This window comes from Sceloporus occidentalis, unplaced genomic scaffold (assembly GCF_023333645.1).
Source record: "Sceloporus occidentalis isolate IW3139 unplaced genomic scaffold, rSceOcc1.0.p SCAF_64, whole genome shotgun sequence".
NCBI lineage: Eukaryota > Metazoa > Chordata > Lepidosauria > Squamata > Phrynosomatidae > Sceloporus > Sceloporus occidentalis.
In genome coordinates, this window is record NW_028317044.1 from 5001 (window position 1) to 235413 (window position 230413).

General features: G+C 54.7%; 22 protein-coding genes across 36 annotated transcripts; 10 read left to right on the forward strand and 12 right to left on the reverse strand.

The window, feature by feature from the left end:
* Positions 1 to 7999: 7999 nt before the first annotated feature.
* On the forward strand, positions 8000 to 10564 carry LOC149286994 (uncharacterized). Its single transcript, XM_089493427.1, has one exon. It carries the CDS (start codon positions 8284 to 8286, stop codon positions 10327 to 10329), a length of 2046 nt encoding a protein of 681 aa, XP_089349553.1. The 5' UTR covers positions 8000 to 8283; the 3' UTR covers positions 10330 to 10564.
* Positions 10565 to 33412: 22848 nt separating this feature from the next.
* LOC149286995 (E3 ubiquitin-protein ligase TRIM50-like) lies at positions 33413 to 39234 on the reverse strand. Of its 2 annotated transcripts, XM_089493533.1 has the most exons (6): positions 38141 to 38287; positions 37575 to 38031; positions 36930 to 37025; positions 36315 to 36545; positions 35740 to 35890; positions 33413 to 35046 (listed from the first exon to the last, which is right to left on the reverse strand). In XM_089493533.1, exons 2-6 carry the CDS (start codon positions 37995 to 37997, stop codon positions 34409 to 34411), a joined length of 1539 nt encoding a protein of 512 aa, XP_089349659.1. In that variant the 5' UTR covers positions 37998 to 38031; positions 38141 to 38287; the 3' UTR covers positions 33413 to 34408. The 2 variants fall into 2 exon arrangements, with proteins under 2 accessions (XP_089349659.1, XP_089349658.1); XM_089493532.1 differs by having other exon boundaries at positions 37575 to 39234.
* Positions 39235 to 39331: 97 nt separating this feature from the next.
* Positions 39332 to 49013, reverse strand: LOC149286996 (nuclear envelope pore membrane protein POM 121-like). Its single transcript, XM_089493507.1, has 13 exons — positions 48631 to 49013; positions 47896 to 48129; positions 47400 to 47576; positions 47152 to 47232; positions 46655 to 46829; positions 45930 to 46042; positions 45649 to 45722; positions 45348 to 45472; positions 44683 to 44785; positions 44236 to 44448; positions 41997 to 43904; positions 41621 to 41755; positions 39332 to 41331 (listed from the first exon to the last, which is right to left on the reverse strand). Exons 1-13 carry the CDS (start codon positions 49011 to 49013, stop codon positions 41237 to 41239), a joined length of 3816 nt encoding a protein of 1271 aa, XP_089349633.1. The 3' UTR covers positions 39332 to 41236.
* Positions 49014 to 50629: 1616 nt separating this feature from the next.
* Positions 50630 to 72876, reverse strand: LOC149286997 (huntingtin-interacting protein 1-like). 4 transcript variants are annotated; one of them, XM_089493236.1, is made up of 31 exons: positions 72743 to 72876; positions 63728 to 63791; positions 63048 to 63190; positions 62479 to 62535; positions 62267 to 62347; positions 60903 to 60979; positions 60675 to 60736; positions 60134 to 60274; positions 59729 to 59786; positions 59120 to 59195; positions 58842 to 58976; positions 58563 to 58660; positions 58077 to 58149; positions 57705 to 57888; positions 57466 to 57554; positions 57192 to 57308; positions 56992 to 57093; positions 56522 to 56716; positions 56261 to 56408; positions 55946 to 56032; positions 55593 to 55700; positions 55365 to 55501; positions 55041 to 55151; positions 54830 to 54888; positions 54457 to 54550; positions 54189 to 54289; positions 53960 to 54065; positions 53603 to 53726; positions 53429 to 53490; positions 53210 to 53321; positions 50630 to 52841 (listed from the first exon to the last, which is right to left on the reverse strand). In XM_089493236.1, the coding sequence occupies exons 1-31, from the start codon at positions 72866 to 72868 to the stop codon at positions 52780 to 52782; spliced, it is 3189 nt and encodes a 1062-aa protein (XP_089349362.1). In that variant the 5' UTR covers positions 72869 to 72876; the 3' UTR covers positions 50630 to 52779. The 4 variants fall into 4 exon arrangements, with proteins under 4 accessions (XP_089349362.1, XP_089349364.1, XP_089349365.1 ...); XM_089493238.1 differs by having other exon boundaries at positions 50630 to 52917; XM_089493239.1 differs by lacking the exon at positions 72743 to 72876 and adding an exon at positions 66690 to 66821.
* A 4240-nt stretch (positions 72877 to 77116) lies between these two features.
* Positions 77117 to 79861, reverse strand: LOC149286998 (C-C motif chemokine 4-like). The gene is made up of 3 exons (XM_089493418.1): positions 79396 to 79861; positions 77782 to 77896; positions 77117 to 77386 (listed from the first exon to the last, which is right to left on the reverse strand). Exons 1-3 carry the CDS (start codon positions 79472 to 79474, stop codon positions 77299 to 77301), a joined length of 282 nt encoding a protein of 93 aa, XP_089349544.1. The 5' UTR covers positions 79475 to 79861; the 3' UTR covers positions 77117 to 77298.
* Positions 79862 to 84251: 4390 nt separating this feature from the next.
* LOC149286999 (C-C motif chemokine 5-like) lies at positions 84252 to 85819 on the forward strand. Its single transcript, XM_089493419.1, has 3 exons — positions 84252 to 84380; positions 84832 to 84943; positions 85176 to 85819. The coding sequence occupies exons 1-3, from the start codon at positions 84302 to 84304 to the stop codon at positions 85261 to 85263; spliced, it is 279 nt and encodes a 92-aa protein (XP_089349545.1). The 5' UTR covers positions 84252 to 84301; the 3' UTR covers positions 85264 to 85819.
* Positions 85820 to 89944: 4125 nt separating this feature from the next.
* Positions 89945 to 92180, forward strand: LOC149287000 (C-C motif chemokine 3-like). Its single transcript, XM_089493537.1, has 3 exons — positions 89945 to 90386; positions 91241 to 91343; positions 91797 to 92180. Exons 1-3 carry the CDS (start codon positions 90302 to 90304, stop codon positions 91882 to 91884), a joined length of 276 nt encoding a protein of 91 aa, XP_089349663.1. The 5' UTR covers positions 89945 to 90301; the 3' UTR covers positions 91885 to 92180.
* A 159-nt stretch (positions 92181 to 92339) lies between these two features.
* On the reverse strand, positions 92340 to 116935 carry LOC149287001 (membrane-associated phosphatidylinositol transfer protein 3-like). Of its 4 annotated transcripts, XR_016277542.1 has the most exons (21): positions 111216 to 111392; positions 110958 to 111053; positions 109664 to 109780; positions 108633 to 108683; positions 106054 to 106130; positions 105393 to 105628; positions 104240 to 104429; positions 103208 to 103327; positions 100916 to 101097; positions 100285 to 100451; positions 99925 to 100095; positions 99384 to 99596; positions 98734 to 98882; positions 98245 to 98361; positions 97920 to 98036; positions 97344 to 97492; positions 96880 to 97029; positions 95659 to 95842; positions 95354 to 95482; positions 93822 to 94852; positions 92340 to 93786 (listed from the first exon to the last, which is right to left on the reverse strand). XR_016277542.1 is itself a non-coding variant. In XM_089493535.1 (20 exons), the coding sequence occupies exons 1-20, from the start codon at positions 116878 to 116880 to the stop codon at positions 94544 to 94546; spliced, it is 2949 nt and encodes a 982-aa protein (XP_089349661.1). In that variant the 5' UTR covers positions 116881 to 116935; the 3' UTR covers positions 92340 to 94543. The 4 variants fall into 4 exon arrangements, 3 of the variants coding, with proteins under 3 accessions (XP_089349661.1, XP_089349662.1, XP_089349660.1); XM_089493535.1 differs by lacking the exon at positions 111216 to 111392 and adding an exon at positions 116856 to 116935 and having other exon boundaries at positions 92340 to 94852; XM_089493536.1 differs by lacking the exon at positions 111216 to 111392 and adding an exon at positions 115513 to 115599 and having other exon boundaries at positions 92340 to 94852.
* Positions 116936 to 117246: 311 nt separating this feature from the next.
* On the reverse strand, positions 117247 to 129966 carry KIAA0753 (KIAA0753 ortholog). Of its 2 annotated transcripts, XM_089493244.1 has the most exons (16): positions 129833 to 129965; positions 125483 to 126044; positions 124683 to 124789; positions 124369 to 124431; positions 123892 to 124110; positions 123185 to 123359; positions 122335 to 122573; positions 121966 to 122138; positions 121581 to 121676; positions 121046 to 121133; positions 120294 to 120377; positions 119596 to 119733; positions 119135 to 119216; positions 118581 to 118704; positions 117948 to 118181; positions 117247 to 117821 (listed from the first exon to the last, which is right to left on the reverse strand). In XM_089493244.1, the coding sequence occupies exons 1-16, from the start codon at positions 129872 to 129874 to the stop codon at positions 117707 to 117709; spliced, it is 2541 nt and encodes an 846-aa protein (XP_089349370.1). In that variant the 5' UTR covers positions 129875 to 129965; the 3' UTR covers positions 117247 to 117706. The 2 variants fall into 2 exon arrangements, with proteins under 2 accessions (XP_089349370.1, XP_089349371.1); XM_089493245.1 differs by lacking the exon at positions 120294 to 120377 and having other exon boundaries at positions 129833 to 129966.
* A 72-nt stretch (positions 129967 to 130038) lies between these two features.
* On the forward strand, positions 130039 to 131685 carry LOC149287003 (thioredoxin domain-containing protein 17-like). Its single transcript, XM_089493248.1, has 4 exons — positions 130039 to 130235; positions 130384 to 130465; positions 130557 to 130632; positions 131495 to 131685. The coding sequence occupies exons 1-4, from the start codon at positions 130076 to 130078 to the stop codon at positions 131564 to 131566; spliced, it is 390 nt and encodes a 129-aa protein (XP_089349374.1). The 5' UTR covers positions 130039 to 130075; the 3' UTR covers positions 131567 to 131685.
* A 193-nt stretch (positions 131686 to 131878) lies between these two features.
* On the reverse strand, positions 131879 to 133711 carry LOC149287004 (mediator of RNA polymerase II transcription subunit 31-like). Its single transcript, XM_089493247.1, has 4 exons — positions 133651 to 133711; positions 133487 to 133564; positions 132833 to 132929; positions 131879 to 132567 (listed from the first exon to the last, which is right to left on the reverse strand). Exons 1-4 carry the CDS (start codon positions 133658 to 133660, stop codon positions 132264 to 132266), a joined length of 489 nt encoding a protein of 162 aa, XP_089349373.1. The 5' UTR covers positions 133661 to 133711; the 3' UTR covers positions 131879 to 132263.
* A 286-nt stretch (positions 133712 to 133997) lies between these two features.
* Positions 133998 to 138979, forward strand: LOC149287005 (uncharacterized). Its single transcript, XM_089493481.1, has 3 exons — positions 133998 to 134617; positions 137852 to 137966; positions 138192 to 138979. Exons 1-3 carry the CDS (start codon positions 134447 to 134449, stop codon positions 138491 to 138493), a joined length of 588 nt encoding a protein of 195 aa, XP_089349607.1. The 5' UTR covers positions 133998 to 134446; the 3' UTR covers positions 138494 to 138979.
* Positions 138980 to 140009: 1030 nt separating this feature from the next.
* On the reverse strand, positions 140010 to 151404 carry LOC149287006 (Na(+)/citrate cotransporter-like). 3 transcript variants are annotated; one of them, XM_089493335.1, is made up of 13 exons: positions 151263 to 151404; positions 149194 to 149322; positions 148615 to 148751; positions 148204 to 148424; positions 147361 to 147526; positions 147075 to 147197; positions 145950 to 146162; positions 145526 to 145647; positions 145195 to 145313; positions 141901 to 142062; positions 141607 to 141744; positions 141275 to 141405; positions 140010 to 141234 (listed from the first exon to the last, which is right to left on the reverse strand). In XM_089493335.1, exons 1-12 carry the CDS (start codon positions 151386 to 151388, stop codon positions 141277 to 141279), a joined length of 1785 nt encoding a protein of 594 aa, XP_089349461.1. In that variant the 5' UTR covers positions 151389 to 151404; the 3' UTR covers positions 140010 to 141234; positions 141275 to 141276. The 3 variants fall into 3 exon arrangements, with proteins under 3 accessions (XP_089349461.1, XP_089349460.1, XP_089349462.1); XM_089493334.1 differs by having other exon boundaries at positions 140010 to 141405; XM_089493336.1 differs by lacking the exon at positions 141607 to 141744 and having other exon boundaries at positions 140010 to 141405.
* Positions 151405 to 151543: 139 nt separating this feature from the next.
* XAF1 (XIAP associated factor 1) lies at positions 151544 to 154323 on the forward strand. 2 transcript variants are annotated; one of them, XM_089493384.1, is made up of 9 exons: positions 151544 to 151735; positions 151850 to 151984; positions 152100 to 152235; positions 152354 to 152410; positions 152565 to 152766; positions 152854 to 152921; positions 153285 to 153605; positions 153888 to 153963; positions 154140 to 154323. In XM_089493384.1, the coding sequence occupies exons 2-9, from the start codon at positions 151893 to 151895 to the stop codon at positions 154184 to 154186; spliced, it is 999 nt and encodes a 332-aa protein (XP_089349510.1). In that variant the 5' UTR covers positions 151544 to 151735; positions 151850 to 151892; the 3' UTR covers positions 154187 to 154323. The 2 variants fall into 2 exon arrangements, with proteins under 2 accessions (XP_089349510.1, XP_089349512.1); XM_089493386.1 differs by lacking the exon at positions 152354 to 152410.
* An 82-nt stretch (positions 154324 to 154405) lies between these two features.
* LOC149287008 (tektin-1-like) lies at positions 154406 to 158356 on the reverse strand. Of its 2 annotated transcripts, XM_089493382.1 has the most exons (7): positions 158073 to 158356; positions 157821 to 157986; positions 157599 to 157727; positions 156323 to 156466; positions 155730 to 155952; positions 155008 to 155204; positions 154406 to 154742 (listed from the first exon to the last, which is right to left on the reverse strand). In XM_089493382.1, exons 1-7 carry the CDS (start codon positions 158260 to 158262, stop codon positions 154583 to 154585), a joined length of 1209 nt encoding a protein of 402 aa, XP_089349508.1. In that variant the 5' UTR covers positions 158263 to 158356; the 3' UTR covers positions 154406 to 154582. The 2 variants fall into 2 exon arrangements, with proteins under 2 accessions (XP_089349508.1, XP_089349509.1); XM_089493383.1 differs by lacking the exon at positions 157599 to 157727 and having other exon boundaries at positions 158073 to 158355.
* A 493-nt stretch (positions 158357 to 158849) lies between these two features.
* LOC149287009 (smoothelin-like protein 2) lies at positions 158850 to 163210 on the reverse strand. Its single transcript, XM_089493243.1, has 9 exons — positions 162917 to 163210; positions 162442 to 162616; positions 161736 to 161984; positions 161376 to 161453; positions 161088 to 161136; positions 160689 to 160874; positions 160154 to 160271; positions 159908 to 160059; positions 158850 to 159746 (listed from the first exon to the last, which is right to left on the reverse strand). Exons 1-9 carry the CDS (start codon positions 163145 to 163147, stop codon positions 159620 to 159622), a joined length of 1365 nt encoding a protein of 454 aa, XP_089349369.1. The 5' UTR covers positions 163148 to 163210; the 3' UTR covers positions 158850 to 159619.
* Positions 163211 to 166504: 3294 nt separating this feature from the next.
* On the forward strand, positions 166505 to 173981 carry LOC149287010 (nuclear cap-binding protein subunit 3-like). Of its 2 annotated transcripts, XM_089493241.1 has the most exons (13): positions 166505 to 166991; positions 167499 to 167564; positions 167975 to 168080; positions 168675 to 168800; positions 169058 to 169183; positions 169665 to 169738; positions 170216 to 170324; positions 170698 to 170797; positions 171244 to 171350; positions 171566 to 171863; positions 172269 to 172429; positions 172749 to 172913; positions 173266 to 173981. In XM_089493241.1, exons 1-13 carry the CDS (start codon positions 166641 to 166643, stop codon positions 173511 to 173513), a joined length of 2037 nt encoding a protein of 678 aa, XP_089349367.1. In that variant the 5' UTR covers positions 166505 to 166640; the 3' UTR covers positions 173514 to 173981. The 2 variants fall into 2 exon arrangements, with proteins under 2 accessions (XP_089349367.1, XP_089349368.1); XM_089493242.1 differs by lacking the exon at positions 168675 to 168800 and having other exon boundaries at positions 166506 to 166991.
* Positions 173982 to 174415: 434 nt separating this feature from the next.
* Positions 174416 to 177998, forward strand: LOC149287011 (transmembrane protein 248-like). 2 transcript variants are annotated; one of them, XM_089493344.1, is made up of 7 exons: positions 174416 to 174502; positions 174716 to 174905; positions 175021 to 175327; positions 175589 to 175739; positions 176630 to 176813; positions 177151 to 177294; positions 177472 to 177998. In XM_089493344.1, the coding sequence occupies exons 2-7, from the start codon at positions 174726 to 174728 to the stop codon at positions 177490 to 177492; spliced, it is 987 nt and encodes a 328-aa protein (XP_089349470.1). In that variant the 5' UTR covers positions 174416 to 174502; positions 174716 to 174725; the 3' UTR covers positions 177493 to 177998. The 2 variants fall into 2 exon arrangements, with proteins under 2 accessions (XP_089349470.1, XP_089349469.1); XM_089493343.1 differs by having other exon boundaries at positions 174416 to 174905.
* A 2110-nt stretch (positions 177999 to 180108) lies between these two features.
* LOC149287012 (leucine-rich repeat-containing protein 75A-like) lies at positions 180109 to 185076 on the forward strand. The gene is made up of 4 exons (XM_089493342.1): positions 180109 to 180465; positions 180547 to 180675; positions 181361 to 181473; positions 183182 to 185076. The coding sequence occupies exons 1-4, from the start codon at positions 180157 to 180159 to the stop codon at positions 183756 to 183758; spliced, it is 1128 nt and encodes a 375-aa protein (XP_089349468.1). The 5' UTR covers positions 180109 to 180156; the 3' UTR covers positions 183759 to 185076.
* A 10515-nt stretch (positions 185077 to 195591) lies between these two features.
* On the forward strand, positions 195592 to 198545 carry LOC149287013 (frizzled-9-like). The gene has a single exon (XM_089493325.1). It carries the CDS (start codon positions 195650 to 195652, stop codon positions 197420 to 197422), a length of 1773 nt encoding a protein of 590 aa, XP_089349451.1. The 5' UTR covers positions 195592 to 195649; the 3' UTR covers positions 197423 to 198545.
* A 2526-nt stretch (positions 198546 to 201071) lies between these two features.
* LOC149287014 (tyrosine-protein kinase BAZ1B-like) lies at positions 201072 to 225839 on the reverse strand. Its single transcript, XM_089493538.1, has 19 exons — positions 225608 to 225839; positions 221071 to 221187; positions 219947 to 220091; positions 219466 to 219670; positions 218421 to 218542; positions 217998 to 218195; positions 216070 to 217744; positions 215773 to 215911; positions 214890 to 215035; positions 213802 to 213919; positions 212409 to 212507; positions 208549 to 208723; positions 207951 to 208136; positions 205817 to 205964; positions 205486 to 205633; positions 205263 to 205384; positions 203562 to 203716; positions 203132 to 203235; positions 201072 to 202966 (listed from the first exon to the last, which is right to left on the reverse strand). The coding sequence occupies exons 1-19, from the start codon at positions 225730 to 225732 to the stop codon at positions 202591 to 202593; spliced, it is 4503 nt and encodes a 1500-aa protein (XP_089349664.1). The 5' UTR covers positions 225733 to 225839; the 3' UTR covers positions 201072 to 202590.
* A 2390-nt stretch (positions 225840 to 228229) lies between these two features.
* LOC149287015 (uncharacterized protein C2orf72 homolog) lies at positions 228230 to 229990 on the reverse strand. The gene is made up of 2 exons (XM_089493508.1): positions 229324 to 229990; positions 228230 to 228423 (listed from the first exon to the last, which is right to left on the reverse strand). The coding sequence occupies exons 1-2, from the start codon at positions 229988 to 229990 to the stop codon at positions 228230 to 228232; spliced, it is 861 nt and encodes a 286-aa protein (XP_089349634.1).
* Between the last annotated feature and the right edge of the window lie 423 nt (positions 229991 to 230413).

The window sequence follows — 230413 nt, forward strand, 5'->3', positions numbered from 1 at the left end:
ACCCTAACCCTAACCCTAACCCTAACCCTAACCCTAACCCTAACCCTAACCCTAACCCTAACCCTAACCCTAACCCTAACCCTAACCCTAACCCTAACCCTAACCCTAACCCTAACCCTAACCCTAACCCTAACCCTAACCCTAACCCTAACCCTAACCCTAACCCTAACCCTAACCCTAACCCTAACCCTAACCCTAACCCTAACCCTAACCCTAACCCTAACCCTAACCCTAACCCTAACCCTAACCCTAACCCTAACCCTAACCCTAACCCTAACCCTAACCCTAACCCTAACCCTAACCCTAACCCTAACCCTAACCCTAACCCTAACCCTAACCCTAACCCTAACCCTAACCCTAACCCTAACCCTAACCCTAACCCTAACCCTAACCCTAACCCTAACCCTAACCCTAACCCTAACCCTAACCCTAACCCTAACCCTAACCCTAACCCTAACCCTAACCCTAACCCTAACCCTAACCCTAACCCTAACCCTAACCCTAACCCTAACCCTAACCCTAACCCTAACCCTAACCCTAACCCTAACCCTAACCCTAACCCTAACCCTAACCCTAACCCTAACCCTAACCCTAACCCTAACCCTAACCCTAACCCTAACCCTAACCCTAACCCTAACCCTAACCCTAACCCTAACCCTAACCCTAACCCTAACCCTAACCCTAACCCTAACCCTAACCCTAACCCTAACCCTAACCCTAACCCTAACCCTAACCCTAACCCTAACCCTAACCCTAACCCTAACCCTAACCCTAACCCTAACCCTAACCCTAACCCTAACCCTAACCCTAACCCTAACCCTAACCCTAACCCTAACCCTAACCCTAACCCTAACCCTAACCCTAACCCTAACCCTAACCCTAACCCTAACCCTAACCCTAACCCTAACCCTAACCCTAACCCTAACCCTAACCCTAACCCTAACCCTAACCCTAACCCTAACCCTAACCCTAACCCTAACCCTAACCCTAACCCTAACCCTAACCCTAACCCTAACCCTAACCCTAACCCTAACCCTAACCCTAACCCTAATCCTAGCTCTCGAAGGAGGAGGTTGTGTTTTCCTCAGCTCCTCACTACCTGGGAACTAAACTGTGGATTGCCATGGCCGCAAGGATAATGCTGCAACCCCAGTGAGTGGGGTAGGCAGTGGGACCCTTCTGGCATCAGGGGAGTCAACAATGGAACCTCAAAATCCAACTTTTGAGGGGTCTGGGGGAAATCAAACTCAGCCCCCCCAGCAGCCTGCAGTGACTGGGCAGAAAGCAATGCCTTCTCAGCAAGCAGAGCAAGCAGAGCAGGCAGAGAAAAGCAAGCCTCAAGAGACTGTGAGTACTGGAGATTTTGCTGTTTGGGATCAAACTGCTTCTAGACCATTTGGGGAAAGTAGAAAGGAGATTTTAAAGGTTCCAGGGGAAAATTCTAAGCAAATGGAAACCCCAAAAGAAGGAGAAGGGGGACAGAAAATGGCTGAATCAGCTCAGAGAAAACTGGGTGTGGCAGCCCCTGCAGAAAAAGAAACTGCATCTAAAAGCAACATAAACTTACTGCAAAGGGACTTAACTGAGAATTTGGGGTCCCAAACAGTCCCTAAAGGGACAGAGAGTATTAAAGTGCCCCAAAAAGAAGCTATTTTGCTTCAAAAAGAAACTATTTTGCTTCAAAAAGAGACAGACAGCCAAGCCTTAAACAAACAAACAGAGCAGCCAGAAGTGAAACTAAATCCTGCAGCCATGAAAACAGACACAGAGGAGGAGAAGGGGGGCAGGAAAACCCTGGATGTAGAAAACCTGGATGCCTTTTTGGAAGATTATTTTCAGTTTAATAAGTTTCATGAAACATATAACTTGAATAAAGAAAAACTAGGACACTTTCTTGGCATGATAGTGGAACCTAGTAGTGATCTGGATTCAGACAATGCTTTTTCTGAGACAGAAAGAAACACAGATCTTTTGAAAAGAGATCCCCTTTTGAGTGAACTTTACAGTAAATTAAATCTGGGCTTGGATGAAATGACTGAAGCTGTGGTAGAACTGAATGAAAAAGGCAACACTCTCCTGTTGAAATCTGGAGAAGACAGAACACAGGAGGAAAAAAAGGACATTTTGGACATTATATTCAGCATCACTCAGTGGAATCAGGATGCTAAGAAGGACCTACAAGATTATAAAATGAGAAAAAGGCATTTATTAAAGCAATCTGCCATGAAGACAAAGCAGGAGAAAAACAAACAAAAGACAAAACCTAGAAGGGACAGGAGGAAAAAAGCCCAAAGTCGGGATTTATCGGAGGAGGAGTGTCCAAGTGCAAAGAGAGATCGGTCCCCCCTTAGGCCACAGAGGCTCCTGGAAGAGGAAACACCCCTCTATCCTTTTGCCAGAGGAAAACAAGCCCACTCCCAGAAAGCTGAAGGGCAAGACACTGGAGGAAGAGAAGAGGCTTCTGGTGGGCAGCCTGCAGAGACTACACCTTGCAGGGACTCCATTGACCTCGCAAAAGACTTTCAAAGCAAAGAAGCAGAGAGCCTGGAAGGTCCTTCCCTTGAACAAAGAAGGGAGAGCGAAATGGAGTTCTCTGGCATCTCTTCCTTGGCTGCAACTAGTGACAGTGACACAGAGACCAGCAGTGAGGAAGAGGAGGAAGAAAGCCCTGAGGACAAAGCCCAGAGGAAAAGGGATAAGAAGAAAGCCAATAAAAGGAATCAGGGCCCTGATCCAGAAGACCAAGTCACTAACGAGTACCTGGTCTATAAATATGACACGGATTTTCAAAGCGTGGAGGAAGGGGAACTGACGGATCGGGAAAAGACCCTTTCGGAGGCTACTCAGCAGAAGAGGCTTTCCCGAGAAAGGCAGATCTCTGCAGCCTGGACTGAATGTCTCCATACACGGTGGGACAAAGTGACCGATATCATCTTGCCAAAGGACTTCGATAGGTATGACACTCTGAAACTCTGGGGCTATGCGGTGGCTCATATTGCCCTGCCGACATCGAGCCATCGACTGCCCAGCCTAAAAAAGTACAGCAGAGATAAACTTTGGGGGCTCTTGGAGAAAGGTTTCCCTCTCTTGAAGTCTGTACTTTCGGGATTAAAGGTGCCCGACTCTGAGGAGCAAGTGGCTTATGCCAGGACTCTAGCCTTAGACATTGTTCAACGCCTGCTATTGGGCAGGAAACCCAAGACGTCTCTCATCGTATTACCGGACTGGCTAAAGGAGACCCAATTGATAAAAACCTTCCAAGAGATCCATCAAATCTGGGAATGCACCCCTGAGAACCAGAAACCTCCGGTTTGGGCGCAAGTGGACAACAAGGGGAAAATGGTGTCCAGAGAGGCCTTGATGGAGTGGCTCTTAAGCGTCGTAGCAGACCTGAGACAACGGGCAAAAATTGCTAAGCAGTCTGGCTTCGATCCGAGGGAAGAAAAGACTAAAGGAACTGGAGCAGGGAGAGCTGTAGAGAAAGTGGAGAAAGCAGAGACCCCGAAAGAACCAGAACGGGCAGAAGGACGTCAGCGGACCGAGCGGCGCTCCAAAGGACATTTGCCATTGACTCCTGTCCTTGGGATGAGTGCCACGGTGTCACCCCCAGCAATGGGTGAGGAAAGCAGGGAGGTTAGAGGAAGAAGGGAGGCAGCAGGGGAAGGGAAGGAGGTGCAAGGAGTGGGATTGGGAAACACTAGGCAAAGAGGGACACTGAGTGATATCAGCAGCTCGGATTTAGAGGAAACGGCTACCGTTTCTCAAGCGAAGAAGAAACCTAGAGGGGAACAGCCTTGGTCAGAAAGAGTAGAGGTAGAATTGGGCCCAGCAACCGCAACGGATAGAAATGCCTTGGGTCTGGGAGAGGAAAACATGGGATCAGATTTACTGGGTCAGGGTTTGGGGGCTAGAAACAACTTGATGGAAGGTACTGCTGTTTCGGCTGGTGTTCTTTCCCAGGAACAATGCAAAAACCCATCCTTGCCAACCAAGGGACTAACTGTCCAGAAGAAAAGGCTTCTGGAAAATGGAGATGCAGCTGAGAATGGTCATATCTCGGCAAGACCTCGATTGGACCGGGAAACTAACAAAGACGCATGGGTTGGGAACGTAAGTCTAAACCCTCTGCCAGACAGACAAATGAAGGGGAAGGAGGGTAGTCGCACGCATGGCAATGGCGCTCACGGAGAGGTACCGCAGGGTTTGCCGACTTTGGCATCTGGAAGACCCCTCGGGGTGCCGGGGGACAAGCCGCAAGAACTCAGAAAGGAAGGGAGGACATATGCCAGTATAGCGGGAGGGGACGGTGGCGCTGCACAGCGAGGAGAGTCACGGTCTTCAGGCATGACGGCAGATGAAGAGACATACCTTGACCAGTGCTTTAGAGAAGCCTCGGATGTAAGAAACCCTAGAGCGCGCTTTGTAATACGGTTTAAATATTTAGGGTCAGACCCTGAGAAAGGGTCACGGGCCTATATTTCAAAGAGGCTTCTGAAAGAGACATTGGATGCTCAGAGGGAAGATATTGTGGCAGTGATTCAGCTTCCGGGATCTACAGAAATAGATGTATGTTTAGCATCGGAAAGAGTTTACAGGCATTTCTGGATTAGCTGTAAGAGGGTGAAACGTCTGAACCCAGATCTGCTGTCGGAATATGAGATGTTCCCTTTGTTTAGAGGTGATACCAAGGTTCTGACTATAAGTTTCAGAACCACTACTATCCCTGCTGAAGACGTAGCGAGGTGGGTGTCTAAATACGCCACGATCCTGACAGGGCCAGATAAAAAGGAAGATGAGCAAGGCTACTGGACAGGGGAATACAGATGCGTAGTCTCCTTTAAAAATGAAGACCCTGAGTACAGGCATGGCAAGATACCTAAGTATTTTTTCCTAGGGGCTGATAGAGGGATCACCAGGTACAGTGGCCAACCTCAGGCCTGCTTCCAATGTGGGTCCTATGAGCACCAGAGGCGCCTGTGCACCACTCCTTTGTGTTCACGGTGCGGTACCAGGGGCCACCCGACAGCTGCGTGCTACAGCAGCATCAAGTGCAACTTTTGTGGGGAACTGGGTCACACTTACTTTTGGTGCCCTCAGGCATATTATAACCAGCAAGATGCTCGAGTGTTTGAGAAGGCCCAGCAAGTAGCCAAAACGGGAAAAGAAAGGGCAGAAGTCCAGGAAAAGACAAGGGTTTTGAGGGAGAAGTTAGGAGTGAGGGGAGAGAAGTTACCAAATTCAGAGCAGCAGGAGGATAGGGGCAGGCATAGCGACCCATTGCTTGCAAGGGAAGAAAGACAAACTACGGAAGACAGACTGGCAATAGCTGATGAATGGAATGTAGTGCGTAGACGAGGGGCAGGAGGAGAAGAGGGGAGGTCACAGGAGAGGAGAGGTCCCCGGGAACAGATAGTCACAGAGAACAATAGGTTTCATGTTCTTGTGCATGAAGAAGAGGGTCAGAGCAGGTTGGACAATGAGGAGCCCACCGATAGCGAAGTCTTGGTAGCTGTCCAGGAGGTAACAGATAGACAACCCATGCAGACAGAGGAGGTGAAGAGGCAAAGGACTCCAAAGACCCCTAGGAAGAAAAAGCAAAAGGAACATAACACACAGAGGAGTGGGGGAGAGGGGGAGAGAGGGATGGGAGGAGCGGAGCAGATGGAGGAGGGGCAGGTGGTTGGCTCCCCAAACCAAAGTCCTGAAGACCCTTCTAAAGACCCACCAGAACCGATGGTGATAGAAGTAGCAGCAGAACCAATAGTGACAGAAGTACTAGAAAAAGTATTAGCAGAGAGCACATTGAGGGCAGCATCACCGCAGTTATTTTCAGAAGCTTCAATGGAGGAATCTGGTGATAGATTGGTGGAGCCTTGTGGGACGGATGTAGAACCCTTTTCCTGCCCCCTTCTACCCCTGACCTTTGATGGTGGCCCTCCCCCTCCTCCTCCTCCTCTGGCTCCTCCTCCCCTTCCTCCTTCCCCTCCTCCTCCCCCTTCCAGTGCTCCCTCCCTTGCAACCACCTTCCCAATATCCCCTTTACCAACCCCTGTCTCTTCACCCCTTTCCCCTTCCCCCCAAATTGGTGAGGCTACACCTCCGGTTGCCCCGGAGGAGGTAGAGAGGACCCAGCTAGAATCGGAGTAGAATCGGAGGACAAGAGGACTGAGAATCCTGGAGAGAATAAACAAGACTAGAATGGTTGGGAAGCCTTTATTTGGAAAGAATTTATCTGAATGTAATTTAATTGAATTGAATTAAATTTAGGTCAAATTCAAAATTAGAATTACATTAAAATTAAGTCAAATTCAAAATTAAAACTAAAATTAAAATTACAAAATTAACAAAATTAAGAAATATAAAAACAATGCCAGTCTTTGTTTGGGAAGGAAAATCAATTACCTGTTTAATGGTTATCGAAATGTTTAATATTGACATTAGGGTTGACATTGCTATGATTATTTGGGTTATGATAGTCAGGGTTAAGGTAATGTTGAGCCAAGATTAATCATGGTGTCTCTAAGAATCACCTCTTGGAACGTGAGAGGGCTGAGGATGGCCGACAGGCGGCAGGAGATCGTTCCTCTTCTGGCAACCATGGCGCAGGACGTGGTGGTCTTGCAAGAGACCCACCTGGTGAGCGAGCAGCAACGCTCCCAGGGGCAGAAACTCTGGACGCAAGGACCCTCCATTTGGTCTTATGGGGAGGAACACCAGGCAGGCGTGGCGGTCTTATTTAAAGCTAGGCATGACCTGCAGATTGACTTTGTCCTGGAGGCTTTACCGGGCAGGTTGCTGGTTGTGGACTTTACTGTGCTGGGGATTTCGAAGGAGGGGAAGGAAGAAAGGACTCCTTTCCGGCTTTGCGGGCTTTATGCCCCAGTGGTGGCATCACAACGGAAAACATTTTGGCCTCATTTGAAAGGGTATTGTGCTACTTACAGGCATCTATTGGTTGTAGGGGATTTTAATAATAGGACCAGACTATCTGATTATTCAAATTATGTGGATCGAGGCAAAACGGGGAAAAAGTCAACCGCTTTAACACCCGAGGAGAGACTTTTGGAGACCTTTTTCTCAGATCGTAATTTAACAGATAAAGCCTTGGAAGTGAGTAATCGGTTCAGTTTTTTCCCTCTTCCCTGCAAAAAAGCATTTATGGATAAATATGGTTCGCTGGAGGGAGGCAAATTCACTTGGTATCAGAAAGACAGAGCTAGTCGATTGGACAGGATCAGAGCCCCTGCCGAACTGAAGGCCTTGAGTTGCCAACTGACGGTCACTCCGTGGTCTGATCATGCCATGCTTCACATGCAGTTTGCTTTGGGCTTGGAGCTTTACTCCAGAGGGAAACCTTTATGGAGGCTTCGCCCAAAGACTCTTGGCAACGCCGGCTGCAAGGAGGAGATTGCGGGCGTCTTGGCAAATATGCTGACGCTGCAGGATCTCTATGTTGGAGAACTGTCTGTCTGGTGGGAGAGAGCCAAAAAAGTCCTGAAGAAGACTTGCCAAAACTACGAATATGTTATCAATAGGAAAGATTTGCAGGGCTATCAGAGAGCAGTCTACCAATTCTTGAAATGCCATTACAAGGTTAACAACGGCCTTCCAGTAAACCAAAATGTGTTGGAATGGTCCAGAGGTGTAATAAGAGAATTTCAAATTAAACAGAAACGTAAGAAGAAATATCATAAAGAATTCAGGACCAAGGGGTCAGTGGTGGACATTGAGGATTGGGCCAGAGCCAAGGCCCCTCAAGCCTCAGTGGTCATGGGGGGCTTGAGGCACAGTGAGCAGGACCCAGTTAGGAGGGACCCCAGAGCAATGCTGAGAGTGATGGAGGATTTCTATAGGGACTTATACGCAGGGGAAGAAATAGGAAGGGAGAAAATCAAGGCTTTCTTAGAACATGTGCCCCAAAATATCCAAGACAAAATGTACCCAGGGCTGACTCAAATAGACAGGGATGAATTGGTGGCCCCTGTGACACAGAAAGAAGTCCAGGAGGTCATTGTCCAGGGAAGGGGCAAATCGGCTCCGGGACCAGATGGACTCGGATGGAGCTTTTACAAGGCCTTTGCCAAGTGGCTGGTTCCCCCTCTCACCCGAGTCATCAATGAACTCTTGTCTAGAGAGAGCCTGACAGACTCCTTTTATCAGGGCGTTTTGATTTTCTTTCCCAAACAAGGAGATTTGACTTTGCCCAAAAACTGGCGACCGATCGTTTTGACAAACGTGGATTACAGGATTGTGGCAAAGGTTTTGAATAACAGACTGGCAAAAATGGCACCCAAAATCGTTTTAGCTTCCCAAACCAGTGCCGTTCCAGGGCGCTTTATGGTGGACTCTCTGTGTTTGTTTAGAGAGGTCTTTCATTTGGCCCAGAAAGGCAAGTGGGAAACAGGGGAAATACTGCTCTTGGATCAGGCCAAGGCTTTTGATCGCGTTCACCATCAGTTTATGTGGGAAGCGCTGGCAGGGAGGGGTCTCCCCATCCGCTTTGTCAGGTATCTCCAACTGCTTTATCTGAAGGCGCAGGTGACTCCTCAGGTGAATGGACACAGGGGGACTCCGATTAGGCTGAAGTCGGGGGTCAGACAGGGCTGCCCCCTGAGCCCCCTCCTCTACGTCCTGGTTCTGGATTCGGTCCTTTGCCAAATTCAGGCAGAAGAAAGCATCAAGGGTTTGAGGGTCACCCTGAAGCCCAGCAGAGGAGTCATGCCTTTTCCCATAGAGGCTTCTAAGGTTGAGCAGGTGAAATACGCAGCCCATGCAGATGACATTTCCCTCTTTGTGAACGATCGAAAGGAGATAGCTTCAGCTATGGCTATTTTTGAGAGATATCAGCAAGCTTCAGGGGCTCAGATAAACTTGCAGAAAAGCTCTTTGATTTCCTTTTCCCGAAAAGAGGAAAGTTTAATTTTGACTCCAGTAGAAGTTGTTAGTAGGATTCAGGAGGAGCAATGCGAACAGTCTGAAAAATTAGAGGAATACAAAATGTTAGGTTTAAAGTTCTCTATTAAACTTTTCGGGTGGGAAAAGAACTGGTATCTCTGGTTGGAAAAAATAAAGGCGTGTTTTGACAGATGGAAACCATGGCAGTTAAATGTTTACCAGAAAGCAGTGTACATAAAGACTTACCTGATGCCGCAGGCCTTGACTCTCGCAGCAGTGTACCCTCCTCCCCAAAATGTCTTAAAGGAGGCGGAGAAACTGGTCTTCCGTTTTCTCTGGGGAACGGCCTTTTTTCCTCTGGCTCGGGCCGTGGCCTATAGGAAAGTGGAACAAGGAGGGTTAGACTTGCCTGCGTTGAGACTCAGGTTCCTCTCAGCTTTCCTCAGCCAGAACTTTGGGAAACTCAGCCAATGGTTTCATCATGGATCTAGTCTGGAAGGGTGGCTGGCCCTGTTTGCCAATCACTGGGTGAATGAGAGTTGGGCTGAGAAATGGTGGCGGGAGGAAGAACCGGTGCCTTTCCGAGTGACGGCCGCCATGAAACAGTCAGGCCCCGACTTCCTCAGGGAGGTCTATGGGCAGATTCAGCAGAACAAAGTCCTGGCAGAGTGGTTTCGGACCAAGGCGGGATGCATCAGGACCTTGAAGGGGTTTGTGTATTGGGAAATGGTGAGGGTGGTCTTCTTTCAGCCGCAGATGGAAAAGGACACCAAGAGGGACCAGTTGTCTCTCTATTTAAAAGAATGGCCCCAAAGCATCGAGTGTTTCACGGACCGGAGGGTCCCCTTCGGTCTCTGGGACATTCGATGGAGATTTTACCACCAAATATCTTGTTTAAAGGGGAATCAGCCTTGGCTGAAGGAAGCAGAGCAAATGTGTCCTAGACTGTTGTGTCAGAAACAATCTTGTGTGACTGGAAAACTGTACAAAGAGACCACAGAACACTTTATAAAGGACTGTCCCTCGGCCAAGGACACTTGGGAGAAGGTGGCCGCTGCTTTGGATTGGCCGGACCTAGTCGGTCAACCCTGGGAAGCGGTGGCCTCTGGACTGGAGCCGGAGTCAGGGGTCAGAGGACCGCGTCGAAGGCCAGAGAGGAAAAGGAAGAGAGGACACAAAGGGGGGACAGTGGACTCATTCTGGGAAGTCCCTTGGTCAACAATTAGACTGGTCAATCTGTATGTTTTGCTGGCTTTGGTTTTCCAGAGAAAGAAAGAGTTGGTGACACAAATGCAATCAGATGTTAGTATTGCTGTCCGTTTTGTATTGAGCAAAATAAAGACTCTGAGTGTAATAGAACGAGGGAGGATGTCCTCCAACAAATGGAGGAAGTTCTGGCCATGGCTGATGGAGGCCACGCCGGGCATCACCTGAGAGGCATCTAGATTATCTATGCATTATAAGGTATTATAATGTAATTTTCTAGGTTTGGAAACATTTGAAATAAGTAAAATAAGTGTAATTACAAAAGTAAAAGAAGAAGATTTACAGTTACAACGGTTTTATAAAGTTATATAATGTTTAATGTTTGCAATGATATAATGGTTCTGTAACAGTTGAAGTAGCAAATTTGTTAGTAGGATGTACTTTTTAAATAAAAATATTTATACCTAAAAAAAATATTTATACCTAACCCTAACCCTAACCCTAACCCTAACCCTAACCCTAACCCTAACCCTAACCCTAACCCTAACCCTAACCCCCTAACCCCCTAACCCTAACCCCCTAACCCTAACCCCCTAACCCTAACCCCCTAACCCTAACCCCCTAACCCTAACCCCCTAACCCTAACCCTAACCCTAACCCCCTAACCCTAACCCTAACCCTAACCCCCTAACCCTAACCCCAACCCCAACCCCAACCCCAACCCCAACCCCAACCCCAACCCCAACCCCAACCCCAACCCCCTAACCCCTAACCCCTAACCCCTAACCCCTAACCCTTAACCCTTAACCCTTAACCCTTAACCCCAAACCCTAAACCCTAAACCCTAACCCCAAACCCTAACCCCAAACCCTAACCCCAACCCCAACCCCAACCCCAACCCCAACCCCAACCCAAACCCCAAACCCTAACCCTCACCCTCACCCTCACCCTAACCCCTAACCCTAACCCTAACCCTAACCCTAAACCCTCACCCTAACCCTAAACCCTCACCCTCACCCTCACCCTCACCCTCACCCTCACCCTAACCCTAACCCTAACCCTTAACCCTAACCCTAACCCTTAACCCTTAACCCTTAACCCTTAACCCTTAACCCTTCTTAACCCTTAACCCTTAACCCTTAACCCCTAACCCTTAACCCCTAACCCCTAACCCCTAACACCAAATCCTCCCCTTTGCCTCCCAACTACAAAGACAAGACAACAAACAAAAGGAAGGGTGGATTAGCACTAGCCAGGGAATTGGTTTTGAACGGTCAGTAAGGGGTCTGACCAGTTCCACACGTTAGGAAAATTAGACACACATTCATACGCTGTTGGCCTGGAACGCCCGACTTTCAACCCTAAATGCGGGTTCAGGAATTCCTCCCGAGGGTCATTCAAAGGATGATCGCAACAGCCAAGCGTTCGCACAGACGTTCCAGACGGTCCCTACCTCCCCGCCCCCATAACCGCCTTGTCCACGCTTTCCCACAGTCCACTTGCCTGTTCCTGAAGACCGTCCGATGCCACACCATGCTCTGCAAACCGTCCTTCCTATACCTTACCTGTGAGGGAACATAGCACGCCGTTGGCAAACACTTGCCCGTAGCGATGCATTGCCAATCGCTTGCCCAAAGGGATGCATAACAATACCTCCAAGCATTATTTGATCATTAACAACTATTTCACGATCGATCTCTTGCAAGCAAAAAAAACTCCTACATATAGTTACATTGCAGGTTCCCTCCCCTTTCCCTTATGATCTCCTGTTCAATGGTGGAGGCAAGATCTCTCTACACCATGGTCACCATTCTCACCATTATGAACATTAATATGATCGTAGAAGCAACCTACTTTCACATCCCTTTGACAGCCCTGGCTCAGTGCTAGAGAACCCTGGCAATTCTATTCAGACAGACATTTAAGCTTCTCTGTCAGCGAAAACTACAATTTCCAGTATTTCATAGCACTAGGCAATGGCTGCTAAATCACTCTCACATTGATTCATTATGCCACTTCAGATACTTCCAAAATACCTAATAACAACAACAACAACATTTATTTCTATTCAATGGAGGCACGCAACAACAAACAAAACAACAATGAACATACTACACAACAAACCACAAGTAAAAACACAGCAAAACATATCAAATCATACTTCCCTCTCTCCCTCTCACCCTAAAAAAGAATTAAAACAATTCCCAATAAAGAGCTCCCAAAAAAATACCACAATTTCTACCTTGGACTGCATCCACACTCCACAAATCATAACAGGCTTTCGCACGCTTTAACTCCCCTGGCTCCATGCCATGCAATCCTAGGATTTGTAGTTTTCTGAGATTATATTCTGACTTCTTGCCCATAGACAGACCTCTGGAGCCTCACAAAACTACAAATCCCAGGACACCCATAGCATGGACTCTAAGTCTTATTCTCAGAAATAACACAATATTTACCAGAAAGTAAACACCCAGCCTTGTCACAACTTAGATCCAAAATGTGTCTACACAGCATAAATAATAACACAATTTCACACCACTTTAGCTGCCCTAGGTCCATGCCATGGAACTCTGGGATTTCTCATTTCTGGAAGCACACAGCGGGCCTTGCCAAAGACAGATGAGGATCTGCTAAAACTACATATCCCAGAATTCCATTGCAGGGCAGCTATAGTGCTTAAAGCGGTGAAAAACTGCATTATCTCTACAGTACAGATGTATCTGGACCAAGGACAAACGTCTCATTGGCTGTTCTTATTTTGTTCTATCTCTCCCCCTTTTACTTAAAGGATCTTAATCCCTCTCAAACAGCAAGTTTTTAAAGTTCAATTATTACACATAATCAAATATAAAGGAAAAGAAATAAATGTTACAGAAATGAAGAAACTGAACTACAATAAACTCAGAGACAGGAAAGAAAAGCCAGAAATAGACAAATGGCTCAAAATTAAAACAAAGTCAACTCTGAGATATAAACACAAAATGATATTAACTTTAAAAAATGGTAAGCAGAAAACTTCTTTAAAAATGTCAAAATACAAAAAAATAGACACGAAATAACTTGGCTTTAAACAGAAGAAATACCAGGCCACCGGCATGAAGAAGCCAAACGCCACGCAGCCGCCATTTCCTTCCTTCCTTTCAAACACGCTCCATTTTGTTTCCCTTCCTGGCGCCATTCCACAGAGCAGACACAAGAGGGCGATAGGGAATTCCTACCTTTTAAGGGGCCAGACCTCCAAGGGAGATGGCTAGATCGTCTCCATGACAACGATCTAGCAGTTCGCCTCGGAGGGCCTACCACACACTCAGGCGAGGCTAGACAGTCACCTGGACATGTTCTAGGAAAGGATACTTAGGGGGCCGGCTCTCCAACGCGAGATATCTATAGCGTTGCCATGTACACATCTAATCACAATTAGAGGACCAATCACACAGCCAATCACGGCCACTTGAACGGAATGAGCACAAACCCCTCATAAATGGGCAGCCAATCACACTGAAGGAAGGGCCAGGAAAAGGGAAAGAGGGCAAACCCCTCAGGAAAAAAACATCCAATCAGAGCACAGGAAGCGACAGATAAAGGGAATAGCCAAACACATACATAATATCACACACAAGGTGATGTATACATATATATCATTTAAGAAATATATACACACACACACATGCCATTATATATACAAACACATAATTTTATATGTGTGTCTACACAAACACACACATTACACAGCTACTATATATGTGTGTATGTCTGTGTATATATATATATATATTTATACACACACACAAATATATAGTTATGTATAGTTACGTATACATACATATAATTATGCATATATATACACAGAACTGTGTATACAAACTTATAATTTTATATATGTCTTTGTGTGTCTAAATATATATATATATATAAAATCACATACATGTATACATAACGATACAACTAATATTTTCTATCTCTCTGTGTATGTGTGTGTGTATATATATATGTATATCCATGTCTGTTTGCTTCCAATATATTAAATTTTATATATATGTATTTATATACACACACACACAACTGCCTCTACAATATTATATATATCAGGCTCTACACATACATAGTCTGTATATTTGTAATTAGACACACACACACACAGACATATATAACATTATAACTTTCTATATCTCGGTGTCTGGATATATAAGTTATACATATGCATACATGACCATCTGTGTAAATATTATGTGCAAGTGTACACACATGTATATACCTAATTATCTATATTTCTGTGTGTGTGTGTGTGTATATATCTATATATCTATATAGATATGTAGATATATGTACGTTACATTCTATATATGTATAAGGAACCATGAGTGTAATCTTATCAGTGTCTATATATATGTACAGAGAGATATGCATATATATACACACACATGTATATATCTATATGTATCTATCTATCTATCTATCTATATATCACTCACATGCATATGGAAAATTGTACCTTGCTATATAAGATTTTATAACTGCGCGCGTGTGTGTATATATATATATATATATATATATATATAAAAATATGAGTATATATATTTGTATATGAGTGTGTAAGTAACTTACTTTGACTCCAATTCTTGGGAGGAAACCAATATATACATATATACAATAATACTAACATTCTTAATAACACATCAAATAACTCTATGATCCACATTGCAATTATAGAGTAATTTAGACGATGCGTGAACCATCTTTTATATTTCTTTTAAGCATTAAATGATTTAATGTTTGGCCAGGTTAGATTACTACCTGCTTTTCTCTGTTAGATGACTATTTTCGTCTATTTAGTTCATAATAAATGAATGATAAATAACATGAAGAAACACATCAAATAAGAACACAACAAAATAAAAAAAGCAGACAATTAAAACAAAATGAAAGCTGACATAGAAATAAAAATAATTTTCAGTAAAAAATACTGTGGATTGAAAGTAACAAAACATGAAATGTAAATTTTATTCATTTATTACAATGAATGTTTTAATATTTCATATTGAATTAAATAATATTAAAATTTTAAATTCAATACTTATATTTAATATTTTAATTTGGCTTCAAAATGAAACTTTGAAAGCATTTATTTGCTTGTTTGTCCTGTTTACATTTTCCTGTCTTTTCCACTTTCAATTAAACATCAATCCCTCTGAAACAGCCACCTTTTAAATTGCAATAAAAACAAGATCTACTAGAAATGAAAAACATTCATACATTTTAAAGGAATAAAGAAACTAAAATGAACTCAGAGACATGAAACAAAAAAGAAATAAAAAACACCAAAGAATGAAAGCCTAAGCCTTAAATTAAAAATGCTGAGGATGAAACGTCTTTGCAAATGAAAATAACAGAGTACAAAACAAATGAAATAGCTTACTTTTAAAAAGAAGAATGAAACGCCGGACCGTCGACGTCAGGAGAACAGACACCACGCGACCGCCATTTTATCTCTCCTTCTCCGGTTCCCTGGAACATGGCGCCCTTTTATCTCCCTTCGGGGTGCCATGCCTCAGAGTGGACACAGGAGGGCGCTCGGGAGCTCCATGGCCTTGAATCCCATTGGCTGTCGAGGGAGACCGAGGGCCGCGGCGCAGCGCCCTTCCTTCCCGCCTTAATCTTTCCCGCCCTCCATTCAAAAAGGCAGCATTTATTTCCCTTCAGTACATCATGCCTCAGTGCAGACACAGGAGGGCGCACGACAGCAACAAACAAGGAAGTGTCTACCGGTGACGTCACAAACATCACAGAACACAAAAATACCTGGAGAAGGGCACCGCCCCTTCACCAGCTGTGGCTCACCAAGCTGAAGAACCGGCGTCCGGAGCCTGAAGTCACCAGTTTGATTCCGGCTGACCCTTTTCCGAAAAGCCATTGCATTTCTTAGCTTATTATATTAATAAATAATTCATTATATTCTGACTATATTTTAATTTTTTAACAATTAATATATTTTATTTGATTGTGCTATTACCTTCTATTTTCTTTTTATGTCTTCTTTTTCCATTTTGTTACATACCAATCCTTCTCAAATGGCCAGGCTTTAAATTATAATTATTTTTATTTCTTTTAAAAAATGAGTTGAAAAGACATAAAACTGAAATAAGACATAAAATACAAACCCTGACACCTAACCTTCAATAATTTAATTTAAATTTTATATTATCTGTCTTTCGATATTTAATTTCAATTTATTCTATGTCTGAATAATTTTACTTACATTGTTCTGTATTTTTAACATTTTATTTATCTTCTATTTTACTGAATTTGGCCCTTGATAAAAACATAATGACATAATATATACTATATCATGCCTCAGTACAGACACAGGAGGGCGCCCGAGAACAACAAACGAGGCGCCATCTCCCAGTGACGTCACAAACACCGCAGGACACAAGAACACATACAGAAAAGTCTCGCCCCCACTAACAGCTGTGACGCACTAAGCTAAATAGCCGGCGCCCGGACCCTTAGAGAACGAGTTCGAGCCCACCTTAGGCTTTTCCAAAAAGTCTGTTTAGAACAGAGGAAGCTTCAAGATTTAAAAATGCTTACATTTTATTTCCTTCATTATTTTACTTTAATTCATTTTTTTTACATTTCTTACGTTTTTAATTTTTAGTTGATTGAACTTTTTACATTTTGTTTTGTTGTCCATTTTAACTTTTTTATATTGAGAGCTAATGTTTACTTAAATTTACTTTTATATTTTATTTAACTACAATACTGTACAAGAAATATGTATACATGCACACATAGACATTGCACACGGTTTTGTTTATATGTGTATATATATATATATATACACACACATATAATTTTATATACAGTTATAAATGTATATCTAATACATGTATAATTATAGATGTATATATGTGTGTCTCCATATATATAATTGTATATATGGATTTATACCTTTATACAGACAGTTGTATATCTCTATATTACTAAGTTGCTTTAGGTTCCAGTCTTGAAAGGAAACCAGGATATAAATCTTTAATAATAATAATAATAATAATAATAACAACAACAACAATAAATGAAATAACTTTATGGTCCAGCTTTGAATCACAGCATAAATTATACAATGCATGGTCCATCCTATATTTGTCTTTTAAGAAGTAAATTATTTAATTTTTGCCCATTGTAATTACTACCATTTTTTGGACCCAGTAGATTAGTAATTTTGGTCTGTTTAGATTATAACAAATAAAAAAAAAATAACTGAAATAACACATAAAATAAAAAAAGAAATACAAATAAAATAGCTACCTATTGAAACAAACTGAAACCTGACATATAAATAAAAAATAATACTAATTAAAAATACTGAGGATTCAAAGTAATGAAAAACGAAATGTAAATTTCATTCATTTATTAAAAAGCATTAAAAACATTTAATTAAAAATTCTTTACCTGTTTCCAGTTTTGTCATGATATTTTTGATGATATTTTTAAATGATATTACATAAAAAATGCTGGGAATACAATTTAATAAAATGATTTATTGTTTAATGATTAATAAGAAAATAAAAATAAAATAAAATCTTATACACGGATTTTTTACACACAGATTCAAGAATACATGGTTTGGAAATGTTCCAAAAAACTATGAATGTACCTTGATTTTCCATTGGTTATAAGGGACGCCATTTTTATATGTCATTATACTTAATGGGACTTAAACATACACGGGTTTTGTGATACACGGGGGATCTGGCAACCAAACCCCAGCATATAACAAGGGTCCACTGTATATCATTTCACTATTTATTTTAATTTATATATACATATAATTAATCTAACATTGTTTAATCTTGTTTTAAGGGGGGTATGAGGTATACATGGATGTATTTTAACCTGCTCTACGCTGCTTTGATTGCCTGGGCAAAAGCGGGATAGAAATAAAAAAGAAAAATTCTTTTATTTTTATATTTTAGATTCTGATTTTTTTTGGTATTTTTAATTCACTTATTTTTTTCAAAAAAACTAATTTTTATTTTAAATTTTAAAAGTTTGATTTTAGGTATTATTTTTAATTAAATTTACTTTCATACTTTGATTCACTAAAATGATAATAAGAATGATAATAAGTGCTGCTCCTGGTGGCTATCAACTACGAAATCTGCCCGAAAATGACATAAAAATAAGATTAAAAATCAACAATTCAACTAAAATAAAATAAAACATAACATAAAATACATCTTTTCAGATTTTATTATTTATCTCGTTTATATTCAAATCATTTTTCTTTATTCTAGTCTTAGACTACATTCCATAATCTATTATATGAACATATATTTCATTATATTATGATTTTATTTCACTTTTTGGAAATTGATTTATTTCATTTAGGTATCTTTATGTTGTTTCATTTTCTTTTTATGTCTCCTTTTTCCATTTCTTTAAATAATGATCCTTCTCAGATGGACAGGCTTTAAAGTGTGATTAAAAAATAAGTTTAAAAGAAATAAAAATGAAACAAGACATAACATAAAAACCCTAATGCTGACCCTGACACCCTTTCTGACCCCTGACCCCAAATCATTTTCTTTTACACTTTCTATTATCTAAATTAATGTTAGATTTCCATTTCTTCTATATTTGAATAACTTTACTTTCGTTGTTTTGTATGTTCATACTTTTATTTGTCTTCTTTTTTACTATACTCCCCCCTTTTAAAAAACATTTTACTTTTTAGATGTTTTATTTTACATTATATATCAGGCTTTGAATTTTAATTATACGATAACATGAAATTAAAATTGAAATTGTTTAAAAAGAAATAACAATAAGACAAGACAACAGTATTATTTATATATATAATCTATGATATACAAATGAAGTCAGTTCGCTTTAACAAATGAATGACTGGACGCCTCTCCAGCCTTCTTTCCTCTCGCCTGGCCTTACAAAGGCGACGTGTTATTTCTCTTTAGCTTGCAATTCCTTAGTGGAGACACAAGAGGGCGACCGGAAGCCCTTCATTCCAATGGCTGCAAGGCCATTCTGAGAGGGCCGGCCCTCCGAGCGCGGACGGCTAGAGCGTCGCCACGGACATGGTCTACCACCCTCATCTTACAGGGCCGGCCCTCTAATACTTGTTCCTAGAACGTCTCCAAGGCGACGCTCTAGCCTTCCACCACTCTCTGGCAAGCCCTCTAAGAGATGTTTCCTAGACTGTCTCCGTGGCGACGCTCTAGCCATATGCGCTCGGAGGGCCGGCCCTCTAAGACATGTTTCCTAGACTGTCTCCGTGACGACGCTCTAGCCTTTTCGCACTCCCTGACAGACCCTGCGAGAGGTTCACTCCTAGAGCGGCTCAGAATAGGGTTTGGGGGGGCTCTTCGGGGGCGGGGCCGGGGCAGGCCTTTCAGACCGGCGCCGCAGACTTCGGAATGAAACGCCATCACAGAGCCTATTAACTCCCGGGCGCCCTCCTGTGTCTGCGCGGAGGCATAGCAACACCAAGTTAAAATAGATTCATGCTAAACAATAAAAAGTATAAAATATACATTAAATTTACATTAAATATAAAATATAAATTAAAATAAAGAATAAGATATTACTAAAAATGTTATTTACTTACGGGATATTTATGTTATTTACTTAGTGAGAGGGAAACTTTATTTTATTTGTGGTTTAGGCGTTAGAGGGTGCCACGCTTATTTTATTATTGGCTGAGTTGGTGAACAAAAGGCTTATTTCCCTTATTCTATATTGACTTGGTTTCTGCCACCCTTCTTTCATTTTATTTTCATAGTAGGAGGGGGGAACATTCATTTATTTTATTATTTCCTTAGTTGCTGGCTGCAATTTTTATGTCATTTGATTGACATAATTGGTCATTGCAATATTCATTTGGGTTGTTATTGGTTTCTTTGGTGGGTGCAACTTGTCTTTATTATTTGCATGGTTGTGGGACATTATTTTCATTTCTTAGTTACTAGTCGTTGGCTACAACATTTACGTTATTTGCAATTTTTATTTCATTTGATTGACATAATTGGTCATTGCAATATTCATTTGGGTTATTATTGGTTTCTTTGGTGGGTGCAACTTGTCTTTATTATTTACATGGTTGTGGGACATTATTTTCATTTCTTAGTTACTAGTCGTTGGCTAGAACATTTACGTTATTTGCTTTTTTTACAAATTAATAAATAAAGTGCAATGAATTATGAATTATAATAAATTAAAATATTAATTGGACGGATGAAAGACCAACGCGTCTCTGGGGCCACTTTGTCGAAGGCGTCGGCATAGGACCCAGCAACTGAATAACTCAAAAAATAAAGGTTGGCCCTCCAACTAATTGAATCCCTTTGTTTCATTCTTCAAAGGATTGCTGCCATATTTGTTGCATGGTTTACTTCGTGCTGGTTTCCATTTTTATTTTGTCATTTCCATACTTGGCAGGACTGCCTTTTTTACTTATCATTTCTATATTTGCTGGGTGCAAATTGACTTAGAAGGCAGGAACAAGACTTTTGCTCTGACTTTGGTTGGAATTATTGGTTATTGGGTTGGGGGATACAACGTTTACCTTATTATTTCCTTGGTTGGATGGTGCAATATACATCTATTTTGTACCCCCCAACTAAGGAAATACAGTGGTGCCTCGGGTTACGAAATTAATTCGTTCCGCTGTCAATTTCGTAACCCGAAAGGCTTTCGCAAGCCGAATCCCCATAGGCGCTAATGGGGAAAAGCCGCGATTTGGTGTAAAATAGCGCCAAAAAGCACCAAAAGTTTTTTCGTAACCCGAAAAAACTTTCTTAACCCGAAACAGTTTTTTTAAATTAATTTTTTTCGTATCCTGAAAATTTCGTAAGCTGGGTAATTCGTATCCCGAGGTACCACTGTAATGCATTAAGAAGCTCTTCCATCAATTAACTACATAATAAAGAACATAAATGTGGAATCCACCAACAAAGTGAATAATAAATGAAATAAACCTTCGCCCAGCAACTAAATAATAAAATGAACATTGCAAGCACCAACACAGTAAATACCAAAAGAAATACTACATCTACTTAAGAAATAAAGAAAATAGATGTTACACCCACCAACTAAGGAAATAATGAGAAGAATCAGAATAAGAATCATTTAATTCAATGATAAATGAAATAAACATTTCTCTATTTGTTGCCTGCCCCAACAAACAAAATCATACATTACAGGAAACATTTCACCTGTAAATGACTTCCCTAGAGCAGCCTAGAATTGGAGGGACCCCAGAAATCCCATTGAGTCCAAAGCATTTCAACCATCGCTTGCAGATGAATGAAAGACACAGAACGACAATAAAAACAAAGCAATTCATTTCACATCCACTGTGCTTTATTTCTTCCAAAGGTGTTGGGGTAAGTAACCATCATGTATGGAGATATACACACACATAAAGTGCAAAACTGGTCCAGAAGACTCCTATGATCATGCACAGTAAACATCCCATACATTGAAATTTCAACAGAGAAGGGAAGGAGACCCTGTTCTCCCAGGCAGCCATACAAAATGAAGGCACTCCATAAGAGACAGTCACTATCTCATGTCCCTTTTAAAAAGTGTACAATAGATGCTACATGTTCTCTTTTCATTGTTAGTTCAGGCTGTTTTTCCACAGGAACCTAAGTTCAAAACACATTTGCTAATAGGGATACATTGGAGAACACATGCCAATAGGGAATCATAGGGAAACGCCTGCCCATAGGGAAACATAGGGAAACATTTGCCCATAAGGAAACATTGGGGAACACCTGCCCATAAGGAAAGATTGGTGAACATTTGCCCATAAGGAAACATTGGGGAATGCCTGCCCATAGGGAAATATTGGGGAACGCCTGCCCATAGGGAAAGATAGGGGAATGCCTGCCCATAAGGAAACATTGGGGAATGCCTGCCCAAAGGGAAACATTTGGGAACGCCTGCCCATAAGGAAACATTGGGGAACGTCTGCCCATAGAGAAACATAGGGGAACATTTGCCCATAAGGAAACATTGGGGAAGGCCTGCCCATAGGGAAACATTGGTGAACATTTGCCCATAATGAAACATTGGGGAATACCTGCCCATAAGGAAACACTGGTGAACATTTGCCCATAGGAAACATTGGGAAACATTTGCCCAAACAGAATAATTGGGGAACGCCTGCCCATACGGAAACATTGGGGAACATTTGCCCATAAGCAAACATTAGACAACAATTGCCCATAGGGAAACATTGTGGAAGGCTTGACCATAGGGAAGCACACTGAACGCTCTCAGCATTAATTTGTTCCTTGACAAGTATTGAAGTATTATTCATTTAGCATCCTTGCCCTTCAGCCAAAAAAGTCCTAAAGTTGGGGTTCCCTGCCCTTTGGCTCACAATCTATTGGGGGTTGGGGGGCCATGTCCAGCTGAGACCGTCTCTTCTTCCTTCCTCCCTTCCTTCCTTCGTAGGTGATGGAGCCGGGGCCACCTCTTGCTCCCTCCCTCTGGGCTGGACACTCCCTTCCTCGCCTGCTGCTGCTGCTTCTGGGACTAGATGCGCCTGACTCTCCCTCTGGACCTCCGAAGGGGCAGCCTTGGCACCTGGGACCTCGATGACGTTGGAAGAAAGAGAGGAATCAGAGGCTGCACAAGTGGCCCACCTCCAAACCCAGGGTCCAGGGTGCCAGGAGTGTCCGTGGGGCAGGCAGTGCTAGCTTTTGGGGGCTGCCGCTCTCCTCCTGGGCCTCAGCCGCCGTTCGGGGCTCTCTTTGGGAAAGAAAGGAGAGGGCAGGGACGTCCAGAGGGGTCCCAGGGGCAGCTGCACGGGACAAGTGCTGGTGGTCTCTCATTTCAACCAAAACCCTGACAAAAACTACCATCAAAGACCACTGAGAAGAAGAAACCACACAAGATTGCTTTTTAGCCGCGGCGCTAAACTGCCACGCTAAAAGGCCAACCCAACGACCGCTACGCAAAAAAACTTCCCGAAACTACACTTCGAAAACCTTGCTGTGCAACAACTTCATCTGCTCAGAGAGAGACAAAAGACAGGACGCAGCGTTTGTGTTAATGGTGGGGTTCTTTTTAGTGTTTACATTAGTAGGGATGAGTGTTAGTATCTGAGCAGCAGACCAAATGAGAGCAGCACCACCACTTGTGGTGACCCAAAAGGAAAGCCTGAACGATGGCTGGGAAGTGAGGCCCTTGAACGGCAGCCAGGGGCACCAGGAGGTAGCCGGGCGGTGGCTCCGGAGGAAGAGGGGCCACCAAAGTCAGCCAGCAAGGCCTCTGAGGAAAAAAACATACCTGGAAGACATCCTCGAAATCAGCGAGGCCCTACCTGCTTAAAGTCTGCCCTGAACCCAGATCCCTACCGGAAAGGAAGCGCCTTCAGAGGGATCCTCTGCAACTGGGAAACCTGACTAGAAACAAAGATGGACAACAAATGGTCAGTGAACCAAAGCAAAGCTCCTCCGAAGAAATCCTGCCAAGAAAACCCAATCCTTTCTGACTTACGGAGGGCCCAAGGCAAACCTATCAGCGGGTTTCCTAAGCCGCTTTCTTCAGAGGGAGGGTTGCCATTGCGATCCTCTGAGGCTAAGACAGTGTCGCCTGCCAAGGACCAGCCCACAGCTTACATGGCTGAGCCGGCATTTGAACCCTGGTCTCCATAGCCATACTCCAGCGTCCAAACCACAACTCCACACTGGCTTTTTAAAGTGAACTGCCATAAATTGAATAAGAGATACTCCAGCTATTCTGCTCCTCTTGACAATCATAACACCAGGCTCTCTCCAAACTATACATCCCAGCTTTCCACAGAAGGAACCATGGCAGTGAAAGTGGAATCAATACGCTGACATATGTCTGTGCGTATGCACGCACACACATGCACATGCGCTAGGCTTAGGGGCAAAAGACCCCCGTGAATATGGAAAACCCGCAAATAATAAAAACGCCATGTTTTTACCTGAGAAGACGCCTCTCTAGAAATCTCTAGGTCTTCCGGTGCAAATCTGCGCTCACCGTCCAACAGACACTGACCACAAAACTGCACAGAAGGAGTTACAAAGGCCTACTACAGTGTTCTATTAATCTCTAGGTCCTCCAGTGCAACTCTACGGTCAACGTCCGACAGACACTGACCATGGAACTGCGCTGGAGCAGCTACAAAGGCCTAATAGAGTGTCCTCTCTAGAAATCTCTAGCCCCTCCAGGGCAACTCTGTGGCCAATGTCCGACACACACTGACCATGGAACTATGCTGGAGGAGCTACAAAGGCCTAGTACAGTCTCCTCTCTAGGAATCTCTAGCTCCTGCAGTGCAACTCTAGCTAAAGTTGACCTTGGCCACACTGCCCTGCCCTCTTCTCCGCTCGCAAATCCCATTGGCCCCGGCGGCTGTGCGTCACGCGGTAACAGCCACTCCGGAAGAAGCGCGGGAAAGCACCGCTGCCTTATCTCCAAGGCCCTACTCTCTGCCTTCCCTCACGACTGCGCGTGCGCCATTCCCCCCCCCGACGAAGGAGCCCGCCTTTTTCTTCTTCTGCTCCGCAACAAGCTTCTCATTGGCCGCCCTTCCTGCCTGTCAGGAACTTCTCAAGAGCTCGTCAATAGCGCCTGCCGATTTCCCCTCAGAAAATGGCTACCTTTGGACTACCTGGGGCCTTCCGACAGGGCTGCAGCCATGGCACCCCTGAAAATGGCTGTCCTGCATTCCTTCTTCGGACCTATAGTTCTAATAAAGCAGCACGACCAAATGTACTCCTTGCACCATTGCAGCCATTGCTGGGCCACGTTCCACTAAGGGCCACAAGAATAAGGCCAAGGCCCTCTAGACATTTCCATGACTGCTGGGCCTCGTGACCACATTTCCCACCAGTTAAGAAACAGTTTGCCAAAAAGCATTTCAATCACATTCTCATTCCTATTCATCCCGTTCTTGGCTATGCTGGGGGCTGATGGGAGTTGTAGTCCAGAATTAGCCAGGAATACATAGAATCCTGGACTAGGAAGGCAAGCCTCAAACGCACTTCTACCATACTGGGATACACAGCACCCTAGAACAAGGAGGGACCGCTCGGTCCTTCTAGTCCAAACTCTTTCTGCCAGGCTGGGATATATAGCACACTGAAATAGGAAATGACCCCTCAAAGGCCATCTAGTATGAACTCCTTCTGATATGCTGGGATACGTAGCACCCTGGGATTTTAAAAGAACCCACAAAGGCCATCTAATAACAATAATAATATTTATGTGTTATCCACTTTTTCAAAAAAGAATCAAAGCGCATTTCAACAGCATAAATAAAACGTCAAACAATTAAAAATCACCATTCAAAAACCCCAAAACCTCAACTCTCCACTCAATCATAAAAACAGTGGTCAACCCATAAAAAGAGATTCAACATTAAAAAAAAAATAAAACTGTCCAATAGGAATACACTATTGTGTAAATTTTATATTTTATTTTATATTTTATATATCATATTTTATATTATTTTAGTCTAAATTTTATTTTATAGTTTATATTTTATGTATTATATGTTATATTGTTTTATTCTAAATTTTATTTCGTAGTTTATTTTATATATTATATTTTATATTCTTTTATTCTAAATTTTATTTTATAGTTAACATTTTATATATTATATTTTATATTTTTTCTCAATTTTATTTTATAGATAATATTTTATTTTATATTTCATACATTATATTTTATATTTGTTCAAAATTTTATTTTATAGTCAATATTTTATTTTATATTTTATATATGATATTTTATATTATTTTATTCTAAATTTTATTTTATACTTAATATTTTATTTTATGTTTTATACATTATATTTTATATTGTTTTATTTTAACATTAATTTTATTTGTAACTTTATTATTAGTTATTACTTTATATTATATTATATATTTTATATTACTTTATTTTAAATTTTTCTTTATTTCTAACTTTATTTCTTATTAAACATTTGTTTAAAAATGATACAAACAACAGAACAATGAAAGATGCTTAAAACCCCAAAAGAATCTGACAATTATAAATTTTATTGTAACTTTATTTTATTGATTATTATTTTTATTTTACATTTTATTCTATTTATTCTAGTTATTTTATATTTTATTTTCATTATATTTAATCTGATATTTATCATTTATTTCCCTTCATGGCGTCATTCCTCACAGGAGACACAGGAGGGCGCAAGGGAGCTCCTCGGTCTCAAAGGGCCGGCCCTCTGAGGCGAATAGCTACAGCGTCTCCATGGATCTAGGACTTCCATTTCAGAAGGCCTACAACAGAGTCGCGCACGGCTAGAGCGTCTCCATGGCGACGATCTAGCAGTTCACCTCAGAGGGCCTACCACAGAGTGTCGGACGCCTAGAGAGTCTCCCTGGCGACGATCTAGGAGTTCGTCTCAGAGGGCCTACCACAGAGGCGCGGAGTGCTAGAGCGTTTCCATGACGACGATCTAGGAGTTCATCTCAGAGGGCCTACCACAGAATGTCGGACGCCTAGAGCGTCTCCGTGGCGACGATCTAGGAGTTCGTCTCAGAGTGCCTGCCACAGAGGCGCGGAGTGCTAGAGCGTTTCCATGGCGACGATCTAGGAGTTCATCTCAGAGGGCCTACCACAGAATGTCGGACGCCTAAAGCGTCTCCGTGGCGACGATCTAGGCGTTCGTCTCAGAAGGCCTACCACAGAGTCGCGCACGGCTAGACCGTTTCCATGGCGACGATCTAGGAGTTCGTCTCAGAGGGCCTATCATAGAGTCGGGCACGGCTAGAGCGTCTCCATGGCGACGATCTAGGAGGTCATCTCAGATGGTCTACCACACAGGCGCGAAGGGCTAGAGCGTCTCCATTGCGACAATCTAGGAGTTCCTCCCAGAGTGCTTATCATAGAGTCACGTACACCTAGAGCGGACACCCCGTCCTTGCCGCAGGCGCACTCCCGTATCTGGACGGTCTAGCCATCGGCGCTCGGAGGGCCACCCTCTAAGATCAGTTTCCTAGAGAGGCTCCATGGCGACGCTCTAGCCTTTCCCCACTCTTTGGCAGGCTCTCTAAGATATTCACTCCTAGAATGTCTCCGTAAGGGCTCTCTAGGCCTCTGCACTCGCAGGGCCGGCCTTTCCGGACTGCCGCTGCAGCCATTGGATTTAAAGGGCCAAGGGGCTCCCGACCGCCCTCCTGTGTCTCCACGGAGGCATGACACCCTGAAGCGAAATGACAGGCGCCTTTTTCAAGGCCAGCGAAATTTCATGCTTATCTTCAAAGCGAACTTACTTAATGTGTATTTTATTTTGTATATAACATAATATAAATTATAAAATAAATGTTGGAAAATTAAAAGAAATTTTTAAAAAGGAAAAATCCACGAAGGAAAGACAAATACAATTTAAAAAGACAAGATGATGTAAGTAAAATTATTAAACTATAACATGCATTTGAATTTAATATGAAATGACAAATAACATAAAATGAAAGATAAAATTATTCACAGACAAGGTCCAGGTTACGATTTTAATTTCATATTTTAATTTATTAGGATTTTAATTTATGCGTTATTTATCTCATTTTTTCCCCATTTAATTTTACAATTATAATTTAAAGGCTGATGCTCTGAGAAGGATTCCTCTTTAATCTGCAGCCCTACTCCGTTTGCAGATGGTCAAAAATGAACAAATAAAATAAAATTAGAATGGAAAATAAAAATTGAATAATAATTAACAATAAAAACAATAAAAGATGTTTTTATCAGACCCATTAATGACAGAGGCCTGCATGGGACCAATATGATAAAAGAAATGTTGCTCCCACGTAGGCTTCCCATATCCCGCCTGGGGGCGGGACTTTCCCGATTTGGGGCGGGTCCGCACGGTCCCGCCCCAGTTTGGCCCCGCCCCCAGGACTCCCCTCCCCAGCGAGTCCTCCAGGCTTGGCTGGGGCTTGGAGGACGTCTGTCTTCCAAGCCCCAGCCATGCCCTGGGGGCTCCTCCGCGATCCCGGAGCCCTCCAGGCTTGGCTGGGGCTTGGAGGACGGCTGAAGCCAAGCCCCAAACCTCTGCCTGGGTGCCTCCGTCTCTGGGAGGGGGGGGGAAATCCCGGGGGTGGGGGCAAAACGGCGACGGAGGCAGCCAGGCAGGGGTTTGCGGCTTGGCTTCAGCGAGGCCCCATTCCCTTGCCTGGCTTCCTCCATTGGCAACGGAGGCAGCCAGGCAGGGGAAAGAGCCTTTCCTCTTTCTCCTCCTCCTCTTCTTCTGCCTCCTTTTCTTCCTCCCCTTCTTCCTCCTCCTCTTCTTCTTCTTTCTCCTCCTCTTCCTCCCCTTCTTTTTCATCTTTTTCTTCCTCTTCTTCTTCCTCCTCTCCTCCTCCTCTTCTTCCTCCCCTTCTTCCTCTTCCTTCTTCCTCCCTTTCCTCCTCTTCTTCATCTTCTTCCTCCTCCTCTTCTTCTCCATCTCTTCTTCTCCTCCTCCTCTTCCTCCCTTTCTTCCTCCCCTTCTTCCTCTTCCTTCTTCCTCCCTTTCCTCCTCTTCTTCATCTTTTTTCTCCTCTTCTTCTCCAGCTCTTCCTCTCCTCCTCCTCTTCCTCCCCTTCTTCCTCCTCCTCTTCTTCTTCTCCTCTTCCTCCTCCTCTGCCTTTTCCACTCTTCGTCCTCTTCAATGCCCAAATATGCTGTTTGGAATGGGGGGGGAGGTTAGCCAGAAAGGGAAGTACATTTCTGCCATCTGTCTAGGAACAATGCCAAAATGTCCTCCATTTTGATCATGCCTAAGAAACATGCATTTATATTAACATTTTTTTAAAAATCATCAATTTTTTTGCGTGTCCTCCATTTTTTTAAAAAAAATGTGTCCTACATTTGAAAATTTTGTCCTACTTTTGTCCTACTTTTGTCCCAGTTTAGAGGTCCAGAATTATGGCAACCCTATATGGTCAGGTAAATACTATGTTTCCCAAAGGGCAAGCAATCTCCAATGAATCTCTATGGGCAAGCAATCTCCGTTATTTCCTATGGGCAAGCAATCTCCCTGCTTTCCCGCGGGGGCCGGGGACCGTGGGAAAATAGCGGGAGGGGGAGCCAGACACCCATCTGCTTTCCCCCCTTCCTTCCCTCCCTCCCTCCTTCCTTCCTCCCTTCCTTCTTTCCATTCCTTCCTTTCTTCTTTCCTTCTTCCTCTTTTCCCATCCTCCCTCCCTCCCTCCCTTCTCTTCCTCCCCTCCTTCCTTCCTTCTTTCTTTCCACCATTCCTTCCTTCTTTCCTTCCTTCCCTCCCTCCCTCTCCTCCCTCCTTCCATTCTTCTTTCCATCCTTCCTTCCCTTCCTTCTTTCATTCCATCATTCCTTCCGTCCCTTTCTTCCTTCTTTTCTCCCTTCCCTCTTCCAATCTCCCTTCCCTCCCTTCCTTTCTACGGTCTTCCTTCCTTCCCTCCTTCCTTCCTCCCTTGCTTTCTCTCCCCTTCCTTTCTTCTCTTCTCTCCCTCCTTCCCTCTCTCTTTGCTTGCTTCCTTCTTTCTTTCCTTGCTTCCCTTCCTTCCTTTCCTTCTTTCTTTCTTTCTTTCTTTCTTTCTTTCCTTTCCTTTCCTTTCCTTTCCTTTCCTTTCCTTTCTTCCCTCTTCCCATCCTCCGTCCCTTTCTTCCTTTCTATTGCCTTCATTCCTTCCCTCCTCAATTCCTCCCTTGCTTCCTTTCTCCCTTCCTCCCCTTCTTTCCTTCCTTCCTTTTCTTGCTTTTCTCTTCCCTCCCTTCCTTATATCTTTCTTCTCTTCCTTCTTTCTTCCCTCCCTTCCCTCTTTCTTTCCTTCCTTCCCTCTTCCTCCCTTTCTTCTTTCCCTCTTTCCTTCCTTCTCTTCCTTACCTCCCTCTTTCCTTCTCTTTTTCCTTCCCCCTTCTTCTCCTTCCCCTCTTCCCCTTTTCCCTTTCCCTTTCCCTTCTTCCCCTTTCCCCTCCCCTTCCCTTCCTCCTCCCCTCTCCCTCCATTCGGTGCCTTTCCCATGGAAGAGGAGGACCCCAGACCCAGGACTCTGGGAGCACACACGCCTCCTTTCTGCGCAGGCAGCTCCAGTCTCAGGAGGAAATGTCCTTTCCCTTCCTTGCTTCCTTCCTTCCTTCCTTCCTTCCTTCCTTCCTTCCTTCCTTCCACCTGGCCATCTCCAGAGAATGGCAGGAACGAGCTCCCAGTGGGACAAGGCCAGCAAAACCAGCAGTGGCTCGTATGAATGCAGGAGGAGGAGGAGACAGGGCCCAAAAGGCCCATTGCTGTTATTGTTCTCAAAAGCATTATCATGTTTAAATAAATAGATATTGTTGTTATTCTTATTATTGCATCTGTATGGCATAGTAGTGTTTTGAATTACTGTAACTATTAATGCTTAGACCGTGTCACTCACTGCTAGCCCTTCGTTACAGCAGTTGTTACTGAACCTTTGTTTTTATGACTTTTATAATAATAAACACTTATGTTGAGTAATAATTCGTGTGTTCATGCAGCTGCTTTTAATAATGCCCCAGTCTGCATTTACATTTACCTTCAATTGATGGCAGCCAGGCTGAGAAGCCTCTCATGGGGGGAGTGCAGAAATGATGCCCTTGGGCACCACTTTAGCTGCCAGGGCTCCATTCTACGGGATCCTGGGATTTGTAGTTAGTTGTGGCACTTTGCTGACAGAAAAGCCTAAATATCTCACAGAACTAAAAATCCCATCAGGGCCATGGGAAAACACCAGTGAAGGCATGCGGACCCAGTTGCAGCGACAGGGAGCCTAATTCTAGGGTTCTCTATGAGTTCCTGCATTGCAGAATAAAGGGAATGGAGTGGATCAGGGCCCTTCTTGGGGTGTCTCCCAACTCTAAGGTTCTCTATGAGTTCCTGAATGGCAGAATAAAGGGGGTGGAGTGGATCAGGGCCCTTCTTGGGGTCTCTTCCCAACTCTAGGACTCGATGGTCAAAAAGCCCAGGACTGCATTCTATAGGCTTGCAAGGTGGGTTAACTGTAGTTCTGTCTGCAGAAGTCAAGCTGTTCACTTGGCTTTGCTTTCTGAGTATCCCAAATCCTTGCGAGCCGCTTCCTTGGATCCCTTTCTGGGAAATGGCAGGATGCAGCTGCAAACAGCCACTCCGTCCACCTTGTCAGCCTCCGTTCGTATTGAACTGGGCAGAAGGCAGAACGAATACACAAACAAACAAATATTGGTTATTTGAAAAAAGCCCTCAATGCCTAAATGGTTTTAAATGTTTGAATTGATTTCATATGTAATCGTTTGACCGTCAAACCCAAAGGCTGCTTAGCCATGGCTCCTCTTCTTCTTCTCCTTCGTCCTGGGGAGAAGTGACCAGTGGGGTGTCCAGTGGCACTCTGTCCTGGGCCCAGTTGGCTATTTGGCATCTTGATCAAGGACTTGGAGGAAGGAATAGAGGGCATGCTTATCAAATGTGCAGATGACACCGAATGAGGCGGAATAGCTCACCCCCCCAGAGGACAGGATCCCAATTCAACATGATCTTAATAGATGCAAAAGCTGGGCCAAAAGGAACCAAATGAACTTCACTGTAGTTAGGGACAAGAACGAAAAGGCACAGATCTAGGATGGCAGACCCTTGGCTTAAGGAGCGTCCTAATGTCTGAGCGCCAAAGGGCAGGATGGGCTCTCTAGCCTTATGGCCACCATCCTGGGAGAAGGAAAACCCTCATCCCAAACCCGGGCAGATGCTGCTCCTCTAACCCTGTAAGGTCAACCATCTAAGAGGATACCCGAGGACCTCGCTGCCACCGTCCATGCTTGTCAAGGCCTCAGCAGACGAACCTCTGGTTTAAAGGGTGAGGCCAGTTCTGTGCACGCTGCACTCCACCAGAAAAACCCATTGCACAGGCTTCAAGGATACATCCAATCCCCGAAAAAGCCCTGTAGCGATAGGCGAGGGACAAAATGGCAAGTGTAAAGGTGCACTGGAAGCCACAGACCCAACCCTGCATGCAGGCAGTTCAGGACTTTGGTGGCTTGAGACTGACCGGGGATGACAGTCTCATTCGGCAGCATCCTGAATGACCAAGCAGCCTTTTTTAAGGAGAGCACTGCTTGCTCCATATGGAGAGGGGCCTAGAAAAGGCGGCCTAAAGAAAGCTCATCCCCAACAACCCGGTTGGCTAGCCGCGGCCAACGGGCATCTTCTGATGCGGTCAAACAAAGACAAAGAGACAAAGGCACACACCAGCCTCCAAAGGTGCAAATGGACTAACGCTTGCATGCTGGAACATCAGAACCATGCAAGATTCTGCAGACAGTGGACGTCCTGAGCGTCGTTCTGCTCTAATCGCCCGATTTGTCACGACTTAACATCAACATCGCTGCTCTTAGTGAGGTTCGTCTCCATGACGAAGGCAGCCTTAAAGAACACGGTCTGACAAACCCAAAACTGAAAAACATCTTTCGGGTGTAGGCTTCATGATCAAAAACTCCATTGCCTCCCAACTCGAAACCTTGCCAACAGGACGCTCTGATCGCATTATCTCCTCCCACATGTTGCTCTCTTCAGTATGCAAGCTGACCCTTTGGAGAAACCAGAAAGGCCATCCAGTGCAGCCCCTTCTTCTGCCATGCAGGAATACACAGAGTCCTAGAGACAGAAGGGAACCCCAAGGGCCATCCAGAGGAGAAGGAGGAGGAGGAGGAGGCCTGGCGTAAATCCTATCCTCGCTGGGGGAGAATAGCGATGCAGAGAAATACAAATATATCTAGGGTGGCTAGCGAGGGATGTAATCTATATTGTATTATTTACGTGGCAGATGTAACATTTATTGCATGGCAGATGCAATCCCCATCGCAAAAGAAGGCGCCCTTAGCGAGTGCAGACTTCTTAGCTCTGGACTACAATTCCCATCACCCCCAACACACATGGCCACAGGGCTCAAGCATTCTGGGGATTTCCAGAAAGGAGCATCAGGGGGCGAAGGGAGACCTCCCCCAACGTCTGCATTGCCTGGGGATGATGGGAACTGTCCTCCAACCCTACTCTTGAAAGGCTTGAACCCCCCCCACCACCACCACCACCATGCTGTGCCTGATGAGGATGATGGGAACTGTCCTATATGCTATATATCCCTACGACAGAATGGGTTTGGACCAGGAGGGCCATGCCAACCCCATATATAGGGTCGCCATAAGTTGGAAACAACTTGAAGGCACATGACTACAGCAGCATACACACACACACACATATAAAGTTTTAAATACATATATATAATTATACACACATAATATTACACACACAGTTACATAGATAATTAGAATATGTGAGTGACAGAATGTGCAATTGATTGACAGAATATGTGATGGGTAGAGTATGTGGCATATATTTGCCAAAGGCAAAGGAGCTGGCCTTGTGCTGCCCTCTTGTGGCCAAGACCTGGCCCTGCAGCAGCCCTTGCTTTGGATGCATGTAAAGAAATCAGACAAGACCACACATCTGGGATGAGCAGTTTAATTGATCCTTGGCAATTGACACCTGTGGCCAACTGAATTGAACATTGCACCATGTGCCCCAGACTGGCAGAGTTCTTGATGCCCAAAGGGGCCAGGGGTCCGCACTGGCGCTTCCAGGGGGTGGCTGTTGTGAACCAAAGAGGAACTCCAAGCCAAGAAAAAAGTTGAGAAATCTGTCTTTATTCAGTCTTGTGGCACCTTAACACCATCATTTCCTTCCTGAATGCGGAGTGGGGAGAGTGCAGGACTGGCAAATGTTGCTGGGCTGCAACTCCCAGCAGCCCTCCTCAGTGTGTCCCAAGGGCAAGGGGTCATGGGAGTTGCAGTCTAACAAATCTGGGGGGTGGCAGATGTTCCCCGCTCCACTTCCAGGCCTAAAGCAGTTCTGCCCCTGCTTGGCCATAGAGCCCATTCCTATCACTGCTTGAATCACCGACAAATGTGCCTTTCGCTCAGAACCGGAAGCCCAAGGAAAGCGCAAGAAATTAAAACAGGCAAAAGGTTAAAAATTCCTAACAGTAAAAATGGCCAGCTGTCCTTTCCACGTCTTTCCTCTCTCCTCACATAGGGAGGACCCCCATAAAGTCACGCGTCCCCCCGCATCGCCCCATGGAAGAAGGTGGCTGCTCTTTGGCAAAAGACCATTAGCCAGAACTCCGGATGGTGTTTGTGGTCTTGCAGCCTTTTTCCAGGGGCTGCAGAGTAACTACAAAGAACTCAAAAGACGTTTGCAAGGACATCGGGAGACTCGGCCGTGGCAGAAGCCAGTCGGCATGCAGCCAACGGGGCACTGCTTTCCCGGCTACAACTTGGTGGGCTGCTCGGGGTCGCTGCTGCGGTCGCCGCCGCTGCCGTCCTCGGCACCGCTGTTGTCACCTTGGGCTTGCAGCATGGCTGGTGTGGGCAGGATCATGGGCAGGGCGTTGGTGCCCCTCTCGTGCCAGCAAACGTCCAGCAGCGGGTAGAGCTTCCCCTGGAACTCGGCCTGGAAGGCGTACATCAGGAGGAGCTCATCGGGGCTGTCGGCGTTGAAGAAGGCCACCTCCCCCCGTTCGTAGTGGAGGAAGACCCCCACGCGGCGGGGCCTGGACGTCAGGGGCAGGGCCACCCGGGGACCGGCGAAGGCTTCGTAGACCTTGCCCTCCTTGAGGCCAATGAGCCAGGCCCCTTGTTCGGGGCTCTTGCCTAGCTTGCCCTTGCGGCTGGCGGTGGCCTTGACCACCCCCAGGCGCCAGTGGCTCTTGCCCCCCACGATGACCTCCCAGTAGTGCTGCCCCCAGGAGAAGCCCTTGCTGGCCAGGACGCAGGTGCTGTAGTCAAAGCGATCCGGGTGGCTGTTGCGCCGCTGGGAGAGGAGGCCACACCGGACCACCGTGTTGCCCTTGGAGAGCTCCAGCATTGGGTGGGCGCTCTCCGGGTCCAGCTTCAGCGTCTCTGGCGCTGGGAGAGAGAAGGCCGTGAGGGGTTGGTTTGTGGGAAAGAACAGTAAGCAACACAAAGTAATGTGTGCACATTGTACACACAGCATGTAAAATCCCACTACTTTTTCCAGTATTGGAAGTGTGGGGTGACTTCTCAGACACCAGCAGGAACCAGGCTCCTCTCCCAGAGCTTTAACTGGAGTTAACAGGAGCCCTTGGCTAGAAATGTCAAGGCGCTTCTAGAGTCGCTCTGATGAGGCACTGTTACGTTTCACACAGTTCTCTTTACCAATTATAGGACTTGTTTTTAAAAGCGAAGTGCGGTGCCATGTATCAATGACAGGCCACATTGCCAAGTGTTGTAATGAACAATGGGCTTGTTCTCAAACGCTGCTCTGAGCAACGAGAACAAACTCCTTTTAAAAGGAAACTTGGCAGTCTGGCGATGCCGATGACAGGCAAGTTGCGGCGTTTGCTGGCCATTCTGCCACAGCAATCTCACAGGATGTGGCCACCCCTGTGACCTGTCCCAAATCTTCCTCTTTTTACACACACCCCTCCGTTTGCACACTCCTTCCTCCACGGATGTAAAGCCTTCACTTCCACAAACGATCCGAGGAACACTCACACCCAAATGTGGAGGAGAAGGAGGAGGCCAAGTCCTCCTGCCCCCCATCTGCCTGCCCCCTTTGTCCCATTCCCCACCTCTTACCTGGGAGGACCCTGCGGAGCAGCCGCTTCCACACCATCATCTGGACGTCGTCTTGGTGGAAGCCGGGCTTAAAGGAGACGGCGGTGAAGGTGCCCCCTTCGGCCGGGTGCTGATGGGGCAGTTCGGACCTGGAAGGGAGGGAGCCGTGTTTCTGCAAAAGAAGAGACACAGAAGATGCCGTGAGCTTGTGCCGTGAAGACACATGGCAAAGAACTCATGTGCACAAGTAGACACAGACACACTCCTGCCACGCCTTTAGAGGGCTCATATTACAAGAAGGGACATCAACAGTTTTAAGAGATGCAGAAGATTCCACATTGCTAGGAGGAAACCATAAAAGCTTGGAACTGCTACTGAGCAAAGTTAAGTGGAAAAGCAGGGCTACAGCCGAAGCTTAAATGAGTGGCACAACTTTAAAACCAGGGACGAAGATGTAGAAACAGTCAAATATTTTCTCTCCCTTAGCTCAATATTTACTCGGAACCGTATCTGTCGCCAAAACTAGGCCAAGACTCTCTCTGGGCCAGGAGCCCTTCCCTCCCGGTGCCCTGGGCATCCCAGCCGCAGCCACGAACCCGGATGAAGTCCAGTTGGCTTTCGTTGTTGAGGCTCTGCAGGGAGTCCTCCAACTCCTTCAGCTCCCGGAGGGCGTCTGCAGCCTGCTCTGCCTGGACCTGGATGGAGGCCACCAGGCCGGCCACCTGCCTCTCGATCTGCCCCAGGAACCGGGCCTTCTCCTCGTCGATGTACCTGTGCAGCTCCTGGAACTGCTTCCGGATCACCCACTTGAAGACGTCCGACTCGTTCTGACGGGGGACAGCCATAGGAAAAATTTACCACCACGAGGGCAATGCCAGGCCCATTTTGTGGGCATGCTGTGCAGGGGACAGCTTTGGCTTTTGGGGGTGACCTGACTCTCCCTGCAAAGCCAACCAGGACAATACTGGCAGTGGGCAGCGACACGTACTCTGGAATTCACCAGGCAGGGATGAATTCACATTTGTCCCAAAGCACGCCTCCTGGCACTCCAAACACTATCAAGAATGATGCCCAGGAGAGTATCATCCAATTGGTTGTACACACTTGGTGTGTCTTTTCACGGTTGGCATTGCCCTTCTGCCCTTCCATGCCACCGTGCGGCATAGGAGGAGGGGAGTGTAAGTGGGGGTGTGGGCACCCTCCATGCTCACCGCAATGCGCGTCTTGTTGTTCATCAGCCGGCTTACATGCTCATTCAGGTCCCTCTGCTGCTGCTGCACCCCAGTCATCAGGACAGACAGCTCCTCCTGAGGAGGATAAGGAAGGCTTTAGTCTCCTGGGCTGGCATTGCCCCACCTGGAATTAGGCTCCCCATTTTCAAAGCGGTGTGCGATTCTGAACCTTTGGCCCTCAAGATTCTTTCGACTTGGGCACCCAGAATCACTTTGTTTCCAGGCAGGCAGAGAAGTTGAAGGGGCGTTTCTGGCTTTATCTTGTGCCCTTTCCAGTGGCTGGCACTCTGTGGCACAGATCTGCTTTTCCGCCTCCCTCATACAGGGCAAGGCTCCATCTGCTGGCTCTGAGGGCTCCTGTGCCACCCCTCTGCCCTTGACCAGAGAGTGGGAGCCGTCCTCCACCACATACCTCATTGCCATGTGAAGCCACCCTGACCCACAACACCCCACCCCATGAGCGCCATCACCCCACATGAGAAATACCCTTGGCCTGGGGGGATGGGTATGTGTGGGAGAAGATCATCCCGCTGTGAATGAATTATTACTAGACTGGCATGGTGGGCATGCAGGAGCCCTTGCTACACCCTCCCACCTGCCCCCTGCCGTCTCTGCCCCACCTGCCTTCATCCGGCTGTAGACGCTGGAGACAGGTGTGACCTTGTGCTGCCGGTGGGTGCCGATGGTGCCGCACAGCCCGCAGATCACGGCCCGGTCGTCTTCGCAGAAGAGGCTGAGGGGGTTGTGGTGGTCGGGGCAGGACTCCTCACAGGCCTCGGGACCACCAGCGCCACTGCCTTCCCCCGCGCCACGCAGGGCCTCAATGACGCGGGCCAGGCTGACGTTGGGCGGGGAGCTGGTGCAGTCAACAGCCTTGCGGCAGACAGGGCAGAGGAAGGGCCTCTCTGGGCCCCCCGAGAGGGAGACCACACAGGGCTTGCAGTAGGAGTGCCCGCACTGGAGCATCAGGGGCTCCCGGAAGACCTCCAAGCAGATGGGGCAGAGGAGCTGGTCCTCCAGCTGGTCTATGCTCATCTTCCGAGCCATCGTTGGGCACAGAGGCAAGGCAGGCTGGCAACTCCTGCAGCGAGAAGAGGGGCAGAGATAGGGAGGCCCACCCCTTTCCATTGAAATCCTGCCCAAAGGGCACACACACACCCATGACCCATGGGCAGCCCATTCCTACATACCTTCCACAGCAGCAGCAGCAGCAGCAGCAGCAGCAGCAGCAGCAGCAGCAGCAGCACCAGCTGAGTAAGGTCTGGGGTGCAGGCCTTCTCTTTCCGGTCCTGAGCCCAATGTCCTTCTTTTCTTCCAAATGTGGCTTAAAGCCCAGGAGGTGCAGAGACTACCATCAAGGCCTGGCAGCCACACCAAGCTTCAGCTACAGCTGAACGGGACAGAAGAAGTGCCCAACGGCTGCCAAGCCCTCCTCCGCGCCAGGCACACACCCCTGCTGTGCAAACGTACCTTTACCTACCTTGAGGTTCACCTTGCTGAAGAGGTTTCCCTTCCACCCGCCAGACGTGTTTGCGGATGCACAGGCCCAACCACCCCCTACAGCTGGCAAGGGGCCACAGGGGCCTGGCATGGGAGGCCACCACGCCCCTCCGGTATGCAAACTCTGATTGGTCTCAAAGGCGCCAAAGAACGCCTGGTATTCACAAGCCTGCCACCAAAGGTAAAAATCAGGGTGATTGCGTGGGCTAATTCCCTGCTCAGGGCAGCTAGGGGATGGTGGGACTGCTGTCCCAGACAGCTTTCCCAACTCTTGGACATAAGGGTCCACTTGCATGGTGGGAGTGGAGTGAGGCTGAGGAGACAAGTGGCAAAACTGGGGCAAGTGGAACAGGGGCTTCAAAGGCCTCAAAGCTTTGGGGGAGTGGGGCTGGGGGTCCCCCTCCCCACCATTTTGAGAAGCAGCTCAGAATGTGTGGGACCCAGGGGCACTTCCTCAGTTGGAACAGCAATGCCCAAGAGGATGCCATCTGCACCCACACCTCCAACTCTTGGCCCTTTCCCTCCGAGAACCAGCTAAAGTCCTCCAGTGTTAGGACTGCTGTTTGATGGCTGTCTTAAGCCTCAGAGGTGAGCAGCCAGAATGGGACCCCTGCTCCCCCATCCTCTCCCAACTTGAGGTGCCAACCACTGCTCCAGCTGGTCGTGTCTCTGCATGTGGGTCCAGCCCTTTGAGTTGACCACCCTCGTCTCTTGGGCTGGGCTTGCTCTTCAGCCACCCCCACACCCCTCTCCACTCACATTTGGTGCAAAACCCATGTGGCTGGCTCACCAGGCGTCCCACAGAGCTGGGAGAACCCAACAAGGGCACCGGACGTGGCACGCTGGGCCCTGGGCCAAACACTCAAGCAGCCAGGCACCAGTTCAAGCAGTCTCGGTTTTATTTTAAATCAACGTAAGCAAGGAAAACAAATTGCACATTCACACTAAAACCCTCAACAGGAATGATCCAAGTCTTTGTTGCAACATTTTAAAACAGAACGCCAACCTGCTCCCTGCTCGCGTCCATGAACCTTCCCTTCCACATGCCGCCCCCACGGCCCCCACCCGCTCCTGGCAAAAGGCCCTTTCTCTCTCTTTCTCTCAAGCAGGACAGAACAGACAGAGTCACATCCACAGTAGAAAACAAAAACATGAAACGCTGGCCTGGCAAGGCGAAGAGGGAGGGAGGGAGGGAAGGAGATTTGGGAGATTCCCCCCCCAAAAAAAGAGGTCCCATCCCAAGGGGGTCTCTTCCGTTTCTTCCGCTTCCTCTTCCCCAAACCGTCGGCCAATTCCCTAACAAACAGCGCTGTACTTCCACGCCTCCATGAACCAAGCTTGAAGGAATTCAAAGGCAATTTAGCTTAAATATAAAAATAAACTTTTACTTTGTTAAAAAATGTTTAAATATTATTATTATTATCATCTTTTAAATTTAGAATGAGGCAGGCTCTGCACACACTCACACCTTTCTCTCTGATGGAGGAAAAAGAGCTGGCAGCCACCCAAAATGTGTGTGTTTTGGGGGGCTGTCTTGGGTTTCAGAGGGGCTCCTTCCCAAAGGGGCAAAGGGGAGACCGCTGGTTGCCGGAAAGGGGCCATAGCCCCTCTCCATTGCTCCCCAGGGCAACTGGATGCAATCCTAGGCAGGAAAGACCCAGAGGGAAGCTTCTCCTGGGCTGGTTTTCCAGGTGGGGCTCCCCTGCAATGTCCCTTCAGAGCCACAGCCCCTTCCCCTTCCTTTCTCTGCCCCCCCCCCCCCGTGGGCAGCGCCAGCCTCCCAAGCAGCAGAGCGCCTCACGCGCAGGTCCACGCCACGCACACACACACCTCGCCACACAGCGATGCAGCCACCGTCCACACCCAATTTGGCGGGGTGCGTCTCCGCTGGAGACAGGCGCCCCCAAAAATGTTTACAGCAGGTCCGGCATTATCAACATGCCGCCACACATACAGTTCAATTCTTCCTCCAAACTCGATTCACAGAGTAATTTTTTTCTTTTAAAAGTAAGGAAAGAACACAGACATAGTGAGTAAAACACAAGACAGTGGGGCAGAGGGTGGGGTGCGGAAGCAAAGCAGGGGCAGTGGATGGCGGTCCTCCTTCCCTCCTTCCCTTGCCAGGGGGCTCAGGAAAGCAGGGAAGGGGCACAACCCTCTGGCCCACTCCCGCCCCAGCCAGCCCCACAGCCAGCAACAACATTGGTTAGTGTTTCCATGAAAGATCCCTTGCCCCCACCCCCAATAAAGAGGGTTGAACCCAGGAAGCCTCCTTAGAAGGGGGTCTGCCCTCCCAGGCAGAGAGGCTGCCTGGCCCACAGGAGGGACCAGGGCCTTTCGCTCCGAAAGGAGTCTCCCAGCCCCGAGAGAGGAAGGAGCCGGTGGGGAGGAAGGCTGGCTTGGGAGGGGTCCAAAAGAGAAGACGCATGCAGATGCTAGCCAAGCACCCCTGGCCCCCCAGAAGAGGACAGGGACGAGGCCAGACGAGGGAGGAGGGAAGATGGAGGGGGTCTGGGACGGAAGAGAAAGGAGCAGATATGTACAAACGTTTCTCCAGACTCCGTCACAGACTGTTCAAGTAAAAAGGGGAGCGGGGTTTCAGAGATCTCTCTTTGGCCCAAAGGGGACCCAGTGGGTGCCACAGAGAAAGACAGGCGCCCACAATAGTCAGTCCCGCTGAGGGTGCGCGCCGGAGGAGGAAGCTGCCCGCCCTCCTTCCTTCCTTCCCTCCCTCCATCAGTCAGTTGGTCAGCAGGGCGGGCAGGAGGGACAGTCCAGCCACAGGGTCACTTCTTGCGAGTGTGCTGCCTCCGGGCCTGGAGGCGCTGGCGGGCCCCCGTCTTGGCTCCTGCCCCGATGGAGAAACTGGGCACCGAGGGGCCTGGAGGGACAAACAAGGTTGTCTCCATCAGCCAAGGCAAGGCTACAGATGCCCCCCACCAGAGTGGCTCAGCTGCCTTTCCAGGCCTTTTACCTCATGACACAGGTGCCCCCCCCAAAACCAAGCACTACAGCATGGAAAACAAATTGGAGCGGAATCCTCCCTAACCTTATGCCACATCTGCGGCGGATTTTTGCTAGTAAGGAAGCAGGTTCACACAACCTGCCCAAGGAAGTCCTTTGCCCCAAAAAACCTGCAGCTGGTTGGTGTGCCCCCTCCCATGACTTACTGAACGTGGGCCCTGCTCCTCCAAAGGTCGGGGTGACAGGTGTTCCGAAGGAAATGGTGCTGGCTCCCAGCGCGGCCCCACTAGCAGCTGCGGATGCTGTGGGAGTGCTCTGCCCAAAGGTAGGGGTGGGTGCTCCTGGAAGGCAAAGAGAAGGGTTTAAAAGCATTTAAAATTGTGTTTAAACGTCAAAATCGAAGACATGCACAGCCCATTCAAAGGCCCTAGAATCACAGAACGACATAGCTGACCATAAGGGCCACCCAGTCAACCTCCCTGCCATGCACATAGACTCCCTAATACAAGCCTCTGTCAGCAGCCTGGCCACAGCAGTCTACCTGGTGTCCTTTGCCCCTTTGCCTCACCAAAAGGGACTCACCTCCGAAGGCCGGCTTGCTCTCCGGAGTGCCTGTGATGCCGAAAGCAAAGCTGGAGCTCTGGGCCGGGATGCCCAGCGGGTTTGTTGCCAAGGAAGATCCAAAGGGGGTGGCAGCCCCTGTCCCCGCGCTCTGCCCTCCGCCAAAGCTGAAGCCAACAGAGGGCACTCCTGTGCCAGCAACACTGGCAGCTGCCGCAATGCCAAAGGCGCTGCCCCCTGCTCCTGCTGCCGCCGGTTGGCTGGAGGCCCCAAAGGCAAAGGGAGCTGGGGCTGGAGCCCCAAAGACTGAGCCGGCCGCCGTGCTGCTCCCACCACTGCTGGCCGTAGTCTGAGTGCTGGAGCCAAAGCTCGTGCCCGCCGCGGTGGTGGCTGCCCCAAAGGAGAAGACCGATGTAGAAGATCCAAAGGCAGGCTGGGATGCGCTCTTGGCCCCAAAGGATACCAGGGACCCAGGGCCACCAAAGGTGGGCTGTGGGCCACCACTGCTGGCACCCGCACCAAAGGCCGGCTGGGTGGCCGGTTGGACCACTGAGCCTGTGAAGCTGAAGGGCGTGCCAAAGGTCACCGGTCCTGTGGAGGGCTTGGCAGGCGGTGGCTGACCCTCCAGGGCTCCTGTGTCAAAAGTCAGTTGGCTGGGCTCTGCTGAGTATGGAGGAGGGGGGCCTTTAGAAGCTGTGCCAAAGCCCCCACCAAAGGCCGAGGGGCCCAATCCAAATGTCAGGGAAGGCTGTGACGCAGCCGTGACAGTGGCGGGCATGGTGGTAGTGGGTGCCATGGAGGGGGCTGTCAGGGCCAGCGAGGAGCTGCCACCGCTGCTGCTAAAGATGTTGAAGCCGCCAGAGGCTATAGCAGTGGTGCTAGATGCTGCCTGGGTGGTGGTGCTAGAGGCAGAGCCAGCCAAGGGGCCAAGCGTGGAGCCCTGGGTGCCTGCCGGTTTGCCAAATTGGAACAGGGGGGCCACTGCAGTGACACCAGTGGTGGTGGATGGGGCCCCAAAAATCAAGGGCTGGGAAGGCAGGGCAGCGGGGGCCGCAATTCCGGATGGGGCCACTGCCACGGCTGCAGGGGTGGCCATGCCGCCACTGCCACCAAGGCCTTGCAGGCCAGTCCCAAAACTGAAGACAGGCTTGCTGGCAGAGACACTCGTGACGGCAGCTGTTGTGGAGAGCAAGGAAGCTAAGGTGGAAGTGGTGGCCGCTCCTGCCTCAGAGGGAGCAGGGAACCCATGAATGCTGGACGCTGCAGCAGTGGCGGCGGTGCTGGCAGGGGTGAAGGCTGGCTGGAAGTTAAAGGGCGAAGAAGCCGCTGTGGTGGTAGATGTGGGCAGACCCCCGAAGATGGGCTTGAAGGTGCCAGGGCCAGGGGCCAGAGGAGGCTGTGTCACGGAGGGCAGAGTTCCAGGAGAGACAGAGAAAGTTCCTGAGGTGCTGCCTGCACTGGAGAGGCTTGGGCTCTCGCTCTTGGCCAGGGCGCCAAAGACTGGTTTGAAGACTGGCGCAGAGGTGGCAGCGGGCAGAGAGGAGGGTGCGGTGGTGGCCGAGGAGGCTCCTGCCAAGGGCTGGCTATCTGGAGGACTGGTGAGGATCCCAAAGAGGATGCTGGGCTTGGGTGCAGAGGAGGGCCTTGCTGGGGTCTGGCTCAGCTCAGAGGAGGATGAGGTGGAGCTGGTCACCGGGGCACTTCCTTTGCAGGCAGGCTGGGCAGCACCAGAAGCAGGAGGAGGAGGCAGAGGAGGGGGCGGCAGGGCAGCAGTGCTGGTCAGGGAAAGAGGGGAGGCAAGAGGAAGGGGCTTGGCTGCCCCCTCTCCAGAGGTCACAGGTGTCGAAGTGCCCAGGGGCAGCGAGGCCGAGGCTGGTGGCAGCGGAGGAGTCTCTGCAGTGGTGGTGGAGGATGAATTGGCCCCTGGATCTGAAGGAAGACAAAGAAGCGGTAGAGGTCTCTCACTGCAACAGCCAAGAGCAGGAGAACAGACTGCTCAGTAGTCCAGTCTCCATCCTGAAAGCCATGTCAGTCAGTCAAAAACAGCCTGACGCCTATCCCTGCTTGCATAGGGCTGAATTTGGGGGAAAGGCAACACTGCACCCAACCGGAGAGCAGGTCACTTAGAAGTTGAGTCTGGCTTGCACAGCGATAGGCAGAGGATCCTCTGGGGAGATGTGGACCCAGCGCCCTCACAGCCAGCCCCACTAGGAAGCTCCCATTCTCCCTGCTCCCCACGTTTTTGGAGCTGATCACTCACCAGCCTGCCCTGCGGTGCTCTGGGCATCCTGCATCTTCTTCAGGCTCTCCAGAAGGGGGTTGGCCGCTGCGGCTGTCGAGGGGGGCAGTGACCCAGAGGGCTTGGCAGGCAGCGCCAGTGAGAAGGTCAAGGGGCTGGGCACAGAGGAGGAGGAGGAGGAGGAAGAGGAGGAGGAAGAGGCAGCCGTCTCTGCAGGTGGACTGAGGGCAGAATCTGCAAGGCAGGAGCAAGACCAGTCAAGACTTCCTTGCCATCCTGGGGGTGAGAGAGCCCACTGCCCCTCTCCTGGCTCTGGCTAACTAGGGAGAACGGTGGCAACCAGGCCTTGTTTTGGAAAGAGGTGACTGATCCACCCACATCCAGACCTTGATACAAAAGGGAACTTGGAGCAAGGGAAGGCAGGGAAAAGGGAGGGAAAAGGGAGGGAAAGGGGTATACCTCTGCTACCTGTTTTGTCCTCCAAGACTTTGTTGAATAACTGCAGGGTGGCCTCCTTTTCTGCATCCAAATCTTCTGAGGTGACTGGATACCCAAGCTGAGGTGGGGGAGGCTGCCAGGGGAACAGAAGGGCACCCGCATGAGCATCTCTGATTCTCCTTCGAGGGAGCGTGCCCATTCCCTGCCCTGGCAACCAGGTCAAGGCTTTGAGGAGTCTCAGCCTCATGCTCCTTGGAAAAAGCGGGTGGGAAATAGCACTGGGCCCAGGAACTGATTTTCTCCCCCGGGGAAAAACCAAGAGGGAGAGTGACCACTTCTGGCCTCAAAAAACAGACACTTTTGTACAAGATGCTACAAAATGAGCTCGTTTAACAACCCATTTGATTCAAGGAGGGCCCCTTTTCCCTCCCTGATCTAGATCTAAAGAGACCCAGACCCTGTTGAGATACTGAGCCACAAAGCCAGAGGCGAACACCTCGCTATGGCCTTTTCCCAGCGTTTGGTCTCCCCCACATATCTGCACAGTGGTTGCCCCAACAGCTGCCCTGGGTGGGAGGAGGTACCCTCACAACTATCCCAGTCCTGCAGGGCATCCCTCCCCCGGAGACCTTCCTTGTTCAAGGGAAAGGAAAATAGGGAAAGGAACACAAAGTGCCCTGAATCGGAGGACTCACCAATGTGAAATGGTTGCCATGGCGAGTCGAGAGCAGCTGAATCTTCCGCTTGCGCGTGCCATCACTGCCTAAAGACGAGAGCGAGGCCTGGGGACTGGGTCTGCTCTGCAGGGCCGTCTCTGCAGCTGTAGGAAGAGGATGAGGACAGATGACAGCGCTGACCAAAAGCGGATGTTCACATCCCCTCTTAGCTTTTTGGCCCAAGGTCTTCAGAGCCACCCTCTGTGCCCCCAAGGCTCATTCCCACATCCACCCTGGTTTCTGGACCTTCCGGGCACCTGGTATAGTGCCCCACACTCACCTTTCTCTGCTTGCACCTCCTTGTCTGCCTTCAACGGTGTGGAGGTGCTGGTCTTAAGAGAGTCCTCCTCCTCCCTGCAAGAATGGCAGAGAGAACTCTTTGTTCAGTTCAGTCACTGACTCCAGTTCCGTCTTTCCACTTTAACACTAGTAAGCTGCATATTTGCTAAAAGCAGCCTTGTCTGGGGAAAGGTGTTTTCTTCAAGGCCCGGCCCTCCCTTCCGGCTTCCTCAATCCAGCACAGCCCCAGTCAGAAAAGTGAGGAGGGGTGGCGGTACTCACGGGAGGCAGCAGTTGGGATACCGTGCCTTCTTGTTTGGCCTTTCCGGTGTCTGAGAGCGGGGGGACGTGGGATTGGAAAGAGGAGACGCACTCGGGCCGCTTCTCTTCCACATCTGGAAGATGTGAGACAGAGACAGGTACCCTTAGAAGCATGGCAAGCCTCTTGCCTTTGGCTCCATAGGTTTAACAGCCTCTTTAGACAGAGGCTGGATGAAATTTTAGTTACAAGGAACAACGAAAGCCAGGAGCAGAAGCCTTGGCAAACGGTGCGCATACGCATGCATCCCACCCAAGCCTTAATCAAACCCCAAACAACTTCCCTTCAGGGGACTGGAGGGGTCCAATGAGACCATGCCCAATTTTAACAGTTATCATACAATTACAACTACGTGAGCAGTCAAGGCTTCAAAAGAGCAAGAGCATTCCTAAGTTTCTGCAACAGCCTTTGCTAACTCTGAGCAGTTCTTTACATCAGACGCTCCAAATGTCAGCCCAGAAAACTCCGAGAGGCTTCCTTCTGAGCAGACAGGCATAAGGCTAAGGTCAGCCACCATAAATCTAGAACCAAAGCCTCTCCTTTTCTTTATGACCACTGTTGGGTCTCCACTGACTGGCCCAGTCCATGGAAGATCTGATCAGGAAGACCAGATCTACTCCACCGGAGGGAAGGTGCCAGTTCCCGCCCCCCCCCCCCCCCCCCAGAAGCAAGCCACATAGCAGCATACCTGTGAGAGGCCCCGCGTGGAGCTGTAGGAGCTGGCGATGGCATTGCGGATGGAGCTGGGGATGCCGCCCCCCGAGAGGCTGTTCAGGGAGCTGAGGGAGGACGTGCGGGACCTCTTGGAGCAGGACTCCTCCGAGCCGTGGGAAGAGAGGAGGCCCCGCTTCAGAGAGCCAGGCCTAAAGAGAGCCAGGCAGAGAGGGGATGGGCCAAGCTCTGCCGCCAACCTACCCGAGTCCTAACGCAGCCAACCACTTCCCAGCAGATGGGGGCAAGGAGTGCAGAAAGGGCACCCACCCGTGCCCATGCAAACCCCTTGTGACAGAGGAGAGGGAGAAGTTGCTTCTCTTTCCCATTCCCAATGCAGCTGGGGCATGAAGGGCTGCAAGGGGAGCAGGATGGAAAGCTTAAGAGGTTTCCTTGGCTAAATACCCATCTGCATCCTCTCTCTTTGTGGCCCGAAGGAAATCTTTCTTACTTGGCCATGCTTTCATCACTTACTTGGGTACAAGAGATGCTGGGGCTCCATTGGCCACCAGAGGCTCAAAAGCAGACTGCCCACTCCCTCCACTATCATGGCGCCTGCAGGAAAAACAGCAAGGAGGGCATGGAGCAGGTGGAAGCTGGACCAGGTATGGCTCAGACAAAGTGGCCGACTCACTGCCCCCTGGCCTGCTGGATGACACAGCCTGATGGCAGCAATCTCTTCCAGCCCCAGGATCCCCCACAGAGAGAGGCCGAGCCCTTACCTCCGCTTGCTCTCCTGGCCGCCAAGGAAGCTCCGGTGGTCTTCCTCCTCCTCCTCCTCCTCCACAACCCTCTTCCGGCTCTCCCTGAGAGCGCTCAGCACCGTCTCTTTCGCACACGGGTCCAGGGTGCTGTTGGGGGTGGGCGAGAATGACGCGGGAGAAGACAGCTGCTCCAACCTGTCCAAGGAAACGGTTGCTCTTACTTGGGGTGCTGGGTTTCCACTGGCCCCACAAAACGGTTCCCCAGAGCCAGGTCTCCCCCATGTGTCCCCTCAGGGGTCCTCTTGGGGGAAATGGCCTGGTCCAGACACAGACTTCAGGGCTCAGGAGCGACCTCACAAAGGCAATATGGTGATGCCGTATAAGAAGCCATTGGAGGCCCATGGAGAAGGAGGGTGGCAAGAGAGAGGGCCTCTCCTGCAAAGAAATGCCCCTTCCAGCACCTACATAAGTGCGGAAACTGCCCCGTTTGGGGTGGATCATGGAGGGGACTCACAAGAACGAGTGTCCGATGCCGCTGTCCGGCCGAGCGATCTTGACCGTCACGGGGCTCTGGACCATGCTGGAGTTGTGAGCCGAGAGCCGGCTCTTGCGCCCGTAGCCGTCCCAGCAGATGGAGGGCAGGGTGCCCAGCGAGGCGTACTGGGCCTGATGGATGGGGTACCTCCGGCGAGGAGGAGGAGGAGGCAGCACAAAAGGAGGAGGCGGCGGCGGAGGAGTCGGGCCTTCCCTGGAAAAGGGCAGAGGAAAGAGGGAGAGGGAGGCACATGCCTTTGGGGGCAGAAGAAGCCTTCCCCAGCCCAGAGGAGAGGAAGCGAAGAAGGGCTCTTGGACTGTGATGGGGAAGAAGGAAGGCACATCCCAGCGGCTGCCCTCCTTCTCCACCATTAATTACTATGACTGTTACTTAGTGCGATTACTCAGAGTCCTCCAGCCAAAGGGCTCTCAGAGGGGCTTCCCATCGAAGGCCATGGATGCCCCAGGGAGGCTTTGGGGAGAGGGGCTTCTCAGCAGGGACCCTGGGCCAAAGGGCCCCAGACCCCTCCCCAGCCATGGCACCAGCCACAGACCCACAGAGTTGGGGGGAGCCAGCCCCTTGACTCATGGAGCCCAAAGAGGGCCACGCGGGGAAGAAACGGCCAGGCAGCCTCTTGCCGCCCACTGCTCAGGGCCAGGCCCCGCTCTGGCGCCCTCTGGGCATGTGCAGAGTGCAGAGTGCAGAGCGCCTTACCTATAGACGCGGCTTCGGCGGCTGCGGCGCCTGCTGCCGCCTTCATTCCCTGCGGCGGGGCCTCCGTTGGCCAAAGGGGCGCCCTTCCCCGGAGGCGTGGCTCCCGGGGCCCGCTCCCTGCCAGCCGCCCAGGCGCCCCCCGCCGCCGCCGCCAGGGCCAGCGCCAGCCCCGAGGCCAAGGCCGGACACAGCCAGGCCAGCGCCAGGAGGAGCAACAGGGCCGCCCCCGCCGCCGGGGCCCAGGGCAGCGACAGCAGCAGCGGCAGCAGCGCCCCTTCCTCCTCCCGCTCCGGCGGCCAGCAGCGCCTCCTCCCGCTCCGGCTCCTCGTCCGCGAAGGGGCGCCCCATCCCCGCCCGGGCCCCGTCCCGCCCCCGCCAGGCATCCGAAGAAGGCGCCAACGGAGGAGGCCCTCGCGCACCAAGACGCCGCCGCCGCCGCCGCCGCTGCGCTACGGACCGGCATGCACCGCGAACGCACGCACGCACGCACGAAGGGGCGTGGTCTGCGCGGGAGGGAGGGAGGGAGAGCAGCACACCCCGTACTACGACTCCCAGCAGGCCGCGGGTGGAAGGGGGCGGGGCCGTGCGCAAGCCACACCCCTTCGTCTTCGCATGCAGTTGCCTCTTCCGGGCTAAGGGGCGGGCCACTCACAAGCCACACCCCCTCTTCTCATACCTACACACTTCCCTCTTCCTGCCTAAGAATGGGCGGGGCCACGCGCAAGCCACACCCCTTCTTCTCACGCACTGTCGCCTCTCTTCCTGCCTGAGAAGAAGGGGGCTTCGGGGCATGGGCAGAGTGCCTTCTTGCACCCCAAATAATGGACCGTGAAGGACCTCCTATATCCTATATCCACTGACCAGAAGGAGACACTGGACACTGCCGGCCAAGGGGCTTTTTCTTATAGGATCAGAGTTGGAGGAGAGCCCCAAAAGGGCCATCCAGTCCAACCCCATCCTGCCATGCAGGAACTCTCAATCAAAGCACATTCAAATTGGGGAGGAGCTCCCACCTCTCAATCCACTGCCTCAACTTAAGGCAGTATTAGGGACTCATCTCCGGAGGGTTTCTAACACTGTCCATGTTAAAATATGGGTTTGGATATAAATTGTTTTAAGGCACAACTCCACTTAAAACACACAATTTATACTTAAAATCCATCAAAAGACTATCATTGGTTAGTCTGCTGTTCCTTGCCTGATTCCCTGGGGAGAGGCGGGTAATGATAATGAACTGTGATTAATATTATTGTTACTAATAAGGGCACAGTAGTCAAGGAAGCCATTAGTAGACGTTTCTAAGGGGGGGTTATATTTTATATTACGCAATATATAATCGCCTGAATATGTTTTTATATACAGTATTTGGAAATTTTAATAAACAGAATTATTACTATGATAATCATCATCATCAGGTGGGGGCTGGTATCCCCCAGAGGCAAGACAGCTTCCAGTCAGACTGCAGCCTCCAGAAAGGGGCTGATGGGCATTGCAGTCCAACGATATCCAGAGGAGGAGGAAGGCCACAGGACACAGACACCCTTCACCCTCACTGACCGCTCTGCCAGCCCTGGAGAGAGAACTGGGCCGTGGGCATCCCTCTCCCCAACATCACAAACACAGGAGACCCTGGAGGGTGAGGGTCCGAAGGATGGAGGGTCCCTTTGCCCCTTCCGTCGTGGGCAAAGCAAGGCTCACATGCCAGGGAAACAGCCTCCCGTTCACCAGTTAATGCCAACAGGAGCACATCAACAAGGAGTGCCAGCCTTCCCAGGGACGGCGGGAAAGGTCTCCTCCCCAAACTAGGGCCATCATGGAGGAATCCTCAAGGAAAGCGCTTCCAGGGAATGGCCACCCAAGAGTCCCTCCTCCCCAAAAGGGGGTCCTTGGGGTGCAAGGGTGCCAGAGGGACCACACAGAGCAGGACTGACTCCAGAGCAAAGGCGATGGCGATGGGCGCTGCTCATGGCACCCGAATCTCAGCGCTCTTTCCACAAAACAGGCCCACATCAGGCACGGGCTGAAATGTTTATTTAAAAATTGAAAACACACATTCAACATAATATACAAAGAGGATTTTTTTTTGGGGGGGGAGCCTGTACTTAATCCGATAATTAAAAGTCTTGGGGGGGCAAAGGACAACTGGCTGCCCAGGTTCAATGGCTGGGCAGAGGGGCACCCTCCCCACCACTGCCAGGCCTGCGCAGTGAAGCATTTCTGGTCACTTATGGGAGACAGACCACCCCGCTCCACCCTCAGGAATAGCTTTTTTAAAAGGAGAAGAGAAGCAGCAAGCGCCAGGGCGGCCACTTGAGTGTTGGCAAGAGAGAGCGGGCACGGCTGCCTCCTCGTCCCTTCTTTTGCCTCCCAAGGCGTTTGGCCACTCAGCCTGAAAACCTGAGGTAGTTTGGGGGCAGAAGCGTTGGCCCTGGAAGGGCTGCGAGGGGGCTGCCTCAGGGCTGGCCACCCGCCTTGACCACCTGCCTGCCCCCCACTCCTCCCTCTGCCCCCTTCATGGGCAGTAGGCTTGTTCTGGAGATGGAGGCAGCCAGCAGCAGGCACAGCCTCATTCGTGCTGACGGTGGGAAGAGGGCTATTTGGTTCTTGGGCTACCAGCCTGGCGGCTGGAGCATAACAGGCACTGATGATTTGATAAGAGGCTGTTGGTCGAAACAACGCTTGTGGGGGGGGGGGGGGGAACCAGGAAATGGGGGGGGGGAGAAGCCAACAGAAGACCCTAGAGGAGAACAAGGACCCCACAGTACCCTCCCCTCCCCATGGCAGTGTGCGAGAAACAGGCCCTCCAGGTGTGACTTTGGGGCAGGAGGGCAATGCCCAGGCACCTGGGTCAAGGGAGAGTGTGCCTAGCCCATGTTAGAGCCAAGAGAGGCTCCAAAGCAGCACCAGCCGCCCCCGGGAGCCATCCAGAGCCAGGCGCCCCTGCTTGGGCTGCAGCCTGAAGCGCCCAGCCTTGCTGGCTGGAACCGGGGGCCTGCAGAAGGCAATGGCCGAGGGGAGTGGGCTGGGGGCAGGCCTGCCCTTGGCAGTGGGGAGAGGGGGTACACAGCCTCAGAGGGCACTGTGTGGGCACCTCCATTGGGTTGCCTCCCTGATAAGGCGGCACTAGCCTTGTGGGCACATGGAGGAGGAGGGCAGAGACAGGACAGGCCCTCTGCCTGGAGGCTCCCAGGCTTGTGTGGCTGAAGGTGGCACTGGCCAGCCAGGGGCTTGGCTGGAATCAGAAGAGGCACCTCCTAGCTGGCGGCTACCAGCCTGGCTTCAAATGGCCCAGGGCTAGGCTAGCACTGCTGCCTCCTCCTCCTCTGGTGAAGGTCTCTGCCTCCCAGAGAGGAAGAGCAAGCCCAGCTCAGGGAAGGGACACATTTGGGGCATTAGCCCCATTCCTCTCTTCCTTTAGCAGTTGTGGGGGGGGGGATCTTCCCTTTGAGGCTCACAGTGATCATGAGGGGTTGGCAGCTGCCAGGGGGAAGCTCCTTCTGCAGCCACAGCAGCCCAGCAGCCTGCAGCAATGGCTCCTGTCCTGGGTGCCACTTTCCCTTCTTAAGACTGGCTGATGGGCCAAGGATATGCCAAGGGAGGGTGGCCTGGCTGGCCAGACACCAGCCTCACTCACCCGGCATGAGGCAGTGCCTGCTTTGTTCCCAAAGTCTGTGCCATGGCAAAGGGGTGACTGGCTGGTGGGCATCTGGAGCCCCAGGATGTCCCAAAAACAAAAACCATGGCTCCCCTTCCCTGTCTACAGCCCTTGCCTCGCCTCCCTGTAAGAATCTCAGCTGTTTATTGCTGGCTGAAAACACAGTAAACTGCTCTGAAGCTACAAGAAAGGTGGGCACCAGCAGCCGGGCAGAAGCAGCACACCTTTCTGGCAGAGGCCAGGCAGTCTTCACAGAGAGGACTGTGGGGCGAGGCTGGTTGCTTAGCGGCAGGTAAAGAAGGGACCGAACTGTGGGCTGAGCAGGGGAGGAAGGAGGAAAGGAAAGCCAGCTGAGCCCAGAGGCCACAGGGCCCCACAGGACAGGACCCCTGCCTACCCTGGCCCCACCTTGGCCGCTGCCCCTGGGCACCCTGCAGGAAGATCTCCATCCCCACCTCTGGCATGGCTGGCCTCAGAGTGGAAAGTCCTCTCGGTCAGCAGAGGCCTTGGCGGTCGCATTCCCAAAGAGTCCCTTGCTCTGGCCGGAACAGAAGTCCTGCCAGGAGGAAGAGGAGGAGGAAGAGAAGGAGGAGGCTCTTTCTGGCTGCCTCCTCAGGGGGCAAAGTCGGCACCTAAAAAGACAGAGAGACGGGAGCCCTGAGTGTTTTGCCCCCAGAAAAGACAGAGGGGCCGCCTCAGAACGGTCTGTGCGTGTGCAAGTCTAAGAGTGTTTTCCTAGAAGACCAAATGTGAAAGGCCTTGGGCACCCAAGCAGAAGAACTCTAGCAGGACTACGGGGCCCACGGGCAAACAGGGCAAGGCTAATGGCAAGGAAGCCACTGCCCTGATGCTTCTGCTCCCAACAATATCATGTCAGGAAGGGACTGTGAGGACATGCGGAGTGGTGACAGCTGAGGGACTCACCATTCTCATCCCAGCCCTCGGCCACTCCGGCCAGTTCGTAGTGCTTCCGGCGGAGGTCCCCCAGGTGCTGGCGCTCCTTCTGCAGCTGGCTCTCCAGCTCCAAGACCCGCACCTGAAGGGAAGAGGAAAGGGAAGAGGCAAGGGGCTCTTGTGGCATCAGGAGGCCTCCCACCTGGGGCTTTTCCCCACCCACCTCTTTCCTTCCCTTCCCTTCCCTACCTGGGAGTCCATTTCTTGGCGCTTGATCTGCGTCAGTGTCATGGCGGAGAAGTCCATGCTGTCTGCAAAGGAGGACGTATCCAACATGTGGTTCCCATTTGAGGGGAGCTGTGGAGCTCCCCTTCCCCTTGCTTCTGCCCCTACAGAGATGCCCAGGGGTCCTCTGGGACTCACCCGTCTCCTGGATCTGGGACTTCCCTGACTTGGTGCAGGCCACCACTCTGGCCGTGGCTTGGTTGACTCCCCGAGAGGCCACCTGCAGCTTGCTGAGGTTGGCGCTGTCCTTATCTGCTTTCACCTGCCAGGAGGCCAAGCAGGAGAGTCAGAGAGGGGCTCCTTCCCACCTGCTTCTTGGCAGGAAGGAAGGGGACTACGGGGCCCATGGGCAAAAGGGCCAAGGCCAAAAGCAATGAAGCCACTGCAGACCTCTCCCTCATCTCCCCAAAGAACTAGACCCACCGCATGGTAAGGTGGCAAGAAAGCTCACTGACTGGGCCTCTGGAGGCCCAGCTGCCTCGGGGGAAGTTGTACCTTGGAAGCGGCCACAAGCTGAGCTGTGCTGGCAGCAATTTCATGCGAGCAGACCATGAGCTCCTCAAACTTCCCTTTGCCTTGGACCACCAGGTCGGCGGCATCCCTGGAAGGAAAAGGCAAAGGAGGAGTGTTAGGGTTCTTCCCTCTTGCACTACCGAAAGGGATGAGCCCCTGCCCAGCTCTGCCCAGCTGCCTGCCCCAAGGGGGCCCCGCCCGCCAGACTTACACCAGGACAGTGGCTCCCCAGCCGACAGCCTTGGAGGCAGAGATCAGGCCCTCTGTCCAGCGGGAATTCCTGGCGTAAAACTCCTTGGGGGACGCTGCTCCCTAGGCCAGAAGAGGAATTGCTTCCTTTGGTATATGCATGTTCTATGCATGTTCTATGCATCATCCATCCAGACTGTGTCTCACAAACATGTCTTGATCGTTAGAACCTTGCCAATATTTTGCCAAACAGAGCACCAACAGGGAGAGTGCCCTGCAGGCCGACTCACCCTTCCGCTCTCCACAATCTCTCTCTGGAGGTCCTTGGAAGCCAAGACCAGGACCTGGATGGCTTGCATTAACTCCGTGCAGGAGCCCAGGATCCTGCAAGACAGAAGAGGACATCGTGGCAGAGGGGATCTAACACTGCCTTTCTCCCCACTCATGTCACCACTGTGATGCCCTTCTAGCCACACGTGGCACTGCTGTGAGGCCTGAGGTCCATGCTGCACAAGGACAGGAGGAGCAGGGCTTGCATGGCCCAAGGCAACTGACCCACCCATCAAATGTTGCAGATATAGATGGGGACCCTTGCTGCCAAGCCTCTCCCAATTCCCCACCTTAACAGTGGGCAGAGGAATCCTAGGGGCCTCCAATACCCACCTCTCATTGACCTCCAGCTTGACTCCGGTGTCCCCGGCCCGCGACTTGCTCAGCATCTCCTGTTTTGATGGGGGGAGGAGGGTTACATCCACAGTCATCAGAGGGGGAAACCCACTGCCAGTCAGATGCTCTCAAGGCTGAGGAGCAGCAGTGCCCCCAAAGAAATCCTCTCCCGGAAGAAGGCGGTTGCACCCCACGCCCCATGCTTCACCTCGATCCTGGTGGCTGCAGTTTCAATGGCTGCTGCCGTGGCCGCCATCTCTTGGTCCACCAGGTCCCCCAGTCTCTCCTGTTCCACATCAAGGCCTTTTGGGCGCAGGTCCTGTAAGAGGAGGGGAGATTAGTCACGGGGGGCACCAGGGATTGGGATGGAAAGGGATGAGGTGCATGGGTGCTTTTCTTGCCTCCCTCCCTCCCTTTCAAAACTTTCCTCCGTAAGTGGAAAAATGCAGGGGAGGACCACAGGGGGACAAGGTGTGGGTTTACTGCCTTTCTAGAGCATCTCTCCCCCTTCCCCATCCAGGCAGGCACTCACCTCTCCGATGGCAGCAATCCGGCTGAGGCACGTCCTGACACTGACACAGTCAGCCCCTTCCAGCGTAGCCCTATCCTTCAGGGCCCCAAGGTAGCCCAGCGCCTCCGCCCCACACTGCCTGCTGGCCTCCAAGAGCACTGAGGAGGGTAGAGCAGAGGCTCCGCTCAGTCACTAGCCAAGGAGCACCCGGCCTCTCCGCCACGCTTTGCCCAGGCAGGGGACACTCACGGTCAGCAGACTCCATGGGGGCCATGTGCGAGGTGGCGCTTGCCTGCAGGATGGTATCGCCCATCAGGTGGGCAAAGAGAGACACGCAGGGCAGCAAGGTCCCCACATCTAGGGGCAAACCGAGAGCGTGTGAGCCTGGTATGCCCTGGGTATCAAGTATGGTCCAAAGCAACCAGAGCTCTTTAGGCTGCAGGAGAGAAAAGCACCTCTAGTGCTCGTGCCCACTGGGAGACCAAATGCCAACATCAGCAGAGCCAGTCTGCAGTGGAGCAAAGGGTCCCAAAGGGCTTGGAGTTTCAATGCTGCCTGTGGGCTGCTTTCTAGGCAGCACGCAAGGGCTCTGCATGTCTCACCTGACTGGTCAGAAAGGTACTGGCTGCATGCCTCCTGTAGCCGCTCGGTGCATTCGGAAGCTGCAAGGGTCCTGGACAGAAGGTAGTCTAGGCCACCCCAGAAGAGGAAAGAGGGAGGCATTACATGAGCCCTTCCAAGTGCAGCAACTTGAATGGTACAATTTAAGCTGGTTACATGCCCACTCTGGGGTTCCTTCTACCACTCCTTTGGATGGTGTTAGTCATATGCCCCATACACACTGACTTCAGGTGGGTTTTTGGCCTGTGGAGGAAGCTGACGGAGGAGGCAAGGAGCCTCTCCTCCACCCGACTGACCTGCCGAACTGGTGCAGCTGACGTGCGCAGGGTCCTCGAGTCGGTTCAGCGCATCCTGCACCATCTTCTCAGCCTCTTTCACAGTGCACTGTAGGAGGGCAAACTGCTTGTCCAGAAGCTGCTCCTGGAGGGCCTTTGTGTCGCACTCCTGGGGACCCAGAAGGAGGGAGAGGGGTCAGCAAGCCCCTGCCCTTGGCCTCCAGGTGGAAGCCGCCCCATGGCCCTTCACTCAAGACTGTCCTGGACCCCCCCCCCCCCGACCTTCTCCTGCAGGCGACTCTGTAGCTCCTGGGCAGCCTTCTTGCTGCTCTCGGCCTGGCTCTCCAGGGTGGCCTTCAGCTGCTGGACTCCGGCCTCCAAGGCGGCCACTTGCTGGTCACGCTGGTTGACAGTATCAGCAAGAGTTGCCCGCTCCTGTTGCAAGCTGGCCAGCAAAGTGCTGTGCTCCGCTTCAGACTAGTGAGGTAGATGGGCAATGAGTAGGGATGTGGAAAAGTGGGGAGGAGAGGTGAGGGCTTCCATAAGACACACAGGGACCCCCACCCACCTCACTCACTCCATCCCAGGGCTCAGGGCCTATGGCAGTCCTGCTCTCTCAACCACAAAGCCCCTCCCTGTCTTAATTACTCCCGTTCCCATTGCTTATCCCAGCTGCTACCAGCATCCCACCCATCCACCCTTTTCCCGGAGGGGTCCTGGCAAAGAGAAGGAGTGACGAGTGTCCTTCCTACCTGTACACTGGACTCCAGGGTGCCCCTGAGGGCCTGGACCTCCTGTTTGTTGGCCAGGAGCTCCCTCCGCAAGGTTTCCAGGACTTCTGCCTGCTCTTGAGTCTGCCAGAGATCAAAGGAAGAGCCCCACAAGAGGTTGGTGCCCGCTTCCAGGAGAGTCCCCTGACCACCACCCTCCCCTGCCCATGCCTTCCCCTCACCTTCCGCTGGGCCTGGTCACTCAGGCGGTGGAGGGAATCCTCCAGCTCCTTCTTGTCTCGCTCTGCATCCCCTTGGACTTGCCTGGCCACTGTCACTTGTCTGGTGACTTCTGCGTTCTGAGGAATAGCAAGAGAGGGCAAAGAAAGAGGGGAGGGACATGTGGGCATAACCTCCATGGCAATAAGGGCTTCCCCCAGGCCATTTCCCAGGGTCCAATGGGCTTTCCTTGGCTGAGGAGGAGGAGAAGGAGGCAGCAGCAACAGCATGCACTACCTTGCGCAGGAGATCCGCATGGTTCTGCACGAGCTCACTGTACTTCTCCTTGAGCTTCGTGTAGCGCTGCTCCGTCGCTTGCGCTTTCCCTGCAATGCAAACCAACAAGGCTGGGCTCAGAACCAGTTTTTCCTTGTCTGCCCTCTTGTGCTTTGAGCCTCCAGGATGGGAGAGGCCAACCATCTTAAGCAGAGGCAGGAGGCTCCCATGGCAGCAGCCTGGGCTGCCCGCTGACTCACGCTCGATTTCAGTGAGGCTGCGCTGGGCCTTCTCGGTGTCTTCGTGCCGCTTCTTCAGGTCGTCCAGCTCTGTGCGCAGGAAGTCGCTCTCATCCAGGGCCTGCTGCTTCAGGTGCTGCTGCTCCGCCAGCTCAGCTTCCAGCTCACTGATGCGCCCCTTCAGCTGCACCACCAAGCGATGGCTCTGCGGATGCCACAGAAGGAGGGAGAGAAGGAAGGAAGGCGGGGGGTACTCACTGGCACCTCTTTGAAGTCTGTTGGTCTCCCCTGGAAAAGTGCCTCCTCCATCACCCCAGACTGGGACCCCAGGCCCAGAGAAGACCTCTCCCTCCTTCCCCCCAATTCTGGGTGTGTGAAGGGCTTTACACTCACCTCTGCCTTGAAGTTGCTCAGCTCCTCCTTGAGGGCACTGATCTCCCGGTGCAGCTGCTCAATGAGCCGGTCCCTGGGAGGAGGAAGGAAAAGATGCTCTTGTGAAATTCAGAAGTAATGCGCCTAACCTAACAATATGGCAACCAGGGCAGGGAAAGGCTCACCAAGTCAGGGCCATGACAGCCAATGAGAAACAAAAGGAGGAGGAGGAGGAGGAGGAGGAGGAGGAGGAGCTCCACACTCGTCCCAAGACCCCTTCCCTCCTCACACATGGCATCTTCCCAGTGCAGCCAAGCCACTCACAACCAGACACACACAGCCCTGCAAACAGCAGCTCAGTCGTTGTGCAATAGCACAATCTGGCCCAACCCCGCCACATCAATGATGCTGGTGTGATTGAATGGGACCTCGGCTTCAAGCGACAGCAGCCCTGCAGTGCTGGAAGCAAAGCTCCCTCTGCTAAAGGAGGGAGGGACCGTCACTCACTTATCGTCTTTGGTCATCCCATTTTGGCTGTTGAAGTTGAACGGGTCACTGCTGAACGAACTGCCAAAGATGTCGTCAAATTTGTTGTCAAAGAGGTTCTAGAAGGAGAAAAGCAGACAGGAGCCTTCAAGTCCACAGGAGGCTGGTGGGGAGCCATGGGAGACAACAGAAGAAGCCTCTCAACCATGGAGCCTGAGGACCAAGGGAAGGAGAAGGAGGGGGCGGGTGGAGCCCTCTGAGCAAACCATGGGGCCCACCCCTCTCCTTCACCTGGCTCACCTGCTGGGAAGACGTTTCCATCTCCACAAGATCCATGATGGGCTCGCTGTCAGGAGAGGAGGCTTCCATGGGAATGACCACAACGGGGCTGATGTGCTCTGAGAGCGCTGAGGCCCTCAGGAAATTGGGGGGATTCTGGAGGAGTGGAAAGAGGGGTTGGCATTTGCTGCGCAGGAGGCCCAAGACCCCTGCACAGACCCCCTCTTTGCTGCCTTTGCCCACAGCTTTAGGGTACTCCGAGGGGTCCTCCAAGGTGGTGGGGAAGGGGTGGCCCTCACCTCAGGCAGCTGTGGGATCTGAATCAGACGCTTGAAATATTGCAGGTTGCTGGAGCGATAGAAAAGGTCCTTCAGCCTAGAGTGGAAAAAAAGGGAAGGGGGAGTCAAGTCTTGATTTCCTGCCCAGGTCAACTGAAAGGAAGGCCCTTCCACCAAGAGAGAAACGAACTGGAGAGGTGATAGTCCAATGTTAGGCAACCTGAGTGCAGAGTGGCAGGAGAGAGCAACCAAAGCCAGGGAAGGTCTCCCATTCCTTTGTACGTGAGGCCTGGATGGTGCTTTGAAGCAGTACAAGGAGCCAGAGATGCAACCCAGGTCCATGTTTCTCAGGAGGTGGCGCAACTGAAGTTTGGCCACTTGAAGGGGACCAGGGCATCCAACCCATCCATCCTCTCTCACCCTCTCTCCTGCAACTATCAATGGAAGGGAGCCATGCCACATCCAGACACATCTGTGTGACTATGGCACGTTCTCTTGCCACAGGTGCAAAATGGAGGCACGCAAACTGATCAAGCACCAGCCACAGATCAGACACCAGGGCAAACATGTACTGCTGACATGGAATTGCCATCGCTCCCTCACACACACAAACACTCAAGACAGACTTACTTCTTGAACTGCTCCAGGAAACGGTCCCTGTGGCCTTGGAGTGTGTCAGCCGGGAGGCCTGAAGAAGAGACACCAGAAGAGGTTTTGCTAGCCTCATGGGAGAGACCACAAGCGCCCAAACACTTCCGCAACCTTTGAGAGCCCACCTCCCAGTCTCCTCTGCCCCTCGTGGGAACCGGCTCAGTTGACCCTCCTGGGAAGACCCACTGTCTGCTCAGACTTCATCTCCACAAAACAGTTGGTAGGGATGCTGGTTTAGATCTTGCCCAATTCAGGTGACCCAAGCCTCCCCCCACCTCACCCCAAAGGGAGAAAAAGGACAAGGATCTGTCCTTGAGAGGCGGTGAAGCATGGAAGTGTGTAGACACTGAGGAATAGAGTCCTTAGGCAGAGCTGCTGACTTACAGGAGTGGAGCTTGAAGAGGAGTTTCACTGTGTAGTCATAGAGGTGGCTGCAGTCCAGAATGACCTGGATCAGCGGAGCCAAGCGGCACTGGCCAGTGGCTGTGACCGACACCGAGCGAGACATGTCCAGGGAGCTGAACACTGAGGAAGAAGCACCACGGGGTCAAGGGGGACTCACAAGGCGGGGAGAGAGAGAAGCCCCCAGGCATCCCAAACGTCTGGGCCCCGGAAGAGATGGTCAGGCTCCGCGCCCAGCCATTTCCCCAGCCCCTTTCTCCTTCACCGCCACAAGCGTTTGGCCTTCAATGGGGAATGCCCACCAATAGGGCAACCAACCTTCTACAGGCACCAACGTCATCTACTAGGTTTCAATCCAAAATCGAGAGGGACCTCAGTGGTCACTTCTCAGTCAGGCCACAGAGTCCTACCTCATGTCCCCTCTTGCCCCATCATATTTATTTTCCAGGTTTGGAATAATTTAAAAAACAAGAAGAAGAAGGAAACCCTACCTCAGCCATTCTAAGAGAAAGGAAAGCCTTACCTGTCTGGAAGAGGGTCAGCTCACACTCCAGGTAATCAAACATCTCCACAGTGAGCTGGAAACTGAGAGAGAGAATGGAGGAGGCTCCAGAAGTGCCCCCCAACTGGAGCATGGATGGCCGGCCGGGGGGGTGCTGGTGAGGGGCAGGCCTTGGCCACAGCTGCTGCCCAGACTCTAGACAGACCCCTCTCCCTGGGGACACATCCCTGGCTCCCTCCCAACACTCACAAGTTGTTCACGTCATTCTCGCCCGTCTCATCAAGCTGCCTGTCTGACATCTGGAGGTTTCCAGGAAAGCGGGGGTTCTGGCCAAGAGAAAAGGGAAACGAGGAGGGGGTCATGCCATGGCCCAGGGGGGTCAAGAAGGCTGGGCCAGAGTGGATCTTCTTTTGCATGAAGGGAGGCTGATCTTTTCACCCCTCCCCAGCCCCAGATTTAGGAGCCCACAGCACAGGAAAGGAGGAGGAAAGCGCTTCCACTTCTGACTCACAGGGAGCCACAACACAAGGCCAGGACAGAAAGGAAGTGGAGATTGGAGGATGCAGAGCCGCTCCTGGAACGGAGGCTTGGGGAAAACAGGAACTTGGATGGATAGCTGGAGCTGGCAGCGGCTGGGAGACTTGGCTTGGGCAGCTTGTCTCCCCCGCAAAACACACTGCTGCTTCCCCCATTCCCCGCCGCAAGAGGGAACTGTGCACTCTCTCTCACACACACGCGCACACTTTCTCATGCACTCTCACACACAGAGGGGCTGCACTCCTGTCAACCTCTCAGAGAGACTCAAAGCCACAGAGAGGCAGCCCAGCCAGCGCCAGCCCTGCCTCCTGGTCTGGAGAGCCAGATTCCATTCTATAAATACTTGTGCCCTCCGTCCATCCCTCCCTCCACTCCCAAACGGATGCAGCCAAGGCAAACGGCTGGGAGCCAAGAACAACCCGGCTGCGACACCAGTCAGGGAGAGGGGTGGGCAGAGGGAGAGCCTCAAGGGTCCAGCAACATGTGGGCAATCCCCTCTGCCTGCCTGGGGCTTCTGCTTTGTCCCCTCACTTGTGAGCCAGATGGGCCTCCCTCGGAAGTGCCTTTGCCCCATCAAGGGAGTCACTACCTGGCCGCCACTGGAGGCTCCATGCCCACCTATGACTTACAGGAAACCATAACCTCTAGAGTTGGGCATGCAATGCCCACATAGTCCTCCTCTCCCTGGCTTTATTTTTCAGATCCTTTGACTGAAAGAGGAACCACCCCAATTTCTAGCAAGCAGAGTGTTCAACAGGAAGGCCATGATGGTACGGGAGAGAAAGGGCATCGTTCTGCAAACATGCCACTGACAAAGAGGGAAGCCCAGGGCAGTTAAGAAAAGAGTCCAGCCAGCCTATGGCTTCTCGCCCTCCCTTTGCCTCATCCATCCACTCTGCCATTCAAAAGGCCCAGGCAGGGACTTCCCAAGGGATACGACCAGTGGGCCCTTGTCCAGCCCCCCACAAACACACACTTTGCATGAGGGCCCTGCAGAGAACGGAAACATGGTCATTCTCTGATACCAATCCCGGGTTCCTTGGGCAGCTGGAGGGGAAGCAGGAAGAGCCCCTTACTTTTGTGTGGAACTCCATCTTGGTTCTCAGCAGTTTGAGGTAGATGCTGCACAGCTGCCCATAGCCTTCGCTCAGGTGGCCCTGCAGAGAAAGGCAGGGGCTCTCAGTGTGGTTGAGCCCGGGGCTCCCCTGCCCAAGGGGAAGGCCAGAGGAGCCATTGCCTAGGCTTAGGGAGCAAACAAACCTTCTGCCCGGCCAGTGGCAGCACTTACCCACATGCGGCTCATGTCGCTCAGCTCGCTCTTATACCTCACAGAATCCTTCAAAACCTGTCAGAGGAAGAGAGAGAAGAGGTGAGAGAGCAGCACCAGCGGAAACACTGGAAAGCATCAGGAGCAGAAGGGGCCAAGGCTGGCCAAATGCCTAACTGAAATGGCTGGGCCCTATAGCCAGCCCCAGAACTTGATTTTGTTCTGGTTAGATCTGCAGCTGCCTTAAACTGTTTCTAAAAGGACTGTTACTGGTGATCTGACATTGCATTGTATTTAATCTTCTCATTTGCCTCAAGTGTCCACTGACACAGAAGCAGAGCAAACATAACTAACCGGCACCAGCAACCCAAAAGAAAACATTAGGCACCTCTCCTTCCCCTTTCCCAGCAAACTCCACACATGCTCTGCCCCCCGGACCAGAGTCCACCTTGGTTCCATTGAAACAAATGCCCACTGAAAGCCAGGCCTGGAGGAGATGCAGCCCCAAAGCCCCCATCCCCAGAAAGCCAGTTCAGTGGAGAAGCAGGGGGCTCTCCAAGGTTTCGGAAGGAGGAAGAATAAGACCTTACGTTTGAATGTCCATCGCGGAGGAGCTTGTGGAAGACGTGGCAAAACTTCCAGCAGAGGACGGCATTGCTGGAGAGGGGCAGGCGGTTCACGACGGACCAGAAAGTGTGGGCCCCCTTCTCGTGGTGCGTTCCCAGGATGCAGGGTGGGGGGGGGGCAGCTAAGGAAAGCCAGATCTGGAGACCTGCCCTCCATGACCCTATGCCAGAGCAGAGGGAACGAGATGCTCTCCTCATTCCCTTCCACATACCCACATTGCCCTCTCCCTATCCCACTTCCAGGCAAAAAAGGCCCTCCTGCCCTGCCCTGAAGGATGCAAAGGCTTCCCATGGCAGCCAGAAATGGATGGAGAGTAACAGGGAGGAAGGGACAGAAGGCCAGATGCTGGCACTTGGCTTTGCTGCTGAACCACTGAGCCTGAGCCCAAGCCAGCTAAAACTAAAGCTAATGGGCCATGTACAGAGTGCATTCCCCAGACAGGTGACCAGCAAAAAGAGCTCCTCTCCCTGTACCCAGCTAGGCTGAGCTTGGCAGCAGGTATCCTTCCCCAAGCCATACATTGGAGCAGCCCAGCGCCACATCCCCATCATTGGGCACGGGCAAGATGTTGCCAGCCTCAAAGGGACTCCAGCCACCTCCTCCTCCGTCCTCCTCCGCAGGCTGCAGACTCTTGAAAGGATATTCCTGGCATGCTTCTCTTTGACAGCCACTTCCTGAGCATTAATGGCCTTGTTGATGCTGACAGCCTAAAAAAGAAAGCGGAGAAAAGAGGAGGAGGGGGACGTTAGTAGAAAAGGCCGCAGTTGCAGATGGAGGCAGACGCCACCTCCTCACAAACACACACCACACTCCCAGCACCTGGCCATGGCTGGCACCAGCCCCCAAATTGCCTGGAAAGGCTCTGGTGGTCTGCCAGCTATACTGGCTGGGGTGGGGGTTGTGGGAATTGTAGTCCAGCCTGATTGGAAAAGGTGGCCTTAAAGGAGAGCTATAGGAAGACCTGGATTTCAACCCTACTAAGGCCCCTGGAAAGGACAGAGTGGTCCCAGCCCTCCCTCCGGAGGCATGCCATTCCCACCATCTTCGCGTCTCTTTCTGCCCAGAGTGACTCCTCTCGGCCTTACTGCCTGGCTCCGTATTTCGACATCTTGAGAGGAAATGAAAGTTTGCTCAGTTGTTTGCCAGGAAATGCAAGCGCCCCAAGGCATGGATCCCTTCCCCATTGTGAGCATCTCTTCCTTTGCCCCAAAGGACGGCCAGGGCACCTCCTGCCCCCAAAGTACCAAGCGCCAAGGGCATCCACTGGCCCCAGGGGTCAAGAAGAGGTTCTGTGCCCGCAGGCACGAAGGGGCAGGATGCAAGAGGGCACCCCTTCTTTCCCATCAGCCAGGCAAGGGAAATGCACACCACTGTTATCCCTGACAGGTGCAGCCTCCAGGGAGGAAAATCCTGCCAAGGCTCCGGTCAATTCAGCCCCAGCAGGAGAGCCACAGTCCCCAGCCAAGCCGCCCCCCTCTGCGCAAATCTCTGAGCCACCTGGAAGGGCCAGCAGGAGGGATGTGGGAGGGGGATGCTGGGCACCCTCGCACTGGCATCAAACTTGCTCCAAGAACGGATGCCGCCTCCAAGGAATGCTTTTTCCACCACCCCACCCTCCTTCCTCGCCCCACCCTGGTCAACGGGAACTCTGGGCTCCAGCTCTCTCTGGAAAGCCATCAAGAGCTCCTTCTAAAATGACTAGGGTTGGCCCTGGCCTCCCCTGTCAGCATCCCCCAAAGGGACACTTTCCCTCCTCTGTGAGTGAAGGCAGGCAGGCAGGAAGTCTCCTTGTGGATGGCCTGCCAAGCAGCTGGCAGCCTTTGCCTCCCAGGGATCTGAGGCCCAGCTGCAAGGCCTCTGAATGCAAAGCCCCCTTTGCAAAAGGGAGGACCATGGAGCCCCCCTTCCGCCCCTCCAGAGAGCCAGGGCTTCTCTTTCCTATGGGGCTTGAGTCCTCTGGGGCACCCAGGGCTTGGCTGAAAGCAGGCCATTATCCAGCCTTTCTTCCTCCTCTTCTTCCTTCGGAGGGGGATCCGAAGGGCCATGCTCAGCTGCAATGTGCAGGAAATGGCCAGCCCTGCTCCTCCTCTGTATAGGAAAAGAAAGGGCTGGCGCTGCTTTCCAAACCAGGGCAAAAGCAAGACCTCCAAGGGTCCAGCCCCACCAGAGCCTGCGGACATCCGTTTCTCAAATAGGAGCCACTGGTGGAAAGGGCAGCAAGGGCTTGAGAGGGATATTGTTTAGAAAACACTCCAACCATGAGAGTTAAACACATCCCAACAGAGAGGTCTTGCAGCCCCTTTAAGGCTAAATGAAAGAAAGAAGTTGGCAGCAGGAGCTTTGCTTCGGTCGACTTCCTTGGATGAACGGTTGGTTCACAAAGTTACAGCCAGGTTAAAATCACAGCCGTTAGAAACCAGGAATCAATAAAACTCAGCAGAGGACCCTTCTGCCAGTCTTCCAAGGCCAGCATCGAGAACACAAGAAACCAGTTCCAGAAACAGGAGTGGGAAAACCTGGACCTTTGGCTCAGAGGAAGGCCAGCCATTTTGGTGGCAACCAAAAAGTGATCTCTAAGCATGGTAAGCAATGCCCCTTTGGTGCCAAGGCAGAAAGCCTGGCAATTCCTCAGCCCCACTGCCACCTTTGGGTCTCAGCCCAGAGCCTTTCCCAGACTGGCATTGGAGATGCCCTGAAAGGTCCACAAATAAGAGGAGGAGGAGGAGGAGGAGGAGGAGGAGGAGGAGGAGGAGGAGGAGGTCCAGTGGCATGGCATGGCATGGCCTGGGCCCCATCCTTGCAAAAGCACTGACCACAAACTTCCTCCCCAAAGAAGAGCCACAGGAGGAGGAGGAGGAGGTTCCCCATTTTGTAGGGCAAGGGCTCAGCCTCCATCCCAGGCAGGGTCCCTAGAGAGGCAGTGGGACCTTCACCTCCCTCTCTGCCATCTGGACCCCTGGCCTCCCTCGAAAGCATCCCAAGGACTGGGGCCCCTGTCTCTGGGGGCCAGAGGGAGACAAGGGGAGCCCCACTTTCACACCCTTCAGCCCAGACCCAAGGCAGGCTGGGGGTCCAGCCAAGGCAAAGGGGAGCTTCTCTGGATGGTCCTCCTCAGCACTGCCAGGACTTTCCCACAGTTCCTGGGGGGCATCGGGACCCTCTCTGGGGCCAAAGGGGGAGGGAGGGACGGGGGTCTCCTGCCATCTCCCCTCCAGACCCCTGTGCCCCTGCCTCCCATGCCCAGGGGGGTCTCTCTGCCCCTCCAGGCGCCCAGGGCTCCGTAGGGAGGGAAGGAAGGAAGGAAGGAAGGAAGGAAGGAAGGAAGGAAGGAAGGAAGGGGGTCCCCCTGATGATGGTGGGTCGGGGGGGGGGATTTGGGCTTCCTCCCCGGCCGGCATGATGTCACTGGGAGCCAATCAGCCGCCTTCTTGCCTTCCAAGGGACCCCTCCCTCAATTCATTCCCTGGGAAGAGACAGGAACCCCCAGCCCCCTCCCCCAAAAAAAGAAGAAGGGCCGCAGGGGGGGCTGCCTCCCTCCACAGACAGAGGCAGGGATGGAAGGATGGCAGGAGGGAGGGAGGCTGCTCCTGGGCGGCAGGGCTTACCATCTTGCCCCCCTCCATGGCAGCGGTGGTCCCCTTCCTCTTCCTCCTCCTCCTCCTGCGTCGCCCTCCGGCCAGGAGCCCCCTCAGGCACCCTCCTTCCCTCCCTCCCTCCTTCCCTCTCTTTCTGCCAGAGGGAACCAAGGAAGGAGGGAAGGAAGGAAGGAGGGAGGGTCCAGGCGGGGCGCGCTCCCGCCTCCCGCGCGCTCCCGACACCACAAAAGGCCTCCTCCTCCTCCTCCTCCTCCTCGAAAGGCAGCAGGGAGCCCCAGAAGAAGATGAGAGGGACCCTGAGCGACCCTCGAGACACAACCAGGGCCATCCTGGCACAGAAATGCCCTTCTGGGAGGGACCCAGAGCCCAGGCCCAGAGGACCCTCCTACATCTGTCACAAGGAGCCCCCCAAAGGACCCCAAGGGCCTTGACCCAGGCCCAGGCCATCCTCAGTCAAAGCCCCCATCCAGCCCCTGCTCAAAGACCCCCCTACTTTCTCCAAATGGCCCCATGGCTCTGGAGAGAGGGTCCCATCTGCATTCAGCCCCACTGGGGCACTCTGGGCAGTCACACTCTCTCAGCCCCTATGAAACCCTGCCACAGCTTTGCCTTAGGGTTGCCATAAACCGGAAAGGGATTCCTGCTCCAGGGCAGGAAAGAACATATGCGTCTACATATTTCGCCAGACCCAGCAGCTGCCCCTTGGCACACTTTGGCAGACACTGGTGATGTCTGTGCCATCAATCATCAGAGATAGTGTGTCTTTTGGGCTTTCAAGGCAACCTTAACTCTCCCAGGAATGCAAACCCAGGCATCTCGGAGTCCGAGGCTAACCCTCAGCCATCTCCAAGGGTCCAGTGGTCCAAGGTCTGACCATCCAGGGAAACACTTTGCCCTATAAGCCTTTGGGCACAGAGCAGCCCCAGAAGCACGAAGGGCAAGGCATTGGATGTCCTGCCTTGGGACAAACCCAGTCTCAGGAGGCTGTGCAAAGCTTGCCTCTCAGACCCAGAGAAAGGGAGCCTCATGCTGCCACTATTGATCTGGCTATTTTTACCCTGTTTTCCAAAGCTTTGCAGAGAGGCAAAGATGGCAGAGGCCTCTGCTGCCCACGCACTTTGCTTGGAAAGGAATGAAGTGGGGGGCAAAGCAATTCCTATGTGAACAGAGACCCACCTCCCGGTCCTCATTTTTCCCTTTCCGGAGGAGGGAGGACTGACCCTTCCTTCCTTCCTTCCTTCCTTCCTTCCTTCCTTCCTTCCTTCCTTCCTTCCTGAGTATCCTTCAAAGGAGGCCTTCTGTCCCTCTGGGGCCAGGACCCCAAGGGAACTGAGCTGGCCTGAGCACTGACCCCAAAGGCGGCTGGGAGGATGGACAGAGATCCCATACTAAATGGCTGCGTTTTCCTCTGGTGGGAGCTCCAGAGAGGTGGATTCCAGGCCATATAGAGGCATCAGGGCCCAGTGACGCTGGTTGCAAAAGAAATACATTTAGGGAAGGTGCCAAGCAGGCAGGGTCCCATCCTCTGCAAATCCTGCAAAGAAAGCAGCAGCAGAAGCTGTCTCCATTTCCCTTCCTCTGTTAAACGCTCTCCTCTCTCTTAAACCTTTCTCCCTGGCGCTCCTTTGCTGAACAAGGAACGCCAATGTCCACCATCTCCCTCCCAAAGCACCCAACCTGACCCATAGATCAGCTTATCAGCAAGGCAAAGGGGTAGCCGTGGGGCAGAAGCCCACAACTCCCCACTGACAAAAGGGCTCAAAGGGTATCCCCTGCAAGGACACCTAAGGCAAACAGAGCAAGAGAAGAATGGCTGCTTTGACAAACAAACATATGCGCACACATGCACACACACACAAACACACAGAGGCAAACAAATGGGGGCCTGGGAAGGGTGGCCAAGGGAGGTGCTTCTAGGGAAGAGCTCCAAGGCCTCATCTCTGAGTGCATTCGAAGGCAGGCGGATCAAAACCCTTGGCAGTCCTCTGATTTTTGCCATGCAATGCTCTGTGCAAAGTACAGAAGCCAACATGTTAGTTTGAAAGTGTGCCTCCAGGGCTGGGTTTACAGTCAGAGCCCACATGCCCACATCTTGGGGAGGCTGGACTGGAAGGGAATGGAAGAGGTTAAGGTTAGGGTGGGCACCACAGTTTAAAAAGGATGTGGAGAAACTGGAGCCATGTGTCCAAAGGAGGGGGACTAAAATGGTGAAGGGTCTGTAAACCATGGAGCCCTATGAGGAGCGACTTAGAGAGCTGGGGATGTTTAGCCTGGAGAAGAGAAGGTTAAGAGGCAATATGAGAGCTCTGTTTAAATACCTGAAAGGGATGTCATATTGAGGAGAGAACAAGCTTGTTTTCTGCGGCTCCAGAGACTAAAACATGGAGCAATGGATGCAAACTACAGGAAAAGAAATTCCAGCTCAACATTGGGAAGAACATCCTGATGGTAAGAGCTGTTTGATGGTTGAAGATTCTTCCTTAGAGATTGTGGTGGAGTCTCCTTCCCTGGAGGTCTTTAAAGAGAGGCTGGATGCCCATCTGTCAATGGGGATGCTTCGATTGAGAGTTCCTGCATGGCAGAATGGGGTTAGACTGGATGGCCCTTGCGGTCTCTTCCAACTCGATGATTCTAGGTCTTGCACACTTTGGCCACCAAGAGCATGCCGGCCCAGCCCTCAAACAGTGCGCACAACACACACACAGAAGCTTCGGACCACCCTCCTGCTTTACACAACCGGAACCGCCATCCACTTGCCACCCCAAAAGGCCCAACTCAGCAGTGTTCATTCACTGCCGCCTCTTGGTCAAAGGCAGAACCAGGCAGATCAACAAGCGGGACTTTCAAGAGGCTATGGAGACGGTCTGCGCAAAGGTCCCCCCGGATCCCAAACAGCCTAAAGACCCGTGGGCAGAAAGTGTCCTGTCCAGGGGCAGTTATGAGAGAGCCTTAGGGAGCCCTGCCACTGCTGAGCTTGCTAGGCTTTGCTGTGGGACAAGCACCTGGGCTGGATAAAAGAAACAAGGGAGCAGCATCATGCGCCCTCCTGGCATCAGACAGCCACTTTGGCTGGGCCTTTGTTTTGTTCTGAAACCATCTGAATCCCAAGAGAGAACCTGAGAGAGACACACAAATGCACCCTTCCCCTCCGCAACATGCCCTTTGCCGGCCGGACGTTGCCTCCCTTCCGTGTGATAAATATTTCATATGATGCCACCGTCTTCTGCTGAGCACCAGCATAATGGAGCCATGCTGCGGCCTCCTCCCGCTCCTCCCTGCAAAGGAATTAGGTCACTCTGCAAAAGGGAGCGCTAGGCTGTGAAATCAGTACGGAGGGAAGGGATCCCGGGGAGGGAAAATGAGAAGCAACACCGTCGCTGAGCATCTCTGCTGCCTTTCCCTTCTGTGGCCACATCCAGACCCCCGACGCCAGGCGTCCTCCTCCCCCAAGACATGTGGGTCTCCCCTGCCCCACTCCAGGCCTTGCCAGACCCTCCAGTCATTGCCCCACTTTCAGGGGCAATAATAAAGCAGAGGCCGCAGGGAGGAGGACTTGTCTTGGGTTGCCTCCCGAGGGGATAGGGCACTTTATGGATTCTGGCCAGTTCCACCATAAGCGCTTTGGCTGGGGTCCCACAACGCAGCAGGGAGGGAGAACAACAGGAAGCAAAGTGAGCCATGTGCGCCAGCAACCGAATGGCGCGGTTCCCGCAACCATGCATTTTGGGTGCTTAGGAAACAGATTCACCGACTCCTCTGTGACACCATAACTGTCAACTACGCTCATCCCTCCATATTTGTGGCTTTGATATTGGAGGATTTGATGATTCACAGGTTTGGTTAATATGTTCTCTCTAAGACTCATTAGGTCCTCCAGTGCAACTCTATGGTCGACTTTAACCAAAGTCCCACTAGAGGACCTAGAGATTCCTAGAGAGAACACTACTCTACTGGGCCTTTGTAGCTCCCCCAATGCAGTCCTTTGGTCAGTGTCTTGTCGGCCGTTGACCACAGAGTTGCACTGGAAGGCCTAGAGATTCCTAGAGAGGTGTCCTCTCAGGTAAAAACATGGCATTTTGGTTATTTGCGGTTCTTCCATATCCACGGGGGTCTTGTGCCCCTAACCCTGGCGAATATGGAGGGACAAGTGTAGTTCTTTCACTGGGTAGAGTGCAAAGCCTTTACCTGCCCTTCCCTGCTCCGAAAGAAAGGAGCCTGGCGTTTCCAATGTTATGTAGGTGCATTGCCCTCCCCTCCTTCGTCCTTGGCATTTGGGGAGTCCCTTCTTTTCATGCACATGCAATACATCCCCTGCAATCCTGTTCTCTCCTCCTGTCACTCCCTCTCCCATGTTCCTGTCATCAAATACCATCTCGGCCACATTAGCTGGGGCTGTTGGGAAGTCTTCGAAAGAGTCATCTGGCCCCACAACTGTGCTGTCACACCCCCCCCCGGCGCATTTAACCGACAGGCAACCACAAGGATCATGCTCCACAGGCGCATGAGTGTGGAACAAGGTGTGACACAGGGCCAAGGACACCCTGCCAGGCAACGCATTTGGCACATAGGGATAGGAAGGGCTCTCCTGCAGCTCCACTCTTCGGCTGGGGAACAAGGAGAAACAGGGGGCAACCGAGGGCCTCTGTGCGCAGCCTCCACAACAACAGGCAGCCTTTCATTCGGAGGTTGCCTCTATGCTCCCTCCTTGTCTCCCTTCTGCCACCAACAAGAACAACCAAAGCTGTGCAAAGGAAGAAAAGCAGGACCACAACTGCAAGGTTCCTGACTGAGCTTCTGGCGCAGAGCGAAGGTGCAGGAAAGCCTGGATGGGACCCAGGGCGGCTGCGGGGGCAGAGAGCCGTGCAAAAGAAAGGTGGCATGCATTTAATTGTGCAGCCGTTCGTTTCCATGCAGGGAAGCACTAAAACGAAGCATCTATGTACATAAATCATGACTTTCTGAGGTGAGCATATTGTATATATTGTGCATCACTGGCAATAGCCATAGCAGCAGCATTTCTGTTTCTGTCGCTTCATCCCGAACTCAGCACTCTCTAAGGGGCTTGCAATATGTAATAAGCCAATGGACCGCAACAAATGGGGCCCTCATTGGTCCTTGGGGCCCTGCTCTAGGACTGGGCTCTGCGCCATGGAACTGAAGGCCTCCGTGCGAAGGGCATCATTCCCCAGCCGCAGTCTCCCTCTTTGGGGCCTTGGCCGGCACTTTGTGTCCTCGCCTTGTTCAGATGAGCTTTGTTCAAGGGAAAAGATCTAGTGGAACCAAGCGCTTTATCACAGAGAGAGCAGCAGCAACTGATAAGGGCACCAGAACTGCACACAATGCAAGGGCTGGCTTTATCCTATGGGGCTGGGCCCCAGGATGATCACACAGAGACACCCCCCCCCATTTCCAGCCACAGAGTCCCCAAACAGCCACAAGAAGGGGAAGGGGAAGGGGAAGGAGAAGGGAAGGACCTTGGAATAGGGAGGGATGCTTCCCAGCTTCGCTGACCTTTTGGCTCAACAGCTGCCTCCTCCCTTTGGTCCCTTTGCAAAGCCTGTTTTAAGGGCTGCAATGAGGAACCTCGCTCCGCTTGCCACCATGGCCCTGAGCCCCCCCAAAAGGCAACACATAGCCCCAGGGATGCTGGGAGTTGTAGTCCCAGGCTTCTGGAGGGCTCCAGGGAGCAGCTGGGGGAGGATGGCTGCCTTTACCTTTGGAAGCCATGGCTCTGCAATGGAGCCTCCCGGCCTTTCAGGGGGCTCCCAAACTTTGCTCCTCCTCCTCCTCCTGCTCCAGGTGTTCTGGACTTCAGCTCCCATCGTTCCTGACAGCTGGCCAAGCTGCCTGGGGCTTCTGGGAGATGGAGTCCACATCCCCCGGAGAAAGTGATGCTTCCCCGGAGCCATTGTGTCCAAAGGCAGCACAGAAACAAGCCTTTATAGGGGGCCACCCTCAATGGCCACCATTTAGCCCCATTCAGCCCCTCCACGAAAGCGAGGCGCCTTCCCCTCTTGGGGACTACAACTCCCAGCAGCCCCTGCAGCCCCCGCTCCTTCTACCTGGCTCCGCTCGAAGCCGTCGCGCTCGAGGGGCTCCCCCAGGCCTCCGCCTCCAGCTCCGGGGCCGCCGCGTCGTCCCAGCAAACCCAGCGGGCCTTGGGCGCTCTTTCCCGGAGGGCGCTCCATCGACACTGCCGCTCGCCACCGAGGCCGACGCTCTCTGACAAGAATGTGGGCGCCCCCGCCCGATTGGTCCGCCGCCGCTGCCACTCAGGCCCCGCGGCGCCGCCATTGGAGGAGAGCCGCCAGGAGGAGGCGGGGGCTCCGCTCGGCCACGCCCCTCCTCACCATCTGGAGGAAGGAGGGCGCCTCGCCCTCAGCCCCGCCCACGGGGGGGCGGAGGGAAAGGAACGCTCGCCCTGATTGGCTCCCGCTCACCGTCGGCTACGCCCCTTTTACTTGCATGGGCGGAGCAAGACTTGTGGGCGGAGCGTCGTGGTCCTCAATGAGGACTAGCAGCCTTTTGCCTGGAGACAGTCCAAAATAAAGGGGCTTTGTGTTTGTACCTTTTGCTTGTACTCTCCAAGAAGCAACGCGCCGCCATTTTGAATACCATTCATCCCCTTTGTATCAAGTGTAGATATGGTTAGGCCTGGAAGGAATACCTCTTTAAACCTGTGTATCTGACCCTTGTATGTTAGGGCTGTTTATGTGCTTTCCAGACCTTGGTAAGAGACAGAAACCCAGGCTTCCAAGGCCAAAGGCCAAAACCATTGTATGTAACCACACTTCATACATACTAGAGGGAGCGATAAGGCAGACCCAGCAACATCAGGGACTGCCTGAAGGAAGAGGCCCCTCCCTCCTCAACTGTCATCTCGGCCTCAGAGGGAGCGATCAGGCAGACCCAGCAACGTCAGGGACTGCCTGAAGGAAGAGGCCCCTCCCTCCTCAACTGTCACCTCGGCCTCAGAGGGAGCGATCAGGCAGACCCAGCAACGTCAGGGACTGCCTGAAGGAAGAGGCCCCTCCCTCCTCAACTGTCACCTCGGCCTCAGAGGGAGCGATCAGGCAGACCCAGCAACGTCAGGGACTGCCTGAAGGAAGAGGCCCCTCCCTCCTCAACTGTCACCTCGGCCTCAGAGGGAGCGATCAGGCAGACCCAGCAACGTCAGGGACTGCCTGAAGGAAGAGGCCCCTCCCTCCTCAACTGTCATCTCGGCCTCAGAGGGAGCGATCAGGCAGACCCAGCAACGTCAGGGACTGCCTGAAGGAAGAGGCCCCTCCCTCCTCAACTGTCATCTTGGCCTCAGAGGGAGCGATCAGGCAGACCCAGCAACATCTTGGACTGCCTGAAGGAAGAGGCCCCTCCCTCCTCAACTGTCATCTCGGCCTCAGAGGGAGCCATCAGGCAGACCAGCAACATCTTGGACTGCCTGAAGGAAGAGGCCCCTCCCTCCTCAACTGTCATCTCGGCCTCAGAGGGAGCCATCAGGCAGACCAGCAACATCTTGGACTGCCTGAAGGAAGAGGCCCCTCCCTCCTCAACTGTCACCTCGGCCTCAGAGGGAGCGATCAGGCAGACCCAGCAACATCTTGGACTGCCTGAAGGAAGAGGCCCCTCCCTCCTCAACTGTCATCTCGGCCTCAGAGGGAGCCATCAGGCAGACCAGCAACATCTTGGACTGCCTGAAGGAAGAGGCCCCTCCCTCCTCAACTGTCATCTCGGCCTCAGAGGGAGCCATCAGGCAGACCAGCAACATCTTGGACTGCCTGAAGGAAGAGGCCCCTCCCTCCTCAACTGTCACCTCGGCCTCAGAGGGAGCGATCAGGCAGACCCAGCAACGTCAGTGACTGCCTGAAGGAAGAGGCCCCTCCCTCCTCAACTGTCATCTCGGCCTCAGAGGGAGCCATCAGGCAGACCCAGCAACATCAGGGACTGCCTGAAGGAAGAGGCCCCTCCCTCCTCAACTGTCATCTTGGCCTCAGAGGGAGGGATCAGGCAGACCCAGCAACATCAGGGACTGCCTGAAGGAAGAGGCCCCTCCCTCCTCAACTGTCACCTCGGCCTCAGAGGGAGCCATCAGGCAGACCCAGCAACATCAGGGACTGCCTGAAGGACGAGACTTCTCCCGCCTTTAATTGTCACCTTATATTTGTATTGTATTCAATTTTTACTGTACACCGCTATGATAATTGCGGAATAGCGGTCTATAAATAAAACATATTATTATTATTAGAGAAGGGTCCTATTGCCAATTTGTACAAAGCTGGCAATGTATGACCATGATCCCAATAGTTGATCCCAAGATGCAGGGGACCAGGTCTGGAGACCTATTATTTGCCCCCTCATCCCCAGCTATTAACATTACCATTACCCCCTAAATATACCCCCCACCATTTGACCCCATATTCCTTACTGATAAAACCCTCCAGAAAGACATTTTGTGTTATGTTTTGGGCAACTTTTACCTCAGGATTTTCAGGTTCTCCACAACGATGTGACAGAAAATGCAGTGTTCAAGCCCACAAAGGAAGTGCGTCTGTCCAGGCAGAAGCTGGTATAGAGAGACACCCTTTAAGGCAGTTTTTAAATTCGTTTTGTGAGCATCTCCTTATGTCCTATTAACATGAGGAAACCCTTTAATGACCCAGTGCTTCTTAAGTTATTGTGAGGGGAACGCATCTCCCGCCATTTTTGTGACAAGAGCCAGGACCCCATTTGGGCCTTTAGGCTGTGGCTTTTCCTTCCTGGAAACTGTCCCAAAACCAGCATCGCTGGCCCTCAGACCGCCATTTTGAGCAGCATTCCTTGCCTTTGGTATACTTTCAACACTGAGTGTTATGTGAGGCTTGGAACCCCTCTTGAAGCACCTTGCAGTGTATGACAACATTGCGATGGTGTACTTTCACATATAATTATGGAATAGGCTTGGCAAGATAGATTCAGAAACGATTTGCCATGATCTTTGCCCTGAGGAGCCACAACAATCGTGGCGAAGGGGTCACAGGGGCGACGAAGCAGCCGTCGTTCATATGGAACATCGGCCTAGACTTAATCGTTCAAGAGAAGGGTTCAGTTCCCATCTCAGACATTAAAACCCAAGTCTCTCATGTTGTGTATTATTTATATGTATTATTTCTTAGACTGGGTTTACTTTATCTATTTTATTGTTTGTACAGCGCTGTGTAAATCTACAGCGTTGTATAAATAAAGCATCATCATCATCATCATCATCATCATCTCAGCCGTTGGGGAAGGCAAAGGCAAACCCCTCTGAACAACTCTGGCCAAAAAACCCAAGACATTAGTCAACAAGAAACAAATTCATTGACTAAGTCCTTTTAAAGTGTATGTCGAGTTAGTGTTCGATATGTAAAAGCCTGTCAATGTTTGTGAAAGGGTATGTGTAAAGGTTTGTGAATGCTTGCACCCATGCCAGTAAACATTATGTATATACACAGACATAAGATAGATAGAAGATGATTGATAGATAGATAGATAGATAGATAGATAGATAGATAGATAAAAAACCCAAGGTTGCAACAGTAGAAGTAAATGCAAACCAATGGCACCTTTCTTTAAAGATGTTCAACTAGGATTTTAAGAAGCTCCAGAGCATTGCCCCTTTGGAAGGGCTCAGGGGCACACTTGGACTGATGGGATTTTATTACCGTCCCCATTTGGGATGCTTGGAAACCTTGCCCTCCGAGGGGGAAAATGGCAGCCCAGGCCAGTCCCAAGGCCGGCCGGATGATGGTGCTCTTGCACAGCTGCTTTTGCACATCCCTCCCTTGCACGCCTCTCTGGGCTTCATGCTCTCCTGCCATGGCTCACTGGCATGGCTAAGGGAATCATATCCAGCAGTTTTCTGTGGGGGTTTTAGGGGGCTGGAAGAGTTTATGCCCAACATTTTGTCTGCAACTGGCATCTTCAGAGGCAGGTGGCATGAAACCCGAACCTACTTCTGCGGATGCCTCTGCTCTGAAATGTCCCATTGAGTGCAACAGAAATGCATGTGCACTGGGTTGCTGCTGGCTCCTCTGTCCTAAATAAATCATGTTGTTGCTGTTGTTGTTGTTGTTGTTGTGGTCCTCTCCATCCAAATTCTGCCTTCCGATGTTTTTGCCCTCCTTTAAGGAGAGAGACAGACAGACAGACAGACAGACAGACAGAGAGGGCTGTGCAAGGGCAGCCTTTGTGCCCCAGACTCCTTTGATGCCGCATTAACCTCTGCCCTTCCAGGGCTTGAAAGGGGAATGAAAGGGTCCCTGAGAAAACAGAGCCCTGGGTTGTTTTTATTCCTTTCTATCCAGCCTCTCTGAGGACCCCTTGCCTAAGAAAACCCTATGCAACCGAAGGGGGTCACCAGAAGGCGATGGGTGATTTGGAGGCACGCTGGACATACAGACACCGGACATGGTTGCGCCACGTTGCATTTATAAATATAGAAAAGTATAAAACGTCTGGTTTTGCATCTCATAAATAAAGCATTCGGCAGAAATGGGACTCTTGCCGCAAGCACCGCAGATCCCTGAGGCGGAATCAGAGTCCCAGACTGGCACGGGGGGATCGGGGCCCTGGGCCTTTTGCCCCTCTAGGAATGGCTTCTCAGTCAGTTCAGCTCCAGGTCGTTGACGTACTCCTGGACCCACCGCTCCGCAGGGTTGGCACAGATCTCCCGCTTTTTCCGCGTGATGAAGCTGGAGGGAGCCAAGCAGAGAAGCAAGGTTGGCCTCCCATTTTCTCCCATCACCAGCTCCATGGCCTGCTTTTGGGCCCCTTGGCAGGCCCACGCCCGTCTCTGTTTCCCAAGGGGTCCTCCTTGGTCCCTTCCCATTGCGGCCCATGTGCCAGTTGTGCCAGGCCCTGGGGCTCAGATGACCCCAAATCAGAGCAGCTAAAGCAAAACGGCTCCTCCATTTCTGGACACATTCTGGGCCTGGGCTTTACTTCATCCCAAGCGGAGTAGCCCCCTGGGACCCAATGGGTTGACTAGGCTCCCCATAAGTGAACTGGGGGCTGCTTGGGCCTGGACAACCAGGGGTCCCCCTCCCTCCCTCCCTCTCCCCAAAGGGGCATCGGATTGGGTCCTTACACGACGGCCGGCTGGGAGCACCTGCTGTTGGTCTCGTAGTAGTCGGCCACGTGGCTCCGCGGGATCTTCCTGGCCGTGAAGCTGAAGCAGCAGGAGGTCGGTGGATCGGAGCCCACTGGAAGAGAAGGGAGACCCAGTCAGTCCCAAGGGGTCCCTCCAGCCCCCAGAATGGGGGTCTATGGAAGGAGGCCAGGCCCTGTCGCTGTGGCCTGTTGTCACTGCCAATTCCTTCTGCCCCCTTAGTTCCAGCTTTGGGCCCAGGAGGGTCAAGGGGGTTAAGCCTGGGGGCTGCCGAAGGGCACTCAACCCCTGGGAGATAGGAGAAGCCGCTTGGAAGGCTCACAGAAGTGGAGGGTTCAAAGGGGGCAGAGAGTCTGCCTGTGGTATGTCCATATATTATATACACACACACAACCCTTCTCCAGGGGACCCAAGTGCTGCAGCCCCTCTCCCCTCCAAGGCAGGGGCTCCCTCTTGGAAAGAGCAAAATCAAGGCGGAGACCCTTGGGAGCAAAGCCCCATGGCATTTCTTGGGGGGCAGGCTGGTTCCCTGGCACTCCTCTTGAGCCTTGGCATGAAGGGACCCACCACAGAGGCTGGCTGGGTTTCCTTGCCACGCTCCCCACATGCAAGCCTTGGCCAAGTGGCACCTGGGACTCCAATGGGAAAGAGTGTGTAGGGTTCCCAGGCCCTCTGGACACTGGCTGACTTGGGGGCAGAGGCCTGGGTGCCAGTGGGGCTAGGGCTTTCCCTTCCTGGGACACAAATGGAGGTGTGCCAGGCTCTGGGTGGCTCCCAAGGGCTGTCCAAGGTGCTGAAACCAAGGGGCACTTAGAATCATAGAATCCCAGAATTGGAAGAGACGCCAAGAAGGGCCCTGATCCAGTCCAGCCCCCCTTATTCTGCCATGCAGGAACTCTCAATCAAAGCATCCCCATTGACAGATGGCCATCCAGCCTCTGTTTAAAGACCTCCAAAGAAGGAGACTCCACTGCTCTCCATTGAGGAAGAGTCTTCCACTGTTGAACAGCCCTTACTCTCAGGCAGTCCCTCCTAATGTTGAGCTGGAATCTCTTTCCCTGGAGCTGGCATCCATTGCTCCATTGGGTCCTAGTCTCTGGAGCAGCAGAAAACAAGCTCGCTCCCTCCTCAATGTGGCATCCCTTTAAATACTGAAACAGGGCTCTCATATCTCGTCTGAACCTTCTCTTCTCCAGGCCAAATACGCCCAGCTCCCTAAGTCTTTCCTCATAGGGCTTCATGGGCTCCAGGCCCTTCACCATTTGAGTCTCCCTGGCCTCCAAAAGAGGCCTCTGGGCCCCTGGGGCCCCTTCCTCCTCCTAGACCCCTCCAAGGGCCAGGAAAGGACTGGGGCAGATCCGGGGAGACCCACTGACTTGGGGATGAGGATGGTGCTTCTTCTTAAGGGCAGGGGAGGGAAAGAGAAGGGCCGAAGGGCCAGAGTCTACACTGAAGGGGAAGGAAGGGAGGAAGCAGAGGATGGGGAGGAGAGTCGGTTTGGGGGGGCTCTGGGAAAGGACCCCGTTCCCACCCCCACCCCAGGGCCCGATCCGGGCATCCTTCCCTCCTGCCCCCCGATCCCCCCAGACTCACCCGGGGCAGCGGTGGCCAGGAGGACTGAGGCGGCCAGAAGGAGCACCAAGAAGGCAGCGGAGGAGGAGGATGAGTTCATGGTCCCTGTGCTGGCTCAGAGTGGCAGAGTCCAAGGCTGCTGCTTCTTCTTCTCCTTCTCCTCCTCCTTCTTCTCCTGGGGCTCTTTTATGGGGCTGGGAATCCCCCTGGATGATGACGCTGATGATGCGGAGGGGGGATCCTGGGGAGGTCACTCCCTCGGACAGCCCAGGCCACCCCCCTCCTGGGAAAGAGACTCCAAGACCCATCATCCACAAGGCAGCCAGACCTGGTACAGTCCAACCAAGGCTGCCTCTGCATCCAGAGCCATCGGGGCTGCAAAGGTCCCCTTTTCCTTCTGGGGGAAACTTGGAGGATGGGCTTGGCCACCAGATAGATAGATAGATAGATAGACAGATGATGATGTTAGATAGATAGTGATGATAGATGATGATGATAGATGATGATGATGATGAAGATAGATAGATAGATAGATAGATAGATAGATAGATAGATAGATAGATAGATGATGTTAGATAGATAGTGATGATAGATGATGATGATAGATGATGATAGATAGATAGATAGATAGATAGATAGATAGATAGATGATAGATAGGTAGATAGATGATAATTAGATAGATGATGATGATGATGATGATGATGATGATGATGATGATGATGATAAATAGATAGATGATAGATAGATGGTGATGATAGATAGATAGATGATAGATAGGTAGATAGATGATAATTAGATAGATAATGATGATGATGATATGATAAATAGATAGATGATAGATAGATAGATAGATAGATAGATAGATAGATAGATAGATAGATGACAGATAGATAGGTGATAATAGCATTTTAGGAAAAGAAAGTAGGTAGAGGAAGGTCAGGGAAGGTGGGAGATGTATCTGGGGAAGGAAGGAGATGAACTGAGAGAAAGAAGTATAAGGATCTAAAGGTGAAGAGGGGTCAGATAGGGAAGACTGTGGAAAGAGAACCAGGAAAAGAGGGAGAGAGGAGGTGGGGATGGAAATGAATGGGAGTCTTTTGTTACTGCAATAGTGAATGCAGTCACGCATGTTTTAATGTATGCGCAATGCATTTGGATGTATAGCTGCGACGATCTGGAACATCATAATAAAAAATTCAGATTGAAAAAAGGAAAGGAAGCCGAAAGCCAGAGAGGCATCGCAGCTGTTTTTGCTTTCAGTCTCTTTTCTCAAACAGTTGGGCTGCGAAGGCTTGCGGCTGCCAAGGGGGCTTTCCTCTTTTTGGTTTGGGATGGCATGGAGCATGCCAAGGGCATGCCTCAGAGCTGGGCAGATGTGCCAAGGGCTTGCACCATCCTGGAGAGGCCCAGCCTTGGCACTGACTCACCAGTGGCTTCAGGGGCCTTTGGCTCTTTAGGCATCATTCCTCAATGGCTGGGGGGAGTCAGTTTGCCCCCCTCCAGGACCCACCGAAGGCTGGAGATACTGGGCCAAAGAGGGGACATTAAAACCAGAGAAAGCAGGAGTCCACTTGGTTCTGTTTGAGGGGGCAAAGGAGGGGTGTTGCGGGAGCTGAGAAGAGGAATGAATGCACCATGCTCCTGGCATGTGCTGCAGCCTTTGGGGGCCAATGGTGGGGTCTTCCAGCAGCCCCTTTGCCTCTTCCTCAGCCCCAACGCTATTGTTCGCCAAGGAAGCCGGATGGGGTTTTGTTGTCTCACGAGGCAAAGGAAGCTAAAGAAAAAAGGGAAGGAAGCTTCTGGAGTGAAAAAGGGGGAGAAAGAGACACGGATTTAGCAGTCAGGATGCAAATAGCCCAGAGATGGAAAAGTGCGCCATTTCCCCTTTCGGGGTCAGAACTGAAAATAGCCCAAACTATGGATGGATGTGGGGTGTGTGTGTGTGTGTGTGTGTGTGTATCTGTGGGACCCTTGTTTGTAAAATCTACAACAAGGGGCAGGTGGTGCTTGTAACTAACCACAACACAGACTATGTTTTCAACACTCGAATGCACTAAATGGCAGGGTTTCCAGGAAAGTGCCGGAAAGGGTGAGAAAGGTTCCTATTCCTCCCAGCCAGACCTTCTTTGGCCGAAATTCCTTCTGGATGCGCATGGCTCCTCTGGCCCCGCGTTTCCGCTCCTACTTCTTTAGGGGGAAAGTCCCACTTGCTTCCCACAGCTGTGTCCTCCTCCGAGGTTTGGCTTAGGACCCTTTCCAGATTCCTCCTCACATTCTTCTTCCATGCTAACAAAAGCTCAGTTCATTGAAGGGAATCTGTGACTCATTCCCCAGAAGTCAAGACGCTGTGCAACCAAAAAGATTGCCGCTCGTGAACGGAGTGGATGTCCCTGAAGCCTGCCATGACTGGGCAAAATGTGGCCGCAGCAACGAGTGACTCGAACCCCAGTCACGCTCCACAGAATGCCATTGTGCTGAGAAAGAGGCTTCCCTGGTTCTAGGTAGAGTCTGCCTCCGGCACATTAATGCGCCCTTCGACTCAGAGAGAGAGAGAGATGCCTCACTTATGAGAAGGAGGGACTGTCTTTTCCCAGAGCCCCCCTTCTTTTACTTACACTTGCCCAGTTCTCCCCAAATCCCTGAGATCTGAGACAACATCCCTCCAATGCACCCAGAGCGGCTTCTGGTCTGGTGCCACTAGTGTGGCCACTGGGCATCGAGGTGCCAGGGATATGGGACAATTTGGGGGATGCTGAGAGGCCTGGCATGCAATCCCCCCCCCCAAATAATTCCCCTCTTCTCTGATGGGCTTCTTCTCCTGGGCAGCATAGCAGAGCAAGAAGCCTCTTCCTTTTCTTTTGGGGTGCCAGGCTGGCATTGGTGCCGCCATCAGGGACATAGCCAAGGGGGGGGTCATCTTGGGGTCCGGACCCCCCCTTCCATTAGAAAAATGAATGGTATGTGCTGCTGCGCTGCCGCACCCAAGCCCCGTTAAAATGGTGGCACTTAGTCTGGACCACCCCCCCTTCTTAAAATCCTGGCTACATCCCTGCCGCCATCATCCCTTCAGGGGCAATGGGGACCAGGAGAGAAGGGTCTCTGGCCAGGCTGGGGGTTTCCCCCCAAACTCTTTCCAAGAAGGATGGAAACGAAAGTCCACCCTCTTTGGAGCCACAAACGAATGTGAAAGCAAAGCAAAACAGAGAGAAAGAAAAGACAGAAGAAAAGGGAAGAAAAAGAAAAGATCCCTTGCAGAGAGGCTCAGGTGACCAGCTGCTTCCATGTTTGGCTCATTGCATTGTGGCATCCTTAGTATGGTGCCGCTGTGTTTTTGTGCCTGTACTGAAGTGCCACTGTCTCAGGGTGGCCATAGTGCACTGCCATTGCCTTGTGGCATCCTTAGTGCAGTGCCACTTTGTTATAGTGTCCTGAACACAGTGCCACTGCGTTATGGTGACCCTAAGAACCCCACAACGCAGTGACATTGCATCGCAGACAGCACTAAATGACACTGCGCTAAGGAGAGCAGAATGCAGGCTTAGGGTTAGAGGGATAAGCATGACTTCCTTTGCTTCGGGACATAAGGAACTCTGCTGCCAGGTCCTCCTCCTCCTCACCTGGGCATCATCATCATCATCATCATCATCACCCCCCCCCCCCCAAAGGAAAGGGGGCCTTATTTCTGGCTGGTGAATTATTCAGGCAACCTCCAGGGCCCCAGGAGGGGGTTGACGAGGTTTTTAGGATTGCCCCTGGGTCTCCCTTGCTCCAGAGTGAGACCCACGCATGTGGGCATTCCTTTCCATTCACCAATGTGGCAGAAGGGCTGACTCACTCTTTCCCTCGCTTTCTCACCCGCTCAGCCCACGGAAGATGAGTCAGTTTCCAGTGGAACCAGCGGTCATGGCGGCCGTGGGCTGCAAGACCTTTGGCCCAGAGACCTTGGCAAGCCCCAGAACCCAAATGCCCACATGCCCACTGGCCATAGTGGTCTTGGGAGTCTGGAAGTGGTGGGAAGGTGGCAGCTGGTCCATCAGACCCAGGGCTTCCTCTCACCTCTTGGAGGGACGAGGGCATCCCGGGCTAAGAATCGGGGTCTATGGGAGGGCCAGGAGGGAAGAGGGCATCTTGGGCACCCTCTTGCCCAGACCTTCCTGACGGAGGAAGTGGCCAAGGCAGCCCCTTTGGGGCACTAAGTCTCCCACTGCCTTTTGCTCCCTTGCCCCAACTCCAACCCTAACTCATTTGATTCTTTTAACAGACTGACTCACACATTAATGAATCCCATTTTGGGAGGAAGGCAGGATATCAATCCCATACATGAATAAATACAACAAAAATTAAGCTGGCAGATTTTAAACCCACTCACCTGATCAGGCAGTTAAAAGGAAAGTTTGGGTCACACTAGAGTGACAAGCCATGCCTTTCTCTGTCTGTGGGGCCAGGAGTGGGGTCCCTTGCCCTGAGAGGAAACTAAAGGGGAACCCACCAGCCAAACCCAGGCAGGGCCCATTTCCCTGGGCTGAACCATGCTCCAGGCATGGATGGGTCCTCTCCAGTTTAACCACCAGCCATCCACATCCCCGCACATAGAAAGCTAGCCTGTCAGCGAGGCCTTTGGCCCTGGATCCCTGTCACAGGTGGTGTGGAAATGTCCTTTCGTGGGAAACGGTGGCGTCGGGTGCGTGTTTCCTGGCCCAGCTTCCCTTTTCTTCAGAGTCAGTTTCTCCATGACATCAGTTTCCCACTTTCTGGGGAGAGAAATGTGGGGGTTTCCTTGTACCCAGACAGGGACGCCAACCCACTCCCCTTCCTCCTGTGGGCATAAAAGGAGAGGAGCCCCAGAGCGGCAGACATCAGCCCTTGGCCAGAAGGAGAAGACTGTCCACCTTGGCCCTCCTTTGCTTTGCCTCCTCTTCCACCGAGATGAAGCTCTCCTGGGCTGCCAGCCTCATCGGCCTCCTGCTCCTCATGGCTTCCTTCTCTACAGATTTTGCTGCCCCCCGTAAGTTCAGCCGGATCCTCTCCTCTCCCCTTCCACTCGCCTCTGCCTCTGAAGACCCATAAGCCCCCTTTCAAAGAAACATTTCATAAAAAGAGAGGGAGAAGTCTCAGGGAGAGTAGACCCATGGCGAGTCAAGGGCAATGGGAAATACCAAGGACCCAGTGCCCATGTTGGCTACTGCTTCTGGGCATTGCAGCCTGGAGGAGCAAAGGTCAAGAACCACAGACCCAGAAGAGATCCCAAAGCTGTCTCACCCCCATCATTTCCAGTGCCCCATGGCCGGATTGGGTTGGCCCCCTGCCTTGCGCTACAGATGTCTGCGCATAGTCCTATTGGACCAAATGGACTCAATGCCTTTGGGGGCATTTGGGGGGGGGGGGTTGGTTGGGTGGCTGGTACTCCTCTTTTGCCCCAGGGAAAAGCTGAGCCCTGTTTTCTGCCCCCTTTCCAGATGGCACCAACACATCGCCCTGTTGCTCTCGGAACACTATCAAGCCGATCCCACAGAATAAAGTGAAGGACTATTTCTACACAGGCGGACACTGCGCCTTGCCCTCTGTTGTGTAAGTTGGATGGGGGGGAGGGGTCAAGCAAGCAGGCCTGAATGCCATCCAGGGTGGGCTGGGGGTCCTACCCATGAGGGCATCTGCATCACTGCTATGGGCCACCCTCACCCTTCCTATTAAGAGCAAAGGAGGAAAGGGACCGAAGGGCAACCAAGGCAGATTGCCCCAGAAGGCAACCCAGGGAGCAGAATACTGGCACGGCCGCTCACCCTGCTTCTGTCTCTAACAGATTACTGCTGAAGAAAGGTACGCAGGCCTGTGTGGATCCCAGGGCCAAGTGGATCCCAAAGCTCATAAAGACCCTTGAGAAGGAGTGAGAGCCGCACCTGCTGGGCACCTGCCCTTCTCTTCTGGCACCTGCTGGGGCTGATGCCTTGGACCCCTCTCACCCTGCCGCAGCTGCCAGGCCAGATGCCCTCCTGCTCTTCCAAGCACTGGAAACCCTTTCAGGCCAAGCAAAATCCTATCCAAGTGCCCCAGAAAGGCCTCTGCATCCCCGGCTCCTCTTGCCACCTTCCTCTTCCTTTTGCCACCGTGGGACAGGCACTGGACTGATTGAATGCTTGCAGCCTCCATTTTGCAGTACTTACCCAGGGAGAACTGTGGGTCGTCTGAAGCCCCCCAACTCTCTCTGCGTCCACCTTTTGATGGCAGCTCTGTTGCTGTTGTTGCTGTTTTTTGCACATACCTATTTATGTATTTAAGCACCCAGCATCTTGGCCTTGGCCCCAAGAGGGTGAAAAAGACCACGTGGGATAACTTATATTGTATATTGTATTTCTGTGTGGCGTGATAAGCTATGTCCAGTGTATTTATCTGAGCGTGCGCCTGCAGGCCAGGCCTTTCTCACCTGCTCCGTTGCCAAAATAAAGAGCTCTTGACCTTAGCTCCCAGCTGCCTCTGCTTGAGTCTTTCCTCCTATCCTCTTAAAGGGCCAAGAGCTGCTCCAGAAGAAGAATCCAGGAAGGGGGCTGTTTGTGGGGGAAGCAAGCGCTCTTTTGGGGTTTGGGAGAAGACCCAAGTGGCCCCAGAGTCCCAGGTTCAAACTCTGGCACTGGTCAAAAAACAGACACACACACACAAGCCCTAGTGAGGGCTGACTAGCAAAAGGACTGGCTCTGGAGCTTCCCCAAGTATGAGAAGTGGAAGAGACTCAACATTTTTGGGGGTCCCCTATGAATAAAGTGGGGGGCAGGACTGCCCTGAGGGCTTACAAGTGGAAATGCTTGCTCCTGTCTATCCAGTCTATCCTATGGAGTGAGCTAACTAAGTAAAGCCCCCAGATGCACTGCAATCAAATGCTCAGTGCTCAAGTGCAAAGGGTCATGTTCATCCTACCCAGAGTAGACTCACTAAGTGGGTAAGACTTAAGGAAAGGTTGCCATAACAAGTCCCAGGTTGTGGGAGAAGAGCAGGGCAGTTTGACTGGAAGTGCTTGAGGCACAGAGACCCAGGGAGGTGGGGGAGGGGGTTGGCAATGCCAGTTTTAGGGGGGTCCTGCTCACCTTTTCACAAGAAAGCAAACCTGGCCAGGTACGTCTCCGTGGCCAAAAGCCCTTCCAGCTGCTGGAAGGAGGAGGAAACACAAAAAGGAGAAAGAGAGAGAGAGAGAGAGAGAGAGAGAGAGAGAGAGAGAGCACAAGAGCGCATAGCTCACATCCTTCCCCTTCTATCATTTGCAGTGTCGATTCCTCTTTCTGAGGCCGGGTCCTTCTTCCCCTTTGCTGTCCGTCCATCCAGCGACCCACAGCTGTGTCCACTCAGCAGGGCTTGGCCACGTGGGCACTGAGGCCACCCCCTTTGCGCAAAAACGGAATCCCTGGTTTGGGACAGACGCTGCCAGCCCTCACCCCACGAGGCCTGGGTCCCGGCGGGAGGAGGGATGGGAGGCTGTGCTTCGACATGGAGACCCCCCCCCCCAGGAGTTTGCATCCCTGGGAGGACTCTCGGGAGCGTCGTGGTGGGCCCACGGGAGTCTCCAGTGGGCAACCGCTTCCCGCTCCGGCCTGGGAGTGCTCTGGCCCTTCCCTTCGCAAAGAGTCTAATCTACACTCCCTTTTGCAGGCCATGCCAAGTGGCCAGAACCAGGGCTTGGCCCTTCTGGTGTTGCCTTCCATTTGAACCACAGAGGAACCTCCTCATGAGCAGAAAGCCTTCCTCACTCTCTCTTAGGCCTCCTCTTCAGACAGGGACATTTCTTGACACTCAGTTTGTCTTCTTTCTTTCTTTCCTTCCTTCCCTTTCTTCCTTCCTTCCTCCTCCTCTGGCTCTCTGACTCACTCTCTCCATATCCAGAAAGTTGCTGGCCTAAGGGCTGGCTGACCGGCTGACCATTCCTCCTGAAGGGGAATTCCCCCTTGATACAAGCCATCTGCTTTCAGATAAGTGAAGGGATGGAGGGATGGGATGGACAGCCCACCCCACATGGCTAACAGAGCCTCCATTTTGTCACTTTCCTCTTTGCCACAGCAACTACCCACCCAGTCATCCAATGCGCATTTTGCCAAGTGAGCTAGCTGCATGAGTGGAAAGTGCAACAGGTAGGGTTTCCATTAGGATGAGATGTGCAGCTCATGCACTACTCTTCGCTGTTCACTGGGTTTGCCTTTCTGCTGATGTGCTGAAGAGGGATGTTGTGGACCTTGGCCACGCGAAGGAGCTCTTGCTCACCCTTCCCTTGCAGGGGGAATGGGTGGCATTGGCAAAGGCCCCCCAGCCCTGCGCAGCAAAGATCGTCATGGAGGTGGGGCACCACAAATGCCCCTGTGGAGTAGCCCCACCACAGCCCCACATGCCCCCTTTCAGACCCTCTCTGGCAGAGCGGAAACAGGGGAAAGCAGCTGCCTCAGGCAGGCCATCTTTGGAGTCAGAAAAGGGCAGCCCAGGCTTGGGTATCCCTGCTTTGCTGGCCCCAGGTACCACTGAACCCTCTTCTCCAGAATCACAGTCAATGCTCAGACTGCTGGACCATGCCAGCTTCTTCCGAGGACTTGCCCTCAGCCAAATCCTCCCTGGGCTTGACGTCTTTCCAACTAGGCCAAGCCAAGAGCCCTTCAGTCTGGCTGGCTGCCTCTCTGTTGACAAACGATGGCAGCATCCAGCAAATGGCCGAGGGACAGTGCACCCAGCCTTGTGCTATGGCTTGACAAGCGTGTGCCTGTGGTTTCTGCACACTTGGTCCAGCGAGAAGGATAAACAAAAGTGGCAATAGCATTGTGTGCCATAAATGCAAACTCCGTGATCCCGCTCCTGTAAAGAGGGATTGCGGCTTCCATTTAATCTCAAGACGTAAAACCGACTTTTCCTTATAAACTGGACTTGGAGTACTTACAAGCAAAGAATAATTAATTCAGCCAGACTTGGAGGGAGAGAAGGAAGGAGCCATCTTGCCAAGCAGAAGCGCCTCTTTGCAGCGGACGGAAGGGTTGCCCAAATGTGGGCCGACTGCGGAGGGCAAGAGGGGCAGTAGCCTTTGCTGTTGCCCATGGCTAGTAGATTCATGACTTTGGCTACTGAACCAGGGAGCTGGGGAGAGGAGGGGAATTTGGATTGCCTTCCTCCATTGCCAAGTTCTCTGGGACAGAACTAGAACTGGTGTTCCCAGAGCTTGGGAAGTGTCGTTTTTGGATTGCGACTCCCAGAGGCCACACTAGCTAAATAATTCTGGGAGAGGGGCACTCAGTGGTTGGCCAGAAAGTGGCGGAGGGGACCCCAAGTGCCAGGCTAGAGGAAGGGGCTTCTTGGGTCCCAGTCCATCCTTGGACTGCGTCTTTGGCTCTGCTCCTTGGCTTTGCTGGGAAATCCTCTGCATGAACCCAAGGGCCCCTTGGCTCAAGAGGCAAGAGCCAAGGATGAACTGGGAAGAGCTGGGAGGTCCAACCCTGCTGGCTGCCCTTGCTGCGTCAAACCCTCGCAAGCCCTTTCATCACCACCGATGTGGGGCTGCTGAGCATGGGCCGAGGGGGCTAAGATCTCTGCGGGAGCCAGCAAATTCCCCCCAAAACAGAGCCTGGCTGGCTCCTGCCTAGCGTTGCTGTCCCAGAACATCTGGGGGCCAGAAGGCCCTGATGCAAGCACAGCCCCAAAACACGCCGGGTGCCAATGCCAGCAACAGACACAAGCACACAAGCGCTGTGCTGAGTCAACCAGTTCTTGGCCGCTCAGCATCTTTGTGGTTCAGAGAAATGGGGCATTGAAAGGGAAGGAGGGGGTGGGCTTGTTCCTAGTAGCCTTTGCTGGATCTGCTCCCCAAAGAGCAGCCAACTGGGTCAGGGAGCCTTTGCCCCCCCCCCCACTGACCCCTGCCTCTTCTTCGGGTGGCAATTGCTGTGGACCTGCCAGCAAGAGAGAGGGGGCTCTCGCCTGCCTTTCCCTGCGGCCCAAGGATGGTCCTGAGAGCCCTGGCTGCCTGGCAGAGGACCCCCAAAGGAGCAGCTCTTACACTTTAGTTCTCCATGCATTGTGGGTTTCCACTCCTCCTGCTGCCCACTTTGGCCAATGGTTTTCTGGGCGCTGACATCCCAAACACCTGGAAGACCAAAGGCTGAGTGCGGTTCCTTCAAAGCTCTCCAAAGAAGTGGGAGCCGCTTTCCTGCCAGAGGAAGGGGGTCCCATTACTCCCCTCCAGAGCAGCCTACTGGGCCTTGCTTGCCTTGGCATGCCCTCTGCCCTCTCCCTGCATCAAAGGAAGAGAGGAAAGCTGTGCCAGACCCCTGCCATCTTCACACACTAAGTGCCAGCCTGGTGCCCTAGGGCTGGTCTTTTGTCTCCAGCAGTTGGGCCGGGAGGCACTGCCAATATCTGCCACTGGCCCCCAAGTGCCCCTCTGCCCCCTTCTTCCTTCAAGAAAAGGCAGCAAGAGCCCAGAGCCTCTTTGCAAACTCTGCAGCTTCTCTTCTGCTGAAAAACTTGTTCCCAGGAATCCTGGCCAGGGTTTGGGGGAGGAATTTGCCTCCTGCCTTTTCTCTTTCTCTGTCATATTCCATATCTTGGCTGGGTCTCCGCACACATGCTCCCCGCCCGGTTTTGCAAAGTGAGAAGGGATTGCAGAATCCAACCGAAAGCTGACTTCACTTCCTCTCAGGAGACTCTGTTCAAGATTCTCCAGACTGAGCAAAAATGGGGCTGCGATGGCATCATCGCCCCCATCGTCACTTCTCCGCTACCGAAGGAAAAAAGCCTTGATTTGATTTCTGAGAAATCCCCACCCTCCCCTCGCGATAAAAGGGTATAAAGACTGGAGAGGAGTCCAGGAGGATCATTCAGGAGTCCCAGCCGAGTGAGAGCTTGCACTGGATCCCCTCCAGCGACCACCACTCCTTCGCCTCTTTCGCTTCCGCAACCGCAAGGGCCAGAATGAACACCTCCGTGGGCACCGCCGTCCTTGCTTTCCTGCTGGTCGCTGCCACCCTCTTCACCCAGGGCCAGGCCATCTCAGGGGGTAAGTTGGCTCCTCTTTCCCAGCATCCTTCCAAGGCAAGGCAAGGCAAGGCAAGGCAAGGCAAGGCAAGGCAAGGCAAGGCAAGGCAAGGCAAGGCAAGGCAAGGCAAGGCAAGGCAAGGCAAGGCAAGGCAAGGCAGGTGCTTCTGCCAAAGGAGCCCTTGCTTGGCTGAATGATGGCTGCAGCATCTCCAGAGGCCACACGAAGGAGCAGTGGCCGTTTTGCTGGCGCTAGTCCCCCTGGGCTCAGACAGTCAATCCTGGGCTGCCAAGAGGAGTCCCTCCACAGGTCCCGATTTGGCAGGGACAGTCCCAATGCAGTTCCCTCTCCTCCTCTTCCCCACTTTCCCCTTTTATCCTCAGCTCAGTGCAACAGCCGCTGAGTTCAAAAAGCAGTTCGCATTCAGTGAACTCGACATAGAGGAGAGGGCTGAATCTTGCTCTTCCCAGCAATAGCACTTTGGTACTTCTATGCCACTTCATAGTGAACTACGCACTCTCTAAGGCAGTTTGCAATGGGGAAGCCACTTTGTGGAAGCCAGTCTGCTCAGGCAAAAGCACATGGCTGCAGCCTCCTCCAGCTTGTCCAGTCTTCCTCTTGACCCAACTCTGATGTTGCTTGGCCACACATGTGTCCTGGTCTTCATCTGTGAAATGCTGGACAGTATGCATTGGCTAGAGGGTCCCAAGCATGCCACCTATGGCTTAGATCTGGAAAGGTGAAGGCCGAGGGAGTGGGTCAGTGGGGCTCTCTGGACAAGGGAACATCCATGTCCAGCACTCGGCGGGAGAAGTCCTGGCCGGAAGGGGCTCAAAGGAGTGGACGCTGCTCATAGCACGGTTTCTCCTTTGCAGATCCCAGCCTCTGCTGCTTCGAATTCATCAGAAAGCCAATTCCACAGAAGAACCTGGTGTCCTATGAACACACAAACCACATGTGTGCCATTCCAGCTGTCATGTAAGTACCCAGGGTTTAAAACAGCCCAGAAAGTAGCCGATGCCACCCATAGCTGGTTTCCTTTGACCTCCGGTGCCATGCGACTGAATCATGCACATCGCCGGCTTCTGGTGCCTCTCTGCCCCGCAACCCACCAGTCCTCCAGATGGGACTTCTTCCCAGAATCCCTGACTGTTGGGTGGGGGATGCTGGGAGCTGAAGTCCAGAATGTTTGGAGACCCAAAGAGAGACATCCCCCCCCCCCTTTTTTTTCTTTTTTTGCTCATGGGGGCTTGGGCAACCTCTGGGCCTGATCCACTTGGATTCATGTTTGGGAAGAGGAAGAGGCCTGTTAGGGCAAAAGCAGAGATCTGTTCATCCTAAAAAAACCAGACCAGGGCTGGAGGGAGGCAAATGGCAGAGTCGGGGCCTGTCCCCCCCCCCACTAAACCCCCACCTGTGTCTCCTTTGCAGATTTACCACAAAAGGCAACCGGAGGATTTGTGCCGATCCTCAAGCCGAGTGGACACAGAGTCGCATTGATGAACTCTCTCGAAACTGACCACGTTCCCCTTTCCCTTCCCAAATGTCTCCTCCGCGAGAAGAAAGGAGGACGCCCTTCCGACTCAGAGGAGAATGGGACACTTCTGCACTGTTGCACATTAGTAACTGAAAATGGTCGTTTGGGGTTTTAAAAGCCGTGGACCAAATAATGTATTCTATTTAAATTATGTCTATCTATTTTAAGCCATTATTATGTATATGTATATATCTAATTTAAAAAGGAAGCCGAAGCCGTCTAAAGGCAAAACATCAGTGAACAAACTGCTGCATAAATAAACCTCAGGGCAAACAAAACTTTGCGGTCTCCAGTGGTTTCACTTTGGAGTAGCCCTCCCAGGCCGGGTCCATGGGGCAGGAGGAAGGGGACCCACTCTTTTGGGGTGGCAGCGGCCAAAGGACAGAGACCCCATTGCCAGGCTGGGCCAGCTCAGGTGGGGAAACACAATTCCTCCCCAACAAGGGAAAACTGGCCCCTGCACACAAGCAAGAAAAGACATGCGAAATGCCCACAAACTGGAAGGCAAAGAAGGTGTTTATTTGATATGACCGACACTGTCAGGGGGTTGTTCTGGAAAACAAGATCCACATAAAACATTTTGCCCTCACCCCCTTCCTGTCCCCCAAAAGACACAAAGAGAGGGGAGGACAGAGGAGAGCGTTTAAGCTCCTCTGCAAGGACCCCACAGCTGTACATCAATGTGAAACCAGGGAGAGAGCCATAGATTTGGGCTCCCCTTGCAAGGAGAAGACCCCCCCCCAGACTCACACAAAGACGGAGGGACCTCCAGGCCGCCCAGCACCATCCTCCCATGCCCTCCAAGGTGCCCATCCCTGCCTTGCCAGCCTGGCCTTGCCAACGGAAGAGGGAAGCTCCTGGTACCTGCGCAGCAACACCTGGAGGGCCATAGGTTCCCCTGCTCTGGCAGCTTTGACATCAGCTTCCAAAATGAGACCCAGTTTGGAATCCATCTCTCTCTCTCTCTTTTAAATAAATAAATTAACAACAACAATAACAACAACCTTAAGACTATTTGCAAATAGAAATCACTTCTCTTCAGCCTTGCACTGCTTGCACCCCACGCATTCGCTCCACACAGAGTACCTGAGGGCCATTCACTTCCAAAACCAAGCCCTGCTTGTTTCTCTGGGAAGGACACTGGGGCCCTTGCAGGCATTCTGCACTTGGCCCTTGGAAACAGCTCTGAAACCCTGCATCCCAGAGGCAGCTGGGGCTCCCATTTCTGGAGGGCCAGGAATTGCCCCAAGGAGCTATTCAGGCGCTGGACGTCTATGGGAATGTCTAGAGGGCCACCTGGTTCCCCTCTCGAAAGAGTGCTCTTGAATGTGGAAGCTCAGGTTTGGAGAAGCACTTTGGGTAAGTTATCTCATGTCTGGAACAGCACCAGCACCCAAATGGGGAAAGCAGCAGCCGCAGCAAAATGGGGATGGGTTGAGAGACGCAAGGTGCGCTCTCTGAGGGTCCTCCCCGCCGGGAATCCTGGGAAGTCATGGAGTTCCATGAGCCAGAGGCGCATGTGCCAAAGCCATCCTTGGCTGCCTCCAGGAGGATTAAATGGGTGCACACACACGCACACGCACACGTACACACGGAGTGGCCTTGTCTACCCGAGATCCCTATCTAATAATACTGTAGAGGGAACACATGGGTTTGTGCACACTAAAGCGCCAGGGACACACCAGGGCCCACCATGTTTCACAAGACGCCATCATGACAGGGAGCAACTACGGCGCATGCCACGCACATGGAGGCCACTCCAGCGGTTCTGGCGCTGGAAAGAAAGGAGGAAGAGGAGCTAGGGCCTCCACTGCTGTTTGGCTTGTCCACCGGATTGCACCGGGGTGGGGTTCAGTTCCACAAAGACAAACGCAAGAAACACAACTGTGTGGCGGTGGCAGCAGTCAGGGAAAACACACCTGGGAATAGTCAGAAGTGACTCGAACCCATGACCCTGCTTTCCCAACTTTTCTAGAGGTGGCCAGGTTCTCTTTCTTCCCCCCAACCTGAGTCTCTTCCTGGCATGTCAGCCACAGACCTCAATGGGCATTGGTCCACAGCACCCCTTCTGCCTTTTGGTGAGGCAAAGCAACCATGCCCAGGGTCCCCCCCAACAGGAACACCAGATGCCCCCACTAACCAACTGCCTTCCCCCCATTTTGTCTGACATTCCCCTCTAAGGTCTCCATGCTTGGAAAAGGAATGTAAAGCTGCCTGGCCTTTGTACTGTCTGAGAAGCAGACGTAAAGTGTTGCTGGACTGGAGGTGCCTCTTGAGCCCCCTGTCAGTGGGATATTCCAGAACTTTCATGCCCCCCACTTCATTGCACATCTTCTAACAAAGCAAACACTGAAAGGCTCATTCACTCGCCTGCCCACTCGCAACCACCGCCTCTGACTGTGCACCTCTCTTCCTCTGGCCTCCGTGTCGCGAGAGGAAGATCCACCACGACGCAAAGCCCGCCCTCAGGGGCAGGCGCCACGGGGCAGCAAGGACTCACAATACCTCAGGCTGACCAGCCCCAAAGCCACCCCACTGGTGGACGAGGCTCCAAGCACAGGCGCCGCCGCAACACACACAATCAACGTACCAACGAGCCACATGCCGCAGCGGCACGCGCTACCCCCTCCCCGGCAGCACACTAAGGGACAGGCTCGAACTTATGGGGGCCCCCACGCATCCAGCCTAGGGGGGTCAGGTGGCGGTCATGGTCCTTATCCGACTCGGGCTGGCTCTGGGCCCGCTCTGGCTTAGGGGTCAAGGAGGGGGGGTCCGGCTGCTGGACGGACATTGTCCTCCGGAGGTGGTTCCGCTTGCGCAGGAAGTCCGGCTGGGAGTGGAGCCCGAAGCTGCCTTTGCGCAGGATCATGCGCGAGTTGTTTTTCTTGGGCCGGGAAGGAAGGCTGGACTGCAGCGTGGCCAAGTGGGCAGCGTAGCCTTCGCTCAGGAACTGAGGAGAGAAGAAGAAAGAGGAAGGGAGGCAAAAGGAGAGGGAGAAGGAAGGAAGGAAGGAAGGAAGGAAGGAAGGAAGGAAGGAAGGAAGGAAGGAAGACAGAATATGTTAGCAGCTGGAGAAAGGCCAGAAGGAAAGGTGGTGACATGACAGTCTCCAAAAGGTAGCCAGGAAGAGACTTTTAGCTCCAAACAGGCCCCCTTGACCTCCTTTTGGCTCCTCAGAAGGCCAGGGGGGTCTCTTTTGCTGGGGAAGAAGTCTAAACAGAGGTTGAATGGCCTCTGCTCAGGGATGCTTCCATTCCTGTCCAGGAATTAGGGGGGTTGTCCATTTTGCAGTGATTTTTGACATGTTAAGACGTTTTGGGGAGAGAACACTCACACGCAGAAAACAGGACCTTTCACACAAGGGCCACTCTTCTCCAAAGAAGAAAAGGTGGGTTTCTGACTTTTTGCACTAATTCTTGCAACCTGAAAAACCACGCCACACTTGGCCCACCTGGCACTGCGCCTGGTACTTCTTGGCCGGCCGTCCCACGATGTAGATCTGGGAGGGGGAGAGGCCCAGGACATTGTAGACAGAGATATCCTTCATGGAGCCATACGCGGCGCAGATCTTGATGTGGCACTGCAAGGGGCGGGGAGAAGCATGTGTGAAGAGCCATGAGCTCTTGGCATTTGAGGCGGCCCTTTGCCCAGGTCCCTCTTATTGGAGGCCCCAGTCCCCTCCAAGGGTACAGATGAGGGCACAAGGGGTCAGAGAGAAGGCAGAGCCCCACCACGATTGATGCCCCGGCCACTGACCTCTTGCACCAGGTTGCGGAGGAAAATGGTCTTCTGCCGGAGGGGGTCATGGACGAGGCCATCGGAGAAGAAGATCATGCCCTGGGGGAAGTTGTGCTGGGAGAGCCAGGAGACCACCCGCTGCTTCTGCATGTCAGGGCGCCCCGTGATGTAAAGGATCAGGTAGCCCAGGTCTTGCCAGTGCCTGTGCCAGGAAGCGCAGGAGCAAGAGGAGGGCGGAAAGGGGTGGGTGCCACGCTGGGGGTCTCCTGGGGTCTGTACTCACAGATAAGAGGAGGCCCATGGGTCTCATCCGGCCACCCACAGCCCACAGGTGGCCCTCGGAGGTGCTACAGGGGCCCTTCTCGTTCACACAGGGAAACTCTGTGACTCACGTATCCCCACCCAGCTCTGTTCCCCATAAAGCCATCCTCTGCTCAGCTTTCCCAGAGATGTGGGGAGAAGGCTGGCACTGTTGCCATGCGCACCCTCCTCATGCTCTTCACCATAAACAGCAGAGATCCCAAGAGGTTAAGCAGAGGCTCTGTCAGGTTCAGAGAGGAGAAAGAGGGGGGGAATGAAAGGGGAGCTGGGGGCTCCTTCTTTCCTTCCAGGCAAAGAATGAGAGGGAGGCCAAAAGAGCAGGAGGACCAGAGGCCCCTTGGAGGGCAGGCAAAGTGGAGGCAGAGGAGGAATGCAGCTGCCTGGACATTGCGGCCAGGCCTGAGGTCCAAAACTCCCTATGGTTGGGACTGGGACTTTTCCAGTGGCCAGAGAAGAAAACCACCACCAGGCAAATGGGAAAATCCAGGGGGAAATTCCCTAGGCAATCTGAGGCCCTGAAGAGAGGCTGGCCTCCATGCTTTCCATGGGGTGAGGGGATGGGGGTGGTTCCGAGGGACATGAGGGCAGAAGAGGGACATTTCTGCAAGCCCCCGAGGAGTGTGAACCAACATGAAAGAGGCTTAGAGGCATTTCAGGCTTAGGCTTTGTGAGGAGCTCCATAAGGCGCCCAAAAAATGCCTCCATTGCTGGCCTAGAGTCTTGCCACCAAACAGCATCCCTTCTCCCTGTCTTTGGGCATTCCAGCTGACATCTTGTTCCCCACCATAAGAGCCACAGTAGAGAGCCAAGCCCTGGAGTGAGGGAGCACCCCATTTCCTTGAGGACAGGCTCAGTGCCTGGATTGGAGAAGACCCCCAGGAGGAAGAGGAGGATGGGTGGGAAAGCCTCCCTGCTTACCTGACCACATCGACAGCCCCTGCCCGGACTTTCGGGTCACTGCCCATGATGGAGACACTGGCGGCAAAGGAGCCATCTATGCTGAAGACAATGCACTCCATCCCTCTGGGGAGAACGGTCAGGTAGCTGACGGCACTGCTCTGGTCTCCCCTGGGAGGGCAAGGAGGGAAGCCCCCAAATGGGCAGCGTCAGGCTCTCCTTCCTCTGCATGGCTCTTCCCAACGGTTGAAAAGCCAGAAAGCCAGCCAGCCAGGCCCAGGGCAAAAGCATGGAAGGGGACCCCCAATGCCACCTCCCTGGGTGATGCTGCTGGACCCAGCCATTTGGGGGACTCAATCCCATCCCCTGGAAGCAGCCAACCCCCAAACACGGTAGTTTTAGGTTGCATCGAGGAGGTCAACACAAACTGGGGGAGAAACCTTCTCAGGTTGCCAGTCCACCCGCCTGCTTCCATCCCTCTTTACCTGACCACCATCTTGATGGGGTAGACGCCCACCAGGAGCCTCTTCTCCTTGGGGATGCTGTAGGAGACCCTGCCGCTGCTGTTGGTGATCTCCGTATCGAAGTAGACCCATCGCCCAGAGGAGGGCTCAGTCATGATGAAGATGTCCACCTGGAATGCGGGGCAGATGGGTTTCCTCTGGAGAGTCTTTGGCGCTAGGGGCTCCATTCAGGGGCAGAGAACCCCCCCATGCCAGCCCCACCCTGCCCTGTGCCTGGAGGGGATCCTAAACATTGGCTTTCTTTCTGGGGCCCCAATGGAGGCCAAACAAAGGCCAATGGTGGCTAGGAGTCACAGCAGCCATGGCCCTCCACTTGCATAGGAAGTGTGTGCCTTGGACTGCAGCTCCAACCATCCCCTGTGTCAGGGATGATAGGAGCTGTGTCCAAAGCACATGGCCTGGCCCCAGGCTCCACATCCCTTTGTTTTGGTCCTGGTGGGGGCTTCATATCCCCTCCTGGCAAGGCCCTTTTGCCCCAGTGATGGCTGTTGCATGACTCCCCCCCTGCATCCCCCTACTGCCCCATGATAGCCTTACCTTTTCCCCCGTCAGAGCCACCATGTCCAGAGGGCCGTACATGAAGCGCCCCACCAGCACCTGGACCCCTCCTTCAGCCGCAATGATGTCATTGGAGCGGTGGTTGGAGGTGACGTTCTGGAAGGGAAGCCCATGGTCAGAGTGGGGCACATGGCCAGAAAGGGAAGGATGGGGGGGGGGGGGACATGGAGGGCAGCAGCCTCAGCACCAAAGAGTTTCCACCATTCTCCCCTTTTCCTAAAATGGCCTTTCAACACAAAGCCCAAGTTTACGGCTGGCACTGCAGCCTCCCCTGGGGAGCCAGGAAAAGGCCGTCTGCTCCCACCCTCAGCTTGACTTGGGTCCTCTTGCGCAGCCACTTCTCGCGTGGATTGGAAGGGCTGAGTGTCCCCAGGTCCAAACTGTTGCTTTCCTTGACACTGATGGCCTCGAATCTCATCACCTGAAAAGCAAGAAGGAGACGAGCAGAAACGCTGATACCCCCCCTCCACATACACACACCGCCATTTGGAAAGGGAGCAGCGACCAGCTAGACTAGGCTTCTCCTCTGGAGAAAAAGGCACAAAAGGGCCCTCAAGAGGGTGCCTGGCTTGCCAAAAGTAATTCAGAAATGCCACGGATTCATTGCCTAGGGACACTTCTGCTCTCTCTTCACAGGCAAAATGATCCAGTCAATTGCAAGTGTTCAGGGGCACACAGGACCTTCATGGGCCTGAGGCACCAGAATCATTGACCTTTGTTTTCCGGCTGGTATCTGGTGAGTAAGAAAGGCTGGCAACCTATGAGGAGTGGGCATACAATAAGGTGGTCCCACCTGTCTCAGGATGAAAGCGACTACGTCTGTCGATTCCCAGTAGCTGGCGTGGAAGAGATGCGGCAAAGCCACTGTTGGAAAAGCCGTGAGGACGCCTGGGCAGTAGAGCGCATAGTCTATCCGCTTGGACCCCCACCATTTGGAAGTTACTATGGACAGACAGACACACGTGACCCACAAAGCTATGTGTCACCCCATTTCCTACAAGATCCTTGCACCACTTTCACACATAACAGCAAGAAGACACAGACACACACACCTGCAAAAAGATGTAGTTAATGCTGCCCTCGGACAGTTCATCCAGAAGTATGAAATGCCCTGCCTCTAGTTTCTCCTCCTCCTCCTCCTCCTGGCGAAGGATCTCTGGGGTCCAACACTGTCTGGGGACTGCCATGTTAATGGCAGCTTGGCTGGTTTGTCATAGGAGATGCTCATAGTGATGTACCCATGGAGGACTGAGATTCAGTGCCATGGACAGCTGCTTCATGGCAGGGGAAGGTCTCCCCAGTGGCTTGATAGCCAAGCAGGGGTCTCCCAGGGAAGGAAGGAGACTCTTTCCCATCCCTTGTGTGTTGATTTTGCACCAGACATGAGCTGCACACGAAACAGGTTCCCCAATGCTTTACCGCTCCGCCACCTGCTCCACTTACTCTCAGCCATGTTGGTGGGCAGCAGACTCTCCGTTGAGCCTGAGCTCTCGCTGTTGCTGCTGCCGGTGCTTCCCCTCCGCCTCCTGCTCCTCCGCCTCCTGCCCTGGGCCTTCCCTTCGGATGCATCCAGGAGCTCTGGCGCTTCCACCATGGAAAGTATTTCAGGAGACCCCTCCTCGGCAAAGAGGGCCTTGTGGGCCTGGAGCGCGTCCACTGCACCATGGGAAAAAGAGGCAGCGGATGGAGAAAAAGCTTCTTTGCCAGTGGGGCTCCAGGAGAAGCCCCCCATAAGAGCCGCCAGTAGAGGGAACTGGCTCAGGAAAGAAGTTGGGGGCCTCTAAGGAAACCCATTTGCTCATCTCACATTCCAGTCCTGGGGCTGTTGGGAGGTGCAGTCTGCCAGCCACCCGGAGGTTCACGCGTCCCCCAACCCTGTTGGCAAAAACTGCCTCCTCAGAAGGCCAAAGCATGCAGGGATGAAAATGAAGTGCAGTGGGCTACCCAGGGAGAGAAGGGGGGAGCGTCGGAACAGGTGCTGTACCTAAGAGGTGGGACCGCCCATCGCCCAGTGGGTATCTCTGGTACCTGGGCACGGCAAAGGGAGACAGGAGGTGGAACTGGTTCTCCAAGAGGGGCTCCAGCCGAGAGGCCGAGGGGTCAGCCGAGTGGAAGAGGCTGTAAACCTGGCTGCAGGCAGGATGGACTTGGGCAACTGGAGGAAGAGGAAGAGATGCACCAGAAAGGGCCTGAAGAGCCACTGGCATCTTGTTCAGCATCTTGGATTGCTCCCAAGAACATGCAGAAGGGTCCAAGGAGCCTTGAGTTGCCACTGAGTATCAATCAAGCCTCCAGGAGCCTTAAAAAAGTGGCAAGGGAAAGCCCTCAAAGGGCCACGGCTCACCTTCCAGGCCCGGGAGCACCGTCCTCCTCATGGCCAGCACCAGACCAAGGGGGGAGCCAAAGAGGAAGAAGTCGGAGACCTCAAACTCAAAGCGCCCCAGGTTGAGGTCTGATGTGTTGGAAGCATCCTCAGCAGGGAAATCCTCATCCAGCATTGTGGAGTGGATGCTGTGGGGAGAGAGAGAGAGAGAGATGGGGGGCAGGCTGTGTGGGGGGAAGAGCCTCAAGGCAAAGCGGGGCATTCCACCACACCCCAAACCCCCAAAGGCCCAAGAAGGCATCACCTCCAAGCCTTGGTTTGCCTCCCCAACGCCTCCCAGCTGCCATTCAGCACAGCCCCTTTGCAGAAGGGGGCATGGAGGACCCAAGGGGGCAGAGCTCAGCAGGGTGTTTTTCTCCAGTGGAGGAATTGATGCGGTCAGGGAGGCTCTTTGGTAGGAGCAGATCCTGGGCGTCCCATTGGCCGTTCCCTCAACCAGGAAAAGGTCCTGCGAAGACAGCCTCTGCCAACCCTGGGGGGCAACCAAGCCCCTCTCCTTCCAAGGGGGACTTGGGGGAGCTTCTGGGAGTTTCAGGAAGAGGCTCCTGACAAGAAGCACCCCGAGGCACCAGCTGCTCCCGTTCTGGCTCACCTGGAGAGGAAGGCGTGGTGCTGGGCGATGGCATCGCAGTCGTAGATGGAGCAGCTGCTTTGTTTCCGCAGCAAGGCTTGCCTGGGCTCCTCGTCCTCCACCATCCCCAAGATGTCAATATTGCTTTTGCTGAGGCGCTTGAGGTCCCCCAGGTTTGAGTCTTCTGCCGACAGCGAATTATCCTTAGAAAACAAAAACAACAACAGAGGACACAGCAAAGAGGAGGCTTGGTGCTTGTCACTTTTTTCAAAGGGAAAAGCCAGTATCTTGGGATGCAAAGGAGCCGCACTCTTCTTTGAGGTCTTCAGAGTTCCTGATGGTGAACTTACTGACCAAGTGACCACAGCTACCAAGTTCATGTGGCCACCAGAATCCAAGAGCAGTCTACCAGAAACATACTAATAAAACAGGCTTCTGGAAATAGTGGAACAGCAATGGCAGCTTGAAAGGTGTTTAAACTGCCCTGCCAGAATGGGAGCCACCGGCTGCCTCTGGATCCAAAGTGAAAATGAGTGCAAATCTCCCCAGACCAGCCTTGTTCTGACTCCAGTCTAACTCCCACAGCAGCCCAGCACCAAATCCAACAACTTGCCTCTTAGGGGAACGCTGAGCCCTAGACCTGGACCCTCAACACAAACGCACACTGCCACAGACACTTCCCAGCCGCAATGGGTGGAGGAGAGGGGAAGATCACAAAGGACGGCTAAGGCAAACGTCGGCTTCAGGTGAACGGCAGCCGGTTCGCCGAAAAGAGCTGGGCGTTGGGCTTGAGCGTTGCACGGAAGGAGGCTGCAAAAAGCCTCATTATAACCAAGCAGCACGTCCTTCCTCTGTGAGGAGGGTTTGCTGAGCTCCTTTGTGTGCCTCCTTCAGATCTGAAGCCCTGAGAGATCTGTGATCTTTGTCAAAGCTGCAGGATTTCTGGAAGCGGCTGAAAGGAGCAAAGCACTCCGTTCGTCAAAAGCGCCGCTCAGAAGGAGCCCCACGCTTGCGGGTGGATGCACGGCATATGGGAATAATGTGAACATTCCTATAAATACACCAGCTTTCCTGGAGTGCTAAATGCCTCCGGTTTCAAAATGCCACCGGGATGCGCTTCTGGGGCCTTTCATTTTGCAGTAATGACGGAATCCGATCTTGCTATTTTAAGCACAAGACCAGCAGCCCAAAGGTGCGCAAAAAAACACGACGTCCATTTGGACGGAATGGCGCTGGCGCCAGAATTGCCAGCCCAGGGGACGCAGGGGGTGGCCGCAATGGCAGAATTATCTGCTTCCACCCGCATCTTATTAACCTTTGATAAAGTATTCCCAGGCTGCTTTCACGGCGTCGGTGGAGTGGATTCCATTATCCCCTGAAGCCTCTCACCAATCAATGCTGGGCATCAGCCCTAGAAAGGAGCTGGAGGGGAGGGGGCAGAACTGCCATGACTGCAGCATGATTTAAACACCAGGGAACTGCCACCCCAAAGATGCTTTCTGTGGGACTGACCTCTGAAGAGGACTAGGCTCCAGGAATTACAAAAGCATATATATATATATATATATATATATATATATATATATATATAGACTTTTTTCAGCTGAAACAGCTCAAAAACTAGGAATGATCTCCCCAGGGAAGACCAGCTGCTGAGAGGTCTCTCCCTGAGCTTCCAATACAAAAGAGAAACTCAAGAGGACCCAGTGGGGGAAAAACTCATTCTCCTTTTGTAATATATTTTAGTTGTCATGGTTCAACTTCACACACACACACACACACACACACACACACCCCACACAGAGACATGCACACTTCCAAAACTGCAAAATAAGTCTGCAAAGAGAACATGCAAAGGGATCTTGTAGCATCTTTAGAGACTAACCGAAAGAAAGAAGCGGGTTGCATGAGCCTTTGTAGACTTCAGTCTCCTCAGTCAGATGCATGAAGAGGAGCAGAGGGTCCCTGGGACTGACATCTACAAAAGCTCATGCTACCAGCTTCACTCCATGCATCTGAGGATGTAGGGTTAAGCCTATGAAAGCTCATGCTACCAATACCTTCCTTTCAGTTAGTTTCAAAGCTGCTACAAGGTCCCTCTGCTTGTGAACATGGCTAGGTCTTTGAATTCCTGAAAAGGGAGGAAGAGGTCCTTGGACACAAGCGCTCTGTGCTGACCCTTGTCCCAACCAACCAAGAAAGCCGCCCTCCTCTTCCAGCCCCACCAGGCAACCCAGGAGGTGCCTCTCTGCACATTGAAGGGAGAGGAGCCCCGCTTACTCTCCGGAGTGAGTTGCCCCTCTGATGGTGTACCTGGACACTGCTGGCACTGCCTCTCCTGCTGCTGGCCTGGCTTTCACCTGCCAGTCCTGTGCTGTAGCAGATGGCATCGAACCCCAAAATTCCTCCCACGCAGTCCCCAATCAGGCAGACCTAGGAAGAAGAAGAAGAGGAGGAGTGGTGTTAAAGTGACGCCTCCATCTAAAGACAAAGCCAGCAGCACCTCTGTGAGTGTAACGCATTCTGCCGCCACCACCACTTTATAACTGCATAAAAGCATATATAGAGATACATACCGCAACAAGAATAAACTTTATAGCTGCATCAAACTGCACTTTATCACTGCATAAAGGCATACACACACACAGACATTTGTCCCTCCATATTTGCTAGGGTCAGGGACACAAGACCCCTGTGAATATGGAAAACTGCAAATAACAAAAACACAATGTTTTTACCTGAGAGGACACCTTTCTGGGAACCTCTAGGTCCTCCAGGGCAACTCTGCAGTCAACGTCAAACAGACAATGACCATAGAACTGCGATGGAGGAGCTACTAAGGCCTAGTAGAGTATCCTCTCTAGGAATCTCTAGGTCCTCCAGGGCAACTCTGCAGTCAACGTCAAACAGACAATGACCATAGAACTGCGATGGAGGAGCTACTAAGGCCTAGTAGAGTATCCTCTCTAGGAATCTCTAGGTCCTCCAGGGCAACTCTGCGGTCAATGTCCAACAGACACTGACCATAGAACTGCAATGGAGGAGCTACAAAGGCCTAGTAGAGTATTCTCTCTAGGAATATCTAGGTCTTTCAGTGCAACTTTTAGTTAAAGTTGACCACAGAGTTGTACTGGAGGACCTAGATATCCCTAGAGAGAACATATTGATCAAATCCGTGAATTATCAAATCCGCAAATATGGAGGGATGAGTGTATACCGCAACAAGAATAAAAGTACAGTGTGTATGCACATGTGCACCAAGAGGCCCATCTGCATCCATCATGGGGGTTGAGCATGCCCCCCCTCCACACACACCTCTGTGTCCCCAGTTGGAGGGTGCCATACCTGTCCGTTAAAGCCGGTCCCGTCGGGAGACCTGAGGAATTCATTGTAAACGTGGTTGGCTCTGCTGATCACGGTGGCCACTGCCTCCTGGTACTTTGGGGAGGAGATGGCCAGGAGCGGCAAGGCAGCCAGAGGGATGTGGTCCTCGCTGCTGCTGAGGGAGGTCTCGTCATAGCTGTAGGGGTTCAGGCTGTGGGGGGGGGAGCCCCACTAATTATTATTAGTATCATTGCTATTTGTTATTAACAATGCCCTGAATGCCCAATGTGGGAAGAAGAGAAGGTGGGGTGACTGCAGAGTGCCCATGGATGGGGTGCCAGGACTCCTAATCCCATCCAGTCCCCCAAATGTCACCAACAGGATTGATTCCAGTTCCCAGCCTGCAGGGACTCCCAAACTCCATTCCTATGGCCACCCAGCAATGCATATGAAGAGCCCGGAGCGATCCTGTGTCCCTGGCCAGACTGACCCTGATTGGATTACGGATCTCTCTGCAGAGAGGAACGGAGGGACAGCAAGGTGAAACCTAATTATTTACAAGGCAGTTTAAATACATTAGCAGCTGCGAAGAGCCAGCAGAAAACAGCAATTATGACAGGAGGTCTATTTTGACACCAGAGCAGCTCCATTGAACTGCCAATTACGGAGATGAGATTGACAGCCTGAGGGCAGGGAAAGAGAAGCGCTCTCTTCTGCTTCTGGGTTTATGCTGCAGCCGACGGGGCTGCGGAGGGGAAGGAATCCGTTAGGGGCTTTCATCGTATCTTCCACAGTTCTGCATACCTACACCTCTCGAATGCGCTTGACTGAACGTCTCAGAAAAACAGATTTTGGATAACAGAACTGGCCCCAGACAACATGGACAGCAGTCAGGGGACCGCAAGGTCTTGTGTGCCCTTTGAATGGGACCCAACGGCAACCTCTGTTTGCTCCCATCTGTGTATTCAGCCGCCCAGGCAGCTCTCTCACAGTGGTCCTCATTGGCTTCCCTGTACCATCACCTCTCTTTGGGAGCCCATTTTACAGAGGGGAGACTGAGGCAAGGGGGAATGATTTGCCCCCACCCAAACCCAAACCTCTTCCCCACCTCCCCTTTCCCAGAGAAAGCCCACCCAATGAAGCAACGTGATCCAAAGGAAGGGGAGGACCTTACTTGGCCATGAGGGAGAAGGCCTGGGAGCAGACAGCCGGACAGGGGACCAGGCGGATGAGGATGTGGCCCAAGGCGGCTGGGAAGTGGGCCTGTGTCACCTCCTCAAAGACGGTGGCGAAGGTGTTGATGTCGGCCGCCTTGCTGCCAGCTTCCCCGGCGCCCGTGTCCAGGATGTTGCCCCCGTGAAGCACCAGGATCAGGACCTGCGTCTTGCAGCTCTGCTGCTGAGCAGCCTCCTGGAGAGGAAGAGCAGGAGGCAAGGAATGGCTTCATATGCTTTTAAAATCTTGGTGCAATTGTTTTTGGTTTTAACCTGGAAGTGCTTTAATTGGTTATACTGGGCTGCCACCCTGAGATCCTTGAGTTCAGAAAGCAAGTCCACAGGCGCATTGCCCCAGAGTGGTGTGAGACTCCAAGAGCCACACCACCTTCTCAGCCCTTTTCTCAGATGTTGAGATTTCACAACAGCAGCAATTAGCTACAACCAAAAGTAAAAGGGCAGCTGGATAATTATGGGACAGCCCCACTGCCCTTCCAAGTGGAGCCCCCTCTTCCCACAACGCCTGAGAATGCCTATGGGGCCTTTGGGGATGCTCACTGAAGAGCCCCTGAGCATGGACCCAGGGAGATGGGGACAGAGAGATGCGCCTTCCAGCCTCACCTCGCCGTCCTCATGGATCTCAATGCTGCCTTGGGTAGGGTAGCGATGCTTCCTCAGAGAGGCCCGGTACAACTCCCCTGAAAGAGAAGCAATGGTCAGACTGGACTCTCTTGCGGCTGCAGCAACACTGCCTCCTCCAAGGTGGGTCAGGTCTTCCACCTGAGGCCAGGGAAACGGAGGCAGCAGAAGGAGGCACTCATCCACCGGCTATTCTCCCCTGGCAAGACTGTGGAGGTTTTGGGAGGCTGGAAGAGTGGGCCAAGGAGAGGGCAGAAGCCTCAACTTAATCCATTTCTGGCTTAAGGGCCAATGAACAGTGAGGCAGAAAAGGAGAATGAAGAAGAGGGAAGGAGCAGCCACTGCAAATGCCTGGCAGAGCTCAGAGGCAATGGGGGGGCATGTGTGTGTTGTGTGTGTTGTGTGTTGTGTGAATCCACTGGCACCCAGCATGCTTCTGGAGTGTCTTAGGGTTCCTTTGCAAAGAGAGTGTGAACAATGAAGGGAAGGAATGTTTGCACTTCCCCTGGATTCCTCCGGAGCCCATCCTCGGCCAGAGACCAGAGGCCTTGCAGCGTTTCATGCCAGCCCCTTTCCTTTGCGGCGTGTCTGGCTCTGTGCCCCCCCCCCCCAATTTTGCTCTCTGCGTGTGTCAGTTGCCAAGGAAACCGCCGCAGGACGGAGCCCGGCTATCTCTCGCCATCACAACACAAGTGCCACACACTCCTCTGCAGAGGCACCGCCTGCCCTGCCAGGTTGTCCTCTGGACACACTCAGCCATCACCCAAAAGATCTCCTCTAAGAGGGCAGAAGGCACCCACTCCTTCTTCCCTACCACCATCTCTTTCCAAAGTCCCACCGTGAGGGAACCAGAGCAGATGGCAGCCATGTCCCAAATCTGAAAGGAAGAGAGAGAGCAAAGGGGCAAAGATACTGGGACCCAGGGAAGGGGTCCTGGACCCCTTGGTTCCCTGAAGAAGCACAAGGGGAAACTGGCCAGGAAGCTCCCAGCTACAGCCTCCCCTGCAGAAACCTACTGGCAACAGAGGAGGACCTAATGGCTTTTAATGCCTTTTTCTATCCAATAAGCCCCTTTGTTTAACTGACAGTAGTTTTGCTTGTCTCTGGGCTTCGTTCTGCTGCCTCACTGGGACTCGCTCCAAGCCCCCGTTTCAGGAGGAAAGGGGGGATGTTAGTGGAAACTATGAAAGTACTAGACAAGATCCTCAAGTGCAAAGATATACAACTGAGCACTAATGTTAGAATCGCCCAAACCATTTCATTTCCCATCACCATGTATGGATGCGAGACTTGGACGACGAAGAGTGCGGAGGAAAATAAACATCATTGAGATGCAGTGCTGGGGAAGAGTGTTGGGGAGACCTTGGATGGCCAAAAAGACAAGCAATCGGGTCCTTGGACAGATCAAACCTTACATTCTCCCTGGAAGCCAAGATGACTAAACTGAGGCTGTCCTATTTTGGCCACATCATAAGAAGGCAATGGCACTGAGAAAGATAGAGGGCAGAAGAAAGAGAGGAAGGCTGCGTAGTCAAGGAGGCCACAGGGATGGATCTACAAGAGCAATGGAGGTGTCTCACCCATGAAGTTGCAATGAGTCAGAGTCCATTCAAGGACATCTGACAACAATAACAACAATAACAACAACAACAACAAGGCAGAAGAAAACAGAAAGAGAGGAAGGCTGCATGCTGGATGGTGGACAGACAGGCCAGGATGACCCTGAACCCGCAGGACCTGAGCAGCCGGCCGAGGAGAAGTGTCTTGGAGGAGCCTCATTCATGGGGCCACCATGAGTCAAGGTCTCCACTGCAAGGCAGTGAACAACAACAACAACAACAACAACAGCTTCTCCCCTGCAAGGGATGGCAGTGGGCTCCAGGAAGCCCCTTCCAGTGTTTCCTTCCCAAAAGCCAAGGCTACCAGTCAAAGGGGGGCTCCAAGGGAGGGATCCCTGTTGGGGGCTGGATTGGCGCTGGAGCTGTTTCTTCCTCTACCGCTCTGCCATCTGTTTGGCTGCTACTGACTGTTTATATTAACAAATCTGTCAGAGAGAAATAAACTCTCTCTCTCCCTCTCTCTAGGAGAATCTTTTAAACTCCTGTTGCAGGGATGGGGGCAAAAGATTGCCAGCTGGCATCAGGTTGGCCACTTGGCGAGGTGGCTGCGTTCCAACCATAGAGGTACGGGGGAGAAGATGCCCCGGGGGGATGACTGTAAGAACTCCTTTGCAACCCCCAAAACAACCCCAGAGGTTGCTGGGCCCTGGACTTTGCCCCAACCTTTTCCCATACAGAATCAGGGACCTTGGGGGCCTGGCCTTTAAACACAAGTGGCAGACGCTGAGCCTCGGGAAGGGCATACATTTCAGGACATGCCTAGCATTGTAAATAATCGACCAAGGAGGGGGGCTCAAGAAAGTTGGGATTTTTGCCTCCAGATGGCCTTAGAAAAGAGCATTACAGTGGATTTAAATGTTGTTGCCATTTGCAATTTAGGCATTAAAATGAGCATGATTTTTTTAACAAAAAGGGAGCAAAGAGAAAATAGCCTGGACTCACGTTGCTTTTCTTGCAGAACGCCAGAGGAGCAGAAAGGGGGGTCTTCTCCTACTAAAGGGAGGAAGAGGAGAGGACAGTCACAGGAGGCGGCTTCTCTTATTAGCATTAACACACACAAAAATAGTCTTTGCATCTGAAATTACGCCACGGTTCTTAAACTTGCCAATTATCTTTGTGTGTGCTTGTCATCCCCATCAACAAAATGCTTTAAAACCAAGAAAGGGAGCAATGGAGAAAGGGAGCGATCATCCCGCCGCTTGCCTGCTCTCTTCTCCTCCCCATTCCTTCTCTTTTCAGCCTACATTTCTTTGTCAACAAGCAGAAGTAATGCCACATCCCCCCCCCCCCAACGTTGCATAATTAGTCACAATCTTAAGACCCACCAGCCTTTCCCAGGTAGCTCTGTGCTGGGGGCGCATAGGAAAGGGAAGGGAAATCTAGGGAGAGAACCGGCGGCTGCAATGTTTGTGTATTTTGGAATTCCCAGACCAGTTGCACCGCTGGCCCTCCATCCCACGCACAACCCTCAGGGCGAGTAGGGGCTTCGGTCTGGGCCCCTTTAACCAAAACCAGCTCCTATTCAGCCACTCTGGTTCAGAGCCACAGTGAAGAATTTGCACAAAGGAGAGAAGCATGTCATTTGACACCAAACGAGGGAGAAGTAAGCACTACAGGTTTTCTTTTAACAAAATTCCCTGCAAGCCTTGCATACTGAAAAGAGGTGCCAAGGTCCCCATAGGTTTTCTTTTAAATGACAAAGAAGTGGTAAACATTCTGCCCAGTGAGCTGATGGGTGCCCTGCCTCCATAAAGTACCATCCCTAGGAGGGGTCTCAGCAGGGGCTAAAAACACACCAAGAGGGTCCCACAGCAGCCAGGCCAGAGGGTTGGAGGGCCATGGGGCCATGAGGGCACCATATCCCTGGCCTGCGGCCCACCAGGTTCCTTCCTTCCTCTGGCTGGCTCAGGAAAGGAGCTCAGGCGGAGGACCAATGGGGGGCAGTGAAGCCCAGTGTGTGTTTCTGGGGGTACCTGGGTTCTCCTCCAGCTTCCCGATGGTCTCGATCCGCTCCACCAAGTCGTTGGAGTTCCACTGGCTCATCCCCAGGAGGATGGCCGCATTGGTGCTCTTGCCTTCCACCACTTCCTCTGCAGGACAAAAGGAGAAAGGGAGGCATTAGCAGCATTCTTCCAGCTGGGCTCAAGGGGCACTGACCTCCCTGCCAGGTGGACAAAGCCCACCCGACTCATGCCTTGGGCCCCAGCACTACAAAGCGTCTCTGCCTTTCAGCTGCTGGCATCCCAGGCGTTGACAGGCAGCCTCCATTTAATTAAGAGCCTGTCTGCTGCCTTGATGCCACATGGCAGAGGGAGAGGAGACCAGGCAAGCTGGGGAAAGCAGCCGGGAAGGGTCAGCCGGGGTTGAGGGGGAATGATGGGGTGTGAGCCTCTCAGAGCATGGCAGGAGAGGGGAGGATGCATTCCTTTCCCCCACAATCGCAGATGCTCCAGTTGCAACAGTGGCAAACAAGACAGCAAGGAGGATCAGCATCTCAGCCAGGCCAAGGAAGAGGTGTTCATTCCCCAAACCCTCTGTTTAAAAACCAAGACCAAAAGCCCTTGGGAGTAAAAGAGTATTCTCCCCCCAAACTGCACCCCCTCCCCTCCATCCCCACTACTTTGTCTTTGGATTGCTATAAAGACCTAGTACTGCACCTCCTCCTCCTCCATCCCTCCCTTGTTAGGACAGAGGATGCTGGTCCCCCTCCTGCCTCCTGCCTTAAATTATAGATGGAGATGTAGCTGCGCAGAGCTAGAAATAGCAGCCATGGCAGCAGCAAGTGGTGGGCGGCAGGGACACAGGGGTGAGCATGGCTGGGGCAGTGTTTCAGCCCCTGTGTTTCTTGAAGGAGCAGGAGAGAGTTGGGGGTCACAGGGACCCTTGCAGGAGAAGCAACTGCCCCCACCTCCGTCACATGGAAGCAAGAGCTCCTCAGACTTCCACATCTTGTAGCTGCTGCTTCTTTTAAATAACCCGTCCTTCTATATGTTGATCTTTATTTCAGCTTCTCAAACAATGACTACTGTTTTTACTGATGCTCTCTTTCTTTCCTGTTCCTCCGCCAGAGGGGCAGTGAGTGCCAACAGCATCTCTCCATGAAGCTAGTATCGCACAGACTGGGAAGCATCATTTTTAAATATATATATATATATATAATCCTATATATATAGCAAGCTTGTTGAAAGAAGTACAACTCCACAATGTATGCGAGGCCCTCTGAACACAGAAAATATGGCAGAGAAGGGATATTCGATGCCCGCTAACCTCGTGCATCAAAGAATTCTTCATCATCGGAGCTTTCCACCGAGTCGCTGAGGATGCCCTGCATTGGCCACTGGGAGCTGAACTGGCATCGCCCGGCTGCAAAGGGAGAGTGAGGTTGACATCTACACTGCTATATAAATAAAGCATCATCATCATCATCATCATAGCAAAGAGGCAAGAGAGACCACATCCAGAGGGTCGCCATGAATTGGGGCACACCCAGGGTGGCTAACAACAACAGCAGAGCCTTCTGCATACCTGAACCCATTCTGAGTCCTTCACTTTTCTCAGTTTCCTCTCCCATTTGGTGCAAACCCTGGCCATGAATATTCTGCGTCTCCAAGCAACCCGACCGTGCGTCCCGAGAAACCTGTAGGGTCTGTGTCAGATAGGAATTCTGCCCCCACAACCCCTCTCTCCTTTCCCTTTTCTCCTTCCTTTTGTTCTCAGCCCAACAAGACGGTGAGCTGAAAGCTCACTCCTTCCGCCGCCTCTTTTTCCATGAGGACGTCAAGGGTATGTGGCTCCTAAAGGCAAGTAGGAAGGCTCTTCCGTTTGTACCTTTCTCAGTCTCCAACAGGGAGGCAAACAGCTTTGAAGTCATCCCTGAGAATCTGGGAAACGGTCATTTGGGGGAAATGGCGAGAATTTCGTCACGTCGCGCCTCCCTTGAGTCTGGTTTTCCCACTTCTTCTTCTTGATCATCACAACCACCACCACCACCCCCTTGACCCACTGAAGCCCCTGGCTTCACCAAGGGCCCTCTTTTCCCCAGACCCTGCTGAGCCCCCTTAAACTGCCCAGTTAGGTGTCCAATTCTGGCTAATGATCTCTCCCACCGCTTTGCCCAGCGGCAGTGGCAATGCAGGCACGATCCCAGGGAATGCTAATGGCTCGCTTACATTAAATAAAGTCCACTTAGCGCTAAGTGCTCCCAGCCAGACGGAGAGTCCTTCCCATTAAGGCAATGAAGCCCCAGCTAATTGAGTGTTGCTCCTGACGGGGACAAGTGGCCAGGTCTCACTCCATCCCCAGGATGTCCTGGGTGCCAACGGGGCCAGTTCTCTTGGGCCTTGGCACCTCCAGTGGCAAGCAACGCCTGCCAATGGGGCACTGGGTGGGGGCTGATGGCAAGGAGCAGCCTTTGCCCCTCTCCTCCCAGAAGATGAAGTATGGATGGGCCTCTCAGACCCCCCCAAAAGGCCCAGGTCCCAACTCCAGTTGGGTGGAGAGAACACCATGGGCTTTGCTTCCTCTCCATTGCTTCATCTTATACCAGGAACATGCAGCCCCTTGGTCTTCTGGGATGGTGGCAATGGGGGGGGGGGGGGTCCTAGCTCTCCATGATGGACCTATTACCAAAAGGGTGGCAGGAGGAGGAAGAGGAAGAAGAAGAGGGCAGCTTCTGTTTCATCCCCTCAACCTTCTGTTTGCCGAAAGGGCTCTTCAAAAGAGGGACCGCCAGTTTCTCTGGAGTCACGAGGCCTTGCCCAATTCAGCAGCAAAGGAAAAGCAAAACCCTTCCTATTAATTCACAGAAATTAAACCAGCCACAAATGGCTCATTGGATTGAAAAGCCAGGCGTTGGTTTTAATTAAGTCAAACGTCTTGGAAGGAGAAGCCAGAAGAAAGCTGCCAAAGAAGAGAAGAGAGCAAAAGCAGCCTGAGGGGAAAAGGGGGGGGGGGGGTGGAAGTGGCCCCTGCGAGGCCCAGTTTGCAAGGCAGTCCCTGGGGGCTGAGGGACAGGCACTCTGCCCATGCTCAAATGCACCCATCCCTTGCTTGTTGACTTCCCTGGAGCATACCCCCAAACGGGAGGGCCCCATTCCTCCTACCAGCCTACTTGAGAACGAGGGAGTGCCATGATGCCATGGTCGGGGGGAGCATATGTGACCCCTAAACCTATGGGCCCTGAGATCCAAAGCATCCGTAGAACCCCAAAGAAAGCGCCAAGGGAGGGCGGAGAGGCATTGGGCCATTCCAGGCTCCTTCCAGCAAAACCCAAAAGAGAGAGTTATAACAGCAAAACACACGGAGGAAACGCTACGAACCATCCCACTTCTGCCAGGATTATGACAAAATAAGCCAAGCAGATCCTGAGATGAAAGGCTTTATCGGGGCGACACTGCTATCAAAACAAGGCTCCACAATAAAACAAAAAGGAAACAAAATGAAGTCAACACCCTTGAAATAAAGAGCATGGGTGCTTTAAGGAAAGCCACTCGCCCCCAGGAGGCCCTGGCTCTTCTGGGCATGAGGACCTGAAAGAGACTCCCTCCCTGCTCTTGGGGGGCTTCCAGGACATCCAGGCGGAAAGGACCCTCTGCCTCTCCGGCTTCAGCACCTTCGAGAGCTGCCCAAAACCTCTGGGTGGCTGGAGGGTGGTCCAGCCACAGCCCACGGAGGAGGAAGGGGGTCCTGGGCAGGTCTTGGGGTGCACCCAGGCAGCCCTCCTCAAGATCCTCCAATGGCTGGAGGTCCCTGGTTCGCCTTCCCCCATCCACCTCTTTCTCATCCTGCCCTTGGTTTCCTTCTTTTTCCTTCCTTCCTGGTCCCTTCTTAGCCTCTGAGGGGCCTTTGCAATGATACATTTGGCCAAACAGGGCAGATCTACTGAAAGGAAGGAAGGAAAGAAAGAAAGAAGGGGGCCAGTGGAGGCTGGGGGGCTACATATGTCAGAGGACCAGAGGGTCTTTGCCCCCTCAGACCCCAGACCCCTCTCCATCCCTGCTAAGCCATTTCAAGGCGGAGGAAGAGGCAGCTCAACTGGGCAGAAACTTGTTGGGCAGAAGCTAAAAATAGCCTAGTCAGGGCCAGCGGTGAATGCTGATGAGGCTCCGGCGGGCAAGTGAAGGGGGACGCCAAGCGGGCACCAGAAGGAGGTGGGAGAAGAGGTGGACCCCCACCCCCACAAGGAGAGAGAGACCAAGGGATGGGCATCCCCACTCCTGGCAATGCCAAGAGACCCACAGCCGGTGGAGCAGCCTCCTTTTGGCCGCCTGAACTTCCACTGTGCTTAAGAAGGCCAAAAGGGAAGGCAGGGAAACAGCACCAAAGGGGGCTGGAGGCTGCCCACCCCAGCAGGGCAAAGTGGCCAAGCAGGGACCCCCAAACAAGAAGTGTGCCAAGGCTCACTGGAGGAGAAGGGCCATGCTGGGCTGCAATGGCCAGGGCACAGCTGGTGGCCAGGGGGGGGATGCTGCAAAAGGTTCAGAGACACACCTTTCCCTATTTCCAGGTTTTCTCTTGCAGAAGACCAGGTAAAGAAAGGGGAGAAGAGTCAAAGGGCATCTGGCTGCAAAAGCAGGCACACGCACACATCTATACACAAACACACAAAACACATACAAACACACACAATCTCTCTCTCTCTCTCTCTCTCTGCCCGCCCTCCCTTGGCATCCTCCTGGCGCTGCTTGTCTTACGTAAATTCCACACTCTTTTGGGCAGCAGATTTTACATAACCTCCAAGGCTCAGGGAGGAGGAGAAGAAAACACTCATGCACACAGATACACACACACACACACACCTCTAGAATTGCAATGGCTTTTTTTGGGGGGGGGAGAATATTGTCCATGCCTTCCCAAGTGTTTCTTTGGAGAGCTCACCAGGAGTTGCCATGAGTTCCAAACACACCAGACTTAACCTCAGGCCAAGGGATGCCAAGGAAGCGCTGCCTGCCCTGTGCCAAGCACATACCCACCCCAGCGGACAAAAGGGAGCCAGGGAGGACATCACACACCCCAAAATCCACCGCCTGCGTGGGGATCTTGCCTCCCTCTGAGGAGTACAGGCCACAGACAGGGTCTGTCTCCCATCACTGTGGGTTCACAACACACACAACACACAAACGAAAGCTCAGCTGGGAGGAACTCAAAAACACTGGTAGAAGATGGTGAGGTATAGTGGCCAGCACCTCCTTCCGCCTTCCAGGGGTGCATGGGTGCCCCAATTCCTATTCAGTCCCCCCCAGGGCTGCCTGCACCCCTCCCCTCCTTTGGCCACCCAAGGCACCCTGCAAGAGAGCTTGCCCCCATACCCAAAATAGCCAGCACTGCTTCTGTTCTTTCTTGGGGGGGGGGTCTCTCATGCTGGTCCTGCGTTGCCATGGAGACTGCTCTCCGGCCACTTGCCATGGCAGCAGCAGCAGCAGTAGCCATGGGGGGGGGGCAAGAATAGCCTGCCCTTTGCCTCTGCTGCCCTCCAAGGACGGAGGCCAAGGACCCTAGACCCACCAGCTCCTGGGCACCTCTCTGGGCTCCAGGCAGCTGCAACTCTGGCACCTTCCAAGGAAGTTTCCCCAGTCCAGGTGGGAGAAGGGGGTCCCTCAGCCCCAAAGGGAGACTCTGTACTGGGGGCACTGGGGGCCTGGCATGGGCCACTCCTGGCCTGAACAGCCCCTCTCCCCCAACTCCTTAGTGGTTATTTATTAGAGAGGGAAGAAGCCACTGCTGCTCAAATTAAATGAAAATGCCAACACACCTACACACACACCTACACACACACACACACACGCCCAACAGGGGGCCTTCCCTGCTGCCATTCTCTAGGCACCTTTAGCTGGCACTGCTTGGGCCATGCCACCGTCCTGGGCCTCCCCTTCCTTCCTTCCTTCCTTCCTTCCTTCCTTCCTTCCTTCCTTCCTTCCTTCCTGCCCCTCCAAAAGTTGAAGAGCACAGGTAGTTTTTCCTGTTCTGTGAGAACAAAAGTGGAGGCATTGCAGGAGGAGAGCCAAAGAGCCCTCCATGTGCAAGGCTCCTCCTCTGCCTTTGCACAAGGACCCAGGAAATGCAATTGTGCCACCCGCCCTTCAGGTCTTGCCCAGGAGAGGAGGGGTGCCCCCCAGAGAAGGGTCTCCCAAACTAGACAGGGAAACTAGCAGATGGGCTTTGCTGACGCCTTCCCTCTCGGTTTTCTTGCGCACACAGCCTTGAAGCCACACTGTTTTGAATTTTAACACAATGCTGCAGACCCAGCTGGTTGTGGTCATCACTGGCCAAGTCCCCAGAGTGGCCTGGCTTGCACACTCACACATCGCTTTACACAAAGGGGTCACAAAAGGGTCACAAAGACCAGCAAGGGGTCCTTGGGGACAGAGGAAGGGAAGAGGGTGACTTCATTGCCGCCGAAGGAGTGTTTTGGGGGATAAGTACCTTTACGGCTAGAAGGGCAAGAGGCGCAAGGAAGAGGCCCCCCTTTCCTGCCAACATTCCTTGGGGCATCTCCTGCCCAAGAGCCCCCAAAACAAAGGGAGAGAAAAAGAGATGGGCAGCCATGGCCCCTCCAAGTGCTGCCAGGGAGGGAGGTGGGGCAGGTGGGGCTCTTGGGGCCAGGGGGACTCATGGAGACCTTCCTAGGGAGATTGCCCAGCTGTGCCACCTGAGGGGCCAAGGAAGGACCAAAGGGGGTGTCTCCCTCCCATAAACCCCTCCAAGTAGAAGGAGGTCCCCAGGCATTGGGAAGGGGACTGTAAGCATTCTGGGGGGAGAACAGGTATCTGCCTGGTCAGTACTTCCACTGGGATTGTTTTAGGAAGCCACCAAGATGCCCCACAGCCTCTCCTACAAGCCTTTCCTGATGTGTGGGGGGGGGGAATGCCTAGTCCCCTCCAGAGGGCAGAACCAGTGGAGGAGCCCCACGGACCCTAACAGGGGACCCCTCCCCAGCCCCAGTGGATCAGAGGGGCCCCAGGGAGTGCTGCCATGCAGGGGTTGGGAGGGGGATCTTGGCTGCTCTCCCCTTGCCCCCAGGAGTGCAGGATCGGGGCCCAGGCTCCGCAATGGAAGAAGGGGAGGGGAGGGGCCCAGAGGACAAGCTCACAGCCTTCTTCCCCCCTCCCCGCCCTCTGCACAGAGATGGAGGGATGGAGGGACAGAGGGAGGGGTGGAAGGTCTCACCTGAGGGTGGGGGGTGGCTGGCCATCTCCTTCCTGGGGACGGGGGTCCACCTCCTTTCTCCTCCTGGGCTTCTGCTGGTGCTGCTGCAGCGTCTCTGATCTCTGCCTCTCAGTCAGAGCCCCCCCCCCCCCGCTTTAAAGGCTTCTCTTTTAAAGGCGCCGTGTCCTATTTGGGGGGGGGGGGCAGAAAGAGAGGGGGAAGGAGGGGGAAAGGGGCTCCCAGGGGAAGAGGAGGCCCCAAGAGAGGGGCCAGGTCCTCCCTCGCCCCCCTCAAGAGCTGACCAAGTCCTCTCCCCAGAAAAGACCCCCCCCAAGCCCTCCTGGCCAAGGGGGGCAGGACCCTCAGAAACACACGCAAATACCCACGTCTTCAAAGAAAGACATCTTTCACGTTTAAAAAAATAGTACAAAACAGTTCCATTTAATGCACAAAACCTTTTTAAAACTGCAATTACAAAAAAACCCAGCCCTGTGTTCAAGAGCTGACAATCACACACAAACTACAACAATAGTAGCCCTTTTTGAAAGGAAAGCATCCCTTCCTCTCTGTCCCTGGCTCCTGTGGGGCTGAAGGGAGGCAAGCGTGCGGCACTTGGTCCTGCAGGGACCCCCTGAGAACAAAACAGACAACCCCCAGAAAAGAGGGGACTGGAGCAGCCACCCCCCTCCCCTGGACCATTTGCTTGCCCTTCTTGGACCGCCATTGCCCCCAGACACCCCCCCCCCCAAAACACAGAGAGATCTACACTCAGCAGTGAAGCCAGAGGCAGCTCTTCTTCACAAGTCCAAAACCCCGGGGAGGGGAGCACTGTCAGACGCACATCAGCTCTTTCCAGAAGGGGCGCCCCTCCCTCACTTGGCCTGCAGGAACTCGGAGGTAAAGACGGCCTCTGCATAGTCCTCACACAGGCCCTGCAGCTCTGTCGCTACCTCTGCCAGGGCCTCTTCCGCCAGTTCCTCCGCCAAACTGGGAAGGGGGGAAAGAGGGGGTCAGCAGGGGCCCAAAGCCCTGGAGGGCTGGCGCATTCTCTGCACGTTTGCTCTGCTTTGCCACCACCACCACCATCCCGGAAGGCCTTGCCCACCACCGTACCTCTGTGCGATGTGCCAGGGGTTGAAGCTGCCCACAGCCTCGTGTGAGATCCGCTTCAGGTGCTGCTCGTATCGGGCGCTGTAGTCACTGATGCTCCGGAGCACGTTCTGGGGGACCGAGAGGAAGGTGCCAGTCCCCTTCCTGGGGGAGAGCTGGGACCCCGAGGGCTGCCCTGTCCCACCCCTGGGCTGCGGGGGCTCTTCCTCCCCGCCTTCCATTTCCTCCTCCATGGCGCTGAAAGGACCAGAAAAACAGGGGTGAGACCCAAAGGGAGCCCCAAAGCTAGGCCAGACCAAATCTGCCCTCCTCTGTGTGACCCTCACACTCCCAACCAGACTCCCTCTTTTCCTCCCACCCACACAGGGAGGACTGCACCGAGGCCCACTCTTGCTCAGTGAGTGGCACTCAGGGACTCAGCATTAAATGATTTCACTGACACAATGCCATCTGAGTGGCCCCCTCACAAGCACCAGAGCTCAGCCCACCTTCTTTCTCCAGGTTGCCACCATTCCTCCTTTCCCCAGTGCCCCCTGGGCCTTCAAGTGGGACAGGGGCTTTTCCCAGCCCAAGGCCCTTTGGGCCTCTTTCCTTGCCAATCGCCACCCTCCAGGGCAGAGCAGGGACCCCACTCACTTGGTGTCTGAGGGCCTTTCCAAGACAATGTCCACTTGGGGTTCCTTGGGGGTCTCCAGCCGGGTGATCTGAATGGGAGGAGGGGGGCCCCCAGGCTCCAGCCCCCCTGCTGCACCCGATTTCCCTGGGGAGAAGAGAGAGGGATGAAGGGAAGACAGCTGCCCCATCCCAGGCCACTTGCTCGCTCCAGGGACCCTGTACCCACTGGCAGGGCTGCCTTGTCCAGCTGGCAAGCCCCTTCCTCACTAAATGGCGGCCAGTGGGGAAGGGGCACAGGTCACCCTCAGATTAGGAACCCACACACACTTAGAATCATAGAACCGTAGAGTTGGAAGAGACCACAAGGGCTATCCAGTCCAACCCCATGCCATGCAGGAAATCTCAATCAAAGCATCCCCGACAGATGGCCATCCAGCCTCTGCTTAAACACCTCCAAGGAAGGAGATTCCACTACACTCCGAGGAAGGAGTGTGTTCCACTGTTGAACTTCTTGTGTCCGCTGCCATTCTTCTGCCCTAGGAATCTTGGGGAGGTGAGTGGAGGCAAAGACTCACCCCTCTTCTCCTCCCAGGCACAGAATTCAATGTCGGTATAAACCAGCTGGTGGTAGCGCCTGCGCACAGCCTCTTCGGAGCGCTGCAACAGACCCACACAAACCCAGTCTCACTTAACAGGCCATTGGGCGTACGGCTATGGTTATGGGAAAGGGTGGCTGGACTGCAGCGTGGCAGAAACAGTCTCAGCCAGGAGGTCCCCTTCCTACCCCCTTTGTGGCCCTTGGAGGGGTGCTCTTTCCCTTTTCCCATGTGAGCTGGGCCTTAGGGCTGCTGGGGGGCATGGGGTCCAGGTCAGCAAAGAGGCCCTGGGCCAAGCACAGAGAAGTCTCTGCAGGGCTGGCTACACAAGGGGACAGCGCCCCCTGGTGCCACCATGAGGAGGCATAAGGGATCTCCACACAGGTGAGCAGACTCTCAACGCAAGCGGGGCAATTGGGGGGAGAAACACCTGCAGGTACCTCTATCTCCTCCATCCTCTGCAGCATCACTTCCAGGTCAGAGGTGCCCAGGGCCGGAAGGGCCATTTGCTCTGCCTTCTTGAGCTGCTCCAGTGTAGAGTCTTCCAGATCACCTCCCAGAGCATCTTTATCAGCCACCTGACAAGAGGCACCAAGAGAAGTTGGGAACACAGCTAGAGCTCCCTAAAGGGAGGCTTGGACAAGAGGAGACCCAGCAGGTACAGGATCCTTCCCACCCCCCAAGGCCAGAAGGGGCTCCCTGGGAAGCTTTGCCTTGGCCTGGGTCCACTGAGGCTCTGCCTCCCCCAGGCAGCCTTAGGCCTGTCCCATTGGCCCTTACCCACTGGGGATTCCTTCTGGCCTCCAGGCAGGGAGCCCCAAAGCCTTAGGCATCCCTTTAGCCACTGGCCCACCTGGGTTCAGACACACACAGCCTGAGCCACCTCCATGCACCACCCTCTGGAACGACACTCATCCCCACAACTCCTTGAGGCTTGTGGGGAGGAGGCACAATGCAACTGCCCAGGGAGAGAGGGCCAGTGAGAAGCAGCATCTCTCAGGGCCCCTTCATGCCTCCTCCTCCTCCTCACTCCCCCTCCTAACTTTGTCCCTCCAAAGGGTCCCTAGGCACCCCCCCCCGAAGACCCTGTTGACATCTCCCTGGCCTTCCCCCAGTGCCACCTGAGACCACCTCCTACCTTCTGGGTCTCTTGGGGCAACAGCTGGGTGACCCACAGAGGTCCCTTGGGGCCCATTTTTTTTTCCAGGGAGAGATTCACCTTCTGCAAAAAGAAAGCACACCCCAGGATTATGACCTCTGAGGCCCTAATTCTGCCAATTTCTGCAGGAAAGTCAAGGAGGCCAGACAAGCCCTTCACCCAGGCTGAGGGGTGCACCATCACTGCCATGTGAGGAAGACTGAGCCAGATAGGCAGCTTCCAGAAAGAATTAAGTGCCCTCAGAGAGGAGGAGCCGTCCAGGCCTTGGCCACACAGAAGCCATGCACACATTGGTCTTTCCGTGGCAGCTCCAGAACACTCACCGGGAAGGAGCTAACTGAGGGGGGGGGGGGAGATGAGGGGGGTCAGATGCTTGGGAGATCCGGAATCAGACACCCAGAGAGTCAAGAAGCTCATTGGGTGGCTTTGAGCCCAGTCACTCGCTGGCCTGTCTCACAGGAGTGTCGTTGCAAGTATAAAGGAAGGGGAGAGCCACCTATGCCACCTGGCACTCCTTGGGGCAAAGGTGGGGCACAGTGCAGTGAGTGGAGGAGTCAGCGTGCCCACAGGCACTTTCCCCATCAGGGGAGCACTGGGGCTCAGCTGGCAAGAAGACTCTCTTGGAAAGAGACATGGGAGAGGCCTTGGGAGCAAAACCAAACCAGACCCAGTGTTGAAAGGAGGGGGCTGCATCCTTTGGGGTGGAAAGAGGGTCCCCTGTGTTGCCCCACCTGTGCTTTGGCCAGGAGTGGCTCCAGCCGCTCTCGAACTGCTTGCTCAACTTTCTCGGCCATCTGGGTTGGAGAGATGCCATCAGACCTGGAGGTGGGCAGGGGCAGAAGAAGGAGGGGTTCAAACACGTCAGCCACTGTGGGGGGAGGCCTCATGCTCTGGGCCCCTCTTTTCAACCAGACAGGCAGGAGGGACAGAAATGCAGCTGGCAGGGAGTGGATGCAAAGGCTCGCTCTCGCTCAAGGTCTTCCAGGATCTGATCCTGCTCCCCTTCCCCAGCACCCCATCTTCCTCCTTTCTTTTCCTGGGGGCAATCCACTCCTCTTCCCACCACACTCTTAGCTTGCAACCCGCCCAGAGCAGTAGTACCTCCCTTTAACTTTTCAGTTTCAACTGAAGGTGGCACAACAATGATGCCAGCGATGGTATAGAGCCAACTCCTTCACAACCCAGGGTTGAGTACAAGTGGGTGGAACCTGAAGCCCAACCAGTGCCCACTTTCCCTTGCCACCTGAAACAGGTACCCAGGCCCACCTGGGTGCTCCTTTCCTCTTCAGGGTGCCCTGCCTCCCTTCTGCCACCTCACTCTCCAGAGAGGCCTCTTTGCTCCTGGGACTCTTCTCAAGATGCCTGCAAGGAATTTGGGGGTGAGCAGGAAGAGATAAACAGAAAGGAGCCCTGCTTCCTGCACTGCAAAAGTCCCGTCACAAAGAAAAACTTTGGCCAGAGAATGCTTACCTTCTCCTCTCCCATCACCAAAGGGGAAGCGCCTCAAGGCAGTTTGCAGGCAGAGGGATGAACCCCCCCCCAAAAGAAACATCAGTCTGAAGACAAAATATTTCCTCTGGGGCTTTGAAAGAGGGGGTGGGGGGTCCTCCAAGGCAGCTTCCCAGTGGAACTGGCCAGGCCAGGGACCTACCAGTGAGGTGAGGCGAGGGGGGAGGTGGGGCTGGGGGGCACCCAGGGGGTCCTGCTTTCTCGCACGGGAGGCTTCATCTCCTTGAGCCGGAACGAGACAGTGGGCTCCTGGAACCGGGCCTGCCTGGCCTGTGGCTGTGCCAAACCCTTCTTCCGGGGGGGCCGAGAGCTTCCCTTGAGAGAGAAACCAAAGTGTGACAAGGAGGGGCTGTTTCAGTTGCATTGGGGAGAGGTTTCTTCCAAAATAAATGCCTGCCCAAGCCTCTGACTGAACAACTATAATTTCCAAAAACACAAGACATGACACCATGGGGAGACACTGTCTGACGGCGCCTGGAATTACGGTGGGGGAACGTTTACATGTCTGTACCTGCGGTCTGGTGGGGAGCAGCATTGCTCCCTTCCTCCGCAGGAGGGCACCTTCCACACCGGACCCCGCGGCTGCCACCCTCGTGGTCTTCTCCGGCTCAGCTCTGGCCCAGGCCTCCCCTTTGTCCTGCACTGAGGCCTCACTCTTGGGAGGGGGCCAGCCCTCAACAGGCCCCCCTCCGCCGCACTCTCCGCTTCCCCCATTTCGTGCCAAGATCTCATGCGACTCAGGATGTTCATCTGAGGCCAAGGATGATGATAAATGTAGCATAGCATCTTTTAAGCAGGTATACTGCAGAGAATGGGCATCACCCAAAGGTTCTTGGACTCCAGCTCCCATCATCAACATCTAGAGAAGAAGTTCCCTACCATCCCCTAAACTGGATAAGTAAGGAGAGAGAAGACCCAGTGCCACACAAATATATTCTATTCTGGCTATCTTGTGTGTGTGTGTTTCTGCTGTCATCCTTGTTTTGCCTCAGCTGTCAGGAAAGGTTTAAGCCTACTTTAGCTTTGCAGGAGAAGTTAGCCAAGCAAAGGAACACCAAGTCCCAGCAGGACAAACCTCTCTGTATTTGCTCCTCACAGAAGCAGAGAGAAAAGGCCTGGGGCAGCTAAGGTCCTTATCCACATAGAAGCCTCAGTCCAGGGTGGCCCCATCTCCTTCCCCTGGCTGCCCTCTGGCTCTCAGGGCACACCCCCCCCACCGCCACCCCAAGACTCTTAGATGCCCAGGTGGGACCTACAGGCCACAGATGGCCAGTCACTGGGCCTCTCCAATGGAAGAAAAGCCCCCTTGCCCAAAACAAGGCCTTGGCCAAAGAGAAGGCATGCAAACCCAGAATACTCACCGGGAAGGAGCTTCCTGGCCACCGGCAGCCTCCTGTGCTCCAAAGGACAGGCCGCCTTCTCCCTCTTGGGCAACCGGAGGGGGCCCTTTGGAGGCCCGGCTTGAGGAGGCAGGGAGCGCTGTCCTGCAGGCACTTTCTGCGGAGAGTCCTTCTTGGCAAGCAGAGAGTCCAAGTCCTGAGGAGGTTGAAAAGGGCTGCTTCCTGAGAGCGGGCCAAAGCCACCCAACACACAGCCCTGCTTCAAGGGCTACCTGCACCCCTTTCCCTGCCAAAGCAGCCTCCAAGCCAACAACTGGGGAACAAACCTGCCTGCCTCAAATATTCTCCCTCTGCTGCCAAGTCCCAGCACAGCCTGAAGAGAACCTGAAGAGGTCCTTACAAGTATTCTTTCATGTGGCTTCCTGGACTGCAACCCCCAGCACTCCTCAAGGCTGACTATGCTGGCTTGGTGGGGGTGATAGGACCTGTAATCCAGCAACTTCTCCTGGGCAACAGGACTCCCACCCCAGATCCAAGCACCATCTCCCTTGCCCTTCAGAAGGCCTCTGAAGGCAGCATTCCAGGGAGGCTCCATGCCTCCCAATAGTACCCACTGCTGCTCCCTCATAGCCTGCAGCCCACAGTGGGCCCTTCCGCAGTGGGACATGCCACGGGTCTGCTCCCCAGCAGCCCCTCTCTAGCTGCCCAGCACAAACCAACCCCCTCACCTCGATTTGCAGCAGCAGGTCCAAGACAACATCGGGGATGCAGGGCTCCATCTCGAGGCGGGTGGAGCACAGGGAGAGCTGCCGGATGAGGCGGCCTAGCTCCCTGCAGTGGGCTGGGGCAGGCAGCTGCTCTGGACGGTCGGCAAACTGGGAGACAAAGGTCTGCAGGGCCCTGACAGCTCCTCTGTGGGCTGCTGCCAGCCTAACCATCGCACGCGACTGCATCACAAAGGGAGAGAGGGAAGCAGGAGGCACAAGCATGAGGCAGCTGAGCACCATCCATCCATCCAGGCTCCTGAGCAAGGAAAGCTTTGGGCTCAGGCCTCCCAAAGCACTCCTGGGCTGGTGGATGCCCAGCGGATGCCCTCCAGCGAATGCGGAGCCAAGCGCCTGCAAGGCAAAGGGTTGTGTCCCCACAATCCCACTTTCAGCAAGTACCTCCCCTCCCACTTCCTAAAGTCAGTCTTGGCCCCTCACCTTCTTGGTGTGCCTGAATTTATGAGGACACAGCTTCTCCAGATCTTCCTGGATTTCTTTCACCTGTTCGGGCAAAGCAGTCAGACCATTACAGACTGTTAAATGACATTTACTTAGAGAAAACCTGGTCCAAGAACCCAGCACCCCGACCCAAACTTCCAGACTTTGAGGGGGGCTCCTAGAACTGCAGGGCTCATGCAATGGATTTCCAGCCCAGAACCCCTGCCATATGCGCACGGACACACATGCGCACAACTGCACACAGCACATGCATACGCAGCCCAGAAAAGCCTCCAAGCCTGGCTCCTCCAGACCTGCTGCTGAAGCACATACAACATCCGAGCGGAGCGTGAGGCCTGCTCCTGCCTCCAGACCCGGGCACGGCGCTCCTCCTCAGGATCCAAGATCCTCTCACTCCTCTCTGGAAAACAGTCGGGCAGAACATAAGATGGCAACTAAATTAGTGAAGGGCCTGGAAACCATGAAGCCCTATGAGAAGAGACTTAGGGAGCTGGGGATGTTTAGTTGGAGAAGAGCAGGTTAAGAGGTGATAGGATAGCCCTGTTTAAATACTTGAAGGGATGCCATATTGAGGAGGGAGCTAACTTGTTTTCTGCTGCTCCAGAGAGTAGGAGACAATGGAGCAATGGATGCAAACTACAGGGAGAGACTCCACCTCAACATTAGGAGGAACCTCCTGGCAGTAAGGGCTGTTCAACAGTGGAACACGCTCCTTCCTCAGAAATCATGGTGGAGCCTCCCTCCTTGGAAGTCTTTGACAGAGGCTGGATGGCCATCTGTTGAATATGCTTTGATTGAGAGTTCCTGCATGGCAGAATAAAGGGGTTGGACTAGATCAGGGCCCTTCTTGCGGTCTCTTCCAACTCTATGATTCTATGGAGATGGAGGAGGCGGGGATGGCCAGCAGCCCATTTCCAAAGGGCACACTGAGGGGCCATAGGGGCTGTGAGCTGAAGCCCAGGCAGCAAGGGACCCCTAACCAGCCCTGTTTGGCCCATGGGGGGCTTAGCACTTTCGTTCTGGAGAGCATGGACTGCTTGACTCTTTGGGACTGAAGCCAAGGACCCACAGCCGCCCGCTCCCTTCTGCTCACCCTTCTGGGCCAGCTCTTCCACCTTCCGGACGTAACTCTGCAACTCCTTTTGCAGCCGCCTGACCTCCCGGGGGCACCTGTCGGTGTCCTCCTCCTCCTTCTTCTGTGGGGCTGGCGTGGGTCCTGGATCGCGGGTGGGGGGCGAGTCGGACTTGCCCCAGGGGGGCTTGGAGAGGAAGACTTTGGCCCTGGTGCCAGTTGCCTGCCCCTTGGGAGCGTTTCTGAGGGGGCCTCTGTCTTTCAGGTGGGTCTCAGGTGCCCTGGCTGGACCCACCTTCCCAGGCCCTTTGCCCTGGCCAGGGTCCTCCTCCTGGGAGAGACGCGGGTGCGAGTGCCACTCCCTCTGCCGCCGTCTCAGGTCCCGCTTGGCCATCCGGACGGCCCTCTGGAGACTCTCTTCGGAGACGGCCGAGAAGCGCAGGGACCCCCCATCGCCGGCCCCCGGGTCCCAGGGCGGAGGGCCCCCCGGAGGCTTCAGCTTCTCCACAACGATCGGAGGCGGGCTGGAGAAGCGCAGGGACAGGTTCTCCGGAAGGGCAGGGGCCCCCAGGCGGAACTGGAGCTGAGAGAAGGGAGGTGCCTTTGGCTCTGGAGCCAGGCTGGCCCCCGGGTTCGGATCCTGCCCCCTGGACACAGCCGGCCCCACAGTGGCCCCAGAGGGACCCAGAGGCCCAGGCCCCAAAGGAAGGAACCCAAGCCAGAAAGAGTTGGGTTTGAAGAAGTAAAGAGATGGGAGCAGTTTAGCAAAGGAAAGGGGGGCATGCGTTTTTCATGCTCAAGATTTGCTAGAGCTGACCAAAGGAAGAGCGCGGAGGGGCAGGGGGGGTTAAAAGGCTTGGTTTAGAGCTGGGTTTATATTTAGGTGCTTAAAAAGCCACATACAGTCATCCCCACAGATTTGTGGCTTTGATGATTCAGGGGTTTGATTCATGTGTCCTCTCCAGGAATATCTAGGTCCTCCAGTGCAACTCTATGGTCAACTTCAACCAAAGGTTGCACTGAAGAGCCTAGATTCCTAGAGAGGACACTCCGCTAGGCCTCTGTAGCTCCTCCGGTGCAACTCTATGGTCAGTGTCTGTCGGCCGTCGACCACAGAGTTGCGCTGGAGGACCCAGAGGCTCCTAGAGAGGACACTCCGCTAGGCCTCTGTAGCTCCTCCAGTGCAACTCTATGGTCAGTGTCTGTCGGCCGTCGACCACAGAGTTGCGCTGGAGGACCTAGAGGTTCCTAGAGAGGACACTCCGCTAGGCCTCTGTAGTGCCTCCGGTGCAACTCTATGGTCAGTGTCTGTCGGCCGCTGACCACAGAGTTGCGCTGGAGGACCCAGAGGCTCCTAGAGAGGACACTCTGCTAGGCCTCTGTAGTGCCTCCGGTGCAACTCTATGGTCAGTGTCTGTCGGCCGTCGACCACAGAGTTGCGCTGGAGGACCTAGAGGTTCCTAGAGAGGACACTCCGCTAGGCCTCTGTAGTGCCTCCGGTGGAACTCTATGGTCAGTGTCTGTCGGCCGTCGACCACAGAGTTGCGCTGGAGGACCCAGAGGCTCCTAGAGAGGACACTCTGCTAGGCCTCTGTAGCTCCTCCAGTGCAACTCTATGGTCAGTGTCTGTCGGCCGTCGACCACAGAGTTGCGCTGGAGGACCTAGAGGTTCCTAGAGAGGACACTCCGCTAGGCCTCTGTAGTGCCTCCGGTGCAACTCTATGGTCAGTGTCTGTCGGCCGCTGACCACAGAGTTGCGCTGGAGGACCCAGAGGCTCCTAGAGAGGACACTCCGCTAGGCCTCTGTAGCGCCTCCGGTGCAACTCTATGGTGAGTGTCTGTCGGCCGCTGACCACAGAGTTGCGCTGGAGGACCCAGAGGCTCCTAGAGAAGACACTCCGCTAGGCCTCTGTAGCGCCTCCGGTGCAACTCTATGGTCAGTCTGTCGGCCGCTGACCACAGAGTTGCGCTGGAGGACCTAGAGGTTCCTAGAGAGGACACTCCGCTAGGCCTCTGTAGCTCCTCCGGTGCAACTCTATGGTCAGTGTCTGTCGGCCGTCGACCACAGAGTTGCGCTGGAGGACCCAGAGGCTCCTAGAGAGGACACTCTGCTAGGCCTCTGTAGCGCCTCCGGTGCAACTCTATGGTCAGTGTCTGTCGGCCGTCGACCACAGAGTTGCGCTGGAGGACCCAGAGGCTCCTAGAGAGGACACTCTGCTAGGCCTCTGTAGCGCCTCCGGTGCAACTCTATGGTCAGTGTCTGTCGGCCGTCGACCACAGAGTTGCGCTGGAGGACCCAGAGGCTCCTAGAGAGGACACTCTGCTAGGCCTCTGTAGCGCCTCCGGTGCAACTCTATGGTCAGTGTCTGTCGGCCGTCGACCACAGAGTTGCGCTGGAGGACCCAGAGGCTCCTAGAGAGGACACTCTGCTAGGCCTCTGTAGTGCCTCCGGTGCAACTCTATGGTCAGTGTCTGTCGGCCGTCGACCACAGAGTTGCGCTGGAGGACCTAGAGGTTCCTAGAGAGGACACTCCGCTAGGCCTCTGTAGTGCCTCCGGTGGAACTCTATGGTCAGTGTCTGTCGGCCGTCGACCACAGAGTTGCGCTGGAGGACCCAGAGGCTCCTAGAGAGGACACTCTGCTAGGCCTCTGTAGTGCCTCCGGTGCAACTCTATGGTCAGTGTCTGTCGGCCGCTGACCACAGAGTTGCGCTGGAGGACCTAGAGGTTCCTAGAGAGGACACTCCGCTAGGCCTCTGTAGTGCCTCCGGTGGAACTCTATGGTCAGTGTCTGTCGGCCGTCGACCACAGAGTTGCGCTGGAGGACCCAGAGGCTCCTAGAGAGGACACTCTGCTAGGCCTCTGTAGCGCCTCCGGTGCAACTCTATGGTCAGTGTCTGTCGGCCGTCGACCACAGAGTTGCGCTGGAGGACCCAGAGGCTCCTAGAGAGGACACTCTGCTAGGCCTCTGTAGTGCCTCCGGTGCAACTCTATGGTCAGTGTCTGTCGGCCGTCGACCACAGAGTTGCGCTGGAGGACCTAGAGGTTCCTAGAGAGGACACTCCGCTAGGCCTCTGTAGTGCCTCCGGTGGAACTCTATGGTCAGTGTCTGTCGGCCGTCGACCACAGAGTTGCGCTGGAGGACCCAGAGGCTCCTAGAGAGGACACTCTGCTAGGCCTCTGTAGTGCCTCCGGTGCAACTCTATGGTCAGTGTCTGTCGGCCGTCGACCACAGAGTTGCGCTGGAGGACCTAGAGGTTCCTAGAGAGGACACTCCGCTAGGCCTCTGTAGCGCCTCCGGTGCAACTCTATGGTCAGTGTCTGTCGGCCGTCGACCACAGAGTTGCGCTGGAGGACCCAGAGGCTCCTAGAGAGGACACTCTGCTAGGCCTCTGTAGTGCCTCCGGTGCAACTCTATGGTCAGTGTCTGTCGGCCGTCGACCACAGAGTTGCGCTGGAGGACCTAGAGGTTCCTAGAGAGGACACTCCGCTAGGCCTCTGTAGTGCCTCCGGTGGAACTCTATGGTCAGTGTCTGTCGGCCGTCGACCACAGAGTTGCGCTGGAGGACCCAGAGGCTCCTAGAGAGGACACTCTGCTAGGCCTCTGTAGTGCCTCCGGTGCAACTCTATGGTCAGTGTCTGTCGGCCGTCGACCACAGAGTTGCGCTGGAGGACCTAGAGGTTCCTAGAGAGGACACTCCGCTAGGCCTCTGTAGTGCCTCCGGTGGAACTCTATGGTCAGTGTCTGTCGGCCGTCGACCACAGAGTTGCGCTGGAGGACCTAGAGGTTCCTAGAGAGGACACTCCGCTAGGCCTCTGTAGTGCCTCCGGTGCAACTCTATGGTCAGTGTCTGTCGGCCGTCGACCACAGAGTTGCGCTGGAGGACCCAGAGGCTCCTAGAGAGGACACTCTGCTAGGCCTCTGTAGCTCCTCCGGTGCAACTCTATGGTCAGTGTCTGTCGGCCGCTGACCACAGAGTTGCGCTGGAGGACCCAGAGGCTCCTAGAGAGGCGTCCTCTCAGGCTAAAACCATGGGGCTGTTGTTGTCTGTGGCTTCTCCGTATCCGCGGGGTCCTGTGCTTAATCTCCCTCTGGCGAAGATGGAGGGACCAAGGGCAGTTTAAGGGCTTCACAACGCTTAGCTAAGAAGCAACGCATAGGCCGCTGCGTCCGCACTGGGAGACGGAAGGGCCCGCTTCGGCTCAAAGGCCTGGGAAGCTTCGTTGGACAGCTTCGAAGGAAGAGGTTCCACCTCAGTTTCGTCCCTCAGAATTGCCAGGGGGAGTCTCCCGCCAAAAGCAACCGCCCCTCCTCCCTCCCTCCCTCCCTCGGGGTCAAGGGTCAGGGGTCAGGCCTCGCTGGGGGCCGTACCTGAGGGGCGGAGGGGGGTCCCTTCGCGAGGGGCTGCTCCATGGCCGGAAGCGGAGGGAGAGAGAGAGAGAGAGAGAGAGCGCGTTGCGGCGGGGTCTCCTTGGCAACGCGAGGGACGCTTCCGGTCTACGGGTGCCGCAGAGGGCCCTGGTGGGAGGAGCCTCGAGTCACGTGCCCCATTGCCTCCGCCCCCCTCTCTCTCTCTCTCTCTCTCTCTCTCTCTCTCTCTCTTCCGGTTCCGCCATGGGCTTCGAGGAGGTCTCGGTGCGCGGCTTCGCGGAGTTCGATCGCGTCGCCAAAGAGAAGCAGCGGCAGAACAAGAATAAAGCCCCGGTCTTCGCCTACTTCAGCGGCGACAAGGACCCGGCCTCCGGAGGCAGCTGGTGCCCCGACTGCGTCAAGGGTGAACCGGGGAGGAGGAGGAGGAGGAGGAGGAGGAGGAGGATGGGGGGGTGATAGATACAACCGATGTTAGTCTTCTCCTTCCAGGATGACGGGCGTTGCTGCGCTCCAGGGAGAGGACTAACCGGGCCCTTCTCCTCCTTCCGCAGCGGAGCCCATCGTCCGGTCCCAGCTGCCCCAGCTCCCCGAGGGCGCCGTCTTCATCTACTGCCAAGTCGGACAGAGGGAAGAGTGAGTGCAGGGAGGGATGCAGTGCACAACGGCCCTGCCAGGGAGGCCACTCCCCTAAAGCCATGCTTACAATGGTGCCTTTCCCCCGCAGCTGGAAAGACCCCAACAATGAGTTCAGGAGGGTCCTGAAGCTGACCGGAGTGCCCACGCTCCTCAAATACGGGACTGTGAGTAGCCCTTTCAAGAGATCTGGAGGGACTCTCTTGAGCCCAAAGGCTTTGCCCTCTGCTTGCCTAAGCGCTCTTTGTGGAGACCCAGCAGCAGTGCTTCTGTACTCCTTTGAAAGTCATAGGAGCCATAGAGTGGGAAGAGACCCCACAAAGGGCCCTGATCCAGCCCAGCAGGAGCTCTCAGTCAAAGCGTCTCCTTTGACAGCCATCCAGCCTCCAAGGAAGGAGACTCCCTGGCTCTCCGTTGAGGGAGTGTGTCCCACCTTCCAACAGCCCTTTCTGTCAAGAGGCTCCTCCCAACGTTGAGCTGGAGCTGCATCCATTGAGCCCTACTCTCTGGAGCAGCAGAAAACAAATGAGGAGGAGAGAGAGGGACAGACCCTCAATCGGCACAATGGGGGAAAGGGTGGGCTTCTCTGCTGTTTCTGCCCCTTACCAAACATAGAGGAGGTTTCTGTTGGGGAAGAGACCCCTTCGGCAGAGAGGAGGCAGCCTGGGTTCTTTGGGATTGGTCCTACAGGGCTTTTAAAGCAGCCGGACTCTTCTGGGAACTGGTTTGCATCTAGGAAGCTTGGCTTGAAAGGAGCCCCCACACCCCCTCCCCTCAAAGGCCTGGTCTTTGCTCTTTCGCACCCGACACTCTTGGGCCAGCCTTTCCAAATAAGAAACGAGACAAGGCTGGGAAACAAAGAGTAAAGTGCAAAAGCCCCGCGTTGCTCCTGGGAGACCTGGCAGCGTGACAAAAGGGCAAAGGACAGCAGCGGCAGCAGAGGCTCAGGCCCTTTGTGAGCCCCAGTCCTGGGAAAAGAGAGGGATGCCAATGCATTTGTGAACACAGCCATCTCTGTTTCTCTTTCAGCCTCAGAAGCTGGTGGAAGAAGAGTGCTTTAAGCCGGATCTCATACGGATGCTGTTTACAGAAGACAGCTGAGCAGCTTCTGCTGGGATCAGGATGCTTCGGCTGCTAGAGGCCTGGAAGAGGACCACAATCATGCCTTAAATTGCACTTAAAGGAGATTGGGATTTAAATAAAACCTTTAATAGAACGGAGTTGGTGTATATTAAAGATGACTATTCTCCTGACGGCATCCTCTCAAAAGCGTCTGCCAGAAAGAAGTTCCACTAAAGCTGCATAGGACTTCCCTTCTACTTATCACAATCATAAGCCACTCTGAGAGCCTTTAGGGCTGAAAGCCAGGGTAGCAATACCAGAAATGACAATAACAATATCTTGAGACACGACTTGAGAAGAGGGTTTTCCTTCCTGCAGGAGCAGGGAAGCTGGGTTTTATTTCATTCGCAGCCAAACAACGCACTGTCAAAATGGGAAACCTGCTGCAAATTGCATGCAAGGGGAAAGGGGTGCCCATTTGTGTAAGTGGGGAAGCAGACCCTGAACCCCATCCCAGCCTCCAAGAAAGGTTGCCTTGCCCCCTGACCGCCTTCTCGCTGCTCTTGTGTGGCCTCTGACCCTAAGGAAACCCATTCAAGAGCCAGCAAGGTGAAAATGCGGTCCCCTGTGAGTGAGTGAGTTCCCAGCTGCCATGCCTCCTGCCGTCTCCATGCACTCCAGTCTCTTGGGCCTCCTTGCCTTGACCGAGGGGAAGGAGGAGGCGTCCTCCGAGGGCTCACTTGACGGAGGTGCTGTTCTGCTGGAGCTGCTGTGGCTGCATGGGTTGCATGGGCGGCTGTTGCTGCTGCTGTGAAGGCGGCTGTGGCTGTTGCGGAGGAGGAGCAGGAGGCGGCTGTGTGGGCTGCATGGGGGGCTGCTGCTCAGCCAGGGCCTGCTGGAGGCGCATGCGCTTGCGGGAGTAGTGCTGCCAGTGGAGGATCTGCTGCTCATCTATGAACTTGGCACACTGGGCATTCACCAGCTCCTTGCGGAAGTGTTCGTGCTGCAGCAGCTCCAGCATGTGGAGGCATTGGGGGTACCTGCGCGGGAGGGAGGGAGGCGCATGGAGATGGGTCAAGGGAAGAGTATAGAGTCAAAGAGTTGGGAGAGCCCTCAAGGGCCATCCACTCCACCACCACCACCACCCGCCACGCAGGAACTCTCAATCAAAGCATCCCCATTGACAGATGGCCATCATTGTTGCAATGCAAACGCTCTCGGCTGGGGGGCTGAAGGGACCAAGATATTCTGCCTGAATGGAGTGCTCCAGTGCTATACTTAAACAAACCCCCCCATGACTCTTACTTGAGGTATTTGGCGTACTCCGGCTCCTTCCAGTAGAGCAAGTACTTCAGGTAATTGACGAAGGCTTTGTCCTTGAAGTATCCCCTCTGAGCCAGGACTGGAAGAGAAGCAAAGTGGGTGAGGCTGGAGGGGGGGCTCCCCCAGCTGTCTTTCCTTGGAGAGGTTGGCTAAGGAAGGAAGGCTGGGACCCAGGCAGCAATGGGGCAGGAACATACAGACACACAGAACCATAGACTTGGAAGAGACCCCCCCCCCCCGAAAAGGGCCCTGGCCCAGTCCAAGCCCTTTATTCTGCCATGCAGGGGCTCTCAGTCAAAGCACATCCGGCAGAGGGCCAGCCAGCCTCTGTTTCAAGACCACTCCGAGGGACTCTGCTCTGCCCATATGGGTGGCACAGGGCAGTGATGCCCAAACTCTGGCTTTTGGACTTCAGCTCCCAGAATCCCAAAGCATTAGCCAAGGTGGCTGAGGCTTCTGGGAGCTGAAGTCCAGGACCCCTGGAGGGCCAGAGTTTGAGCCTCGCAGCCCTGGGAAACCTCTGCTGCTGCTGCTGCTGCTGCCCCAAGGAGCCCGAAGAGGGAGGAGAGTGCTTTCTCCTGGCCCCTGGGCTCCCCTTCTCTCCCCGGGCCCTGCTGCCCCGGAGACCGGACTCACAGTTGAGGTAGTTGGGGTTGGCCAGGCACTGCACGAACTCCAGCTCCATCTGGAAGCGCAGCCGCTGCCCGCCTTCCTCTGCCAAAGAAGGGACAAAGCGGAGGAGAGTGACCCACGGAGCCCCTTCCCAGCCTCCCTGCCTCCCTCCCAGGGACCCTCCTCACCGTTCTCCATGATGGAAGCCTCCCTCCTCCAGACCCAGGCCAAGGAAGATGGCGTCTGCAGTGCTCTCTGCGCCTGCGCACTGCGGCCCCGCCCGGTGCATGCCGGGAAACTCCTGGAGGGCGTCGCCATGGCAACCCAGGAAGCCCAATTGTGTGTGGGGGTCTCCTTTCCCTCGAAGGAGTTGCTTTGGGGGGCTGCCATGGTACCTTCCCCCCATCCCCCCCCGAACCAAATGCCCTCTGATGGCAGCATGGCACATTCATGGAACCTTCGTGGCACATTCATGGCACATTCATAGTACATTCCTGGCACCTTCATGAAACATGCATGGCACATTCGTGGCACATTCATGGCCTGGCACCCCCCTCCTCCTCCTCTTCCTCCTCCTCAGGCCCCCCCAACAGCCGGCCTCTGGGTGGCTCTGGAGGGTCCAAAGGTTGCCTTAACTGGGAGCCAAGCTAACGGTTTATCTGGGCATCAGCAGCAGCCGCCTCCCTTGGCAATCATTGCCTCGGAGAGGAGGAGGCTCATTTTGGGGGGCAGGGCTCACAGAGCCACCCCCAGAATAGTGGGCCCTACTCTGTTGGCTTGTTTGGTCCATGGGAGGGTCCTGCTGCTCCCTCCCAGGCCCCCTTCAAAGCCATTGCCCTCTTGCCCTCCCCAGAAATGCCCCCCTCGGCTGATGCCAGGCCAATGCCCGCCACGTGACTCCCAGGCCCTTGCCACCCTTGAAGGCCACGAAGGCGGTGGCCGCCCCAGAGGCCCTTTGTCCTGCTCCGGACAGGTCCTTCTCCAATGGCTGACCAGTTCCTGAGGGACCTGGAGGCCGAGGGGCTGAGGGAGCCCTGCCAGTTGAGGCCCCGGGTGACGGAGTGGGTGGAGGGGCTCTTCCCGGGCGTAGAGACCCTCCCCACGGAGACCCTCCAGCGATGGATGGAAGATATACCAGGGGAGCTGCTCCTCCTTGTAAGTGGCACCTGCCTCCCTTTCCCAACATTCTCCTTTCCTGACTCAGGGAGAGGGTCCTCAGCTGCCCAGAGCCTTGGCCATGGCACCACCTGAGCGCCTTCTGCCTGCCTTGGCCTCCGCACCAGAGGAGGAAGGTGCCAAGGCAGAGAAGTAGGGGCCCCTTCCTCCTCTGGTGTGGAGGCCAAGGCAGGCAGAAGGCCGCTCAGGTGGTGCCAAGGCTCTGGGCAGCTGAGGACCCTCTCCCTGAGTGAGGTTCCTGGCTCCTCTGAGGTAAAAGAAGGAAGCAAAGGATGGTCCAGGAGGGGAAGGGGGCTGCCCTCCATCCTTCATGGTTCTGATCTTCAGGGCACCGCTTGGCCAGAGCAGACAAAGCCGGTCAAGGGGGCATCTGGAAACCCCACCTTGAGTCCCCTTGATCTCAAGGAGCCATGGCCTCAGCCAGGGAAAGGTTGGTCTGTGCCAAATGCAGCAGAGGTCTCAGTTTGGGGGGCTGCATTTGGGGGGACCCCCCAACAAGGTGCAGAGGCCTTGCCTAAAGCCAGGAACCTGGGGGCTTCTCCGTGGGCCCACCTCAGGCGATCCACTGCAGAAGTGGGCAACCTGTGGAGCTACAGATGCCTCTGGACTGCTTTTCCCATAATCCCTGTCCAGCACAGACAGTGTTAGGGATGATTGGAGCTGGAGTCCGACAAACCCCAGGGGCCTGGGCACCCCTCTTCCCTGACAGTCTGCCATTGTCCAGCCACATGCCCCAAGGCCCCAAGCACCTTCCAGGCAGCCCATTTTCTAGCTCTTTGAAATGGTGATGACTGTGGGGATTAGTTCTTTGGGGCACAAGGCCACTCCCAAATATTGATACCCCCCCCAACCAGGGAACATTTTGGGCAGCCTCCCTGCCCCCTCCCCCAAATCTCATTGTGGCTGAGCCCAGAGACCCACAAAAGCTGCATCTGGTCCCAGGGAGGCTGCCAAGGGGCTTCTTTGCACACAGGTCACGGTGCCTCCTCTTGTGAGCGTCCTTCATTCATCATTAGTATGGGCCGAAGCGGCTGGCCAAGACCCACCGAGGTCCGCTTGCCAAGCCGTTCCTCCTCCAAGGGGCCCCTCGGGTAAGAAGGGGGTGCCAGATTCATGCCCGGGCTCAGTAGGATGCAACCTGGTTGCCCAAGATTACTGGGATGGTGGTCCAGTTAAAAGAAAACATTGTGTTACAGTAATACCATTTTTGTTGTCTTTCTCCCAAAGCCGGTCCCTGCTCCTCCATGGAAGCAGCCCACGGTCTGGGGCTCTTTGTGGCTCCGTCCAAAAGCTGCGCCTCGCCTACTGACCCAGATTCCCTCCCTGCCCCACAGAGAGGCCAAAAGGGCCCCTGCTGCGGTCAACCGCCAGGCCGGGGCAGCCACCTTTCCCTGGAACCTCTTCAGAGCTCAGCTATTTTTACAGCTGCCGTTTATACACCGGCTTCGCTACGTCCAGCTGGCCTTTTTTTAGCCATGGTTTGGTTATTTTTGCACAGTCAGATACTATGAAAGTCTCAGCAGCATCCTATAATCTTCCCCATTCTGAAAGAACATTTTTAGAGGGGAAAGTTATATTCAAGCTCCTGGAGCGGACTTATTCTTAGCATTTGTTAACATGAGAGGGGTATCTCTTACTCACGAGGCGTTAGTGGTCATGAAATGATGGTGATTATGGGGGAAAGAATGCAAAACACACACACCCCATAAACCCACAGTCCCCAGCTCAGCCATGCCACTCTCCTTCCTCCTCCATGGCAGGGACACAAGGGCAGCCCTAGGCAAGAAGGCCAGCAAGCCTTTCTCTAGCCTCTAGATCTAGTCCAGCATCCAGGGCCAGACAATGGAAGCCCCCCAAAACCAGAAGAGAGGAGTGCAATGTAGTCCCCACATCCTGCTTTCGCTCCCCATTGGGAGCCCTGGGATGAGGGAGGGTCCAACCCACAGAGAGATGGGGAAAGAGCACAGGCAGGGAGCCTTGTGGACCCCAAAGTGGATCCCAGCATTTGCCCAAAGGCTGTGGCTGAAGAGAACACCCAAAGTAGGGCTACTTCTAGGCCTTCCCTCATAGCCAGCCTATGCCTCCCCTGTCCTCATTGCTTTCCATTTTGGTTTCTCCACAGCTCTCAGAGGTTTGGTGCCCAGATGTGGAGGAATCATAGAATGTACATGTACTTTCTCCAGGATTGCTGAGAGCGACGGAGGGAGGGGGTCCCAGTGACCTTTGTGTAGTCGTACATTGTATATTAACAGAAGCACTGCGCATGCTGCCAAAAAGTCAGAAGCGTGACAACGGGACACACATTCCAAGAAGGAGAGACAGGAGTCAGGCAGGACTGGTGCTGACCATGCAAGGTCTCCTCTTCTGCTCCCTTCCCCCTTCTTTGGCCAAAGGACGCATATGAGTGAATGCGGGTGTCTGCATGCATGCGCACAGGCATGAGAAAAGCTTATTTAGAGCAGCCGGGTGGAGGCTGCAATTTCATTGCTCTTCCCCTGTCATTAGGCAGATCAGAGGGGCTCGGCCCTCCATGTGTTTGTGTGTGTATGTAGGGGGGGCGAACACTGAGAACAGCCGTGGAATAGGGGCCTGGGTGCGCCTGATGCGTCTCAAGGCGGGCAGAGGAGGAGGAAGAAAGGGAGAGAGGAAAAGAATGTGCGCAGGTGATGCCTTCCGTCCAAGTCACAAAAGCTCCATTGTGTGGACGGCTTCTGGGTGCCCAAATTGCCCCTCTGAGAAACACGATTCAGGTCCTTGCCAGTCATGAGAGGCCTCTGTTTGGTGTGGAGGTCCAGACAGACACTGCTTTCCTGTAGAATGTCCATTCCAGCCCACTCTTTTCCAGCTGGTTCCCCACTCCCCAGGCCCTGACCCTCTTCTATGGTCCTTCAGGGAGAGAGCTTTGGGCAAGACTTCTGCCTAGAAAGTCTGTGCCCAAAGTCTGACATGTTTCTAGTTTAGGTGCCAGCCTCTGTGCAACTGGGGAGGGGGCTTCCTACCTCCTGCTCAATGGCATCACAGGGGACTGCCCCTTATAGTGCCCCTTATAGTGACATCCAGGAACCCCCACATATGTATCATGTCAGACGCTGGCCTCCAAATCTCAGGGCCAGAAGTCATCAACTCATTTCACACCTCTCCACCTGCTATGCCCCCACCATCTGGTCATTCAGGCAAGGAATGACCTGGGCTGCTTTGTCCTCTTGACCTCAGGACGCGCGGACACCGGCTGAATTTGACGTCAGCCACCTGCCCGGTGCGCACCTGGTGGCTGCTCCAAGGGCTGGGGATCCTCTTCCGGAGGCCATAGAAGCATGGCTCAGGCAAGGTATGTGTGGTTTGGGGGCATGGAGGGGGGACTGTGGAAAGGAGAGCCTTACTTCAACCCAGGGGGATGGGGAGGGGGAATGATGGCCTTTGTTGGAACATCACATTATGTGTCCAGTCCCGCAATCTGTACATACATCTAATTATTTACATGTGATAGTTTGTACCTCTCTCTGTCTTCTGAGTGAATCGCTCAGCCATGCCCCTCTCTGCCCTTTCCTTGCAGAGTGCCATGGAGGCCATTGGACGAGGAGGGTCATCTGCTATTGCACAGTGGGCTACCGGTCCTCCCTGATGGCTCAGCTCCTGGGCACCTCTTTGCCCCAAGAGGCATCCGGTCCGAGCGCCCCGGCCCCTTGCAAGATCTACAACCTCCGCGGAGGGCTGGTGAAGTGGGCAACAGAAAGCCGGCCGATGGTGGACCGGCAGGAGAGACCCACCGGCGTGGTGCACCCCTACAGCCCCACCTGGGCCAAGCTCTTGGAGCCGGAGCTAAGGGCACCCTTCTCACAAGAGTCGGATGGCTGATCGGCACCCAGTTCTTCCCTGTTCAAGGCCTTGAAAGAGAGCTCCTGGGGTTCAGCTAGAAATAAATCTATCACTGGCATAACAGTCCAAGGGCCCCAGGTCTTTGCAGAAGTGGCTCACAAAGTGGGGCTTGTTCATTGCCCTGTCTGCTGCAGACGGCCCACAAAGGGCCGCTCCTGAGACTCTCAAGGTAAATATATCATATCCACAGCCTCCTTTGGCCAAAGCATCCCTTCCAGAGGAATGAAAATCACAGGCTCCGGTTTCTTGGAACTGCTTCTGAAAGCGCTTTGCTGTTTGGGCTAAAAAATCTTCCCTTGTCCCTTCTCTGTGAGAAAGCAACCCAATACTGGGCAGTGGTTTTGAAAACACTGAAGTTATTGGTCTTGCCCTCCTAGATCCCTCCTTGTGCTGAGATCCCTCCAGTGGGTCTGTTTTGCCCCAATAAGGGCAATTTAAGCGTCTTTTCCCCGAGTCTCCATTGGCCATTTCACAGCCCATTCTGCCAGAGATGCTTTTGGAGCATTTCCCAGTCCCTTTGGGTTTGTGCCACCCAAAATGGTTCATTGGCACCTGCAAACACCTCCACAGTTTTTGCTGAGTGCGTGTGTGTATGCCACACGCACCTTGGCCATAGGAAAACAATAAGCGGAACGAATGCACAGACTTGAACAACATTTTAAACACTGTAATAATGACATAATGACCGCTAGTATGCCAATCAAATTAAGAATAGCCAAGGCCCTGTTAAGTTATCACCTATTTTTCATTTGATTGGCATACTAACGGTCATTAATCAGGTTTTAAAATTTTTGTTGAGGTCTGTACGTTCCACTTATTATTTTCCCATGGCATTCCTGGTCGCCAGAGTGTGGCCTGCCTTGACCGGTTGTTGCTAGTTGGACGCAGGGCATTCTGGGTCTTCATTGTTTTGTGAAAACGTACCCGTGAATGGGCCATGTGAGTAATGGCCTGCCAGTAAAGGTTGAGGGTCATTGGGGGGGACCATCACCTTAAGAAGCCCCTTGCCCACCTCCACTGCCCCCAGGAGGGCTCCTCCAGTCCTTTCTGGCCCAGGCCCCTCTCTCGCTCGCCCATGCGCTGGGCACTGCCAGGCATCAGGGGCCGCGGGAGGCCGGTGGCTGCCGTCCAGGACTCCGTAGGGCCTCCGGCGGAAGAAAGGCCCGATTGTGCCGGTTGCCCAGCGACTCCTTCTTCTCCAGCCAGGGCAGGATCACCTTTTGTGAGCAGGAAGGAGGCCGTTGCAAAGGAGAACCCCCAGACCCCCTGCCCCACTTTCCCCCTCAGAGCCACTGGGCACCGGGCACATTCCTGGGCATTGAAGGCAGGTGACTGGGGGGGGGGGAGATGAAAGAGAGAAGACCCCTGGGTCTTTGGGCTTCTGTAAGGCCTGGCCACCCCATTTTGGCTAGAAAAAAATCCCTTTTGGCTTCTCCTGTCCCACCCAGGAGAGCGATAACAAACTGCCCGACGGCAGTGACCTCAGTGGTAAGGATACAAATAATATTTATTCTTTATAAAGTACATCAAATACACTCAGCTCTGCCCAAAAATTAAGTTAAAAAATACCCAGCCCTGCCCTGCAGGCTCACACTTTGCAACAGCAAAGGCTTTGAGATCCTGGGGGTGAGGGAGATACAAATGGAGGATGTTTGCAAGCCCTTTGCACAGCCCTGTCTGTCCCTCCAGCAGTTGGTCCAAAGAGAGTGGCAAACTGCATACACACAAACACTCCTAGTGCAGCTTTCCAAGAAAAGTGGGGGACCCCTGCCACTTGCCTTTACGGAGGACAAGGGAAGCAGGGCGGCCAACCAGCTCCAGTCATCTGGGGGACTGCTTTCCAAATAGTGTCCCTGTCAGTTTTACAAAATGCAAATGGCATTTGATTAAAGGAAATTCAATACAAAGGTTCAGAGGAGAAGGTGACTTGCTCCCTCGGGGCCCTGGCTCTCTGGAGCTGTGCCCTCCACTCCACCCCATCTTTGCCCCCCTTTTGGACCTCACCCAGCAACCCCATCTTCCTGGCTTCTGGCAATGGGGCTGCTAAGGGGCTGGAGGGCCTCTGGGACGCTGGGCTTTCCCCTGGCGCTGCCCTCAAGCTGCAGAGCTCAGTGGGTTCCTGGGGCAGCCAGGCAGAGCATGGCCACAGCGAACAAGGGGTCCCAGGAAATGAGGCCCCTCAAGGCAACCCACAAAAGGCAGGTTTGCAACCCCAGGAGTCCATTCTTTGAACCCACTCATGACAAACTTTGCTGCCAGAGTGGTAGGCACAGTGGGAACTGGTTGTATGAAGTGGGGCGCAGGTGGACCCTAGGGAAGAAGGGCAGTGGCAAGAGGGGAGGCTGTGGACCAGGGCCAGAGCCACCATCGGCCACATGAACCCCTATTCCGGTTGCCCCATAGTGAGCGGGAACCCTCCTTTGAGCGCCACTGCCTTTGCCTCCCTTGTGGATCCTCAGCAGCGTCTCCGCTTTGGTTCACTTGTCTTGCTTTTCTTTTGGAAGTCGCCCGTATTCTCTTCCCAGAAGGACCGGGGGTGAGGCTGAGCTGGGCTGGCACTGGGCTCCTCGTCCTCTCAGGGGTCAGTTAATGGCTTTGGCCCCTCTGGCTGATAGAAATGCCGCTGCTTGCCTGGCGTCTCAGAAGAGGTCTGGCCTGGTGTGTGGGTGGGGGGCCAGGACCCCCTCCCTGGGTACGCTTGCATCACTCTCCTCCTCCTCCTCCTCCTTTTTGGGGCCAGAGTACTTCCTGTGGTCCAGCCTTCATTCCCCAAGAGTGGTGTTTGCCCAGGCGGGGAAGGAGTCCAAGTGGAACATGGCTCTGCCCCAGCTGTTGATGGCCAGCGTGATGCACAAGACGCCAATGATGTTCATCACGATTCCAGTTTTAGCCTGAGGAGGAAGAAGCATGAAAGGACCCACCTGGCCAGCCATTGCTTGGGTGGGGTAGGGAAAAGACCCATCTGCCAAAGCTGGCATGACCCAGAGTGTGAACTTCTGGAAGGGGGGTGTCTGACCAGAGACCGGCCTCCGTGCCACTTGGAGCCTTTCCTGGGAGAGGGGGCACTTTGTAACCCCAATCCAAGCTCTTACCATGTCCGAGATGCGGAGGTGGCCGTAGGAGAAGACAATGGCGTTGGGCGGGGTGGCCACAGGGAGCATGAAGGCGAAGGAGGCGCTCAGGGTGCAGGGGATCATGATGTACAGGGGATTCACCCCAATGGACTGGGACTGTGTGTGGGGAGGGGAGGGGAGGGGAGAGAGGGGGACACCAGGCCTTGAAACAGCCCCACTGGGACCACCCCCATTGCCAGCCCCCCACGGCAGGCAATGCCCCCCACCCATAGGCACCCAGGGCAGGCGGATGCCCACCAGGCAAGGCCTCACCAGGGATGCAAAGACGGGCAGGAAGAGGGTGGCAGTGGCCACATTGCTGGTGCACTCGGTGAAGATGGCGATGACTAGGGAGAGGATGATGGCAATGGCCCAGGGGGGCACACTGTGCAGGGGGGTCATCTGGTCCCCCAACCATTTGGACAGCCCAGACACCTGGCAGAATGAGAGAGAAAGAGGACAGTTTAAACAGCAGCAGTAGCAGCGTGTACCTACAAACACACACACACACGCCAGAGCCAAGGGTGGTTTCCATGCTCCAGGATGGCACTGGACCTGATTCAGGCCTTGTGAAGAGCCACCGTACCAGGAGGCTGGGGTGTCAGCCATACAGTCTGTCAGGCCGTTTCCTTCCCCATGGCAAACGTATCACACAGGGAGCCCACAAGGCCACTTGCTGAGTCCGATGGACAGACAGATAAATAGTCAGAGGGTCAGAGAGAGAGAGAGAGAGCCTCCCCATTACCTGACCCTAAAGGCTAAGGACAGTCTAGGGATTCTGTTAGTGTATCGGCCACCCCGTGCATTAGCGGACTCCCTTAACGAGCTGACACAGCTGGTCGTTGAGCTGATGTTGGAGACGCCCAGGCTTCTTGTCCTGGGCGACTTCAACATCTCCCTCACGGCCAGCTATGTTCCACCCGGTGCGGCTCGGGAATTCATGGAGACCATGGCGGCCATGGGCCTGTCCCAGCTGATACAGGGTCCTACGCATTTTGCGGGTAATACTCTCGATTTGGTCTTCTGTTCGGAGGCGGAGAATCCGTGGGCGGAAATAGTTAATGTTTCCCCCCTGTCATGGACGGATCATTTCCTGGTAGAGGTGAAACTCAAGGCCTCTACCCAGATCCCCCCCGGGGGTGGCGGACCTGTTAGGATGGTCCACCCTCGAAGGCTGATGGAACCTGATAGGTTCCAAGAAGCCCTAGAGGGGCTCACGGTTGGAAGTGACGGCGACTCTGTTGATGCCCTCACCGGTATTTGGAATACCGGCCTTTCTAGGGCTATACACAGGATCGCACCCAAGCGCCCTCTCAGGCCCGCTTCCAAGCATAAGCCCTGGTACACGGAAGATCTCCGGGCAAGGAAGCGAGTACTGCGACGGCTAGAGTACCGTTGGCGCAAACACCTTCGCTTACACGACAAGACTCTCCTAGACCAACTATTAAAGGACTATGGAGAGGCAATACGAGCAACAAAGAATTCGTTCTATAGTGCTCGTATTGCGTCCGCTGAGTCGCGTCCGGCAGAGTTGTTCAGGGTGGTTAGGGAGCTAACTCAGCTCCCTCCCACCCTGAACCAGATCCTTGAACCTTCTAAGGCCTGCTGCGACTTGTTTAACGACTTTTTTGCGGATAAAACTTCTCGTATAAGCGAAAGTCTGAACGCCGACATTATAGCAGAACCTAGGGTAGAAGTGTCCAGAGCCTCCGTGGACTATGTTAAACTGGATCAGTTTGAGTTGGTGAGTACCGAGGATGTGGACAAGATCCTCGGAAGTGTTCGGAAAACGACCTGTTCTCTTGATCCCTGTCCCTTGTGGTTAGCGGCCCAGGGGGGACCGGTGGTAACATTATTGTTACGCCAGATAATTAATTCATCTTTGAGGGATGGGCTATTTCCATCGGATCTTAAATTGGCCATTGTAAAACCGATCCTAAAAAAGCCCTGCCTCGACCCCCTGGTACATAATAATTATCGGCCTGTTTCGCTGCTACCATTTTTTGGAAAGGTGATTGAGAGGGCGGTTGCTATCCAGCTTCAGGCGATCTTGGATGAAATGGATTATCTGGACCCATTTCAAACTGGCTTCCGGGCAGGTTACGGGGTTGAGACGGCCATGGTTGCCTTGGTCGATGATCTCCGTCTGGGCATCGACAGGGGAAGCGTGTCCCTGTTGGTGCTCTTGGACATCTCAGCGGCTTTCGATACCATAGACCATGGTATCCTTCTGGGGCGCCTGGCAGAGGTGGGAATCGGGGGCACTGCGCTCCAGTGGTTCCGCTCCTACCTCTCCGGGAGGTCCCAGATGGTGCAGCTGGGAGACGTGTGCTCTGACGAGAGGCCCCTTAAAACTGGGGTCCCTCAAGGGGCCATTCTGTCTCCCATGCTATTTAACATTTACATGAACCCGCTGGGAGAGATCATCCGGAGACATGGGGCGCGGGGTTATCAGTACGCTGATGACACCCAAATAGTCTTCTCTATGTCTCCGACTGATGCAGTGACTGAGGATGGCGTCTCTCCTCTCGTGGCCTGTCTAGAGTCAGTAATGGGCTGGATGAGGGAAAACCGACTCAAGCTGAATCCAGAGAAAACGGAGGTACTAGTGATAGGTTCTCCTGGTCCAGGAATGGCGGTGGTTCCACCTGTCCTGAACGGGGTCACGCTCCCTGTGAAGGACTCCGTGCGCAGTCTGGGGGTGCTTCTTGACTCGTCGCTTCACCTGACAGCTCAGGTGAATGCGACGGTCAAGAGCACCTGTTATCAGCTTCGGCTGATTCGCCAGCTGCGCCCATACCTGGCCCAGAGGGACCTAGAAACTGTTGTACATGCTCTGGTAACTTCGAGACTGGATTTCTGCAACGCACTCTACATGGGGCAACCCTTATACCAAACTTGGAAACTGCAAATGGTACAGAATATGGCAGCCCGGCTGGTCACTGGTGCTCCCAGGACCAGCCATATAACACCAGTTTTAAGAGATCTTCATTGGTTGCCCATTCGTTTCCGAGCTCAATATAAGGTGTTGGTAATTACCTATAAAGCCCTAAATGGCTTGGGCCCAGGTTACCTAAAGGACCGCCTCTCCCCATACATTCCGCCCCGCACCCTCAGAACGTCTGGGCAGCAGCTACTGAAGGTGCCTGGGGCTAGATTAGCCTCCACCTCTCGGAGGACGTTTTCCACAGCTGCCCCAGCCCTTTGGAACGCGCTGCCCACGGAGCTCCGCTCGTCTACCACCCTGGCCCAATTTAGGAAGGATCTTAAAACCTTCCTATTCCAACAGGCATTCCCCGAATAGTTATCCTGTGGGCCTCCCTCCTCTTTCGTGGCCAAGAGGTTGGGCTATGGGGCTTTTATTGTTGGCTTTCTTTGTAATTTGTATTTTATTTTTGTATGTATTTTAATATGTTGTATTTTATGTTGTAAGCCGCCCTGATCGAAGGAAGGGCGGCATATAAATAAAATTTTTATTTATTATTATTATTATCCTCGTGGCCAATAGTCAGCCTCTGGTCTTTGCATGTCCAGCCCCTCTGGAGCCCCATATCCCTGTGAACTCACCTCGCTTCCGTTGGCCAAGGCAAAGCCTCCTCCCAGCAGCAGCACGATGCTCCAGGGCAACTTCCGATGGACCACCTTCCAGTCCAGGAGGGGGGCTGGGGGCAGGGGCTCCTTCATGGCTGCAGAGGGGAGAGATGGGATGAGCAGGGGCTGGGGGCACAGCCTCCCTCCCATGCCAAGCACTGTCAAGGAGCAGGAGACCCGATGCCAGGGTGAGGGGCACGTGTTTCACCGCCTTCCTGAAACACTCCCACCCTTGGTCCTATTCTGCCCAGTGGAGCTGAAGGAAAGCCCCCTGATCCCCCCACTGCCCTGAACCCCAGCCACTTACCTTCCTCCCCCTCTTCCAGGTCGCAGCTGCTGGGGGCACAGATGCCACACTTGGGCCGGGTGGCAGGAAGGATGAAGAGCAGCAAGGCCACGAAAATGGCCACAGTGGCATCTGTCACGTACCTGTAACGCATGGGAGAGGGTGACCACCGAGGCTGGCAATTTGGCCGGTGAGCCCCTCTGTCTGCTCTGAAGGCACCAGGCAAGTGACCCACGGGGGCAGGAGGCAAAGGAGGGGTGATTGAGGGCCCTGAGATTTCATTTCCCATGTGGCAATAGAACACACAGCCCAGTGGGTAGAGCATGGCGATCTGGGATCTGGCATGGCAATCTGGGATGGAGATCCCCAAGTCCAGTGCCAGCCATTCAGCCATCCAGGGGAGTCGGGCAAAGGCCGCAGTGGGCACTGAGCAGAGGGGACTCACTCCTTCTCCTTATTGAAGAGAACGGTGGCCCATCCAGGGATGAAGCCAGGGTCTCGCGTGAACCAGAGGAGGATGAGGAGGGTGAAGACCACCAGGACGTTGCACTCAGCGAAGGAGATGGGGCCCAGCTTGCGGTGCTCCTCCTTCAGGACCCGGAGGGCAGCCCTCTCCAACTCCGTCTGCTGGCTCCCGCAGCCCCAGGTCTTCCGGAAGCTGAAGGGAGGAAAAGGGAGAGAAGGAAGGCAGCAGGGTCTCAGGGAGGAACTGCTGCCAGCCAAGGCTCTGTGTGCCAAGTGGGCCACCTGCCAAGTGACCGGCAGGTGGCACAGGAGACAGGAAGGTTGGGCAACCTGGGAGAAGAGAGTAAAGGGGGAGGTCAGCCCTGGTGGGCAGCCAGGCCCCAGAGAGAGACCAGGGGGTGCCCTTGGATGTTTGTATGCCCACCAGATGCATGTGGGGCGGAGAGGGGGAACCATGAGGTCAAGCTGGGCAGTTCATCCAGAGGGAAGGGAGGGGTGAAGAGAGAGAAGGGGGGCCAGAACTGGAGAACAAGAGGCTGGAGGGTTGGGGGACAGAGAGGCAGCCACCCAAGGTGGCTGAGGTCTCCCTTGTTGGATCAAATGCCCTGGTGCTGGGCTGCATTCTGCCTCAAGGCTGGAAGGACGGAGAGAAGGCTTTTGGTGGGGGGGTGTTGTCTTTTGCTTGGAGCACCTCTGCTCCCTTTGGGTCTCCCCCAACAGGAGACATAGAAGGTACCCCCCTTCCACGCTGCCCTGGATGTTCTGTGCTGACCAAATGGCCCCAAAGGACCTCCTGGGACTCCTAGGAGCAGAGTATGACCTCACAGCCAGCTCAGCCAATCAGCCGTTCCCTCTCCTGGCACATTCATGCTGGAGAGGGGATCAATGTGTGTTTGTCTATGGGGCTGTTGTGCTCCAGAAACTTATTGGCACCATCAGCGGTGGAGGTAGCAGGGCCCTGTCGCCCTTCTCTTTGGGCCTGTGTTGCCAACCAAATTGCAGCAGCAGTGGCATTGGCAATGCCAAAGGGCAGCTCAGCACAATGGGCACTGCCACCCTGTTTCTCATCTGCCACACACACCGCCACACACTGCCCTCCGCTCACTTGAATCCCATGAAGGAGACCTGGAGCCAAACCCAGGCCAGCAGCAGCATCAGGAGCATATTTGGGAAGGCAAAGCCAAACCAGGAGGCAAAATTCAAGACGTCGCCGTTCTCCGGGAACAACCTGTTGTGTGGAGGGAGAGGGAGGCATGTGTCACTCTGCCAGTCCGATGTCAGGCGGCCTCCCCAGGGTGCCTCCCTCAACTTCCATCCATGAGCAGAGAGCCCTTGCTGCAAGAAGGGCAGGAGCGGAGGGAGAAGGGGCATGGCCTCCCTGTGGGACTCACTGGTTCATCTGGCCCTTCAGGACCAGGTTGGGCCCCGTCCCGGTCAGTGTGGCCGTCCCTCCAATGCTGGCAGCGTAGCAGATGCAGAGGGTCATCCCCTTGTTGATCCTCCTCTTGACCGCTTCTTTCTTGGGGTCTGTGGCGTCCTCTGGGAGGAAGCTATTGCCTGAAAGAGAGGAGAGGAAGAAGCCCCTCTTGGACTCTGGTGGCACACAGCAGGGAGTGGGCCAAAATCTCTCCACAGAGAGAAGGGGGAAGTTGGACGCTGTGAGCCCCTCTGCCCCCCACCATTCAAGGCAAGGAGACAGACCTGACCCTTTGGTGGTGCTCTGTTTGCCTTTGCCAGCCTAGGGCCCACCTCCCTGGAGTTTGTACCCAGGGCCAGATCAAGACATGACAAGGCCCTCAGCTTTGCCAAGTCCAAGAGGACAGGCCTCTGCCACGCAAGGGCAACCCTCCTCTCCTTGGCTCTACACAGAGACGGGGCTGCGCTGTGGCAGATGGGTGCTTTTGAAAGTGGGCTTCTCCACTTGGCTCTGTTTTGACATAACACATTTGTTTTGTTGTCTCTTATCATTCCCGCTTGCAATGTTTTGATTTGCACCTGTTTTATAATCTTGTGGGAAGCTGCCCTTGTGACCCAGGGCATTAAATCTATGCAGATTGAATAAATCAAAGTCCGCCAGAGTTTATCCAGCCTTTAAGATAATGCATACTACATTGAGCTTCCATCCCTCCGGAGCAATGTGCTGCCCTCCTGGCCCCCTTCCTCTGGCATCCTCCTGATGGGGTTGAAAGGTCCCTGCCCTCTTTATACCAGGCCCGCATGAGGTGGGCACTTACCCTGTCCTGAGGAGAGACCCACGGCCACCTTCCCGCCCAGCTCTATCCCGCTGCTGGGGTTGAGGTGCCCAGTGGGCATCTCCTGTCCCACCGGCTCTGGCTCTGAACTATTCATCTGGTCTAGGACCGCTTGGACGATGGGGACCATCATGGCGGTGGTGGCTGTGTTGCTGATCCACATGGAGAGGAAGGCCGTGACCCCCATGAAGCCCAGCATCAGCCTGCAAGGAGGAGACAGGCAGAGAGGGCTTGGCAAAGAGGGAAGGGAATGAGGCCACACTCCAAGTGATCGCTCTGGGAACCCATGAGCCCTCCTCCAGGAGGTGAGGCATGGGGAGGGGGTTCAGGGTCCTCACTTGGACCTCCACCAAAGTGGGGCAGTGGGGCATGGGGGCCGAAGACGTGGCTTACAGGGCAGGCTTGACCCCCATGGTGAGCAGCACCCGCAGGGCGATCCGCTTGTGCAGGTTCCAGCGCTCCACCGCCACGGCTACGATCAGCCCCCCCACAAAGAGCATGTTGGTGTCCTTCAGGTACTGCATGCACACCTGCAGGGATGGGATGGGACGGGATGGTCGAAGGGGAAGGCCCTTCTGTTTCCTCCTCTCTTTGCACCCCTTGAGATCTTCACCTTCGCAGCCCTTTCCCCATCCACTCCTGGGCAGAGGAGCCCTGCCTCTTGCTGCTTCCCCCCCAGAATAGCCATGGGCCTCTGCACATGTTCAGAGGGTGCTTCCCTCCGTAGCAAAGCCCTGGTCCTACCTCCCCACCTCCAGTGCCAGAAGGAAGGAAGAGCCTCTTGGGTGTGGAGTCCAGGCCCAGTTAGGATGACACTTTGCCCTCCAGCCCTGCTCTCATCTCTCCTGCCCTGCTGTGTCCATCTGCCCTCTGTTTCCTCCAGGCCCCTGGGCTCAATGTCTGGTTTGGCCCAGTTATCCTCAATAGGTCCCTGGTGAGGCCAACGTCTGCCCCGCTGCCTTTGAGTCTTACCTTCTTGGACTCCAGGATGCCCAACATTGGGAAGAGGACCACCGGCAGGAGGGCTGTGGCAGCCAAAGGGATGACCTCCGTGCACCAATAGATAGCCATCAGGAGAATCACGTAGCCACAGCGGGCCTCCTGCCAGGGAAGGAAGGAGTCACTGAGAGACCCAGGACTGAGGCATCTTCTCGGCTTCCCAGGAGAAACTGGGAGGAAGCCTTCCCCATTGCCTGCCCCAAAGGGGCATCCCAGATAACCCCAGCCCCAAAGGTCCAGTGACTCCCAGGGAACGCTGGAACTGGTTGATTCAATGAAAGAGACAGAGATTAGGGATTGTTGGGTTGTTTGCCTTCGATTCCAATTTATTATGGGGTTTTGGGGGGCTGAGAGTGTGTGGCTTCATGGCTGAGTGGGGAACCGAACCCTGATCTCCAGGGTCATAGTCTGATGCTCAAACCTCAACTCCACTCTTATCAACCAGCATTTGCAAACAGGCATTTGGGTCAGGATTGTGGTTTTGGTTGGAGATCCACAGATGAAGAGAGGGGTGTGACTGGCGTACAAGGACGGCAAAGACACACACACACAGCAACACACACACACAGGGCACAATTCATGTCCGTGAGAAGCCGGAGGGTGCGTCCGGGCAGATCTCTGCCAAACCACAGTCCTCAGCTCAGCCTCCCTGGATTAGAGCTGCCCCAACATGCCGGATCAAGAAGCCCCGAAGCCTGAGCCGGTCGTGTCAGTTTTCTGTGGTCAGGGCAATTAACGTGGCGAGACCAGCAAACCCACCCGCCCTGTGGCACTTGGGGTCACTGGGGGGTAAATGCCCCACAGGCCCACATTGGTCAGGCCTCTCAGTGGTCAGTCTCCCCACCGCTGGCAGCAGCACCAGGACAGACAGGTGGCTTTGCAGACCAACATCAGGGGGGCTTTGTGGGTCTGCGATGCAATGGTTGTGGTGGCAACCGAGGCTGTTATGGCAACCGCGGGAGAAGCTGGCCACAGGACAAGACTAGGAGGACCCCCTCCGAAAATGCTTCTTGCCCTGGCCCTTTTGGGGAGGGGGCTGAGGGGGTCTCCTGGCCGGACGATAGCTCCCTGCAGCCCCAAAGCCCCGCTCAATGGACAGGGGGCTCTGGGTGGAGGTGTGGGTCCTTGGCTTCTCAATGCCAGCCTTTTGTGGTGTGCTTTGGTCATTGTGGCCCAAGGAGGCTTTGCAGAGGAGGCTCCTCCTAAGGCTAAGCTCTCCTTTGAGCCCTTGCTGCCTGGCTTGAGGCCCCTGAGCCTCTGTGGCTTTGGGGTCAGTCTCTGGCAGAGCCGCCCCCGGTTCCTTGGCCGCCTGAGGAGGAGCTCAGTGGAGCTCAACAGCCTGAGCCCAAGCAAAGCAAATGATTGATTGGAAGGGACCAGGAGGCTTAGCCATTAACCCCAACTGAGAGAGGGAGGGAGGGAGGGAGGGAGGAAGGAAGGAAGGAAGGAAGGAAGGAAGGAAGGGGGGAAGGCACTGGTTCTGGGGAGTCAGCTGTGAATGGCAGCCCTTTGGGCAAGGGAGGAAGGGCCCTTTCAGCACTGGGCTGCCCCCACACTCCTCCCCAGACCCTTGGGCCCTGAGCCCCTGGACTCTGCCCTCCTCCTTGGGCCGCTCTCAGGTCGGCTCAGCCTCAGTGCCAACGAATGCTGATGAGGATGATGATGAGGATGATGGAAGATTCAGGGCTGGTACCCAAGGTTCCTGATTCAGGGAAGACAGAGAAGGGGCCTCTTCCTTCCCCCGGGCTCCCCCTCCTGCTCCTGCTCCCTCTTTCTGTCCCTTGGGCTGAATCCAGCCAGGCCCCCTTGGAAAGAGAGCCCTCTGTCCTTGCGCAGAGCCCAGAAAAGGCCTCTCTCCAGCAGCAGCCCCTGGGGAGCCTGGCAGGGCCGGGGTCCGGGGGGGCATTGGGGCGCCATCATGCCCCTCCTCCTCCTCCTCCTTTGCCCTCTCCCCCAGAGCCCAGGGCTCCCCCGGACGGAGGCGGACAACTGGGGTCCGGAGGCGCCGGGGCTCCTTGCTCCCCGGGAGATGGGGGCCCTACCTGTCCGGGCAGCAGCAGCGGCAGCGGCAGCAGGGCCAGCGGGGCGCCGGCCAGAGCCAGGGAGCCTCGGTAGCGGAGCAGTGCCCGAAGCGGAGCAGGCAGCGCCGAGGCCGAGGAGGGAGCCATGGGCAGCAGAAGCAGCAGAAGCAGCAGAAGCAGCAGAAGCGGGGATCAGGCCGGGAGAAGCCGCCTTTTAAGCCGCCCTCTGGGCCCCGAGGGCCGCCCCCGCCCCCGCCCCCCTGCCGCTGCCGCCGCCGCCTTCCCCCGGGAGCCGCCTGCGGGGCATCTTGGGGCCGCCGGGCTGGATGAGCTCGGGGGGACCCTCCTTGCTCCCCGGGGACTTTGCCCTGGGATTGGCCAGGGAGGGACAAGGGCCATTGTGACCCGGCGGAGGGGCCCTGCTCCCGGGCTCTTCTTCCCTCGGGGCGGCCAAAGACTCCGAAGACCCGCCCGGCCTGGATCCCTGGCGGCAGGTGGGTCCCTTCTGGCGGGGAAGAGGAGGAGGAGAAGGCGGAGGGGGGCAGGCTGGGCCCTGGGCCCCGAGGGGCCTCGGAGGGGAACCCAGCGGCTTTCGCTTTCGCCGGCAGCCGGAGCCCCAGCCGAGGAAGAGAGGCGCCTGGATCCGGGGAAATGAAAGCGAAAGCCGGCGGCGGCGGCGGCCGAGGGTCCGCGCTCATGGCCGAAGAGGAGCAGCAGGAGGCCCCCTGGCTCTGCGGGAACTGGTAGGGACCGGCAGGGGGGCATCGTCCGGGGCAAGAAGGGCTTCGGGCCAGGGCCCCCGACCGACCCTCTCCTGCCCTGGGCCCCTTCCGATGGCCCCCTCTCTCTGCCCCGCAGCCAGCGCTGGGTCTCCGGCCCCAACCGCGCCCTCCACGAGGCCCACTGCCTGCGCTTCCTGGCCCTGTGCCCCGAGTGCCAGGAGCCCGTGGCCCGCAAGGAGATGGAGGCCCACCTGGACACCGAGCACCGGAAGGTCAGCCCCGACGGAACCGGGCTCCCCCTTCCCTTCGGGGCAGCCCTAATGGGCTCCTCCTTGGAGTAGGCCCCCTCTTGCCATGGCCCCTGATGCCTGCCCCCTTCGCCCTCCCCAGGTCAGATGCCAGCTCTGCCACCGGGCCATGCAGAAGTACCAGCTGGAGGAGCACCGGGTAAGGGCCCTCCTTCCCCTTTCTTTCCAAGGGGGGCCCAGGGGACCCCTCTCTTGCCCCCAATGCACTACCCTTCCCTCCCACAAACTCCCAGCGATCAGGGAAGGGGTGACCCTAGCCCTATTCGGCCCTGCCTTGGGCCCCTTCCCTGCAGGCGGAGCAGTGCCCGGAGCGGATGGCTGCCTGCGACTTCTGTGAGCTGGAGCTGCCCTTCCACAGACTGGGGCCCCACCTGGAGGCCTGTGGGGCCCGGACCACGCCATGCTGGGACTGCGGCAAGTATGTCATGTACCGGGCCCTGGAGGCGCACTACCAGGGCTGCCAGGGCGGCAGTGGCCCCAGGGGGCTCCTTCCAGGTGAGTCTGGCCACCCTCCATCCCTGACCCCCTCGACCTCCCCCCCTTGGCCTGGGATGCCAACTGCTCCCCCCTCTCTCCCTTCAGAGCCAAAGGCCAGCTTCTGCCAGCAGTGCCAGAGCTGGGTCCCTGAGGAGCGCCACCTCCAGCACATGGTGAGCACTTCCACCCTTGGAGTCAGGCCAATGGCACCAACACCAGAGTCCTTCAAGGCAGGCCCTGGATGTTGTTGAGACTACAACTCCCAGGAGCCCCAGCCAGCAGAGGCTCCCACAGTTGGGGATTCTGGGAGTGGTGGTAGCCCAGCCGAGCCTCTATGGACTGAAGGCCTGCATGCAAGGCAGGGGCTCTGCTTGTGTCCTGTGACCCCCCTCCCCAGGGACCCCTTTCCACCGCACCCTGGCATCATGGGGGTCTGGCGAGGGCAGGAGGGGTGTCTCTCTCACCCAGGACCCCCCCATTCAGTGCCCCCCTCCCATGGACTGACCTCCCCCACCCCCTCTTCTTTCTCCCTGCAGGACGAATGCTGCCCCCTCCCTCAGCTTCTGGGGGCTCTCAGCACCCACTGCCCCCCAACTCCAGCTCCCTCTGTGTGCAGCCCCCCAATGGAGAAGGGCGCCCGGCCCAAGAGGAAAGACAAGGACTCCCCCCCTATTTTGGGAAAGCCTTCGCTCAAGCCCCCCAGGAGCAAGAAGGCCCTCAGTCCGCTGGCCTTCACCCCCACCGTGGCCCCACCACCACAGACCAAGGAGGAAGAGGAGGCCAGCGCTTACGACTGCCTGGCCAGCTGCCCCCATTGCCACATCCTCCTCCCCAGCCCCACTCTGCAGAAGCACCAGGTGAGTGGCCCCCCTGGGATGGAAAGTGGGAGGGGGGAACCCTGGGTCCAGACTGGCAGCCATTGGCACCCCTCTTTCTGCTGGAGGGAGGCAGCAGGCATTTTCTATAGTTACCTATGTTAGGCTTTTAATAATCTTTTGGGGAAGGGTGGTGTCTCTAAAGCCCACGTAAAGTGGGGAATTAACAGGCGCAGCAGCCACATGGTTGGGGGGGGGGTCCACATGGTGACTGCAGGATAACCCCCACACCATCCATGCCCACCTTCTCTGTTCTCCTTTCAGAAAAAGTGCCAGCGGCGGGCACCCTCCCTGCAGGCGCAGTGGCGTCGGCGAAGCCCTCGCTTCCTGGACAAAGGAGGTAGCCCCCTCTCTCCCTCTGGGCCCCACCCACCCCACAAGGGCTCTGCGGGGGCCTGGGAGGAGCCCCCTCCCCAATGGCAGGAGGGCTCTCCCTTGGGAAGAAAAAGCCCACCCTGCCATCCACAGAGCCTCCACAGCCGAGACAAGCCCCCTTTCGTTTGCCTTGTCTTGCAGAGGAGCCCCAGATGCAGAGCCCCCCTGGAGAGAACAGCTGGCAGTGACTTTCCTCAGCAGCTGCCCCAAAGGACTCCTTCTCCTGTGACCCCCACCGACCCATTTAAGCCAAGCCCTCGGGATTCTCTTCATGGGATTCTCATATCTGCCTTATGGAGAATAAAAGAAGTACCACTTGCACCCAAGACTCAGCGCCTAGAACTCGCTTTCAGGGGGACCCTCTTTGGGGCTGGGGGCGGTGAGGAGACATCCACACAGGCCTCCAGTGCTTCGCTACTTTTATTCTCCTCTAGAAAAAAATCCATCCAACAGAAGGAGAGGGTCTTCCGGGGAGGGGGGAGGGGGCCTCTCTGACCCAGTGCATGTATGTCTGTGTTGGGGGTCCTCATAAGGTGTGGGATGGGAGGTCCTGCCATCAGCCCCCACCTCCTTCAGCCCCACAGTTAATAGTCATTGATGGCGATGGACTCCCTCATCTGCATGCAGAGCACTTCGTCGATGTAGATGGAGTTGCTCTTCACCTGGATCTCCTCCTCCAGGGAAAGCTGCTTCCGGCTCAGGCCCCTCAGTACCCTCTCGGCCTGGGCCAGCATCCCCTGCAGCCTACAATGGTGAGGAAGAAGGGGGACCTCAGAGCCCACCCCACAGAAGAGCCGGAGCCTGAGCCCAAGAAAGGGGCATTGGGAGGGCTCCAGGGAGACACTGCCCCAATGCAGTGTTTTTAGCAGTAGGGCTAAGATGGGGGGCTGGGGGCTCACCCTGGAACCCCAGAGACTTAGAAAGGGTCCAATTGAGGCCAGCCCCCATGCCCCGACCCCTGCATCCCAATTTCGATGTTGAGGGGGAGCCTGGGCAGCCATTCACTTGCCTCTGGATGTTGCAGCTGATCTCCTGAACTTCGCGCATGAGGCGGTAGTGGGCCCTGTCCCGACAGAGCTCCACGTTGGGCCGGCGGGTCCGGGTCTCCAGACGTGTCTGGGCCACTTTGGCCGGCCCCTCCTTGTCTGCGATGGCCTTCGTCAGGGTCTCCATGTTCTTCTCCTGGGAGCTGATCTCGTCCATCACCTTCAGCGCATTGCAGGGAGAGAAGTCAGGAGGGGATCCCAGAGCCAGAAAGACCAGCAAGGGCCACCCTCACCCTCCCTGGCTAACCTTCCCCATCTCTCCCCAGCAGACCCCCCAACCCTGAGGAAAGGGGGCCTGCTCTCCCCCAAGTGTGACAACCCCTGTCCCAGAAATGGAGAATGGCTGAGTGGGAAGGGACCCCAAGGGCATCAGTCCCATGCTCTGCCCAGTGGGGGAGCCCCCAGGGCATCCCAACATGGAGGCTGGCAGGGGCAGCTGGGCATAGCCCCTTCCCCTCCCCCAGAGACACTTGCCTAGCAGAGCAAGGCCTTGGCCTACCACCGTCTCTCTCAGTGGATTGGCAGCAGTGGCATAGAGGAGGCCTTCTTTTCCAGCTGCCCCCCATAAGGAGGTGCTACCTGCCAGTTTTGCCTGGCAGTGGCAAACATTGGCCCCAGGGCCAAGGAAGGAGCAAAGGGGATCTCTTTTGCCCCCCCCTCCCCAACCCTGCCATTTGGCCCTTGCCTTGCCCAGTTGGGTCTCCAGCTTGCTCTTGGCCTCCTTGGTCTCCTTCACCCGGTTGCGGAAGGCCACGTTGACCGCCTCGTTCTGCTTCCGGATGTCGCTGGCCGTCTGGGCCAGGATGCTGTCGATGAGGGACCGCAGCGCCAGGGAGTTGTTCCGCTGCTGGTCGGCCTTTTCTGCGTTGGCGTTGGAGAAGCCCTCCCACTCCTCAGGGCTGACGGACCTGATGGGGGACAAAGGGGGGGAGGCCTGCGTTTGCACCCCAAACGCCTCCAGGACCAGGAGGAAAGGGGGCAAGAGTCACTATGGGGCCTCTTTCTAGAGAAGCTGCTGGGAAGGCAACTGGTGTGGCTTTCCACATTTCCTTGCCAGGGCCCACACTGTGCCCCACACTTGCCCCCTAAGCAGTCTGCCCCCCCCAAATGCTGCCCTGAGTGAGGGGCCTTTCCGGCAGGCCTTGGGGCTCTCCCCCAGAGAGACAAGGGGGCAGCCAAGGCCCAGGGGAGCCTGGCGCTGGAGAGCCTGGCATGGGGCCGCTGGGGTTCCCCATAGAGCCCCGCTCTTCCTCCTCCAAGGGCCCAGCGGGGACTCACTTCTCCTCCACCTTGACCACGTTTTGGGCGTAGTGCAGGTCGGGGGTGTTGTTGTTGAGGGTGGCGCAGTAGTTGTCGATGGTCAAGGCGGCAAACTTGTCCGTCAGGTCCTTCTCCAGGTTGAACTTGGCCGCACGGTTCAGCCTGGAAAGAGGGAGGGAGGGAGGGAGGGCTGCCAAGGGGTCCTCCTGGCCAAGGGCTGGCACCCCCTCCGTTGGGGCAGGAGGCAGAGTCCGGGGGGAGGGGGCTCTCTATGGCCTCCTCCTCTCCCCAGTGCCCTTCCCAGTCCCTCCCAGTGCCCCTTCCTTTCTCCCCAGTGCCCTTCCCAGTCCCTCCCAGTGCCCCTTCCTTTCTCCCCAGTGCCCTTCCCAGTCCCTCCCAGTGCCCCTTCCTTTCTCCCCAGTGCCCTTCCCAGTCCCTCCCAGTGCCCCTTCCTTTCTCCCCAGTGCCCTTCCCAGTCCCTCCCAGTGCCCCTTCCTTTCTCCCCAGTGCCCTTCCCAGTCCCTCCCAGTGCCCCTTCCTTTCTCCCCAGTGCCCTTCCCAGTCCCTCCCAGTGCCCCTTCCTTTCTCCCCAGTGCCCTTCCCAGTCCCTCCCAGTGCCCCTTCCTTTCTCCCCAGTGCCCTTCCCAGTCCCTCCCAGTGCCCCTTCCTTTCTCCCCAGTGCCCTTCCCAGTCCCTCCCAGTGCCCCTTCCTTTCTCCCCAGTGCCCTTCCCAGTCCCTCCCAGTGCCCCTTCCTTTCTCCCCAGTGCCCTTCCCAGTCCCTCCCAGTGCCCCTTCCTTTCTCCCCAGTGCCCTTCCCAGTCCCTCCCAGTGCCCCTTCCTTTCTCCCCAGTGCCCTTCCCAGTCCCTCCCAGTGCCCCTTCCTTTCTCCCCAGTGCCCTTCCCAGTCCCTCCCAGTGCCCCTTCCTTTCTCCCCAGTGCCCTTCCCAGTCCCTCCCAGTGCCCCTTCCTTTCTCCCCAGTGCCCTTCCCAGTCCCTCCCAGTGCCCCTTCCTTTCTCCCCAGTGCCCTTCCCAGTCCCTCCCAGTGCCCCTTCCTTTCTCCCCAGTGCCCTTCCCAGTCCCTCCCAGTGCCCCTTCCTTTCTCCCCAGTGCCCTTCCCAGTCCCTCCCAGTGCCCCTTCCTTTCTCCCCAGTGCCCTTCCCACTCCCTCCCAGTGCCCCTTCCTTTCTCCCCAGTGCCCTTCCCAGTCCCTCCCAGTGCCCCTTCCTTTCTCCCCAGTGCCCTTCCCACTCCCTCCCAGTGCCCCTTCCTTTCTCCCCAGCGCCCTTCCTGACCTGATCTGCTCGAGGGCCTGCTCGGTGGTCCTGCGGAGGAGGGCCATGGCCCCCTGGAGCACCTCGGCCTCCTTCCGCAGCTCCTGGTCCACCGCGTCGTGGACCAGGTCGATGCCCACGCGGCGCTCCCTGCAAAAGGGCCGGGAGGCGGTCAGAAGGAAGGAAGGGAGGAAGGGAGGGAGACGACGGGGCCTGGGGGGGTGTGGGGCTGCTGGGTCTCACCGGTGGAGGAGGCACTGCTGGGCGATGAGGAGGGGCTCCCTGCAGCCCTCCAGCGCCTTCTCCAGCCGCCTCTGGAAGGCCAGCAGCTCCTCCGTCTCCCCGCAGATCTGCTCGAGCTTCCCGCGCAGCTCCTCCCGCCAGAAGCGGATCTCCTCCAGGCGCTGCTCTGAGGGGAGGAGGAGGGTCAGCGGAGGGCTCGGGGCTCCCGCCCCCGTGGCCCCTGCCGGCCTGCCTTCTTTCCTGCCTTCCTACCGATCCTCTTGCCGACTTCGCCCTGGCTCTTCCGGGTGCTGCGCTCGACCTCCTCGACCAGGCGCCGGCTCTCGTCCACCAGCCGCTCGGAGAGGCAGCGCTGGGCCTCGGCGCCGCTCAGCTCCGCCTTGTGGGCCACGCGCCACTCCCCCAGATGGAAGCGCGGCGGCGCCTCCAGCACCTTCGCCATGGCTCCCCGGGGAGGCCGGCAGCCAGAGACTCAGAGACCCGGAGGAAGGGAAGGGAAGAGGCAGCTCCTCCTCTTCCTTCTGGGCCCCAGGCAGAGAAACCGACGCGTCGCCATGGAGACGCCGGGGGCGGGGCTCCAGAACACCCTCCCGATTGGTCCCCAGGGAGGGAGGAGAGGGAGCTCCCCTTAGCCACGCCTCTCCATAGCCCCACCCCTTTCTTAGACACGCCCCTCCTTAGTCCCACCTCTTTCTTAGCCCCGCCCTTCCTTGGCCCCACCTCTTTCTTAGCCACGCCTTCATTAGCCCCGCCCCAAATTAACACCTCTTTCTTAGCCCCGCCCCTTCCTCTTGGGAATCCCTCCCCAGGCCAGACTGGGCCCCGTCCCCCCTTCCCAGCAAGGGCCCTGGGGGGCCTCCCAGCCCCATCTTCAGTGCCTGGGAAGGGGGCGTCTCCCTCTGCCTCCCTCTCCCCCCTTTTCCTCTGGGTCTGGCCCCCACTGCCCCCCACCTTCTGTCCCAGGGGACTCTCCCCCCCAAACAGCCCCATTGGAGGAGAGATGCACAGAGGGACACTGTCTCTCATCCATCACTGCAGTCCTTTATTTTTATGTAGGTAAATATATATATACTGTATATATAAGAATATGTATATATGTATAGACTCACATGTGGGAAACCAGGAAGAGCCCCTTTCCCTGGACCCCAGAAGTGGGGCTGGCAGCAGGAGGCCCCTGGACTCCCTTCTCCCACAACCCCCCCCCCGGCTCCCCCTGCCCCTTGCAGGACCACCAGCCTGGCAGTGCGCTCCCAGCAGGAGACCCTCCTCAGGAAAGGCCCCCCTGGCAGCCCTTCGCAGAGACATATGTGGGTCCAGCCAGGAAGGGGCCACTTGCGAGGGGAGGGGGCTGCCAGGCCCTGCAGAGCCCCAGCCAGGGAGCCCTGGGCCTGGGAGGAACTCAGGGGTCTTTCCCTCTTGGCTTGGGAAGGGGCCGAGGCTGCCCCACAGTCGCCTGAGGTCTGGCCAGGAAGTATTGCTGCATCCCCCCCCGCCTCCCCCATGGCTGCCCAAAGAGATCAAGCATTTGGGGGGGGGGGGCTCCTGGCATCTTGAGCCCTTGAGCCATCCACTACCAGCCCCTTCTTCTTCTTCCTCCTCCATTTCCCTTTGCCAGGGAAGGATCCAGTGTCCAGCCCCCCCCCCCATTGTGCCCCCCTGGCATGCAAGGGGCCCCGCATCAGGAAAGAGCATGGAAGCAGCAGCATCAACAGCAGCAGCAGCAGCAACATGGGTTTGGGGAGCGCAGCCCCGTCGTCCAGGGGAGCCCAGCCCTCTTCAAGGGGGAGCCCCTCTGGGCCTCATTCAAAGCGCCGGAGGTGGTTGTAGAGCGACTGGACGTAGGTGAAGACACACATGGGGTCCGGCTTGCGCCCCATGGCCAGCATGTCATCCACTTCGATCAAGCGGTCGCAGCCGGCCATCTTCCTGCAAGGGAGGCAAGGGGCCGGTGAGGGGCTGCTGACCCCCAGGGAAGGCCAGGGACCCAGCCTGGCGCTCTCACTCTCTCTCTTCCCCAAACCCCCAGGGACACCCCGAACCCCCATCCAAAGGGCCTGCCAGCCATGCCCTGGCAATGCCTGGCTTACTCAGCGGTGGTGAAGGCCAGCTCAAAGTTCTCCTTGCGCTTGCCCGGCTCCAGGGCCTGGTAGTCAAAGGCCTCGGGGAAGAAGGAGTGGACCAGGGCACAGAAGGCCATGCCATCGTTCCAGCTGCAGGAGAAGTTCTGTAGGTCGATGTGCTGGATGGGGGGAGAAGGCATTGGCATCACTTGGGGTCAGAGGGCACAGGGGTCAGATTGGTCAGAGGTAGTTGCTTGAGGGCTCCTCTCCTACCTTGTAGCCGATGGTTTTGGAGCGGCACCAGTCCAGGAGGATCTGCTTGATGCTGCTGGCACTGGCAACCCCAAAACTCTGGGAGCGCTTCAGCTTGGGCCGGCCTCCACCTTTCCCCCTGGACAAAGACCAGCGGAGGAGAGAGGGGAGTTAGATGACCCTAACCCTCACTGGAACAGAAAGGCCACCACCGCTCTTTCAGGAGCCCCCGGGCAACCTTTCCAGAGGAGCCCGGTGACGGTGGGGCATGGCTATGTCTCCTCCTGGATGGGGCCAGGGGCTTTGGGTGCCCCCTCCCACATACCTGGCAGAGGAGCTGCTTTTCCCCACTTGAGGCCCTGGTTCCCTTCTCCGTCGCACAGCCCTATGGAATCCCCACTGAATCCCCAGTGATGGAGAACTCCTTCCATTCTCCCTTGCCCCCAAACCCCAGGGATCTTTTCTGGGTCCCAGCATCTGTCTTGACCGTTGGGTTGGGGTCACCTGCCCCCCATGCCACTCCCACCCAGGATTGGACCCCGGCAGACCCACTTACTTCCCTCCAGCGTCCTGCTGCTCAAACTTCTCAAAGAGGGCCTTCCTGGCCTGAGTGCTGGAGGTCCGGGGCAGCGTCTGCGACCTGACCAACTCCCTCCGCCTCTCCGTTTGGTGGTGGGCCACCAAGGGGGGCGAGGGGCTCCGGGGAGGGGCTCCCGATGGCAGGTTGGTGATACTTGTGGTGCTGCAGGGAGGAAGGAAGGAAGGAAGGAGGGTGAGCAAGGCAGCAGAGGGGTCAGCAGCATTGGGGGATGGAAGGGATGACCGTATGGGGCTCTGGTCCTCCTGGGGCTCCCCCACTTCAAGTCAAGGCCATTTTTGTGGTAGGCCATAACTGTGAAAGGCACACAGGGCAGCACACGGGGGACAGAGGAAGCGCCAGTCAAAGGATGCTCACCTTTCGTAGCTGACCGCAGATACGGATTTTGTCACGGAGGAGAATCTCTCTGCACAGGAAGAGAAAAGGGGAGCAAAAAGGGTCACCTCTCTCTTTGCCTCCCTCAGCATAGAGGGAGTCTCTGCCCAGGAACCCTGTGCCCAGACCTCCCCCAAACAGGTATCTGCCTGTCCCATTTGCCTCCACCCCACAAACCGCTCCTGGGCATCCTGATCCCTCTTCTGCATGTTGGCCATGCTCCTGGCGGCCACGCTGGCATCTCCCTCAAAGGAAAGGGCACCTTCTGACCTGAGGAGGCTGAGGTGGTTGTCCGGGTGGAAGTGGCGCTCCAGGTCCTCACAGCACTTGGGGCTGGGCAGCTCCCATCTTGACCGTTTAACGGGGGAAAAAGGGGAGGGAGGGAGGATGGTTTGGGTATAAAGCAACTCAAGCCCTGAGGCACACACAAACAGGACACCCAACAGCCGCCAGGGAAGGTTTGGGGCACATTTCCCCTCCTTGGCCTGGAAAACAACCCGCCTCCCTCCAGACCCAGATGTGCCAAGCATCTGGACATCGGAGGGGGCACCTTTGGAGGCACAGAGTGGCACTTGGAGGGGGCAGGCATTTCTTCCTGAGCCTCTGCTGGCCTTCCTTTCTCTCTCTTACCTGCTTGGCCAGGAGCTTTTGGTGCAGGCTCTGCGTGGCTGTTGGCATGTTGCCCCCCGGAGACATATGGTGTGACCGTCGGCCCGGTGGTCTCTCCTGAAAAGGTCTCCGACACCTTGGTCACGGCGGTCACTGGTTGGTGGGGCATCCGCAAAGCCACCGCCATCGGAGCGTGGGCCTCGGGGGCTGGATTGGGCCGCTGTGGGGGGAGAGGCGGGGAGGCTGCTTCTGGGGGGAGCCTGGTCAGCCCTGGGGGCAGAAAGGGGGCAAAGGATGAGCAGCAAATCCACTTTTGCAGGGACAGACGGGGCACACACCCAGCCACCTGCCAGCCCCCCCCCCCCCCCCAGCCTCCTCCAACTCTAGGGCAGCCTTTCTGGGCCAAAGGACAGGCAGAACCCGGTCTGTGTCTATTTCCAGACTGCCAAACACACACACACACACACACTCTCTGTCTCCAGACAAACACATTCAGTTCCTCACAGGATTCCCACTGGAGCTCACAGGCAAAATTACCCTGGAACACTAGACAGTGTTTAATGCAATGCCTCCAAGCTGCCTTGCTTTTCATTGAACACCAGGCCAGATCCAGCACTCAAAGGGGTCCATCATGGGGCAGCCAGAGAGAGGGCCCTGGGGGCAAGGGCACCAAGGAGGACCCCATTCCCCACAGACAGAGGCCAGAGCCCCCCCCCCGCCTTCTCACCTGGGGCCCTTTCCTTGGGGGGCTGCTGCTGCTGCTGCTGCTGCTGTGGCCCGTCCTCCTCCTCTGCCTGGAGGACCTGGCTGGGGCCCCACTCGGCCTCAGGGGACCCTCCTCCTCTTCCTCCTCTTCCAAGGGTCTCCTCTGAGTCCAGGTCCCAGTCCTCCAAGTCCAGGCTCTGCCAAAGCCAAAAAGAGGACACCCCCTGAACAGGGTCACCTGGAAGAAAGGACCCCCCCTCCAGAAAGGAAGCAAGGGCCAGCCCTGGCCCCACATGGGCTGCCCCTCAGTCTCCAAGGGGGGGGGGTCTGAGGAAGAGGGAGGCAGCCTGTCTGCAGTGCCCCATTCCTCCTCCTGAGGGCGCCCTGGGACAGGGACAGCTGCCCTTGGAGGCTGGCAGGCGAGAAAGAGGGGGGCCTTGCTCAGCAGCAGCCTCTCTTGGGGGGCTATGGGGGTCTTGGGGGGTCTCGGGCCCGACCTGTTCCCCGAGGAGGCTCCCGTGGCGCTGGAGCTGGCGGGCGAGGCGCTGGAGCTGGGCGCGGAGGAGGCGGTTCTGGCGCTGGAGCTGGGCCAGGGCCAGGGGCAGCGGGGCGGCCAGGCGGAGCACCTCGCCCACCTGCGCCTCCAGCCCCCGCCGCCAGGCCCCCAGCTCCCCCTCCAGCTCCCCAACCGAGGACCCTGCCTCCGGAGCACCCCGGCCCTCCTCCATGGCCCTCCAGCAGCAGCAGCAGCCCTCTGCCCCGGAGGAGGAGGAGGGGTGGGCTTTTCTCAGGCCCAGCCAGGGAGGGAGGGGCCCCGAGGCCCGGCCCTCCCCCTGGGACCCCCCCCCCCTCTGGCTCTCTCTCCCTCTGGGTCTCTGGGAGGGAGGGAGGGAGGGGCCTGGGAGGGGCTGCTGCCTGCCCCACACAGGGCTTTCCCGGAGGGGGGGGGGCTCTCCCTGCAGATGCCCCCCTGGCAGCCCGCTTTCTGGCCCTGGATCTCCAGCCTTCCAGCCCCGAGGAGGAGGAGCCAGGCCCCAGGGCAGCAGCCCCAAGGGGCGGCCGTCGGTCCCAAGGGGCAGCAATGGCCCTCCCTGGAAGGGGGCTAGGGGCCCTGGCACGAGAGGCCTCCATGGGTGCCATGGCAGATCTATTTTCAGAGGAAGGAAGGAAGGAAGGAAGGAAGGAAGGAAGGAAGGAAGAGAGCTGGCACCGTCTCAGGGGACTCTCATGCCAGCAGTGCTGCAGGGAGAGCCACCCAAAGCCATGCCCAAATGCCATGGAGCCCTGCGAGGGTCTTAGCACCTCCTGAGTGATGCCCAGCCCAGAGGCCCAGTCCCTGGCAGAAAGGGGGGCAGCGGAAGGGCACTGGATGCCCCAAAGAAGGAGGGAGGGCAGGAGGGCAACCATTTAGCAACCTGGGCCTGCAAGAGGGACATGGGGGGTATGGCCAAGGGGTCAGTTGCCCAGGGGGGCATGTGCCACTCATTTGGGCCATATGGGGCTAAACTTCCATTGGAAGCATGAACTTTCCGTTCCCTGAGTCTGCCAGCCCCTCCTTCTCTGGTCAGCTTCCCTCAGGCTCCGAGGGGGGAAGGGATGGGAAAGAGAGATTCCCAGCTGTCTCTGTCCAGCCCCAGAGATCCCACCAGCTGACCCTCCTGGGCCCCTGGCCAGCAATCCACCGAGGAGCAATGCTGCTGGGCACCAAGGGAGGGGGGCTCTGCCAGCTGCCCCTTGCCATGGCCCCCTATCAGCTGGAGAACAGCCCCCCAGCCATTTTATGTGGGGGGGGGCAGGGGAGGGCTGAGCCCAGCATCTCTGGGAAAGACTGGGGCCCTTCGGCTGGCCATTCCCCGGAGTGGCTTGAGACAGGGCCAGGGTGCCCACTACTGTCCTGGCCACTGCCCTTCTGCCTGCCCCCATCTCTCTTTTGGCTGGCAAAGCAGAGGTGGCAATAGTGCCATGATGGTTTCCTCGCTGGGCGTCATTGTGTTTGTGGTTTGAGGTGGCCTAGTGCTGTTGGTATGCCTGGAGCTCTGCTGGCAGATGGGGCTCCCTCTCCTGATCTCAGGTGCCTGGCTGGCACTTTCAGCCCCCTGAACCCCCCACCGGTTGCCCTGGGGGCCCTTGGTCAGTGAGAGGCAGTGAGAGCCATATGCAAAGGCCTGGAATGTGAAGGGAGCAGCAGCCATGAAGGTTGGGAGACTCTGCCTGCTCCTCCAGGCCCTTATCTCACCTCCCCCCCCCAAGAGCAACATGGAGGGCTAGCAGGGATGGAGGGGAGGCAGGGAGGGGGACACAGACCTTGGAATAGAGAGAAAAGAGCTGGAGGGGAGGAGGAGGGTTGTTGCCAGGAGCTGGACTGGCCTACAAGGCCCCCCTGGGCCTGAGCAGGACCCTCCAAGGAGCCCCTTCTGCTCTCTTCTCTTCCCCCATCCCTAATCCGAGGCAAAGAGAAGGGGGCTGGGGGGCACGGGGGCAGCTGGGACTTCTTTTAAGACCATCTTCCACTTGCTGAGGATACCCATCCACTCCAGTGTTGGGGAAGAACAGCTGCATTGCCAGAGGGGCCAGATGCTGGATTCAAAAGTGGCGGATGGGAGAGCAAAGGCACATGGGACCAGCAGCAGTCAGGGCCACTTGCAGCCATGTTGCCCCTATGCACACACACACCAGAGATGCAGCAGTGTCAGTTTAGTAGCTAGACCCGGGAGGGTTGGGGGGATGTGTGTCTCTCTGTCTAGGAATCAGGGAAGGGGATGCCCCACATCCAGGGGACCACTGCCAGGCAGCTGCTCCTTTGGGTTGTTAGTCAAGGGGGAAGGCCGCCAACCTCCCTGGTGTGGAAGTCCAGGGCGGCTCTTGGGCTGGTGTTTGCGGTCGGTGGAGGAGGGGGGCATGGGGCACCTCTGGGACCGGCTGCCCCACGGGGGCTTGGCTGGCGGCAAGTGGAGGGAGAAAGCAGCCCACCAGCAGCAGGCCTCCTTGACCCTCTTTGGCCGGGAGGCACATTCCAGCCTATTTTTAGCCCCCGGTTGGCAAGATAAGCAAAGCCTGCCCTGGAAGCAACACAGCAGCCAGAAGGAGAAGCAGAACACGAGGCCTCTCCTCTGAGCCCAAGGCCTCTGGGGCCCTTCCTCTTGTGCCCCTCTGTTCCCAGCCAGGCATGGAAGGACCCCGCTTTCTTCCTCTTTTAGAGAGGGCCCTGCTCTCTTTCATCTCAGGAGCCCGAGGGGCGAGCAATACTATTATTACCAAGCAACCATGAGCAACCCATTTAAAAAGCAAGCTGGCGACAGGTATCCCTTTGTCGGGCGCAGGAGCTGAGCGCTGGAGTGTTATCCCTGGTGCCTGCGATGCAGCCATAAGGAAAAGAGGGCTCCTGTGCATGAACAAAATGTGTGGCTGCCTAAACAGAAGCGGCTGGTTTCCAGAGCCATTGCTGCCCAGGAGGCTCCACTCAGGCGGCGGCGTGTGCCGGGAGGGCGCTGGGCCTGGCAGGGGCCTTGGTGGCAGGGCTACCTCAGCCTCTTCTTTATCCAAGCAACAAGGGGGCAGTGGAAGGTTTGGGGGAAGAGGAGGAGGAGGAGCCCCACTCGTCCCACTCGCCTGCAGCCTCTCACCCCACAGAATGCCACAGAGGCCCCCAGGAGGGTGGGCATCTAGTGCCAGGCCAGTGCCAGGCGGTGGGTTTCCATGAGGGAGCCCAGAGGGAGCCCAGAGGGACAGGGGCCTGGAAGAGGAAGGGGCTGCAGGGCGAGGGATCCTTTGGGGAGAAGGGAAGGAAGGAGAGGCCAGGAGGGCCCCTGCCCTGCCCTGGGTTTGCCTCTGGGCCTGCCCCGCCTTCCCTGCCTAAAAGAGACGGGAAAAGGAGGGACCCTTGGTCCTGGATCCGGTCCTGAAGAGGGACCCAGAGAGAGAGAGAGAGGAAGGAAGGAGGGAGGGAAGGAAGGAAGGAAGGAAATCCTGAGGGATGGAGAGCAGCGCCTCGCTTCCGAAGGGGCTGCAGTTCCCCTCGCGGCCACAGGAGGGCTCCCTCGCTCCACAAAGGGCGGCGGCAAGAGCCTCCTCCGCCTCCCTCCCAGTGAGCCCCGCCCCTTTCCCAGAGGCCCCTCCCACGCCGCCGCCGCCGCCGCCGCTCTGGACTTCCGGCCCGCTTGCCCTCTATGGCGCCCGCCCTCCTTTTTGCTTCCGGTTTCCGGTCTCTCTCAGGAGGCGGCCATGGCGGCGGTTCGGGGCCTCCGCATTTCGGTGAAGGCTGCCTCGGCGTCGTCTTCGGACCCGGAGCCCATGGAAGTCGAGGAGGGGGAGCTGCCGCTGCAGACCCAGGGCCCCGCCGAGGAGGAGGAGGAGGAGCGGGAGGAGCGGGAGGCGGAGGAGCGGGAGGCCCAGCAGCAGCGGCTGCCCTCGCCCTCTTCGCCGCCGCTGCCGCCTCCGCCGCCGCCTCCGCCGCTCGCTCAGGCCCCGCCGGGCCCCGCCTCCTCTTCCTCCTCCTCCTCCTCCTCCTCCTCCTCCTCCTCTCCGCCGTCGTCCTCGGTGCCGGTGCGGCGCTCGCTGAGGGAGCTGCTGCCGGTAATGGAGCTCGGGGCAGGGCTGCGGGGGAGAGGGAAGGGAGGAAGGAAGGAAGGAATTAAGGAAGGAGAGAAGGCAGAGAGGGAAGGAAGGAGGGAGGGAGGGAGGGAAGGAGGGTGGTGTTGGTGTTGGGGATCAGGGCCTCCTTCATTCTCCTCCTTCAGGAACCTGCAGACGGAGGCCCTTGCTTTGGGGGCCGCAGGGGGTCCCTCTCCTTTGGGGCTTCCTTCCTGAATACGATGATGATGATGATAAACTCCTCCTCCCTTTGGAGGATCAAGGGGGGCAAGAGCAGAGTCATCAGGTGCACTGCATAAGCAATAGCCAAAGCAGCCCCCTCCGATAAATAGAGAACTAGAGCACTAACAACCATCTAGATAGGTAAATAATGCCCAGGATCAGCCAAGAGAGAGGAAGGGGCCGGAGGCAAGGCGGAGGGGGCTGGTTAAGGGGGCAACAGTTCTATCCCAATCTCAGCTCAGAGCTCCCTCCCTCCCTTCCCTCCAGGAGACCAGCCGCAGGTATGAGAACAAGGCCGGCAGCTTCATCACAGGGATCGACGTCACCTCAAAGGTAACAGGGGGGGGGGGGCAAGGGAACCTTCCAGGGGGCAAGGGAAGGCCTTGGGGGCCGGATGTCTTCCTTGGGCCATACGGACGGAGCAAGGCAGGAAGGAAGGAGGGCTCCGAAAACAGACCAGCAAACGCAGGCCTCTGCTTACAGCCCTCATTGGACTCTGGGCTTTGCTTAGCCGTCTGCCTTGTAGCATTGCAAGGTGTGCCTGACTTTAAGGGTAAGCGTCAGAAGCGCTGTATTTGTGGGTTCATGCACAGCGCAGGTTGGACTAGTTGGCCCTTGCAGTCCCTTCCGACCCTCGGGTTTTTGGACTGAGCTCACAGTTTCCGAGGGCTGCCTCGTCTTCAGGTGCCTCTCATTTGCTGAGATGTCTTCTTTCTCATCTTGGGTGCCTTTGCTTTTCATAGGAGGCCATTGAGAAGAAAGAACAACGAGCGAAACGGTTTCACTTCCGCGCAGAGGTCAACCTGACCCAAAGGAACGTGGCCTTGGACCGAGACATGATGAAGAAAGGTAGGCCTTGTGTTTGCAGTCTGCTTCCTGGCGCTGAGGGCGAGACCCTGAGGGCGATGCCTCCTGGTCTGCATTTGCTCCCTCTCCCTTGGGTTGTGAGTCTACACCAAGGGCCCTGTGGCGGAGCAAAGGGATTGCCAGTACAGGGTTTCCAGTTGTTCTCAGGCCTGTTGTGGGGCAACCTTCTGCAGTGTTTTCTTTGATGCCTTTGGATCAGGGCAGTTGGGGTGAGAGCAGTGGAAGGGGAACTGGAAGAAATGGTGGGCGTTTTGGAGCTTGGAAGTGGTCTGGGGAGAGGCAGTTGTTATGATACATAGAGATCTTTACGTTATGAAGTTTCGTATTAAACGAACGCAGTATTGTTACTGGACTTATTTCGTTTTAAGCTTTAAATGTTACGGTTATGCAAAGGGAGTGGTGCTTTTGAGACTAAACGCATGGAAGAAATTGTAGCTTTTGTAGGCTTGGTCTACTTCCTCAGACCTTTTAGCATTCTCTGGGGGTGGCCTTGGCTCCTCCGCTGTCTCTTTCCCCAACTCCTGCTTTGCTCAGCCTGCTCTTGACGCGTACCCTCAGTTCTGGACTTTTCTGCAGCCATCCCCAAACTGCGGCTGGACACCATCTACGTTTACGGTGTCGACGAAATGAGCACCCAGGATATCTTTGTGTACTTCAAGGAATACCCACCTGCGCACATTGAGTGGCTGGACGACACCTCATGTATGTAGCTGGCGGTGCTTTGGCCTCTGGGGTCCTCAAGACAGACCTGGGGTGTGTTGGTGACCGGTGTGGAGGTGACGGAAGGGACATTGGTTGCTCCCCTCCTCGGTTGTTCTCGCAGCAGTGAAAAGCAGAGCTCCCTTGAGGTGCCAGCCTTCTGAGCAGAGAGGCTGCAGCAGCGCTTGGTGTCCGTTCTGCCCGCCTTGTTCGCGTTTGGTCTGTCTCTGTTGCCGGCTGACCTCCCACTGTACTTTCAGGCAATGTTGTCTGGCTGGACGAGGTCACAGCCACGCGAGCGCTCATCAATATGAGCTCCATGCCTGAAGAGGAGAAGATGAAGCCCCAAGAGAACAGCAGGAAGGTGATGGGCACAAATAAGAAAGGTGAAGATGGCCAGAAGGAAGTTTTTCCTTGTGTCGGCATAGCGCTCGGGTCCCCTTCAGGGAGACAGGCTTCCTCCAGGGTGGTCTTCTGTTGGAAAGGCAAAGTCCAGCCAGGAGATTCTGCTCTGTTTCTTGGCCAGTGGGGCTGGGAAGGGCATTAAAGAGATGCTGCTGCTGCTGCTGCTGCTGCTGCTCAGGGTGAACTGGAGGGGCTCTTTGCTCCTCTCAGTGGGAGCACACAGGTGCATTTGGCCCCAAATAGATTTATTACTGCAGGTTTTTAAAAGCTACCATTCTGATGGTGGATAACTCTCTTCCTTGAAGAGAAACAGGTGGGTGGCCAGAGCAGAGGGCAGGTTCAGAGGAAGCGACAATGGACCTTCAGGGGCTTCTGGAAAGGACTCCTTCTGACCAGAGCATCCTTCCTGGCAGGTAAAGGCGTCTGCTCATTCATTCCGTCTCATTCTGTGTTTCATTTCAGAGAAACAGGAGGAAAGCTCAGATGACGAAACGGAGGAGGGAGAGGTGGAGGATGACCATCCCAGTGACACAGAGGTCAGTGGAGGCTGGGTCCGCAGTTCTTCCAACCAGCGCCATAAAAAGGGGAGATGGACAGAGCAAGGAGTAGGAGGTGGCAGAGTTGGCAGGAATGTGGCAAATGGTGCAGCAGTGGCAGCTCCTGCTGGACTGCAAACCTTTGTGTGAAAGAGGGGATAAAGGCAGGTAAACCATCAGGAAAAGCCTTGTCAGGTGGACACCTCTGGCCAGACCCAGGTGCATTCATCTGGTGCAATTGCCTGCTGCTTCCCTCAGCAGCCAGCCCGATGTGGGGTTTCTTTTGGGGGAGCCAAAATGTACATGTGAACACTTCAATCATCTCGATGGTAAAGGACATAGCAGGGGAACCTAAAAGCAGAACGCGGAGGTTGAGGAAACAGTGGGGCAGCAGGGGCCTTTCTGTGCCCCTAAACCCTCTCTGTGGGTGGCAGCCGGTGGCCTCTCCTAAGTCATTGATGGGAATTCTTTCTGCAGCTGGATGTGCTGTCTCAAGTGGAAGAAGACTCCCTCCTGCGGAACGACCTTCGCCCGGCCAGCAAGCTGGCCAAAGGCAACAAACTCTTCATGAGGTTTGCTACCCGAGGTAAAGGATAGGGGTCTGGCAATGCAGGGAGGCACCACATTAAACAGACCAGAACAAGAAATGCAGAGGAGCCCTGAAGGCAGATCAGGGGCCAAAGGGCAAGATGCCACTCTCGGCCCTTTGGGCTGGCTGAATCCAGGAGTGAGTTCCTGTTGACGTGTCGAATCACAGGGTTGACCTAAATGGTAATCTAGGATTTGCTCCCATGGGCTCGCTCTTGTTGTGGCCGACATTGGAACTGAGGCGATTCTGTTTATCGCTTCTTAACCACTTCCATCCCGTCCGTCAGTTTTGCGTTACCAGAAGGGATGGGAAAGGAGAGAGGCACACTTGTCTGCACACTTGTCTCTGACTGTTTGCTTTCCTCTTCCAGATGACAAGAAGGAGCTTGGGGCCGCCAGGAGGAGCCAGTATTACATGAAGTATGGGAACCCCAATTATGGGGGCATGAAAGGCATCCTTAGCAACAGCTGGTGAGTGGGCAGGGCAGCTCCCTCTATACCCTTCCCAAGAATCTCCCGTGTGTCTGTGTGTGGAAGTGCAGCTGGGGGGGCTGGCATTGACATGGGGCTTGGGGCAGTGGGCTCCTCCCGGCCCTTGCCCTCCACTTCCCTGCAGCCAGGAAGCTCAGAGACATTGGGAGTGGTGATACTGACTGAGGGGCAGAATGGGAGGCCTGGCTTTTTGCAGTTCCCAGAGACCTTGTGTGGGCTGTCTCTGGGTCTTTCTATAAATGATAGATGCTTCTGTCACTGGAAGGCCCAGTTCAGGAGTGGCGCTGGGCCTCTTGGGAGATGGCTGCCAGGAAAGTGCAAGTGGGAACACTGTCAGGGGAGGGAAGCGCCCACTTTCCTTCGCCCATCACCTCCAAGCATCCGCCTACAGAGCAGCTCAGGTCTTTCTTCTGGGGGCCTTCTAGGAAGCGGAGGTACCATTCACGGCGACTCCAGCGGGATGTGATTAAGAAAAGGACACTAATTGGGGACGATGTTGGCCTGACGCCACCATACAAGCATCACCACTCAGGTAAAGTGGAGTCATGTGCTGTCTGTGGATGGCAAAAAAGCCGACGGAGTGGGGATAGTGTGGTCTTCTGGACTCTGTTCACTTTTGCAGTCAGAGAAGGCTGGGATAGCTTTCCCCTCTTAGTGTCTTGTAGCTTTGATTTCTGACAGTGTTCATGGGTAATGGGAGAGTCTTTGCATCGGGGGATAGCAATGTTTACTGTTCTCTTCCTTCAGGCTTAGTCAATGTTCCTGAGGAACCAATTGAGGAGGAGGAGGAGGAAGAGGTGGAGGAGGAAGATGACGATGACCAGGACATGGATGAGGACGATCGCGTTGTAGTGGAATACCGAGATGAGCTGCAGGCTTTCAAACAGTCGCGTGAGCGGAGTGCCTCTCGGCAGTCCAGTGCCAGCGACTCTGACGAAATGGACTATGATCTCGAGCTGAAGATGATCTCCACTCCGTCACCCAAGAAGAGCATGAAGATGACGATGTACGCTGATGAGGTGGAGTCTCAGCTGAAGAGCATTCGGTAAGACCCGCCGCCATCCTCCGGAAAGTCCCAGGGCCCAGATCTCCTGATGTTTGGTGGGCTGGGGATAGGGATGATCTGAGCATCTTCCTGGCCTGATAGTGGGTTTCCTTCCCTCTATATGGGGGCAACAAGTGGGAGCAGCTTCCAGCTGAAGGACACTCATGGTCTCCAGGGAAGGCGTGGTTGGCTGGTCTCTTGTATCAGGAGCAGCTTTGGATGGCCCTTGTGGTCTCTTCCAACTCTATGATTCCATGTGGTTCTGTATCCTTTGCCGCCGCCCGTGCCCCCCCCCCCCCCCACATAGCCTTATGACACACACACACACACTTCTCCGGAGATAGGTTCGTCTTTCTCAATGGGCCACTTTTGGATTCTACTGTTTTAAAAAACCCAACCATGTAGGAACTCAATGAGAGCAGACAACGTCGCTTCCAGCAACGTCAAGAATCGGATTGGAAGCAAAGGCCCCTCGGAGAAGGTTACCGACGTGCGGCTACTGTTGGAAGAGAAGCGGCTTGGAAATCCTGGCCAGCATCAGCCACCGCTGAGCTCTGTGAAATCAGGTGGGAGTGGGCAGGTCTTGGCCTCTGGCTGGCAACTCAGGTTGCCACTTGTGGTTTTGGGGAGGGGCTCAGTGCTGAACCCAGCTGACGTTTGCTGAAGCCTGGCTGTTCCTGGCAGGAGATGCAGCCCAGCCACCCTCCTCCTGTGTCAACTCTTCCCCTCCCCCTGTACTTTGTGTAAAGGCCCATCATTCCCTCTGGTCCCTGAGGCTGGCCTTGTTGGGGGAGCTGTGGCTCAGGGGTCTTTGGCTCCCCTTCTCAATTGGGCTTTTGTTTCAAGAGCAGAATCTGTGTCCTGATTGTTTGCTGCTGTTTCCAGATGTCCGGCAGAGGCTCGGCAAGAGGCCGCACTCTCCAGACGTCCCGCACCCAAGTGGCCCCTCCGCCTCTCACCGGGAGCCTGTGTCGGACGTCCACAGCCGGCTGGGAATCCCCAAGCAAGACAGCAAGGGCCTCTACTCGGATTCCAGGGAGAAGAAGTTGGGTCAGTCCTGGCGCAGGGGCAGAGTGGGTTGGCGCTTCAGGGCCTCAGGTCTCTCCATTGGGCCCCAGACTGCAACTTTGTGCTCTGGGAAGAAAGGTCCTGTGTAATAGACCAAAAGAGACATCTTCCCGTGTCAGCGGTGGTGGCTTCCAGGGTCTGAGTGACAGAGGTGGGCAAGGCCTCTCCCGGGGGTGTCTCTAGGGAAAGCCAAGCTGGGGTCTCACTTCATCCGTTCCATCCAAGAGGGTCGAATCTCACTTTGGGCCAGGCCTCACCGCAGGTCTGACGCCTCTTTAGACAAAGCTCTGTGTCTGCTTTTAAACTCTCTCTCTCTCTCTCTCTGTGTTACCAGCCAACCTGTGGACGCGACTGGGGCCCACGTCAAAGGCAGCAGAGAAGGCTCCCGAGAGAGCGGAGAAGCCCGCCTCCGCCACTGCCGCCTCCCCCGAGGAAGAGGACTCTGAGCTGCAGCGGGCGTGGGGGGCCCTGATCAAGGAGAAGGAGCAGTCCCGCCAGAAGAAGAGCCGCTTGGACCACTTGCCCTCGCTGCAGATCGAAATCAGCCGGGAGAGCAGCTCCGGGTCGGACACAGAGTCCTGATGGCCCTCCCAGGGGACGGCCCTGGCACGGCACGGCTGTGGGGTGGCACCGCCTGGCCCTGGGCCTCTGCGCGCCCGTGCTCCCCGGAAAGCCCCTGCGGTTTTGTAGAAGACGTGTGTGTGTCCTTGAGGTTTCCCGTGTTTCCCCTTCAAAAGTGACAGCGCAGGGCGAGCGTGTGTGTGTGTGTCTGTGTGTCCAGCGCCCCTTGCCCTGGACCGCCTTTGTCTCTGTGGAGCCCCTTCCGGCGGAGGCAGCCGTGCCAAGGCCCCCCTCCTCCTCCTGGACCCTGGACTCTGCTCCCTGGCTTCCCCTGAAGAGGAGGACTCAGCCACAGGAGGCAGGGAGGCTGCGCACACAACCCACCCACCCAGGAGGTGCTCTTTGTTGTTCGCCTGTGTAACGCTGGAGGAAGGCAGCAATGGAAATGATGGTTTTTTCTATCTATATATACATCCGTATACATCTATGGGAATGTGTGTGTGTGTGTGTTTATTGGAAGCCTTTAACCAAAGGCCAGGCGGCCATCTGTCCCGGGAGGCTTTGAGGGAGAGTTCCTGCATGGCAGACTAAAGGGCTTGAGCTGGACCAGGGCCCTTTTGGGGGTCTCTATGATTCTTATTGTGGCTGTTGACCGCAGTGGAAGCTCCGGAGGGCCCGAAGGAGGCCTCCTCCTTCTGGGGAAGAGGCTCCTGAAGGAGACGGAGGGAAGGAAAGAAGCGTCGCGGGGAGCTGGGCCTGAGAGGCGCTTCTCTCAAGACTACTACTACTACTTCCGCTTCCGCCGGGGAAAAGGGGGCGGGGCGGTGGGCGTGTCCACCCGGCGCGGCTACTCTCCCGGGGGCGGGGCTTCGGGAGCGACGTCACTCACTCGGGGAGATCCGCTTCCGGTAGGGGCGCAGGAAGTTTGTCCCCGCAGGGCCGCCGTCGTCGTCCCTCCCTCCCTCTCCATCGAGGAAGAGGAAGATGCGGCATCGGCGGCGCTGAGGGCGGTGAGGCGGGAAAGGCCCCGGAGTCCCCCCGGGAAGGAGGAGGCAGCGGGAGCCCCAGGGGAGGAAGGGAGGAGCCTCGGGGAAGCCCTCTCGGGACCCCCAGGGCCCTGCCTGGCTCCTTCTCAGGGGCCCCAGGGAGGCAGGGTCTGTGGGTCGGGGCCGGGAGAGGGCTCCCGGTCTGACGGCGGCGCTTCCTTCCCTGGCGGGAGGCAGGTGGGCCCAGATGCGGGCGACGGCGATGCTGGGGGCCGGCAGCCCCCTGGAGAACCTGCGTTCCTTCGTGGGCAGCCGCCCTCCGCTGGTGGTCTTCATGGTCAGCGCCAGCGCCGCCGCCGCCATCGCCTTCCTCACCTTGGGCTACTTCTTCAAGATCAAGGAGATCAAGGCCCCGGAGATGGCCGAGGTAGTAGGTCTGGCGGGCGGCAGGGGAGCCCGCCTCCCGGGGAGCCCCTTCCCTCCCTCCCTCCCTCCCTCTGGGGTCCCCTGGGAGGCCCTGACCCCCGCTTCCTCTCTCCCAGGACTGGAACACTTTCCTGCTGCGCTTCAACGACCTGGACTTCTGCGTCTCGGAGAACGAGACCCTGAAGCACCTGGCGGCCAACGAGACGGCGGCCGCTCCTCCTCCTGCTCCGGACAGCGCCACCAGCGGAGGCCCCCCCTTGCGGCCTTCGACCGCCTCCCCTCAGGCCCTGGAGGACCCCGGACCCCTCAACACCTCCGTGGGCATCACCCTCACCCTGGACCCCCTCAGGCCCTTCGGGGGCTTCTCCAGAAACGTCACCCACCTGCACTCCAGCGTCTTCGGACACCAGCTGGGACTCTCAGGTGCGCCAGGCAGGCTCACAAGCCAAGGGGAAGGCCCTTTCTGGCCTGGATGGGTTTACTGCCATGTCTGGGAGAGCGTCCCATAATGGGGCCGAAAGGCTCCTGCCATCCCAGGGAGGATGAGCAGTTTCCTATCTCATAGGGATGGGATGTTAACGATTGCATCTCAGTTCTCCTTTGCTTGGGCTCCTTGAGCACAGCCTGCCCTTTGCTGCTTTCCCTTTTTACCCTCCTGTGCTTCTCCTCCCCCCCCCCCTAAAGGCAGAGAAGCCCATGAGGAGATCAACATCACCTTCACCTTGCCGGCGGCCTGGAATTCGGACGACTGCGTCCTGCATGGCCACTGCGACCAAGTGGTCTTCACCACCTGCATGACCATCACAGCCGCAAGCAGCGTCTTTCCGGTCACAGTGTAAGGACGCCCCGCCCCACATCCGCACCCACAGCTCCCAAGGCCTTTCATAGAGTTGGGAGAGACCCCAAGAAGGGCCATCCGTTCCAACCTCAGTCTGCCATGCAGGAACTCTCAATCAAAGCATCTCCATTGACAGATGGCCATCCAGCCTCTGTTTTTTAATGGCTTCAGGTTGGCTCTGAAGTTGTAATGTCCACTCTAGTAACTGGTTTGTCCCCAGATGCTCAGTGAACCATTTGACAGGGGGGCACACTCCCTCAATGGAGTGCAATGGAGTCTCCTTCTTTGGAGGTCTTTAAAGAGAGGTTGGATGGATGGCCATCTGTCAATGGGGATGCTTTGATTGAGAGTTCCTACATGGCAGAATAAAGGGGTTGGACTGGATCAGGGCCCTTCTTGGCGTCTCTTCCAACTCTATGATCCCAGAGGAATGGGGGCATGAGCTGGAGAGAGGAACAGTGTGTGTGTGTGTGTGTGTGTGTGTGTGTGTGTGTGTGGACCTTGACAAGCAACCTCCTTCTGGTTTTGCTCCTCTACCCCACTCCTTGCAAGCTTTGCCATGCGCTGCTGCAGCTGCCATGCGCTTGCTGTTGCCTCGCAAGGTTGTGAGCAGAGTTTCCAAGAGTGATGTGGGGCTGGGAAGAGAGGTTTGTGGAAATACGCTCCTTTTCTTCATGAATGGGAACTGCAGCTAGAGATCAGAGAGGGGCTGGAGGGGGGGCAGCATTGGGGAACAGTACAGAAAAACAGTGAAGTGGGTTTGGTTGAAATCACTCCTGGCCACAAGAGAAGCCTCCTTGGCTCAGCCGAAGGGCCTCCCTCTGCCTTAAGGGAGGAGGAGGAGGAGGCTGGGCCCTCAGAACCCCTGTCTTTGTGTGTCTCTGCAGGCAGCCTCCCCACTGCGTCCCAGAGACCTACGTCAACGCCACCTTCTGGTACAAGGTCTTCACTACCGCCAGGGACTCCAACACGAAATACACCCAAGACTACAACCCTTACTGGTGTTACAAAGGAGCCGTTGGCAAAGTCTATCACGCGCTAAACCCCAAACTGACGGTCATCGTCCCAGATGTAAGCAAGGCTTCTGTTGTGGTCTCTGACTGGGATGAATACTGTGAATGGCTCTCTGGATGTGGCTGGACTGCAGCTCTCAGCAGAGCTAATGGGGGTGGATGATGGGGGTTTCAGAGTCACCACCTCTGAAAGGGGCTCGGCTTACAAGCGATGCCTAATCCCAACCCTGTTCTCTTCAGAGGCATACCTGCTATCTTCAGTACCTGCAGATTCTCAGTCCTAGAATTGTATCGAGGGGCAGCTGCAGGTGAAACCCACCATTTTCCTGCCTTGGGCACGATGGCCTCCCACTGCTGCCTTCAATGCTGTGTCTGTGTCTTCCTTTCCCCGGCAGGACGACCGCTCTCTGATCAACCTGCATTTGATGCATACCAGCTACTTTCTCTTTGTGATGGTAATCACCTTGTTCTGCTACGCCGTCATTAAAGGCCGGCCGATCAAACTGCGGCAGAGCAGCTCGGACTTCTGCCCAGAAAAGGTGAGTGTGAAAAGGTCCCTGGAGCCTTGGAGGGGAAGCAGGCAACCTTCCTCATGGCCGAGGGAGGTGCTCTTCTGACAACCATTAGGTTTACAGACTGGGTGCCGGCTCAGCACTGGGCACCTGAGCATCCGCTCACACTCTGCAGCAGACCAAGGCCTTCTTTTCCCTCCTTAGGTTGCTTTCTCAGAAGCGTGATGGGCTGCTGCCGCTGCTTCCTCCTGCAAGGGACTGAGTCTGTGACCGTTGCCTGCCGAACCTGGAACCGGGCCCCCGATTTGTTACGAATTACCTTGCGACGTTGGGTCACTCCAACCAAAGACGTTTCAAGTGCCTGTAACGGTTATTTATATAAGGATTCTGCTTGGAAGAGGAACCGGTGGGAGTCTGGTTCTCCCCCTTTTTGGTGCGGGAGTCTGGGCCAGAGAGATTTGGGGCAGGGGAGGGTTGCCTTGGACAGCCCAGGTGCCTTTTGCGAGTGTCTCTGAATATAATAAGCACCTTATCTTCCTCTTCCTTGTGATCCGGCCGAAGCAGCTCCAAAGCCGCTGCTCTGCTCCACGAACCCGAGTGCGTTTTGTCACTGTCCGTTCCTTCTTCCTGTTTGCTCCCTGCTTGCCAAAAGATACCCACCTTCCTAGGTTTTGTCTGAAAGAAACACCCAAGATGTCCGTGTGATTATATCGGCTGTAGTTCGGAAAGACGATGTGCTTGTAATGTTAGATTTATTACTGTCCTTTAAGCAAGAGAGGCCCTGCCCCGCTCTATGCTGCCTTGCCTGTCTGTGGAAGCGCCCGGCTCCTTGCTTGCGGCGGTGGAAGCCACATCCCAGGCCTCATGTGGGGCCCTTTCTGCCAGGATGAAGCCCCTGGCCGAGCTGCGCAAGTGCGCATGTGGAGGTGGGAGAGAGGCGTGCGCTGGGTCTCCGTCCAAGGCTGACCCTTGGTATGGGCCACCTGCGTTTTGGGCTGCTGTTGATGTCCATGGCCCTTGGGAAGTGAGGTCTCACCTGCCGTGAGAGGTTGGCGCATGGGAGCTCAGATGGAGGGTCCATGGTGCTGTTTCCCCCGATGGAGAGCCAGCTGGTGCTTGGGAAGGAGCATCCAGGACGCTGCCTTTGGGGTGCATTGAAGTCCAGCCTGGGGGGGGGGGTGTCCACCACTCGGCTGTTTCTCTTCCGTTTCCCCAGACGGCGCTCCATGCGCAACTTCCTCTCTTCCTCCACCATCATGGGATGCAGGTGTCCCAGGGCCCCTTCCTGCAGGGATGCCTTAACGATGCCCGCCTCGCACCTGGGGCCATAGGACCCCCGTTTTCTCCTCTGAGGGTGGCATTAGCATTGGGGGGGCTGTCTTGTCTCCATGGAGATGATGCTCTTGGTTTTTCCTCCCACTAAGGAAAGTGGCCTCCGAGGGTCTCCTTTTGAGGAAGAAGACGAGGGTCCTGTTTGGCGTTTGCTTGCTCTCTGTGTCTTTCCACAAAGCGGTGGCTGCTGCGGCTGTAGAGAAAGAAGTGGCCACAAAGGAGGCCTTGCGCGCGGAGTGGCTCTGGGAGGAGAGCGCTGGGCTGCTGTGGGTCTGGGGTGCGGTTGAAGCTGCTTCTCTGTCTGACTTTGAGGGCTCATTCAGATGCCAAGCAGGAGGGACAGGCGGGGCCTTGCGGCAGTCCTTCGGATCATATTGATCTGGTCTCTTGCTCTTTCCCGCCTCGCTATTAATTGAATCAGTTTTGATTCCGTCTGTGTTTCCTTGTTAGGAACCCGCCCTCCTCCCCGAGTTGTTCTTTCGTGGCAGGCAGCCTGTGAATGTCTGTCCCCTGCCCTCCCTCCGTCCGTGGGATTCCTCAGCCATGGGTCGGGGGGGGCGGCGTTTCTCTCCTCGGGGGGCGGATTGTGTTTGGCAAATGTGGATGTTGCTTTGCAAAATAAAAAGTTTATTACCACCAGCGCCTTTCCGGAAAGTTCCTCGGCCCTTGCTTCCAAAGCGCCTCCAGCCCCCCGGAAGGGACCCTTGCCCCAAAAGCGGGCCTGAAGCTCTTCCTGGCCCTTAGCTGTGGGAAAGAGTGCCTGGCGTGGGGCTGCCCCGTTGTCCTGGGTGCGAAAGAGAGCTGATGGTGGCTCCAGAAGTGGCCCTTGTCAGGGGCTGCCTTTGTCCAGTGGAGGAGGTCATGAAGTGTAACCCAGGGCTCCTCAGGGGACAAGGGGCTCCGCAGGGCCAGCGCAGAAGAGGGCCCTGTTGTCCTGGGTGCGACAGAGAGGCGGTGCACGTGTGGCTCCAGTGGTGGCTCTTCCCAGGGGGCTCAGGAGGACCCAGGACCCCTTGGAGGACAGGGGGCTCCGCAGGTCCTGCCCAGAGGAGGGCCCCTCCTGGCAGGCCTCCTCCCAGGGCTCCCTTTGGAGGTGCGAAGGGGCTGGGCTCTCCTCATAGAATCACAGAACTGGGAGAGACCCCTGATCCGGTCTGGCAGTCTTCTTCTGCCATGCAGGAACTCCATCGAAGCGTCCCCATTGACAGATGGCCACCCAGCCTCTGCTGAAAGGCAGCCTCCAAGGAAGGGGGGTCCGCTCTCTCTCTCTCAGCCTCGAGAGACGAGGGGCGCCCTCCGCGAGACGCTCCGCACGTGCTGGAAGGAAGGGGGAGGAGCCACCGCAGGGAGGCCACGCCCCTCCAGCGCAATAGTTTCCTCACTCGAAGGAAGGGGGCGGGGCGGGGCGGGGCCGGGGGAGGAGCCAGCGCACGGGAAGCCCCTCCCCTTCCAGCGCAACAGTTCCCTCCTCCTCCTCCTCCCTCTGGTCTCAGTCTAGAGAAGGAAGGCAGGAGGGAAGGCGGCCGGAGGGGTGCTGCTCTCTCTCTCCCTGCCAAGATGGGGGCCAAGCAGACCAAGGCGGGCTGCGCCCTTCCCTCTGCGGAGGAGGGAGGCGAGGTGCCCCGCGTCCCCCGCCCTCGCCGCCGGCTGCTCTCCTCGCCTTCCTGGCCCTGGCCTTGGTGGCCCCCGGGGGGAGAGCTGCTGGCCGCCCTGCAGCCTCCTCCTCCGGCTCCTCCGGCTCCGTCTCCGTCTGGAGCGGTGTCTGCGCCCTACCTCCGCCGCGTGGGGCTGGTGCAGGAGCTGCTCCGCCTGGCCAAGCAGGGGCGCCGCCACGAGGCCACGCTGCTCCTCCGCAGCCTCCGCCAGGTAGGCAGGGAAGAGGCAGGAGGGCCCTGGCAGGGAGGCAGGCAAGGCGGCTGAGAGCCTCTCCTCCTTCTTCTCCCGCAGGACCTGGGCCTGGAGTCGACCTCGCTGGACGACGTCCTCTACCGCTACGCCTCCTTCCGGAACCTGGTGGACCCCATCAGCCACGACCTGATCCTCGGCCTGGCCAGGTACATCCACTGCCCCCGAGCGGTGAGTACCTGCAGAGACCCAGGAAGGGGGCCCCATTGGCCCCAGACGGCCAGCAGCCTCTGCTCCCAGGTCCCTTGCCATCCATTGCTCCATTGGAGCAGCAGCAGAAGACAGAGGCTTCAAGAGGGCTGGCTCTCCTGTCCCCCTTTCGTCTCCTCCTGGGATGTTTGGGGGAGGACGGTCCAGTGGTTGCAGCAGAAGGGGCCATGAGGAAGACCCCCCCCCCTCTCTCTCTCTCTGTGATTGTTATCATGCTTTGTTCTTCCAGCCCTGTCTGTGGGAGAGCGGAGGGGGGCCCTTCGGAGCCTGTGTTCCTGGCCTCTGAGGCCCCAGCCTTTCCTGGCAGCTTGGCTTCCTGCAGCTGCTGCCTCCGGCCATGAATACTTCAGGAGGCTCCTGGCTGGGAGGAGACGGAGGGGCCTGACCCACTCAGGCCAATTAGCCAGAGCCCTGGGGTCTGGGCACAGTCTCTTCTGGGAGGATGCTGTTTGCAAAGCACTGGAGATGTGGGGCGCATGTCTGCAAGAGTGGGAGCCAGGACCCTGGAGGGTGGCCCTTTGGTGGCCAATGGGTCAGTGGTCCAGGGGCTGCCTGCTCCGGGTGGCATTGGGGCCCTTAGGGATGCCGTCCTCCTCCTCCTTGCTCCGCCAAAGACCCCCCAACCGCCCCTTTGCCTCCCTTGCAGGAGGGGGACTCTCTGGGGGCCCTGGAGAAGCTCTGCCGCCAGCTGACCTACCACCTGAGCCCTCACTCCCAATGGAGGCGCCAAGGCCTGCTCAAGAAGAAGCCCCACGCCTGGTGAGTCAGGGGCTTCGGGGTCTGGGGTTCTCCGGTGGGGACTTGGGGGGTTGGGGATCGGCACAAGCCATGCGCGGTTTGTGTGCGCATGGCGGACGGGAGCCCTGTGGAAGCAGCCCCTGGATGTCTCTGGCAGAGAGTGGGGGTCTTTGTGGGTCCCAGGCCAGGCCTTTGCAAGCAGGCGCTAGGCAAGATGGAAGAGCCACTCCTAGGCCTCTTGGGTTGGCTGGGATCATGTTATTGTTACTGCCACAATTCCTTGTGGCCTCAAAGGGAGGTATTGCAAAGGAAAACCCTGGGCTGAAGATGGAGGTCTTGCAGGAGGGGCTGCTGCACCCTGGGGCCCAAAGGCTACTCCGCCTTCTCCTCCTCCTTGCAGCCTCTCTCCCCTGAGAGAGTGCCATCCATCCATCCATCCATCCATCCATCCATCACTGCCATCAGGAGAGTCTGGCCTGGCTTAGGTGTGTGCTTGTGGGTCTGGCACATGAGGAGGGAGGTTGGAGCACATGAAATGCACATGCCTTCCGCGGGGCTGGAGCTGCGGAAGACGCGCTTGTGTCCGCCTGCGCCTGCTGCTTCCCTGTGTAACACTTTCCCTCTTGAATGGTGCTCTTGTTGTGTTGCTGCTGGCAGAAAAAAGGAGGTGCCAGCTGGGTCCTCCAGGAAGGGAAGGGAAGGGGGCAGGCGGGCGCTGTCTCTTGCCCTCCTCTGGTCCACCTCTCCTCCTCCTCCTCCTCCTCCTCCTCCTCCTAATCTTCACTCAGATTAATTGGAGATTAATTTCTCCTTGGCTTTCACCATCCATCTGCTGCTGTTGCTGCTGCTGAGGATATTGAAAGCACTCTGAAGGTTGCGCTGGCTAAGATCTGATCAGGCAGGCATGCATTGGAAGCCCCTGGCATGCATGCTTCCTCCCTCCCTCCCTCCCTTCAGACAGCTGCTCTTTCTTTCTTTCTTTCTTTCCTGGGTGACAGACTATGGGGGGATCTTGGCTTCCCACTTCTCTGGTCTGTCTTGCCAACCCCCCCTAAAGAGCCTTGGAGAATGGCTGAGGTGCTTCTCTCTGTGTTTTTCTCCTCCTGCGGAGAGGATGGCGGCCCTCCTTTTGCCTGGGTCTGCCTCTGGCGCTGGAGGCTGCGTCTGACAGAGGCTGGGCTGCTTCCTCCACAAAACACAGCCAGGCCCTGCTCTCTGTTCCCTCTCACCCTCAGCCTCCTTCCTCTCTTCTCTAACATGTGCCTCCACCTCCTGGGACACATTTCTGGGATCATCTGCGGGAGCAGCATGGGATGTTGGGGAAAGCATAGCCAGGGAACCTGGATTTTGCTGGCTGTCTTTGGCCCCATACAGACAGGCCAAAGTAAAGCTGCTTTGGGTCACTTTGGAGGTATGCTGCTTAAATGATGCATGCATCTTAAGAGGCCAGAAGCTGTGCTCCAATCCTTAGGACTGGAACATGGCTTTGGTGTGGCTTCTGGACTCTTAGGACGCATGCATCATTTAAACAGCATACCTCCAAAGTGACCCGAAGCAGCTTTATTTTGGCCTGGCTGTATGGGGCCTTTCTCACTCATTCTCTAAACTGATGGCAATCTCGGCATCCCTCTCACTCGCCCCTGAACTATTGGCTTTGCTTGGCTTTCTCCTTGGGAGCAGTTGTCGCTCCAGAGGGCCCTTCTGTCTGACCGTCTCTCTTGCCTTCCAGCCTGAAAGCGGTCCTGGTGGGAAACCCGCTGGACAACACGGTGGACCTTTCGGGCATCCCTCTGACCCCGAAGGAGCTGGAGCGGGTCGCCGCTTACCTCCGGAGCAGCTCTTCCTTGGTGGAGAACGTGGAGCTCTGCTTCACGGAGCTGACAGACGAGATGTTCCTGCAGCTGCTGCCGGTGCTGAGCGCCTTGCCGCGCCTGGCCACGCTTTCCCTCAATGGCAACAGGCTCACTAAGGCTGTCCTCCGGGATTTGACCGAGGCCCTGAAGGACCCCCGCAATTTCCCCAGTGTCACCTGGATCGACCTGGGCAACAACGTGGACATCTTCTCTCTGCCGCAGCCCTTCCTGGTCAGCCTCAAGAAGCGGTGCCCCACACAGGGCAGCCTCCCCACCATCCTGGAGTTTGGCGAGGGGCAGGCGAGCGACACGGAGGGGCAGGAGAGCCTGTCGCCCTCCAGGGTCCAGGACGCGCTGGCTGACGGACCAGAGATGGTGGAGCTGAGGCTGTGGCCGGGTGCATCTGATACGGAAGCGGCGGTGGCGGCTGCTCCTGGATTCGTTCAGACATGACGGGGAGGCGGCTGCTCCGGAGGGATCCTTCAGCTGCCACAGAGAGGCTTTTCTTCCTGGGTAACTGAGTGAAGGATGGAGGGTGGGTAGAGGCACACTAGTTCTGACTTCTGAGAGGATGGGGTGAAGGTGGCAAGCTGCAAAGCCATTTGGGTGTCCATGGAAAGGGCTGCTGAATTGGCCTGCCAGCCGCGTGGCATTTGCCTGCCAATTCCAAGACCGTCTAACCAGCTTAAAGGAAGGAGATCACTTGTGGCTTCCCTGGGTCCAGAGAATGCAAGAGGCCAAGCGAAAGGGTGGCAGCCACTATTGCACCAGATGGGTAGCTTTCTTTCTCCTTAGCTTCAGGTGAAACCTAGCCGTCTATCAAAATGGCCGTTTCCTTTGGAGCCAATTCTGCACCTCATTACAGAGTAGCTACACATGCTTTTGTGTCCTTAGATGAATGATTGGTTCGGGAAGAAGTTGCGCGGAAGGAGTGCCATGCTTGATTAGAGGTGCAACGGCCGAGGGAAGAGAGAACGGCCCACCAAGTAGAGGCATGTATTGGATTCCAAGCATAGGGCTGGATTAAAAGGAATGGTGTTCCTCTACACAGACCCCTCCGGAGAACTTGAGGAGGGGTCCCAGTTCTGCAGAAAGTGTTGGTGTGAGAGGTTTATCCAGGGAACGCAGCCGCCTGAGTCCCTTTGGTTTCGGGGGGCGAGGCAGGGACTTTAAAGTGTGCTTGGCGCATGCGGAAACCAGCAGGCATTGAGCCCTGGGTGGCTGTTTCCCTGCGTTGTGTTGCGCTGCAGTTAACTTGTTGTATGAAACAGGTGTAGTTTATCACGCAGGCTGTGTGGCTCAGCTGCTGCTTCTGCTTGTGACGCATTTCCCATCACTGTGGCGGGAGACGAGGGAAGGCAGGCGGGGTGTGAAACCAGCAGCGCAGCCCCATCTCTCTCTCCCTCTCTGATGTCCTTAGGGAGGGAGCCACTGCCACTTGACCCATGATGGTGCCCAGGGCTTTCGAAACAAAGGCCGGACCCCCCCCCCACCCCACAAAAACACCTCCCCAGGGGACCAAAGGCACAGGGCAGCAGCCTCCCTCTGACCCCCAAGTGTTGTTTAGGGAGGGCTCCTTGGTAGAGAATGACCGCTGCGGGAGGGGATGGGGGTCCTTCCACTCCGAAGCATAGGCCGCCATGCTGGGCCCTCGGTCTGCTCCCTGCCTGGCAGATTGGAACCATGCGCCCAGGAGGCAACACCACCTGCCCTGCTTCAAGATTTGCCATAGTTTGCATGTAACTGACATGGTTTTTTTTATCGGTTGGGCATAATAACAATAATAATAATAATAATAATAATAATAATAATAATAATAATAAGAATATGTCTTACTCGAAATGCCATGGTTTCCTTTGCGGTCAGATTAATGCTTGGGGTTGGGAGAAAGGGGGTTGGTGGAGCAGACTGTGTTCCTGGGAGGGAATCAAGGGCTGGAGGAAGGAGACCCCGCCATGAAGGGCTCTGAGCGGGAGACACAGCCATTCCTCCCAGGCAGCAAGGAAGGAAGGTCAGCCATCTTCTTCCGCTCCTCATCTTGAGCCAGAAGTATTTTCACATCAAGCTTCAGTGTCTCTGGTCAAGCATCTGCGAAGGACCTTGGTGGATCCTTGCAGGCTGAACCCCACTGTAGACCCAAACCCAGAAATACCAAAGGCTGGAAATCCAGGGACTGGGGGCAAGCAGGACATCTGCCCCACTATGTGTCAACGCAGCCCCAAGAGAGTTAGTTGACTTCCTTACTTGCTTAAATTAGCAGTGGTTGCTAGAGCTTCCAGAATTTGGATCCCCAAAGGAACATAGCTGTCAGGCCAAGCCCTGAGACATGGCTGAGGAAAGGCCCTCTGAAAGGGACCCTTGGGATGCTAGAATGGCCCTTGGGGATGGAAACATCCGAGGCTAGTTTGCAGAACGCCTTCCAGGAGCGTTGGACCAGGTGTCCTTTGGGGGGGTCCCTTCCCATTCTGGGATGCTATGTATTCCAACGAGGCAAAAGGGGTTTGGACTAGGTGGCCTTTGGGGGGGTCCCTTCCCATTCTGGGGTGCTATGTATTCCAACGAGGCAAAAGGGGTTTGGACTAGGTGTCCTTTGGGGGGGGGGCTTCCCTTCCCATTCTGGGGTGCTATGTATTCCAACAAGGCAAAAGGGGTTTGGACTAGGTGTCCTTTGGGGGGGGGTCCCTTCCCATTCTGGGGTGCTATGTATTCCAACGAGGCAAAAGGGGTTTGGACTAGGTGGCCTTTGGGGGGGTCCCTTCCCATTCTGGGGTGCTATGTATTCCAACGAGGCAAAAGGGGTTTGGACTAGGTGTCCTTTGGGGGGGGTGTCCCTTCCCATTCTGGGGTGCTATGTATTCCAACGAGGCAAAAGGGTTTGGACTAGGTGTCCTTTGGGGGGGGTCCCTTCCCATTCTGGGGTGCTATGTATTCCAAGGAGGCAAAAGGGGTTTGGACTAGGTGTCCTTTGGGGGGTTCCCTTCCCATTCTGGGGTGCTATGTATTCCAAGGAGGCAAAAGGGGTTTGGACTAGATGTCCTTTGGGGGGGTCCCTTCCCATTCTGGGGTGCTATGTTTTTCAACAAGGCAAAAGGGGTTTGGACTAGGTGTCCTTTGGGGGGGTCCCTTCCCATTCTGGGGTGCTATGTATTCCAACGAGGCAAAAGGGGTTTGGACTAGGTGTCCTTTGGGGGGGGGTGTCCCTTCCCATTCTGGGGTGCTATGTATTCCAACGAGGCAAAAGGGGTTTGGACTAGGTGTCCTTTGGGGGGGGGGTCCCTTCCCATTCTGGGGTGCTATGTATTCCAACGAGGCAAAAGGGGTTTGGACTAGGTGGCCTTTGGGGGGGTCCCTTCCCATTCTGGGGTGTTATGTATTCCAACGAGATAAAAGGGGTTTGGACTAGGTGGCCTTTGGGGGAGTCCCTTCCCATTCTGGGGTGCTATGTATTCCAAGGAGGCAAAAGGGGTTTGGACTAGGTGGCCTTTGGGGGAGTCCCTTCCCATTCTGGGGTGCTATGTATTCCAAGGAGGCAAAAGGGGTTTGGACTAGGTGTCCTTTGGGGGGGTCCCTTCCCATTCTGGGGTGCTATGTTTTTCAACGAGACAAAAGGGGTTTGGACTAGGTGGCCTTTGGGGGGGTCCCTTCCCATTCTGGGGTGCTATGTATTCCAACGAGGCAAAAGGGGTTTGGACTAGGTGTCCTTTGGGGGGGGTGTCCCTTCCCATTCTGGGGTGCTATGTATTCCAACGAGGCAAAAGGGGTTTGGACTAGGTGTCCTTTGGGGGGGGTCCCTTCCCATTCTGGGGTGCTATGTATTCCAACGAGGCAAAAGGGGTTTGGACTAGGTGTCCTTTGGGGGGGGGTCCCTTCCCATTCTGGGGTGCTATGTATTCCAACGAGGCAATAGGGGTTTGGACTAGGTGTCCTTGGGGGGGGTGTCCCTTCCCATTCTGGGGTGCTATGTATTCCAACGAGGCAAAAGGGGTTTGGACCAGGTGTCCTTTGGGGGGGTCCCTTCCCATTCTGGGGTGCTATGTATTCCAACGAGGCAATAGGGGTTTGGACTAGGTGTCCTTTGGGGGGGTCCCTTCCCATTCTGGGGTGCTATGTATTCCAACGAGGCAAAAGGGGTTTGGACTAGGTGGCCTTTGGGGGGGTCCCTTCCCATTCTGGGGTGCTATGTATTCCAACGAGGCAATAGGGGTTTGGACTAGGTGTCCTTTGGGGGGGGGGTGTCCCTTCCTATTCTGGGGTGCTATGTATTCCAACGAGGCAATAGGGGTTTGGACTAGGTGTCCTTTGGGGGGGTGTCCCTTCCCATTCTGGGGTGCTATGTATTCCAAGGAGGCAAAAGGGGTTTGGACTAGGTGTCCTTTGGGGGGGGCTTCCCTTCCCATTCTGGGGTGCTATGTATTCCAACGAGGCAATAGGGGTTTGGACTAGGTGTCCTTTGGGGGGGGGGTGTCCCTTCCTATTCTGGGGTGCTATGTATTCCAACGAGGCAAAAGGGGTTTGGACTAGGTGTCCTTTGGGGGGGGGTCCCTTCCAATTCTGGGGTGCTATGTATTCCAACGAGGCAAAAGGGGTTTGGACTAGGTGTCCTTTGGGGGGGGGGTCCCTTCCCATTCTGGGGTGCTATGTTTTTCAACAAGGCAAAAGGGGTTTGGACTAGGTGGCCTTTGGGGGGGGGGGGTGACGCTATAGCCTTCTGCCAATCAGCAGCAGGCCCTCTGAGACGATATCCTAGAACGTCTGCATGGCGACGCTCTAGCCCTCGGCACTCGGAGGGCCGGCCCTCTAAGAGGGATTCCTAGAACGTATCCTTTAAAAGCCTTAAGGTGACCAGGAGCCCTGTATTTTCCATAGCGACCCTGTTGCCTAGTGGGTAAAACATGAGGAGGCTGTAGTGTGCCATTCCAGCCACAGGACGGCGCGCGAGAGCCAGGAATGGTTCCCTTGGAGCCTTAAGGCCAGCAACGCCCCTATTCCGCCACCAGAGGGCGCTCCATAGGGACTCCAATGGAAGGCATTAAGTCTCTAGGATAAATAATAGGGGAATGTGCCCGAATGCAGCCACAAGAGGGCGCCCCGAGAGAGAGACAAAAATAATGGGCGCTTTACAGCCACATGGCAAGCAGCAACGCCCGCTTTCGGCCACCAGAGGGCGGTCCACAAAAGGGAAGAATAATGGGGTTTGCACCAAAGCCTGCCCTTTTAGCCACAGGAGGGCGCCCGAGAGACAGCCAGGAAGGGAACCCTCGGAGGAGAAGAACCGCTATCTGCTGCCGCTAGAGGGCGCGCCAGGACAGGAGGGAAGGAGAATGGCGTTGCTGGGACTTCTTAGCTTTGGACTACAATTCCCATCACCCCTCAACTCACATGGCCATTGCCCTGGAAGGCTCAAGCATCCTGGGAATTTCCAGACAGGAGCTTGAGCCGGCCAAGGGCGCAGACAGGCTGCAGGGAGATCTCCACCAACCTCTGCATTGACTGCATTGATCTCGACCAACCCCTCCATTTCCCCTCATCCTTATCACACACGGCACGGGGAGGGGTTGGAGGACACTTCCCATCATCCCCAGGCAATGCAGAAGTTGGGGAAGATCTCCATGCAGCCTGTCTGCGCCCTGGACCCCCTCAAACTCCTTTCTGGAAATTCCCAGAATGCTTGAGCAATGGCCATGTGTGTTGGGGAGTGATGGGAATTGCAGTCCAAAACTAAGAAGTCCCAGCAGCAGCGCCCTTCTTCTCCTTCCCTCCTGTCCTGGCGCGCCCTCTAGCGGCAGCAGAAAGAAGGGCGAGCGGTTCTGCTCCTCCGAGGATTCCCTTCCTGGAGCTCTCTCCCGGGCGCCCTCCTGTGGCTGAATGGCGCACTTTGGCCCCTTGACTAGGCTTTGGCGCAAACCCCATTCTTCTTCCCTGTCCTGCAGCGCTCTCTTTCAGCCACACGAGGTCGCCCGAGAGCCATCGCAAATGCGATCCAGACTGCTTGCAACGGCCCCTTTCCGCCACCAGACGGCGCTCCAGGGCAGAGAAGAATAATGGCAAACAGAAGGGGTCACTTATTCTATCAAAATAATCTGTCAATCACATATTTCATCAATCATATATTCTACCAGTCGCATATTCTATCACACAATCACACATTCTAGCAATCAATCTCATATTCTATCAGTTTCATATTCTATCAGTTTCATATTCTATCAATCACATATTCTATCAATCACATATTCTATCAATCAATCACATATTCTATCAGTTTCATATTCTATCAATCACATATTCTATCAATCACATATTCTATCAATCAATCACATATTCTATCAGTTTCATATTCTATCAAACACATATTCTATCTTGGTTTTGTACTGATATTGATATCCTCTGATTGATATTGTATCAATCGCAGAGTCTATCACATATTCAATCAGTGACAATTTCTATCAATCAATCAATCAATCAATCAATCACATATTCTATCCATCACTGTTTGAGCCAGGAGCGATGTGAAGACACACAAGGAAGACGCTCCAATGGGGCCACCCAAAACCATTTTGTTGCCTGAAGCCAAGGCCAAGAAGACAGTGCCCTCTCCTCCATTCAATGCAGAGAAGCTGGCTGGGAATGGGGTTCCCTTCGGCCGTCGCGTGAGGGCAATGGGGCCGTTTTGAAGGACGCAGGGGAGAGGTATAGGGAGAAACTGCTTCCTGAGGCGGCCGCCTCATGGGACAGTCAGCCCTGGTGCCTTGCTTTTGGGCTGAGAGCTCTCCAAAGGGCTGGAGTGCCTCCTGGTTTGGGGGCTTCTTGGCTCATGGGACTCCCCAAAGGCAGTGCCGGGGGGCACGACCGGCCCAGGGATCCCCATTTGGCCTGGCACCGGCAGGGATGCTGTGTCCAGCCATCTGGTTGCCCTCTGACCTCTGGCCATGGCTGGCCTGGCTCTGGCCAACTCCAAAGCCCTTCTGGGGGCAAAGGCTGGTCCTTTATGGCCGGCGCAGAGTTTGTGTTGGCAGAGCATCCGGAGCCTCGTCTTGTGGCCAGGACCCCATGAAAGGGGTCTCTGTCTCCGTCTCTCTCTCTCTCTCTCCTCCCCAAATGTTTTCCTTCCTAATAGAGGCATTCGCTTCATTATTCGCTGAAAGAGGCTCTTTCTGAGAGCAATGTTTTCCCTAAAAAGAGCCCTTCCTGGCCCCCTCCGCTCCTTCCTTTTCCTTTGCCCAGTTCTCCAGGCGAAAAACATGCAACTACGGGCATCTTCTGTGCCACTATGCGCCTTGTGTGCCTCTTGTGCGGGTCTCTTTCACGCCAAACCACTTCTTTGCACAGAAGAGGCGCGCGGCTCCCCTCCACATGCGTCCATTTTGCAAGGCCTCTTTCTTCCTTCCTTTTGGGAGCTATATTTAGGCGGCGCTGGCAGAAACCCCCCCAAAAATGCCGCCTTTGCGCTCTCTCTTAAACCAATATTTTCCCTCTCCGGAGGCGGAGGGGCAGGATTACCCAGCGAATGGCAAATAATATTTTGGTTCAGCATACCAGGAGTTTTTTCCACTGGTTTGGATTGCTTTGCGCCGGCGTCCGGAGGAATCCGGGGGTGGCAGCCATGTTGGTCGGCCAAAGAGGCGCTGGAAATGCGCCGTGGTTTTTTAGGGACGCTAAACAAAAAAAACGGAGGGAGAGAAGGGGGTCTTTGTCATGGGCCTCTTTGCCTTAAAAGAGGTTTTATCTGGGGGTTTTAAAACCAAAGTGTTGTGAAACACGTCTCCGAAACAAAGCATGGAAATGATGCTCTTTCGGACTACAACTCCCAGCAAGTTGGTTGGGGGATTCTGGGAGCTCTGGTCCAAAACAGTAACTTCTCTGCACTCTGCGTTTCACCTTAGCCTCCCTAAGAGCTGAGACCAATGATTTATAACATCCATGAGATGCTCAGGGTATTAAACCATTGAAACCAGACCAATGGTGGCGTCTCAATCGATAGTCAAAGGAGGAGGTGGGTGCCAGAACCCATGGATGCCAGGGGAGGATGGAGTTGGTGGTCTCTGGGCGATCAAACTCTGAGAGGTGGCCTCTGCTTCAGTCTTCTCCAGGGAAGAGGAAGCCCACTGCCTTGGTCAGGTAGACTGCTACTGAAATCCCCTCTCAGTCCTTCAGAAGACCCCCCCCCCCCATTTCCATGCCATTGATCGCTTTGTGGGGAGCGCAGCCTCTGGGGCACAGGCCAAGGGTCTCCTCCTTTGGGCCCAGGCCATTGAGGCTGTGAATCCGCTCCGTGGTTTGGTCGGCTTTAAAGGAGGATCCCTTCGAATCAGTCCCTGGGGTGGACCCAGGTCCCCGCTGGCATGGGATGGCACCTTCCTGGACCCACTGCAGCAGTGGGGTCTATGACTGAACCATGGAGGCTTGGCACGCAATGGGTGCTGCTTGCCCTGGCAGACGCACACCTCCAACAACGGGGCACTTTCCCCCCTATTTATTTATTTCTGTTCGAAACGTAATAAAACCCGGCCAGGAAATGGAGCCAAGGCCCCACGAAAGTCCTTCCCAATCCCAGGCGCTTTGCTGGGAAAAGGCGAACAAGGAGCCACTTTGTGTGCTTTAAAAGGAGGAGGAGGAAAAGCAGCCTTGGCTGCCAGAAACATGCCCCCCCAACACTGAGTAAGGAAAGGGGGGCAAGAAAGGCAAGGCGAGGCGGACTCCCATAAAGGCCAAAAAGAGAAGTCAAAACCACAAGAGAGTGTCCAGGATCCCAGGAAGGGGTGAAGGTTGCATGGGAAGGGTGCTGCTTCTGCAAGGGAGTGAAAAAGCACTCTGGACATGCTCAAAGGCCGTCCAGTTTGGATGCTGGACTGGGACTCCAGCATGGTTTGAGTTCCTGGACCAGCCATGGAAACCCAATGGGTGACCTCTGGGAGGAGAGTCTTCTCTGCAAGGGTTAGGGTCAGCCAGAAAGAGTTGGCAATGCCACCAAGGGCATTGCAAAGTCCGCCACCACATGAGCCCCACATTGCCTAGCCTTGGAAGGGAAGGAGCCTTGGATTGCTGGCTGCGGGCAGAGGCACATCATGCACAGCAGCCCTGGCGCATGAAAGCCCCAAGCCAGGCCAGGCCTCCTCCTCCTCTTTCTGCTCCATCTCTTCCACAGAGAAGTCCTTTCAGCTCAGTTTGGGTTGGAAAGAAGAAGCACCGCAAGGCAAAGCCAGCCCTGTTCCTGCTGGAGTGTGTGTGTCTGTCTGTGTGTGTGTGTGTATATATATACATATATATGGTATTTTTAATGGGTTTTGCAGCACAATCGGCCTTTCAGGTGAGCCCTGAGGAGCAAAGAAAGCCACCCCTTTCCAGGGGTCCTGGCAAGAAGGAAAAAGAGGGCTAAGAAGGGGTCCTGGCGCTCCTGCCTTCCCTGAATCTGTGGCTTACAGCACCATGCCAAGGATTGGCATCCTGGCCCAACTCGCAGGGCTGTGGGGCACCTTACAACCAAGTGCCACCCAAGTGGCTTTTCCAGCAAGCCCTCTCCTGGGGCCCTTTTGGCACCGCTTTGGGCAAGGAAGGCCCTTTCCTAAAGCATGGAGATGGATGCACCTGAGCATGGGCAGAGTGCCAATAAAGAAAGGGAACCTCGAACCCAGGCCTGCCAGCGCCCTGTCCTTTGCGACCCCCCCGCAACTGTCCCAACCCAGTGTTGGCTCCAGGAGGGCTTTGAAACCTGAAACCTGGGGGCCTTTTGCTCCGTCTATTTCTGTTCAATTCCAGAGGAAGATAAATATATCTCCCAAGCATCCCTTGGGACCAAGCCTTTCCGGATCAGCTGCGGACCTTTCCATTTGGGGGGGGGGGTCACCATGGCCAGTTTTGGGGACCCCTCCCTCCATCTCCGGAAGAGATCCAGCCCAAAAGTGCATGCCTTCCATAGAGACAAAGAAAGACAGAGGCCCATAGTGCTGGGCTGCATGAGTCTCCTGGGAGGCCAGGGTTCGAATTCTGGCTCCAAAGTCCTTTAAGGGCCAAGTCTTTCTCAGCCTTAGAGGAAGGCCATGATGGCAAACCTCTTCCCACGAAAACACTGAGTGCCTTGAATGGTGGACCTTGGCCTCCTTTGGGCAACCAAGGCTCAAACCCATGCTCCGCCTGAGTGACTACGGAGCCTCAGAGGAAGGCAATGGTGGTCAGTCTTGCAGAGGACACCGCGGGGCCTGAAGGTCAGAAGCTGTGAGTGACCCTCCCCCCCCCCCCCTGTTTCCCTGCCTTTTGTCGTCATGCGTCAACACTACAAAGTGGCCCCTTGAAAGGCCTGGGTCGCCTCCTTGCTCCTCTCCGGCCTCAAAGCTGTGGTTTCTTGTCCTTCATTCTGTCCGGTTGGAAAACTGGCTTGGTACCCAGCATCAAAGAGAGACCAGTGAGTCTCAGCTAGAGTCCTCTGCCTCCTCCTTTCCCCTAATGGTTTCCTTGCACATGTGTGTTGTGTATGTGCTTCCGAACATGAGCGCACACACAGCTGTGGGTCAGCCCTTCTTGGGAAGAAAGGCAGGCCAGGAGCAGCGTCATCCTTGCAGAAGGGGCCAGGCCCAACTGCCAGCTACGGTCTTCGGACCGTTGATGTTGGACGCCTTCTGCTGACCGCCGCCCAGAAGGGAGCCTTTGCCCTGAGAAGCCTCCAGGCCTGGCGGAAAGGAGGCCGGTCCCCCACCCAAAGAGGAGCCTGGCATTGCCCAGCTTCACCATCGGACGTGGTTGCTTTCTTTCCTCCAAGGCAGCTGCTTTCCAGACAGAGTGAGAGTACTGTATGAGACAGACAGACAGATAACTAGATAGATAGATGATAGATGGATAGATAGATGATAGATAGATAGATAGATAGATAGATAGATAGATAGACAGACAGACAGACAGGCAGACACTGTGATAGATAGGTAGGTAGATACGCACATAGAGTGATAGTGTGAGATATGACAGATAGAGTGACAGTGTAAGGATAGATAGATAGAAAGATAGATAGACAGACAGTGTGAGGATAGACTGATGACTGTCTATGACTCCATATGAGGGCTATAGGTTTTTCTTCCATCTCATAACCCACTCCCTGGGTGGCTGCTCATCTCAGCATCTCCTTTGGGCCCCAGACCCAGCATTAAATGGAGGCCAAGAACCAGAGACTGAGCTGGAAGTTACTTTTGAGGGGGAACCATTCCCAGGCTCCTCCTAGACTCTGGGGGAGGCCGTGGACCCTCCCTCCCTCCCACCCCCCCAAACCCCACTTCTTTGACCCCCTTGGATCCCAACTCAGGGCCCACTGGACAAGAGCAAGACTTCAGCACATTGGGACACATTAAAGCAGAAGGTGTGGGTCTTTAAAGCTCTGGGCCAGTATTCCCCCTGATTTGGGGTTAACTTTTCCCTCTCCAGGTTGCTCTGGGAAATGGAACTTCCTGAGGAACAGTCAGCTATCTATCTATATGTCTATCCTCACAGTATCACTCTGTCACTCTCTCTCTCTCTCTCTTATCTATCTATCTATCATCTATCTATCTATCTATCTATCTATCTATCTATCTATCTCACAATATCTATTTCTCTATCCCATACTATCACTCTGTCACTCTATCTATCTGTCATCTCTCACCCTATCTAGCTGTCCTTACACTATCACTCTATGTCTCTATCTATGTCTCTATCTATGTCTCTATCTATCTATCTATCTATCTATCTATCTATCTATCTATCTATCTATGTCTCTATCTATCTATCTATCTATCTATCTATCTATCTATCTATCTATGTCTCTATCTATCTATCTATCTATCTATCTATCTATCTATCTATGTCTCTATCTATCTATCATCTATCTATCTATCTATCTATCTATCTATCTATCTATCTATCTATCTATCCTCTCTCACACTATCACTCTATCTATGTATCTATCATTTCTCACTATCACTCTATCTCTCTGTCATCTCTCACACTATCCATCCATCCGCCCACTCTCACACTATCCTCTATGTACTTACTTACCTCTCCCTCTCTCTCTCTCTCTCGTTCTCTCCCTCCTTCTCCGAGGAGCCTTGGATCAAACGGGGAGGAGGCAGCCATTCATTCATTCATTCATCCATCCATTCATTCATTCCGGGCTCCTCCTCCTCCTCCGGAGACCCTTCCCAAGGCCTTGGGTTGAGGGGCGTTCCCTCTCCCTCCGTGGCCCCGCCCCTTTCCCCGCCCCTTCCCGGTCCGAGCGCGGAGACACAGACAGGAGAGGCTCAGTCGGCGTCCAGCGGAGGGAGAGGGAGGATGTCCTCCGGGGTCGTCCTCCTCCTCCTGGTCCTGGTCGGTGGGGCGATGCGGTAGCGATGCTGTGGCTGGGGGCGCTGTGGCTGTGGCTGTGGGTCCCCGCGGGGTCTGGGGGGCTCCGCCGGGGCCCCGGGGCCGGGGGCTGTGAGCCCATCTCCATCGCCATGTGCCAAGGCATCGGCTACAACCGCACCCGGCTGCCCAACCTCCTGGGCCACTGGGACCAGGGCGAGGCGGCCCTGCAGCTCCAGGCCTTCGCTCCGCTGGTGGCCTACGGCTGCGACCCCCGGCTGCGCTTCCTGCTCTGCTCGCTCTTCGCCCCCATGTGCACCGAGCAGCTGCCCCGCGCCATCCCCGCCTGCCGCCCCATGTGCGAGGCCGCCCGAGGACGCTGCGCCCCAGTCCTGGCCCTCTTCCACTTCGCCTGGCCCCCGGCCCTCGACTGCCAGCGCCTGCCCACCAGCAACGACCCCCAGGCCCTCTGCATGGAAGATCCTCAGGACCAGGACCAGGGGGACCACCCCCCAGCCGCCTCTTCCTCCCCGGAGGCCCCCCGGGGCCAAGGCATGCTACCCCTGGAGCCCCCTCCACGGCCGTCCTCCCCGTCCTCCGCCCCGCCGGCCCACGACTGCCCCGAGGGCCCCAAGTTCGTCTTCGTGGCCCAGCGGGGCCGGTGTGTGGCCCGCTGTGGAGGCGGGGTGGACCTGCTGTGGTCAGCGGGGGACAAGGCCCTGGCGCTGGGCTGGATGTGGGGCTGGTCCTGGCTGTGCTTCGCCTCCACCGCCTTCACGGGGCTGACCTTCCTCCTGGACCCCGGGCGCTTCCGCTACCCAGAGAGGCCCATCGTCTTCCTCTCGCTCTGCTCCAACCTCTACGCCGCCGCCTTCCTCCTCCGGGGCTTTGCTGGGGCAGAGCGCATCGCTTGCGCCAAGGAAGAGCACGAGGAAGGCCACCCAGAGGAAGGCCACCCGGAGGGACAGCAGGCCTACTACTGGATCCGCTCCGGGCCCGAGAGCGTCCCCTGCGCCCTGGCCTTCCTGCTCCTCTACTACTCCCTGATGGCTGGGTCGGCCTGGTGGCTGGTGCTGACCCTGGCCTGGTTCCTGGCGGCCGGCAAGAAGTGGGGCCGGGAGGCCATCGAGGCCCGCAGCGCCTACTTCCACCTGGGAGCCTGGGGCCTGCCTGCCCTCCAGGCCCTGGCCGCCCTGGCCCTGCGGCAAGTGGCCGCAGAGGAGCTGACCGGGCTCTGCTTCGTGGCCCCGGAGCCCGCCGCCTTGGCCGCCTTCGTCCTCTTGCCTTTGGGGGCCTACCTGGCCGCCGGCAGCGCCTTCCTGCTGCGGGGCTTCGCGGCCCTCTTCCGCATCCGAAGGGCCCTCAAGCAGCGCCTGGGGGGCTCCGGGGCCCGGGGCCTGGAGAGGCTGATGCTGCGCCTGGGCCTCTTCTCCGTCCTCTACACTGTCCCCGCCGCCGCCGTCCTGGCCTGCTTCGCCTACGAAGGCGCCCACCTGGAGGCCTGGGCCCTCCGTGCCCTCCGCAGCCCTTGCCGGCCCCCGAGGGACCCCCGGGAGCCCCAGGACTGCTCCCTCCGCAGCTCCATCCCTCCGCCGGCCCTGGTCCTCCTCCGCATCTTCATGGCACTCGCCGTGGGCATCGCCAGCGGGGCCTGGGTCTGGAGCGGGAAGACCCTCCACTCCTGGCACAGACTTCTCTGCAGGAACAAGGACAAGAAAGAAGAAGGAGGGAACGGGGAGACCCCCAAGGCAGCCCCCAAGGCCCTCCTCGCCCACCATCAGCCCCATCATCCCCAGATGGACGGAGCCACCCGACTCTGAGGCCAAAGGGACACCGAAGGAGGGGGCACAAGGGTGTCTTCCTCGAGAGACCCCTGAAAGGAGAGCTTGGCACAGCCTTCCCACAAAAGCCAGAGCGCCCCCCCCCCCCCTTTTATTTAAGGCTGTAATTTATTTCCAGAGGGTCCCTTTGGGGTGTCCCTCTCATCCTGAAAGAAGACCATGGACTGGGGAGAGAGGGAGGAAAGACCTCATGAAAGAGCTGTTCCAAGCCAGGCTGGGGGGGGGGTCTCTGAAGGAATTCAGGGCAAACAGGAGGGCTGCTGGTCAGGACCCAGCCGTGGGTCTCTGGGGGGAGTGGGGTCTGGGCCAGACTTCCCAGAGTCAAGGGGCCAGAGAGAGTGTGGCTTTTGGAGGAGAGAGGTCACACATACTTATCGCAGGACAACAATGCCACCCGCTGCCCACCTTGTGACCCTCTGGCTGCCAACACACTGACCATCATCCTCCTGTAGTATTTGTGGGGGAGAGCACCACTTCCCTTTCCTCTGGACCCCAAGGCTTAGAAACCATTGTGGGGTTTGGGGGGGTCATCCCAAAGGCTGCCCTGGAGGTCTGTAGCTGAAGCCTGCCTCCGACAGAGGAGAGTCCAGCTGCCTTTTCAGGCTCAAAAGGCCCCACTTGGGCCCAGAGTGCCACTCTAACCACCCCCCTCCCGGTTCCCTTGAGACTAGCAGCTCTCCTGCGGCCCATCTGCCCCAAAGAGTAATTGAGGAGGGGCTGGGATGGTCACCAGTCTGGCTCTGTGGGTCTCCTCCGGCCCCTTCTCCGGTCCTGCTTGAGGGCCCCCCCAACTGAACAAGGCTGCCGTGGGGACCCCCAACCCAATGCCTGCAAGGGATCCTCTATTCTATTTTATATGTGTGCCTTTTGCTGCCAAAGAGACCAGAGACAGGAGGAGGAAGGGATGGAGGAGGAGGTGGCCCTTCTCTGGCCTTCAAAGGAGCCCAGGAGGGACCAGCCTTCCAGCCAAGCGGGGGCGCTTTGGGGGCCTGAGGAGATAAAGCCGGTGGGGACACGGGGCGTGGGTTTGCGTTGGGAAACGTCCCTGTGTCCTCACACAGAGGTGCCTCGAATCGCAGGCTTCGCCGGCGAATATTTTTTATCGAGCAACTAAAAATAAAAGATACCAATGCACACAGATGCGCATGCATTTTCTATACCTGCAAAAACGTAGAGGGAAATTTCACCTAAACGCAACCCCCCAACTCCTAAACTTTAGGAACTGTCTGCAACAATGCTGGCCCTAAGACGCACCCAAATGTTCAAAACAAGGGGCAATGGCTTCCAGCATATTTGACTAGGGGCCTTTCGTAATATTGTTGTGCGCCTCCAAGTCAAGTTTGTTCAGAGGATGTTTGCCGTATTGTTCAAAATACGGGTGGGCTTTAAAAACACGGCAGCTCCTTCCGGCAACAAAGGGGTGCTCCTTCCTTCCTTCCAGCTCAAGGGGTTCCCCATCCAGATGCCCTTTTGGGACTCAAATGCAAGAGGGCAGAGGCTCAGAGCAGGCTTCTCAATAAAAACCAGGCTTGACCCACTCTCCTGCCCTCTTTGCAGTTGCAAAGCCCAGCAGGAGAGCAAGGGAGGCCTCCCAAAGAAGCCTCCATCCATCCCTGGCCCTTTGATCTGGGGCTGGGGAGGGGAAAGGGGGCAGCCTCCCCAGCCTCCCTTTGTCCAGGCTGCTTTCATATGAAAATGGGGGGGGGGGGGGGCTTCCCCTTTCATCCTGAGGCAGCCATTCATCTCAAGGGCAAGCCATGGGGAGGGAGGGGGCTACAAGGGGATTTAGGGCCCTTGGAGTGCCTCCCCAACACAGACTCTCCCATCATGGCACCTGTGGTTCAGATCTGTCCACTTGGTCCTGGCTGGCTGCCTCCTCCTGCCTCCCTCCCAAAAAGTCTACAAGAGAAAGAAGCAAAGTTAGGAGGGGATCACAATTGATTTGCCCCCTGGCCTTGGCTTTGGGGTGGCTTCCACCCCACCAGGCTTGATTATAACCCGCCTCCTGCCAGGCAGCCACTTGGCCCACCCTTCGGTGCCACGCTAGGGGTCTCCAAAGGGCAGCAAGGACAGTTGAAGAGTTGGTTTAGGATGGGGCGTCTTAACCTGATCTGGGCCAGGAGCCAGGTTCTGCAAAACGTTATGAAAGTTGGCTGGCAGGCAATAGGCTTTGCCCCACTTTGTGGTCCTGGCTGCCAGGCCCATGCCCGGCCTCAGGATGGCTTCCCCTCAAAAGCCTGCTCCTTAAAACTGGGGTCCCCTCCTTGCTGAAATGTATGTGGGTTTCCAGACATGGCCAAGAGGCAACGGCTGCGGGGGGGTGGGGGGTGAAAGCCTGGAGCCATTTCCACAAGGCTGCCCCCCCAAAGGCCCTGGGTGGTAGAAGCAGAGGCGGCCTGCCTGCCTCCCCCTGGCCCCACTGGCGCTGCTTGCTGGGTCTGGCCCAGGGCTGGAGGGCCAGCTGAGGTTGCACACTTGTGGTTGCAAAGGAGCACAAATGGGCCATTCATGAGCACAGCGGTGAGCAGATGGTTTGTGCCGCAGCAATAGCAAACCAGACCCACACCGCTCCCCATGCCCCCCTTCACCACAGAAAAGGGGCACCTGGGTGAAAAGCCAGCCTCTGACTTCTGAGCCATGCAGGGAAGCACCGAAGGCACAAAGCCAAAGGCATCCTCTCTGGTTAAAAGGTACAATATGGAACCACCAGCCCCACACTTTGGGGGTTCAGTGCAATGGTGAGGGGCTGGCACTGTCTGAGAACTGAGGCTCAGCGCAGGCTTCAACTTCCACACACACCCACAACACCCTCAGCGTTCGCTCTCTCAATCCATTGCCCTCCAGCTTCCAGGATGGGCACCAAGTGGGCTCCCAGACGCTGGACTGCCAAGTCCCGTTGGTTGTAGCTGGCACTGCCATGGCCAGGAATCCTGGGAGCTGTTGCCCAACGTCATCCAGAGGGCCATCCACACCGTTCCCAGCCCTGGATGATGATGGCCTTGATAATAAAACAGAGGAGCTCAAATGCTGGGCATTTTAAAATCTCAACCGGTGCTGCCCACTGCCCCCAGCTGCTCCAGCCCCTCTCCTTGGTCCCAAGGCAACCCCCCCCCCCCGAGTGCCCTCAATGCCAATGGCAAACTTCCCTGAACAGAAGGGAAACAGAAGAAGGGATAGCTCTCAAGTCAGAGCCCACATGAAGCCACAGAGCAACATCCGTAGAACAGATGCCCCAGGGAGGCATCCAGAGGGACTCCAACGCCCAGCAGACACAGTGGCCAGACTAAGGCCTTGCTGGCACTGTGCCTTGGGCAAAAGGGCCCACAGAAGGGAGAGCGAGCACACGCACGCACGCACATGCGTTTGGTCTTCTTTCTCAGCGAGCGCATACAAGACGGCACCCCAGCTGGTGGGGAAAAGTCTATGTTACTAAGACCATCATGGAGACCAACTCAAAGGAACAGGGAGAGGAGGGGAAACTCCAAGGGAAGGAACCAGGGCAGAAGAGGGTTGCCTTTGACCGAAGCCTTGGGTGCGTCTGGCAGACAGGTTCGGCAAGGGTCCCCTGGCAGCCCCCACTTCCGAGCCAAGGCCCACTCTGCTCAAAGGAAACGCAGAAAGGCCAGAATCCACAAGCAGACGGAGAAACCTTTTATATTTCTGGTTTATTACAAGTACAGCCCTTAGCAGAATCCCCCCTCCCCCAAACAACAATCCTTAAAAAAGAACAGAGTCCCAGAAAGTCTTATTGTGTAGAGGTTGCCACAAAAAGGAGGAGGAAAAGTAATACCCATCTCGATAGAAGAGACGGAAGAGGAGAAAAAGGGGGGCAGGTTGCGAGATCGAGGGGTGTCAGTGTGAGAGGCAAAGAAAGATAGCCAAAAGGAGAGGGACTAGAGAAGACCTGGCAGCGTCCCCCAAATCCTCACTTCCCCAAGGAAGCAACTCCTTCCTGTTAGAGCCAACCTGGGACTACTATCCCTGAAATGAAGGAGGAGGAAGAGGCCAAGAGAAAAAGCAAGCTTCCATGAATGGCCAGAAGCTGCCCACCTCTTCCTCTGGGCTGCAAGATTTGCAATGCAGCCCGGGTTGTGTTGCGAGTGTGGGGTGTGCAAGTGTGTGGTAGAGATGAGGAATAGCCTGGCTACAAAAGGAGGCAAGGGCAAGTCTACAAAGTGAACAACCCTGACGGACCCCCGGGTCGATGCCAACTATGTGATCCAAGGGGAAAAAACTAAGTGGTTTAGGAGGAAAGGGGGGTAGGTGGGGCGGGGGGCTGTCATAAAGCAAACACATCCTCATATAAACTGTACAGTACAAGTTGAAGCCACGAGACGACTGTATCTTACAGGGGGGGTGGGGGGGTATTTGTTTCTTTTGTTCCTTTTGTACAAGACCACTGCTGGGAAATGAGAATCTTTCCTTAAGTAGAAAAAAGACAGGGTTTACAAAGTCCAGAGAACCAGCGTCCCTTATCGCACTGCTCCTCGCTGCGCACTTGGGGGGCTGGCATGGGGCAGGGAAGTGCCACCGGGAAGGGACTGCCTTTCTCCCTGCTGTCCAAAGTCGAGGGGGAGAAAGACAAGGAGACACCCACCACCCCCAAAAAAGTGGGTCTGTACAGAGATGCTGGTGAATGGCAATGGCCCTCGAGGGTAAGTGCTTGCCCGGTCGACAGGGGAGTTGCTTAGAAATACCAACACCATCTCCTAACCCACAGCAGGTGGGCTGGTTCGCATCCAAGACTTGTGTCTGGTGCCCGGCTCCAGTCCTTTGCCAGAAGGGCAACCAAGATGGCAGAGGAGGGAGGAAAACGGCAGCTCCAACAGAAAGGGATATCCTCCCCAGCCTTCAAACCTTGCTGCCCCAGAACGGGTGGGGTGGGCGGGTGGCTCCATTCCTGGCAAACCTCCTCAGTTGCAAACCCCGTCTCTGGCATCACCATTGGGGAAATGCTCCTCTATCTTTTCAGGCTTGACAAATGGCAATCCGGGGCTTCCGGACACTGCTGGGAGCGAGCCAAGGGAGAGGCTGGCAGGGAGGGTGGCGGGCGAGGGGTGGTCGAGGCAGGGCAAAACCGGGCGCCGATCCCGCTGCGGGCAACGCGAGGGGGAAGGCCTGCTCCGAGCATGTCCCGGTGCCCCTCCTCATTTCTTCCTCTTCCGCCCCCGCAAGTAGTCTGAGGCCTCGGGATCGCTGTCCCCTTCGACGGAGCCCTCCTCGAGTCCCTGGCCGGCTGGGGCCAGGGGCCGCTTACGCTTCCGCCGCACGTACGTGTGGCCAGGGAGGTGCTTGCGGAGCATGTCTATCAAGCACTGTTCTGTCTTCTCCAGGCAGGAGAGGACGTGGCTGCCATTCTGGTTGTACTGCTCAGCATTGGAGAAGACCTGCTTGATGTCGGCCAGGAATTCCTGGACAGAGCGGTAGCCGCCACACGAACACTTGCTCTGCATGGTCTGGAAGTCCATGGGGCTGCTGATCACCTCAAAGTAGTCCTCCGCCTCCTCCGTGGTCACCGGCTCCCTGCCAAAGAGTGGCAGGCGTGAGGGGCCAGCTGGATGGCTGGAGGCCTCGCTAACTTGGCCACTGGACTTACCTTCCCACCTTGGCCACTACACACAAGGAAACCCCTGTGCGCTCATCCCGCATGCACTATCTGCCTGCCTCCCACCTGTGTCTGAGGCTCACCTGAAGGGCCAACTAAAGCGGTACTTGACCAGCTTGTTGAGGATTTCCTCACACTTCTGCAACTCCAGGTCCTGCCTGCGAGAGACCTTCTTTGTCTGAAGCACCTGGATGGAAAAGACACTCAAAAGAGGCCCAGAAAAAGCTTCCTCTCCCATCTCACTCCCTGATCACGGGGAACCTGGGATACCTGGCCCCTATTTGGAGGAGGCCCTGGTATGACAAGACTCTTGCTGAGTAGCAGGTGGGGCAGAAATGTGTTGCATACAGAGATTGGGGCAGCCCCATGGGACAGATACTTGGCATCCCTGTGCTGCATGGCCCATGCCCAGCCAGAGATCCCTCAGCACAATGCGGAGGGAGAAAGGAAGCAGGCAAAGGGGCCTGTGCTGCTAAGGGCATGTTTGGGGGGTGGCAATCCTGCCATTCTTACCAGCTCATCAATATACGCATCAGTGACAGCTGCTGCCTGCTGCCGGGACCCTCGTGAGGCGTGCATTGCCCGCTTCTTGCCCTGGTGCCGGCCTCGCCTCGGGGGATCTGCAGCAGTGCCTCCTTGCTTGCCCTTGGCTGCTTTCCTGGGTCTTACTGCAAGTCAGAAAGGGCACACAGACAGGTCAGGACAGGACTTGAGGGAAGCCCAGGAGGCAGAAGGGACAAGGGGGTGAGGCTATCCATGAGCTCAAGGTATCCCACAGAGAGCTGAAAGTAGCAGTTGGCCCAGTGAGGGGGCAGCCTAAGAAAGGAGGAGGGCATCCCACTGGCAAGTAACCCCAGGTACACAAGGGCAGGATGCCAGCCACTTCTTCCATCAAGTCGGGAGGACACCCCTTCCCTCCTCAAGGGCACCTGGGGTAGGCCAGGATACACTTCTCACTGCTTCAGAACTTGAGGAACAGCTTTGGGCCCCCCCAATGCCCCTCTTCCCATTCTGCCTCAAGGTTGAGGAGTGAGAGATGGTCCCAGTTCAGCCCCAAAGACAACTGCCTCCATTTGCCGCCTGAAGGAGGACTGGGTAAGCACAGCATTGCTCCAGGCCGGAGGCCCTACTATGGGCTAAAGCAGCTGCTAAGCTCCCTCAACAGTCAGCCCTTGCTCCCCCCCTCCTCCCAAAGTGCATGTGCTGGGTGTTGGGTTACTCCAGCCAGCTGGCAAGGAGAGCCCAAACAATGGCACTCCAGCACAAGGGAGCTTGTGTGCCTGCCAACCCTTTCACAGCAAGTGGAGGGTGGCTCCCAGCTGTGACGGAAAGGCAGCCTTCCTTGCCTGTCACACTCCGTGACAGAACAGCCACTGAACAGGCGGCCCTTCTACTGCAGGACCTGACCAATCCATCATGTTCCCTGTCCCTAGGGTTATAGTGGGCGCCTGCCTGCGCTTGGGCCGGGATCACAACATGTGCAAGATGTCTGGCAGTCCAGCATTCTCTTGCAACACCACTTGAGATCAAAACTGTGCCAAGGATTGTTAGCGGGGACCCGGCCAAAAATGGGAGATCTCTCCACCGTGACCTTCCCCTATTAAACGCCCTATAATGCCGGGGCGGGATGTGTGGGCGTGGGCGGGCGGGAGGCTGGATGCTTTATTTTTAGAGGCAGTGGCCCGGCTGGGCCTGGCCAGGCCAACAGGAAGGAGCCTGAACAAACTTCAAAAGCAGGCAGAAATACTTGCGACACATGAGCTCCCTTTCAAGACTAGAAAGGGCTCCACAGAAGTCTGGAGAGCAATTAAAGCAGAACGGCACGTGTTGACAGACAGGAGGAAGAGAGGGGGAGAATGCCCAGCCAGGAGGTCTGGGTTCAAGGGACCCCCGCAGACCTGCCCTTTTGGGTAAATCCTTCCCCAGGGCTTAGTTTCCCCATCACAAGCGGCCCTCCCTTTGCTCACCAAGGCTGCCCAGGGGAGGGCAAAACCCCCTGGCATACCAGGCACCTTTCAAGTAACACAGCTCACAGCTAAGAAAGGGTGCACCACTTTCCCTGGGACTGGTCAAGGCCTGGAGGGAAGGTGCTGGCACAGCCTTCTGCAAGAGGGCTAACAAGATGAGCCACTGGTTGAAGAAAGTGCCTGCTTGTCTGCCCTTAACCACCAACTCCCCGGCTGTCTGCCCCATTTTGAAGCCTCAGGGACCTACGTTTTAAGCCAGCAACCTCATAGTCTTCCTCTTCTTCTTCTTCCTCCTCCTCCTCCTCTTCGTCCTCTGACTCCTCCTCGCCACCCTCACTCTCCTCTTCCACAGAGTCTTCAGCGTAGTTCCTAGAGGGCAGATTAAACAGTCAGTTTCTTGTAGAGAAAGACACGCACTCTCAGTCATGTCTGAGTGAAGTGCAGCTGCTGCCTGGCCCCAGGAATCTCACCTGCCCCGGGAGCTGCGCCGGGCGACGGAAGGCTGGCAAGCTGGGCACTGCCACTCGCCTTCTGGGATCTCGTAGAGGGCAGGCCTGAGGCAGAAGAGGTGGAAGGCTTTGTTGCACTCGTCGCACAAGATGAGCTTGTCGTCCTCACCTGGTGGGAGGGAAGGAGCCATTTGGTCTCGGGTTGCCACAGTGGCAGGTCAAAAGACCAACTCTGACAGACAACACTGCCCTTTTCCCCAATAGCAAATTCATCACGTTGTCTTCTGGGGCCCAATTTGGATCAAGAGACAAGCCCACGCTGCAGCCCTGCCTAGGGGCAAGGAGCACACACCTTTCTTGCGACACACTTTGCAGCGGGCATTTTCAGCCGACATGTCCCACTTGATGCAGGCGTCCAGCATCCCCAGCAGCACATGCATGCGGGAGAAGGTTTGCGCCTCCCGGATGGCCCCCTTCCACTTCTCCACAGCCGAAGCAACCTGGGGGCAGAACAGGAGCGTCAGTCCCAGGCAGCCAAACCCCAGAGCGACCTTTCCCCTTTGGACTCCCAAGGGCTGGAATGCTCAAGGGAAGGGGACCTTGGAGGCCACAGTTCTGCCTCAGCACACTCCCCCTCCCTTCCTCCCAGCTGCATTCTTGACTTTGAAATCCAAACCAAATCCTTGACCATCAAGGAAAAACAAAGACCAGGACTCTGGCCATCAACTGCAGGGACAGCTGGGCAAGCACAGCTCAGGTCACCAAACTGGAGAAGCCCCAGGGCCGCCCTCTAGTGGCAGCCTGCAAGAACGGTGCCCACTTGGCAACGCAGCCCACCCAGCGGGCCCCAGGGCTTAAATGTCCCTGACTTAGCTATGCGAAGGCCCTAGAAGCTTTCTTGGTGGATAATAAGCAGCAAACCCACTGAGGGAGGGACCAAACAAATTCTTTGCTTCAGAGAGTCACCGTTAACCAGAGGAGGGCCATGGGCCCAGAACTGCTGTGGGCTCCCAGCTCAAACCCATCACTGTGGGGGCAAAGGAGACAGATCAAGAGGCCCCTCCATCACTGGGGCCACTCTCCCCTTCCACTACTAGGGCCATTGTGGAGCGCCAGAGGGAACGGCTGAGCTCTGCTGTTAACAGCAGTTCGTGAGCCAAGCAAAACCATCCGTTTTTCTGCAGAGTTGCACATTCCCCTCCCACTGAAGCCAACCAAGAGCAGAGTAAACTGGACACCTAAGAAAACAACCCTCCTTCGCCCCAGTCTAGAATTCCCTCCTTATTGCTCACTGGAGCAGTACCTGGACGAAGAGGAGGTCGCCAGGCGGATGGAAAATAGTGCGAGCTCCCTGGCAAAGTCTCTTGCTTTTCCCAAATTCTCAGAATGCTTCTCAGACACATCAGTTTCCCAAGGAGCTACTCCCAGAGTCCTGCCGCTAATGGACTGGGCCAAAACAAACCCTGCCGCTCTTGGCAGTTTGGCTCCCTTTTGCACTGGAGAAAGCATCAGGCTTTTTGGCATGGCTTCCCAAATAGTACCAGCAGCAGGGAGGAAGCTGCCCAGGACCCCTGCCCCATCTGAAGTCTTTAGCGTCAAAGAGACAACTGAAGGCGGGGGGGATAGGTGGAAGCAAAGACCTCGCAGGGCCCAGCTGCCAATGAAGGAACCCCAGAGACCACTGCTCCTCTGCCCCATCAAATCAGAACAGCTGGCAACTGTCAGTAATCCATAGAAGTCGCTAAGCCAAGAGTGACAAGACACGTCGACCAACGTAGAGACCTGGAAGCTGTTAAGCTAAAGCACCTGGCAGCCTCACTGTGACCCTTGGAAGCAAGGAGGAAACAAGGCCCAAGACCATCCACCCTTGAGAAAGGAAAGGTCAGCCACACTGGTGCCGAGCTGTCCGTCAGGATTTAGGCCAGGGCCAGACAAAAAGGGCAGCTATTGTTGCCTCTGGCGGTCATGGAAACACTGTCCGCTACCAGCTCTGGCCTCAAAGAGGAAAAGGTGGCGACAGGCACAGCAGCCACAGCCAAAGAAAAACAGCGGTCACCAGTGGAATTTTCTGGAGGAACGAGAATCAAAGGCCCCATGAAGAACAAGTCAAGGCTATGGTTTTAAGTGCAAAGGTCTTGCTGACTACTCTGGCTTTTGGACACTGCTGAGCCACCCTTAAGAAAACTTCTCCATTTAAAACCCACAGGAAACCAAAATACACTCTTAGCTTAATATGAATCCTGCCTACTTGAAAGTTAGGACTTCAAACAAGGCTTACTTCCAGGTAAATTTAGCTGACTGAAGCCTTTCAGCCTCTAATGGTTCATTGTGATTTCAATCCCAGGAGACTTGTTTCTTTTGAGGATGGGGAGAGGATGCAGCCTTTTGTGGACCTCCTTTGCTGATCAGGCTCCCCACCCAGTGACCCACCTCCACCCCACCGGCTTAGAAGGGGGTTAGACTTATCAGTATTCCTGGATCAAGACCTTGGCTTCTTCGGCCACCCGCTTCTCTTCATCCACCTCCTCAGCCTTGGCCACGGCATCCTCCCCTTGGTGCTTCCTCCGCTTCTGTTTGGGGGCCATGAAGCCTTGCAAAAACTTCTTGATGACGCTGGCCTGGAGGGCAACCACACACTCCCCAAAATCTTTCAAGCTCTCCAGTGAAGTAACCTGGCATTTTTAAAGAAGCACAAAAACAGTCTTGCTAATATCACCTCCAACAGGTAGCAGCTGTCCCATTTCCCTCATCCACCCCAAATTTTCCATGAGCACTTCTGCACTGCAGATGGGGAACGTCAGCCACAGTTCTGGGCAACTTTGCTGACAGGAGCAGGGCTACAATATCCCTAGTCTCACTTTAGCAGGAACAGCCATGTTCACAGGGTCATGTGCCAAAGAACAGAACTCCAGAACCCTGCCCAACTGCCCTGCTTCTGCCTTAATCTTTAGGGGTCCATTAAGAGGACCACTGGCCACCTTGGGAGCTGCCTAAGTCCACAGCAAAAACCAGACACCTGCTCTGTGGCCCTGACACATGAACTGCTCTTTACTGGCCTCTTCTACCCCAGAAGGTACTGCTCACCCTGGCTTCAAACTCTCCCTCGCCAATGTACCCCAGGCCTCCTTTCTGCAGCCGCGTGGCCACTTCAATGAGGTCGCTGCGCAGGAAGCTCAACAATTCCTGGCTGCCATCACAGGACTTCAGGCCTGGGTTCTGCTTCCGGGCCAAGTGGATGGAATGGGTGATGTCTTGATACCTAAGAGAGAAGCAGAGGTGACTAGGAGGAGCTGCCAAGGAAGGCATGAGTCCCTTAGGCTCTTGGATGAGCTTCTCCAGAACAACCACCACCCATCTCTATCAAATGGCGCATTGTTTTCCAGCCCTGACTCCAGGTACGGGACACAACTGAAAGGTTATTCTGAATCAGGATTGATTTGAGTTCAGGGATGGAGTAAGCTCTGAGGAATTCAAGGCTCAGAAAGTCTTGCGTTTTTCCAGGCCCGCAAAGCAATAGCTACAGTTTTCTTGCCTTGCCAAGTGGTACATGATGACCCCCTGAAGGAAAAAATGACCTATCCCTTGGCGTATCTGTGATCGCATCGTCACATACGAAGAATGTCCGCTCAGAGTGTTGGGAAAACCAAAAAACTTGTGGTCCAGTGCTGAAGGAACATGAGTCCTTGGCTGTTCTCCAAGTGGTTTGTAAGGGTGCAGCCAAGAATCATGTCCACCCATCAGTCCTGCAGCCCAGCCCTGATCAGTCAACAGCTGGGCTGTGGGGAGTAGATCACCAATTCCTGGCCACCATCAGCACCCTTCAGGGAAGGACGTTTACTGCTGGGATTATTGGAGGTCTGGGAATTAAGAGTCGGACTGTGATTATTCTCTACTCCTGCCGGTTCTGATATCAGCAGGGAAACAGTGGTCTTGCCTCTACTGGGACTGAGGGAAAGGAGTCAGTGGGGCAAGGGCAAGCCTCTACCCTCAGAGAAGTAATGCTAGCCCTGACTGGGTGGTGCAGCTGCCCCAATCGCCATCCCACCCATTGGGCAGCCCCATAATACAGCCTCCCAAAGGTTCCAGGGGTGTCTATGAGATCCCGCCACAGCAAAAGGTTGCCCACCCCAGTATAACAAAACCAGATCATGTAGACACTGAGAAACTGGAGCCATGTGTCCAAAGGAGGGCGACTAAAATGGTGAAGGGTCTGGAAACCATAAAGCCCTATGAGGAAGGACTTAGGGATCTTGGGATGTTTAGCCTGGAGAAAAGAAGGTTAAGAGGTGATATGAAAGCCCTGTTTAAATATTTGAAGGGGTGTCACATTGAGGAGGGAGCAAGCTTATTTTCTGCTGCTTCAGAGACTAAGACCCAGAACAATGGATGCAAGGTCCAGGAAAAGAGATTCCAGCTCAACATTAGGAGGAACTTCCTGAGAGTAAGGGCTGTTTGACAGTGGAACATACTCCTTCCTCGGAGTGTAGTGGAGTCTCCTTCCTTGGAGGTCTTTAAGCAGAGGCTAGATGGCCATCTGTCAATGGGGATGCTTTGATTTGGATTTCCTGCATGGCAGAATGGGGTTGGACTGGATCAGGGCCCGTGTGGTCTCTTCCAGCTCTATTATTCTATGATTCTATGACCTCCTCTTCCTCCTGTGACATGTGCATCATCCACCAACAATTGGGGTTCATGCAGCACAGCTACACCGGAGATGAGAAAGAAGCTGGATCAAGGGGGCACAGAAGGGTCGTGCCAAGCTGCCTCAAGAAGCCAGCCACCTTAAGTAGGCATGGCCTTCTTAGATCTTGAAAAGGCCTTTGATATGGTAAAATGGGACTTTATGAAAGAAGTACTAAAGGCAAGCGGAATTCAAGGAAGTTACTTGAATCGAATTAATATGATTTATAACAAACAGAACTCCCAGATAATTGTAAACGGAGAGAGAACAAGGCCATGTAACATAAACAGAGGCAGACGACAGGGGTGTCCTCTTTCCCCGTTATTGTTTCTAATGGTGATGGAAATGTTAAGTAGAAGAATAAGAGGTGATGCTTCAGTGCAGGGGATCAAAATTAACAATCAAATATACAAACTACGTGCTTTCGCAGACGATCTTGTAGTTTTTCTTGCAAATCCCAATCAATGTATAAATAAGTTACAAAAAATATTGGATGCATTTGGTTCAATAGCAGGGTGTCAAGTCAATAAAAGTAAAAGTGGAATTTTGACTAAAAATCTATCACCCCAAGAGACGGAAGACCTGAACAGCAAATCAGAAATTCAAACTATGAAACAGGTTAAATACTTGGGCATAAGAATAACAGGAAAAAATTCGGAGTTATACGAAAATAATTATATTCTTACTTGGGAAAAAATTAAAGAAGACTTTAAGAAATGGAATAGACAGCAACTTTCATTAATGGGCAGATTGCATGTATTCAAATGTGTATTTTACCCAAAATGCTCTTTCTCTTTCAAACATGACCTATACTGAAAAATAAGAAACTGTTTCTTATGTGGAATAAAGATATTGCTAACTTTTTGTGGCAGGGGAAAAGAGCTAGAATCAAGGTTCAGGTAATGTGTGACTGTAAGGAAAGAGGGGGTTTAGGTCTACCTCATTTGGAAGTTTGTTTTAAATCCTCTGCACTGACATGGGTTAAGGATTGGATTCTTCTACAGGATAAAAAGATAATTGATTTAGAAGCTTTAATTTAACTATGGGGTGGCAGGCCTATCTGAATTATGAAGATTGTAACGTAAAGAAAGAATTCAATCAACACTTCATTAGAAAACCACTCTTTAAAGTTTGGAATACCTATAAAAATATTTCTACTCAAGACTTCCTGGGTGGCACTTTACCCAAGAAGCCCTTCATAAAGATCAGAATATAAAAAGAAGGCAACGGTGATGTTATAGGGATTTACTAATTAAAATCCCAGGAGGAGTAAGAATCAAAACAAGAGAAGAACTTGAGAATGAAGGAATTGTAATCCACTGGTTTAGTTATAAAGAAATTATAGAAGAATATAAAGAGGATAAAGAAAAATATGGTCTTGAATATGAAGGGAATACTGTAGACAAAATATTGATAGGCGGGGAGAAACATATGATTTCCAAATTCTATAAGACTTTATTAAAGATTGAGATGGAAAAAGAAGTTGTGAAAAATAATACGATGAAATGGATGCAAAATATTGGAAATAACATCTCTATGGATTGTTGGGAAAGATCATGGTTAAACAGCCATCAGTTTTCAAAATGCACTAACTTAAAGGAGAATTATATTAAAATGTTCTTCAGAAGTTATTTAACACCCAGCCAATTGGCAAAAATTAAAAAATCCAACAATAGCAGCTGTTGGAAATGCAGAAAAGCCCTGGGCTGGTTTTATGGCAAGTGGTGGCAATGCAAAGTGGTCAGGAAATTCTGGAGAGAGAGATTTAGGGATATTGCAAATTATATGCAAAGAAGTGTGCCTTTCACACCTGAATTATTTTTACTGAATATAATCGACCCTGACACTTTGAAGCTGAACCAAGACGATTCTAGTAAGTTAATTTACATGATACGCTAAATATTGGAAGAAATCTTATGGTCCCCCAGTTAAGGAATGGGAAGCAAAAGTATATGAATATGCAGTAATGGACAACCTATCTATGCTATCAACTGGTAGAACTCTACAACAGTCTAAACGTAAATTTTTGTTAGATAAATGAGGAAAAAGAGATGTCACCTTACAGTAACACTTAAGACACTTGTACAATTGGGGAAAAAAGTAGTTTATTTCTTTTATGTCTATTTTTGTATATTGGAAAAATGGTTTGATTGAACCCAGCCCCTTTCCCATTGATCGCCCTGCTCTGGGCCAAGACCCACTTTGCTTGGAAATCCCTGAGGAAGCTCTATTAGGGTCCAGCAGCACAAAAGGAAGCCCTCACCTCTTCTGGAGCCGGTCTTTCAGCTGGCTCTCCCTTATCCCCTGCGAGTGCAAACACGAGAGCAGCTCGTCCAGCTCTTTCTGGCTGTCACAGAGAAACCTGCAAGAGAACAGAAGCCAACTTTGCATTCCTGCAGATGGAAGGTAAAACAAAACTTACCTGGAGCACAGCTCATGAACAAGACAATAGTGTGGTCGACTGCTATTTTATTTAAACATTTGAAAGAACTTATTCCGTTTCTCTAGGCAGAGCTATAATCCAAAAGGACTAATGTCTACTCCAACAGCTGAAAACACGGAGGGAAGCCCAATAGTCCTGCTTTGCCTGCCCCCTGCTGGCATACAAGCGCACAGCCGGATCCTCCCAAACTCATGCCGTAATCGATGTGCTTCCTTTCAGGTGGCAATGGCTGAGGGCAGAAGGCCTGCCAAGCAGCCAGAGGGTCTGTCTGGCACCCTTCAGGATAAGGACTGTGCATTACACATCTCATGGATTAACAAGCTCTCATTTATTTAGAGCAGCTTCAGTCGCAACCGGCCAAACAATTCCCTAAGTCAAGGCCTGCCAATTATACCAATGCCTTGCAGTATCGTTAGGAAGGATCAAGAGTTTATGGCACAGTCCTAACTGTGATCAACACCAATGCAACCCAGCACCATGAAAAGGTAAAGGGCTATCCACCAGGACAGGGGCCAAGATAAGGCTGCATTTCCCCCAAGCTATGGCCTGGTGCTGAAACCTCCTTCAACGCCTCAGACAAGGCAGCCAAGTCCCATCTCTCCCAGTTGATGACTCCACCAAGAGGGTTGCAGGCCTCCCTTCTGCCCATGGAGAAAGCCCATGATTTCCTTCCTTCAGGAGGGGGAACAATATTTGGAAGTGAAGACAAATGAATGAAGATGGTTGTCCTATGTGTTTTTGGGATGAATGTTCGTATGAAGAAACTAAAGGTTAATCAATGGTTAAAGATATATGAGGGCAAATGTGGAAGAAGGTAAGGGTACGTTGAAAGGAGGTTAAAATGAAGGGAATGTAGATAAGAAGGAAGAGAAGGGCCTGGAGAAGGATGTTAGAAAAGGAGGTTTAAGGGAGTTGGTGATAGGAAGTAGAAGAAAGAAAAGGAGAGGGAGAAAAGAAAGGAGTAGGGGATGAAAGGAGAAGATTGAAGAGAAGAACGAAAAATGAAGAATATTAATTATTAATTAAATAATTATTGGGGGAGGATGAAAGAGTGTATAAATGTACTTAAACGTGGCTATAGCTTTGTATATTTGCGGTGTATTTTAATACAAAGTTTGCTTGTATGTTTTGTAGGTTTTATATGTCTGTTTGTTTTTCAATAAAACATTTAAAGTTAAAAAGAAAGAAAGCCAGAAACGGAAGGGGGACTCACCACAGGTTCTGCCCTTGCTTGGGCACTGTATTCTCCACGGGAATCTCTGGGACGGGCAGGACGCCCTGCGGAGGAGTGTTCAGGACGCTGCCTTCCACAAGGGTCTCCTGCGTGGCATCTGGAAGCCAAGAAAACCCTTGGTCAGCAACAACAAAGCCTCCCTCCCAGGCCACAACAGCCCTGGCAAAATCTATCGTGGCGTTACAGGCTGGGCTTATTGTTGTGCGCCAGGTATCCCTGCCTTCTGGGCGAGGGAAGGAGGCCGTGGGTGGGGAGGCTTTTTCATGACTCCCATCCTTTTCTGCATTGTTAGAAACGCACAGGCTTGTGACATTAACACAGCGAACGCAGCGAACGCACAAAGCACAGGTTACACTGGGAGACTGCAACTGATAAAATCCTAGTCAGATATAAAAACCAATCTTGCTATTATAAGCACAACTCTCTCAGAATTTGTATTCTAACTTGTTTGCAACATCTCTTTGCAGTTTAAAAAAAGACTGATCCATAAATATGTCCCATTTAACTGAATATGGCTCATTACCAAGCTAGTATACAAAGATAGGATGGTACCAAATTGCCATCCTATTGGTACATTGAATTGCCATGTCTTAAGTACTGGAACCCAAACAATTTCCCAACAAACTTTTGCATCTGAATATGGCACTTTAAACCACATCAAATGCATTTCATTCATTCTCCCTCCTAATAAATTATTACCATCCAAGTGCTCTGGGCTAATGGGGAAAAACATTTTAGTTATTTATAAACAAACTGTACAATTAACGTGACAATAATTTTACGGATTTGTCTAAGTGATATACGATAAACATTAACCAATAGACATTGTTTCAAGCAATCTATACCATTACACACAAGCATGAAGCCTATCATTGTGAGCCTCCATCATTTGCTGGGCCTGAACCTACAGGACCTAAACAGAGCAGGAGGGCTTGGAGATGCCTCATTCATAGGGTCGCCATGAATTGGGATCGACTCAATGGCAGTTAATAACATCGATACCCATCAACATGTTTTCAGACACACAGCTCCTTGATCAGGAAGGGATGAGAAATGGCCAAGCTTACCTTGTTGGTAGTCTTCATCTTCCTCCTCCTCCTCCTCGTCTTCTTCCTCCTGCCCCTCAGGCGGCGTAAAGCAATAGTCTATGCCATCATGCACCCAACCTTTCTCTATGAATAGGCCAGGGACCTCATCAGAGAAGAGCCAATACCTAGAGAGACCAGGCAGAAGTAAGAGGCTAAACTGACCCCCGGCTAAAGCCCTCCGGCCTCAATGATCCGTCTGCTGCCACTGCCAACGTGGTCCACCTTCATCAACACTGTCTCCTCTGGCTGTTCGGAAGAAGGTGCCTCAAGCCACACTTTGATTTTTCAAGCCCCAGGATAAAAGACACCTATGTTTGCCAGCTATTAAGAAATAAGAAAGTGCCTATTTCCTGCTGGCTTGTGTTGCTTTTATACTGTTTCGGCAGGTGCTTGGGATCTAAGGTTTTAGGTATTTGTGGTTCTACACGAAAGACTGTGAGCCACCTAACACTCCCAGGAGAAGTGAGGGATAGCAAATAATAAATTAAATACATAAATAGAAAAGAAACGAAAGCTAAAAGGCAAGGAAGACAGGCCAACAGACAATTACATGGGAAACATCCTCTGCCTGCAAACAGTACGGCCAACCACATGCCCAAACACCCTGCATCTGCAAAGGCCTTTTAGCAACACAAGCCCTTTTCTGCCCATTCTGGGAAAAGGTGATCACCTCACATTCAATGGATGAACCATAGCTGGCAAAGGGTCCTGGGGTCAATCCTGAGCACCTCCAGTTGAAAAAGGATTAGGTGTGACTGGAAAAACATCCCTCCAGCCAATGCCAGTCAGTTCAAAGCCCATGCCAATCTAGGAGGACCAACCATATATCCCTGCCAGTCGCTGGGCTGTACCATTTCCCTACCTGTTGTGATTACGGTCTGTGCCTATGGGCGTTCTCCGCATGACCAGCTTGGCTTTGGCAATGCCATCCTGAAAAGCTTTCTCGGCTGCAGCCTTATGCTTGCGAATCCTCTCCTCTTCTGCTTCTCTCTCAAGTTTTACTGATGGGGGCAAGGGCAGGGAAGAGAGAGAGAGAGAGAGAGAGAGAGAGAGAGAGAGAGAGAGAGAGAAACAGCTGTTAGTGCTCTCACAGTACACAGCCTACCCTTCTTGACTGTTCTAATACTGCCTCCCTCCATGCCCCTCTTGCAAGGGCTACCTCTCATCTGCATCTCCTGCTGTTCCCTCTCCTTCTTGGCCTGGATGGCCAGGAGTCGCCTGCTCTTGACTGTGCTGATCATGTCTTCCTCCATCTCTACCCGCGTCTCCGTCTTGACCACCTTCTCCGCCTCCCCGGCTTTCTTCTTCTCTATCCCAGCCTTCCCCAAGCTGTTTTCCTCCTTGCCATACTCCTTGCCCTTGGCCACCATCTCCTTCCGTTTCTGCTTCTCTGCCCTCTTCTTGTCATTCTCCTCCTTCAGCACCGCCAGCCGCTCCTTCCACAGCTCGGCCGAGGCTTGCTGCTTGGCGTCAACGTGATCCTGCACCGAGTAGGTCATCAGAATCCGGTGGCAGAGTGCCGTGAGGATCTGCAGCTTCTCCTCACAGGTCAGCTCAAAGAACTCGGAGGTCTCCAGCTTCTCCAGGAACTCGTCCTGGACCTCATTGTCCTCAAAGGCAGCCAGGTCTTTGTTCTCTTCCGCATTCTCCGAAGCATCGCTTTCCTCCTGGACATCTGACTTGCGGAGACAGAGGCGGACTAGCTCAGAGGCAGAATGCAGGGTGAGGGGGATCTCGGAGAGCTTCATGCCCAGCTCCAGGTAGTCTTCGGCAATCTCGTCTTGCAGCAACGTCTGCAGGAGAATGACCAGAACTCTGTTCAGGTAGAGAAAGCCGCCCTTCTCAGCGCACAGGGCCTCCATGAGGGAAACAGCGGTGATGGGATACTGAGCGTCAGGCAGCAGCAGCCCCGAATAGCAGCTGAGGAACTCCACCACCATGGCCACGTCCCCAAAGAGGGTGTTGGGGAGCCCTTCCGGCGTATCCACCAGCTTAAAGGTGGGCAGGGGGCTCCCCTTGAGGTCCTGGTCCTCGTAGCGCTTCTGTTTCTCCAGCCTCTGCAGCATCTCCCTCTCCCGCCGCTCCCTGGCCTTCTGCCTCAGCTTCTCCTTCAGCTTCTCCCGCTTCTTCATCATGTACTCCTTTCGCTGGTCCTCCGTCATGGAGGCCCAGTTCTTCCGGTGCTCAAGGAGTTCGTAGCGCTTCTGGACGATCCCCCGCAACTCCTCAGGGAGGCGGGCCCGGTCCTCGTTGGAGAGCAGCCGGGCAGTCTTGGAGATGATACAGGAGAGGGCGCTCTTCCTGTCCTCGCGGCCTTTGTTCTCCCTGTAGTAGGCAATGAGGTGGAGGGCGGCCGGCGGGAGATGCTTGGAGGGCTTGCTGGAGGACTTGGGCCCAGCCCCAGAGCTCCGTGGTGCCCTGGATACTTTGGGAGTGCCCTTGGCCATGTCCAGCAGTGTCATCTGTTTCATCTTCATCTTGGAGTCCTTCTTGGGAGACCGTGACTTCCCAGATGACTTCTGCCCGTTCAACAGCCTCTTATTCTTCTGCTTGGGGTCCAGGGATTTCCCCAGGCGCTTCCTGTTCACGTTGTTGCCAAGCTTCCCAGGCGACATCAGTTTCATCATTTCCTCCAGCTCCTCAGCGGGGGTCTTGGGGGCCTTGGAGTTTTTGACTTTCAGCGGGGAGCCAATGATGGTTTTCTTCAAGGCCACGCTACACCACAGCGAGGGGTTCAGACCTGGAGAAGAGCTGTCCGACTTGGGCTTTTTGGAAGGCTTCCTATCAGGCGACGACGTGCTCTTCCTCTTCGTTGAAGGATTGAGAGTCAGGTACTGGAATCCAAGGAGATGTCAAAAGTAAATGCTATGCATAAAACCACACATGGATACTAATATTGTTCAAAGACTGCCAATGGTATATATCTATATATATTTTAAATACCTCTTGGAAGTGCAAAAACAGGTCTGTTGGGGGGGATTAACCCCCCAACACAAGAGGACAATAGGAGATTGAGTGGACCCCTTGCCACCCAGGACTGACCCCCCACACACACACTTCCAAGCCAAATCTTGCCATGTTTCTCACTTTATGTGGGTCAAGCAAGAAGTCGCTGAACTTGCTGGGAAGAGAGTATTTCTTCACCAACTCGTCCTCCACCACCCAAGGGGCATTCTCGCCCATTCCGGCCCGAAGCGCGTTGTGGCGGATGAAGTAGCGCAGAATCTCCTTGTTGGGTGGCCTCTCCGTCCGGATCAAGCTCTCGGCTGGCACGTTACTGATAATCTTGGGAGACAAGGAAAAACACCCTTTGACTCCCCTTTCTTGATCAATGATACATAGAAAGCCCTTAGTCAACCATCACCTTTAAGTGCCGATGGGACTTCTAACTGCTCTTGACTGACCCTCAGGGCCACGGCTGTATGGCAACCTTATGGAGCTGCACCATCAATCCCCCCCAGAATGCTGCCTCTACTCTGCAGAGGGGGAGGCCCAAAGCAGAAGCCTCACCTTGTCTTCGTTTTGCAGCTTGACATCATACTTGTGCGGCAAGAACTTTGGAGGGACCCATTTCCTCTCTTCTTTCTTCAGCGAAGTCGGAAGCTTCCGAGGCGATCGGCGCGCTCGGTCATCTGTCCAGCCGTAAGAGAAGAGAGAGAATGAGTTTGCAATACAGGGCTCCAAAAAGCCTGAAATCTGAATTCGCAGAATCTGGAGGAAAGATTGTAGCTTGTGACACGTACCGAGAAACCCCCACATACCCACTCAGTGCCAAACGCATGAGCAGAAAGGCAAGCTGGCACATCAGTTTAAGAGCTTGTACCAATAGAGTGCACACTGGAGGGCTAACAACAGGCTACATCCTACAGACAGATGCTACTAGGAAGATGCTCATAAGAAGAGCTAGGAAGTAACAGTGGCTCCCCCCACTCCCAAAATCTGGTATGTAAAGCATACGTTCTGTGAACATGGAAATGCCACTAAGCCATCAGGTTTAATAACTGTGGAGAAACCTCATGTCCTCATTCTGCTGTTTAAAAAGCCACCAGAGCCAGTGGCCACCACTGCCCTTATCACAATCACATTTAGAAAACCTTAGTAACACAAAGCATGGCAACAAAAATAACCCACCAGCATAAATACCACACTGGCAGCTAAAAGGCACCCTGTAGCAACTCTCTCAACAAGTTAATTATGTGGTTTTGCAAAGTACTTTCTGAAATGATCTGTCAGTCACCTTTTGCTAAAGAACCTTTGCTAAAGTCTGAGGCCTCAAAGAGCAAAGGAGGTATCCTCAGTACAGGCCAAAGGCACTTACTTCATCCCTATCTTCAAAAACCCAGGGGAACCTCAATCCTCAGAAGTGTCCGGGGGTATCAGAACCATCTTGAGGACCATGGAGCCCTTCAGCAAGAGCCAAGTCAAAATACAAAGGCAAGGAAGTCCCACTTCGGGCCACAGTCTTTGCCAGAACCAGTACTGGACATGGCCATTGTACCATTTCCATACCAGGCTCCCTCCTCAAAGGCAAGGACCACTGGGCATGGCTACTCACTCAGACTCTCTCTTCTGCTGTCCTCCTCCTTTAGCGCCAGCTCTTTCTGGTTGTCCTGGATGACCTGAGAGGAATTCTCTTTGTCGCTGGATGGGGAGTCACAGGCTCCGTCAGGTTTCTTCTCAGTGGCCGCTTCCTCTTCCGCCGGCTTCTCCAGAGGATGTATTTTCAGGACCTTCACCCGGAGCACCTTTTCTTTTCCAACCTGAATGGAAGAAGAGAGAGGATCAGGACTGGGCAGGAAACCAAGCCAACACAACGTTGGACACATGTAATTAGATGCAAAACAATGACTGCCATGACTCCCCAACCCACAACATTTCATCTGTAGCAAATACACCACAAGTGACTATTAACTACAGGATGGTAGGAAAGCTTTACTTCAGAGTTGGAGCAAAAATCTTTATTTGAGCAATTATTAGTTAAAATATTTTTATCTCCTCAATCTGTAGCTCCCAAGCTCCTGGTCAATGTCCCTTACCTCAAAGTCACACTCTTCTCCAACGGCAAACTTGGTCATGATCTCTAGCCAGGAGGTGTCTACCAGTTTTTCTAAAGAGATGGTGTTGTGGTGGACCATTTCTAAGACAAGTTTCTCATACCAGACTGGGAATTCCTCTTTCAGCCTGGAAAAGAGAGCGCACAGAGCATGTTCCACGTAAGCAGCCATTGGTGGTGGGCAAAGGCAAACTCACAGGGCCAGCAACCACCTGCCATTAATAAGCAGACAGATCCTAGGAGCCATTCCTTGCCCATGCGCATACACATACATGTACACACACAAGCAAAAACAATAGTCTATTCCTATTTAGAGAAAAAGGAGGAAAAAACGCTATACTGCAGTTGCTAGGACTTCTCTAATTTTGGAGAGTGGGAGCCTGAAAATATTACTGTTATTACACTGGAAGCACGCCTTCAGCACCAACTCCCCAAATGGCTGCAAGTCTTCTTGAGGCCTGGTTCTCATAGAGAACAGCCAAGGCAGTCCATTCTGCTCTTGACTGCAGCACTTAGACTGCAAATGGAGGAAGGGGAGTCGTAACTCTTTATGGAGAGAAGAATGTGAGCATGGCCTTCTTAGTAGGTTTCTTTCCATCGCAAACCCAACTGCAGTCATTCACCATCTGCTCTTTGGAAGATCTGTACCAGAAGCTTTGCTTCAGATGCTGAGCCTTCTGCTGTAATATTCACTTAGACAGCGATTGATTTTTCAAACAGTGCAACTTTTTATGAGATCGGCAGACTCCACACAGAGCAAATGAGAAACACAACATGTGAAATACATATTGCAAGGCCAAACAGCAACGAGGATAAATGTGGTCCGCACACGAGCGGAGAGGAAAGAGCAAAGCTGAAACAGAGCTGAGCAAACAGCCTCAGTTTCTAAGAGGGCCTAGTGAACATAACAGGAGGGAAAGGCACTTTTACACGCTCTGTGTACAAGACCTGAGAAAAGGCTTCCCTTTTGAACACTGGCTCACAAGTGACTCATTCTGAGGCCTTTTACAGCAAAGCCAATGTCTTGCCAAATATACCACAGAGAGAGAGAGAGAGAGGCACACTGGGCTGGTGCCCAGCCTCCGCTGTTTGGAGGCTGCTACTTACAGCTCTGCGACTTCCTGCTCTTCATCCCAGGCCTCTTTGTGCGTCAGCTGGATGCTGCCGGTACTTTTGCAGGTCCATATTCGCTGGCTGTACTTCTCTAGCCGCGCTTCATACTCTCTGAAGGAGACAGAGCTCAGGAAAACAGCATACGCTCAGTTTTAAGTGTGATTGTTTGCACTGTTTTATGCGAAGGTAACATTTGTACATAGCCAAGATCCCATTTTGCTTTGACCCCTTCAAATGGGTGGATAAACAAATGAGGAACCGTGTGAGATCCAAAGCCAGACACACACGGCCCCAAAGAAGCCAAGATCTTAAATCAGCTTTAAGCCAGAATTTGCTGTTCATTTAAGATCCTGGCTTCAGGTGTCATTGGCCTGTTACAGACAGCCAAAATAAAACTGCTTCGAGTCACTTTGGAGGTATGGTATTTTAATGATGCATGAGTCCTAACAGTCTGGAAGCTTCACCAAAGCTGCACTCCAGTCCTTAGGACTGGAGCGTGGCTTTGGTGCGGCCTTTGGACTCTTAGGACGCATGTATCATTGAAATATCATACCTCCAAAGTGACTCGAAGCAGCTTTATTTTGGCTGTCTGTAACAGGCCAAACTCTCTTCTTCTGTTTGTACAGAGAGACTGCAAGTTCTGTTGGTGGGACAGGCTTGCTGCCAAACTGTCAACCAGAGAAAGGTTCCCTTGGCCTCCTCCCAGACGCATGGCTTCCCATCCTGACTGATCACAAATACTCCTAGCAGACGGAAGCCGTGTTTCTACAAACCCTCACCAGCGCCCAGGCGCTCCATACAAGACCCACAACTTCTTTCCAACTGGGCTGGCCACCGACAGTCAACGTTAAGCCACAAAGTGTTCCAGAAGTGATTAATGCCAGGTGACCAAGATGGGTAACGTGGGTTCAGGAGAGGTAAAGAAGGCAAGGAGCAAAAGACCAGGGCAGACCCCAACCAGGGCCACCCCTCCCCTCTCAAAGCTGCCAAGGCAAAGTGTGTGCCACACGCAAGAGAAGCTGCATCTGGTTACCTGTGCAAGCCAAATGTGGCACAGAAAGGCACCCAAGTGCCAACCTCTGGCAATGCTCTTGAGTCTCCCTCATGCCCTCTGAAGGCTCTATTTCCTGCTTTGACAGTCAGACATCTTTGCCTCATGGGTGAAAGACAGAGTCCCTGTGCCTAAAGCATTCCAATGCAGAGCCTGGGTCAACTGTGTTTAGCCTAAGCCTAACCCTAAGCATGCAGCCCCACTGAACCAAATTCTAACTGAACAGAAGAGAGGTCTCATGCCGCCAATTTCTCACACACCTCCACAACTTCTCTGACAGCAGAGAAGCTTCAAAAAGCAGCCACAATGCGTGTGCCTCCCCTGCAACAGAGCCCCGTGGAACTACCAATCATGTCCCTTTCCTCCGTCTGACAGCGCCATCGTCTCACTTTGTAGCTACGCAGCCCATGCGCTGGCTCATCCCTAGAGGCTTCCCAAACAGCAGGCGCAAAGAAAGCGAATTTGGAGGAAAACAGGCAGTGTCTCTCAATGCAGGCTCACTGCTCCGTGCGCCCGACACATGCTGCCCCCATGCTCTCCCCAAAGCAACCGCCAGCCCACGCAACTGCAGATCCTCCTCCGGTTCTCAGACAAAGAAGCTCCTTGAGGCCAACGCTGTGGGACAACGTCTGGTTTAACAAGGCTTCCTCACGCTTATCTATCAGGCACATCTGACTACGCTCTTCTGGACAAAACAAGCTGCAAGAGGGATGCAGACTCCTGCTTCTTCTGCGGTTACAGCGGAGAAGCTTCTGCCTTATCCAAGCCCTTCTGAGCACAAGGGCTTAAGCCCGGGAGCCCCAATTTCATAGAACAGCTTCTGGCCATGGGATGCTAAACAGATTATCAACACGAGAACCAGCAAGTCCAGGCCTTCAGGAGTAAATTTCCACCTCATAAACCTCTTGCTGTACAGATGATTCATCGGACGTTGCAGCCAAGTCCCCCCTGCAGGCGCAAAGTAATGGGGCAACCCAAGCCCAGCCGAAGAAGCTGCTCTGAGCAAAGACAGCGGGTGTGAGTGTGTGCAAAGGAAGAAACAGAGACACGACAGCGAGGTCAGAGACCGGCCTGGGCGCAAAACAAAGATGTGAGAGCGTACACAGAGCAAAAAGGCTGAAACAACACATTCCCATGTGTGGACGCCACATTTCACTGCTTGGGTTGCCATCAGGCTTGCTGCTTTTAAGACGAAGGCAAACAAACGGACGGGAGACAGCCTGACTGTCAAGGCTGCTCTACACAGGCATCCGCTACAGAGACACAATGGGAGATCTCAATGTGGAAGATTCCCCTTCAGATCCCTATCCGTCCGTGAAGCCACCTCAACTCTCCACCAACTTCCGTCTCCAGCTTGCAGCCTACCTTGTACAGCGAAGCATGAGAAAACATCAAGCCACTGCAAAACAGTGAAGGCAGATGCATACAGCCAGAGAAGCTGATGCAAATAAAGGAGAAAGAAGCAACAATGAAAGAGTACTTTAAAGAAAGGGGGAAAAACACCTCCCCAAAAGGTCAGCTAAGTAACTCACCAGGTAAACCAGTCCTATGACTTCCCATTGGGGAGGCCACCGCAAAGCACTGAACTGAGAACCATGGCAAGGCGTCCGAACTAGGACTCCAAACAGGCGCCAGAGCAGCACAAGTGGCCACACGCAACACAACGGACGGAGGGGAAACGGGATTTAGGACGGCAGCTTCTTCTGCCATTTCCAACACCCCTTTATTGTGTCATATTGTGTCATTTTCCTCCAAAGCCTGCTGACTGAACCCAACTCCACAAAACAGAGGCTCTTGCCTTCAATTCTGAACCAGTCCTCATCTCACTCAGCTGCTACTAGAGCTTCTTGTGATCAGTTAATTCATGCACCGCATGGCTAATGGCCATAATGACCACAACCTGTTTTCATGCAGGGCATGTTTCTACTGGTCGGCCTCACTGGGTGAACTGGGATTCAACCTTATGTGGAAGGGAGAAGATTTGGGGGTCAGGGGAGGGGGCTGTCTGGGAAGTTCAGAAGCAGGGCCCTTCTCCTTGGGCCCTGAAGCATCCAGGCCAGAGCTGGATGGCCCTGAGGGAAGCCAGGGGGGAAAAGAACTGGCTCAGGCAAAGGTTTATCTCAAAGGGCTTTATCTCTGCATCTCACAAGGACCAGCATCCAAAACAATTAGTCCTGTTGTCATTACGGCCATGATATCAGTCCCCAGCTTGTTGGGGGCAATTAGCGCACGCTTTGTAAACCACTTGGGGAGTGCTTAAGTGCGCTGATAAGCGGGATAGAAAGGAACTTGCGATTGCTATTGTTGTTGTTGTTGTTGTTACTGGCTGGAATCCTGTTGGTGAGTCCCGGCTCAAGAGGCCCATTTGGCAAATGGCTAAATGGTAAGTCGACACACTGGAAAATCCCTCCGATTCCATGAGCCGACTTTAGGTCAGACTAGCAACAGAATCCCGGCTGTTATCATGCCTTCTCTGAAACACTTGGAACCAGGAGTGCTTCAGAGGGCTGGATATAAGCCTACACCTGAAGAGAGATTCTGGAGGGGGGCTGCTGCTGCTGGCCAGGGCCAAAGAGACCCTTCCAATCCCCTGGCTGAGCCCAGCCACCCGCATGCGGCCTTTCTCTCCTTCTCCCAGCTGGAGATGGGACCCCAGTCTAAAGGCAGGGTCCATTTGTCATCCATATACACTTTATACACTGAGAGCACAGAGGCTTCAAAGCCAGACAACAACTCTCTAGGCCAGGGTTCCCTGGAGACCCCCCCCCCCCCGTTCTCTCTCTTCCTCATTGAGCCTATGAAGCTCCTGCTCCCAGCCCCCCTCCGCCTCAGGCGCCCAAAGGAGAAGGCCTGGTCCAGGAAAGGTCTTGCTACCCATGCCTCTCCCTTCCCAGCCCCAAAGGCACCCAAGACACACCCCAGAAGCAGAACGCTTGGAGGGGACAGGCTCAAACAAATGGCACTACTTGCCCATTGGGAAGCACTGGGGAAGACTTGCCCATAGGGAAGCATTGGAGAATACCTGCCTGTAGGGAACCATGGGAAAACGCTTGCCCAGAGGGAAGCCAGGCTTCTCCATAAGGGTTCATTGGGGAATACTGCCCATAGGGAACCATTGGGGGATCCTGGCCCATAGGGAAGCATTGGGGAAGACTTGCCCATAGGGAAACATGGCAGAGCCCTTGCCCATAGGGAACCAAGGGAAAACACTTGCCCATAGGGAAGCCAGGCTTGTCCACAGGGACTCATCGGGGGATCCCGGCCCAAAGGGACTCATCGGGGACCAGCTCCTGCTAGGCAAACATGGGGAGATGCTTCTCCATAGGAGTCCCTGGGGAGGCGTCTGTGTCCCCGATGACTTTGGCGGCTGAGGGCCGGGGAATCCCGGGGAGCGCCGTCCGGCGAGAGAAGGCTCCAAGGGCCAGGGGAACAAAGGGCCGCCTCCCTGCCTCCCTCCCTCCTTCGCTCGGACTAGGATACTCTCTGGAGCGGAAGGCCTCCTGCGTGTGGGCGACGACGAAGCGCTCCTCGGGCGGCTCTCCCGGCGGAGCAGGAGGCAGGGCCTTGGCCAGCGGGAAGGGCTTGCGGCCCAGCAGCGGAGCCATCGCCCGGAGCCAGAGCCAGAGCCAGAGCCAGGCGCCCGGAAAATGGCCTCCTCCGCTTCCTCTGCGCGCCTCCGACAACAACAAACCGGGCGGAGGGCGCCGCTGCTGCTGAGAGAAAAGAAGAGCCACCCTACCCTGCTGGCCCCAGCCCACACCGCTCTTTCCGCTTATCCCCCTTCTCCCATTGGCCCGTTGAACGGCCGCCCTGGCTTTCATTGGCCGAAGGAGGCGTCACTCTCAGGAGGGCGGCGAAAGGGGCGGGGCGCCGCCGGAGTTAGGTTGCGCCGCGCGCGCCAGGGAAAAAAGGGAGGGAAATCTGGGGAGGTCGCGTTATGTAAGCGCCAGGAAGACAGCGCCGCCATTTTGGTCGCCGCCGTGATTATGCCTCGCCCTCGGCGACCAATAGGGAGCCTCGGATTCATCCGGGGATCTGAGGAGGGGGCGGGGCCCCAGAGCCCGCTCCTCAGGCTTTTGTCTCGGAGAGTGACGCGCGGCCTCGCCTTAAAGGGACAGGCGCCCTGCAAAAAGAGGATAGAGATTGGTAGGCTGGGGGGGGGGGCTGTGGAATTCTGGGAAGGACTGTCACCCCAGTGGAATTCTGGGTATTCTCTCTCAGCTCCTGGACTGAAACAGTGGGGATGGGGCCAAAGAGGAAAGTGATGGGTTCCCCCAAGAGCAAATAAATGGGTTCCCCTGAGCAAGTGCAGAGTGCAAATAAATAGGTTCCCCTGACCATGTTTAGAGTGCAAATGAATGGGTTCCCCTGAGCATGTCTAGAGTGCAAATAAATGGGTTTCCCTGACCATGTCTAGAGTGCAAATAAATGGGTTCCTCTGACCATGTCTAGAGTGCAAATAAATGGGTTCCTCTGACCATGTCTAGAGTGCAAATAAATGGGTTCCTCTGACCATGTCTAGACTGCAAATAAATGGGTTCCTCTGACCATGTCTAGAGTGCAAATAAATGGGTTCCTCTGACCATGTCTAGAGTGCAAATAAATGGGTTTCCCTGACCATGTCTAGAGTGCAAATAAATGGGTTCCTCTGACCATGTCTAGAGTGCAAATAAATGGGTTCCTCTGACCATGTCTAGAGTGCAAATAAATGGGTTCCTCTGACCATGTCTAGAGTGCAAATAAATGGGTTCCTCTGACCATGTCTAGAGTGCAAATAAATGGGTTCCTCTGACCATGTCTAGAGTGCAAATAAATGGGTTCCTCTGACCATGTCTAGAGTGCAAATAAATGGGTTCCTCTGACCATGTCTAGAGTGCAAATAAATGGGTTTCCCTGACCATGTCTAGAGTGCAAATAAATGGGTTCCTCTGACCATGTCTAGAGTGCAAATAAATGGGTTCCTCTGACCATGTCTAGAGTGCAAATAAATGGGTTCCTCTGACCATGTTTAGAGTGCAAATGAATGGGTTCCCCTGAGCATGTCTAGAGTGCAAATAAATGGGTTCCCCTGAACAAGTGCAGAGTGCAAATGAATGGGTTCCCCTGAGCATGTGCAGAGGCCAAAAACTGTTAATGCGGAAGGACAGAGCCTGAGCCAATTGGGAAGGGCAGGATTCAGCCTCTTCTCCTCCTAAGCATAAAGACCTTTGCTTTGAATGGCTTGCAGCCATTGAAGTAAACTGAGGATAAGAAGGGAAACTGGGGGGAGGAACATAGAAACAGCAGCGGAAAGGAGAATGGATTGGGGCTGTCCAAATAGGACCCTTGGAGGGGAGGCTGCAGCAAAGCAGGGCCAGGGGAAACCCAGTCTTTCCAGGGCTCAGAGGGAGGCTCAAAATGGTGGTTTGGGAGGAAGAGACGCAGACACTGGGAATGCGGCAGGCAGCAGGTGGCTTTATTTTCCAGGGCAGATGAAGATGACCTTCCCGTCCGCTCTCCATCTGAGGAGAAACAAAGAGACACCGCTTTGCGTCAGTGACTTCAGGTGGTGAAATAAAGCAAGAGCAACAAGCGGTGGCAAAACCGCACTCGCCAGGCGCATGGTGCGTTAAAGTAAGTTGCTTTGTTTTCAGAAACTAAAGATACACCTCTCTGTACCAACCCAGAAGCATTACTGCGCATGGAAACAGCAACGCTCCCTGGAGCCTGGATCGCTCCCTTCTAGAAACAGCTTTCCCAAACAGCCACATCCTTACGACAACCATGCAAGGCAGGCTTTGTAGGACCTTCTCCACGTTTCGGGTGGAACGCAAGGAACTGTGGCATGGAAGCTAACTACAATTCCCAGGATTCCCCAGCACTGAGCCGCGGCGGTTACAGTGGCGTCAAAGTGGATTATTTCTGCAGTGCAGATGCAACCAGTGTCGTGTTCTTTCACTACTGGAATCTCCTTTCATGCAAGGATTGCTTCTGGCAGCAGAAGGAGTACAATGGCTGGCTGTAAGGCCAGACTGACCATAAAGAGAAGCAGATGACCCCCGTTCCAAACCCGGCTTGGCTGACCAGTGACCATGTCCTTGGCCAGAGAGGAGCTCACCTGCCTCAGGGGAATACTGCGCAGATGGGGGCCGCCCAGTCGGGAGGAAGGAGGCCGTATTGGCAGAGGTACCACAAGGCGACGGAGGAGGCGCCCACCAGGCAAGCGGTGCCCACCAGGCCTTTGAGGAGCCTCCGGAGACAAGAGGAACCTGCAACGGTTAGCGGATCCTTAGAGACCACCTCCGCCTCAGGCAAACCTGCGCAGGAATTCTCCGGTTAACGGGGTTGACCTCAGGGGCCCTGAACCCACTTCTTCAGATGGAGTGGCGGTGGAAGGGATGGCCAGCCAAAGGCTGGAAGGCTAGCCCCACACTCCCCATGGGCAAGGAAGGCCCACAGCGGGGCGTTTTGGACCTCCTTGGCGGAAGGAAGGCCTGGCTCCCCAAAGCAGCACACCCACAGCATGTTGTCATTGTGTGCCTTCAAGTCGTTTCTGACTCATTGCAACCCTAAGGCGAACCTATCATGGGGTTTCCTTAGCAAGATTTGTTCAGAGGGGCTTTGCCATTACTTTTGCAGGAGGCTGATTGCGACTCGCCCAAGGTCTCCCATTGGGTTTCATGGCCGAGCCGGGATTCGAACCCTGGTCTCCAGAGTCACGGTCCAAATGAGGGTTGGATATGACTCTGGGGACCAGGGTTCGGTTCTCAGCGCAGCCACACAGACCCACTCTCTCAGCCTCAATGGAGTCTCCATGTTAGCATCCAGTTCTAGCATGTCTTGGAAAGTGGCCTTTCCAAATAATCCAGGACTGTCTGTCTTTATTGCTGGTTGTCTTTCCCCCCAAACCAGTGGTTCCCAACCTGTGGGTCGGGACCCCTTTGGGGGTCAAATGACTTTCACAGGGGTCACCTAAGGCCATCGGAAAACCCCTATTTACATGTAGCAGTGGCAATAATGCTATGGCTGAGGAACTGTATTCAAGGGTCGCAGCATTAGGACTGTACCATGCAGCCGAACCATGGTGGCTCATGTCTTTCTGTGGGTCTGGTGGCTTCTGGGCTTTGGGGATGGGAAACCTGGTGGGCCCCCTTTTCCCAGTCCTGTATCCCCCCCCCCCCCATATCCCACCACCAAAGAGGCCCAACATCTCCCACCTCTGGACTGGGCCAGTGCTTCTGAGGCCCGGCAGGCCGCCTTCATGATGGCCAGCTTGCCCCTCGGCTGTCCAGGGACATAGACCTCCGCTTCCACCTCGATGTCTTCCAGCTCCAGGGTGCCAGTCTCCGCGGTGTCCTTCTGGCCTTTCTTGTGGGCCCCCTGGCCTTTGGGGAAGACCCCCCGGAGGAGGCGGAGGAGCTGGGCCCGGGCGGCTTCGGCCTCCCCCTGGGTGGGCTCCATGATGACCCCCACCAGGGCGCAGGGGTGGCGCTGGACAACCTTCTTGACCTCCTTGAGGACCCTCTGGAGCTCGTTCTGCTTGCCCTTCAGGCAGGAGGCCCGGCAGAGGAAGAAGATGAGCTGGCAGCGCTTGCCCCCAAGGGTGCAGGGGACGCCGCAGGGCTCCTTGAGGGCCTCCCCGGGGGGGACCGGGTGGCAGGGGGCCGAGAAGAGGTCCTGGACGAAGGCGGCCATCATGCTGTGGATGTCCTGGCCCTCCAGTGTCTCCCCGATCAGCAGCACCTCAGGCCGGCCCCCCACCTTCTGCACCAGCATCTGGAAGTCATGCGCCACCTTCTCCCCGGGGCCTGGCATGCAGACCGCGGGGGCCGAAGGGGGGCTGGGGGGCTCTTTTGGGGCCGGCCCCTGCTTGGTGCTGCCCATGTTTGGATGGCATCGGGGTGCTGGGGCCCTCCTGGCTGGGAGGCTGATCCTCCTCCTCCTCCTCTTTCTCAAGGGACTCTGGCCTCCTCCTCCTCCCTGATGTCACAATCCCACTCCCACTGGGGCAGCCCCTCCCCTGGCAGAAGGGACACTGGCCCCCATCCAAGGGACGTCCCAGACCGGGGGGGGCTGAGCCGGAGGGGCTTCTGGGGCAGGGCCTTCTTGGTGATGGCTCCCTCTGGGTTCTCCTTTGGGGAGGCAAGGGGGGGCTGTCCAATCTGGAGGCTTTGGGCCCTCCAGGCCTTGCCCTCGCCAAAGGGGGACACAGCAGACAGGGCCTTGGAGGGCCCCAAAACTGGCCAAACAAACCAACCCCATTGGAATGGGAGACAGGACAAGAATCCAATGAGGGGAGTGCCCCCC

What these genes read in the sequence shown, in the direction of transcription:
- LOC149286994 (XM_089493427.1), top strand. Translation starts at nt 8,284, where the DNA reads ATGGCACCCAAAATCGTTTTAGCTTCCCAAACCAGTGCCGTTCCAGGG.
- LOC149286995 (XM_089493532.1), bottom strand. Translation starts at nt 38,078, where the DNA reads ATGGAAAGGGGTGGGCCTCCCTATCTCTGCCCCTCTTCTCGCTGCAGG. An exon ending in ACAACAAGACGCGCATTGCG is followed by an intron (nt 36,546 to 36,929) that starts GTGAGCATGGAG and finishes GTCCCCCGTCAG; the next exon opens with AACGAGTCGGACGTCTTCAA. An exon ending in GCCAACTGGACTTCATCCGG is followed by an intron (nt 35,891 to 36,314) that starts GTTCGTGGCTGC and finishes CTTCTTTTGCAG; the next exon opens with AAACACGGCTCCCTCCCTTC.
- LOC149286996 (XM_089493507.1), bottom strand. Translation starts at nt 49,013, where the DNA reads ATGCCTGGCGGGGGCGGGACGGGGCCCGGGCGGGGATGGGGCGCCCCT. An exon ending in TATCCCAACTGCTGCCTCCC is followed by an intron (nt 45,723 to 45,929) that starts GTGAGTACCGCC and finishes CCATTCTTGCAG; the next exon opens with GGAGGAGGAGGACTCTCTTA. An exon ending in GGAGGTGCAAGCAGAGAAAG is followed by an intron (nt 45,473 to 45,648) that starts GTGAGTGTGGGG and finishes CTCTTCCTACAG; the next exon opens with CTGCAGAGACGGCCCTGCAG.
- LOC149286997 (XM_089493236.1), bottom strand. Translation starts at nt 72,868, where the DNA reads ATGGAGCGCCCTCCGGGAAAGAGCGCCCAAGGCCCGCTGGGTTTGCTG. An exon ending in CAAAGAGAAGCATGCCAGGA is followed by an intron (nt 63,191 to 63,727) that starts ATATCCTTTCAA and finishes CCCCCCCCCCAC; the next exon opens with CCTGCATCCTGGGAACGCAC. An exon ending in CCTCTTCAAGCTCCACTCCT is followed by an intron (nt 59,787 to 60,133) that starts GTAAGTCAGCAG and finishes TCTCTTCTTCAG; the next exon opens with GCCTCCCGGCTGACACACTC.
- LOC149286998 (XM_089493418.1), bottom strand. Translation starts at nt 79,474, where the DNA reads ATGAACTCATCCTCCTCCTCCGCTGCCTTCTTGGTGCTCCTTCTGGCC. An exon ending in CCTGGCCACCGCTGCCCCGG is followed by an intron (nt 77,897 to 79,395) that starts GTGAGTCTGGGG and finishes CTTCTCTTCCAG; the next exon opens with TGGGCTCCGATCCACCGACC. An exon ending in TGCTCCCAGCCGGCCGTCGT is followed by an intron (nt 77,387 to 77,781) that starts GTAAGGACCCAA and finishes GGCTCCCTCCAG; the next exon opens with CTTCATCACGCGGAAAAAGC.
- LOC149286999 (XM_089493419.1), top strand. Translation starts at nt 84,302, where the DNA reads ATGAAGCTCTCCTGGGCTGCCAGCCTCATCGGCCTCCTGCTCCTCATG. An exon ending in TACAGATTTTGCTGCCCCCC is followed by an intron (nt 84,381 to 84,831) that starts GTAAGTTCAGCC and finishes CCCCCTTTCCAG; the next exon opens with ATGGCACCAACACATCGCCC. An exon ending in TGCGCCTTGCCCTCTGTTGT is followed by an intron (nt 84,944 to 85,175) that starts GTAAGTTGGATG and finishes TGTCTCTAACAG; the next exon opens with ATTACTGCTGAAGAAAGGTA.
- LOC149287000 (XM_089493537.1), top strand. Translation starts at nt 90,302, where the DNA reads ATGAACACCTCCGTGGGCACCGCCGTCCTTGCTTTCCTGCTGGTCGCT. An exon ending in GGGCCAGGCCATCTCAGGGG is followed by an intron (nt 90,387 to 91,240) that starts GTAAGTTGGCTC and finishes TCTCCTTTGCAG; the next exon opens with ATCCCAGCCTCTGCTGCTTC. An exon ending in TGTGCCATTCCAGCTGTCAT is followed by an intron (nt 91,344 to 91,796) that starts GTAAGTACCCAG and finishes TCTCCTTTGCAG; the next exon opens with ATTTACCACAAAAGGCAACC.
- LOC149287001 (XM_089493534.1), bottom strand. Translation starts at nt 111,261, where the DNA reads ATGGGAGAGGAAACTGAGAAAAGTGAAGGACTCAGAATGGGTTCAG. An exon ending in GAAGCTGGAGGAGAACCCAG is followed by an intron (nt 108,684 to 109,663) that starts GTACCCCCAGAA and finishes TCCTCCCTTTAG; the next exon opens with TAGGAGAAGACCCCCCTTTC. An exon ending in AGTACCAGGCGCAGTGCCAG is followed by an intron (nt 94,853 to 95,353) that starts GTGGGCCAAGTG and finishes TTCTCTCCTCAG; the next exon opens with TTCCTGAGCGAAGGCTACGC.
- KIAA0753 (XM_089493244.1), bottom strand. Translation starts at nt 129,874, where the DNA reads ATGGAGCAGCCCCTCGCGAAGGGACCCCCCTCCGCCCCTCAG. An exon ending in CACTCCTGGCCAAAGCACAG is followed by an intron (nt 120,378 to 121,045) that starts GTGGGGCAACAC and finishes TTCTTTTTGCAG; the next exon opens with AAGGTGAATCTCTCCCTGGA. An exon ending in GAAAGGCCCTCAGACACCAA is followed by an intron (nt 118,182 to 118,580) that starts GTGAGTGGGGTC and finishes TGGTCCTTTCAG; the next exon opens with CGCCATGGAGGAGGAAATGG.
- LOC149287003 (XM_089493248.1), top strand. Translation starts at nt 130,076, where the DNA reads ATGGGCTTCGAGGAGGTCTCGGTGCGCGGCTTCGCGGAGTTCGATCGC. An exon ending in CAAGTCGGACAGAGGGAAGA is followed by an intron (nt 130,466 to 130,556) that starts GTGAGTGCAGGG and finishes TTTCCCCCGCAG; the next exon opens with CTGGAAAGACCCCAACAATG. An exon ending in CGCTCCTCAAATACGGGACT is followed by an intron (nt 130,633 to 131,494) that starts GTGAGTAGCCCT and finishes TTTCTCTTTCAG; the next exon opens with CCTCAGAAGCTGGTGGAAGA.
- LOC149287004 (XM_089493247.1), bottom strand. An exon ending in CAACCCCAACTACCTCAACT is followed by an intron (nt 132,930 to 133,486) that starts GTGAGTCCGGTC and finishes CTTCTCTTCCAG; the next exon opens with TCCTGGCTCAGAGGGGATAC. An exon ending in GAGTACGCCAAATACCTCAA is followed by an intron (nt 132,568 to 132,832) that starts GTAAGAGTCATG and finishes CCTCCCGCGCAG; the next exon opens with GTACCCCCAATGCCTCCACA.
- LOC149287005 (XM_089493481.1), top strand. Translation starts at nt 134,447, where the DNA reads ATGGCTGACCAGTTCCTGAGGGACCTGGAGGCCGAGGGGCTGAGGGAG. An exon ending in CAGGGGAGCTGCTCCTCCTT is followed by an intron (nt 134,618 to 137,851) that starts GTAAGTGGCACC and finishes TCTTGACCTCAG; the next exon opens with GACGCGCGGACACCGGCTGA. An exon ending in AGAAGCATGGCTCAGGCAAG is followed by an intron (nt 137,967 to 138,191) that starts GTATGTGTGGTT and finishes CTTTCCTTGCAG; the next exon opens with AGTGCCATGGAGGCCATTGG.
- LOC149287006 (XM_089493335.1), bottom strand. Translation starts at nt 151,388, where the DNA reads ATGGCTCCCTCCTCGGCCTCGGCGCTGCCTGCTCCGCTTCGGGCACTG. An exon ending in CTCTTCAATAAGGAGAAGGA is followed by an intron (nt 145,648 to 145,949) that starts GTGAGTCCCCTC and finishes CATGCGTTACAG; the next exon opens with GTACGTGACAGATGCCACTG. An exon ending in TGCCCGTCTTTGCATCCCTG is followed by an intron (nt 141,745 to 141,900) that starts GTGAGGCCTTGC and finishes CCCCACACACAG; the next exon opens with TCCCAGTCCATTGGGGTGAA.
- XAF1 (XM_089493384.1), top strand. Translation starts at nt 151,893, where the DNA reads ATGAAAGCGAAAGCCGGCGGCGGCGGCGGCCGAGGGTCCGCGCTCATG. An exon ending in TGGACACCGAGCACCGGAAG is followed by an intron (nt 152,236 to 152,353) that starts GTCAGCCCCGAC and finishes CGCCCTCCCCAG; the next exon opens with GTCAGATGCCAGCTCTGCCA. An exon ending in ACCAGCTGGAGGAGCACCGG is followed by an intron (nt 152,411 to 152,564) that starts GTAAGGGCCCTC and finishes CCTTCCCTGCAG; the next exon opens with GCGGAGCAGTGCCCGGAGCG.
- LOC149287008 (XM_089493382.1), bottom strand. Translation starts at nt 158,262, where the DNA reads ATGGCGAAGGTGCTGGAGGCGCCGCCGCGCTTCCATCTGGGGGAGTGG. An exon ending in CGAAGTCGGCAAGAGGATCG is followed by an intron (nt 157,987 to 158,072) that starts GTAGGAAGGCAG and finishes TCCTCCCCTCAG; the next exon opens with AGCAGCGCCTGGAGGAGATC. An exon ending in TGGAGACCCAACTGGGCAAG is followed by an intron (nt 155,205 to 155,729) that starts GCAAGGGCCAAA and finishes AATGCGCTGAAG; the next exon opens with GTGATGGACGAGATCAGCTC.
- LOC149287009 (XM_089493243.1), bottom strand. Translation starts at nt 163,147, where the DNA reads ATGGAGGAGGGCCGGGGTGCTCCGGAGGCAGGGTCCTCGGTTGGGGAG. An exon ending in GGAGCCTCCTCGGGGAACAG is followed by an intron (nt 162,617 to 162,916) that starts GTCGGGCCCGAG and finishes TGGCTTTGGCAG; the next exon opens with AGCCTGGACTTGGAGGACTG. An exon ending in AACCACCTCAGCCTCCTCAG is followed by an intron (nt 161,137 to 161,375) that starts GTCAGAAGGTGC and finishes CTTCCTGTGCAG; the next exon opens with AGAGATTCTCCTCCGTGACA.
- LOC149287010 (XM_089493241.1), top strand. Translation starts at nt 166,641, where the DNA reads ATGGCGGCGGTTCGGGGCCTCCGCATTTCGGTGAAGGCTGCCTCGGCG. An exon ending in CATGAGGTTTGCTACCCGAG is followed by an intron (nt 170,325 to 170,697) that starts GTAAAGGATAGG and finishes TTCCTCTTCCAG; the next exon opens with ATGACAAGAAGGAGCTTGGG. An exon ending in ATACAAGCATCACCACTCAG is followed by an intron (nt 171,351 to 171,565) that starts GTAAAGTGGAGT and finishes CTCTTCCTTCAG; the next exon opens with GCTTAGTCAATGTTCCTGAG.
- LOC149287011 (XM_089493343.1), top strand. Translation starts at nt 174,726, where the DNA reads ATGCGGGCGACGGCGATGCTGGGGGCCGGCAGCCCCCTGGAGAACCTG. An exon ending in ACACCAGCTGGGACTCTCAG is followed by an intron (nt 175,328 to 175,588) that starts GTGCGCCAGGCA and finishes CCCCCCCTAAAG; the next exon opens with GCAGAGAAGCCCATGAGGAG. An exon ending in TGACGGTCATCGTCCCAGAT is followed by an intron (nt 176,814 to 177,150) that starts GTAAGCAAGGCT and finishes TTTCCCCGGCAG; the next exon opens with GACGACCGCTCTCTGATCAA.
- LOC149287012 (XM_089493342.1), top strand. Translation starts at nt 180,157, where the DNA reads ATGGGGGCCAAGCAGACCAAGGCGGGCTGCGCCCTTCCCTCTGCGGAG. An exon ending in ACATCCACTGCCCCCGAGCG is followed by an intron (nt 180,676 to 181,360) that starts GTGAGTACCTGC and finishes CCTCCCTTGCAG; the next exon opens with GAGGGGGACTCTCTGGGGGC. An exon ending in AAGAAGAAGCCCCACGCCTG is followed by an intron (nt 181,474 to 183,181) that starts GTGAGTCAGGGG and finishes CTTGCCTTCCAG; the next exon opens with CCTGAAAGCGGTCCTGGTGG.
- LOC149287013 (XM_089493325.1), top strand. Translation starts at nt 195,650, where the DNA reads ATGCTGTGGCTGGGGGCGCTGTGGCTGTGGCTGTGGGTCCCCGCGGGG.
- LOC149287014 (XM_089493538.1), bottom strand. Translation starts at nt 225,732, where the DNA reads ATGGCTCCGCTGCTGGGCCGCAAGCCCTTCCCGCTGGCCAAGGCCCTG. An exon ending in GAGCAGGAAGTCGCAGAGCT is followed by an intron (nt 220,092 to 221,070) that starts GTAAGTAGCAGC and finishes TCTCTTTTCCAG; the next exon opens with GCTGAAAGAGGAATTCCCAG. An exon ending in CAGCAGAAGAGAGAGTCTGA is followed by an intron (nt 218,543 to 219,465) that starts GTGAGTAGCCAT and finishes ACGGCTGGACAG; the next exon opens with ATGACCGAGCGCGCCGATCG.
- LOC149287015 (XM_089493508.1), bottom strand. Translation starts at nt 229,990, where the DNA reads ATGGGCAGCACCAAGCAGGGGCCGGCCCCAAAAGAGCCCCCCAGCCCC. An exon ending in AGCACTGGCCCAGTCCAGAG is followed by an intron (nt 228,424 to 229,323) that starts GTGGGAGATGTT and finishes ATTCCTGCGCAG; the next exon opens with GTTTGCCTGAGGCGGAGGTG.